Here is a 243,793-nt window from a genome sequence, read left to right on the forward strand (position 1 = left end):
CACTTTCTTAGGCAGGCGCGCGCTCGGCATATTACCTGCCGCTCAGGGACCTGATATAAGTCATTGATCATTGGGGGGGGGGGGACCTGGCAAAAAACACTCAAATACAAGTAGCAGCAACTCGCACGTAGCGATACAGCTAACTTTACTTTCGCTTTACAAGCCACATGGTGTTACCCACCTGGGATCCTGGAATATCCATTACTCTCCTAGATTTTTTCCATTCTGCAGGCCCGAAAAGCTCTTTCCCTTAAGTGACAGCCTGACATTCGCCCATTTCAGGAACTGGCCTGAGGTGAAGCATTTCTCCAGTGTCCCGGGCACCTGCTATGAGGACAAGGAAAGCCTTGCCTATTCAAAAGGTCTTGCTGCCCAGGAGATTCTGGCAAGTGAGACATGCCAGTCCAGCTGGTTTACACCTCTTTTGCCCTTCAAAAAGACAGGAACCCAAGAATACCGCCCAGTCCAAGGTTTGAGAGCTATGAATTTATCCACTGAAACATTACATCTTAACGTACCTAATCGTTATAATTTACTGGGATTAGTTCCTCTAAAGGCCACAGTATTCACTGTCTTGGATTTAAAAGACGCATTCTTTTGTTGCCGATTGGCCCCCGAGAACCAACCCATCTTTGCTTATCAATGGGAAAACTCCTTTACAGGCACAAAGGGACAATTAACATGGACCAGGATTCCACAGGGCTTCAAAAATTCCACAACATTATTTGGTACAGCCTTAGCACAGGATTTAGCAAAATTTCCTTCAAACCCCCCCCCAGAAGGTGGCGCTGTTGCAGTATGTAGATGATCTGATTATTGCAGTGGTAGACTATCCCACATGCAAAAAGGCTACAGAGGAGTTGCTCTATCTCCTTTGGGAAGCTGGCTATATAAAGTGTCTAGAAAGAATGCCCAAATATGTCTGAAGACTGTACTTAGGTTTTGACATCTCCCACCAGCAAAGGGCCCTGTTTCCTGAAAGGAAAGAAGCTATTTGTCTAATTAAGGAACCCATAAACCGAAGGCAATTGAGAGGTTTCTTAGGGGCTGCAGGCTTTTGCAGAATTTGGATCCCCGACTTCAGTAACATAGCTAAGCCCCTCCATGAAAGCACCCGAGGAGGAGACCATGACCCTTTTATCTGGGATGCTGAGCAGCAAAATGCCTTCAACAAGCTTAAAAAGGAATGCAGGCCCCAGCCAAATCCCGAGAAACCTTTTTCTTTATTCATTCATGAGATAAGAGGAGTGGCAGCAGGATCCTTACGCAGAAGCTTGGAAGTTGGCAAATCAAGAAGATATTAAAATTATCGATAATTAAAAGACCAGAAGCCTATTTATTAGGAATAATAAATTCCACAGAAAAACAAAAAATTATTCTTGTATGCAAGTACGGCAGCGAGAATAATAACTAGGAACTGGAAAGCACAGAAGACCCCAACAAAGGAAGATTGGATAAATAAATTAAATGAATACTTAACCTCAGGAAAATTAACAGCGGCTATTCGAAATCAATCTAACCAAGAGCTAATAAATGAAGGGAAGCTATATGAAGATTATTTAGAAAAATACTGCTCAAAAAAATGATATGCTAATGTGCCTAGATTAGAGTGTGAGGAATATAAAGGATTGAAGGAAGAATTATGTCTTTAGAATAAGAGATAAAAGATATAAGGAACGCAAGCTGAAAATAAAGTATGGATTAAAGGAAATTGAGAAAAGGGTGGAGGGAAGGGTGAAGGGAGGGGGTGGGTGAGGTTGCATATGATTGTAATTGCTGTATATGATTACTAATGTACAATATCAGATATTTGGATTATTGATCATGGAATGTATGATTGTCAAGCAAAATAAAATAGTTATTAACTGGGGGGGAAAGAAGCTTGGAAGTTGGCAACGACCAGTAGCCTATCTCTCCAAGCAATTAGATGCAGTAGCCAAAGTATGGCCTCCATGCCTAAGAGCAGTGGCTGCTACTGTGATCCTTGTTAAAGAAGCTGACAAGTTCACCTTTGGGCAAGAGATTTTTGTGAATGTACCCCACTCAGTAATGACTTTGATGGAATGCAAAGGAAGCTATTGGCTTTCCAACGATAGGATGGCTAAATATCAAGGACTTTTATGTGAGAACCCTCAGATACACCTGCAAGTAGTCAACACTTTAAATCCTGCAACCTTCCTGCAACCCCATGATTGTTTGCAAGTGATTGATGAAGAGGGGCTGGGCTTGAGGTTCTTGACACCCAATAGCAAAGATTTCAGATACAAGTGCTAAGCCTTCAAAAATCTATCAAGACCTTTGTAATGACCCTGTAACAGACTCTGCTCATACCTGTAGCTCAGCCACAAAACCTAGAGCAGGTAAAAAACAAACCTAAGCTTCAAAGACAACATACGTGAATCAGCCATGATGATTTGTACAGTATATTGGAATTTACAGAACTTCTTGAAGGCTTCATCCATGATATCTGTGTCCTACAGTGTTTGTTGTTATGGGCCTACAGGCTATTTCATCTGAAATTGGGAAAGTATTATCACTGAAGACAGATTTACGCATGCTTTTTCATATGGCACAACTCTGAGACTTTACCTTTCTACTTTATTATTTCAAATGTGCTTTTCACTGAATCACCACTGGTTCCTGTAAAGTTCATGATACATGACAGCAGGCAAGAGGACAATCACAAGAGATTTTTTGAAACCCTTTCAAAGCAGTGTCCTTTGCTCAATTCAGATAAAGCTGTCAGTTGTCTTGACAGAGAAAAAGGAATTGAAAAGGCTTGGATCATGTTTTGCTCAAGAGTTACAGAGTGGTATGCTGAAATCACATCCGCAGAGACAATGTGTTTTGGTTCAAAAAACATTGGGCCAGTTCAGAAGACACCAAGGTATACCTTGCTGACTTTTTTGATCTTCTGAGGTCAAATTTCTGAGCAAAGACTACACATTCAAATTAAATAAACTCAGTAGAAGGTCTAGCAAAGTGTCCTTTGACTACTTTAATGAAAACCTGCACCAAGCAATAGTTAACACACAGGGGCAGAGCAAGGGGGTGCATTGGGGCGGTCCACCCTGTCTGTGTGCTACCCTGGAGGGTGTGACACTCGACGCACCACCCACAACTCCCAAGCCAAGCCCTGCCGCCCGGCAAAAAGCCTTGCTCGGTGGCGGCTGACTTGCTCGCTCACCGTGCGCACTTTGCTTCTCTTCCTTCCTGCTCTGGCGGATTCGAAGGGCGGGCCAGGGAGGCACGTCGTACAAATCACTTTCTTAATCTGTGTTAAGTCAATTATTTTGCAACTGTTCCACAATGTTTACCTTTTTTGGGTCAAACTCTGCTTTCTGCCATAGCCATCTTGTCAATTGAAAATAAAGTAGCCAAGGGGATTGATTTTGATTATGTGGTTTCAAAATTTGCAGAGTTGAAAGATAGGAAAAAAGTTTAAGAGAGCTTATGCTCACAATGTAAATAAACCAAGTAAATACACCAGAAAATAACACTTTTAACTGTATCTTATTTTTCCTTTTTTTAAAAAATGTCAATGTGGGAGGGGTTGACAAAAAAAAATTGCACCCGGGTACCAATTTACCTTGCAATGCCACTGGTAACTCATGCTGGGGCCTGGATTCTAAAGAGACTAAACATATATAATGAAAAAAGTGGAATCACCAGAAATGTTGAGAATTTTCACATGCAGCTCTAAAAAGACTTTCGCAATGGAAAGAAATGATGATAATGGAAGCAATGGTGTTATCCTTATATGCAATGCAAAAACTTTACTGGAGAGAAACTTCGCGTGGACTATCCAACACTGGAAACTTTCATTGGCAGCCTCATTTATCAGGCACTCAAGATCACCAGAACAAGATCACCAGTGCCTGGAGGCAGTTGGAGGATGGATGGCGGCTAATAGATTGAGGTTGAATCCTGACAAGACAGAAATACTGTTTTGGGGGGACAGGAGGGCAGGTGTGGAGGATTCCCTAGTCCTGAATGGGGTAACTGTGCCCCTGAAGGACCAGGTGCGCAGCCTGGGAGTCATTTTGGACTCACAGCTGTCCATGGAGGCGCAGGTTAATTCTGTGTCCAGGGCAGCCGTCTACCAGCTCCACCTGGTACGCAGGCTGACACCCTACCTGCCCGGTAGGTCCATTTCCGGATACGTCCATATGTCTAATTTTGCCAAGGGTTGACCTACTACCATCCACGGTTACGTTAACCGCAGGTTTAGTTCACTTAAAAGATTCATCTTAACTCCCAAGTCCCTGGGTTTTCCACAGTTCTATGTATGTTACCAAAAGGTCAAGAACTTGCCAGATTATATCTACTAACATCAGCGCCTACGGCTTCTACGGAGTCTCTGCCGCCTCAAGCAGAGATGGCTCTCATCAAAATCACTGAAGAACGTCCTCAACTTATACCCCAGATGGGTGGACGCAAGGTCACTGGCCTTCTCGACACTGGGCTACATACAGGGATTTGCTAGAGGAAAATAATAAATTAAAATTAACGGATTATGAAGAAATAATGATTAAATGGGCTACAGATCGGGATAAAAACATTCAAATAACACAATGGGAGAAGCTTTGGAGGGAAAATTGGACCTTGAGCTTGTTTGCAGGTTCTAGCAGGGGAGCGCAGCTATCGTATACCCTTGACCGAAGAACAGTACACTCCTATCTGGGATGGTCGTCCTTTTCCACCAAGCGTGCAGCTTCGGGAGGGACGCACATGGAGCGGTGAGGGAGGAAGTGAACACCCGCCTAGCCAGCCAGATCAGCCGAATCAATCCTTGCGATCAATGGGGTGACAGATGTCACAGCCAGATCGCCCTCACATCCAGAGGAAAGTCACAACATGCAGAGCAATAAAAGAAAATATGATGGGGGTGACATCATCAACCAAGATGGTGCCTGAAATCACCGCTGAGCTCCTTTCCTGAGAATAACCAGCACAAACCGAGACAATAATGAGTAAGCATTTTAAAATTAATTCCCCGCTAGGCTATAAGCTTTAAAAGGGACCACTAGCAGGCCCCAAAATGGCTGCCAAAGCTTCCAAAAATGAGAAAGCAGAAGCAGGGAAACTAGCCCTAATCTGGAAGGAATTAGCCCAAGACTGGGCAAAAACACTCCTCCCACTGAGGGAAGACATTGCTAAATTAACTGAGACTGTGAATGATGTTAAAACTACAGCTAACACAGCAATGGAATTTAGCTTGAAAAATAAAACATCTACTAGGACTCTGAAATGTGCGTAAGCAAACCTTAGAATCCAACTGGAAGACTGTCAAGATCAGGAAATGAGACTTAAGGGCCAGGGGCCTACTCCAAAAAGTGGGAAGAGGATTTGAGAGTGACCAATATGGATTCTTTTGATAGCAACTCCGTATTCTCAACACAAAGTGAGAAGTGTTTGGGCAAGTCACCGATTTGTACATCAGTTCTGTACCTTCACCACTCATGTCTACAAACCATGGGACTTGTGGGTTCAGTTGCCAACATCTGTGTGTATGATTGAGACACAGACACACTGAGAGCATCAAACTGGATAAAAGACCGCATAATAGATATATTTCTTGCCTCCAGGGTGATCATGGCCGAAGAGCTATGTCACAATGGAACAATTTTCCCACTTAGTTGCACTTCATACAGACCTTGATGTTATTTGAGATTTGGAGCACTAAAGAAAGATCTTTTGATTATTCCAGTAAATGACAGGGAAGTCCACTGGATACCGATAGTAATCATTTATAAAAGGAGGATTGCACAAGCGAAGTGACATGGGTGGTATTTATGTAATGGGAATTACAAAATTCAGTATTTTGAAGGACCATGAGTACCTTGATGTGGTAAATGATGAAAGCTTAGAAAGTGAAGAAGAGGATGCACACAGTAGCGACAGCAACAAAAGTGATGACTAAGAACCGAAACACTATGGGCTCCCCTTGGTCAGAGCCTCAAGCAACTTCCTGCAATCTAAGCACCACTATGGTTTCTCTCCGAGTGAGTTCTGAGGGCTGCTCTGACTGAAGTGGGGGCAGGAGAGCAAAAGGGGGGAGTGAGCAAGTATCAGGTCCATTGTGCAGGTTTTTGCATGGGCAGAGGGGGTGGGGGTAGGTCACACTCAGAAGGGGGGAGGGGTTACATGGCCCTGGTTCAGTGCAGAAAAGCAAGAGTGACACTTCCAGGGACGGCAGGCAGGTCCTTTACACTCCCAACCACCTGCCCTGGTAGTCGTGCTGCTCCTTCATCCCCATTTGCCCCCACACACACCCTTGCATCCCTTTTCTCTCCCTCCTTGCTGTGTCCCTCATCAGCCACGACGCGCGCCCCCCTTGCTGAAGTGACTTGCTGCACTGCTATCTCCTGCGAGCTATGGCCGGAGGTGAAAGTTATCTTCCTCAGACCATAGCCCCAGAGGTGAGCAGATCATTGCAGATATCCAAGGCCCTCTTGCCCATTTTCTTCCTCAATTTCCAGTAACGGCTCTACCAGGGCTGGAAGGATGCCACCCGAACACAACCTATTGTGGAAAGCCTGCATCAAATTTTAAAAAATGGGGGAGGGGTCTGGGTAGGCAGTGAAGCCCCAGCTTTAGTTATATTTTACTTTTGGTCCTGGATCGGGACCTTTCTCGTGTTTGCCTAGTCGTTATCCATTATTTTTAATTTTGGACCCGGATCGGGTCCACTCTTGTGTTTGGGCAGTGATTTGTTATTTTATGCTGCACGTGAAAGTATATATAGTGTATCGAATTGATCACTTTTTATGTTCGGCCAGTGGTTTGTTATTTTCATAGCTTTATTGCTACATATTTGTATAAGTATTTCCTCTCATGAAAAGGTGTTTATGAGCGATGTTGGTAATGTTTATGTCAAGACAAATGTTTATGATGTCTTTAACCTCCTTTCTTTTTATATAACCAAAACAAAAACAATTTAATTTAAAACAAAAAAAGAAAGTTGATATGTCGGGATACGTTGCACGGATCCGCCATAGGATCCACATTTATTTATTTGTTTAATGAGGTTTTCGGGAACTACTTTTGGTATCACTACGCGCAAAAGCGAAAGCGAAAGTAAGAATGAATAGTTTGGTTCACCAATGAGATTAATCCGCCTTTATTTTGTAGTCCCGGTCATGTTCAAAGTTATTAATGAGCGTTAAACTTGCTTCCCGCCTTTTTGGAGGGCAGCAACAGTGATTTTATTGGTTGAGGCATTGATCATGATGTCACGTTTGTTCCTAAATAAAAGGCTGAGGCTCCCCGCTTAGGCACGTTTTTTCCTATGTTCTTTTGGTTCAGTTAGACGACGTTTTGCCTTAGTTTAAGGGTATTGGGAGCGGGCTGGATGGGTTGGATGGGTTTTTCCTTTAGTTAGATCGCGGAAGATCATTCGGTTTAGCTTTAGTTAGGTTTCTTTTAGGTTTAGCCTAGGGCTAGGCTTGCGGAAGATATTTCGGTTTTAGTATTATTTAGTTAGCCTCGCGGAAGATTGGGCGCGCAGGGACTTTGAGCTTAGGAGAACTTAGCTTAGGGGACGAGCATGCGGGTTCTGCCAAAGCCACTAAAGATATAACCGGTGTCTTTCTTTGGGGTAAAAAGGGGAGTAAAAGGTTTAAGGTAAATTTTTTAATTTCCTTGAGTTGATCTATCTATTCAGAGTCAGGGTATCCTCTATTTCTCGAGGCAATATTTTATTTAGAAGGCAATTAAGAACTCATGCACCTTCGGAGTCATCACCCGGCTTACTCAGCTTCCTTCGGATTGTGAGACTTGGCCGGCGCCCGTGCTCAAAAGCACGCGGAACGCTGGCCGCTTTCCCCGCTACTGGTACCTCGTGCATGAGCAGTCCAAGTTTGTGCACGAGGAGCTCCAGCACCCAAACCCCGACAGAACCCTTTCTGCTAAGTTTTTTGATGGAATGTATTCTGGCTTCTCATCACTAGTTTGCAATATGAATGTTTTGAGAACAGTCTTAAAAGATGTTTTGGGAACGTTGAGAGGTGAAGCCTCCCCTCCCCCCCAGCTGCCTTGCCAGTTTTGGAGGATAGTGCACTTGGTACCTTCTCTCATGTTTGACATGTTTTGAGAAAGTGAGGCATTGGGAAGGGGTGGCTAATGGATGATTTGCATGTAGCCAGTCCTGAAAGCTACACGTGTACTATATCTGACACTGAGCAGACTGTGTGCAAATTGAGACTATCACCCATGGAAGGGAGAGCAGGAAACTTTACATATGTAGAAGTCTGAATATCTGTACCAAAGATTCCTAACAGATAGGTTTCTTTAAAAGTGTGAATTTAAACTTTTTTCATCTCATCATAAATACAGTATTCCAAATATTGTGGACTTTTCCGCATGTCCACCATAATAAAAATCTGTTTTTTGCTACACACTTCCAGCACTTACTCAAACTGTTCGTATACATTTTGGAGATTTTTGATGGTGTAAGGTTACCACCGAAACTTTTTCATCATACTTTCTTTGATGGTGTAACATGCAGTAAAAGCTCGTATTAATTTTCCAGAGTGATTCCCATTCTCTCATCATAATGGGACATCCGATATCCTGTGCCCATCTAATCATGACCACCTTCACCTTCACAAGTGGGGGAAACTGCCAGCTTGCTTTACGAGATTGAAGGGATTGTGGGAGGTTTGTTATTCCCACCTGCCATCAAGTAGGTTAAGTTTGAGGCCAGTCAGAAAAGTTTGGAATATCAAAAACCAACCCTGCGAGGTGAAACATCCCCACCCAGAATACAGTAGGAGTAGTCTGTTTTCAACTGTCAGAAGGAAAGGATACACAAAACCTCACTGTCCAAAAATACAGGGGGGGAAAATACAAAAAAAAAATCAACCAAAAGCGATAAATTTTAGAAAGTGGAACCTGTCACAAGTCAGTCACAGAATCTGAGCAAACTGAATGGTCAGCCTAAGAGACCAGCCAAAGTGGGAATATATGGCGACTTGTGGCAGTGAATGAAGTGGTAATTGAATTGAGGGACACTGGATCAGGTCATTCTAATCAAACCTCAGCTGCTAAAAAGACCAGCATTTGCCAAGCCAATCCTAGAAAATCAAGGGAATTTGTCAAAGTGGTGCATCCAAAATGCTATGCAAAATAGTTAATGTAGATAGAGTTCTATGCTGCCATCACATTAGGCAGTTTTCAGTTAGGTCTGCCTCAAAACCAGTCTCTGACATAAACTCATGAAAATATTTTTCTCGCCTACCTCTCTTGTACATTCAATCGGACAAGAGCAAGCAGAATTCCTATGTTGTTTTTAAAACTTTAAAAGCAAGTGTTGCGTGATTTTTCTAGGGGGGAGATAACTATTAAAAAGGGTCAAACAACTTGGGGCAAATAGCACACAACTCTGTAAAGTGTAATTAGGACATTTCCTGCCTTCTTTCTTGGTGTTGTCTTTCAGTCTCTGCCTACTAGGCCACAGGACCCATTGAGATTCTCTAGGGCAGGCATGTCCAACAGGTAGATCGTGATTGTGGCGTTTGCCCTTCCTAGAGAATATATATGTGCAGGAGTAAGTAAAGGGTTAAGTGGGTAACCCTAGGCGGACCAATCAACAGAGGGAGGAGGAGCTAGGGGCAGCTGAACAAAGGCAGTTGGAGTTAGACAGTTGGTTAAGGGCAGTTGACTGAAGCAGTTGGTTGGTGGGAGGTTGGTGATTGTGAGGGTTGGTGGTTAAGTAGAGTGGTGAGCGTAGGATTAGGACAGGGTTGAGGTAAGAATAAATATATACCAATGTAACCAATACCTTAAGTTTGTTGATGTTTTAAATAAACACTTATTTTGTTTAAAATCACACCGACTGTGACAGTGATTACCAGGGAGGGGATCCTGGTTGGTGGCAGCTAAGCGCCATGGTGGCACAGGGATCAATAGTCCGTTAAACGACCGGGGACCCTGTGTGATCGCCAGTGATCTACCAGTAGATCATTGGCTCCCCCCAAAGAAGCTGAACAACTGTGGCTCCCCTAAATAAAGCTAAACATTTTACCTCCTCCCTGAAAAAAACTCAACTTTGACCCGAACCCCCCAAAAAGGGGGTAGATCACTGCCAGTTTTTAACTCTTGAGTAGATCGCAGTCTCTTGGGAGTTGGCCACCCCTGCTGTAGGGCAAAGAATTGGGTCTAAGCAGATGGAACTCGCACAGACCCATGATGGAGAAGTCTGCCTTGGATCTGCTTCCATTTTCTTCTGTACCATTTGTGCATTCTTTCCAAAAGGCATCTGATCCAGGATGTCAGCTTCCTGGTGGCACATAGGCCCCCTTAGACAATTATGTTAAAAATAAAAAATGCAACAGATTTAATGAAACCAAGTCCAGTGAGCTTTACTTGGGTGGTTGCAAGTAGCAAGTTTAAATGCCACCCCTTCAGTGGGGTAACTTGGTTCATTGGTCAGACAAATAATATTAGTTGCTGGGTCTTATGTAGAAATTTTGGTGTTAACCTTAATGAAATTAATTTCGTATTTTTGGAAGTTTTGTTGTATTCCTAAGTCGCCCCAACTAAAAATCCAAGGAGCATGCTGGGTGGTTTGGTTTTGAAGCTCCACAGGGTCTTCTCGTCTTATGAATATATCCCAGCTTTTGTACTGGAAAATCAATTTCATTGGCCAGTCCGTAAGAGACAGTTTAGTCCTCATTTAGCCATTCATTCTAGTCCCGATTTAGGGGACAAGTGATTATGCTACCTTTGCACCGTTAGGATACCGCGGCCGTTTAAACAGTTGGGACAGTTATATTGCAGAGTTCCTTTTACGGATTTTTCAATTTTGTTGTTCTGTATGTGACATTGACAATAAAGATTATCGTATCGTATCACATAAAGGGCTTTGCTCACATCCCAGGGGTGGGATCCTGTGCCCTGGGGGAAAGGACTGGAACTCGGAAGGGGAGCCCAGTGGGTCTCCCAAGGGGTGGGATTCTTAATTCTGGAAGGGGGACATGTAGGACTTGGAAGTTGGGTCCAGTGAGCTTGCCCAGGGAAGAATTATTGGGGAAAGTGTTGTTTTAAAAAGGCAGATAGGTGATGTGCAGGAAGGTAAGAGCTGCCAAACCTCCAGCGTGGGCTGCAAGGGAATTTTTTTTGCTACATAATGAATCTTTGTGTTTTTAATTCATGGGAATCCTGATAAGCATTACCCCTGGTGCTCATGGGAATGTCACTCAGGACAAGGCAGCTTCCAAAGTTGTGGAAGATGAACCAGGAACTCTTATGTTCATAACAGACATACTGTACAGTAATTCCACTGATAAAACAGATTATCTTTTTATAAACAGTGAAGAAAAAAATTATAAAGCTTTATTTAATTTGAGGATTGTACTTTGCATTTGAAGGAGCAACAGACACATTGTCCATCAAAAGAATTATAGGAGAGGCTGAATCCACTGGGGATTCCAATCCAAGATACATTCATGCTCTATCTCTGCTAGGTTATTTTGGAGAAGGTGTGTATTATTTTGCTGACCCTTGACTATTGTTTGGTCTGGTATATTGGTCTGGTATAAAGGTGCAACATTCAGTTCTCAATAAAGTACAGAGTCCTCCCTTGCTTATCTGAGAGGTAAAATAAGAGCACTCCTCAAGAAACCCTCTCCGCATTCAGAAACATCTGTCCCATGGGCGTACTGGGCAGGGGGGCAGCTGCCCCCCCCAAAGCAAAAAAAAATTAAACGGGTTATAAAGTGATGAAACGAAACAAAATTAGCTAGGGCAAAGGCGAATAATCAGTTGTTTACCACACTGAAATGGTGTAAAAACTGTTAAGTATCTAGAGCCACCTAGCAACTGGTAGAGGAATCTATGTCAGCCAGCCAGTGGGATTCAAGGGAGGGAAGTCTCTAGCGGGCTCTAACAGAGATAAGAGGGAATCTTCTAGAGGGGTCTAGTGAGTTCCACGTCACTCTGGTGGTACCTGAGGGAAGATTGTTTGGCAAACCATTTGCCACACACGGTGCACTCATAATGTTTCTCTCCAATGTGGGATCTCTGGTGGATCAGAAGGTGAGCTTTGGTCACACAAGGCAATTAAAAAACAAAAAGTATTTTATTATGTACATTGCACAGGTAGCAACCATTTTGCACCCGGGTGCAATTTCTGGCCCCCACAAGGGTTGGTGGAGCATGCATGTGCCCATTCGCCTCCATTACCCCCCCACACCCATTTGCCCTCTTCTGGGTCCAAAAAGACCCATGCATTTGGTGGTCGCACATCAATTAGAGCCGTGCAAAATGATTGCCGCCTGTAACTTTTCCAATTTTGCTTCAAATCGTCGTTTACTCAACGCAAGAATTCCAATCCCATGGATTTGAAAGTTATAGCCTAGCTTTCCCAGCTCATCAATACGGTTACTTATAGTTTTGATGCTTTTGTCCAGAACTAGAGGACTTTTCAGTATTAGATTAATGTTAATATTTGCCTGCAAGAGGCAATCTATTTTTTCATTCAGGTTCTGTGGAGAAAGGTATAGAATGCGAAGGTGCTTAAGGACAAACATATCTGCCTCTTTTTCAGTGCACCCATGAGACAACAGTTTCTCTTTCACATTTCCAAGTGTCTTTTTTAGGTATTCATTAGATAGATCCAGAACATCACCTCCTTGCCCATGCAACAGAGTTAGAAATTCCTCGTTGCTCAGACTTAAAGATGACTGCAGAAAATGAACGTTTGCTTTCACTTGCTTGCTGCTCCGTAAGAGGATAAAGACATTTTTAGAAATTATCTGTTTTACAAAGTTATCTGGCTTTTCTCCACCTAGATCTAAATAGATGTCATTCAAGAGGCTTATCATTTGTTTATTGAGCTCTATACTGTTAGAAAACACCCTTGGAACTCTGGTCAGCATGTTGCAAAGATCCTTAGAAGTCAGCCCAATAGAACAAAATAAGGTAATGTTCTTCTGCATGTTTTCATTATTCCCAGAACGAAAAAAGGATTCAGGGGAACGTTTCAGGATTGTTACAATTTCTGTGTCGGTCATCAAAATGCTTCGCCAAATTTCCCAGCGTTCCTTGAGAGACTGGTGTGAGCGAGTGATGGCACGTGGATAACGTGAGATTATACTGGCAATGGCTTCTCTGTTAGCCCCTTTGCCTTGCAAAAAAATCTTCAGGCCATCTTCATTGGTGATCTGCCTCTTGAGAACACCAGGCTGTCGTTTTCTTACCATTTTGACATCCACGCCCATACCAGCCAGATTTTTCACCAAAATGTTGTTCTCCTTGTCCAATTCGTCACTGGAGCTATCAATCTTAAGGCAAAGAAACCTAGTGGAATCCCCTCTGAATATAATGTCTGTAGACAACTTGACAAGCCAAGAATTCATGTTGAAAAGCTGTTTATTTTTCATGTTCACCAGCCCTCTCATTGTGATGCTAGCCAGGCACTGCAAATCTCTTTAATTAAATTGTACTTCCAGTCAGTTCAGGATCTTTAAGAGACAAGGAAAGAGAATTGTAATAAACTGTAAGGAAGCATTCATGAACAACCCTGTTCATAACTTGTTTAACACATTTTGAAAGATTCATATTCATTGTCAGAATGAATTAAATGTTAGCAACCCCCTTCTAGTTCGGTTATTATTTTTGTGTGTGGAGTGCCTATTGTATGGGTTAGAAACATCTGTGAACACTCCTTGGTGGAATGAAGGAGTACCAGAGGGGCGCATGAAATTCCACCCACCAGTTTGCATTTCTTAGTACAAAAAGTATTGATCTGATTATGTAGAGATCTCTTCTCCTGCACTCAAACAGAAGCCATGTCAGACATTCGGCTTCCAAAAAATGTTTGAAAATCAGAACACTTAATTCCAGCGTTCAGGAGCAAAACATACGAGTACCAAGGCATTCGAGAACCAAGGTACAAATTGTATACAATATTAGTCGTGTTAAAAGTAAACCCACTGAAAACAATGGACATAAGTAACAAAGTGTCTACTCTCAAGAGTATGATTCAGTTAGCATATGGTGCACTCACGCTAATGAGATACTTTTAAGGAGAAGCAGAGACGAAAAGCAGTTCCCCCTCTTTTGCATCCTCCCAAAATGTTCTTCTGTAGTTCACTGCATATGTACAATTCACACCAGCAAAGAGGAGCCACAGAATTATACACAAGTACGTACCCCCACATTTGGATGCTGGGAAACCAACTGTGCGGTGTCCTGACTGCTTGTCCCAATTGCATAGCACTCTCTCTGTTCATAACCAGGAGCTCACGTTCGGCTTCATTTTCACACAATACATGCTTGCTGGAAGGAGGGTAAAATAAATGATGTTGTGGGTCTGACTCCCTGCATCTCGAAACAGGGGTAGGAAAGATTGACCATGACTGGAGACGCGCTGTTGAATACTGTACTGAGCTAAGTGACCAATGGTCTGACTCTGTATAACAGCTTCCGACATTCCTAAACTGTTTCCACTGAGGAAAGGCATCATTCCCAAACACTTCCCGGGGGAGGTCAGGGGGGTGGGGGTCAGGGGAGGCAGCCCCCTAAATCAACTAAAAAAAATTTTAACTGACCATTTGCATCTCAGTTAACTCAGTTTTTCCCCACCCCAACATAATACCTGCCCTCCCCTACAATAAATCCTGGCTACGCCCATGGATCTTGTATACGTTAACTCAGAAATAAGACCCGGCTTTATTTACAAAGAGGCAACAGCCGATTTGGGGGCGTGGGGGTGAAGCCGCAGGCGTGCAGGCATCTTCCCTCCAAAAAACAGCTTGCTCTCACCCCGTTGTTGAGACCCTGGGGTGACCTGTAAGAAAGCCATTTTTCCCCACATACAAACAGAAAAATGGGGGTTTCACTTCTGAGTAGACATGAATGTGCACAACTGCGCTGTCGCGGCAAAATCGGAAACAGGAAAACAAGCCTGAGCCCTAGGTTTGCTTAGCAAGTAATCAGCTCCCTTGAAATCAACAGCATTTTAATTCCTATAGAAGATACAGCACAGATGGGAGTTTTAATTTCCTTCAGAAATCTAGCGAAGATCCACACCACTGGAATACACATTGCCCCTGAAGCGAACCTCCTTTTCTCTTCTTCCCCTCTGCCACCACCTTCCCTATTTACTAGCCTCAGCTTTACTAGCCTTGAGCTGCTAAAATCTCATTTCCCAAAATTTAATCTTCGTGTTCTATGTCTAAGAAACTTTTAAAAGCGTTACACACAAAGCGCAAAAGTGGGTGGCAGAATGAATGTTGCTCACCGCCGGCATTTGTGCACTTCCTTCCTTGGGGAGGCGTGGAAATTTGCAAACGGATTAAGCATGCGCGTGCAGGAGGGGAAAAGCGTGATGGGCGTTTTACTTTTTTAGTGCTGCCATCTAGCAGAGAGGCCTCAGCCTGCCTCTTCCTTTTGCCGAAAAAGCAAACTACCAGGAGATGGCGGTATTAGATCAGATTCACACGTTGTTTGTTTCACGGTGTTCTCACCGCAGGAAAAAGTAGTGACAAATTAACCCGTTCCTTTCTAATTTGTCATTAGAATCTGTTGATAATCTCAGCCTTCTGAGGTACTGCGGTGGGGCAAAGGAGCTCCTGCTGCTCTTTTGTCTATTATCTGTTCTATGCAATGGAATGTGTACTGGTCTCCCCAGGCCCACAGAGCAGCTTGTTTCAAAGTATGAGATGTTTGGCTATTGCAGGGAAGCTCAGCAGATTATGTATGAATTTGGAAAGGCGGGCATGCTGGCATCACTTAGCCATAACACTGCCTCAATTCAGTGAGTTTTAAAATTCAGAGTCTGTGGGAATACGTTTTTTAAGGTGCTACTGCACCTGTTTGTGTTTACTTTAAGGTAACCTTCCGCGTTAGGAAGGAAAGGCAAAGGATCCAGCAGGGAGTTTGCTGCATGGATCCCTCCGCGTTTGGGCAAAGCGCACCAATTTAGCCAATGTAAGTCAGTATAGTTTCCCGCCCAGAAACTAGCTTAGTGACAAGGTTGTGATTGGTTCTTGTAAATGTTGTGACGTTTGATTTCTTAATAAATACGGTGGGCATCATGGCAAGCTGGGCAGGCAGACCAGGCAGGCAACGGCAGCTCAGGAAGCAGTCTAAAGGGGCGCAGCGAGCAGAGGGCGAAGCAGGCCAGCCCGCCCGCCCGCCGGGCGAGAGGCGCGCGCCCAGGCCCTGGAAGCGCTGCCGGTTCCGGCGCAGCAGCAAGCCAGGGAAGAGAGTGTGTGCTTGGTATAGGGACCATAAACTACAATCAAATAACCCAAAAGCGTCCAAGAAAAGAAAAGTTGATGCAGAGGGAAGGCAATTTCAGGAGAGATGGGAAAGTGAATACCTGTTTGTGATTAATGGAGACAAGCCGGTATGTCTTATTTGCTATGAGGCAGTGGCAGTGATGAAGGAATACAATTTATGCCGGCACTTTGAGACTAAACATGGGGCCAAATTTGCTAACCTTAGCCACCAGGAAAAGCAACAAAAAGGTCCAAGAATTAAAAGGTAGCCTGCATTCTCAACGGAATATTTTTGCAAAAAATGATGCAGCAGTGAAAGCCAGCTATCTTGTGGCTGAAGAAATTGCGCGAGCTTCAAAGTGCTTTTCAGAAGGTGCATTTGTAAAGCAGTGTATGCTGAAGGTATGTGAACAGGTGTGCCCTGAGCAGAGACAGGCTTTTAACAATGTCAGCTTGTCAAGAAACACCATCACAGACAGTCAGGGACCTAGCCTGTAATCTTAAAACAAAGTTGGCTGAAGAGGCATGCAGTTATATGGCATTTTCATTAGCTGTTGATGAAAGCACTGACAATACTGATACAGCTCATCTAGCTATTTTTTTAAGAGGTGTGAAGGAAGACTTGTCTGTCAGTGAGGAGCTCTTGGATGTGGTCGCCATGTATGGGACAACAACTGGGAGGGACATCTTCAATGCAGTGGAGGAATCCGTAAATAAAATGAAATTACCTTGGGAAAAGTTGTTGGGACTTACTACTGATGGCGCTCCAGCAATGTGTGGAGAGAGAAATGGCTTGGTTGGACTGTTAAAAGAGAGAATGAAAAAAAAGCAATTGCCACACGCTGCTGATAACTTATCACTGCATTATCCACCAAGAAGCTCCGTGTGGCAAGGTTCTGCAACTGGATAACATAATGTCCACAGTCACGAAAACAGTGAATTTTCTGCGTGCACGGGGTCTGAATCATCGTCAGTTCCAACCATTTTTGAAGGAGGTGGGCATGGAACATACAGATGTGCCATACCATACAGAAGTAAGGTGGCTGAGTAGGAGCACCGTTCTAAAGAGATTTTTTGAGCTTTTGGAAGAAATTACTCTTTTTATGCAAAGTAACTGTCAGAACTATCAGATCCAAACTGGCTGTGTGATCTTGCCATGTTGTGTGACCTAACAGCAGTGGCATAGCGTGGGGGGTGCAGGGGGGGCCGGCCGCACCGGGCGCAACATCTGGGGGGGCGCTCACACTCACAGCTCTCTGCCCCTGCCTGGCTCACTCACTCTCTCACTGCAGTGCTGGCTGTGCGAATCCGATCCAAACCGCCGGGTCGCCGCGCACTGTGGAGGGGGGGTGCCAGGCGTGCGGTGCGGTGCGGTGCGGTGCGGAGAGAGAGCGAGGGACTATCTGGGGGAGGGACAGTGCAGCGGCCGCCCAGCGCAGCGCTGAGCGCGGGAGAACCACACCAGACCAGGCAGCAGCAAGTAGAAGCTCCTCCTCCTAGCCAATCAGGAAGTAGGATCCGCTTCCTCATTGGCCGAAAGGCGAATGCATGCAATTGGCTGAGCTGCCGAGCAGGAGGCGGGAGGACTCGAGGAGACGCGGGAAACTGAGTAGAAACCGCCGCTGCAGGTTAAGTCTCTCTGCATTGAAAGGGGGCACACTGGTCATTCTGCAATGAAAGGGGGCACGCTGCATCTATGCTCGCCGAAATAACTCGACTTCGGCACCACATTATCTTGTATAAGGAGGTCAATCCTGATGAGCAGGTTGCAAACTGGTCAGCTTTAGATTTGCCTTAAGATTTGCTTCGCTGGGTGTATAAGTGGGAGCTGCAAGAAAGTTTAACTAAATTTGTTGTCACATTAAGAATCTTTCTTACTATCACTGCTTCTACAGCGAGTTGTGAAAGGAAGTTTCTCAAAACTTAAACTAATTAAAACATATCAGAGATCTAATGAGCCAAGAAAGACGGAGTAATCTAGCAATACTGTCCATTGAGAGACTTTTATGTAGTTTCCGTTGTTGAAAAATTTGCACTAATTAAAAGCAGGCAAATTTTAATTAATCTGTATATACAGATTGAGATCTTGCACTTCTATTAAAGAATTACAATTAGAGGTACAGAATTGAGGAAGTTGGCTCCATCTAGCCCAGTCTTGGATTATCTCCAGGGTATGGTTCCATTTTGCTGTTTAGTTTTTGTTCTTGATATTTTTTGTCGTTTACGATGGTTGTGAGACAACATAATAGCATGGCCCATGCTAGGTTACTACATTTGTATTCATAGACCTGCTGAAAATGTGGAGAATGTGTAATGCATGTTTGCACTCAATAAAGTGTTTGAAAATAAACTTGTATTTAGATGCATTTTACTTTGATTACATCAGTATTTTCATAACAAACAATACATGTGCTTATGGGGTAAGGGTTTCTTTCTTTAACTAATCTAGTGGAAAAGACTCGAGTGCTAAAATCCACGGGTTAGGGGGCGCAAATTACTTGCCTTGCCCCGGGTGCTGACAACCCACGCTACGCCACTGCATAACAGAGCATCTCGCCCAACTGAATCTCTGAAGCTGCAGGGCCGCAAACAAGTCATAACCTCAATGTATGAGGCAATAACAGCTTTCCAGGAGAAACTGCGCCTATGTAAGTCACAGCTTGAAAAAAAGAGTCTTGCCCACTTTCCAATCTGCCAGAGTATCTCAACCTCATTCCCAGGTACTTTTTCATGTGCTCGATTGGGTACCAAAGTGAATCGGCTGGTGGATGAATTCAATCGACGCTTTTCTGACTTTAAAAAACAAAACTTAACCTTTACCAGCTTTGACAATCCCTTCAACATCGAGACAGTGCACCACATCACCTTCAAATGGAATTAATAGAAATTCAGTGCAACAGCAGCCTGAAAGCGAAGTTCCAGGATGCGACAGTTGACGACTTTTACAGTCTCCTCCCCTCTGCTTTGATGCCACAGCTCCGACTTCAAGCTGCACGTGTTCTGTCCATGTTTGGGAGCACCTATCTATGTGAACAGATGTTTTCAGTCATGAATCTGAACAAGACCAAGCTCAGATCACGTATCACTGATGATAACCTCCATGCTGTTTTGCGGATTGCTACACAGCACAAGACCTAACGCCAGACATCGATGGACTGACCTCAGGAAAACGATGTCAGCCATCTAGTCAGGAAAGTTTTAAAAAAAGTTAATGCCTTATGTTTGTCATATGTGTAATAAACAGTGTTTGGCAATATTTGTATGTTTTAAAAAAATTACTGTCTGTTACCAAAAATCATTTTTCAATAAACTGTACAATAATTGTACATTTGAATATCTACTTGCCATTATTCTGACTATGTTTCTGCTTTCAGAGCTAGTTATTACATTATTACAAAAAACAGTAATAATTGAATGCAGTGACAATAATTTCTGATAATAGTGGACACATAGTCCTACAGATACAACCAGCCCTTTGAGGGTGACCAAACTGCTGATGCGGTCCCCCATGAATTTGAGTTTGACACCCCTGCTCTATGAGTTGTTTCCAGTGTCGCATCAGATCGGCCCATTTTTTCCTTGCCAATAGTCTTTTATAGCTTTTTTTGGTCTCCATCATAAGCTGCTTTTTATGGTCTGAGGGGTCTTCCCTATGCTCAATAAAAGCTTGGGTCAGTAACTTTTTTTCTTTTATGCATTCTTTATCAAACCATCTCTTTGAGTGGGTAATTTGTTGGGGTTTATAAATATATTTTACAAATAATTCTTGAAGTCTTGTTATCAGCTTCTGATATAATGATTGCATATCAGATGTATTTGTTGCCGATTCTAAACAGCTCTTCTGAAATAATTCCACCCAATTCTCACTTTCTTTGGACTTGTACCAATTAGCTGCAAAGACATTCCTTTGGCCATTCCATTTGACTTTTTTGTAACCTGCATTGGTCGTAAGGCGTGCCCTATGTCTGGATTGTGGGGGAGGTTGGCTTTGGGGTAAAATGCATCGCAGACTTATTGGTAAATGGTCGCTTTCTGATCTTGGAATTACTCTGAACTCGTTGATCAGGGGAATCAGCTCTTGTGAGATAATACAATAATCTATTAGAGAGCTTTCGTCCTGACCAGAAAGTAAATTGGCCTGGTAAGTCGCCAGGAGCTGTTCCATTTAAAATATGTAGATTTTGTCTAAATGCTGTTTGTATCAGGTGTAAACCTCCCCCAGTTACAGGTTTTGTCCAAGGATGTTCTGGGACCTAGTGGTGCAGTAATTTCTGAGTCCAGTGGGCAGAGGTGGGTATATTCTTTGTGCCAATGTGGGTCATTCCCACCCCAACCATGTATGAAGTTATTGGGAAGCTTCCACAGGCATAACCAGGATTTTTGTTAAGGGGGCAGGCAGGCTTGTTAGGGGGAGCAGATTTAAGCGGGGCAGCTAGCTCCCCTGCTTGGCTGTCGCACATGAAAGCTTTTGCGATATTTGTAATTTATTTTGGGGGTTGCTTACTGTAAGAGTCTGGTTCCTTTAAGAGATTCAGCCTTCTTGAAATCATCACATCAAGGTGTTGAAAACGTTTAAGTTTTTCTCATTTTTATTGTTACGTTTTCTTTACTAAAGCTTAGTTTACATTTAGGTGAGCCAAGTAAGAAATTGCTGAGAAAAGGAGTGGAATATCCTAAACTGCAAGAGGGGACATTCCCAGTTTTCCAGGAGGACTGATTTTGTTAATCATCCCTCCACCTCCACAACAGCATATCGATTCAGACTTCTGGGTTATTGTGGAATGGCAAGCGCAATTCTGTGAACGGCTTTGCTCATTGTGAGGTAATTGGGGTAAGTACAAGGGCGCTGTGCACCCCCAAGAAAGCCCAAAAGTCTTTTGGGGTTCTGAAGGATCCAGCAGTGCTAATCTCGATCTCTTGCACCCACGTGTCATGAAAAGAACAGGGTAGGTGTGGCAAAAGTTCAAGCCAAAAGCGTCAGTTTTTGTCCCATCTGGGATTTTAAAATGCCCAGAGAATCTGATTGGTTCCTACAGTTGATGTGTTAGGAGATGTGATTGGTTCTTTCAAATCTGTGTTGAAAGTCTCTCTGAGCCGGAGAGGCGGTGTCGCACTTTGCTCACCCTTCTCACGTGTTCAGAGGTCTTGCAGGACAAGCCTCGGGTGTGTGGTCATTTTCTCAGAGTCCAGTTCTCAATGTTGCATTCGGAACGCAACAGGGTGGGGGGCAAAAGTTCCAAGCCAAAGGAGTCAGGATCAAAGACAGCACCACGAGAAGCCTCAAGCTCCGTGCTTCAAAGTGGCAACTTTTCCAAAATGTAAAGATCTAAATTATTTTAAAGAATGGTTAACTATATATTGAAACGGGAATCAATTTGGTAAATATTTGGGTGGTGGTAAAAAGGAGGTCCACCCCGGACTTGTTTTTTGAAAAAACAATCTGCATGGGAACCAACTACAGGGGCTATCCCTTTGGGAGCAGCACTTCAGTGGTGGAACAAGGTGGGGGCAGTGCCCTGGTATGATTATTTTTTTTAATGGCGTTGGGGATGTTTTAAATTGTCAAGTTTTACTCGTTTCAAATCCTACAACTCTTGACGCAAAGTGATTTGAGCGTATAGTAATTTAACAACTCCAGGTTTGAACCCCCTGCAATCATGATTCAGGAGAACCACCTTGGCCACACTGATCATCATCTGCGGGCTACAGAAGGAGGTGAAAGGTGTTTCCTATCTTCCTCAGACCATGGAGCCCCAAAGAGGCTGCCCTTGCATTAGATCATAGCAGGTATCCAAGGCCCTCTTGCCCATTTTCTTCCTCCATTTCCAATAATGACTACCAGAGCTGAAGTCACCCCACACATTCTATTGTGAAAAGCCTGATTCCACTTGGAGCTAAAAGACCCCTCAAAACCTCACTGGCAAAGAGAGCTACTGTTGGTGGAAGCGGACCTCATCTGTCCAGAAGCACTTAAAAATGCAAAACACGCCGATCTCCCAACAGGCAAGTGGCCACCCGGCGCATTGCGTGCCCCATTGCTCCCCTCGCCCATCACCTCCAGACTTCTCCCAGACAGAGATCCCTGATCCCCATTCTGGGAAGCTTAATAATGGACAACCTCCTCATCAGTCATAAATTGGTAATGCTCCTGCTCCATCTTGGCTGGCCCTTCAAGAATTTCAGAGCCAACCCCCTTCATGGTTCTTTATTCATGTCATGCCCTTGGACCATCTGCCTTTACACTCCCAGGGGCTGTTGTCTTCACACACTCAACAAGCCTGCCCTGTTACTTGTGTTGCCCCCACCTTAGCCCCCCCCCCGTCTCTACCGCAACTGCCAACATCATGGATCTAGAGATCAAAGTAGTTTCAGAGCAGCCACAGCCCTTTAAGGGTTGCATCAGACTGGGGTGGCTGGCTTGGGCATTTTTCTGTCTCCAGCTAAATTTCAGCCCACAGTTCTGGGCTATGGGCTTTGGGGAACTTCTGGTCTCCATATTTGTCTCTCATGATGCATTAGCAGTTTCAGCCAAGCCTAGTTGATACAAATATAAATAAAATAAATATCAAATTAAAGGATGTAGTTCTGCAGCAAGATAAAATGCACAGAAAATGTACAGTAACAAGATTTAAGGATAAGCACTTAATAAACTAAAGCTCTTATCTATTACTGCAGGAAGGAAAGTTTAGGGAGAGGCAGAACTTAAGGTCAGAAAATGAACATGCAGATCTAGCACCAAAAGTGGCCATCACAGTAGTCACTCAATTTGAACTGCATAGGAAATGCGGTTTTAAGAAGGCGGTTACAGCACCAGTTGGGGGATTGCTACTGGAACCGTGGGGGGGGGGGGAATTCAACTACTTGGTTTCTTTAAAGCATGCAGCATTTTTGAAATAATTGCATCAAGCCATTTAAAATATTCTGTACACACTTAAATTTATGTCAGCTGACTATCTAGTTGCTGGCAGGGATGTTGGAAGCACAACTGATTTCTGAAAACTTAGTTGAAACGCAGCTACTTCACCATATTCTTTAGTCACAGCCATTGAAGAACCCAGCAGAGCTGTATCAATGGAAAATTACTGAATTGAGACTGACCCCTACTTTTATCTCGAGATTTAAAGGCACCTTTGGCTTTAACCTGTTGAAAGTTGTGCGGTTAACTACCAAATTCAAATACAGATGTGACTTTTTTATACAACACTTGAGTAGGTATAATTTGAGAACCTCAAGTACCCCAGTCAAATTTCCCAAAGGCCTTGGACGACATCATTGACTTGCTTTCTTCGGTGAATTAGTGCTCACAAACTATCACCTTGAGCAGACATCACTCTTCTTTTTTTTTTGCAGTGAAAGAGTGAAATACTTTAATACAAAAATTAAATTTAATACAAAAATTCAAGCAGCTTGGCAGAGGGCGGCTTCAGCTGCCGGCCCCTTGCTGTTGGATTTGCCTGGAGGGGGGCAAGCCTGGGGGTTTGGGCCTAGCCAAAGTAGAGCTGCTTTTTCGAATGCCCGGCTCTGCTCAAAAACGGGACCAAGCACTTCCAGCTGTCTGTCCAGCGACTCAGAGAGCTGGCGGTCCTTCCTTAGGCGCTGCAGCCTGCACAGTTTCTTCTGGGCGTCCGCCTGCAGCCTCGCAGCCTCCCTGCTGAGGGTTAGCAGGTTCCTCTCGGCCTGCCCTTCCAAGAAAGCGGTATTCTTCTCCATCTTTAGGGAGGCATAGGTCAACAGAAGTGTCTCCGATTCCAGCATCCTAATCAGGTCATCAGAATCAGGAGAGACCTGGCTCTGCTTTTCTCGGGGGGTGGCTTTTAGGTGGTGTTTTGAACTCGATGCTCTGGGGCAGCTTTTGCTTTTGATGGCAGAGACCTCTAGTTCCGGCCGGGATCTTCCGTGGCTCTCCACCAAAGTGGACTGCAAAACCTCATGAGGGTCAGCTGTGGCTTTGGCAGCGGCCTTTCCAGATCCTTTTTGATAGTCCAGGTATCGTGAGGGCACGATTCTTCCCCCTCTCTGCTTCGGCCGGGCTCCCGCCTTCTCCTCGGACGCCGGGCCGGGCTCCGCGCGGAGAGAAGCCGCCGCCTCCGCCTCCAAGCAGACATCACTCTTAATTGGAGGCTTTCACCACAATGCTTGCCAAGTTTTAACCTATTAACCACTATCCATTTCCCACTGTATTCAAACTTGTATTAGAACCTATCACACATTTTGAAGGTCTCTAAATAAGACACTACTATTAAGCATTTACTGTTCAGGTCTAATTAGCCTTGTGCTGACCTAATTAGTAACGCCCAGGTGCTGTTGGTTAGGTTTGCGTTGTCTAGACCCTATTAGTTCAACATGCTTGAGTGTTACTGTACTAGTATTTTTATCCAGTTGTGATTTGTTTTTAATTTTCATTACATTTCCAAAATCAAATCCAATACACATTTCCACTATTTCTTTATAATAAAACATTCAATGACTTCCCTGGTTCCTTTTGAGTTTCCCACCACTCCTGCATATTCTTACCTACCCATTTAGTATATTACACTGTTGAATTTACTTTAATCCTGTTAACATTTTCACTTATTTAAAATTATTTTCCAAATACTAGACAAAATTTTCCTACTCATACTTTCACCATCATGTTCTTATTTACTTGTTAGACCTAACTGTATATTCAATCATTTTTAATTGCCAAACCTTATTTAAGAGACCTCAAACACCATTTTAGCAGTTTTTTCTGACTCCTGGATACTTCTACCATTTCACAAAAGGAATGCCTGGGGGGTGCTTTTTTAAAAAAAACTTTTCAACCCTATTATAGTTTATCATTTCCTTAAGTTTCAAGAACTTCTGCTTTCCATTGTAACCCTGCTTCTATATTTGTTAATTAGAATGCCTTTGTTTCACATTAACTAAAAATTTGTGATTGAAAAGCTTGGTTTAGTAAAAAAAAAAAACTTTATACTGCTCTGGGGTATCAATTCAAAGCTGCTCCATTCTCTTGCATTTGTCTTCTACTGTAAGTTAGTTTTCTGATTTCCTGGTCTGGAAAGGGCTTGTGTGTCCCTCATCCTTGACAACCACTTTCTACTCTGGCTGCAGTAGCCTTCCAGGATTTTAGGCATGCTTTCTCCCACCCAAAGACATGTCAGGGATTGAGCCTTGAACCTTCTGCATGCAAACCAATGCTCTACTACTGAGCTACAGCCCTAAACAGTTTGAGCTGCATTTTTGTTCACATACCCAATGAAGTTCATTTCCCCCTCTCCATGACTGAAAACCTTCCCAATTAATTCTCTATTCTGATATAAAGCAGCTTTCCCCCACAGCATTCCTTTTATTGGAATTGATATCCATTATGTTTATGAACTGTTGCTTACAAGAAACTTAAAAATTCAATGAAATGAAACCCAGTCATTAATGGGCATAAATAACTCGAGAACTTGGGGTACAAACTCAATGTCTGTAGATTTTATACAATTGGCACTTTTTGAGGAGCCAATAGTAATTTATATGCACACTAGAACATGTCTTAGTTTGAAAAGCTGTGGATTTAGAACCACCTTAAATTAACTAATTGTGCTATCTGAATTAAATGCTAAAAATGGTAGCTGGAACAGCTAGTAAGTTCTTTAAACTTAAGACTGGCAGAGTGGTAGAGAACAATGCTGTTTTATTACGCATTTCATTACATCCCCATGTTAATATTGACGGCATCTTGCTTCTTTTTCCTGAAGAAGCCCAATGTGGCCAATAAACAAAAAAAGCTCAGGCAAATCTAAGAAACTTAACCAAATGTTAAAACTTTTGGTTCATTTTATATTTTACAAGAAAAGGGCAAGTCAAAGCTAAATTTATGTCTTTTGAATGAATTTCCTTCCTGGCCAGGCTTTCTCAGATATCTTTTCCTGCTTTTATGTGCTTCCATGCCATTCTATTTGCTTTAGGTTGCAGATTTTTTAAAAAAAACAAACCTATGGCTAGAATTAGGAAACATGAAGCACCTTTCTAAATGCTTTGAATTCATGCTGATATATTATCTCATATTTCTCGGGCAAATTCTTTTCAATCATTTTCACCAAGCTTGTGGTATTTTTACATTCACATTCTACTAATCTTAAATCCTCATTTCTGTTTATCACGTTTCCCAACAAATCACTTAACTTTTTTTTTTAGTACAAGGCACCTTTTTTTAAGTACAAGGCCCCTTTATCTCCATATTTGTTCACAGTATTAAATCCCATTATAATCTTGTTTCACCCGTTTTATAAATCTACTACACCTCTCCTGTTAATTTTCTCACTCTTCTCAGTTTACAATTTGGCTGTTCATAACCCAAGTTTTCGTTTCTGGTTTGGGATCCCTGGTTATTTTTTAACTAGACTAAAGAGAGGGGGGATATTTTCCCGGGGGGGGAAATAATTACTTCTAAAGGGAAAAAAGACAAAAAACAGCGCTACCTTCCCCCCCCTTCCTCTGTCGATAGCCGCCAGACAGAAGAAAACAAAATATAAATAAGCTTTTTCTACTAGGAAGGCAGGGAGCGACAATAAACACTTCTAATTCCACTTGCCAAACTGCCTATTTTGAATTCACTATTTTAAAAAATGTACAAACAGCCCTGACCCACCCAGCCCCAAAATGGCGACCGCGCTTCCCTGGCGCCTATTTCTAGCTCTGGAGCAGCTAAACCCGCCACGCACCCATTACAAAGCCTTAAAATTAGCGCACCCTCACGCTGAGGTTCACCTATTTATACAGCTCTCTAACCTTTGGCTCTGCCTCCTCGCCGTTCGTTCATTGGTTTAGCCGCGGCCACAACTATTAAGCACAACCACCACGTTCGACGCCCACGCTTCCTGCTCCGACGTAAGGGGGCGGGGCAGCTGCAACAGCCTCGTTCTCGGCCATCGGCACCCCGTCGTCAGTACGAACGATTTGCGCATGCGTAGTGGGGAGACATGGCCCTCTAGCGGTGACCTTGAGAGAGGGAGAGGGAGAGAGCCGGAAGCGGAAGTAGAAAAAGGCCGGAGATAGCAGAGCCCTTGAGAGATAGCAGCTGCAGCAACAGCAACGCGAGAGCCTCTCTTATCATTGTCGCCACCATGCCGAGGGGAAGCAGGAGCAGAACGTCCCGAATGGCGCCCCCTGCCAGGTAAGGGGGCGGGACGAGGCGAGGCGATTTGTAAGGGTGATCTGGGAAGGGTCTGGGGGGGGGGAGGTGTGGTTGGAGATATTCATAGAAGGAGGGCTGAGAACGAGCCACGTGACGTTTCCATGGCCTCCTAATTCCTTCCCCAGCACTGCCAACTCAGTAGAGATGAGGAGGGGAAGAGAGATATTAGGGAATTGCCATAAAAGTTGGGGTGATGAAGGTAGGGGGGAGACAAAAGTCCGGGATCAAAACAAAGGCGATGTTGGAGATTGCAGGGGACAGCAGTATTTGGGGGGGGGGCTATATTATCTCTCTGCCACATGTAGTAGTAAGGGGGGGAGTCTCTTCCCTTTATTAATAAAGGGTGAGAGAGTTGTAATCTCATGTTAGGAGTAGATGCTGGAGGAAAGAGAAAGGAATGGGATGGGAGAATCCAAAGTCTCTATGTGGATGTGGCAAGGTAGGGTGAGGATTACAGCAACACAAGTGGAAGTGATGAAAGATGCAGAGAGGGATCAGTGGGTTGCCAAGTATAATATATGCCTTACATTCCGCTTGTGGAATGGAAGTTGTGCTATGGATCTGTAAATCAGAGCTTATTTCTGGTGTTATGTTTGCATCCTGCTTTGCAAATAGGCTGGATGTGACTTAAGGGTCTAAATGAGAGTCCTATTTATCAAATGCTTAACTTCAATAACCTCACAGCATACATTGCTCCCAGCACAACTGAAGGATGCCAAATGATTTGGATGGACTGGCCTGTGACCTTACAGTATATTCCATAGGAGGAATATTCTAGAAGACCATGTGCTGTAAAGGCAATGCTGCTTTGGTGCTTCTGGGATTAAGAGTTTCTATTCAGACAGCAAGTTAGTGCTAAAGCTGGAAAAGTACTAATTGGCTTACCTTAGGCAAGGGCTGACCTCACTGGGCCTGGTTCTTGCCTAGGGGTAAGGCAGAGGTCTCTGAGGTGCGGCCAGAGAAATTGAGGGCTGAGGAGGGGCAGATCACAAGCAGAAATGGAAGAGGTGGGTAAGGGTGCAGGAGGAAAGGGGCAGGTTAAGTTTGGGGAAGGAGTAACAGTTGAAGTTTGTGGAGTGAAATTGGTGGGTCAAGGAGCAGGCGGCTAAACAAGTAAAAATCTTGGCGTTCTATTGAACAAAAGTTCTGACTAAGAGAGGGGTCCACATTGCATTGGTAAAGCACTGCAAATGCGGGACTTCCACAGCAGACATGTAAAGCACTTTTAGACCGCTTTTAGCAGTCATTGAGAATTCTGAGAACTGTAGATTGTTCAGGGTGCTACTAACCAGGGCCATCTTAAAGGGATCGGCCGCCGTGGCACGACGATCCCTCGGCGCCCCCGGTGTGGCGCCTCTCCGCCCGCCTCCCCCCCCCCCACGCTGGCCGCCCCTCGGGAGGGGGGTGGGCGAGCGGGGGATGAGGAGGTGGCGCTGGAGCGGCGCGGAGCTTTGCGTGTCCTTCCCAGCGCTCCAGCTGGGGCTCTGGAGCGCGGCCGGCTTGCAGCTCGCCCGCCGGCGCGCAAGCGCCCGCCCGTCCGTGGGGGCAGGTTGGGGAGGGGGCACCCGATATGCCGGCGGACTCGCAGGGGCGCCCCTGGGGGGCCCGCCACGCCACCCAGCCCCTATGACGAGACGGCCCTGCTACTAACAGTACCAGAGTGCTTAAAATACATAGGGTGGCTGTGACCAGACTTTGGAACTGCAAAAGCAGTAACAATTGGTTTTGCCTTTCTTATTATTATGTACATCAAGTCTGTAAATCCGAGTTCACAAGTTGGCTTTACTTACCACAAGAGAGGTTGCTTCTTCCTTCCAAGCAGCTTAGATAGAATTGTAAAGGTGGAAAGAACCACGAGGGTCATCTAGTCCAACCCCAATGTGAGGCTCAAACCCATGACCCTGAGATTAAGAGTCTCATGCTGTACTATCCCAGCCCATTATCCCAGTGTTACTGCTATGTTAAGTTTATTGAATGTATACATTGCTTACCACAGAAAAACAACAACACATTGTTCCACCAGACAGGTCACTAGATTGGCAGGCAGTCACCAAAGAGACTATGTTTCAGTTGCAAAATCCAAATGTTGCAAAAACCAGCATCCCATCCCACCTTCAAATTTGGGACAAGTTGCTGATCAGAAGGTCGTGGTTCGAATCCCCGCAACGGGGTGAGCTCCCGTTGTTCGGTCCCAGGTCCTGCCCACCTAGCAGTTCGAAAGCACATCAAAGTGCAAGTAGATAAATAGGTACTGCTCTGGCGGGAAGATAAACGGCGTTTACGTGCGCTGCTCTGGTTCGCCAGAAGCGGCTTTGTCATGCTGGCCACATGACCCAGAAGCTGTACGCCAGCTCCCTCAGCCAGTAATGCGAGATGAGCGTCGCAACCCCAGAGTTGGACACGACTGGACCTAATGGTCAGGGGTCCCTTTACCTGGAGATGGGTGCTGGATTCCCAACTCACATCAGCCCTAGCCAATGTGATCAGGGATACAGGGAGATGTAGTCCAGCAACATCTGAAGGGCCGCAGGTCCCCCACTCCTGCTCCAGACTGGCTCTCTACCAGCTCTGACCAAAGATCAGCAGTATCATGTTTCACTCCCTCTCAATGTACAAGGCAGGTTTGATAAGAGGCTGTGTCTTCCTCTGTGAATGTTTAGCCACCTTAATGGCCAATTCAGTTTTGTAATGCCTTGTGTTGATGCCCAGCTTCCAATTTAGCTCATAGTAATATGTTCAATGCTGCATTCTTTGGTGGAAAGTGAGGGCTATATTCTTTGGGGGATAGAGGTTGCCAAGAAGGTTTTGCATGCAAAGATTTAGAAACTTTGGATTTTTGCACCAGGGTCATTTTAGCAACTCTTCTCTGAACAGGAGCACCATCGACCAGAAACTATCCTGCTTGCAGATACAAGTGTGTGGGCTGGAAAGCTAGTTGCCCATGAAAGCTTATATATCAGGTGTGTGGAACCTTTGGCCTGATGTTGCTGAGCTACTACTTCTGTTACCGCCAGTCATTGCCCATGCTTGCTGGGGCTGATGGGAGTTGTAGTTCAGCAACATCTGGGGGAGGAGGGGAAAGGTTCAAGGCTGATGTAGGTGGTGTTCACATGAACATAGGTGGTGGGTGAGCATAGCCCCAAGTGTTGGCGCTCACCTTTCTTCAAGGAGAGTGCAAGAGGGTATTTTTCTTACCCTGGAAGCATTCACAGGATCAACGTTCAGGAGAAAGGTACATATGTACTGCTTCCCAAGTCATTGTTCCTGAGCTTTTCTCACATAACAGCTTTGATTTCAGCAAAATGGCTGCATCAGGTGGCTTCAGACCATGTTTTAGGGAGATGTGTTAAAGTTAAACTGAGGCAGCAGATCCCTAGAATCTGCCTCCCCACCCCCTCTGGAGGGGGGACCAGGTTGGAGGAAAGACTGAACTTTGGTTTGGAATTGCTATACTAGTTTATTTTTATTTGTATGATTACGGTATATTTCTGTAATGCATCATGGGACCTTATGCTGAAGGACTGGTAAGAAGTCAAATAAATAAACACAGGCAGAATAAATAAAAAATATCCCACACTGGGCCGCTGTAACAAATTTTTTTTGTTCCAGGATTGCTTTTCAATGTGTTTCTTCTCCTTCCTTTGCAGCCGTGCGCCTATGAGGTCTGCTCCACCACCAGCTTCTCGTGCCCCTGTTCCTGCCCCTGCCCCTGCCTCTGCAGTGGCTTCTCCTGCCCCCAGGCAGCCTGGCCTAATGGCCCAGATGGCCACCACTGCTGCTGGCGTGGCCGTGGGCTCTGCTGTAGGGCACACACTCGGGCATGCCATGACCGGAGGGTTTGGAGGTGGAAGCTCTGAAGCAGCAAGGCCCGACATCACTTACCAGGTGAGAGAGAAAATTATATATTTTTGTTTATCTGAGCTTTTTATGTTCTCGGAGCAAGACCTTGAGCCATAAGAATTCTCCTGGCTGATGAAACCCGTGTCAGATTTTCTGGGCTGATAGGTGACATAGCTAATGAGTGAGCCTTTCTGGCAGGATGCAACTTAACAAAAGCTTTTCAGGAACAAAAGAATACATGCAACATGTGTGTTCCATTTGAGCACCTGCCAATCCAAGAGTAAAGCATATTTTTGGATCTGTATAGTTATGGATTTGCATCAGTTCTGAAAGTCAAGAGACTAGATAATGTGCAGTTGTGTGTTGAGGAATCACACCCATTTTGTGATGTTAGTATGAGTGTACAAAGCCTTGAAACTCTTGGGACCCAAGTCCTTGAAAGGGTGCCTTCACCAGTAAGAACATTGTTACCTGGGGAGAATACACTGCTTATGGTCTCCCACCAAAACAGGGCATTCTTGGTGGTGGCATCCCAACTACGGAACTGCCTCCCAATGAAGATCGGGCAGTGCCCTGCATTCAGGAAGAAAAACCATAAAGGCTTTCTTATTTATCCAAGATTTGGGACAATAGTTTTTATGAACCTTTTCACACTACTGGTTTTAACTGCTTTCAGCTGTATTTTATAGTGCTATTCTAATTTTTTGTGAGTCATGTTATTACTGTCAGGCACCCTGTATTTCCCCTGGGGAGAAAGGATTGGTTATAAATTTGAAATAATAACCTTGACACCTGACAGAACTGAATGCAGAAATCCAACTAACAAGCCAGCTGGACATCATGAGAAGATACCATTTTATAGCACTCCCTCCTCCCTTGGACCTCAGTTGTATTAGCAGCATATAAGAGCCAGTGTGGTGTTTCTGGACTATTAACTCGCATCATCCCTGATCACTGGCTATGCTATCCAGAAACATCTGAAGGGCCGCAGGTTGTGCACCCCTGAATCTAGAGTGTTGGACTAGCACCTGTGAGACCACAGTTCAAATCCCCACTCAGCCATGGAACCTCGATGATCTTGAGCCAGGCTTCCTTCATAGGGTTGTTTGTAAGGGTAAAATGGGTGGGGGGGACCATGTACAACAGCTTGAGATCGTTATATAAATGAAATGAAAATATAATTGTAATCAACAAACATTGAAAGCTAATTCTGAATGCATAAGGTATAAGACTGGAGGATTTAGCCAACTGACTAGGAAGGAAAATTGTTGACGCACCTGAGATTTGGAAATTTTGTCCTCCGGCAGTTTGGAATGAGGATGCTGCTGTGCCTGTTGATGCCCTCCCCTTTCTGCTGGGGAGCCACCATACTCTAGCACCCTGAAAACATTGTTGAAGGCAGGTGGTGTTCTTAGCAAATACAATATTTTTAAAAAAACATTTCCCCATCTTAATTGTGCTGCTGTTCCTCCTCAGGAGCCTCAGACAGCCCAGCCTGCGATGCAGCAGTCGCAATTCACCCCTTGCCAGTACGAGATGAAGCAATTCCTGGAGTGCGCCCAGAACCAGGCCGACTTGAAGCTGTGCGAGGGGTTCAGCGAGGTGCTGAAGCAATGCCGGTTTGCAAATGGTGCGTAGCTCCTTTGGCCTCCCCAATGTCGATGAGCAAAGCAGGTTTGCCTTTTGAAGCTCTGTAGGGCCAGTTAACCAAGGATGCTGCAATTGATCAGGGCTGGAGGGTCTCAAGCCAAGTTTCAAGAGCCAGTGTAACACTTTTTGAGGAGGTGCTTCTGGTTCTTCCAGACCTTGCCAGGTAAACCTTAAGCTGATTGAGGGGGAGAGAACAAGGAGCTGCACCAGTCAGTATAAAGCAAATAAGAGAGTAATACAAAACTGACTTGCATAATTGTGTGCTATTTTAGTCCTTTGGGGGGAGAGTCCTTTGTACATGTTTTAGTTAGCTGTTAATATACTTTGCAGTAAAAGTATATACTGCAATTCCTGGCAGAATATATGGTCTCTGAATAGGTGCTGTGATTTCTTTGAAGCAAAGTGGGATGCCAGACAGGCTTCGTTCTCTCTGTGAATCACACTGAGGCTGTTTTGACACGGGGTTGTATTCAGTGCCGCCTCCTCTCCTCCCGGGGAGGGTTTGGGGGAGCTTTGCACAGATTATGGGGGAGGGGAGGGTTGTTGCTCCACAGTCTTGGATTAGGTCCTCTTTGTTGGGTGCACTGTACCCAGGTGAAATATTGGTGCATAGACTCAACTTTATTTATACCCTGTATCAGCCACTAAGGCAAACATTAATAAAAAAAACCAGAGCAACACGAGACCAAACAATGTAATATGAACTCTAAAGAGCTTTAGTGATGTCATTGATCAATATAAACATTCAAAGGGAAATTCATCCTGATAATATGACAAAATATAATGCGAGTAAATAGTCTCTATTAACATGGCACAATAAATGTAGTATTCCAGCAAAGCCGAAGTGGTGAAGAAACTAGTGAATGTAATCTTCCAACGGACAGCGTTTCTGGATAAAGTTCAATGTTTCGATGTTACTTCTTCAGCAGACGTATGATAAATTTGAGGCCCATCTCGTGGCATAGAAAGCATGCTAAGGGACAGTGCTCATAATAATATGTAAACACTGCCCAGCTGTCCCTCACATTATATTTTGTCATATTATCAGGATGAATTTCCCTTTGAATGTTTATATTGATCATTGACATCACTATAGCTCTTTAGAGTTCATATTACATTGTTTGGTCTCGTGTTGCTGTTTTTTTATTCTTGTTCGAGTTGGAACACGGGTTCCCTTTTTTACTTACAAAGGCAAACAAGACAGATTAACAGTCTTGCTTAACAGTCTAAACATCACAGCACAAAAGGAAAAATGGATGAGGAGATAACAAGGAGGGAGAGCCCAGCTCAGCCACCAGTTTTTGAAGTTAAAAGGCGGTGCTTATCATGAACTAGCTGTTGTCAAAGCAGTTCAGGGACAGGAAGAGTTCGGTGGAACCAGTTTTTTGCAGCAGGGCTGATGGAATGAGACCTGCCTCCCACCTCTCCCACTGCGGCAGTCTCTCATTAATGGCTGATGCCAGATCAGTTGAAGGAGCTGGTCTTCCAGTTCGTTTGCTTTCAGAGACTCTGAGGTGTGGGGAACAGACTCTTTCTATAATCTGAAATGCGTGCCCTCCTGATGTTTTAGGACCTAGCTTCCATTAGCAGTGCATCTGGAAGGTGCTGGGTTAGCGAAGGCTAATCTACAAATAAGGCCACACCAGTATATTTGCGTTAGATAGGTTCCATCCTGGGCCCCTTTTCTGATATGCAGGTTCTGTACTGAAATCCATGAACTCTCCTACCTACTTCACCACCACCACCACCACCACCTCCCTGCCGCAAAATAGAATAATACTGCTCTGAAGCTCAGTTTCAGCAAGGTGGATTGTGTTTAGGTTCTTGTGGAAAAATCAGAAATGTTATTAGGGGCTTGGGGTGGCTGGGGAGGGGGCAGAAGCAGTCTTTGGAGAACACATTGAGAAGCCAGGGGTCTGCTGGACACAGCAAGACCTCTTCTGAATATTTGGCTTCTATGTTTGTCTTGATACTAATCGGTTTCCTTTCCTCTCTCTTTTTCTCTTTCAAATACACAGGTTTAGCCTAATGAGTTCTGAGAGATGAATCTCACCCCCCTCGTTGGATGACATGTCGCTAGTGAAACTCTTTCTTCTTTTAACATCTTAAAAGCTGCCTGGCATTCCTTTATGTGTGGCCACTTGTCCGTCTCCCGAGGAAGGGAACCTGGAGTGCTTTTTACAGCAGGAAGAATGCTTGTGGCAGGAGAGTGTGGGGCATCTGTTGCGTGGGGAGAGATAAGACACACAGAATGCTAGGATTGTGATCGTCCCCTGCTTGCATTTACCAATATGCGCCTCTGAATAAAAGTCAATTTCTCTCTAGAAAACATGTTTTGAAGTGCCTGTTCTGTAGCTCACATCATGGATCTCTGAAGAGTATTGGCTGAGCTGGGGAACGGAAAGTGGTGGGATCACTGGCAGTCTCCATTTTCCCTCTGTATGATGAATGACATCCTTTCCCCAGTGCTGTTCAGTGTCACGGTAGAATATAAGCATAGCATTGTAGAGTTGGATGGGATCCATGGGATCATCCAGCCCAGCCCTCTGCAATACAGGAAGCAGAGTATTGCTGGGTGGGAATCCAAATTCTTCAGCTCAAACAAATTGATGAAATGCCAATCTGCTGCAGCTGAGTGTCTTGATGCCAGCACTGTGCCAACTGGTGGAGAACATATCTCTCAGGAGTGGTGAAAAGGGGCTTGACCAAAAGCAGCTCTGCATGGAGTGTAAGAACTGCTATGGGGTGTCTTCTCCATGAGGGGGAGCTTCCTGTCTGGTTTATATAGATCCCTGATCTCCCAGGTCTCTGTCATGCAGAAAGCCTTTGTGCTTGGAGGAGGAGTTCTACTCCATAATCTGTAGAGGTGAGAAAGGAGGTAAACATTGGGGTGGGGAAGCCAAATATATAGCCCCTTTCTGCACACTTGCCCTCTACATGTGCAGAGGCCTTATTTGAAGATGGAAGCAAGTGCAAATTGAAGTGGGCATCCTTCCAAAACGGAATAGCAGGCTATGAAAATGAAATAAATCTGTCTGTGAGCCAAGGTAGGGCCTGTTCTGCTCTGGGCTGCAGCCAGGGTTATGTTATTACCATGAATGGGTGTTTGCAGGCTGCACTGGTAATAGATGGTTGGCTGGGCACAGTGCAGTTTTGAAAGGGGGTTGGAGAAGCAGGTGGGGCAACGGGCCTTTCTGCCCAGCAGTGCCCAGGACTAGCTGTGAGCTACCTTGCAACGTGATACCAGCTGCCAGGGCACCATCCCCTGTACATGCTTGTCATACATACCGGTAAGCCTCCTTAACAGGCAAATTCCACATGGCTATTTCCGGTCATTGTTTCAGGGAGTGAGCACTGCAGGAATAGATACAGCCATATTGTTCCTGCAAGGCTCACTTGACACCAGTGGCTACACCATGTAGAATATGATGCAACTAAAAGACTCATGGTTCCCAAACTTTCAAGCCACCACAACCTTGCGTTCCATAAACTCTCCCCCAGTGTCCCCTACCCTATAAAAAGTATGATTTAGAATAGCTGTTTGCATAACCCGCCAAAGCAGATAACGATAAAATTCAAAACAGCAGTGATTGCACCTTTATTCAAAATCCAATTGAAACTATAAAGTTCAAAGTCGATAACATGGATGAACTGGATCCAGTGATGCTAACTTTTTGAAGTCTGATAGTCGTTTACACCTCTATTGCCCCCCACTTAGCACCCCCAGGTAATCCCACTGCCCCCTTCGGAAGCTGTATAGCTAGGCAATCTTAATAGTTGCTAGTAAAGACTGAAGGGGGACATTTCTGCCTCTCTCGCCCAGAAGTGTGGAGGACCATGAAATACCAAAATGTAGCTCTGCACCACCTTGAGGGGTTTTTACTGCTACATGTAGCTTGGGGTCTGGTCAGTGCCTGGATGATGACCTGGATGTCACCTGGCAGAGGAAAGGCAAGATTTAAATGTGCAAAAAGAAAATCAAGACAATTCAATAAGATGTGTGTATTGGTTGGATGTGATTTGATAGGTTTGGGTCCAGTTTTGTTTTCTTCAGAAGGGGAACGTTTTTAATATCTAACGCTGTATTGTTTTAACATTCGTTTGGGAGCCGCCCAGAGTGGCTGGGGAAGCCTAGCCAGACGGGCGTGGTACAAATAAATTATTATTATTATTCTTATTCTTATTATTATTATTATTATTATTATTATTATTATTTTATTCTGAATGTGAGTCCCTATGGGTCCCAGATTGGATCATTGGCCATCTCAGTGTGTTTCGCCCAGCTTATCTTTGTGTGCCAAATTCTCTCCTTGGGGGTGACCCCCTAGGAACATTAGAAGAGCCTTCCCAATGGCCCATCCAGTCCAGCATCTTCTCACAGTGGCCAACCAGGAAAACCGCTAGCAGGATCCAAGCACAATAACTGCTGTGGTTTCCAGCAACTTGGTATTCTGAATGGAGGCAGAGCATAGCCAACATGGCTAAGTAGCCACTGAGAGCTGTATCCTCCATGGATTTGTCTAATCCCCTCTTAAAGGTTGGGGCCATCACTGCCTCCTGTGGGAGCAAGTACCATATTTTAGCTATGCTCTGCATGAAGTTTCATTTCTGAAATACTCAGCTTCATTAAATGGCCTTGAGTTCTAGTCTTATGAAAGACGACGGAAAACTTTTCCCCACCCACTTTCTCAACGCCATGTGTAACTTTACACACCTCTATCATGTCTCCTCTAAACTAAAAAGTCCCAATGCTGCAAAATATTCTAGGGGACCCACGTCATCCCCATGAGCATTCAAGTTGCCCTTTCCTGAGCCTTTTCCAATTCTACAGTATCCTTTTAGAGGTGAGGATTTGACCACCCTGTTCAGTGTCACTCCAACAACTCAGACACAGCGTTGTTCCCTCTCCTGAGTTGCTCCTTCACCTCAAAACAGGGTCACTCCTAAATAAACACTCCAGCAGTTCAGCGTGCTCAAAGCGGAGGGCTGGACCAGCTCCCAGGTTGCATGACCGTTTTTATTTTGGGCACTGGTGTTCCCGCAGCGGCGGAACGGCGCCCACAGCAAATTAACAGAGAATGCAGAAGGCTGGTTTGTTGTAGCCTCAACATAATCGAGGCAATTTGTTTCTGGAGCTGCCTGCTGGATTTTCTCACTAAGGCCGGATTAAGTGACCAGTTTCAGAGAAAGGAAGGCAATGGTGAGTACCAGTTTACTTCGTCCAGAAATTGCTCCTGTTTGGCAAAGAGATTTAAGGGGGGGGGAGAGAGAAGGCATTTCTTATACTCAGGACAGCCCCCCTGAAAATGATGAGCATGATATATACACGGGCCCATTAATTCCAGTGGGCCTACTCTGGGTAGGACTTAGTTGGAGACCATCCTACGTTTATGCAGGTTAAGACATAAGTATGTGTTTGTTTGGTAGGGGGCTGAGTATGCCTGGAAGCAGAGCTGAATATGCACTTGGGTTCAGCTCCGAATTAAAGCAGAGCACATCTTGTCCAGAGTGTGGCTTTTTCCTCACTGCTCGAAAATCATAGAATCTGGAACCGGGGTCTTAAGACCCTGAAGCTTTCAAAGCTGCTTGCTTTAAAACCCAAATGCATATGAGCTGCCTCCTGTGTGGGTATCAGAAGAATGAGAGGCTTGTATTCTGCACATGCCTCAAAGGATTATGTCCTGAGGTGGACTGGGCCGTCAGAGCCAATGGCAGGCTATTTCGAAACCTCATGCCACAATTGCGGGTGGGAGTGTGATTTTGTGTCACAGCACAAAATGAGGGGAAGGTTAACCCTCCCCTTCTGTGCCGTTCGGTTGTGACCATAGGCTTTTTTAAAGCTTCAATTGTCGCTAATGGCTTATTTGTTTTTTATGCAACCCTAATTGGATGGGGGAACAGGGCGTAGGAAGGGCGAGGAGCCCCGGGCCCGCAGAATCAATATTCCCTCCTTCCCCATAGAAGGCTGAGCCCATTGAAACCAATGAGATTTCAGATGTATGCATTTTTGCTTATTGCAATTATATCCCACTTTGTTATGGTGTCCTCCCTCTCCTCAATTAATCCCTACAACAACCCTGTGAGGAAGGTTAGGCTAAGGGGCAGCAACTGTCACCCAGGGAGCTTCATGGCTGAGTGGGGATTTGAACCCCAGTTTCTCCCAGTTCCTAGTCCAACACGGCACTACTACCACTGCACTACTCTGCTACACGAAAGCTCACACCAAGAACAAACTTAAGTTGGTCTCTAAGGTGCTACTGCAAGGGATTTTTTTTATTTTAATTTTTAAATATTTTAGCAAGTGCCAAATAGAGTACAGTGAAGTCACCTGCCTGGTGTCAATTGGCAGGGAGTTCCAAAGTGTGGGTGCCACCACACCAGAAAATTAATTTACTGCAAATCCGTAATGAATATAGTCACCTAGCATGTGTAATAGTACCAATTCAGCAGATGGGAGCAGCCTAGTGGGCTCGTATATAGGATAAGGCAATATTGCATGCTGCAAAGGGCTTTGTGTACTCATTGTAACACCTTTATCTTGGACCTGGAGCAAATCGGCAACCATTGCAGATCTCAGAGCACAGGTGTTAAATGCTGAAAAGACCCTACTCCTGTCAGCAATTGTGCTGCAGCATTTTACATTAACCACCATTTTACATTAACCACCTTCAGGATACTGTGGATTTGACTAACGTTGGGCAATATCCCGTGTCAGGAATGGGCGACCTTTTTTTTGGAAATTGTATTTAGTAACAAAAACACACTATACACACAATGGAAAAAAGATTTGGTATATATTGGAGAAGACGGCTAATTTCCTGTGGGTGTTTTCGCTTGTTTGTTTCTTTACAGCTTTTTGTCATCTTGAAGTAAACCTCTAGAAGGTTGCTTGAAATCAGGCTAAGATGACCAAGACTGAAGAAGTGCCAGACAGCCATACATCTGGGGAATTTTATGAGAAATATGAGCCAAAGGAAATCCTGGGCAGGTAATGAAATGAAATATATGGGACTAATCTTGCTGGTTAATACGCTGCATGTTCCTCAGAAGCAGAATATGGATGTCGAATCAACCAGTTGTGGCAATTGGAAAGCTTTTGCCAGGACAATATTATTTATATATATAAACTGCTTTGTCAAGAGTCCTATTTCTAGCAACTGTAGTTCTCAGGTATACTGCTATTGGACATGGAGGCTCCATCCAGCCACCATGGCCTATAGCTGTTGATGCACTATTATCTTTCATAGCATGGGGTGGAGGGCTTGATCTGGCTGATGGGCCCGATCCTGAGTTTCCCACACTCCTGGGCCAGCCACTTTGACAGGTGCAGGGGACTCCTATTGACCCTGCCAATCACCTTTTTTTTTTTGGATGGGTTGGCAATTTGAGAAAGCGCCAGTAAAAAAAATGGCTGCCTGCGGCAGGGCATAATGCAAAATGGCTGCCATGCGAGTGTGTGGCATAACACAAAACGGCAGCTGGGGGTGGGGGTTATAGCACAACATGGCTGCTGTGGAGGGCATGGCATAATACAAAATGGTTCAAAATCCCCACCTGAAAGTGGATGGCCTTGGGGGGGACAGTCACTGTCTCTCAGCCTAGCCTACCTCCCATGGTTGTCATTGAAGGAAAAGTAGGACACAAATGTAGTAATATTAGGACTGATTTTTTTAAATTGCATTTTCTCCAAGGAGATCAAGGTGGCATAGCGCATAGTTCTCCTCCTTCTCAATTAGTCCCCACAACAACCCTGTGAGGTGTGCTAGGCCGGGAGGGGCAGTGGATGGCACCCAAGGGCACCCAGTGAGCTTCTTGGCTGAGGATGGGGCGGGATTTGAACCCTGGTTTCTCAGATTTTACTTTGACACACTAACCACCACACCACACTGGCCCTAGTACCTATATATTTGTAGATAGGGTGTATATATAGGGTTTAATTCTTGCCTAAACCTCTTTTGTCTGCTCTGCCCCTCCAGGGGAGTGAGCAGCGTCGTCCGGCGCTGCATTCATAAAGTTACAAGAGAAGAATATGCAGTGAAAATCATAGATATCACGGCTGGGAATCTGTCTCCGGAAGAAATCAAGGAGTTGAGGGATGCCACTCTGAAAGAAATTGACATACTCCAGAAGGTGTCCGGACACCCAAACGTTAGTAAGTCAGGCTTTGGTTCCAGAAAGTTCTCACGGAACAACAGCTATGAATTGGGGGGGTGGGTGGCAGAAAATGGAGTCTGCTGGCTGTTATTTTCACTGAAGTGAAGGGCCTAGACCTCAATATCATGCCTGTGGAGTCGCTTTGTCTTTATGACTCTGAACCATGTGTTCTGCCATTTGTCAGGAGAAATGTGCTGCTGTCTTTCAAATGCTCAGGGTAAGAACATAAGGAGAGCCTGGCTACTGGATCAGGCCAAGAGGGACCAATTTGGCCCAGCATTCTGTTCTCACAGTGGCCAGCCAGATGCCCTTTTTGGGAAGCCCACAAGCTGGGTAGGCAACAGAGCAGAGACCCCTGGGGAGATGATTTGAGGAAGAACCCTCACAGAAATCCTTCTCCATCTCCTCAAACCTAAATGTGACAAAAAAAAACTCCGACACCCCACCCATTTCCCTGAAATGTCATCTTCTTCTATTTTTCCAGTTTAAAAAAGAACACACACCTCATTGACATGCAAGAATAGCAAATAAAATAAAAACAATGCAACTTAAGTAAAATCAAACATATGTGCAAAATGTTTCGATGAGGATAGAAATTGCACTTGGAAAAATATGAATTGATGGGTGTGAGGAACGATGGGGGGAAATCTGGTCTGGGATCTTGTTATAAACACCTGTGCTGCAGCGTCTCAATTCCTTGTGTGACATTTGCAGTGCCGAGAGAGTAAAATTTCCGTGCCACAAAAAAAAAAAAAATCCTCGTTCTGCTTCCCTCGCTCATTCGCTACGGTGGACATGGTTTTCTGCCCTGCGATAGATGGTGTTCTCATTTGACACACACACCCTGCTCTAAATCCAGCCCCTGAGAGATCCCCACACGGCCCCAGCTATCGTATTTTCGATATGCTGATGAATCAGCGTTACCGTAACACACAGGCTATAACTTAAGGGGGACCAGGCACTCCAAGGAAAAGGATTCCCTCTTCTTGCTATCTGCTCCTTGCCTCGTGGCATTTGTAGAGAGGTACCTAATGCGTTTCTGGGACCCATTTGTAATTCCAGGGCTGATTCCAGGGAGTTTTGACAGCAAGGGGTTGACAGCCTCTGCCTTGGAAGGTTTCCTAGACATGTGCACAGTGGATCAGCCAAGCAGAGGATCAGTTGGTTCCAGGGCCAGAACCACCTACAGGCAGAGAGATCAGGGGTAGCTTTTCATTAGTATGAAATGGCAGCAATTTCTCAGTTACGGCATCTGCTTTGCATGCAGAAGGCCCCAGTTTCAAACCCTCGCGGCAATTCCAGGTAGCAATAAGAATGTCCCACACATTGTAGAGCTAGGTAAACCAACAGCCTGGGTGAATATAAGACTGTTTCTATCTTCTTATTCATATCAGAACAATGAGGACTAGAATCATGCTTTATTATTTTGGAAAGGGCCGTAGCTCAGTGGCAGAGTATCTGTTCTGCATGCAGAAGATCCTGGGTTCACTTCCTAACAGCATCTCCAGGTAGGGCTTGAAAAGACTCAATTTCTGAAACCCTGGAGTGCCACTGACAGTCATTGTTGACATTACTCACCTAGATAGTCTGCAAGAGATGTGACAGCTTCCTATATTCCTGTAATGCAAAAAAGTGCATTGGGGATGGGGGACCACAGCATGAAATCACATGAGTTCAAGGCAACCAAAATGCCCACCAGGACGTGTGATGGAAAACAGGAAGATGGCGTCCTGGATTTTGGCTTCAAAGTGTTGGAGGGTATGCTAACGTCCTTGAGCTATGGGGCCTACCATTAAGCAGCCAGCAAACCTTATGTATGTCATACAACCTGTCCTTGCCCCTGGCCCCTAGTCTCCCTCTGCCATCACTAGCCTGTTCGCCTCAGGTGTGGCAGATAAATCCATCCCATTGCCAGTGTTAAAATAAGTTTCTTATTTCAGCTTCTGTACAAACAACCTTGCCTTTTGCCTCAGGCAGCCAAAATGTCCCAGACTGACTTTGCTGAGTCACCCTGCCTGAGTCATCCACGAAGGATTTTTAAACCAACATACATTTCAACATTTTACAGGCATCACAGAGAAATTTATTTATTGCTTTCCTAATATGATCCCTTCTCTCCCAATGTGCTATTTATGCACCATTTTAATTTAATTTAAATTATTTCATACCTGCCGTTCACCATAAGGTGTGACAATCACTTCTCTACAGTGAAGGTGCTTAGATGCACATCTGTGGGGAGGGAGTTTCCCGATCTAGGGGCTACCACAGAGAAAGCCCTGTCCCAGCCTGTCATACCCCATACCTCTTAGGGTCCCCTCTGCAGATCTTAACACCTGAGAGGATCTGTAGGGAAAAAGGGGGTCTTTTAGACATTAGGGGCCTCAATCATTGGGGGACAATTATGCTTTGTGGTCTTCTGGATGATGCTGGACTCAAACTCCCATCAACCCCAGGAGGTGGCATAACCAGTCTGGTGGCATGGCTGGCCCCAGGTGACAGGTGAGGGAGAGCAGGCCTGGTGGAGCTGAATTACAATGGACCATTGCGCAGGGATCTGCAGTTCAATGGCCTTGGAAAGCAGGGGGCAGGAAAGACCCTTCCCAGTCTCATATCTGGGAGATCCAGTAAAGTGATCTAGACCAGAGTTTCCCAAACTTTTCAGGCCATCACAATAAAATTCAAAACAATGAATTGCACATTTATTCAAAATCCGATTAAAACTATTTAGTTTAACTAATACAACAAAACGAATGGACCTGATCTAGTGATGCCAGCTTTTGAAAGTTTAATTCACACTGGGTCAGAAATGATATAAACCAGCTTCCCCGGTTGATCTTGCACAGATATCTGCGCTGATTTTTAACTACAGTTCCTGTAGTTAAATCCTGCAGTTAAGGATATCTTGAAGGAAAGACATTATCAACATTAGAGTGGTATAGAACAGTTTGTAAAAAGAGCAGTCTGGAGCCCTCCCAGTCCAGTTTTTGTGGAGGTGGTGAATGCTTGAAAAGTGATCCCACATTGCTAAGAACACCATCTTTTCTTTTGCAGTCCAGCTGAAGGACAGCTACGAATCCAACACGTTCTTCTTCCTGGTGTTTGACCTGTAAGTACTGGTGTTCTTTAACCAACGCATCATACTGAAAGAGTGAGATTTTGCCATGGGCATCCAGGCTGGGGCTTACAACCAATATAATGTTTGGAAATGGTTTGGGGAGCATTTCAGCTAATGGAAAATGCAGCTACTCGCCTGCATACAGGCTCGAGTCACCATATTAGTGGGTCACCTGTTTTGAAATCCAAGAAGAGCCCTGCTGGATCAGAGTAAAGGTTCATCAAGCCAAGCCTCCTGCTTCTTGCAATGGTCAACGATAAACGTTCCCATGGCATGAAGGGAGCAGCTGTCCGTCTCCCTGCCTCTCTGTTGTGGGGCTGGCTCAGATTTCCCCGTAACCTTTGCTAAGGACTCTGCTGCTGTCACAGATCCTTGGGGGTCTATTTTTAGCCGCCCCGCATTTGTGTAATAGCTGGTGTGGTGGCTGCTTTAACCAGAGTTTTTCCTGCACAAACATTCTTGACACATTTTTAATGCACTCTGAGTAAGCAAATTCTCCTAACATCCTTTTCAGACACACTTTTTCTTACTTCTCTTCACATATCTATTATCTGTCAAACCATATACCATAATTCATTCATAATGATACAGTCATTAGAATTTATCCAAATGTATCTTCTGGCAGATATTCTGATTCCCATGAGTGCTTTAAATATGTATCCTGACCTGTGGAATTCTTCTTGCTCTGTCTCCTGACTGAGATCTTACTAGGCCATATCCCCATTTATGACCAAACTTATCTTTTGAACCATGAGGACTAGAGGCTTAAAAACAACAACACCCAAATACCCTGAGATTTGGAGGCCAGTTGAAATATACATTGGAAGTTTTAGGAGTGCTGTTTGATCTGTAAAAGGGGAAAGAGGAGTTGTGAAGCTTCCAACCTTCCCCACATCAGCGAATGCCCTTTGCTTCTTACTTAGCTTATTTTTGATGTAATTTTGTTTCCCCTCCGTCAACTTAGAATGAAGAGAGGGGAGCTTTTTGATTACCTCACAGAGAAGGTGACCTTAAGTGAGAAGGAAACCAGGTAAGGCATTTCAGCCCCCTCTGTTTCAACCGCCCTACAGAGGCAAAAGTGGGGGTGATAATACCGGCCTACCACACAGGGCTGTTGTGAGGCTTGATTAGAATTGTCAACCTATCCCCCTGCCTCTGCATCCCAGGTCTGGTTTTTTTGCTCACGCCGGAACATGGCAAAATATTTGGGAGTTGGGTTTTCTAGAGACACGAACCACTGTAAATAAGAAGTCTGGGTCTAAGCCCGAGAGAGAGAACAGATTTGCTCTGAAGACAAGTGTCCTGTGAATTAATCTTTGGATAGGATTGATTAGAAAGCGTTGATTGAGGCATGACAAGTGGCTTAGTGTTCTGGAATGCCAGGATCTCTGTGTTATCACCAACAACTGTGGGTGGGGGCTGCTCCCCTGCTCACATTGCTTGCCAACTCCCACCCAACTCCCCCATCTCCTCAGAGCATCTCATGTCCCTCCATCCTTACTTCAAATCTCTCCTGTTGTTGAAAACCACCATTTTAAAACCTGCCTTCTTTTTTTGCTCCCCACCTCGACTTCATGCAAATCTAGCTCTACAAATCCTCCAATCATAGCTGTCAACTTTTCCCTTTTTTAAAGGGGAATTCCCTTATTCCGAATAGGATTCCTCGCAAGAAAAGGGGAAAGTTGACAGCTATGCCTCCAATGGGGGTGTGTGGTGACAGGCTTATATTTCTATGGCTGTAGGAAGGTGTGTGTGTGTGTTATAATTATACAATTATAAACAAAACAACTGGTAAAAAGACAAGAGAAGTATACTACGATAGCAACGATCTGTTTCTCGGTTTCAATTTAGGGTGCATTTCATTTCCCTCTAGCCTCACTTTTTGTAGCCTGTGTGTGTATATATATTTATTTAATTTGTTTCATAAAATTTCTACACCACTTGGTTGTACAAAAAAAAACCTCAAAGCGATTTGCAAAAATAGATAAAACAATAAAATTACCAATAAGAAGAATTAACAACAATAATTTAAGACTTTTGAAAAGGTAAAATAACAATGGACTAAAAACAGATTAAAACTCATGCCAGCTTTCCAAATCAATGGGTAGGGTTATCTAATGAATGTTTTAAGAAGGTGCAAAAAAAGAGTACATTGAAGGCACCTGCCAGATGTTAATAGGCAGGGAGTTCCAAATTGTTGGTGCTGCCACACTAAAATATTGAGTTATATATGTTTCTCTTTCTCTCTGGGTTAGGCAATGTGGTGCCCTCCAGATGTTGCTGGAGTTCATCAGGCCCAGCCAGCATGGCCAATGGTCAGGGCTGATGTGAGATTCCAGTACCATCTGGAGGATATTCATCCATGCCTCTGTGTACTCCCAGACCACTGCAGAGCAATAGGGAACAGGGATGCCCATCTTCCCCTTTGGATGGTTTCCTTTCGCTAAGAAGCATCCGCTCTCTCTCCCTGCAGGAAGATCATGCGTGCTCTCCTGGAAGTCATTCAGTATCTCCACAGCATGAATATTGTCCACAGGGATCTCAAGCCGGAGAACATCCTTCTGGACGATGACATGAATATCAAACTGACTGACTTTGGCTTCTCCTGTCAGCTACACAGAGATGAAAAGCTCAAAGGTGACATGGCGGGCTTATGGCAAAGATTGGAAACTGTGGGGTGGTGATGGTGGAGGCTGCGTTCTAACCCCTGCCCCTTAAAAAAAAAAGTAGGAACTTAGGAAGCCACTCCATATCAGGGGTGGGAACCTTTTTCAACCCAAGGGCCACATTCCCTTACAGGGGGCCACTGGCTGGAGTGGGTGGAGCCAAAGGCAAAAAGTGGGTGGAGCAACTGGTGGGACTCTTTCCTTGGTACAATATGGAACCTTAAACACACACACACACACACACACACACACACACACACATTCACCATTGTACCCGCGCAAGCAAAAGGTTTTATATTATTAATATTATTTGATTTGTTAACAAAAAGAAAGTGCAAACGTGACAGAAAGAAAGCAAAGAATAGAAACTGTAAATCCTAAAGTGTCACAGCTTCAAAAGAGAAAAAGTTCAAAGTTACGGCTCAGCTCCTAAGGGAGGCCAGAGAACTCTGAAGGAAATTGCCGCATGTTTGTTTTATTCATCTTGTGTCCAGAATGGAAACAAATCCAACAAATATTATTGGTGTTCCCTGTTGCTGTTTTCTGCCCACAAACCATGTATTGTTGATGACTTCCCCCCTAATTTGCATTGTGTTCCTTTGCCCTGAAATGAATGGCGTGGAATTAGGTAAAATTTTGCCACAGCTAAGAGATGAATAATGTAGTTTTTGCCAGAAGGCGAATTGCAGTAGAAGGGAAACAGCGCTGCATGCTGTGAAGACACAGCGGAGCAGAAATAAAATCCTTCCTACAGCTTTGGTTTTAAGGGATGCATTCTGCTCCGGGGCCAGATGTTCCCCATCCCTGCTCTAGACTGAATTAGACCATTGGTCCATCTAGTTTAGTACTGTGCACACTGACCAGCCAGGATTTCAGACAGGGGTCTTTTCCAAACACCTACCTGGAAGTGCTGTGGACTGAGCCTGGAAAACCTCACCGTGCAAACCATTAGCTCTACCACTGAGTCAAAGCCCTTTCCCATCTTACAAACCCACAATCATACTGTCCAAATCTGTAGCATCTGTCTAGACAAAAAAATCCTGAAACTTGCATGTTTCCCACAGGTATCTGGTTGGCCACTGTGAGAACAGGATGCTGGACTAGATAGGTCCATGGCCTGATCCAGCAGGCTCTTCTTAGGTTCTTAACTTGCTTTGAGCCAATGGGTATAGCAGGATTTTAATAATAATTAATACTAACTGATATTACTTTTAACAAGTATTTAGCTTTTTATTCCTTTTCTTTGCAGAGATCTGTGGAACCCCTGGCTACTTGGCTCCTGAAATACTAGAATGTTCCATGGATCCAGACCATCCAGGTTATGGGAAGGAAATTGACATGTAAGCAGAACCAATTATAATCATGGGGGTGGGGTGGCAGACTTACCTAAAAGATCACATCCCCCTCTAGGAACCTTCCCGGTTGCTCAGATACTCAGGGAAGCACCTTCTCTTGATCACATCAGCATCAGAAGCACAGCTGGTGGCGACCCATGAGAGAGCCTTCTCCGTGGCTGCTCCCAGATTGCAGCATTCCCTCCCCAAAGAGGCCAGACTGGCTCCCTCCTTGTTCTCCACCCACTGGCACACTGTTGGAATTACCCAACACTTCTGTCTTCATCCACCCTTTGTTCTGCATTACTCTCGGTGTGTGTTGCGTCTGCTTTACATTATGCACAGCTCAGGCGCAGATGCATTCAATTATGGGGGTGGGATTGCTTGTTTCAGGTGGAGCACCGGGGTCATCATGTACACCCTGCTGGCAGGATCCCCTCCATTCTGGCACCGGAAGCAGATGCTGATGCTGAGGATGATCATGAATGGGGACTACAAGTTCGGCTCCCCCGAGTGGGACGATCAGTCGGACACCGTCAAGGACCTGGTGGGTGGTGTTTCAAGAGGGAGGGTGGGAGGGCCATAGCTCCGTGGCAGAGCATCTGTTTGGCATGCACAAGGCCCCAGCTTCAACCCACACTATCTCCAGGTAGGGCCCCTCTACCTCAAACCCTGGAGAGCTGCAGCCATTCAGTGTAGACCAGGCTTCCTCAACCTCGGCCCTCCAGATGTTTTTGGCCTACAACTCCCATGATCCCTAGCTAGCAGGACTAGTGGTCAGGGATTATGGGAACTGTAGTCTCAGAACATCTGGAAGGCAGAGGTTGAGGAAGCCTGGTGTAGACGATAGTGAGCAAGGTGGGCCCAATGGCCAGACTGCATATAAGGCAGCTTCCCAAGTTTCTGTGAGCAACAGATTTAAAGTATATTTTGTTGTTTAAGCAGAAGGGGCTGTAGCTCAGTGGTGGAGCATATTTGTTGCATGCAGAAAGTTTCAGGTTCATCTCCATAGAGTGGGGAATGTCCCCCTTCTGAAACCCAAAGAGCCACTGCCAGTCAGTGTAGACAATACTGAGCTAGATGCAGGGACTTTGGTAATATGGTGTCCTGAGCAAGGAGAACATTTGGTGGCCCCCTTGCCCATATATTTCTTATTTTCACAATAATTCTTTTTTGTACTTTGGAGTAGGTATTATTATTATTATTATTATTATTATTATTATTAGCCCCCTTAGATTGATGCCCCATGTTGGGGAACCACCCACGCCACCCTATATCTGGCGCTGCTAGATGGCCTGACTCTGTATGAACAGCTTCCTATTTAAAATGGCCCTTTGTTTAGAATCAAGAGGACTAGAATCTTCCTTTATTTTCAGTATAGGTAGCTTCCTATGTTCACTTGCCAGGTCTCCTGACCCTCAGGAAGAAAAGGCGACTCAAAGGACAGAGGTCAGAACAATTACAAACAGGGTGCGGAAACTGAATTGAGATTTCCCCCCCCCCTTCCACACTCATAACCTTTAACTACACCATCTGAATTTTCTGGGGTGCAGTTGAATCCCCCTTGAAAACAGAGACCATCTGAAAGGGTCCACTGTCTCTAAAAACCACGGGTGACCCCTAATTCAAGGCCTGAACAATTTATAATCAGACAAGCAAAAAGAGAGAGAAGAGTTTTGATTGCTAGGTATGTGCCAGGCCATGATCCGTGGCTGGTGAGCTCTGACTGGCGCAGGGCAGATGGCAGATTGTCCGGGCCCCAGCTCGTGCTTTAGCAGCCCCTGAAGCCTTCCTGCAGCTCAACCCCAGCTCTTCTTCCTCTGCCTATAGATTGCCCACTTCTTGGTGGTGAAGCCGCAACACCGCTACACCGTGGAAGACGCCCTCGCCCACCCCTTCTTCCAGCAGTATGTTGTGGAGGAGGTCCGGCACTTCAGCCCCTTCCGGAAATTCAGGGTAAGGGAGTTAGCCAGGTCCTGCGGGGGGGGGGGGGCTCACCTGGTCCAGCGTCTGACTCCCAAGTGTCGCCTTTCACCATAGAATTGCAGTCCTTTCCCCCTTCTTTAGCTGTGATTATTGCATTGCCGGGGGGTTGAACTAAATGACGCTTGGGATCCCTTCCAGCCCTAAAATTTTATGACATGGCCGGCTGTGCACTGGGAGCTCCTCCTTGTTCTTTTTATCACCAACTCTCATTTCCCCAGGCATCATAAAGCTGTGTTGGCTGAGGCTGATGGGAGTTGAGAGTCCAAAACAGCTGACCACTGCAGTCTTGGGGAAGACTGGTCTAAACCTGGTAGTACAAATGTCCTCTGTAGAAGCTGGGCCTGATCTAAACAGGTTTTCCCCTCCCAAAAGTCAATTATTGACTCGGAAGATCATTTCAAAGCAGTTAAACTGATATAGACTCCTCAGTCAAAAGACAGGCGAGGAGTCAACAAAATGCTTCCTAAACATAAGGGCCTGCTGGATAAGGCCAACAGCCCAGCTAGTCCAGCATCCTGTTCTCACAGTGGCCGATCCAGATGCCTCTTCTGGGAAACCCGCAAGCAGGATCCAAGCACAAGAGCACACTACCCTCCTCAGTTTTCCAGAAACTGGTATTCAGAAGCACTGTTGCCTCTGACCGTGGAGGCAGAGCATAGCCATCGTGGCTAGTAGTCACTAACAGCCCTCTCCTCCATGAATTTGTTGAATCCTTTTTTAAAACCATCCCATTTGGTGGCCGTCACTGCCTCCTGCAGAAGTGAGTTCCGCTGTTTAACCGTGTGCTGTCCTTTCGTTTTATCAGCCTACAGCCCTTGTCACTGAGTTCTTTTTTTAAAAAAAAATCATGTTTATTAGGGTTTCCAATACAACAGAATCACATGAAACATTCCAAATTATTTATCCAATTATCAATAAAAAAGAAAAGTTCCAAATCTACCGAATTATTATTTTAATTTTATTTAGGGGCTTCCCATGCTTCAAATTCCAGAGGAATTTATCTAATCAGCAATTGTCCTTTGTTTTCATGTTCCAATATTTTCACAGTCTCTGATATATTCTGACAAGCAAGATGAATCAAAGCATACAATGTCTCTGTGTGAATTTAAGTCTGTATTTCACCAACAAACAGTCCCTTGCCCCTTGACAGTCTGACTCCAAAAGCCAAATCACGGACATTCGCCATCTTCTTTTTATCTTCCAAACATATTTTTTCCACATTTATTGTACACCCGTCTGCATCCACTTACATCTTTCCATCACTGAGAGTTTCTAAACGTGTCCCGTCTCCCTCTCCAGGTCATCTGCTTGACTGTCCTGGCATCGGTCCGCATCTACCTCAACTACCGCAACGTCAAGCCCATCACCAGGGACGTGCTGCAGCGGGACCCCTACAGCCTGAAGCCTGTCCGCAAACTGATCGACGCTTGTGCCTTCCGGATCTACGGGCACTGGGTGAAGAAGGGTGAAGCCCAGAACCGGGCTGCTCTCTTTGAAAACACTCCCAAGGCCGTTCTGATCAGCTTGGCAGCTGAGGAAGAATTGTTCTGAGTTCCAGCACACTCGGTGGTCGGGCGAAGCCTCCCAGCATGTTAACAGCTAAAGCAAAACTTTATTATTTACTTAAAAAAAAAACAACAACTCACATTGCCTTTTCTCCATGGAGCTCAGCTACATTTCCTGCTCGCCATTTTTATCTTCCTTACAACCCTGTGAGGTAGGCTAGGGTGAGCAATCTCTAGTGAACTTTATGGCTGAGCTGGGGTGGAGATTTGAACCCAAAGTCTTAGTCTGGCAATCTAACCACTATACCACAAGCTCTCATTATATATACTTTCCTTAATTACACAGTCTGAGATGCACCAAAATTATAACAGTATAGTAGTGCTCTAGAAACTTGCAGAATTTTGTCTGGTTTTTCTTCCTGGACTTGGGAGGGGGGCATTGTTTAAATTTCTAAGCAGCCCCATCCTAAGAATGGCAGACAAAAATATGCAAGGTGGTATATGCTCAGAAATTAAATGCAGACATCAAATATTCCTGCATTGCAGGGGCCTGGACTCCATAACCCTTGAGGCCCCTTCCAACTCTACAATTCTGATTCTGTTAACAATTTTGAAGCAGTAAACTCCAGCCATTGAAGGGTCATTTCCATGCAACGTAAAAAGGGGTGCATGACAGGAAGAAATTCAACAGACTCTGGAGAAACTCAACAGGTGAAGCAAGCTTCTTTTCACCCCCAGCGTATGGCTGCTTAAATGAGGAGGCAAAGAAGCTGCCGTATGGAAAAGAGGAGCCCCAAGGCCCTTAAACCTCTTAGAAATATTGAGTTTGCTGCCCCAAGAAATATTTTAAGACTAGACAAATGCATGGCGTTTCCCAGGAGCTGTGAGTGGTGAGAGATACACATGGAACCTCCAGTGTCAGAGGCTGTATACCTCAGAATACCAGATCATAGGGCACAATGGGATTGGACAGGGGGTGGGGGTTGCCTCTTGCTTTCAAGTTCGGCTTCTCGTGTTCCTGAAGGCGTCTGTGCAGCCAGCGTTGGAAACAAGGACACTGGACCAGGAGGGAGGCCTTTGCACCCTCTGGTTGACCTGCCATGGACTCCGGAACACAACTGCTGCTTCATGTCTGTGTTGCGATGCCCAGTGGCCAAGTGAGTGTCCAGCAAGCCTTCTAAAAGGTGCTGATGAACTACAACTCCCATCAGCCCTAGCAAGCACAACCAATGGTCAGGGCTGATGGGAGTTGTAGTTGTAGCAACATCTGGAGGGCTAGAGATGTCCCCCGCACTTCCTGCTATATATAGCATCAGCCCAATAGCTCAGGGGTGTGAAATATTTATTATGACTATTTATTACAGCTGCACACATGGAAGGGAATGGATTGGTTTTCTAGGGAAGGGATTGATTTAAGAATGAATAAATGTGCTTTATTTATTGGATGTGGACTTTTGTTCATTGTACAGTGACATCTTGCTTCCCCGAATCACTTGCTCAGCGACATCTACAGGGTACTTCATAGAGGGGGTTCGACTAGAGGACCATTTGGTCTCCTTCAAACTCTAGAATCCTATGATTTAACTCCAGGGTCTGAAAATGTTGCTGGAGTAGAACTCCCAATATTTTTGAAATATGGCAACCCTACTTAAGGTGGCCCACAAGATCTCTCAAAAAACCCGCACCTGTTTCTTAGTCTGCTTGTTTTTGCCCAGCTGGTATGTGTCCTTGAACTGTGACCATGCCTCTTGCTTGGTAAATTTCATTGTCCTGCCTGCAAGGTTTCCTAGAAGGGGATGTGGCCCTTGAATTGAAGCTTTCCCCCACCCTACTCTACAATCTCCGGGCAGGGCTGGGAAAGACTGACCCCATCTCTTCAGAATTGCTGCTTCTCAGCAGAGACCATTTCCCCCAACCTGGCGCCCTCCAGATGTTGCAGGATCACAATCCCATCAACCCCTGCTGGGAGTTGGGAGTCCATCCACATTTGACGGGCACCAGATTGGCTTTGCTTGGTTTAAGCTTCTCACATTTAAAACCAACTCAACGGTGTGCTTCCAAACCTGAACCAAGACTCTGCATACAACACAACAGGCACCTCTGTGCGCTTCTGTTTATTCTGCAGTGTTCTGCAGCTCAGCCTCCCACAATCTGGTAACCTCTGGATGTGGCTGGACTTGAACTCCCATCACCCTCCCTGGAACATTTACATGGAAGGGTGACCCAGATGATGAAGGGTCTCGAACCAAGCCTTTTACGGGGAGCAGCTGAGGGTGTTGGGAATGTTGAGCCTGGAGAGGTGAAACAAGACCCCTCTTCCAATATCTGAAGGACTGACACATGGAAGACGGAGCAAGATTATTTCCTGCTGCTCCAGAGGGTGAGACCTGAAACACCGGATTCAAATGGCAGGCAAGGAGATTCCAGCTAAACATTACGAAGAAACTTTCTGACAGTAAGAACAGTTGGACAGAGGAATGGGCTTCCTCGGGAGGTGGTGGACTCTCCTTGGTGTGAGGTCTTTATAGAAAGGTTGGGTGGCCCTCTGGCAAGCATTCCTGGATATCTCTGTTGGTTAGAGTGTGGTGATGATAACGCCAAGGTTGTAGGTTCGATCCCCATATGGGACAACTGCATATTCCTACATTGCAGGGGTAGGTGATCCTCAGAGTCCTTTCCAACTCTAAGATTCATATGTGGCGAACCTGTAAAAGGGTAAAAGAGTACTGTATTGGAAAATAATTTATAATGAATTGGGGGAGAAATGTTTAAAAGCACTTTATCCCCAAAACCCAAAGTCCTTTTTGTTGGGGATAATTCAGATGGAAATTCCCAGGTGCCAAAAAAAGGCTATTTATGTATGTCACTACTGCGGCCTGTGTTTTGTTAGCCCAAAAATGGAAAACGAGTGAGGTCCCAACTAAAGAAGAATGGGAACTTCAGCCGATGGAATATGCACAGCTCGTGGACCTAACATATAGAATAAGGTAACAAGAAGAACATATGTTTAAAGATTGTAAAGTGTTTATTGAATATACGGGGGGGGGGGGAAACTGTGTACACTTGAAAATGTTGGCAGCATTAAGATAAATTCAACAGTGTAAACAAATTTTGATGGATGTATTAATGAAATACTGAATGGTTCAGTTTATGTAAAATATGCAGGGATTTATGATATGCAAAATGAACCATGGAAAGAGAAGGGAAGTCATCAACATTTTAAGGTTGTTTAAATGAAAGTTTTAAACTGTAAAAAAGAAAATTTAATAAAAATTGTGCGCACACAAAAAACAACTCTGTGATTCTGTGATACAGAGCTATAATTCCTGCATTGCAGGGGGTTGGACTAGATGACCCTTACGAAAGATAACAGGTTGGAGAAGGCGCCATTGCCTCAGACTTGCAGCATCATCAATTCAGCACTTCATATTTTTATTATTTTTACACTATACTACTACAACATTAAATCAAACATTTTCGTACATTTTCCATTTTGGCTTACAAAGCCATGACTTCCCTCAATCCCTCCACATGTCTTTCAGAATTATATCTTGATATTATATTTCTTAAATCAACCATTGCTTAAATTATCGTAAAATTCCTTCTTATTTTTACTATCATACAATAATAATTCTACACATTAACTACAAAACTTCTTGAAATCCTATTAGCGTATTCAGTTGTAAATTATCTTTTAAATAGTTCGTAAACTTTAACCAGTCTTTGATGAATTTCTGGTCCCGCTGTTCCCGGATTCTTCCCGTCATTTTGTCCAATTCTGCATATTCAGTCAATTTCACTGTCCTTCTTCTTTCATCAGTGATTCTTCTTGTTTCCATGGAAACAATTCAGCACTTCCTAAACCTCATTTTTCAAGAGGCTCCTCCCCAGAACAAAAGCGGGGAGCCGGTCTCTCCACGGGAGAAAAGGTCTGTGTCCTTCAGAGCTCTGCCTTTTCGCTCCCAGTTGCCAGGGGCGGCTGCTCGGCAAGGCTGGCAGCACACCGGAAGCTCAGGTTGTCCGAGGCCGAGTCTGGAGTGTTCCCCATCCTAAGGAGCGAAAGGGGGAAAGGTTAGTTCCCGAGAAGCTGCTTCATACTGAGTCAGCCCACCTCGCTCAGTATTGTTGACACTGACTGGCAGCAATAGCTCTCCAGGGAGTCTTTTCTCAGCGCTACTTAAGAGAGGCTAATAATGGGACCTTCTGCATGCTAGGCAGCTGCCCTGCCCTGAGCTCACAGCCCTTCCTTTGAAGGTCCCTTGTCCTCATGAACCTAAATCAAGGGCTCTACAAGAGGATCAGACAAATTCATAGGAATGTAAGAAGCTGCCGTCAACAGAATCAAACCATCAGGTCCATCTAGCTCAGTACTGCCTACACTGACTGGCAGCAGCGCTCCAGTGTTGCAACCCCGGAGTTCTTCATCCCTGTTAGAATCAGTGCTGTTTTACTCAGAAGTAAGCCCCACTGACTGCAATATGGACTACTGTCAAGTGAGTGTGGCTTAATACTTCAGAGAGGAATACTGTATCGCCTGTGCGTTTTAAAAAAACCATTCCCACAAAACCAAAATTTCAGAGATTTAGATTGTAAAACTTCAGTTACGACTGTCAGATTCAGAAAACGGGAGTCCGTTTTGGGCAGCTGAGACGTTCAGTTTTCAAAATGAGTGCTAAATATTAATGGGTGGAATAGGGTGGGTGGGGAGCCCAAGGGCCAACCTACCTTGTCGTCAGCTGAGCCTTGTGATTGGCTGATCCGTCCACCGTGTCAATCCAAGAGGCTCCCCGCAGAACACGCATCACCTGAGCAGGGTGGCGGACCCCAGTAGGCCCCTCTGGACTGTACTCCGAGTCTGTCCATTCCCAGGTATTTCCTAACAGGTCATATAACCCTGGGATACAGAGCAACAGCAGTAGGTTAGGCTACTTGCTGACCTCCTAGAAGCTCATTGGGGAGGAAAATGCACTCTGCACATGTTCAGGAACCAAAACTACTGTAGCTCATTGGCCAGGGCTTTTCAAGTGGGTGGGCCAGTTAAAGGGAGATTTGAACCAAGTCCTGGTAACAGAGTATGGAATCACAAAAACGTAAGAGTTGGAAGGCCATTTAGTCCAACAGCCCCTGCAATGCAAGAATCTTTTGCCCAAAGTGGGGCTCGAACCCACATCCCTGGCCTTAAGAGCCTCACGCTCCACCGACTGAGCGATCCCAGAAAGCTTTGTGGAGTCTAGAAGGAGGAGTTGCCAGTGTGGCATAGTAGTTAAAGAGTGTCAAGACTAGGATTTGGGAGACCAGAGTTCAAATCCCTCCTTGGCCGTCACTAAGATAACTTTGCCAGTCTCTGCCTCTCAGCTTAACCATCTCGCAGGGTTGTTGTGTGGGGATAAAATGGGAGAACCAAGTGCATCACCTCGAGCTCCTTGGAGGAAAAAGTGGGATAACAATGCAATAAATAAACTTTCCTTACCATAGTTGTTCTGAGGAGGAAACGCAGCCACTGGGGAGACCCCATGGTAGCCGTCTTCGGCTGTGTCGACAGCAGGGAAATCGCCCTGTGGGGAGAAAGGGAAGGAGCATCCATTCAATATTCATGTGTGTATGTTGCGCAGCTGGAGTCACAAGCCCCAAAGGACATCCCAGGGCATAAGCCGATTCAGTTGTAACTAAGGGCAGCAAAACGTGTGAGAACTGGCCTTGAAAAAACACTCAGGATTGGGTCTGCTAAGAAGCTGCAGAAATCTGGTAATCCTTTCCGGCTAATATTTCTGATATGTTAAGATACCATATACCCTGGGAACCTAAAACATTTCTGCTTGGTTATCTTGTTATCGCAGGAAATGATCAAAAAATAGTGTTTCAATGTTATAGCTGCTGCTGAGATTATAACAGCTAGTAATTGGGGGGGTGGCAATGACTGATTTAAGTGCATCCAATTGATGTGCGGCCACGCATCCATCGCAGTGGCCAGAAAAGGGCGTTATGCGTGCTCCGTCATTGCGCGAGATGACCTGGAACAGATTGGGGGTTGCCTGCATATCCAAATGGATCGAGATTTTTTTTTTTACAGTAACTATGATTAAGTTGACTTATTGCAAAATGATACATATAAATCAGGTTCATTTGTATTTTTCATAACGTTTGTAACAACAGGTTCAATGATAATGTCCAACCGTATGCTGCTTTCAACATGCTGTAATAGTCTCTCTTTATGCTCCTTGTCTTTGGCCTATTTTGTTTATTGATAATAAAAAGAAGGATCAGAGGTTTACACTAGGCAGGAAATTCTGAGATGCAGCTGCCGAAACTGCAGAGCATATTCCAGGTGTGGTCACGCCACAGAGTTAAAGGCATGTGGGATGCAAGCTTTTAATTTTATTTCATATAGGGGGGGGGGGGAAACACCTCAAAGGGGATTACAAAAATGATAAAACAGTAACATTACTGATACGCAAAAACGACAGCAATAATTTAAGGCTTTCGAAAAGCTGAAATAACAATAGACTAAAAACAGAATTAAAATTTTCATTAGCTTTCTAAATGCTAAAGGCGAGCTTGTTGAAACTGAAATGTTTTTTTAGCAGGCACCAAAAAGAGTCCAGTGAAGGCACCTGCCTGATGTCAAGAGGCAGGGAGTTCCAAAGTTTGGATGTTGCTTTGTTGATTTCCTAAGAATCCCCGGAGGCTGGGGAGATATTGCAGTCACAAGAGTCTCCTGCAGAAGGGGCCGGTCTTTGACAGCCAGCTGTGGCATAGTGTTTAGAGTATCAGACTAGGTCCTCAGAGAGACCAGGGTTCAAATCCCCACCCTCCGCACTTAGCCATGAACCTTGCTGGGCAACCACTCTGCCTCTCTGTTTAATTTACCTCGCAGGGCTGTAGTGAGGAACAAACGGGGAGAGAACCAGATATGCCACCCTCAAGCACCTTAGAGGAAAGGCAGGATACAAATGCAATAAATAAATAGGAGTCACGACAAAGCACGAACAGAAGACTAGTAGGCTGGGAGCAAGGTTCCCAAAGCCCCGCTCTCCAGTTTTCCTACCTGCCAGAGGTTCGTACGGTTGGCGAGGAATTTGTTCCCCCAAGGATACAACCTGTCTGGCAAAAGATAGGGAGGGGAAAAGAAAATGTCATTTTTTAAAGCCTGTTTTTATCAGTTCCAACATGTTTACACACACAAACACCACCTTCTCTTATCAAACCAGGCAAGCAGGAAAGGGCGATTTTAATCCTACCCTTAAAATGTTAAATTAAAACGACTGATGATGATGCAGAATGCTCCAGGGGAACAGCAGCAGCTCAGCCTGGATATCTTAATCCCCCCTCCCCCCTTATGCCTGAAGAGAGAGAGAGAGAGAGAGAGAGAGAGAGAGAGAGGTGGTCAGAACGGTTTTGCTGCCTTTGGGCTAAACTTAAATTGACTCCCCGATCCTGAATCCTGTTGTGTATGAAGCCATAGAGTGGGGGGGGGGAGTCCTCCTTATGCCACACTCCCCACTTCAACCAGAGAACCCCTCATAAATCTGCCGCCCCTTGTACTGCCTATGTGGTCCTAGAAGGCCTAATTTTCACATGGATGGAATGGGGGGGGGGAGTGAGGGTAAAGGGAGTGGCACAGTGTGGTGTAGTGGTTAAGAGCAGTAGACTTGTAATCTGAGGAACCGGGTTCGAGTCTCCGCTCCTCCACATGCAGCTGCTGGGTGACCTTGGGCTAGTCACACTTCTCTCCGAAATCTCTCAGCCCCACTCACTTCACAGAGTGTTTGTTGTGGGGGAGGAAGGGAAAGGAGAATGTTAGCCGCTTTGAGACTCCTTTGGGTAGTGATAAAGCGAGATATCAAATCCAAACTCTTCTCTTCTTCTTCACAGAGAGGGAAGAAAAAGAAAAGGAGGTAGCAGGGGGGGAAGGGGAGAAAAAATAGGCGCTTCTCCACTTTATAGGAATCCAGGGCACAAAAACAGCTGCCAGCAATAACGAAATGCTTCTAAACCTTGTTTTGGTCTCCTCCCCGTGCTCTGACAATTTGTCTGAAGCCATTCAGAGCCAGCTTTGTGCTCAGAGGCTGATCTCTTTGGGTGAGGGTTCCCCGCCCCCCACAAACTTAGCCTGCTCTCCCCTGGTCTGGATACGCTCATCGGATGAAGCTGCTGCCACCACGACCCTTCGCTTACGTACTCTCCAGGCCCCCCCTGGCAGCCAACTCCCACTCCTCCTCGGTCGGCAGCCTCTTCCCTCTCCACGCACAGAAGGCCTGGGCATCGTTCCAGCTCACGTGCAGCACCGGGAAGTCCAGCCTCTCCTTGATGCCAGATCCGGGACCTGCAGGCTGATTGGGGTTACTGTTGAGTAGGCCTTGAACCAGCCCGCAATATCAGTAAACAACGATGACAACAGAGCACCAGCGCAGACCCAGGATGGTGGCTACTGCTTCCAAATGCAGAGCCCTTCCCACCCTAAATTTGCACAGGGCAAGACGCCCTAAGCCAGTGGTTCCCGAAGTGGGCAGACCACCAATGGGGTGCGGGGAGTGGTGGGAATCCGAAGTGACACAGGGGCAGCAGGGGGCCACGGGAGGTGCAAATGACTATCAGAGAAGCTGGTATCCCTGGATCAAGTGCATCAATTTCGTTGAGTTAATTAAACTAAATAGTCTTAACAGGATTTTTGAGTAAATGTGCAATTAGTTGTAACTGTTCTGAGAGCCAGTGTGGTGTAGTGGTTAAGAGCGTTAGACTCGTAATCTGGGGAACCGGGTTCGCGTCTCCACTCCTCCACATGCAGCTGCTGGGTGGCCTTGGGCTAGTCACACTTCTCTGAAGTCTCTCAGCCCCATTCACCTCACAGAGTGTTTGTTGTGGGGGAGGAAGGGAAAGGAGAATGTTAGCCGCTTTGAGACTCCTTCGGGTAGTGATAAAGAAGGATATCAAATCCAAACTCTTCTTCTTCTTCTTCTTCTTCTTCTTCTTCTTCTTCTTCTTCTTCTTCTTCTTCTTCTTCTTCTTCTTGAATGTCACCATGTTATGATCTTCTTTAGCGGGTCATGGAAACTGCTATTTTGAGCAATACTTTTTATAGGGTAGGAAGCACTGGGGAGGAGTTTATGGGACCCAAGAAAGTTTGAACCCTAGCCCTAATCTGGGTGGTGGAGGGGTGAGCCTGTGGCTCATCTCCTCTCTGGGGCAAACATCAAACTAGCTTCCTAGTGTAGCCAAGGGAGGAGGAGGAGGAAGTGGCTTGCACTGAAAGAGCTTCCTCCAGCACTTTGAAGACAAACTGATTTCTCTGGGGGGGGGGGAAGAGATCTGTTTTGGGGAGCAATTTCCCCTCTGCAGAGACTTCAGAGGGGCTCCCTGTAACTGACATTCAGCTAATTGGCACTGACAATGCAAGTTAAAACCACCTCCCTCGAACTTTGACAAGTGTCAATCGCCTGACATCATCATGGTGTCAGGCAACTGCAATAAGAACATAAGCAGAGCCTGCTGGATCAGGCCAATGACCCATTTGGTCCAGCATCCTGTTCTCCCGGTGGCCTCTTCTAGGAAACTTGCAAGCAGGAGCTGAGCACAAAAGCGCTCGCCCCCACTGTGGCTTCAAGCAGCTGCTATTCAGAAGCATCACTCCCTCCGACTGTGGAGGCAAAGTGTAGCCATCATGGCTAACAGCCATCAATAGCCCTCTCTTCCTCCATGAATTTGCCTAACCCTCTTTTAAAGCCATCCAAGTTGGTGGCCATCATTGCCTCCAGTGGGAGGGAGTTCCAAAGTTTAACTATGCGTTGCATGAAGCAGTATCTGAAGAAGTGTGCATGCACACGAAAGCTCATACCAAGAACTAACTTAGTTGGTCTCTAAGGTGCTACTGGAAGAAAATTTTTTATTTTGTTTTTTTCTTTCACTTGTCGCAATAGGTGGATGGTCCTGCGGGTGATGGAAAGAAGGATCTGGTGTGTCAGGTTGTGAACTGTGACATTTTTATTTCTTTATTTCACAGAGTTCATACATCACTTGATTGCATGGAAAAGCCTCAAAGCGGTTTCCAAAAACAGGCTCTATGCTGATCTGTGGGCTCCAGCTAATGGCCACTTTTTACTCCCTTTCCTTGGATGTCAACATGGACCATTTCAGTGACATCTTATAGAAGGATGAACATTCCCCAGCCCCTACGTAAGGCTCACCTGTCTCCAAAAAGCTTTCTCGATAGGAAGCCACCATGGGGCAGACTAAAAGGAGGAAGAAAAGCAGGTTCAAAGCAAAAATCTCGCCCGTGCTAATGCAGCCCACCTTTCCCCCCCCCATTACAATAATCATGCCCCCGTTTTAGGGGGGGAAGTATCACTAGTGACATCACAGAAGCTTGGCCAATGGCTTGAGAGCAAGGCTAACCATAGGCAGGTAGCATCAAGCTACCCTTTTATATAGCATTGCACAGAAACTTTAGGATTTGGTGAGTCTCAGTTTTTGGAGAGACAACATCCAGAATCTTTGGGAGGAGGAAACACATCGTTTGCAGGAACAGGCCTGTGATGGACATTTGCCCACATGACCTAAGGCCCCACCAGGAACACCATTTGTCTCTAGGGCTGTCGCCTACCTCCAGTTTCTGCGTCACTTTCTTCCTCAGCTCTTCGGGGACGAAATCCTCAAAGACAAAGCTCCACCCGTATTGCTCAGCTTCTGTTTTGTATTTCTGGTCTCTCACAAACTCCCTGTTGGCAATTGACGTAGGTTTTCAAATCAGGAACTTAAGACACAAATCCCTAGATCAGCCTTCCCCAACCTGGTGCCCTCCAGCTGTTTTGGACAACAACTCCCATCAGCCCCAGCAAAGCCTGGCTTTGATTGACTGTCCAACTTTTCTCATCCAGCACATCTGAACACCTCTCTTGACCCATTTTCTTTTTCTACCTATTATTTTCCCAACCATAAGCATCCTGGGAGGCTAATGGATGGCAGATCTGAGATAGCAGGATCAAAAAAAGAACCTGCTGGGCCAGGTCAATGGCCCATCTAGGCCAGCAACCTGGTCTCACACTGGCCAACCAGATGCCCTCAATGGGAAACCCACAAGCAGGACCTGAGCACCAGAGCCCCCTCCCCTCCTGCGGCTTCCAGCAACTAACCTTCAGAAGCATTACTGTCTCCAACGACAGCCACTGATAGCCCTCTCTTCCTCCATGAATTCATCTAATCCTCTTTAAAAGCCATCCAAGTTGGTGGGCATCAATGCCTCCAGTGGGAGTGAGTTCCACAGTTTAACTATACACTGCATGAAGGACTTTATTTGTCCTGAATCTTCTCACATTCACTTTCACTGCATGCCCAATGCCCATGAGTTCTATTGTTATAAGAGGGAGAAAAGCTTTTCTCTGTCCGCTTTCTCAACCTCATGCATAATTTTATAAATGTAGAGGAAAGCACCATCATTTTTTTGCCATCAATTACACTGGTCCTAATTTGAACACTTGCCACTGGACAGTTCTACCTGTCGGTCAAACTACAGAGCATCATATATAGCCAATATTTGAATTTTCTCGATATCTGCTTCTGGGAAGGGCCCTCGTAGCGCAGCAGCAGAAGATGTGCTTTGCATGCAGACGGCCTCGGGTTCAAATCCCTGACGTCTTCAACCAGAGCTGGAAATATCACCCTGTTGCTGCCAGCCAGTGTAGAACAGGCATGGGGAATGAGCCGGCAGCTTAGAAATACTCTTATAAATGAAATAAAATAAATAAAATAAACTGTATGCAGAACATGTTGAACGCTCCGAGTCATATTCATATGTCCTATCTGAGACAGAAATTATTGCAATTTTGCAACACCACATCCCCACAGACCCAGGAGCACAACCAGCCTCAAGCAAGCGTGGGATTTATGCCTTACCGGAAGTCTTTGTTGGTGACTGGATATTTGTCCATCAGGAACGGTTTGACTATCCTGAAGGCTCCGTCTCCTTTTTTACCATCCAAGAAACCTGCCCCGTTTTGGAACACCCCACCAGACAGCTGCACCACACTGTCATCTGCTGAGAGGAGAGTTTAAATCAACAGGAAGAGAGGGTGAACACAAAAAATGGTGGTTGTGATTCCTACATTTCTGCTTTGCAGGGGGTTGGACTAGATGACCCTTCCAACACAACGATTCTATGAAATGATGTCTCCGCAGAAAAAACATGCCTTGATTATATTAGCATCCACCAACAGGGGACACTTTTCTCTTCATGAGAAGAGAAGACTCCCTGGAAAAGACCCTGATGCTGGGAAAGAGGGAGGGCACAAGGAGAAGGGGACGACAGAGGATGAGATGGTTGGACAATGTTCTCGAAGCAACTGGCATGAGTTTGGCCAAACTGCGGGAGGCAGTGGAGGATAGGGGTGCCTGGCGTGCTCTGGTCCATGGGGTCACGAAGAGTCGGACACGACTGAACGACTGAACAACAACAACAGGGGACACCATTAAATGTTAGGGCACCAGGGGGAATCATTCCAGTGCGCCCATTTGCAGTGGTTCAAAACAGGGAAGGGAAAGATGATGGGTAATCTAAGTTTGAAATAAGTTTGATGCATCAGTATCCGTGTGCTCACACCTGCGTTGCACAAGCACACTTGAAGATAGGGACACCCAAGGCTCCTAACCAGGCTCATTAACCTCAGCGATCCTAATGAAGCCATGTCTGAGCAGCCCCCATTGCTGAAGGTTCAATAATAATAATTTCTATACAAGGTTGAAATCTGTTTCATGCATCAGATGCACCATCGATAATAATATTAATACTAACTATACTAATACTCATTCGCTGCAAGGCTGAAATGCGTTTCATCATGCAACTTCCCCCACGGGGCAAGCAAGGCATAGGTCTACCGATGAGGAGCAAGACCAGCCTGGAGAAACTCTCCTGCCTGCGATCCGGAGGAGGAAGTCGGGCGGGCAGGCGGGAGACTTACCGGGCTGCTGGGAGCTGCTCCCGGCCAGCGCCCAGGCGGAGATCAGGCCAGCCCAAAACACCCCGACGCCGCGGCGCCCCGACGCCGGTCCGGACGCCATGGCAGCGGGAGCGGGAGAGACGCCCACCGACTCCTTCCCGCGCCCAGAATTGAGTTGCAGCTGAAGGCAGCAAAGGGAACCGAGGGCAAGGCAAGGAATCGCTTCCGGGGTCAGCCGAGGAAAGAGCACGTGGGAAGCTTTTTTTTTAATTTTCTTTTTTCTAAATAATAATTTAAAAATTCCACGGAATGCACGACTCCCCCGTTTTGGGGTGCAGATCTTGCATCGCCATTAGCGACAAGGATTTTTTTTTTTAAGTAATATTTTTATTCAATTGTCTTACAATTTCAAATAAACATTTTACAAACTATAAAATATCCAGTGACTTCCCTTCTTCTCTTTCCATGGTTCATTTTACATATTTTACCTGCGTTTTTTACTATAACCATTCAAATCAGTTTTCCACTTTTACATCCGCCAAAAATTATTTAGCCACTCTGTTGCAAGCGTTTTCAGCTGTGTATTTTCCATATATTCAATAAATGTTTTCCACTCTTCTTTAAATGTATGTTTTTCTGCCTCTCTTATTCTGTATGTTAAATTTCCAAGTTCTGCATATTATGCCAACTTAAGTTGCCAATCCTCTTTGGTTGGGACCTCGCTCACTTTCCATTTTGGGGCTAACAAAACACAGACCAGTTGTTGCATACATAAATAACCTGAATTATTAGTGACAATGATTTTTAATAGGCCTCTCTTCCAAATTAATAACAGGTAAATGGATGGGCTATATCAAAAGGCAGCCATCAAGATATCAAAGCATTCATAGAATTGGAGAACTGGACAGGGTTATCTATTCCAACCCCCTTTCAGTGCAGGAATCACAGCTTATTAGCAAGCTGGAAAGACTACAATTGAAAATTTGTTGTAATATTCTTAAAAATACCATGTTTTTTATTTATCCTCTGCCTTCTTACTCTGAAGTAAAATATTGTAGCAAAGGCTCCATGTGACACCCACCCACCCGGCGCTGCCTTATGGAATGACAGGTCTCTGCCCCAAGGAGCAAGCTGGACAGATCATGGATACCAGTAGAAAAACAAGGTCAAGGGGATGCGAGTAGAGAACGTTTTCTCAAAAGGAGGGATCCTGGCCTTCATTTAGGGCAGGACTGCCTCACCTGCAGCCCTTCAGTTGTTGTTCCCAATGATGGGAAATGGCCCTGGAGAAGCCCCAAAACTTATCAGCACATGGAGGGCCACTCCTGCTTTGATTCACATGGTTGCTGGTTGAGGCCTCTTGAAAAGGAGATTGGGCAAACATGTGGAAGATGGAGAGGTCTATTGGGCCATGTTAGGGTTGCTGCATAAATGGAACCTCCAGCTGCAAATGCAGTCTAGAGCAATCAGTTGCTGAGGATAGAGTAGGGGAGGGTTGCCGCTTTCACATCCTCATTTGGGGACTTCCTAGCAGGCTTTGATTGCTGGGAAAGCAATCTTTAGACCAGTGGCTCCCAATCTTTTTCATTGCTTCAGTTTCATAAACTCATCCCCAGTGCCCCATAGCCCACCCTTTAAAACTGTGGTTTGGGGCAGGTGGGCAGCTCAGAGACCAGGGGCCACAGCAGCGGTTCCGATGAGTAGGGAGAGGAAAAAAGGCTGAGGGAGCACTCCACAAGGGAGGGTATTCAAAAAAGGGTGAGAGGCTGCCAACTCTGCAAGCAAAGGGTGGCATAACTGGGCTCCTGAGCCCCACAGAGGTGCAACAGAAAGAATGCAGGTGGTCAAGGGAGCTGTGGACCCCAAAAGGTTGAAAACCTCACAATCCACTAAGGAAAATAATGCTATAAAATTCAACAATTGCAATTTATTCAAAATGCAATTCAAACTAGTTAAATGAACTTGATCCAGTGACATCAGCTTTCCACCACCCCCTTAATTCTTAAGGTCCCCCCAGGTAATCCCACCATCAGCTTTGAGAATCACTGATTTAAGAATCAGGTATAGACTTTCTTTTCTGTGGACAAAGCATGCCCTCTCCTCTAAAGCTTCCTCTCTCTGGTTTTGGGGTTCTGTTTATCTCCCCCAGTCTGAAAAGAACATTCATCCATTGACATGAGGTAATGGGTAGCAGCCAAAATTCTCTGGTAGCGTATTGCAAGGAAAGCCGTCTCCATGTCAAAGGCGGTGAGATACATTACAGAATACCGGTAATCTTTCACCAGGCTCATTTGCCCATAGAGCAAGATGGACAAGCGCCAGAGGACAAGATTCACCTCTGCAATTGTCTTGAAATCACCCCCTTCTCCGCCAGCTAAAAATATGAACAAGACCTGAGAAAACACCCTCCTTGCTAGTGGTGAGAAGTCAACCTGGAAGGAGGGTGGTGGGGGGACGGAGACCTGCTAGAGAGTTTAACTCTTAATCTCCTGCCAACAACAGAGAAAGCCAGGAAGAGCTACTGAGAACAAGAGACGAAAGAACAGACTGGCATAAATTGACATTGCTACAGTCGAAGCAGAGAGCAGAACTGTTTATTGGGTAGAAAGACAGTAACTTCAGATGTATTAAGTCAGTCAGTGCATGTAAAAAATAAATAGTAACAGAAGCTAACGATTTTCATCTGTGAGTGGCCAGAATTTCCCAAAGGCAGAGCTCCAATTCCTCGTGCTGGCCTGAAAATCCACCTAAATTGTGCAGGGAGGGATACAGGGGGACACCTTGAACTATTTCCAGAGGCTGCTTGTAAGAGACATACTCTGCCCTCAAGCCAGCTTTTCAGCTCAGCCTTTGAGAGAAGACATCCCGGCACGCATAATTTCATCAACCAAGAGAATGTTGCTTGCAATGACGGTGCTAGAAGAGAAAAGGGGGGGGGGGAGGAGGAGAGATTTCATTGATTGTGGAATGCAACCAACATCCTGCCTCCCTCCTTCATATTGGTTCCCATACAGCCTTCTGGATATGTATGCTTCATATTTGCCACCCCACAGAAACCCCTGAAAGCTTCCAAGCTCAATCATTTGTTTACCGCATCCTTTGCCAACCAGGATCCCCTCTTGCTGTTTTGGACTACAGGCAAAATGTAGAGCAAAACCATCCCAGCCTGCTGAAAAGGATGCATTACTAAATGAACTGGACTTGACTGCCCAACGGATCTGTGAAGGACTGCAAGCCAAGCCCTTTAAAAGCCAAGTGTTTCTTCTTTTAACTGCCAACTGCTGCTAGCTGTAAAAACGTTTACCTTGAATGAAGCAGCTGCTTTTTAACATTGTAGTTATCCCAAACTCCAGCCGCCGCCGCCAACATTGGCTCACCTGGAAAACACAAGAAAGGAATGTTTAAAAGGCAACGGCAATGCTGTAGCTGACTGACAAACTTCAAACAGTAATGGGAGACTGAAGAAATTTATTCACAGGCTCGTGTGTGCTTTAGGCTGCACAGCCTGGGTTGAATTCTGCCTTGAGCACACAAAACCTGAAGAGAAGCCTAGAGAAGCTAAATGATGACCCACATCTTATTCCAAGAGTTGGGGGGGAGGCAGGCAACAATGGGCTTCTACAGGCAGCTACCTTATACCAAAGAACTTCTACCATTGGCCCACCTGGTTCAGAACTGTAACCACCCTAAGTAGCTGATCTATGGCCCCTTCAGCCGTTCTTGGGACTCCTATGAGCCCAAAGAGCCACTGCTCAGAGATGTTGGGGAGCGCTAGTACAAAACCATGAAGCTGGGGAGGAGTAAGCAGCAACCTTTGCTCTACACAGGTTGGCAGCAGCTCTCCTTGGCTTCATATAGAGGCCTTTCCCAATCCTACCTGGAGATGGTGGGGACTGGAACTGGGATTGGACATTTGCCATAGTCCTCAATGCCCAGGTTTTCTATGGTTTAGAATTCACTCTGTTCTTTGGAGGTCAGACAGTCAAGAACAGCTCACACAAATCAGTTTGACTTTATTTATTTTTTTAAAAAACCCCAACCCATTTCATGCCTGCATAAAGGAAGAGCTGACCCCTAACTGCGGCTACCAGTTCATACAACTAACCCCATCTCAGTGGTTTCCACAGAGGTAAGCATGCCAAATGAACCAGATTAGACCGAGCTGGAATTCTGAACAGCTCTCCAGAGGCTGGGTTCTGGGTGAGAGTTTGTTTCTCCTTAAATAGTTACTCAGAGCCACACTAAGAATACATGAAAGTCAAATAAGCCATTTTGGGGGCTCCTCAGCCAACCTCTCCTCCACTTCCACCTAGTGTGAAATCCAGAAGGGCTTCCAACAACACATCAGGATCCCAACCCTTCTTGAGATCAAGCCAACCTCTATTTTACTGCACGCTCTCCCTTACCAGAGTTGAGGTCCACACCAGTCAGCTGCCCTGACTCTGCATACTCGGCCTGAATTTTCACAAGCGTTTCTTGTGGATCATAGCCAGAGTTCTGAGCAAGTACCTGAGAAAGAATTACAACACAAAGAAAATTCAGGTTTCTCCCCACAACTGCCAACACTCTACCTATCCTCATCTTCCTTTTCACCTGCCCTTGCAGCTGCATTCTCTTCCCTCTGTAACTGGAATACCTTTGGGAGATTTTATTGATGGTTCTCCCCTTAACTCAGCCTTTGCCAGCCTGCTGCATTCCAGATGCAACTTCCATCAGCCCATCTGCCTTAACCACTGGGTAGAAAACTAAGTAAATTTAACACTTTAAATTGATTTATTTTCCCATCAAGCAGACCTTCGGAATGATAAGCAGAGCATCAGCAAAAGCTTGGACTCCCAGCTGGGCCCTTCCTTTCACACTGGGCTTATACTTCACGAGGGCAGCAGCTATAGCCACCTCCACAGCTCCAGCACCCGGGACCACACACCCTGCAAAAAGGACAATGTGACACAGCATTTAAACACCACACTAGCTTTGAATTCAAGGCAACATGTGCATCCTATTGACTATTATGTTTGTTCGATTGTAACATTCTGCTGTTCATTGTTTTAATAGGGGTTGCACAGGACTGTTCAAATTACATATTTTGGACACTCTCTTATATTATTAACAATACAGAATTCGTACTCTTGTTTCCACACCAATTGGGGCCCTCTTGTGGGGCCCCTCCCCCCTTAGGTATTGAACCACCACCACCATTGCTAGAGAAGATGTAGCAAAATCAAAGTTTCCCCTTTTAACCCACCATGCCCTGCCCATCAAAGCCTTATGAAGTGCTTCTAATACCCACTCACCATCCTCAATGGCATTTTTGACAGCACGTAATCCATCCCGAACAGCATCCTTGATTTGTGTCAGCGTGTGCTTATTTGGCCCCTTGATCAACAGCGTCACAGAACGAGGGTTGTCACACTTTTCAACGAATGTAAACTTCTCCTCACCCTAGGGCCAAGAAGATGATGAAATGAATTATTTGAGTGTTATAAATGCCACAACAATCTACCAGGCTCCAGCAAAGGCAGCCCACTGACTATACTCCCCCAAGATGCTTTATTTTTAACGCAGTGGTCCAAGATGCACTTTCCAATTAACTGAGCAACAAAACAAAATTGTGTAGCTGCAATTCAGGTACTACTGGGGGGGGGGGGGGAATCTTACCACCATTTGGCAAAATTGAACGTACTGAAGCCTTCACTGATCCAGAAGGCATTAAGAGACTTCATTTGGGAGTTTCCCAATTTGCAAAACTTGCCACAGAAACAAAACTGTTGCCAGGAATGTTGAAAGGGGATGGTGACACATACCAGTGTGTATTCGTAGACGAGTCCTGCATGTCCCAGGCAGTCCACAGAGAGGTCATCCACAGAATTCATAGCAACGCCTCCACAAGCAAGGGTCAACCTGGGAGGTGGGAAAAAGCCATGTTTCAGCATTTAAGGTCACACGGTTGAACCTAACCAGTAACACTGGTTTACTGGCATCTTGAAAGCTGCCTGCACTATCCCGGAGGTGGTGTTGGACTCCAACTCCCACCATCCCTGACCACTGGGCCATCCCTGATGTGAGTTGCAGTACAACATCATCTAGAGGGCACTAGGTATCCATTCCTACTAAAGAATAAATTCACCTTGGCTAAACACAACTAACTGGAGTCAGCAGTGCTAAATAAGTTATATTGGAAGCAAAGATTCACTGAAACCCATGCTGATGGTATTCCAATTGCACTTAGAATCATGGCACAAGAGAAGTCTACCCTCCTCCTAGAGCTGCTGTGCATCACTCCAGCACAAGGAGTTCCATCAGGCCTTCTCTCCCCCTGACCAGAGACAGCTCAGCAGCAGCCAGGACAGCTGGCTCCATGTGGGAGAAGTGGGCCCTTTCCACCAACTCTGCCCAAGACTCTCAGGCTCCTCCTCAGGTTGTCTCTCAATTGTTTCCAGAACAGCCGATCACTGTAAGAACTACTATATGCTCAGATCTGCACTGCTTGTTGATTTGCCACCAGGCCGGGTTCTATGAGCGGACAAAGCCGTCAATAATTTGGGACCAATCTACTTGTAAGATTGCCTTTCTCATATGTGCCCTCTTGAACTGGCACTACTACAGGTGCCCCAAAATATCCATTCCACATTTGTAACTCCCCGACTGTTGACATCCAGCAGGTGCCTGCACTGTCTTTTTGGCACCTGCTAAAAACATTTTTATTTACACAAGCCTTACCAAATATTTAGAATACTGATGTTTTTAGTTTACTGTTGATTTTAATTTTTTATTCTTTTGTTTTTACTTAAAAAAATCTTGTTTTATTCTTTTTGTAAACTGCTTTGAGATCTTGCACAACCAAGTAGTAGATAAATCTCATGAACTTTATAAAACTGGTGCCCAAGATGTTTCCTCCCACCCTTCCAGAAACTGACCTCTCCATGTTCCTTCGTTTTGCTCTGCGCAAAGCGACGATTCCTTCTTTTGCAAGAGCATCTAGGGAAAAGGGGTCAATCCCCTGAAAAAATAGAAATTAATCTCATTTTGAAATGTTACAGATTGTAGTTTGAAAGGCAATTAATGCAATGAGAGGTCTATTCTTAAAAACTGTACCAATCAATTCTGAGCTCCTCACTCCAACTCTCTCACCTTTTGGTTGATTACTACAAAACCTTTATTTGTCTCTCCAACCACAGTTCTTTTCAGGTCTATTATTTTCTTCACTCTATCTTCAATGAACTTCCGTTCTGCTTTAACTAGCTTCTCTCTGTCTTCTGCGCTTTTATAGAAAAATCCAGAATTCACCTCTCTGGGAACAGAAAAAACGTTATTGGAAACTCAACACAGTAAGCACATAGGTGGAAGCACACTCAGGCCCAACACACTCAGGTGATGCCAAAAATCTCCTCCTATGAATGTGAAGGCCAGACCAGCCTACAGCCAATTAAGCCTGCCACCCTCATCGCATACGTACGTTTTTTCATATTCTAGTGATACATTGCAAGTGAGAATGTAAGCATCTTCAGCTCTCTTCTTCATGTCTGGATGGCGAGCGCCGTGATCCAAGACAAGTCCCCTGATCAGCCTGTTAAGAAGCAGTTTTTATTTTATTCCACGGATTATGGTATTTTATTGATAATTTTGTCCTAGGTTAATTAATTTGATATTTAATTCTGCTGGTCTAAGGAAAAGTCATATTACAAAGGAAATGCCCCCCCCTCCATATCATCTTTCTTGTTCTTCACTGAATGTTTCCAATCCCAGAGCAGGGAAACACAGAATAAAAATAAACAGAGGAAAACAATACACACTAACTACAAAATAATTTAAATACAACCAATAAACCGCTAAACAATTCTATTGTAAACAAGCAAAACTACAGCAGCAACAACAGTTAGTATTTCCAATTTTACCAAATACCTAGGTAGAAACAAAGACTTTGGGTCGCTCCCAACTTGCTTTCTACTACCACCCTGACTCCTAATACGTGGCAAACAATTTAACCTGTATCCATTCCAGACTTGGGCAGGCTACCAAATATGCAGCATACCGCTAGGAGTGTCCACAGCAGGAACTTTCATTTTGCATGGTGTCTGACTCCATTGGCCACTGTCAAAGCCAACACAGAATTCATCCATGCCCTCAAGCTTACGCCAGTTTGACTCTCACAGCTCAGAACCTCTAACTGAGACCATTTGGAGAACGGCATCCTTGGCACGGACAAAGGGGAGGCTGCTAGCCACGGCATATAAGCCTTCTGTCTCTTTGCCACATGGAAAGAGTTAATAAGCACGTTGCCATCTCCTAAGCAGCAGAAAATGCAACACATCGGTAGCTGTGTAATTTCCAGTAGGAAGGCAGTGGAAGAAGAAATGTAAATAACGATTTAAAGAACAGATCCCTTCCATTGTACCTACGCTGTGTCTGTTTCAGATTTGTGCTTCATCTCCATTATCTCCACCATGTACAGGTCTATTGGTTCTTCTGGTTTTCTTATGGCCAGAATGGCATCTACGACGGCCTTGAAAAAGAGAAAAAGCAGCCCCCATCAAAGGCCACTCCAAGACCTATCAAGCCTCTCCCCAAATATCTACCCTCTGCTAATGCAGTGGGAGCTGGTGGCCGTAAGACTGGAAGGCCAGAACACCAATGGTAGGTGGAGCCAGAGGCAATGAGAGGCAGGGCCACCCCATGATTGGTTGCAGATTAGAAGGCCAGCAGGTGTGGCCAGGCTGAGGAGAGGCTGGTGGGGCAACCCCTCCCCCCCATTGGACGAGCCTCCACTGCTGCTCTCCTTCCCATCAGAACATGAAAGCTCAACTCTTTTTCTCCTCAAGTGGAAAACTAAAAAGGGCTCTTGAATGCTCACCTCTGTGAGTATATCAGCAAGTTCAGCATGGACCTTAGTACGGAGGGAGGTCCGGGCCACGTCCAGGAGAGTCTCCCGGTCCATTTCCTTGACCACTTTGACTTGCTCCAAGACCTGGAGGGCTTTTTCCTTGGCAGCTTCAAAGCCTTCTGTGACTATTCGAGGGTGCAAACCCTAACATCAAAGCAAACAATTAAAAAATTACTACACACTTCTACCACCCTCTCAATATTTTCAGTCACGCACTATTGGGCAAAGGGGGGGGGGAGCATCGGCCATCCTGGAATCTCACAACACAACAGATCCACAAGATCACTTAAAAACAGATTGAATGGAGTAGGGACAAGAATATACATACATCCTTTCCTAACTCCCCAGGTAATGAGTATATCCTTATAAGGCTTAATAAGGCAAAGAAGCCTTCCACAAGGGCACCATCCAATTTCTGCCATAACTTGACCCTGGAGATCAGAATGAAAACCTGCCTTTAAATCTGTGAAGGCAGTAAAAAGTTTCCCCTGCAAGAGACTTGTCAATTTTTCATCAAGGAGTAAGTCTGCCTGCGAGGATTAACTGTCCTGTCCTTTTGAATACATTTGAAAGGAAGTATGTTCCTTCCAATGCAGAGGGTAAAGCACAGGTTACTCTAGCACAGAGTTATGCCAAGGGAACTACAGAGCTCACTTGGGTGTTCACCGTGCAATGAGATTTGAAGGCTCCATAAATTTTCACACAGCCAACTGTTGATTACACAACAAAGAAGCAGATATAAGAAGAAAGCAGCTTCCCCCAAACTGCTGCCCTTCAGATGTTTTGGACTACAACTCCCATCAGCCCCTGGTCTAAAGAAACATAGAAGTCCAGCTCCACAGTAAAGATGCCAAATGGATAAGCTCCACCCCTTCCAAAAATATACATTCTAGTGTCAGAAACTACAACAGAAATTCCTCCTGTATCATCTATTTCACCTTCATCCAAAGGCTTGTGTCAGCATCACTAAAACGATGAAACCTCACAAGTGAGCTTATTTAATCTGAAACTAAAGAGTAGCCAAGCACCTAAAAAAAAAACCCGCATAGGGCAAATAAAAAAGAAAGCTGCCACACACCTCTGAAATGTAAAGATCTGCCTGCTTGAGCAATTCCCCAATGATGAGAACATTGGAAGTGGTTCCGTCGCCAGTAATGTCATCCTGCGCTGTCGCTACTTTGGCAATCAAGGAGGCCGTTGGGTGCTGGATTTGCTGCGAGGTACAAGGGGAGCAATAGCCAAGAGTTATCCCTCATCAATGTGCTTTCCCATCAGCCCAACACTGAACCTTGCATAGGTATTTTCGGCATCTTACGCCACAATCCGAACCAGAGGATTTGGGCTTTGATGGTGATCAGTCACTTCAAAACTGCATGTTAATTTTCATATGCTCTGAGGTAAACAAAGATATATCCCAATGCAACCATGTTAAACAGTTGAAAGTGGAAAATAAATAAAAACTATGTTTCAAAGAAAAGAAAGAGACACACCCTAAAAGTGATCCTTCAAGATCTGCCCTTCCCTAATCTGGAGGAGCCTTCCAGTTATTGTTGGGATCCCCATCATCATCCCCAAATGTTGACCGTTGAGGCTGTGGCTGATGGGAGCCAGAGCTCAACAGCAACTGAAAGGCTGGACTAGACATCTGGGGTTGAACCCAAATAAAGTCATATGCAATTCAGTTACCGCTATCAATGGATCTAAGTCAAGATTATCAATTTAAATGGGTGCACTCTGAGGAGTTAATTAGATACCTCATCGTTTTAAGGTTGCCTATAATCTTCCAAGTTATGAACCTCTGAGGGGCAGTTATGTTCGACCTACTGCCAATTCTTTGTGCCACCACAAACCTCCAGATTATGCCAATGTTACGTTCTTAGTGGACTCCAGTGGAGAGAACTCACCATCTCGTGAAGCAAGACGTTGCCATCTTTGGTAAGTTTGATATCTCCAGCGCCAGACACAAGCCTGTGGGGGACAGAGCACAGCCATCAACCCTCTGGTCCCAGCCTCCTCTTGCTGAGGACAGGAGGTGGTTAGAGCAGAGAGATCCCTGCTGCTGCCAGCATATGCAAAATGACTCATTTTCTAGGTTAAGGGATCATGCCACAACCAGATGCTCGTCCTTCTTGTGGAAAGGATGAGGAGCAATGTTGGATGCAGCTGCTTCTAAGCACCTCTGCCCACCCTCTTGTGAAAGGCCAGCTGTGTACCACAAAATGAACCCTGCTGGTTCAGACCAAAGGCCTATCTAGGACTAGCATCCTGTTCAAACCATGGCCAACCAAATGCCTGTGGTAAGCCTAAAAACAGGACATGCATACAAACAACCTCTCCCACTCATGATGCCCTAGCAATTGGTATTCAGAGGCATAGTACACCAATACTGGAGGTAATATGCAACCACTGCTAGCCAAAAATTGCTGCCCTCTGCTCAGTACAGTGGTGCCTTGCAAGACGAAATTAATTCGTTCTGCGAGTGCTGTCGTCTAGCGAAAATTTCGTCTTGTGAAGCACGGACGGGGGAAGTGCGGTTTGACGGGGGGGGAACGTGAAAATTTTTCGTCTTGCGAGTCGCGCCCATAGGGAAATTCGTCTTGCGAGTCACCGTTTCGTTAGCGAATGCCTTTCGTCTAGCGAGTTTTTCGTCTAGCGAGGCATTCGTCTTGCGAGGTACCACTGTACATAAGAAGCTGCCCCACCCAAGATCCATCAACCAGACCCCGCTGCAAAGGATTTAGAATTAAGTAACTAGGAGCCTAGGATTTTATTTGGAAGCCAAAACTGAACTCAGACCATTTATACAAAAACCCACTCTTGGATAGGCACCCCTATCCAAGAAGTTTCAGCAGTATAATTTAGGGGGTGGATAGTTTATTGCCTCTTGTTAGAATTGGGAGTCAGAAATGTGTTTGTCTACTGCAAGCTGCCCAGGCAGCTAACAGCAAGTACCTGTATACTGCAAGTTGCTCAGAGATGAACTTTATGCCCACCCCTGGTTTTTTATTTTGTGTGTGTGTATACACACACACGAAAACAAAGAGTCCCAGGTCCCTTTCCTGATTTTCTTTGCAGCTGCTGCGCCTCAGCAGACAACAACAGATGACTCCAGTACTCTTAGGAGTTGTGCCAGAGAGGGAACTCCTGACACATGTGAATTATCATCACATATGATCAAGTCCATGGGGTAACGAAGAGTCGGACACAACTGAACAACAACAACAGTGGTCAAGTCAGATTATGGATACTTCAAGCCCACTGCTGTCTCATCCAAATGGCAGCAGCTCCCCAAGAACAGGTTTGTAATTGTGAATGGAAGGCCAAGATGAGATCAGTCTGTGCTACTAAAACAAATTCTTTAGCTGAGTACATACAGTACTCAAGAGGCACCCTGCTCCTTAACTCTAGGTTTACAGAAGCTCAACCTGCACCATCATTTTGTTCTGGCTCTAGCTGGCAGATCTCAATGCTAGGTAGTAAAAATCTTAAGCAAATCTATCATGCCTGAAAGCCTTTCTACCGCTGCTGTGGGCAATACAGAGCCAGGTATGCTAATGGCCTGACTTTGCTTCACCTCATACGCCCCGGATAGTGGCAGATGCCATAGTATTACAGTTCAATATTTCGGGGAGGCGGGGCGGTCAAAAATCGATCAATAATAGCATTAATGATGAGTTGGACAATTCATTTTCCTCCAGAGCAGACCCACTAGAATTAATGGCCTACATTAGTTGTGTCATTATTATTTTTATTATTGCCATTTTTATTTATTACCCGCTCTTCATCCTAAGGTCCCTGGAGCAAAGTATTCAAAACTTAATTCCAATGGGTCTACTCCGAGCAGGGCTAACCTGGGATGCAACCGAATCATTGTACACATGCACACGCTGGTCTATAGACCGTAGCCGGCTTGGGGTTTACTGGCGCGCTCTGCGCACGCGCCGCCATTTCCACCCTCGAGCGCCACGCGGGTGGGCGGAAATCGACGTGGCCACGCCCATCCCGGCATTCACGCTCCTTCCCCCTCCCCCCCTGCGCGCCCACCGGCCTCCCCCATCCCCCCAATACTTCTCCTCTCCTCACATCTTCATGGTTCCTTTAGGGCCGAGGTTAGTCCTTAGCACGTCCTGCAGGCCCCGCGCCGCGCTGATGTTGACGGCCAGAGCCGCCTGGGCCCTCGCCACCTCGGCCTTGGGGTTCAGCGCCTTCACCGCCATGTCGGCCGCCCGCCTCGAGGAAAGGGAAAAGGAGTGATAAGAGAAAGGGGCGTCCCCGCGCATGCGCAGGCGCCGACAGGGCGGGGGTTGTGGCGTCCCAGCCCCTTCTAGAATACTCCGCCGTTTCGGGGGCCCGCCTCTCAACTCCCATTGGTCCGACCTACCCGTCGCTCAGAAGGACGCCGCCTCGGGCGCAAACGGTGACGGCTTCGAAGGCAGTTGGAGACGGTTGTTATGCAAAATCGTGGCAGGCCTCTGCCCCGCGTTGGCAACTAGTCCATGAATATGCATATACGCCTCATGTTATATTCATGATTTTATACTCTGAGGCAAATTAAGCGTTTCTCTTTAAGGATCTAAATAATTTTATATAAATAATATAAACAATTTATAACACTAGTATTTATTTTTAACCTATCTTTAGATATATAGATACAGATAGATATAAAACATAGTACTGATATACATTTTTAAATAAAATACACTAATATAGCCTATGTATAGCATCATGATTTAATATATAGTATCTCATAGATTATAGACAGTAGTCATGCTGTGTCTATAATTAGTTTTGCATATTACTACATAATACTTTATGTAAAGTATTTAATGTATTGGTGTAACACGTAACACTTTTTAAATCCTACATAGATTACCAAGTAAATACTAGAAATACGGGTTATATGTCTAATTTTATTTATTTGTTTGCAATTCTTCATGTCCCACTTGTTCTCTGATAAGTAAAAAAAACGACAAAATACCAAATAATTGAGAGCAGTGAAACTCCTCAGGAGCAGTCCAAACAACTTGTGTCATTTTAGATCAAGGGTATATTTTAACTTTTCCATCTGGCTTTCTTTATCAGTTAAATTTGCATCCTGATTGTTGAGTAGGATCTCCAAAGGGACTCACAATGTTGCATTGGGCAAAATGGCCCTTCTTCTGAGCTATGCCAATAAATCCTCCAAGTGTCCCCATTTTCCAGGAACGTCCCTGATTTAGAGAATCATTCCTAATTTTATTGATTTACTTATAATGTTTCTGCCCTGCAGTTCATTGTGAAGGCATATAAAATTCATTGCAAACTTTTTCATAGAATCATATCATGCGGCAGCAGAGTTAAACTATGGAAGTCACTCCAACAGGAGGTAGTGATGGCCACCAGCTTGGATGGCTTTAAAAGAGGATTGGACAAATTCATGGGGGAAAGGGCTAACAATGGCTACTAGCCACAATGGCAGATCCTCCAAGTGTCCCCATTTTCCAGGAACGTCCCTGATTTAGATAAATTGTCCCGGTTTCTGATTTGATCCCGGCCCAGAGTGGTTGGGGCAACCCAATAAGATGTGTGGGGTATAAATAGTAAAATTATCATTATGGAATGGGATATTGGAGAAATGTTGGAGGGTATGCAATGGTTCTTCTCTGCCTCCACTGTTGGAGGGATCAATCCTTCTGAATACCAGTTTCTGGAAACCACAGAATGGGAGAGGGCTCTTGTGCTCAGGTCCTGCTTGCAGGTTTCCCACAGGCATCTGGTTGGCCGCTGTGAGAACAGGATATTGGACTAGATGGGCCCCCTGTGGCCTGATCCAGCGGCATGCTTTCCCCCAAAGAATCCTGGGAACTATAGTTTGTAAAGGGTGCTGGGAATTGTAGCTCTCCAATTGAAAAATTTCAGGATTCTTTGGGCGGAAGTTGTTTGCCTTAAATGTAGGGTGTGGATGTGGCCTTAATAGTCCCATTTTGGCACCAGTCCTGTCAGCTCTCACCCTCTGAGGTCACCAACAGAAGGTGTGATATTTTAGAGATGTGATTTCACAGCAGATATTAATATTTAGTATCTCATAAAGTAATATTCAACTTTTCTATAGCAGGTGTCACTATACATTTTTAGCAATTTCCTGTGTACTTTCAGCTTAGAATTCCATGGTGGTCCCTTCATTGTGTGATGTGCTTCAAGAAAAGAGGAAACAGGTACCAAAATCTCTCCTTCTAACTTTTCAGTAAGTTACATTGGTTACATTTTTATAGACATTTGTTTCTTCTTTTTTTGCCTTTGTTTGTGTAAAGGCTCCAATAAATAAGCAGCCCTGTAAAGTTGGCTACTGTTGTTATGCCCATGGATCAGGAATGGGAATCCTATGGTTCTCCAGGAACTGTTGGACCATTTTTCTTAATCATTGGTCATGTTGGCTGGAGGTGAGGGGAGTTGGTGTCTGGAAGTCCACAGGTTAGTCACACCTGTGATAAAAGCTTTGTAAAATTGACTTACTGTAGATTCATTGCCATTCAGTTGGGCCTCATTCCAAGTCAACTTGATTGCAGTTGGGATGTTTGACTAACTTAGAAGGAATATTTTCCCCCCCAGAATGTAGTTGATGTTTTCCTAAACCACTTTAAGGGAAGCTCATACATCATTTTCCTTCCCCTCCCAATCTGCAAACTGCCCCCACATATTTGTCTACGATGGGCACTGGGTTTATCTGCACTGTGTGTATAGCCAACCAGTAGAGGGCAATGCAGCCATACCCAGTCAGGAAGTTTGTGTTCATACTTGGTTCACTGTGCACTTACTGTGCTTCCATTGCTGGGTTTTTAATGTATGTTCACATGAGGTTGTCCAAAATGCAGGTTGTTATAAGATACTACTGCTTGATGCTCTTTTTCTCAAACCAGCTTCATTATTGCTGGAATAGCCCAATTTGTAGATTGAGCATGAGACTATAATCTCAGGGTCGTGGGTTCAAGCCCTACGTTGGGCAAAAGATTCCTGCATTGCAGGAGCTGGACTAGATGACCTTCACAATATTTTCTAACTCTACAATTTTATGATTCTGTGATTCATACCAGTTGTAGTCCTTAAGCAATTCATCTCTCTTTGCATAGGGAAAAACATCAGTGCCCTAATGTGAACACTCCCTTGGTCAGAACATAATATCCCTCTCTTATAATACTAGAACTCAGTGGGGCCATTCAATGAAGCTAAATGTTGGAAGATTTAGAACAGACCAAATGAAGTCTTTATACATGCAGCACATAGCTGAACTATGGAACAAACCTACACTTGCAGGAGGAGTGATGACCACCAACTTGATGGCTTTAAAGCAGGATTGAACAAATTCATGGAGGAAAGGGTTATCTTCTTTAGTGAACACTCGTAGCCAAGTAAGATTGTCTTCCATGAACATGGTCTTAATGGCGTGTCCATAAGTGACTGTGGAGGCCAATTCTGGATCCACACTTCCTTCCACATTGGGGACATAGGTTTCCGGGTAGGAGTTGATAATGGAGAAGGTTTGCCAAACATGCCTTCCTCTTAGTTCGTTTCTCCCTTTCGTCCTGAGTTTGAGAGTCTTCAAAATCCATGACACCTTGGGTAAAGGCTGTTCTCCAACTGGAACACTCATAGGCCAGTGTTTTCCAATTGTTGGTGTTTATACTACATTTGTTTGGATTTGCCTTGAGAGAGTCCCTAAACCTCTTTTATTGACCACCAACATTACACTTTCCATTTTTAAGTTCAGAATAGAGTAGTTCCTTTGGAAGATGATAATCAGGCATCCGAACAACATAACCAGTCCAACAAAGTTGATGTTGAAGAATCATTGCTTCGACATTGGTGATCTTTGCTTCTTCCAGTACACTGACATTAGGTTGCCTGTCTTCTCAAGTGATACGTAAAATTTTTTGGAGACACGGTTGATGGAATCTTTTGAGGAGTTTGAGATGCCATTTATAAGTGGTCCATGTTTCACAAGCATACAATAAAGTTGGTAGTACAGTACCTTTGTAAACAAGCATTTTGGTTTGCCTGCAAATGTCCCGGTTCTCAAACACTCTGCACTTCAATCAGGAGAAAGCTACACTCTCAGAGTTCTGGCAATGCTGGATTTCCACATCGATCTTGGCCTTTGTGGAAAGATAACTGCCCAGGTAGGAAAAGTGATTGACATTTTCCAACGTTATACCGTTAAGTTTTATTTGTGGCGCTGCAGAGGGGGTGTTTTGTGCTTGTTGGTGCAGCACTTTGGTTTTTGGATGCTGAGAGATAGGCCAAGCTTTTCATAAGCTTCTGCGAAGATATTTAGGATGGTTTGGAGGTCATCCTCTGAGTGTGCACACACTACGTTGTCATCAGCATATTGAAGCTCTATGGCGGAAGTTATGGTAACCTTACTCTTTGCCCTACTGACGTTAAAGAGCTTTCCATCTATTCAGTATATGATATCTACCCCGGTGGGGAGTTTCCCTTCAACAATGTGTAGGATCCTAGCAATAAAAATAATAAATAGAGTTGGGGCGATAACACATCCCTGTTTAACACCTGATCCCGCTATGAATGGTTCACTTTGAGAGTCATTGTTATCTGTGATGGTTGCTGTCATAATATCATGGAGGAGCTGAAGGATGTTCACAAATTTATCTGGGCAGCCAATTTTCAGAAGGACATGCCACAGGGCATTATGATTTACAGTGGCTATAATTGGCTACTAGCCATATTCTGGAGACAGTATGCCTCTGAATATTGGTTGCTGGGGAACACGAGTGTGCTGTTGCAATCTGGTTCTGCTTGCGGGCTTCTGAGAGGCATTTTTATGTAAAGTGCTTAGAGATTTTGATGATTAAGTGGTATATAAATCCTGTCTATATAAATTATCTGCTGGGCCAAGTGTAGGAACAGGATGCTGGATTAGATTGACCTTTGGTCTGATCAAGAAGCAGGGCTCTTATTGAATAAGGATTTGATTCAAAAACTCAGTTTTCTATCTTTCTCCCCTTCTCTGGCTAATAAAAGCTTTTGGGGGGCAGAGAACAATTGATATTTGTTTGGGATACGGTGTAGGGAAATGAGTTGAAAAAGCCTCCCTCCTGGGACTGCAGCACTAATTAAAATCCTCCCTCTCTTATGGATGCTTTTAATCATTAATAAAAGAGTGGTACGGGGGGATTGGGAGATCCAATCACAGATTTCCTATATTACATCTAGTTTTGTCCGAAGTCCAAAACAAAGCTGAACTCTGGAATCAGTTTCAGGGCCAAACCTAGGCTCTGGAAGACTTAGCAAGCAATAAAAGACCTTTTCATACATGTGCAGAGTGCTCTTAGGTTCCAAGAGCTGCTTATGTAGATCAGTTATATTGCGGTCTAAAAGACACAACGCGAAAGGAAAAGCAATTGGGAGGCAGAAAGGGGAGAAAGCAACCTCAGACACTAGCTCTTAGTTACAAAGTTCTCATAAGGAGCAGCTGCTGGAATGGAAACAATTCAAGGAGCCCAATGCTAATGGAGCGGCCTTGCTTCCTTGTCCTCCCTCTGCTGTGGCCTGTTGAAGCGACTGCTTCTGGGGGACAGTTGATGGAGTGAAGGCCCAATGGAGCTGGTCCTTTAGCAGAACTAATGGAGCAGGCCTGTTTTCCTCCTCTGCCACTGCTGCAGCCAGGCAACAGCTGAGAGAAGGTAAAGCCTGATGAAGTTGGCTTCTCAGCAGAGCCAGTGGCCACCTAAAACTTACAAACAGGGACTCTTACTTGTAAGTAAGACAAGAGATCTTTATTTAGGCAATTATCAGTATAGGCTCGGCAGCAGACACAGTGCTCAGGAGTCATGATCCAGGAACAGGGTGAGAAGTTCCAAACCAGAAAGAAGTAAAAAAGATGTCCCAACAAGTTTCCCTGCCCCCCCCCAAAAAAACTTGTAAAGACAAGGCGTGGCATGTTCACACCCTGTTCCATGCAGCCTGCCCCACTGCTGGGGGGGGGGGAGAACCTTGGCCCTCCAGTGGTCACTGAACTACAGCTCCCATCAGCCCCACTAAGCATGGCCAATGGCCAAGGATGATGGGAGTTGGAGCTCAGCAACATCTAGAGAGCCAAAAAATCCCCACACCCATACAGTATTTATACAATAATCTTAGTGATGCTGAGAAAGTTATCTGCAATCTTCTACTGTAATAGGTGTGCCTGTTTAACACACATTTAAATTCTAATTATCACTGACTGCAATCTTTGCATCTCATTTCAACTCCCAACTTATGATTTTCTCCATTATATACCTGCCAACTAAGATTTTGGTTCCTGCATATGGCGAAATGGGTGTGAGTCCACAAAAGCTTCATACTGTAATAAATTGGTTAGTCTTTAAGGTACTACAAGGCTCTTTGTTGCTTTCACACGCAAACGTGGTCCCTTTAAGAATGACAATGACAAGAGGCCCATTGCCATGACATTATTAAGGAGGAATACAGCTAAATTTCCTGTCCTGTTGATTTTAGTGCGGTATGCTTAACTCTGACATGGTGAAATCAATAACATTTAGAATTCCATTAACCATGCGCGGCATCATGTCCTACATCAAATACAGGGGGTGTCTGATTGGTGTGAGTTTTGCTCTGATACAGAGGTTCCCAAAATGGGTGGTACTGCCTCCTGGGGGGCGTTGAGATCACCTGGGGGCACTCAGAGGCAAGGGGGCTGAAGGGTGGTGCTGGAGGCATAAATGACTATCAGACTTCAAAAAGCTGGTATCACTGGATCCCGTTCAGTTTTGTTGAGTTAATTAAACTAAATAAGTGTAATTGGATTTTGAATAAACGTGCAATTAATTGTTACTGTTTTGCATTTTACTGTGTTATTATCTTCCTTAGTGGGCCATGCAAACCGCTATTCAACCAGTACATTATGATTTTTATAGGGGAGGAGGCACTGGGAATGAGTTTATGGGATAATTTTTTTTGAGAACCACTGCTTTGATATATGTTTTGAAGAATGGACTGTAATAATAATTCATAATCCATCCAATGACTGGTGGATTTTCTCCTCAGATTGGTCAGTATACCTGGATCAGAGGTCGGCAACCTCCGGACCATGTGCCAGATGCGGCCCACAAAGACCATTTTACCGGCCCACTAGCCGCCCGCTTGTCAAGTCCCCCGCGCACAGTGTGGGGACTCACCAAGTGGTGCCGGAAATGCCATCTGCGCATGCATAGATACCAGAAACAGCGTCGGCGCATGTCCAGACGCCGAAAATCGCTTCTGCACAGGCACGATTTTCGGCATCTGGGCATGCGCAGAAGCAATTTCCAGCACTGCGGACATGTGCAGACGTCATTTCCGGCATCGCACTGCACCAGTCTGGCCCACAGACGATCTCCGTGGGATTGATCCGGCCCATGGCCGGTAAACATTGCCGACCCCTGACCTGGATCCTCTTTCATTTATTTATTTGTAATGGAAGGAATGTTGATTTGCTGCCTTGTAGGAATCACATGGAGCTTGTTGTCCCACAGGAACTTTGTCCTATAGAGGAAAAAAGCTTTGATCATGAAAAAAAAAGATTAGATAAATTTCTGCCCCTATAATTCCTGTTTATTAGCCATGATAACAGGAATTGAGCTTCCATGTCCAAACAGGCAGTATACCTCTGGATACCCAATGCTGGGACCCAGTACATGGGGTGGCCATTACCTTGGTGCCTTCTTGGTGATGCCATCTGCTTCCAGAGTGCCTGGGTGGCCTTTATGGGAATTCTGGCTTTTGTGAACCTTTCTTGCAGTGCTGTTTGGTCTGAAAAAAGCAAGTTGATGGTGAACGTGCTGTGCTGATATCCTGCCTTAAAACAGGGAGCTGAATTAAAAGCCCCTTGAAATGCTATCTAAGGGGGCCACTGCCTCACACTGAAATTTAGTTTCAAGAAGTTTTCAAGCTGTGTTCTGAGCAGCTCTGAAGCACCTTGGAAGCTTTTTGGGGATTCGTCTGTAGGAAGACCAAAAAAACAACAATCCGGGAGCTTTCCTTCCTTGGTCCTGAGTTGCAAGGGAGGGGGTTGAGGGTGTTTGTGGGTAGTTCAAGACACTTGGTCAGTTAATGTGACTGTGTTCCACAGAGCATATCCCAGGATTTTCTCCAGTGCATCTGCACTCCTGCATCTTAGTTCACTGGAGTTAGAAAGAAAGTTTGGAAACTTCCAAGCAGATCCCCAGCTGCTGATGAGCTAGTTTTGCTGCTACTTTAGACCAGAGCTTTCCAAACTGTGTGTCACGCAACATGTTAGTGTGCCAGCTGTGGTGGGTAGGGGCTGGTTTGCTAGTAAAACTGAATTACAGTGTCACGAAATGATGTGTGTGTCACCAACATGAGAAGTTTGAAAAGCTCTGCTTTAGACCTTGTAGCCTCAGATAAAACATCCCTGAGTCCTTCACTTGAAGGATCACCTTACCACACATGTATGTGCCCACTCTCCTGCCTCGATCTATGGAACAGGCACTTCATTCCGCACTTGCAAAGAATCAGTCCTGCAGTGTGGCAGCACTTGGAACTCCCTGTCTATTGACATCAGGCAGGAGCCTTCACTGTACAGTATTGTTTTCAGTACCTGCTGAAAAAAAGTTTAGGCAAGCCCATCGAAGCATGTATGTATGTTTGTTTAAAAGTTGCTGGCTTTATTTATATATTTTTAATATCACTTCAATATCAGCTTGTTTTGAATGCTTGATGAATGGTTTCTGTAAACTGCTTCAATGGCATTGTTAAGTAGTATAGAAAACTTGTTAGATAAATAAATATCACCACATTAGTCTTGCAGGGCTCAGTTTAACCACCCTTGAACTCTGCAGCCAGTTGTCTTTTCAGCCTATCAGCCTTCCCCCGCAGCTCTCCTATTTGTGATATCTCATCCTGTGTCATCTGCAAAGGCCATAAGTCTGATGGATTGGAATGTAGCCAATATTCACCCTACTCAGAGTAGACCCATTGAAACAAATGGCTGTGACTGAGCTTAGCTCTGTCCATTTCATATGGATATCACCTGACAATCTCTCTTGCAGACTTTGCAAGTTCAAGGTGACTTATTCCAAGAAGAGATCTGGAGCCTATTATTTCTAATCTCCACCTCCTTGCCTTTCTCTCTCTGCCGGCTCCTCCTGAGCCAATCAGGGAGCTTCCAGGGCTGGGTTTGAGGGGCTCCTCCCTCCCAAAGTGCAAAATTACACCTCTCTTTCCTAAGCCTCGCTCTGTAAACAGCAGAGCCCTTTGCTTTCATGTGTGCAGCGATTAAAAAGGGGGAAAGGAAAAACAGAGGAGGATTGTCGCTTACTCAGCAAAAGCTGGTTTAGAAAATGTGGCCAGCTTCCAGATTGCTGGGTGCATTTGCATCGATGTGACTGAAGGGCTTCACTGAGCCTTCTCTCGCCTGCACAGCCAGGAGGTGCCCGGTATTGACATCTAAAATTGCAGCAGGCTCCACAGTCCTGTAAGTTGCCGGCTGTTTGAATTTGGGGGCTAGGGTGGTGGTTTCCTTTTTTTCCCCTTTCCCAGATTTTCTTTCTGTCTTGCTCCCTCCAACTTTGTGGTTTCGAGTTTGCTCCTTAGAACTGACAGTTGGCACGGGGACTCGCCTTCTGGACCCCTCTGCTGGTAGCTATCTTTTTTGCAGGAATAAAAAAGGTGCAAGGCCTCTCTGTGATGAAGGGATGAATGAATGATGCAATCCTGAACAGCCAAAGCATCAGCATCTGTCCTGATGCATGCAGGATGTACAGGATGCCTCACTGAGGTTCTTCTTTCTCTCTGAGGAAGGATGGGTCAGAGAGAAGCTAAATACAAACTATCAACAGTACTGGTTAGAAACAAACAGAAATTTCAACTTGCATATAAATCGCCTGAGGATGGCAGGTGGTTCCTGCTTCTTAACACTTAAGAACAGACCATCTAATCGAATAGTGTCTAGCCAGACAATCTTTCCTGGAAACCCACAAGAAGCGATGGCGATTCCAGTGATTTGGCTGTCAGAGGTATGCACTCTCTGACCATGGAGGTTCTCTAAGTCAACTTTTGCCAACTTGGTGGCGTCCAGCTGTTTTGAACTACAACAACTCCCATCAGCCCCAGCCAGCATTCTGGCTGAGGCTGATGGAAATGTAGTCCAAAGCAGCTGGATGCCACCAAGTTGGCAAATACTACATTAAGCTATTGTCACTAAAAGTTCTGTTATCTTTTATCTTCCATTGAATTTCCCTATCATCTTTAATTTTTAAAAGCCACACACCGTGCAGTCCTAACCAGCCTACTCAGAAGTAAGTCCCAATGAATCCTGTGGGGCTTACTCCCAACAGGTAAGTAGGGTTAGGACTGCAACCTTAAGCTAGTTAGTTAATTGCACACTGATTGAAGAAATTCTGTATTTTATTGGTGGTGGGGAAAGCAGTTCAGGTCTTTTACCCACAAGAGTGAGTGCATTAAAAGCTGATCTGAGTGAGGTCAGCCGTGCCAGAGAGAAAACACAAGCTAATGTGGAGGGGAGGCTTTTTAAAAGGAAGACTATTCTTCTGGAAGAATAAATTATGTAAGAGCCCTCCCATTTCCCAAGGCTGCAATCCTGTGCTCAGTTATGTATGCACACGGAAGGGCCCTCTTGTTCCAGCGGGAAGCATATGATGTAACTTGGTGTAGGATTGCAACATCTGTTTGTATATGCTCTTTTCTCACTGAACTGTTTGCCCTTCTCAGCCTTTCAGCACTAAGGACAATGCCCCAGACTGGTCAGCAGTTCAGTGAGGGCATAGAAAGTGTGGGGCAGGGGAAATATGAACACCCAGCAAACTAGGATTCGTAAGTAAAGCACAGAATCACCCTGATTACAGGAAGCCTCTCCCAGAGCCTTCTGATTCCAAGCTTTCTGCATACCAGGACCTACTTGCATACAGGCTATTTTATGCCTCCACCAGGCCTAGAAACTTGAAGGTTTTATTTTTAAATCTAAAGTTATCGGGAAGCTGGTTTTTTTTCCAGGGGTAGATACCAAATGCCACACAGAAAGCTTGCAGCCTGGCTGGAATCAGATTGTATGGCTAGCATGGTATGACTTGTTTTCTGAAGGTAGAAAAGGGGGAGATGAACTCTTCTTGTGCAATCTGTCAAATGCAAATCATAAATTGAAGTGTGCTGTAATCACTGGTTCACTTCAGAAGCTATTGTTGTTGCTTTTTACCAAAGATCTGGCCCCAAAGTGGTTTATTAATTAAAATTATTGTGTACATGTCCTGCTTGTGGGCTTCCCTTGAGGAATCTGGCTGGTCCTTGTGGAAACAGGATGCTGAGCTCACCCTTCCCAAACACCATATGCCAGAACAATCAAACAAACAAAGCATTCCAAATCATTCTTACTTCCCCCATTCTGTTTTCTTCTTTCATCCCCACCACTAGCAGACCAGGAATGGGACCATCACCTTGATCCAACTAAGTAGGTTTGGGTCTGGCCAGTGTCTTTGTGAGAGACGGCTTAGGAACCGCATGTTGACCACCTTGGGTTTCATGATGGAAGAAAAGTGGGATATAAATGTACAGAAAGAAACAAAAATAAAGAAAACATAGTGAAACCACATCATAAGAGGTGGTGATGCCCACCAGCTTGAATGGATTTAAAAGAGGGTTAGACAAAGGGTTTGTCCACACTTCTGCTTGTTCCATGCCTAGAAAGCAAGGGTCTAAGAGGTTTTCCAATTGCCCCGCTGCTTGCCCCAGGAAAACCCACCCTTTACCGCTGGATCAGAGCAAAGTCAATCTGCAGAAAACCTTATCAATGTTTGTTTCGATTCAGTGGTAAGGATCAGGTTTTCCCGGGGGGGGGAGTGGTGAGATGAGCAGGTGTAGACGAGCCCCAAAACAGAGGAGGATAAGGCTAGCAGTGGCCGGGGGGGACGGGACAGGTTTGTGAAGTCTGTCGTAAGGTCATTTCTACAAAGGCATAAATAATATTAGTGAAGCAAAACGCTGACCCCAAACCACATCTTTTTATTACTGTGTTAATAATGCTTCTTATTTCTACAGCCTGACTATTTGTAACATCCCTGTGTGCCCCATGAAATCCTGATCCTGCCCAACTCAGGGAGACACCAACCTAAATGCAACCCGCAATCCATGGAACATGGCCATTGAAGCGGTTGACAGTTTCCCTCTTATCGTAATCCCAGGCAGCCAGCAAAAATTGGGAGGGGATTATCAAGGTCCTGGTTGGCCATTGGACATGGCTGTAGGAGCAGCATATGGTTCGGTGGGTTGCATTGGCTCTTGCTATTGCCTGCAAGCTCCTACTTTTTCCATATACTATTAGCTGAGTTGCTTTTGATGCCACAGAATGCTCCTACACATCCAGAGTTCTCAAGGGAAAGACCTAAGCAGAAGGGTGTTGACAGTGCAGTTGCTGTGAAGGAAGTTTAGGGAAAGGACCATTTGGATAGGAGAGGGAAAAAATCCAACAGGGCTTAGGGGTAGGAGCGGCTGACTGCTGTTGATAGCAAGGAAGGTTTGGGGCTGGATGAGCAGGAAGTGAAGGAAAAGAAAGTGCAAAAGAATTGCAGGGGAACTAGAATTGGATTCATTTGCATATTGGTCATATGCAGCCATGTCTAGATGTCAATATGAAATACAGTTCATGAAACTGCATTGTCTGCGTAAGCTTTGAAGCCAGGTGTGCATTTCTAAAATGAGAAGAGCCTTGCTTGTAGATTTCCTGAAGCCATAGCCTCCACTTTGCAAAATCCCAAAAGTGTTTTGTATGCACCAGCTAGGGCTGATGGGAGTTGTAGTCTAACAGTATCTGGAGGACACCAGGTTGATGTTAACCCTCGATGTCCATGTTTGGAAAAATGAAAAATCCAGACTCATGGTTCTGACTGAGCAGCAGGACCTGTTAAGTCTCTATAAGCTTCTCAACTTTTGCAAGAAGGATTGGCTTGTTGAAGAAGATCATTTTGCAGTATGTTTGGGGCCAACATCACTTTCTGGTAACCTCATCCTTGCCTTGCATCATATGGTCCTGTTGCAACCCAGCCTTGGACGGTGGGCGTTACATCATGATTTGAGGACATTATGACGCAGGTGCCTTGGCACTGCCCTCCAGGGTGGCTCTTTCAAAACTGGCAGCCCAGCACAGAGCTCTGGGTTCTGGTTGGATGTTCAGCCTTCCCTAGGGCCTGGAAAAAACCTCAGGTAGCTGGGCCTGTTCCAAAGATGTCAACACGTGCCTTGCTCACTCCATTGTGCAATGATGCGTCACTGCGCAAGGTGTCCCAGCCCTGCCCCAGAGTCAAAGCTCCCCCCTCCTGCCCCACTGCAGCTCTGCCTGGCTCAGAACCAACAGGCAAGTCAAGGCTGCAAAGCAGGCTATAAGGCCTACCAGGACAGCAAGACTGTTTCAGAGTCTGTCTGCATCCACACCACAACAAAAGTAAAACTCCTTTGTTCATAGCTGCACCCTACCCAGAAAACCCAGAGTAGTGCCCTCCAGATGCTGCAGAATCACAACTCCCATCATCACTCCTCTCTGTCAGCTGTGCTGTCTGCCGGGGCTGATGGGAGTTGTGGTCCAACAACCACCATGTTGCCTGCCCCTGTATAGAATTCTCAAGACCAAATGATGCTTCAAAATATTCTTTGGACTTAGCTGTGGCAATAAAAGTGGTGTGACAGCCAGTTCCTAGTCTGTTGTAGTGGTAACCGTTGTATCAGGGTATCATCAAGGGGCAATACAAGGGAACTGGAAGCCTCTAAGTCAGCCTTTCTCAAGCTTAGGGCCCCAGATGTTGTTGGACTTCAACTCCATCCCTAGCTACGAGGATCATGGGTCAGGGAGTTGTAGTCCAACAATATCTGGGGACCCCAGTTTGAGAATGGCTGCTCTAGGTACATGGGTAGTCAGCGTGGGGCCCTCCATAAGTTGTTGGGCTACAACTGACATCACCCCTGACCAACTGGCCATACAGGCTGCTGAGACTGTTGGGAAATGGAGTCCAACAATATTTGGAGGGGATCATATTGGCTACCCCTACTCTAAGAATATTCTCCAGGCAAATGCCATCCTGGGGAATTTAGTGTGGAGGGCTGTCCCGCCTTGATCCCTGGGGTACTTATATAGAAGGGGGAGACATCTGATTTAGTTCACATTTGAAAGTGAACGTACCTAATTTGCATTTTCTGAAACAAAATGTGAACAAATGCACAACCATGCTTTAAAATTCACACTTTCCGAAATATTGCAATGCAGTTTTCCAGTCAAGTAATGTGTACATAAATGCATGTACTGGAGTAAAGTATACATGTAAGTGCATATATTAGTGGAAATAATCAGTAGAAACCTTTACAGTATTTTATAAGGGGAATTGTTCTGCAAAAATGTGCTTTCTTTGGGCATCCTTTGTGGCACCAAGGTGTGCCTGGCACCTTCATTATACAGCTTTCATCCTATGCTGAAGACACACCTCTTGTCCTGTCCTTAGACAACAGATATAAATTTAAGATCCACTCTATTTGTGACTCTCATTTATTTTTAAGCTGTTTTTATTATTGTACTTTACACTGTTGTGATTATTTGATGAAAGCATTTGCACTGTGATTGCAGGGGGTTTGGATGGCAGTGAAGACAGGAGAGGAGGCAGCCAGCACTGGAGGGAATAGCATTCTCTTCCATGGGGTTCACTAAATGCCAAAATCTCTTGTTTGACTCTTTACATCAGTGAAGGCAGCAGCTCCCGGAAGGGTTAACTCAGCCAGGGAGCCAACCTTGACTGATTGCCCACTCCTGCGCTGCCCCCATGGCCAGCAAATCAGCAGCCACTTCCGCCCCCCTCCACTGCCACCCACTCCCTCTCAAAAAGAAGCCACACGGCTCGCTGCTCCCTCTCTACACCAAGCTACCAGCCCCACAGGACCCTCTTCCAAGATGGCTCAACACAGGGTTCAGTGTGCTGATATCCAGAACGACCTCATCTTCCTCTCCCACAACAGGAAGCCCCTCAAAAGGATGTCCTCTCTTATGGAGCTGAAGGAAGTATTCCAAAACGCTGATGCCGTCTGCTTTGATGTGGACAGCACAGTCATCAAAGAGGAAGGCATCGACGAGCTGGCAAAATTCTGTGGCGTTGGAGACGCAGTGGCTGAAATGTACGTAAGGCTGTTGCTCATTTGCTTCTGCAGAGATCTGTCTCCTTTCTTCCCAGGGGGCAAAGGCATTGAGCCCCATCCCCGACCCAGATCCTGCCATACCTGATACCAGCTGGCTGTCGGGGAAGCCTTTTTTGTAAGCAGGCTAGTGAGAATTTGTAAAGGCTAGTCTTTGGGGTGGGTGACCTAAATGCAAGAATGAACATTTGGGGGATGCTGCTGAGAAGTGGCTCAGAGACAATTCTGGGCCTGGCCTCTACAGCAGGACAGGAGCCTCTTGCAGGGGAGTGGGGCAAGCTCTGAGGCTGGGCATGGACCACTACTGGCAAACCTTGTTACCTTGCATTAGGCAGAGAAAGCAGCCAAACCTTGCATGTTTGTGTAAGGTGTAATGAAGTTGCTTAGACTCTGACTTCTATGTGCTGTGAGGCTCTACAGTGGTCTCGCATCCACATTCTGGACCAAGACCATACCTCCTTAGCTTTGCCACGCCACAAGGTTATGTGAGCAGAGAGCGCTTACCAACTTCCTTTCCCTGGCATACTGAACTAGCAGGCAACCATCCTTCTTTCCCAACCAATCAGGAATCTTCTCTCCAACCTGAAAAACTTGTCTGCTTGTGGTTCAGTCTGAAATTCCTGGCAGGCCTGAGGTTGCTTTAGCTCAGCCCTCCAGATGTTTTGGGCTACACTTCCCATCAGACACAGCTAGACAGGCTAGGACTGATGGGAGGTGTCGTCCAAAACATCTGGAGGCCACAAAGGTTTGGGGTGGCAGGCTTAGTTGGGTCATTCTGCACAGTAACCCCAAACTGTAGGAAACACAATTAGATCATGTGCTTCCACATGTGGTGTGGGAGAAGCCACCTTTTGGGGTTTCAAAGAACTCATCAGGCAGAATGGAATGCAGCATTTCCTGATTCACACTTGGGATCCAGCTGGCTAAATCTTCACCCCACACAGCAGCCCCTAGGAACCCACCTTGATTTATCCATCTGGGACTGATAGGAGTTGCCTTCCAAATCATCTGAAGAGTTTAAGGCTGATTTGGGCATTATAGCAGCAGATTGATGCTGTCGCCCCCCCTCCTCTAAATTTAATCCTCTTTTAAGGCCATCTAACGGTCAAAATGACAGTGTCATAAATGGGCTACGTGTGTAGTTTTAAACATGTAAATAGCAGCAGCAGAGGATCATGACTGAGACTGCAGTAAACAGATGAGTTTTTTAAAGGGGGGCCGGGATGAGCAGCTTCCCCCCTAAATACATAAAAATTCATAATATATAGCCAACTGAGGTTCTGCCCCCCCCCAAAAAAAATCCTGGCTATGCCCACGAAGGTGGACAATCCTTGATCTGATCCAGCGGCCATCCTCTTAAATGAGGAACTGACGCAAACTTCATTTCACCTTGATGTAGCATAACTGCTTGTGTATGTAAAGCAAACACACACAGTTGGATGGCTTTATTTTTGCCCTTAAAAAGCCTGGTCTGTATTTCTCAGATTTCTCTGAATCTCAATTTAGGACTCGAAGAGCGATGGGTGGCACTGTAACGTTCAAGGCTGCTTTGACTGCCCGGCTAGGCCTCATCCGCCCCTCCTATGAACAAGTGCAGAAATTGATATCAGAGCATCCGCCCCAGTTAACACCAGGAATAAGGTAAGAGGCATTCTGAACAGTTGGACCCCTTTTCCATCCATGGAGACGTCTTCCACATTATCTCCTCCTCATGGGTTATTATTCCTGAAGAATTGGCTGTAGCAGCACTTGAAGCGGGTAGGGAGAATCAAAGGCATACTGTAAAATTACGAATTCCACCTTCTTAACCAGGCAGAAAGAGGCTGGAAGGCGTCCTTTTCAGTAGAGGAAACCAGTATCTGTCTCTCCATTTCCCAACACTGTTTGGGACAGGCATGTGAGAGAAAGGAGCCACTGAACTGCATCAGGGATTCCTCAACTTGTGGTGAGATCCCTCTGCAAAAAGCAATTGTGAAAACTAACGAAAGGGAGAGCGTGTGGATCCATTCTCCTGGCATCTAATGCCACCTTTGTTTGCTCCAGTTACCTTTTAGCAGCAGATGCTCCCCAGTCAATTGCACCCTAGTCCTTATGGGTCCCAGAGAAAAGCCTGACAATGTAGAACTGGAAGGAACAAAATGGGGGGGGTGTTTGTCATTCAGCTCCCTGCATATAAGCAAGACTCTTCTTCACTCACCAACATCCTATCTAAAATGGCTCAGCACAGAGGAAGACCTGTGAGGAAGTCCATGGCTACTTACTTTCCTGGGCCATTCATTTATTTGAAGCCTGTTACTGAACCTAGGAGCCTTTCTTGCACTGTGCTGCAGCTGTGTGTGAAGGGGATGGATGCAGGGCAGAAGGCAAAAGAAAAGCATCTTAATGAATCCTGCCCTGACATGGGGGCCTTGGCCACCCACTCCTGTTCCTCACAGGGAACTGGTCAACCGGCTCCACCAGCGAGGTGTCCAGGTCTTCTTAATCTCCGGGGGGTTTCAGAGCATCGTGGAACACGTGGCTTTGCAGCTCAACATCCCAACAGCAAACGTCTTTGCCAACAGGTTGAAGTTCTACTTCAATGGTAAGCTTTACCAGGCAAGCTGAATGTGGCCCTGCAGGGCTCTCTACCTAGCCCTTGGAACTCTCCGCAGACCATCCCCTCTCTCCCCCTTGCTGCTTTGCACTCGAAGTGTTTTCTACCCTGCTGGAATGTGTCCTTGAACTCTGTATGCACAGCAACATCAAAACATCTGAAAGCAATACAACAGATGCTTTTATGTTGATGTACCCTGTGCCCTGATGTTTTGTGAGAGGGCAGTATATAAATACTTTTATAATAATAAAAAAGATTAAATAATGCTTCCTGCTTGCCTGGAGGGAGGCTAGAAAGGGGTGCAGGAATGAGTATAGAAACTAGCTTACAGTACTGTATAGATTTAAAATCACTACCCTGCTCTTTTGTTGCCTCTGACCTGTGGCTCCCAGAATGTTGCCTGGAAGGGACTGTGCATCTCTCGGCCCCAAAAAAGTTCCCAGATTGAAAAGAAGCAAAGCGTCACGAATGACCTGCTGCTTCTGATAAGCCCCGGTTTGCCCAGCTGCTTTGGAAAGAACTGTTCCTTCCCATGGTTAAGCTTTAACTCTCAGATGCACTGGCACAGAGGAGGGTCAAGGAGTGCAGCTCTGAGAGAGTCAGCACATTGAGAGACAGGTCTCTTATCCACCAAGTGGGTTGTGCGGCTTGATAAAACAGCTCTTCAAGGTGAAAGCTTTGTCAGCTAACTATAGCACAGCTTTGCAGCCAAACCCAACTTTCAGGGTTGCCAGGATAAATAGGGTCGCTCAAGGGACACGTCTGGAGCTAGGCTTTGGCAAAATTCTTCAGGATTGCCCACTGGAGGCAAAAGATGGGTGGATCTCTTACTATATGAATGGGTTTTAGGTTGCTGGCTTTGGTGAAAGCCCTCACTCTTATCAACAAGATCCAAATAAGGCTCTTTGGACATGACTTTGCCCCTTCCTTCACAGTATGTAGAATCTGGAAGATTTTCTTTGAATGTGGAATATCCTTTACCATGAATCTTGATGGGACTGAGAGTGTGGGAGCCAAAGGGTGTGTGTGTGGAAATAGTAGTTTCCCAAATTGCCCTTATGGAGCTATAGAGCCAAAATACCCTACACTGGTGTCAGCAAGGAAGTTTTCCACTTCAGAGGCTACATCTCCCAGATATTGGAAATCTTATGATGAAGAGCAGTATATAAATCTGATAAATAAAAATACATAAACTAAAAACAAACCCTTAGACCAGGCATAGGGAACCTTCGGCTCTCCAGATGTTTTGGCCTACAACTCCCATGATCCCTAGCTAACAGGACCAGTGGTCAGGGATGATGGGAATTGTAGTCCAAAACATCTGGAGAGCCGAAGGTTCCCTATGCCTGCCTTAGACTGAGGATGGTCAATGCAGTACCTTCCTGGTGATGTTGGACTACAATTCCCATCCTCCTTGGTCATTGGCCATGCTGGGTTTCAGGGTCCTAACATCTGAAGGGCCACAGATGTCCCCCATCCTTGCTCTAACTTGTGGCAGGATGGAAGATCTGTGTACATACGCAAACAGGCAGAGAGAGAGAAGATTCTGCTTTGCAATAAAATCCATCTCCTAACCAGGACCGTGGGTCACTCTGCAAAAATTCCTTCTGATACACCGAACTGTCGCCCTCCCTCCTTCCAGAATAGGGAGGGGAACCTGTGGCCCTCCAGATGTTCCAAACCCATCATTCCTGACCATTGACTATGTTGGCTATGGCTGTTGGGAGTTGGATTTCAGCATCATCTGGAGGGCACCAGGTTCCCCACCCCTGCCCTCCAGGGATGTCCCCCCCCTTTTGCCTTCGAACATTGACTTTCCTTGTGATTCTCTATGACTGACTTTCTCTCTGATGTGCCTCTAGGAGAATACGCCGGTTTTGACGAGACGCAGCCAACTGCTGAGTCGGGTGGCAAAGGACAAGTCATTAGTTACCTGAAGGAGCAGTTTCAGTTTAAAAAGGTGGTGATGATTGGAGACGGAGCAACAGATATGGAAGCCTGCCCGCCTGCAGTGAGTAGTGACTGTGGGGTGATGGCATTGGCCTTTTACCCCTTCCTCCTCTCAGCCCAGGGCTGTTTACTTGGGTTCTCCCAGCTATCCTGTGGGGTAGGTTAAGCAGAGAAAAGGGGAGAGAGAGGCTGTCAAAAGAAAGACCACAGCTTAGTCACCAAGCACCTACTTTGCATGCAGAAGGTGCTCCCAGGTTCAATCCCAAGGAACGTCTCCAGTCTGAAACCTTGGAGAGCTGCCGCCAGTCTGCTCTCTACTAGTCTGACTCAGTAAAAGGCAGCTAATGTTCCTATGTCCAAAGGAAACCCTGTGAACAATGCTATTGCATATGGATTTGAAGCCAGGACTCCAAATTCAACAGCTTAGCCAATAGTGAATGGATCTCACTGGCTCATAGGAGTTAGCTCAGAGTTGACTTCTGTATGGTTGATTCTTTCTGGCATCGGAATGCCCCTAATTTGTGCAGATCCGCAAGGTTACCTTACCTTTCTGCAACCACAAGAAGGCCACCCAACCTAGCCCCTGCTGGGAGGCAGAATCACCCACCCCATCAGCCCTCTCTGCCCAAACCAATCTACTTTGCGATTCAAATCACAAGCAATGTAGGCAAGTCACATAGCACATCATTGCAAGGCACCCACTCTACAGTTGCAGCCAGCCTGCCCTAAGGAACAGGTTCCTGAACTGGGTGAGCCTTTGGCCTGATCCAAGCTACAGAGCTGTTCTGATGTCCTTGTGATAAAGAGCTTGTACAGCAACCAGTCAGACCCTAAGCCTAAGCAAAACCAATCTGCCACATGTTCCCAAAGAAAAAGGGCACCTCTCCACTCCCCCAGCATCTGGTTGCTGGATGTGGCAACCCCAAAAGAAGCATGGGGAGGGCAGGTAAAAAATCAGGAGCGTTAAAAAAACACCAAAGTCTGCAAGTCTTCCATAAGAACCAGACAGATGCTTGCTCCGGGTTAATGATTTCACCTGCCTGTTAATGATTGTTTTGGAATCTACCAGGGGAGGCGAATCAGATCCAAATTAATAGGTCAAGGCATGCAGCCAGTGCATCAAGAACTGGCATTAATGAGCACGACCATGGCTGTTGCCCTGTGTTGCAAAGGCGTTTTCCAGCAAAAACCTATTCATCACATCACATGATTGATAAAAAGGAGGGTGATACTGTTGGCAGCAGCTTCTGATTCAGTGGCAACTGGGTAGCAAGCAGATTATGCTGAGCCAGGAAAAGGTCACTTACCAAACCCAGCCAGATTTCTGCAAGAATTTGCAGGGAATCTGCTTGGTTGTTAATAAGATGAATTAGATCATTAGTTGGTTCTCTCTGAATAGTCGAGCTGGGGCTGATGGGAGTTGTAGTCCAAAAGCTCTGGAGGGCACCAGGTTGGGGAAGGTTGGGCTAGTCTGCACTCTCCCCACACTCCTCATCTGCCCTTGCCCACTGAAGCCTAAGCAGCTGCCTGTGACTGTTCTGCTTCCCCCAGGGTCTGACTTCATCTCATGCACTGCCAGGAGATGGAGGGTGCCTTTCTCCTCCATCTCACACCCGCTTTCATCCTTGACAAGAAATCCTAGAATGGCAGAGTTTGAAGCAACCCTAAGGGTCATCTAGTTCAATGCCCTCCAATGCAGGAATCTCAACTGAAGCATCCATGATAGATGGTCATTAACCTCTCCAATAGAGGAGAATTCCCGGTAGTCCTCTGCATTTTCTGAAATGGAGGCATAACCAACCCATCTCTTCTTCTTTTATGTTTCCCCAGGACTGTTTCATTGGCTTTGGAGGCAATGTCGTGCGGAAACAAGTCAAGGAGAAAGCCAAGTGGTACATCACCCATTTTGACGAACTGCTGAAAGAACTAGAGGAACGATAAATTATGAACTAGGCTTATTTTATTAACATGTATCGTAGCTAGATGTATAACTATGCAATTAAACATATTCTTATTGTTTGCAAACAGGGGCATTTGGGATTTTTAATTTCTGGCTATACAGCGCACCTCTGCTACATGTCGGGTGTTCCGATGGCAAATGGCTCTGTTCCATGCACCTTGATAAACTCATAGCAAAGGGAAAGGAAGGGAAGGGTGCTTCAGATTGTGACCAGAGGTTATCTGTTGCCTTCCAGGTGTTGCTGGACTCCAGTTGTCACCATCCCTGACCATTGGCCATGCTGGCTGCTGGAGCTGATGGGGGTTGGAGTCCAGTAATATCTATGGGGGCTTCCACAAATGACAGCAATGGTCTCTTTCTAAGAACAGTATGTATGGGACCCAAATGTCCCAAGAACAACTCCACCTTATTACTTTACTTCATAAAACATATATACCGGTACCACTTGATAGTCAGAAAAGACCTCAAAGCCTAGTCTCTTAATCCAAGAAGGTTGGTTCTGTAGCTACACAATGGGAGGGAATGGGGGAAAAATGGATTCTGTTGACATTTAAATTCAGAAGTACCCAATTCACACTTTCTGAAGCAATGCATGATGGGGAAAACACAGCATACATTATAAGTTCCTGTCTAGGACCTCTTCTGACTTGATAAAAGGCAGCTATATATGTTCATTCACACACATATTGAACGAGCCCAATGACCATTGGTAGAGCAGAGTGGAAAAGTGGAGAAATCTAAGTTTAGAGTGATGTGTACAGATTCCCCTACAGTCTATTCCTCAGGAAATCTGGTATTGTAATTTGCTGCTGAACTTTGAAAAATAAAAAGACCCTACTTTTCTAGTGGAGAACAGCAATATTCCAATTATAGTTTTGGGGGAGATGCACCCCTCAACACAAACAACTATTTGGCAACTATATCCTCAGAGATATCCAAATCAGTGCAGTTTGGAATGGTTCAGTCCGCCATCTTGAATCAAAATGGCATCCAGCAGTTTCCAAGCACAGATGAAAACCAGCTCCTCCATATCAGGAGGTGGTGTGCAAATTGGGCAGTGATATCTCAAGAGGTGTCCAAATGCGTACAGAACTGACAGAAAGACAAACAGCTTTCCAAAACAGATAGCAGAAGAAAAAACTATTGTAATCCAATAGTGTACAATAGTGGGCTAAGCAAGTTCATATCCCAGCCCATGAAGCGCTTGAGAGGTCACTGACTGCAAGGCACAAACTTTTTTTTAAAAAACTTCAGTTTTTTACAATCCACTCCCAAACCTTTCTTGCATTTCTGCCCCTTGCTCTTCTCCACCAACAATATTTGAGCAACAATCTCACGCACACAGCCAAAACATATGCAGCAGCCTAAATCTGCAAAGGGTCTTTCTTTAGGGACCAACCACATCTTCAGGTCCCAGCAGAATTCCTAAAGAGAGTGGCGGCAGCAGTGACTTGGGTGGGAAGAGAGGAAACTCTCCCAGGGAACCGTCTCTTGCTGAACTCAAGGGCTCAAGGCAGAAACAATAGCTGTATTATGCCAGAGCCAGGGAACTCGGGACGTGCCAGGATTTCTGTTCAAGGGAATGTGAAAAGAGGCTCTCGTTCACTCACTCTTGCTCTTTTGTTTCCACACAATCAAGTACCGCAGATGAGTTTTAGCTAACAATTTCAATCAAAGCTCAGCCCCAGAACCTGTTCTAAATGTTGGGGCTCAGTCCCAGAAGAAATCAAGTAGAAATGCTAATTAAGAAAGCTATTAACAAGCTACCCTGCTTCACTGCCACCCTGAGCGTAGCCACATAGCAAATAATAAAATCATCATCATCATCATCATCATCATCATCATCATCCAGTTGAATGGGTTGCCCTAGCAATTCCAGGCAGCTTCCAGCAAATTATAAAATTTACTGTGGTTTTATTACATTAAAAAATTCACTATACAGGGCTGCCTTCAGATGTCTTATAAAAGTCAGATTGTAGTTTATTTCCTTGACATGATGTGAGGGCGCCACTACTGAGAAGGCCCTCTCCCTGGTTCCCTGTAACCTCACTTATCACAGTGAGGGAACAACCAGAAGGCCCTCAGAGCTGGACTTCCGAGTCTGGGCTGAACAATGTGGGTGGAGACGCTCCTTCAGGTATACAAGGCCGATGGCATTTATATACCTTGATGCCTGAAGAGGAAACATCTTAGGCCCTCCTGGTGTTGTAAGTCGCCCTGAGCATGGTTTTAACTATGGAAAGATAGCATACAAATAAATGACGATTAGCATGATGAACACACAAGCAGGCTCTGGGCTTTGCTCCAGCCAGCTGTGAAAACACTTCTAGCATTAGCATCCAGCACAATATGTTTAGGTTGCTGGGATGTATGCATCCCCAATGGAACTTAGTAAGTTCTGACCAAATCAGGTCATTGGATCACAGAGGTCACCATTATCTCCATCACCAAGGAGAAGCAGCAGCCCTTTGGAGAGAACAAAAGCACCTTCCTGAAGGGTGGTCAAGACTCAAAGGTCCTTAGTGGGGAAATCTCAGGCCCCCGAGCTGAATGTGTCTGGACAGGGTGATGGACTTGCTGGAACTTTGAAACCAATTTACAATATCCATCTTCAACTATCTAAAGGGCTGCCACATGGAAGATGAAGCAAGCTTGTTTTCCGCTGCTGCGGAAGGTAGGGCCCGAACCAATGGGTTCAAGTTGCAAGAAAAAAGATATTCGCTGCTGTTTGGGCATGGAGAGGGGCGGGCCAGCGAGGAGGGGTGTCACCCCTCCTTGCTGGCCCGCCCCTCTCCATACTCCAGCTCCGCTCAGGGAGCCCAGCCACTGGCTGGAGGAGCCGACTGCGGGGGGCAGGGTCCCGCCCCGAGTGTCACCCCCCCAGGGCGCTACCCGGGGCGGTCCGCCCCCGCCCCCTTGCTCCACCCCTGATTCCAGCTAAACACCAGGAACTTTCTGACAGTAAGAGCTGTTCTATAGCAGAACAGACTCCCAAGGGTGGTGGACTCTCCCTCACTGGAGGCTTTTAAGCAGAGGTTGGATGGCCATCTGTCATGGGTGCTTTAGCTGAGATTCCTGCACTGCAGGGGGTTGGACTAGATGACTCTCAGGCAATGGCATAGCGTGGGTTGCCAGTGCCTGGGGCAAGGCAAATATTGTGCCACCAATCCATGGTTCCTGTCAAGACCGGGTGGCAGCAGCGTTGGTTGTGGGGAAGGGTCTTCCCTGCAGGGAGAGGGAAGCTGGGGAGGGGATAGCAGTGGCAGCCATTTATTTCATTACGTGTTATTATTTATTTCATGAAATTTTACACCGCTGGATTGTTAAAAAACAAACAAACCTCTGAACAGTTGATTTTTCTTCTGAAACTTTATACCCCATCCCAATTTCGCCTCTGGGGCAACAGCCCCTCTGGCCCCTCCATGCTATGCCACTGCCCCCAGGATCCTTTACAACTCTACAATTCTATGATTTAAATCATAAGAGATAATCTGCTGATTCAGGAAGGCAATTCATATCTTCCTCTTCTGCTTAACCCTCACATCCAATAAACATTGTGACCCCTTTGGCACCTCAAAACCAGAGGTAGCTTCAGGTCAGAGTGTGTGTTTGAGGCCTAGTTAATCAGTTCCATCCAGCTTAACACAGGGCAGTTGTTGTTTTTAATAAAGTCCATGTGCATATTTGGCTGCTGCTGTTTTTGTGCCTCCTGCTGTTCTGAGAATTGTTTTGCCAAAACTCACAATGTTGCATTTGTGAACATATCCCTACTATGTAGAAAAAACAGCACTAGCGTTTACACAAACCTGGTGACCACTTTTCTTTATAGCCTCTAGCAACACTTCTAGGATTGCATCAGCCTTTTGTAAGCAGTATCTTACAGCTTCAGATGCATGAATAGTGCAAGTGTTGGAGATTATACATGCATAGGTACATATTAAGACAACACTGAGCATTTATAGCATGTTCCAAGTGCTCAGTGCTTCATGTACACTTAGTTTCTTAGTAGTTGTTACAACAGTCCTGCAAGATAGGCCAGTGTTATCCCACCCACATGCTGATCGGAGAGAAGTCCCAAACCACAGTTAGTATACCATCCACTTTGTGACTGCCCCCTGTGCCCCATGCCATCCATTTTATGATGGTACCCATGATATTTGCTAAAAATTTCAGATAGGCCCATGGCCCCCCCCCCAAAAAAAATTTCTGACCTTGCTCTCCTATATGTACTCAGAAAGAACTCCTACTAAATTCTCCAAGGTAAATGGGGCAAAGATGCCAGCCATGGCTGCTCTTTTGCATGCACGCACACACATCCTGGTGACATATTAAGGAAGCTTGTTTTCTCAGTTCATCCTCCTCATGAAGCTGCTTACAGTCCAAGATGGACAACATAGAAAGATGAGGGATGTGGATGAACACTGGCAAGTACTGCTGAGATGCAGTGCCTGAAGTGACTACTGAGTTGCTGGCAAATGGAAGGTCACCCCACCAAACATTTACACATACTTAAAAGCTTGGTTAGGGTTGAGAATGAGAATCTAGGGTAAACCAAGACACTCAGGCCTTTGAGGAGGGGTTTGCAAGATAGGAGATGGCACCCAAGTGAATTTTCACTGCGGAAGAATGGACAGCCTTAATCTACACAGCTTGCAAGGCCTCCACTGAAATGCTGGGACCCTCTTAGGACAAATGACTCCATATTCCCAACAGCAAATGTGAAAACAAGGCTGCAAAAGGTCTATGAGAAATCTGTGAAGCTAGCTTATCTGAACCATCGTTATATATCTGATCTGATAATGAAGTTATCCCTCAGGAAGAGGAAGACTTGAAAGTTCACAGGGGTCACATGGGAAAATTCCACAATTGACAAATAGAACAAGCAAACACAGGACCACCAGGGTCAGTGAAAAATGTGCTCGGGAAACATTTCAGAGGTGTTGCACATGGATGGGGGTTGCTTCCTCAGATGAGGCAACTCAAAGCCTTAACTTATTTGAAGGTGGAAAATTCCCAGGAAAAATGTATTTACAGACCTGGCTTTCAGCAAATACAAACGTCAAAGCAGTCTTTATTTTGTTGAGACAAACTGATTGGTCAGTTAGGAAAAAAATGACAGCGAAGATCCCATTTTTGGGAAGGGCAGGGAAGAGAATAGAAAAGTTTAGGAAAATTCCTTTCGTTTGCCATCTGACACTATGGAGCTGGCTGATTAGTCAATGCAGCCCCAGGCCCATCAAGACAGTCAAATTTGGATCTGAACAAACTGGATCCGTAAGGGCAGATATGGACAGTAGCATGGAACTTCAACTTCCTGTGTCTGAGCAGTGAATGAGTTTTAATTTGCACTGGAAGATTCCCACTTAACTGGAAACTTTACTATGCAATCCTATACATGCCAACTCTGAAGAAGCAAGTTAGGAATGTAAGAAGAGCCCTGCTAGATCAGGGCAAAATTCCATGTAGTCTAGCACCCTACTCTCAGTGGCCAACGAGAAGGCTTATTTATTTATTTTCATAAAATTCATACACCACATAATTGTAAAAATAAATAAATTCTAAAAGCGTTTTATAAAGATAAAACAATAAAATCAAGGGAAATTCAGATCCATACTGTCAGGTCTGCAAAGCGGTTGCTCACCAGTAAAAACAAAGTCTGTCTAGTCTTTAAACTATTTTATTGTGCCAAAGCTATTTACAGTGCAGAGCTATTGAAAAACATGACTGCCTAGTCGCTAGAAGAATCCGGAAGTGCCTGTCTGTGGCTGCGATCCCAGCATAAGAACTTCGGCATCCTGAAATGCCGCCTTCCCGGTCTTTTGACACCTCTGCGCAATTCAGGCAATGGAAGTGGCATTTCCCCCTCAGAGCGGGTCTGCTGGATGGTGTTGGGTCTCTGAACAGCATCCTCGAGCCTGCGCTCCACCTGGCTGCCCAAGGATAACTCCTCCTCCTCAGGGGAGGTGCTGGAAGACGTATCGCTAGCTAGGAGTGCCTGGGGCTCCCTGTACCCACCCAGACTTTGCCTGGCAGTGGAGTGCAGCTCCCTGACACATACTTTAAAAAAAAAAGTTAAAATACCACAACAGATTAAAATGAAAACTTTCTAAGCATCTAGATAGGGTTGTCCATAAACAAGAATGTTTTTAGCAGGGGCCAAAGAGTAGGGTGAAGGCACCTGCTTGATCTCAATAGACAGGGAAAGGGAAGCCTGCAAACAGAATCTGAGTGAAATGGCAGCACTCTTCCCATTAGTGATACGTTGGAGATAGAACACAGCCATAATGGCTAGTAGCCATTGGTAGCCTTATCCCCCATGGATTTTTCAAGTTCTCTCTTAAAGTATTATTTCTGAGGTGAGGTAACCAGTACGGTACTTAAACTGTAGTGTGATCAAAGATTTGTATGACATCATGATACTGGCAGTCTTTTTTTTATATCTCTTGGCTAATGAATTCCTAGCAACAGAATTCACCTTTTTCATAATTGCTGCACGCAATGGGACTTTCTTCCAGGTAAAGGTAAACAGGACTGCAGCCTTAAAATCCCAGTAGACTTTGTGGCCATGCAGGCCATCTCAGCAGAAACTCAGAATTTATCATTATTGAAACAAGTCCAAAAACTCCCCCAAACATGCGAAAATCAATAGGATTTTATTGACACATTCTGCCAGAAAACTCACTGAAATGTATAAAGTGGATGTTTCTTAGGTAATCGGACATACAGTGTATTGCACTGATTTGTTAGCTAACAGAATAATTGCTTCAACATACAGGATGTTCACAATGTTACAGACACACATACACACACATGCATACAAATCCCTCTATTTTAAAGTTTAATCAAAAACAGAGAATTGGGCATGGGAAACGAAGTGATTTGTGCCAGTCCTAAGTGATTTAATGCGCTTCATCTTGATGCATCTTTTCAGAATTACTTTCTGCAGTTATGTTAGTTAAACCACACAAATGGAGGAAATAATGAGTGCTTATTAAATAACAATAATAAAATCCTCACATTCTGTTTCACTGCATAATCCTGGAGTGCTTAACAAATGTTCGTGACACTAACTCTTCTTTAGAGCTCATCCCAACGCCATTTATCACCCTTCACCAACCAGATGCCCTCCCAGTTGTTTTGGACTACAACTGTCATCAGCCTCAGCCAGCATGTGTTTACTGGGGCTGATGGGATCTGTAGTCCAAAACAGCTGCAAGCTTGCAAATACTGGCTTAGCTGATTGCCAAGATAAGTTTGGCTCGACCAAAACAAAGGGCTGCTTTCTCTAGCAAGTTTGTGGCACCAGAGGAAGGCCTTGTAGGCTTGACATGCCATAATGATTATGAAAGAATGGATAGGAGTGCATGTGACAAATCTCCCCATTAATTAAATACTGCATCGTTCAAGGGTTTAAAGCTCGTGCAACTACCACTGAAGCTTGTGCGTTTCCAACAGGGCCTGCCAGCTCTCTGAATGCATGGCTGTGTTTGAAAAAGGCTGTTTCACAGAGAGCCACACTAGATGGTTGAACAGTAAGACTTATGATGACTCCCAAGCCTCTCCCCAACACAATCCCAAGTGCTCCTGCAGGATCTGAAGAAATGAGGTCACATTCATAAAGCCCCAGCATACAGTACTTATAGAAGTCAGAGTTTCCACTGTCATACACACATACCAAATTAACTAAAAGACAAATGCTTGTCAATGTAAATCTGCACCAATCAATCAGTGGCTTTACTGAAGGGGAGAAATCTGCAATGGTATCATAATTCTGGATTCCATTTCCTGAATAAGGGGCACTGGAAAGGAGAAAGAAATTGTGTCAGCAATTATTTTTTTTTTAAAGAAGGCTAATGCAAGATATTACAAATGAAACACGGGGGATTTTGTAGCCATCAAAGCATTAGACTAGGAAGCAGGACCGGTTCTAGGATTTGGGGGACCCCAGAGAAAGGGAAGCTCAATGGGTCCATCTTAACCTAGGAGAGGAAAGACAAGTCTCTCACATTAGCAGGTTTTTGGGTAACTGTCACTGCCACACAGGTACTAAACTGTTACAGCAAGGTGTTGATACTTTTTGAAGCAAAGAGTTCCATTTCCAACTTGGCAATTTTCTGGGGGCTATATGGGCACAGCATCGAATATAAGTTTAATCTTTGTATAGAAGGCAACTTTCTACATATACATACCCCTCTTCACCATCTATTCAGGCAAGCAAGTGTCAAGACCACATTCCACCCAGGCAAAAACACTCCAAGGTAGTAGGACTCATGAGGTGTGTGACTAGGAAGGAGTGTGGCCTGGGAAGAGTTCTGAGGACTGCGTTTGGTCCTTAGACCTGAGGATCACCACCCCCGTGTTACCTGTATAGTATACCAGCTCATCCCAACCAGGCTTGTGCCACGCAGAATTCCTGATGTCTTCTCTTGTCTGGAGATCTTTGTATGCTGGAAGTGTTGGGGGAAAATAATTTGGAACTATCAGTGTCTTGGTGTCCATCAGCACCTTTCTCTCAAATACAGCAACATACCATAAACAAAGCACCAGAGGGAAAACCTCATTAAAACCCTAAACTGTTATTTACTGCTATGGCTCTATCCACCCTGCCCTAAGGAGCCTTGGAAACTGTATTGCTATGGGGAGGCAAAGCTCATATCAGTTTCACAAAATTGCTTGTCCTATACTGTTGGAATGGAGAGCAGATTAAAAGGGAGATAGGAAACTGTCTTAATCCAAGTTAGATCAGTGGTCCACCTATGCTTAATATTGTCAACACTGACTGGCAGTGGCTCTCCAGGGTTTTATGCAGGGGGATTTCACCTTCCGTACCTGGAGCTGCTAGGGACTGAACCTGAGATGTTTTACATACAAAACAGGTGCTCTGCCACAGAGCTACAGTCCTTCCCCAGATTTCTCAGATCCAGGACGACCTACCCCAAAGGTGATGAACCATGTACAGCTGCCCAATCTGCGAGAAAAAGCCACCAACAGCTTCTTTGTCATCCTGCCGGAAACCAATAGCACGAGCCCTGTATTACAAACAAGACATGAGTGCTAGGGCTGAGACAATTACAAAGGTAACTATCAGATGGAACAGTACTATAAAGAATGCAGCAAGGAGCTACTAATTCCATCGCTGCACAACATTATAATAACATAACCTCTTTGGTATTCAGAGCTAGAAGCCTGCATGAATTCTTAATATTACAGCATCTGATAGAACTTCACACAAAGAGTAAAGATAGCCCATGTTGGCCCACAGGGAAAATGTGAAAAGGACATTCAGAGTTTAGGCCAATAATAATATCACAAAAAATATCACAAGCTTTTGAGTTTCCCTAAAACTCTTTATCAGGCTAAATGGTAAACAAAGTAACAGAAAGAAATTATGACAGTAATGCCATGTGTCTGCATCTGGTGATAATCTTAAAACAAAATTTGAGACAAAGTAGCAGGCATTTAAATGAGACCCTTTAGGTGCTGTGGAAGTATCACGCACTACTTTCCACCTTTGCCAACATAAAGACTGATTAGTTTCTCTTTATTACTGTTTTCCACCTATCAAGGGTCCTGTGCATTTCACCTAAGGATAGAGACAGATGTGGACAATGGCCACGTCTTCTGTTTCCATAGATGGGGAGTCATACATTGTTATGCTTTGTTTCCAGCAGGCTTTGCTGCAACTTGATCTCTCTCAGCAGATGCAGACTCAAGTAATTATCATCAGTCAAAATTTCTGGTGAATTCTCCATTGGATGGTAAATAAAACTTGTCTAATGGCCACCACTGTCTGAAAGGAACTTATCAGAGATTATATTATCAGTCATGCTCACTGGGAGGCATATCCTCTGCCCACCCCACCATTTATTCCTGAAAAGGTAGAATCCTGTTTTGTTTCTCCAGAGTGAAACTCTGAAATTTTATTTTCCCATGCACAGGGTGTTCTCTGCCTCCTGTGTGTTCACCGTCCATTTGTCAGCAAACCCAGTTAATCAAACAACAAGCAAGATGAACAGGAGGACATGACCCTAAACTGGAGTTCCAGTACATCAACTTGCCCATCTGCTATGAAAAACAGTCCTCTGACTGGGAATGGTATTACAACAACAGTCCCTACTGCCTGTTCCTCTCCAGGGTCGAGCTCCAGGAAAAATGAGTTTTGCAGGTTTCAAGAAGTCAGCGGTGCACCGTGCCAACTGGAGGGCTGTTGTGACATCATGAACCCACCTCACCCCTCATCCCCAGTGATTTGAAAAACAAACAAACAGATTCTGCCTTTTTTAAAAAGGCACAGAATTATTGTTAAACTGTATGAAGGTACATGTGCTGCTTAAAATAATAATAAAAAGGAAGAGGTAAGTCTGATGACTGAAAGTGCACTGGAATAACTGGCAAGTATGTTTTTATTGCTAGGAAGGCAGGCTCACCACACAGGAGACAAAAAGGGGAAACTATTGTTTTGATGTACATTTGTACACATAGTGCTGGATGGATATCATATAACAAATGCAATATCCTACAGCTCCGACGGTGAGCCTCTGGACCATGAGCTGTGCCTAGCTAGTGTACCTTTTTATCTGGCCTGCAGCCTCACCTCTTCCGCCCCACCCTACCCTGTCCTCTGCTCTGCCACAATTTCCTCTTCTGCAGGTGACACCTTGAATTCAAGCTGGGCTGCAAAGGAAATATCTTCCTTTGCAGATGTGGCTTGAATGCAAACTGCTACTGCAAAGGAAGAAAGAAAAGAATCTAGAGCACACTTTCATCTGTAATTAAGGCACATGGCAAGTTCAAGTGATTGACAAATGGGCAGCTCTGTCCATCTCTCAAAATGGTATTTGGAGTTGAGGGGAGCCTAGGATAGCAAGGGACACTTACCAGTAGTTGCCCCATTCAATCATTGTTCCAGGCTGGGGGGAAAAAAAGAAATACAGAGCAGGTGACTCTAAGAGAATGATACCCTCCATTCCCTCCCTTGTTGCAATTGGGAAGTAGATGTGGGCTTTCTCTTCTGCCTCCAGAAAGGTTTTTGGATTCTAATCAGTAACAAAAAAGACGACTCAGCCCAAAAGACATGGGGCAATTAATCACTTTAAGACCAGAATTCCCTCAAATACTTTTTTCAATGTCCCAATTTTCATTTCCAGCACCTGTTGACATTGATAGGGAGCATTTCTGTCAGAAATATGATATATACACTGAATATATATGATAAATAAACAATGATTGCTTCTCAGTAAAAACATATAGGATTGCACTGTTAGTAAATGCAACCTTTTCTGTTCAAAAGGCAGGACTTCCAAGAGAAAAAAGGAAAAATCAATGAAAAAGTTGCAATGTGCTCTCTATTATCCATTTATGGCAGGAATCAACCTATGAATTGTCTACCAGATGGATTCTCATAACAAATTTAAAGGCTAGCCTGACAAAGAGTGAATGCAGTCTCACTCTTAAAGGTCTCATGAACCCATGGACACACACACAGAGAGTGAGGGAGGGAGGGAATGACTATTTTATGAATACATAAAGACACTCACACGGAGTTGATAAGACCTCAGTTCATAGATATTTGGCCCTGTCCTTGGAACAGGCTCATTCCAAAAACTGAACTCCAACAGCAGCTGATTCTTGCGGGAGAGAAGCATGTTTCCCCTCTCTTTGCGAAACTCCACAAACCCCTAAAAATAAAATGAAAAATCATTACAATGACAACAAGGCAAGATCACATGTATTTATTTTTTAAATGATCTAGTTTATGCTTCATCTGTCCAGATATTAAGAGCTTAATACTAGGAGAACGCCAAACTTAAAGACTGTATCCTGGTTTGATACGCAAACTCTGGGAGTCCTTGACAATGGAGATTTTTTTTTGCAATAAACTATTAAGTTTGAGAGGCAAAGTGACTTTTAAGGGTCAGGCTGATGAAGTCCAATCTTATATGCTAGGACTTACCTTATCATGTCGAAGCTTACTCATGACCTCTGTAAGAGCTGGATAGCCTCCCTCATACCGCCACAGATGAACTGAAATGAAAAATGGCATGTTTAAGAGTCTCCCTTCCCTACTGGAGATTCAAAACAGACTCCCCAAACGTCAGCTTCTTCCTGGCCAAATCCTGTATCCCACTGTCATTTCTCCTAGCTCTTTCTTTCCAATCCTGGTGGCCACCAGCACCCTTTTCCCAGCACACCATGAGAGTGGTTAGCCCTCTCACTTTCTCTCAGTGCCTAGGAACATGCCATACCGAGTCAGATTATTCATCCATCTAGCTCAGTATTGTTTACACTGACTGGTTGCAGCTCTCCAGGATTTCAGCATGGGAGTATCTCCCAACCCTGCTAGCAGATACCAGGGATTGCACCTGGGGTATCCTGCATGCAAAGCAGACGCTCTACAACTCAGCTATGACCCTTCCACACCAGTTCTGAGAGATCTCAAGCCAGGGGCCTTCCAGTAGGCAATCTGAGGAATCTTTTTTTCGGAGCCACCAACTTCTCCCTTGAAATGCATCACTTAGGCTCTAAGCACCCTCTCTGACCCAAGCCCTGATTTATTCACTGGTCACTGTCCTTCCTTAAGCCTATATAATTTCCTTTCTCCACCAGCAGAAGTCAGAGGCCAAACAAAAAAGATAAATGGGACGATGCCCTGGGGAAGATATCCTACACAAGCCCCACTGAAATGAATGTGTGTGTTTGGGTGGGGGCAGGCAGCAAAGAGTGGCTGTAAACCACCTAGAGGTTTTCTGTTGAGTAAGTGGTATATAAAGTTTGTAAAAAGAAAAAAGAAAAGAAAGAACCATAGCTCTACAATGAGCCCACTTCCAAAGATTTTACCAGTCAGAGGAAGGCTACAAACTGTCACCCAGTCACTCAGGCCTTTCTGATACAGAATTTGAGCCAGCAGCATCTGCCAAGAAGGTCTCGTGGACTATGAAATTGGCCAGTCCCCTGAGAGAACTGCAAAAAGACCCGTCTGTGAGGGGGAGTGTCTAGACTTAGGAGTGGTACGTCCAGACTTGGGAGTGGCAATTCTGAAGTTGTCTGAACCAGCCTGCCAGCTATGCAAGGGTGCTTATTCTCAGGAGCTGTTGGAGAAGGAAGAAGATGCAATCTGAAACCATTTGATGGTTCTGCAGTGCCTGGGTCTGCGCCAGAGCAGCACCTTTACATTCCCTGCAACCTTGCCTGAATGACATTCAGGCAAGGTTACATTGGGGACATAAGGATTCTGTTGAGGCTCTGAGTTTTGATGGAGAAATGTCCATTTTCTCTTGGAATCTTCCTGGGCTTGTTAGAGGCTCTCTGCTCACTGCTGCTGGTGTTGGTTGTCCACTGTCCCCAGACCTTGCCCCACACCCTGCATGTTCCCATCCTGGCTGGAAGAGGGCCCCTATCACAAGCACACATCATTAGCGCAGTTGTGCATTCTGTTGTACATCTTATCTCCTACCAGCCTGATCTTGCTCTCCGTACCACGTGTTCCACGTCCCCACCAGTGTACATGGATATTCCTTCCCTTCGTGGATCTTTGGCAGCACCTCTTGACTTTTAAAAAAGCAGAAGCAAAAGAGAACATAATTACAGTAGCCATTCCATCGAGCTAAAGGAGAGAAGAGAGGTGGGATTGCAGGGCCTCTCGATCGGCTCCGATGGAACACCAACAACTTTTCCATCTACTTGAAATCTATCCATTCCAGTCTGAATTTGCTTTTTCCTCCTCCCAATTCCTTTTCTTTTTGTGTCATGTCTTTCAGATTTAAGCCTGAGGGCAAGGACAGTCTTATCACTGACATTCACAAGCTGCTCTGGGAACATTTTTTTAGCTGATAAAAATGCTTTTATTAAATAAATAACATCCTCATGTGTCTCATATTATGAGATACCCAAGTGTCATCTAGTCCAACCCCTTGAAACACAACAATAACAGCTAAAGAATCCCTGACAGATTGCCATCCAACCTGCTTAAAAACCTCCAATGAAGGAGAGTCCACCACCTTCCGAGGTAGTCTGTTCCATTGTCAAACAGCCAGTGTTCGAAATCTGCCAGGCATGAGGCGCGTTCTGACCTGGCTATCGGCTATTTACAACCAAGGACGACTCCACCATCTGGAAATGCATGCCTGGGGATCTTTCAGTCTTGACTGTTTTCACACACTAGCAACATATCCTGTAGAATTCTATCCATTATATTTTATCTGCACAATCAGAGCTGTCTGTCTCATAAATGGCAACTAGGCATTCTGTTTTGGTGACTGTAATCCTGATTTAGGGAGCCATTTCGTGCCTAGCTTACATATCTGAGTTTCTAACACTGTGAACAGCTCTTACTGCCAGGAAGTTCTTCCTAATGTTTAGTCATTTTCTTGTCATTCAAATCCATCGGTACAGGCCCTACCCTCTGCAGCAGCAGAAAAACACCTTGTTCCATCTTCCATGTGACAGCCCTTCAGATATCTGAGGATGACGATCATTTCACCTCTCAGCCTTCTAACCTCCAAACTAAACATACACAATGCTTCTCATAATGCTTGCTTTCCAGACTCTTTATCATATCAGTCACCCTCCTCTGCACCTGTTCCAGCTGGTCAATATCCTTCTTAAATTTATATTGCATAAATTTGTGGCACAGAAATTAACAACAAACCCAAGAGATGCACAAATGTTGGTTGGCTCACCAGCCAGCCCTTTTTTGTGGTGGATGCTAACTCTTCAGTTTCCCTTGAATAGTCTAGCACAGGCACCCCCAAACTGCAGCCCTCCAGATGTTTTGGCCTACAACTCCCATGATCCCTAGCTAACAGGACCAGTGGTCAGGGATGATGGGAATTGTAGTCCAAAACATCTGGAGGGCCGGAGTTTGGGGTTGCCTGGTCTTGCACATACCTGGTAAAGAGGCAGACTTTTCTCTCATTTGCATAAGGTATGGTATAAAGGAAGTGAGGGACTGCCAGAGTCTCTACAGAGACTTGGAAGACGCCACCCACTGCCACCGCTGTGTTCTCTCTTCTCTAAACCACAGCACCAAAAAAACTGCCATGGTGGCAACGACCTGTGTACTCCTGGGTAGTTGCCATCAATGAGCTGGAAAGTAGATCTGTGGATGTCTGCTTAAACAGAGCTTTTAACTACTGCCATCAAGAGGAAAGCCATCATAACAGGATGGGCTTAGTAGCAGGGCAAGAGATATGGTGCCAGATTCACCACTTCCCCAGCCCAGTTAGGATTCCTCTGCCCCTTCCTAATCCTTTGCAAATTTAATCAGAAGTAATTCTCACTGAATCCAGTGAACTGTATACTGAGGTAAATTTGTATGAGATTAGTAACAAGGCTCTAGATTTTAACCCCCCAAATATTCCAGCATAGCATTCAGACTTACCAAAGCTTGTTGTAGGATTCTAGGCATTCTGGTTTGACATTGTGAACTGAAACAGGAAAAGTCAACATTAAATGCCGAGAGAAAGGAAAAAAGAAAGACAGACAAGGGAGAAATATATAAGATGGCAGCTCACACTGTATTTTATAAAGACTGCTGGTCTCCCGTTTGGCTAAGAGGTTGGAGTGAGCATCTTTCCTGGGATCAACTTTGCGGACAAAAAGCGATTTTAACCAGCTGTCTTCTGCGGATCGGCTGTTTGACGACACAAGGCCCCTGCAAGTGATCAAGACAAACTTTGTTCTAAAACTTGTGTAAGCTTCATTCCTGTTTCATTTTTATCAGGACTGAGAAGTAGTGCAGCAAAGAGCAGGTTCCTGATTAGCCTCCCAGCTACTGGAAGGTGTTTTTCACATTATCTCTGGAATACACAGGATTCACCTACCCTTAATTCAACCTGACTATATTAATCTTAATCTTAGTTTACTAATCATAGGAGTTTGAGCTGACTCATCAGTAGATCAACAGACCAATCTTATGAATCAGAATGAAGTCCCATTATGTTCAGCAGGACTTACCCCAAGTTAATATGCATTGGACTTCAGTCAAAATCTTAAAAATGTATATATGATAAAGTAGTCATGAAGAAAACAAAGACAGTATTTTTTAATAGTTGTTACTTCTCTCATAGACAACCAGGGAGGCCTCATCTTGACAAGGCCATTTGCTTATACTGTACAAGAACTTGTATTATTAGCTACTTTTAAATTTGCCAACTAATTCATCTGGTGGTATCTTTTCAGTCAATCAAAATATTTTAATCAAATCATTCAGCCAATTTGAGTACAGTACTAAAAAGTAAAGGTAAAGGACCCCTGATTGGTTAAGTCCAGTCAAAGGCGACTATGGGGTTGCGGCGCTCATCTCATTTTCAGGCCAAGGGAGCCGGCGTTTGTCCACAGACAGCTTTCCGGGTCATGCGGCCAGCATGACTATACCACTTCTAGTGCAATGGAACACCATGATGGAAACCAGAGCACATGGAAACGCCATTTACCTTCCTGTCACAATGGTACCTATTTGAGTACAAGGACTGCTTCTGACCCATATATTGAACACCATTGTCCAGTTCTACTGCCACCACACCCTGTACGTCAGAATCATAAAATTGTAAAGTTGAAAGTTATTTAGTCCAACCCCCCTGCAATGTAGGAACATGCAGTTGTCCCATATGTGGATCAAGCCTGCAACCTTGGTATTAGCAGCATCATGCTCTAACCAACTGAACTATCCAGGCTGATATATGTAAGTGAGCTCTAGTTCATGAAAGCTTATACCATAATAAAAGTTTGTCAGACTTTAAAGTACTACAGATCTATTTTGTGTAATAGGCTAACATGGTTACTTCTCTGGAAAATGAAATTAGAGTTTTTCCATTGTGTGGAGTTATGATATACCAGTATAAACTGGAAGCAAAGTAATCTCAAAAGCTTCCTTTTAATTCAGTCTGGTGCATAATTCAGGAGCTGTTGCCTGTCTACTGATTTATTGGGGAGAGGAGGATTAGTTAAAGCTTTCAAGCATACTTATAATACACAAATATTTGCAGTAACAAAATTGTACTGTGTGACAAAACAGCTAAAAATCAAAGATGAAACTGAAATCAAACCCACAAACCTCCAAACTACACTACTTGTAATCTTGAGGACAGTGTATCTAATTTCCCACCATTTGTGTCCTGGAGTGCATGTATCCTTATCTTCCATGAAAGTCAGGGAGGATTATGTGATGGTTACAGAGTTTGCTGAAAGTAAAAGTGTTAAGCAAAACCACATCCTTATTCACATGCTAGCAGAACTCTTCCCAAGGGGTGGGAAAATCCTAGGCAACTGAAAAATTTGACACTGGAGAATAATAAATTTTTCAACCCTAAACAATATTTGCTTCTAGAAACCTAAAGCAGTTTTCAATTTAGTTTAGTTTGCTGTCTTGACCATGTCATGATACAGTTTTACAGATTGGTTGGAACAGCATGCATCAGTTATAGGCAACAAAATCAATAAGCAATCATTATAGCAATTTACCACATGAGTATTTAAATTTATCTGACTCTTGATTGCAAGAGCTCATGAAATGGCAGATATCTCTCCACTTCCAATTAAAAACTCTATTTCTTTTGAATTAAGATAGGAAGGCAGCTGATACAGGAATATACAGCTCCTCCCTTCTGATAAATGAGACACTAGAATAACTAGCAGGGATCATTATCAGCATAATTATTTATTTAATAACATTTATTTATATACAACTTGATTGTTAAAAACAACCTCAACATGGTTTAAAAACATAGGGAGTGTTCCTGTTAACATTTGTCCAGAACACAGAAGGCATTTTCTAGAATCTTTCATTGCATTTGTTTATTTTATCTGTTATAGTGATTTTTACCACCAACTCTTGAAGCAAGTTCCCAGGCCACATAAGTAAATTTGGTTGGGGTCCTTAAAAAAAAAATCAATCCATTCATATCTCACCCTTCCTCCTGAAAGAGCCCAGGGTGGCTCATTGTCATTATTACTTAGGACCCAAAGGAAATCGGGGGGGGGGGGGACGGGACCGGACCCATTGAATAAATAAAGCTACCATTGTTGTTGTTATTATTACAGTATTTCAATTGGCATTATTTCAGTCCCAAAAATAACTTCATGAGGCTAATAACCAACAGTAACAATATATTTAGTCCCCAGGCAAAAACATTTTTTCTCATCAAACTTTTGGTTTTTAATTAATTTTTGTTGTTCAGTCGTTCAGTCGTGTCCGACTCTTCGTGACCCCATGGACCAGAGCACGCATTAATTAATTACCTGAGGCCTTTTTGCATGGATGGGATGTTTTAATCCATTTTTAAAAAAACCGAATTGTCTTTTATTTTTCCCCATATGCTTAAAATATTACAAGTCCGTTTGTGCTGCCGTGGCAAAAAAAGCAACTAACTAATTTAGTAAAGAACGATAATACAAGATGGGCTTACAACAAAATAATACAATGTGAGGAAGGAAAAGGGGTGTGTGTGTGTGTGGGGGGGTGTCTCTCCGTCCCCCATAATTTCGATGGGAGTGTGTGGAGGAGGATTAGCCAAGAGATTAATGGGGTGACCCCTTTCAATGCAGTGGGGACAAGGATTAATAATAGGTGGGGGCTCCGAGGTAGAAAGAACACTTTTACACCGTAAAATATGTGGAGGCAGATATCCATGAGGCGACCTCCCCATTATTAATGGTTGTTTGGGGGGCTTCTGCATGAGGCGGGCTGAGCCAATGTACACACACCCTCCTCTGTGTGGAGATACAAACATATATATGTGTGTGTGTGTGTAAAAGAGGCATGTAAAAGAGGCTATTTATTGAATAATATGAGCGGGGAAGAGGAGAGACTATGAGACCCCCCCTTATCCCCCCCTTCACACAATTGAGTGCACTGAAGAGCTGTTGGGGAAGGCAGCAAGAAACCACCTGACCAGTCCGTGACCTTGAACCGCGAGGCGGGGGGGGGAAGGAGGAAAGAGCGCGCGCCAAAAAGAAACGGCTCTCCTCTCCCCCCACCACCCGTCGCTCGACCTTCCCGCCACATTTCACCCCTCCCTCCCCCGCAGCTTCCCCCTCACCTGAGGAAAAAAAGGCGGGAACGGCCCCCTTGGGCTGCGAAGGCGCTGAGGCGGAGGCGGCCGCCGCTCCCCCGCTGCAGCAGCAGCAGCGCCCCGGCCGCCATCTTGACCACCTCAACCTGAGGGGACGGCGCGGGGGAAAAGGAAGGGGAAATGGGGCGCAGTGTCCCCGGTAGCCGCTAGAGGGAGCCTCCCCCCCCACCGTGTAGGACGCAGTTGAGGAGGGGGACACGGAAAAGTCCCCGCCCCCCAAACGCCGCACATTTCTGCGACGAAGATCTCCAAGGCGCAGCGCCAATAAGCTGAGGCGACTCTAGCCAAGGTGCAACCCCAGAACCTTGTTGGGGGGTTGAACACAGTGTGAGGGATTGAAAAATAAACGGTTTAGTTCCCCATGAGGGGGCCCGCCCTATGTAGATCCTAAGTGTCATCTTGCTCCTCTTAGAACAAATTTAAATGAATGGGCTGTAATATACCTGAGGAAAAGCCCCTTCTGAACCTGGGGAGAGTGCCTTTTTTGTTCACAAAAGGCACCACAGACTAGGCCTACAGAGGGTTGTGGTTGTGTAGAGGGCATTCACCCCCACCAAAAGAAAGCATTTTTAAAATGTAATTAGTTTTCAAATCCAGTGCAAAACATGAAAACCATTGCAGATTAAGGAAGTGGCACTGTATACCATTTGCACAAAGACCTCAGCCTGAGGAAGGGCTAAACAAGACATTCTGGTCCAGAACAAAAGTTTACATAATCCATAAATTTGGAAAGACATTGGATACCCTTCTGATGTCAGATTTGTTTGTAGATGTAATAAAATGCCACCAGCCAGCTGTAAATGCATCTTTTTTTGTTTTTCTATGTTTGCATACATTTTTTTCAATTAAGGCAATTATACTGATGCCAAATTTAGTGCGGACACCCGATCAGCATAGCACACAGCAGTCCTGAGGATAGCAATACATTATTAGACTAATATAGTAAGTCAAAATGGCCCCTGTTTGGCGCTTCCAAAATTTGCAGGTAGCTTCTGCAACAAAGAAGTATCATTAAAGTATTGCTTTGTAAATCTGCACTCTCCACTGTAATACATTTAGTAAAAAGGAACTACATGTATTTTAAAAACATCTGATTTTTGACAGATTCCTCTCCACCTCCCAGAAGAACCTGTTTGTTTTTAATACACGGAACAGGAAAAAACCAATGAACATTTCCCTGCTGGCTTTGCATCCAAATTCTATACATGTGAATGAAATTCTGGCCAGAAAAATTATAGCCAGCTTGCAACTAATTATGAAATTGGCACAATATTGGTTTGGGAAATCAAGTTTCTTTTGGGTGATCCCCTGATAATCTACATTTTAAAAAAATAAAGAACAACTAGTGAAAGCAATATTGCTCCCATGAAATGAATTACTTAGATGTAAATTCCAGAGAGCAATAGGATTGCCTGTCTTTACCAGGGCGTAAATTCCATTGAGCTCAGTAATACATTAAAGTAAGCATGTTTAGGATCAGGCAGTTGTTTTTGTAATACTTTCAGCCCAGTTGTTGTATAATTATAGTATAATTATTAGGATTATCCTATATAGTTTTATGATTATGTAGTGTGCTGGGTAGGGAACATTTAATAGAAGAGCAGGGCATAATATATCATTTTTACTAGCAGAAAGTGCCCAACATTGCTTGGGAATTATAAGAAACCAAAAATATCAGTAGTTTTGAAACCAGTACATAAGAAATAGCCTGCTGAATCAGGCCCTTGGCACATTTAGTCCAGCATTCTGTTCTCACAGTGGCCAACAAGATGCCCATGGGAAACAAGCAAGCAGAACATGAGCACAAGAGCCCTCGCCTTCTCATGAAGGGGCAAAGTCCTTTGGGATGTTTGCCTGTACAAGCACCACTAACAGGGACCCGAGCTATGCAAGAACATGGAAGAGTGTTTGCACCATTTCCATTCTTGCGCACATCCCAGAGGACTATTCCCATGGATCAGACCAGTCTTCTACTGTTTTTAATGGTGCCCAGAAACTTGCATCCAGAGGCAATTCTCACAGTAGTGCCTGATCTTAAACGTCGTCTCATAGCAGCTGAAGTGTTTGAAAAGGTGGTGGGCTCCATCTACCCTGTGCCATAGGAGCCAACTCCTAGGGGCTGAGGTCTCTTCGCCCCCCCATGAAATATTTGAGGGGGCTGGGGCTTACCTGTCTGTCCATCCCCCAATATTGGATTTAACTGTTTTGCTGCACTGTGAAATATTAAACATTGTGTATTGTTTTTGGATACCATCAAGCAGAGAGACCACTTATAAATACTGTACTGTAGCAGACCAACTTACATTCACTACTTGAAATATTTTTAAAGTAAACTGAATGTTTCTGTTGTCCTGTGAGCAGGTTAATTCAAATTTATTATGAATCATGACAATTTCAGAAAGAACACATAAACATTGTGTTACATACAAGCTCATCCACAGAAGCACATGGAAAGTCTCAGATTATGCTGCCTACCCTGTCCCCACCCCCATCATTTATCTGAAGAAGAAACAGTTAGTTCTTGGAGCTTTTCACTAAGGTAACTGGTATCTCTATCGGTCAGGTTTTCTGAGTCCGTTACACTTTCCAGTAGCCTACTGCCTGCACAAGGCTTCCCTGTCACTGGATCAATGACTTTTCCAACCTTGTACACAATCTCAGCCAGTTCGTGTTTCACGTGCTTGCTCCTCCGTTCAGGCAAAGCTTTCAAGAGAACGATGTCTCCCTCAATGCACTGCTGCTGGGGGTCATGAGCAAAGTATGTTTTCCGCTTGTTATAGAACTGTGGGAGAAGAGAGGAAAGAGCACATGGACTATTCAGTGGTAGGCAAATGATTCAGAGAAACTTGAGTGTCAGCAAGACTGAACCGGGATAGAATTTAGCTGCTCAGCCCTAACATTGACTGAAGTTCCCCATCATACTGGTGTAACTCAACCCCAAAGGAAAGTTTACCTTTAGCAAGTAAGGATCCAGCACCAACCGCGTCACTCTCACTTTGGCTGTTTTACGCATCTTGGTCCCAATGACTTTCCCTATGATCCATTTTGCGTGGACAGCACCACGCAATGCAGACATGGCTCAGTTACGAACACCCTGAGAAGAACAAGGTATCATTTTAACAGCCAGTGGCAACATACAGCCAAGCCTACCTAGATATTTAGAATGCTGAAGCGTTTTTAGTTCATTACTGCTTTTAATTTTCTGAATGTTTTAATTATTTTTACTAATAATTTTGTTGTTTTATTCTTTTTATAAACCTGTTTGAGGGTTTTTTTCCCAAAACAATCAAACAGTAAATAAATTTCATGAAATAAACAATAAATGTATCTGTTTGGCTTATTTCCTACCCTTCACCTGTGCAATTTAAAAATATATATTAAAATATATTTAAAATACTTTAAATCTAAACAACCTTCTTCAGAAACAGTATTTCTCCTTACATTCTAGCCATAAGAAAGCCAGAGGAACACCCCAGGTTTGCTAGTCTTGAAAACCCAGGCTCCCCAAAGTACTAATGCTAGATGCTAGTAAAAATTCTTCAAGCCCAGTGCACTTCAACACCACATACTAATTACGAAAGCAGGACAAAATTGTTGCCGTGGAAAAGCTGGTACTACCAGTGTGTGATGTCTAGATCTTAATCATGAGAAAGGTGTGTTGCAGTACTTTAACTTGATGGCTGTGCTTTTGCTTCCACTGGAAGAGGCAGTGATGCTTCTAAATACCAGTTGCTGGAAAACACAAGAGGAGAGTGCTCTTATGTTTGAATCCTGCTTGTGCGTTTCCCAGAGCCACTGTAAGAGTATGCTGGACTAGACGCCCCCCCTTTGGTCTGATCCAGCAGGTGGTTCTTATGTTCTTAACATATTCATTATGGTGTAAGATTTCAGACCTGGAGGGCCACAAACTCCCCACCCCTTGATAAAGTATCTCTCAAGCAGGGATGAGAAAATCCCTCTATGTCTGAGATCCTGGAAAGCTGCTGGAGAATAGGTAATGCCACCAAATGACGAACAACCTGAGACTACATCCACTGTTTTGTTATTTAAAAATTACTAGTCAATAAACAAATAAGCATTGCAGCTGACAGTTTAGGGCTGCTGCATTGGCACATACCGTACCCGTCTGTCAAATATATCCCCATTAACTGACCTTGCTCCCGAAAACTTAGGGTGAAGTTACGCTTCCACCAGAGGATGAAAAAAGGTGGGAGGAAATTAGGGGGGTTGCAAGCGGATTGGATAAAGATAAGGTGCCCTCCTGCCTCCTAGAATTATACGGGAGATTTATTTTTAGAGGAGCACAGGCAGCCTTCCCCCTCCACAGCCCTACGTGAATCTCCACTAGATCGTCCACCTCTGCCTTTGTACCCCCAACCAGCTCTCTGCCCCGCAGAGGAAGTAAAGCTCCCCACGCCCCACGCCCGATAAATCCGTTGGAAACTCTTACTGGGTCTCTGTCTCCAGGCTGGAAACGGGGAGCCGGGGCTAAGAGAAGGAAAAGGCGGAGCCAGTAGCGGAAGTTCCGCGATAGCCCATCTAGGAAGGGAGAGTGGTGTGTGTTTGTAGCCTCCGAGGCCCTTCTGGGATTTGCCTGTGTGGTTTAGCGGATAAAGCACCGGAGTGGGGAGCAAGAGGATTGTAGGTTCGAGGACCAAGCGGTGGTGATGCAAATAGATAGCTTCTTGTGTTTGGTCTCCATTAATCAGCCGCATAACAAAATATATTTCATTCTTCTTAGATTTGCATTAGTTCATTTCGCAGTAGCATCAGAAATAAAATTAAAATTGAGGGTCATTCTTCACAATGGAGAGGGATAGGCTCTATATGTTGGATTGCTGTCTGTTTTGTGCGGGTTTGTTTTTTTTTACAGCAGAGAAGTTGTGCCAGGGTGGAAGTGTTGGAGGAAATGACAAACGTTTATACAAATATTACGTCTTGTTTTAAGGTTGCCATGGCAGGATCTCCCTGCCTTTCAAAGTTCCACAACAGGCAGAAATAAGACAAACGCAGCATTGCCGGCACCGAGTTTTCATATTTGGGAAAAGCGCACATGGCAGATTTCTGTTAGCTGGAGGTCCAGCGATGGGGGAAACAATACCTGCATAAAAATGAAAGGAAATAGCTGCCTTCCTGTTCACTTTCCCACCATATTAAAAACACAACATTAAACTCATTGGCTGCTAAAAAGGTTAGAAATTAAATGACTGCAAAGGCCTGTCTTCATTTTTTTAATGCAGATTTATCATACTGTACACCCCTTTGGTGGTTTTGCGATGCAAAGTGCTTTTAAAATCTGAAAATTAATAAATAAATAAAATATCCTCCAGCATGTCAGAGGATATTTGGGGTGCCCTGATGTTCCACGGGGAGGCGTTCCATGGGGAGAACTCCTTGTGCCCCTGCACCCCCATTTGCCCATCAGGCATTGCTGGGTGTTCTACTAAATCTGCCCTCTACTGTACTTTGCATGTTTCTTCTCCCACCCTGTTGGCAAAGTGGAGAGAGTGGTTGTTATTCTGGGTTGATACGCCAGAAAAATATCATTTATTTATTTATTATTAATTCAAAGCCTTTGTACCTCGCTCTTCAGCCCAAAAAGTCTCCCAGAGTGGCATACATAACATCAGTTAAACAAGACAGTCCCTGCCCATAGGCTTATAAGCTAAAAAAACACACAACACACAAGGGGAAAGGGATGGGGAGGGGAGGGGGGTAACCAATTCCAGGTTCCAATTCTTAAACAATTGTTCCTATAATGACCACGGTGCATATTGGGCAGGAAATGCTTGCTGCAGCTGGTCTTTTAACGGAGCTGATGTAGAGAGCCCTGCTTCCAGTCTCTCCCCCTGGTGGAATTTTAACAATCTGCATCAATGTGTCAGTAAATGGTCTTGATGGTTGTTTTATGTGGTTTGTTTGTTTTTGTAATGAAATGTTTATGGTCTACTGTATTGTAATTCTATTACATTTTTGTGCACCTATATATAATTGGATGTTTTGTATACAATTTGTTTTTTTTGTAGGTCTTAGTCATTTTCTTTATATGCATATTTATTTAATTACATAACTTAAAATGTGGACTTCTGATTGCAATTATTAGTAGCCGTAGGTTTTGAATGTGGAAATTGTGCTGTGTTTCTTTTATTGAATTATTTTTTTGGGGGGGATTTGTTAATTGTTTTGAGATTCCTTTGAAATATGAAGTAGTACATAAATTGACTAGCTGAAAAATTAAATCTGTCAACAGGAGCACAAAATGAGCCTCTCAGGGCACACTCCTCATGGTGCCCTAATTTATTGTTTTTTCATTAGCTATATTTTTATGGTAGCCCTGTATCGCATGTTCAATGGGTGACTCGCAATTTTTTTTTAATGCTATAAAATACAGGACAACTACGATTATTTATCTGATTTGTCATTTGCTTACTACAAAAAAGTCTCCAAGTGATTTACAGAAAAAGGCACTGCCTTGGTGACTAGCAGTGCCTTATTTCAGCTCCAGCTGGTTTTGCCACCAGTGATGCCACCAGTGACGCCTTTTGGACAGAGATGACTTGGTCACTGTACTCCAAGCTCTGCTAGCTTCCAGATTTGCTTATTGCAATGTGCTCTATGTGCGGCTGCCCTTGAAGACAACTTGGAAACTTCAGTTGGTCCATAATGCAGGTGCAGCAGACAGATTACTGGCTGGGGTTCCATTTTGATCTCTCTCATATATATAACCCCTGTTTTAAAACAGCTGCATTGCTTTTCAGTTCGTTTACAGGCCCAATTCAAAGTCTCACGTGGTCTTTAAAGCCTTAAATGACTCAGGCCCCAAATATTTGAAGACCACTTTCTTCCCTACAGACTCTCTTAGGTGCTGAGATCTGCAGAGGGGCTCTCTTGGTAGTTCCTCCACCCTCAGAAGCTCAAGGAGAGGGCCTTCTCTGTGGCAGCTCCTACATTGTGGAACTCCCCTCCCCAAAGAGTTCATTTTGTGGGCACCATTGGTCCCTTCTCGGGCAAATATGTGCGACTCCAACCTTTGCATGTGCCCACCCACTCTCCACTTCCCTCAGGGAATGTTTGATCAAGACAGAACATGCCACCTTTTAGATAAGTGTGTCTTCCTCCAGAGATTTAATCACTGAGGAATCTGTGATAAGCCTCCAAGGCGCCTCGGGATGCATCTTCATTTGAGAATCCACTGCTTTAAAGAACTCAGGTGGGTGGGCTGAGTTTTTAACTAAACACCAACATTGGAAACTCAGTTCCGGCAGCTCTCAGGTGGGCGCCATTGCCATGATAAGAGAACAAGGGAGGTAGATAAGCGCTGGATAAGAACATCATAAGAGCCTGTTGGATCAGGTCGATGGCACATCTAGTCTAGCATCCTGTTCGCCAACCAGATGTCCTTAATGGGAAACCCCCAATCAGGATTCGAGCACAAGAACACCCTCCTGTTGTTTCCAGCATTGCTGCCTCCAGCTGTGGAGGCAGAGCATAGCCATCCTGGCTAGTAGCCATTGATAGCCTTGTTGCCCTCCATGAATTTGTCCAATCCCTATTTTAAAGCCCGCAAAGACATCACCTTGCCGACAAAGGTCCGTATAGTTAAAGCTATGGTTTTCCCAGTAGTGATGTACGGAAGTGAGAGCTGGACCATAAAGAAGGCTGATCGCCGAAGAATCGATGCTTTTGAATTATGGTGCTGGAGGAGACTCTTAAGAGTCCCATGGACTTGAAAAAGATCAAACCTATCCATTCTTAAAGAAATCAGCCCTGAGTGCTCACTGGAAGGGCAGATCCTGTAAGTTGAGGCTCCAGTACTTTGGCCACCTCATGAAAAGAGAAGACTCCCTAGAAAAGACCCTGATGTTGGGAAAGATGGAGGGCACAAGGAGAAGGGGACGACAGAGGATGAGATGGTTGGACAGTGTTCTCGAAGCTACTAACATGAGTTTGGCCAAACTGCAAGAGGCAGTGAAGGATAGGCGTGCCTGGCGTGCTCTGGTCCATGGGGTCACAACTGAACGACTGAACAACAACAACAACAAGGTTGATGGCTTCCACTGCCTCCTATGGGAGTGAGCTGCATACTTAAACTATGCTCTGTGAACTTTGTTTATATATTGATCCCTGGCTTCCTCCCAAGGGCTTTATTCATTTCTCTCTCTCACAACAACTCTGTGAGGTAGTGAATACGGCAAAGAGTATTGAGGTACCTCAAAGCCTAACAAATGCATTACAAAACATGAGCTTTCCTGAGCCAGGAGGACATCAGAAGAGGACAAACAGGACAAAGGAAGTTGCCTTACACTGAGTCAGACCATCTAGCTCAGTGCTGTGCTCAGTAACTGGAATCCGCCCTCCAAAATTTGAGGCATGGACATTCCCAGCCCTACTGAGAGATGCCGGGCATTGGAACCTGGGACTTTCCACTGCCTTATACTGATCCATTCTGTACTGTTTCAGGCCCTTCAGAATAATAGCATCCCCCCTCAAAGTGCCAAGCAGCCAAAGAATACCAGATACTACTGTGCAAAGTGCAACAAGATTGCTTTTGTTGTTGTTATTTTTGCACTATCAATGCACACAACTCTTCACACAACTCTTCTGGGTGACCTTGGGCTAGTCACACTTCACACAACTCTTCTGGGTGACCTTGGGCTAGTCACACTTCTCTGAAGTCTCTCAGCCCCACTCACCTCACAGAGTGTTTGTTGTGGGGGAAGGAGGGAAAGGAGAATGTTAGCCGCTTTGAGACTCCTTCGGGTAGTGAAAAGCGGGATATTAAATCCAAATCCAAACACAGTAGAAGAGGACAGATCTCTGCCCCAATGACCTTCCACATTTCCTGTAAGAGGAATGGGATGAACAAAATACACATTTATTTCAGTCATGCATATTTTCTGGTGTGTGGTCAGGCTAAGGAAGATGGCCAGTGTCCAAGCTGAATCTCTAGTGGCAGAGTGTTCCACAGGACTGGGCTAATGACATTAAGGCTCCACTCCTGGTTGTTGTCAAATGACCCTTGCCAACTCAGGGAACGACCCATGACACTCCTTCAGAATATCTTGGTGACCAGGCTGGGATGTAAGAGTTCAGGTGATCCCTGGAACTAATTTGTTAATGGCTTTGTAAATTAATACTAGGACCTTAAACCCAGCTCAGTAGCATTCTGCAGCAGCTTGGGCTTGCAAACCAGGCCCAAGGACCACCCCACATACACCACATTGCAGTCATCCAGCCTTGAGGTTAGCAACACATGGACCACAGTGGTACCAAAGAGAGCGTCAAAAAAATAGCAAGCTTTTGAGATCTGCAGACCTCTTCATCACGCAAGACCCTATACAGGGTGAGAAGAGAGTAGAGGAAAAATAATATTAATGTTTCCCCTTTCTACCTCCTGCTTTATGTAACCTGACGAAGAACTCTGCAGAACTTGAAAGCTTACGCATCGTCTTCTGATGTTTTGGTTAATATAATAGTGAAATTGATTTCTCCACTGGCTGCACAAATGCACTGGATCCCAGTGGGTTATGGTGAGAGGTTGCTGTTTTTCTCTCCCTGCAGTGTCTGCTGTTTAGAAATCCCCAGCGCGGGAGGAGGAGGAGTCTCGCAGGCACCCAGGCAGGAAACGGCTCGACGTCTTTTGCCATCACCTGGGAAAGTAAATTCTTCGCTTTCTCCCCGGCGGCTGAGCTGACATGCTCCAGCGTGGAGGAGACAAAGGGAAGGGAAGCCCCTTGCTAGATCAGCCCTTGGCTATGATTTTTGCACCGTGGTGATGTGAACGTGGGCTGTGCAAAATGCAACCTTTAGAATAAATAAATAAACAAATGTTTATTTTTTTATTTTTTAAAAAGGCATTGATTCCGAGAAGAAATTCAGAATCCAGTTTGACTCTCCTGCTGTGCAATTGCAGCCTCCAGGAATAACAAGAGAGAGAGGTAAGCAAGCGGCTGTTTGGATCTGGGAAGTCATTCAAACCGCAAAATTGTTTGTAATTGAATCAAAGCAAGGCGGAAAGAAAAAGAAAAAGATTTAAGAAGCAACATAATAAAAGGTGTAGAGGGGTGTATGTGTGTGTGAAATCATGTGTTTTTCAGCGAGTGATTTATGCATTTAAAAATGTGTTTGGTTCCAGTTTAATCCTGTCCACGTCTACTTTAAAGTAAGCCTCATAGATTTCTATGGGTCTAACTCCCCAGCTAAGCATGTCTAGGATGGCAGAGGGCTGGATTTCTCTGGGTTGAAATCCAGCAATGCAGGAGGACAAGGAAATAAGTGAGGGAAGTCTGGCTGTGAATGAGGCTGGTCACTGTATTAATTTATTTAAAATGTGTATTAACTGCCGTTCATTGAAGGATTTTGGGGTGGTGTACAGAACCTGGGAATAGACTCCACATGCCATAGAAATGCAACTGGTACTCCAGCAAGAAAACGTGGCAAAACCAAAATCTGCCTTACAAAAACACAATAAATATATATATAGCACCTCCAGATGCTTTGAACTACAACTGCTGTTGGTCCGTGCAACAATTAGATCTTCAATATCTATTGTACAAAAAATAAAAATAAAAAATCACACGTTGCATTTTCCCTCTCTTTGCACTAACACTTTCCCATGTGTTCTGGGTATTGGATGTGCTTGCACTGGTAGTGTTGCTGCTGCAGCATCTCTATTGCCAACCTGGTATCATCCAGTTGCTTTGAACTACAACTCCCATCAGCCCTTGCAGCCAGAAAAGCCATGGAAACTGGCAGCCACCGCTTCTGGAGGGCACCACATTGGCTATCCTTGTTCCATTGCAAGCAAAGGCTAGTCCATTAGAGTGAATGGCGCACTTTCTTACCAGTCCCAGTCTGCCCTCAGCCTACCTCCTGCCTGCTTTCCTGCTTTCACCCAGCCCAGGAGGTGGCAGGACTACTGTGAAGGCTGAGCCAAGCCATTATGGCCAGTAGCCATCAATAGCCCTTCATGTCATCCTTCAGTCTCTGTGTTTTCCTTGTAGAACTCAGCAGAGAGGAGGATGGGGACAAAACTAGGTTTAGTTGGCTCTGTCTGTTGTTGGCTTTGGCTCCATCTTCTGTTTGACTCCCTGCCTTAGGTCCCACCAACTCTCACTGGGTAACCAGACATCACTGTCCACTGCTTGCAGAGTTGGAAGGGACCACGAGGGTCATATGGCCCAACCCCCTGCAATACAGGAATCTTTGCCCAACATGGGGCAAAATGATTAAGAGCCTCACGCTGTACCAACTGAGTTGAGGAGTTTGTCCTTGTCCTGAGATAGCTGTTCTTAAATTACCCTCGGGAGCTCCAGCCCCCAGTGCCCTAGGGATGCTTGAAGGAGAGAGATTGTTTACAGCTCTGCAATAATGTGTCATTTCCCAACCCACAAATAATAGAAAACCTCCAGGGCAGCAATATTTTGGCTAGAGCACCCCCCCCCCAAGAGCATCATTCCCTCCTGTGGCTTCCAGCAACAGGAACATTACTTGCCTCCAGTAATGTGGAGGAAGAGCATAGCCAACATGGCCTAGATGAACACAGCAATTTTTTTTGATGAATTGTAATTCATGTTCATAGTTTGGTCGATATTATTTATGTTCTGATTTTCAAACTTGTTTTTAACCTTGGCTTTTATTGGCAATTGTAACAATGCATTTTCACAAGGACTCCCCCCCCCAAACAAACAAACAAACAACCCTCAAAGTGATTTGGAAATATTGAGAACTGATCAATGTGGACAATGAAAATGGGGAAAACTGACAGGTTCTCCCAACTTTAGTGGCAACAAGCCACTGGTGATGGGGATAACAGCCATGTCCCCGCTCCCAGGCCTTGAACTCCTTTGGCAAAGGCTTTGACAAAAATATGTTTTCTGAGCCTCCACATAGAAAGGCAAATCAAATGGCCCTTGGGGGCAGGGCGTGGTGCAAGAAGAGATAGAGAAACTAGATGGCTTTCTGCTTTATTGAGCTACTCAGCTGCCCTAGCAGGCTAGGGTTATCTTATTCTTCATTTTAATAGAAAGGCAAACCTTAAATCAATCTGTTGCTACCACCAACTACAGCAGGGGCTGGTCAACTTGAGGGCACTGGGACAGATCCCTCCCATGAAGCCATTTTAAAATCTGTCTCCTGGCAGCCCTTAAAATTTTTAAATTGGGACGTGATTCACCTTTTGCCTACACTTGAAAGGAAAGCAGCGTTGCTCCTATGGCAAATTCCCTGTAAAGTGCATCTGCTGTTCATCTCTCATTACCTTGGCCTACAGGCCAAGACATTTTGATGCTGAGAGGCAGAACATTTAAATGTCACCCCCTGTGCGGGTAAGAATAGGATAGGCAATTATTCCTTCCCTTATCTGCTGCCCTTTAGCGCTGCTCTGGAATTTGCTGCCTGAGGTACACGGATTTGCCTTGCCAATTTCATTCTCCCCACCTTTCATCCACTGTCGCCTTCCAGAGAGGACATGATTGAAGTTTATAAAAGTATGCAATGAGGAGAAAGGAGAGGAGCCCCCCCCCCCAAAAAAACTCCTATTTATTTATTTACTGCATTTCTATCGTACCTTATTCTCTGAAGAGCTCAAGGTGGCGTATGTGGTATTTTCCCTATCTCATTTCATCCTCACCACAACCCTCTGCATTAGTTTATGCTGAGAGGCAGTGACTGTTTGTAAGAGCTGTTTGACAATGGAACGGACTCCCTCAGATAGTGGTGGACTCTCCTTCACTGGTGGTCTTTAAGCAGAAGTCAGACGGCCATCTGTCAGAAGAAGAGTTTGGATTTGATATCCCGCTTTATCACTACCCGAAGGAGTCTCAAAGCGGCTAACATTCTCCTTTCCCTTCCTCCCCCACAACAAACACTCTGTGAGGTGAGTGGGGCTGAGAGACTTCAAAGAAGTGTGACTAGCCCAAGGTCACCCAGCAGCTGCATGTGGAGGAGCGGAGACGCGAACCCGGTTCCCCAGATTATGAGTCTACCGCTCTTAACCACTACACCACACTGGCTCTCAGGGAGTCTTTAGCTGTGAATCCTGCATTGCAGGGGGTTGGACTATGACCCTGAGGTCCCTTCCAACTCTGTGATTCTATGACTAGCCCAAGGTCACCAAATGTGTTCATGACCCAGTGGGGTTTCAAACCCTGGTCTCTGCCAGGCCCTAGTCCAACACACTAACCGCTACAGTACACTCTTATTAGGGAGTCAAGAGCCATGCTAGGGCTCTCCTGATGCTGATGCTGTTTATCACAGTCTGTTCTTTTCATGCAGCTGCTTGTTTGCATTGGATTGCAGGCATCCCTTGTGCAGCTTTCCCTGCAGGCATAAAAATATGTCCATCACGGGGCTGAAGAGGAAGCAGCCAAAAACGTTTAAGGTGAAAGTTATAACGATGGAAATCGAAATGGAGTTTAGTTGCGAGGTAAGTGGCTTTTATTTTCTTTTTTTAAAAGGCCAGAATTAAGGTGCAAAAACGCTTCCATAGACACTTCAGGGTTTGCATATAAAATTAGGCATGGAGTGGAGAAGGTGGATAGAGAATTTCCCCCCCCTCCACCCCTCCCATAATGCTAGAACTTTTGGACAAGCTGAGTGTTGGAAGATTCAGGACAGGCAAAATAAAGAGCTTCTTCAGACAATGTAAACTATGGAACTCACTCCTGCAGGAGGAGGGGAAGGCCTCCGGGTTGGAGGGCATAATCTTATACACATCTATCAAGTCCCCCCCCCCTCCTTTTCTTTTTTCCTCATCTGAGCAGCTCCAAATATTGTAATCTTCTAGGGGAGTTGCTGCAGCCCTTTGACCAATATGGTTGCCCTTTCCAGGCTTCTGGCATTGGCCACACACTTTCAACAATAAGGGCTAGGAACTTGATCTTTTCACAGAGCTGAATTCTGCACCCCACACTACAAGATATGCCTCTTCTTTGCTTGCACTGTTGTGAGTTCTCTCATCTTAGGCCAGCAACGGAGTGGGTCATCCCTTTCTAAAAACCAGGCTGTCGAGTTTCTCTTGGTTTTCCCCACTGATGTTCTGCCTTTCTTCCTGTAGATGAAATGGAAGGGGAAGGACCTCTTTGACCAGGCGTGTCGTGCGCTGGGTCTGCGGGAATCCTGGTTCTTTGGCTTGCAGTACTCCATCAAAGGAATGAACACCTGGTTGAAGATGGATAAAAAGGTCTGGAAGCTAAACTTTAGCTTGCAAAAGAGCTTGCATGGCAACCTAGAAAATCTTAGTAAGCTTGATTCGTGCTGCTCCAGATGATAGGACCCGATTCAGTGGATCCAAATGGCAAGAAATGAAATTCCGTCTAAGTATTAGGAAGAATGATAAAATTCTTCCTAATACTTAGACGGAATTTCATTTCTTGCCATTTGGATCCACTGAATCGGGTCCTATCAACTGTTTGACAGAGGAACGGACAACCCCAGAACATGGTGGACTGTCTTTCATTGGAGGTTTTAAAGCAAAGGTTGGATGACTATCTGTCAGGGATTATTTAGCTGTGATTCCTGCATTGCAGGGGGTTGGACTAGATGACCCTGGGATCGCTTCCAACTTTACAATTCTATGATTCTATACTTGGGAATGCTGCCAGGAAGTGAACTTGGGACTTTCTGCATAGAAGGCAAAAGCTCTACCACTGAGCTACAACAGCTTTTCCTGTTGCATCTCGCTGTGTAGCCTTAGAAAAGCCACCACACTTTCTGACCTTAGCTGCAAAATGGGCCAGTATATATTGCAGATTGATGGGTGGGTTTCTCCAAGAGAGCAGGGCTTTGCCTAAAGCAACCCAATGTGTTCCTGGCAAAGGCAGTATCATAGCGTTGCACGGTGGCTCAGCTGCTCATCTTTCTTTCTGTCTGTCCGTCCATCTTTCTCTCTCTTTACAAAAAGGAGTTCTAATACTCTCAAAAACATACTTTAAAACGCAGAGAAAGAAAAAGAAGTTGTAAAGGCGCACATGTGTAACTAATTCTTCTCTCTCTCTTTTGCCATGTAATGCTATATATATGTGCTATATATCAGGTTTGGGGAACCTTAATCCCTCCAGATGTAGCTGAACTACAGCTCCCATCACCCCCAGCAAGCATGGCCAATGGGATGCTCAGGAACATATCTGATGATTCCCACACTATCTTTATCTCTACCCATAATCCCTAAAGTGGTAAATACAGTAAATCTATTAATATAAAATGTTTAAGTGCATAAATATTCTAAATATTGAAATATTATCAACACTTTCCTCTATAAATACAGTCATACCTTGGTTTTCAAACTGCTTAGTTCTTGAATGTTTTGGCTCCCGAACACTGCAAACCCGGAAGTGAGTGTTCTGGTTTGCGAACTATTTTTGGAAGCCGAACTTCTGATAGGGCTTCCGTGGCTTCCGATTGGCTGCAGGAGCTTCCTGCAGCAATCAGAAGCCACACTTTGGTTTCTGAACGTTTTGGAAGTCAAATGGACTTCCGGAACGGATTCCGTTCAACTTCCGAGGCATGACTGTATAATCAAACCCAATATTTAAAATACACATATATACTAAAAGTTCATAAATCTACAAACATATAAACCTTATAAAGAACAATATAAGATTTCATTTATTTTAAATGTTCTTTAAAACTGATTCCCTTTGTTCTTCAACAGGTTCTGGATCAGGAAATTCCCAAGGAAGATCCCATCAGATTTTGTTTTTTAGCAAAATTTTACCCTGAGAAAGTTGAAGAGGAACTTCTGCAGGAGATCACCCAACACCTCTTTTTCCTGCAGGTCAGAAGGTATTTCTTTTATTTTAAAGTTGACTTTTGAATTCTTGTAGTTGCCTTCTGGGTGTTTGGTGTGTCTGGCCCCTAGGTTTTGGAATCGCTGTCTGCTTATTCTTTCACGCTGTGCCTGCTGTCAGTGGTGAGAGGAAGATGTGTCTCCTTTTCTAGCTTGTGAAGAGTTAATTTTCTGGGTTGAGCAGGTTTGCTTAAGAAAGGTTTTTCTTCTGTTGCTGTTATATATTTTTTCAAGATCACCTTGACAATTATTTGTGTTGAGCTGTTTTGCAAAGGCAAAGGCACCAAAGGCTGCCTCCCCCACTCCCCCGGTTCCTTTCATCTCTGAAAACCTGCACTTTCATTTTCTTCTCTTTCAAACCAGCCTTGGCTTGCCTTGACTTTGAGGAATGCAATTCGGCTGTAATTATTTTTTCCTGTTCCAAAAGAAATGCAAAATGGGGAGCAGGGACGCATTAGAACTTGCAGAGGTTCCTGACAGTTAAGAATCACGACATCGCACCTGCAGTATAATAATTGTGGATGGGGAGCGGGGGCAGAGAGAGCATGTATAGGCACCTGGGTGCTTCAAGGCATACAAATGAACACATTAAATTAAAACAGGGAGTGGGAAGTCTGGCCACGCTTCCTCCGTAGCCACACCCCTGAGTGGGTTTTCCACCCTCCTCGAGTGTTTTGGCTTGGTGGTGTCCTTGAACTCTGATCATGCCTCTTGGATGGAGGAGAAAGACTGATGTGTGTTTAGGGAAACTAGGATTTTAAAACCACAAGAAGAGCCTGCTGGATCAGGCCCAGGGCCCATCTAGTTTAGCATCCTGTTCTCACAGTGGCCAGCCAGATGGCTGTTGGAAACCTGCAAGTAGGACACAAACGTAAGCGCACTCTGCCCTCCTGAGGTTTCCGGAAACTGGTACAGTATTCAGAAGCGTGGCTACCTCTGACCATGGAGGCAGAGCATAGCCATCATGGCCATGAATTTCTCCAGTCCTCTTTTAAAGCTGTCAAAATTGGTGGCCATCATTGCCTCCTGTGGGAGGGAGTTTCACAGTTTAACTCTGACCTGCCTTTCTTTGGTCTGTCCTGAATCTTACAGCTTTCAGCATCATTTCATTTCCATGAGTTCTAATGTCCTGAGAGAGGAAGGAAAACCTTTCTTGGTCCATTTTCTCACTGGCCACTCCATGTTGAGCTAGATGGACCCTTCTTGGTTTAATGCTTCACAGGAGCACTTATTTTCTAACTGCCAGCAGCTTTGTATGTGGCGAGAGGGTAGCATTTGGATGTTCCTTAGTTAGCAATGATGCTTTTTAAAAAGGGTAATTGACAGCCTGAAATGTTCTTGGGTACAGCTCACAAGTCTGCAGTTGCTGCCAGAGATTCTTTTCTTTTCCACTTATAACTCGGCTAATGGTTACTTTTCATGTGCCAAGACAAAGTCTGGGCATGTATTGTTTTGTTTTCAAGCTTGTCTAAGCCTTGGATTTCTCTCTCTCCTCTCCCCCCCCCTTCTTCCACCTTCACCCCCCCAGGTTAAGAAACAAATACTGGACGAAGAAATCTACTGCTCTCCTGAGGCTACAATTTTGTTAGCGTCTTATGCTGTTCAAGCCAAGGTGAGGCTTTGAAATTGCTTGGTTGTCACCTTCTGTTGCTTGCAGAACAACATTAAAAAAACAACCTTTGCTTAATCACACAGTGTTAATTAATGCAGGAAAGCACCCATTTAAAGCAGTGCTGGAAAACAGGATGGGGTGATTTTGGCACCTTGTTTTCTTCTCTTTTGGGTGTTGGCTGGTTTGTTTGTTTTTGTATGCAAGGAGATATATGAACATATCCTAATTCAAAGAGCTTGCAGGAGGGCGAAAAACAGAGCAGGGTTTTTTAATTTATTTTTTAATAAAGATTTTCTTGGTTTACAAAAGTACATGCCTTGTCTCTTTTTTCAGGTTGTACAGGCTATCTTACAAATCAGCTACATTTGTTGTGAGACATTAGTGTTGAATATAGTATAAGGTTGGGGAAGAAGAGGGTGGAGAGGAGGGGTGGGGACGCTTATATTATTTTGCAGAGTGTACATGTGGGGTTTTGTGCCAGCGTCCGTTAGGTAGGTTCTCTTTCTCTTCGTTTATTACATTTCCTTAGTCGTGAGAGGTGTTGGGGCAGGGTGTGGTTGGTTGTCTGTGGTTTGTTTGCATTTGTGAGGGGGTGGGGAAGGCTTGTTGGGTCAGGTAAGCCAGATTGATTTGTGTGCTGTCGGTGGATTCTTGTTGTGTTGGGCTGTGTATGTGATAAAGGGGAGCCATACTGGGGTGAAGGCGTCCTCTTCTATTTGTCCCTGTGTCAGTTTCAGTTTATTGGTTAGCTTTTCTAGTAAGGTCGTTTCCCATACAATTTGTTACCATTGGTCCATGTTTACTCCTGACAGGTCTCTCCAGTGTTTGGCTCTGAGGCTTCTGGCTGCTGAGAGTAGGTGGGTTATAAACTGTATAATGTGAGTGTTCATTCTGATCTTGGAAGATATTCAGTAGGGCCAGTTCTGGGGTGAGCTCTAATACCTGTTTAGTTTTTTTGCATATCTCTTGTAGGACTGCTGGCCATAAGGGTTGGATTTTTAGGGCATCCCCACCACATGTGGAAGTATGTGCCTGTGGAGGTACAATCTCTCCAACATCTAGGTGAGGTCCCTGGGCATATCAGTGCCAGTTTCTGTGGTGTTAAGTACCCCCTATAAGTGAGTTTCAGAGTGAGTTCTCTTCTTTTGGCTGAGATGGACTTAAAGGGAGCTTTAGACCACATTCTAGTCCATTGGGTGGGGTTAATTTCATAGCCTCTGTCATGCTCCCATTGTTCTTTGATTGCATCAAGGGGGTTTGTGGGGTTTTGGAACATTATTTTGTATATTATGGATACAATCCCTTTGCCGTGTCCCTCTGCTGTCAGGAGAAGGTTTTCGAAGGTGGTCAAGGGTCTAGTGGCTGCTGATTTTACTGCTGGATTGTTTAAGAAGGCATGTAGTTGATTGTCTTGTATTTCTTGTGTTGGTATGTGTAAGGACGTTCAGTGGTTGCTCATGAGAAATCAGCCGAACGCAGAACTTCTAAAAACTAAGTTCTTTATTGTGCAGATATTTACAGTGGAGCAAAAGTTCAAACGTCCATCTCATCCCTCCGCAGAGTCTGGGAACGAACCCTTCCGGTTCTTGGTCCAGCAAAAGAGGCGCGGGATCCTGAACCCCCGCCTCCCCCTTCCACGTCTTTCCTGTCTGCGAACTCGGGGCGCGGGAAACTGTCCCTGTTCCCCGCTTCCCCCTTGGTGCTCAGGCTCTGCGATCCCTTCACAGCCCCTGCGCCGACTTCCTGCCTCCAACTCCCCCTCCCCACTGGAGGAATGGTCGCTTCCTCCTGAGGAGGGGGATGACGAACTGGTGAACAAAGGGGGTGGTTCCCTGTACTGCAAACGATCCTGGGATGCTACCGGCCGTGGGGAGGGGGGCTTCCTGACAGTATGGGTTTGTTGTTTTTGTAGAAGAGTTTAAGGAGTTTTTTGGCTCCTGTTTATAGTGTGGTGAGAGGGTCATAATGTCTTGTTATAATTTACCAATTTTTGACGTTGGTTTTTTAAAGGGATGCCCTCTCCTTTATGCAGGCTCCTCTGGTGACCGCTTTCATTGTGTCCTAGAGGAGGGGGGTTGTTATGTCGCCCATGTCGTTGTCCTTAAAGTAGTTTTGGTGAGTTTTCAGGAGAGTCTCTCTAGCTAGTTGCTTTGTGGCAGAGCAGTTCTTTTGCAGACACTTCCGATTTTGCAAATAAGGATTTCTGCAGGCTCCAAAGACATGGAAGTCTGGTGCAGCCTCCTCTCTGACTGTGATTTCACCGGGCGTTGCTCACCTCAGCTTCTCTGAGATTAAACTTACATATTTTCTACCTTGATGTAGATTTTTTTTTTAGTCAGTGTTTTAGGCCTATACGCTATTCATTTAAAGCAGCATAGCATAATACCACTTTAAGAAGTCATGTACCACTTTAAAAAGTACCGTATTGGCCCGAATATAAGCTGCACTTTTTTCCAAATTCTGACAGTGAAAAGTTAAAGTGCAGCTTATATTCGTGGCCTTCCCTTTCCTCCGACGGCTCCGGGGAGGCTTGGGAGCAGCAGGGGACTGTGTTGTATAACATTTTTTCTTTTTTTTAAAATAGATTGTAAGATTCTATCAAAAAAGGAATAAAACGTAGTTTTAAACAAATCATTCCAACTGAACACTAACAATGACCAGCTCATTTAAAATATATGCTGCTGATGATTCTTTCTTGCCTCCTGCAAGTGTTAGCATACAAATGCAAGAAGAGCCTTGCTGGATCAGGCCAATGGCCCATCTAGTCCAGTATCCTTTTATTTCAGAGGCCAAATACCCCAAAGAACCTAGAAATCTAGATAGACTGCCTCTGGACCTGGAGGTTCCATAAGAAACCTGCTGGATCAGGCCAAAGGGGACCCATCTATTCCAGCATCCTTTCCCCAAATGCCCGAGGGAAAGTTCATTGGAAGTGTGATGGCCTGCTGAACCAGTTCATATCTGTTGGGTTTAATATGCTCGCTGGGGAATGTGTTGGGATTGAAGATGAATATCATTTCATTTGTTGCTGTTAACTGCCTTCATCCTCTCCTCCTGCTGAGGATCCTGTTACCCTTTTGGCAAGCTTTTTCCTCCTAGCTGGCTACTTCCTTCATGGCATGTTTTCGTGAAAGGGTCACTGTCTTTCCTGATCTCTTTCTCTTCTTTGTGTTACAGTATGGTGACTATGACCCAAACCTGCACAAGCCGGGCTTCCTGGCTCCAGAGGAGCTTTTACCAAAGAGAGTAAGTTTCCTTAAAATAAAAAAAGACCACCACCAACAGCAGCCAGAGTCGGCTGGTGGAGTTGGGCGGGGGGGGGGGGAGGAGACTGAGATTTCAGGACCTGAGACAGTTCTGAGATAGCCACTTGCTGGAACAAGAACTTGATCTTTTAGCGTAGTAGCACCTACACACTGGAACTCTTTGCCTATTGACACAAGCAAAGTGCCTTCACCGTACTCTTTCTCTAGCACCTGCAAAATATTGATTTCTGTTTTGATCCGCTGTTAGTTTATTGCCGGAATTATTTTTAAATAGTTGCTTTTATAATTTTTTTGTTTTATACTCTTTGTACCCTGCAGACAGGGTCTGTCCCTAGTCACATTGTGGCTTTAGAGCTCAGAGGTCAACAGCCGACATGATTTTCTCACTGTGCCAGCCGCAGGAGAAATACCAAGAGCAGAGACTCCCCTTGTGCATCACCTTCCTTCATAGTCCTGACAAAGACACTCATCTTTAACCAGGCCTTTGATTGATTGATTGATTGATTGATTGATTGATTGACTGATTGTTTGATTGACTAATTGACTGATTGATTGACATCCAGTGCCTTTTAAAATGTGTTAGGGTGGGATTATTGGGTTGTTCTTGTTTTTATTTTGATTTATGTCTTTTGTGTTTTTATATTGTGATTTTATTCCGTGAACCGTCCTGAGACTTGCTGGTATAGGGCGGTATACAATTATTATTATTATTATTATTATTATCATTATCATCATCATCATCATCATCATCATCATCATTATTGTGGGGATTTGGGGGCTCTTCCAAGGCAGGGGACTCCTGAGAAGACCAGCTTTGGGATTTGGAGAAGGGGACAGCTTCACTCAATTCCTTTTCCTTTCCAGGTCCTCCGCCAATATCAGATGACACCTGACATGTGGGAAGAGAGGATTACAGCCTGGTACGCTGGGCACCGGGGCATAGCCAGGTACTGGGGCACCTGTGTCTGAGGCCATAGCATGGGGCAGGAAGAGGCAGCTGATGCATCTTCACTGCCCCATCAGACGTTGCTGGAGCAACTGAGAAGTGAGGCTGCTTCTTAGGTGCCTCTTTTTGTACTAGAATGCAAGGGCAGGAAAAAACAACAAGTGGGTGCAGCAATGAAGATAAATTTCACCTTTTCACAGCAGGCTGGTTTCCACATGCCTTTTCATATTGTCTTGTTGCAGCTCGTAAGTTGTTTTGATTGGTGCCAATGGAAAAGCAGAATAGAAATCCTACAAAATAATTAAATGTTGCTCACTAGTACGTTGCCGGGGGTTGGGCTGGATGACACTTTGGGTCCCTTTCGACTGTTAAATTCTATGTTTCTATATTGTCCTCTTCTCTTAGGTATGAAGCTGAGTTGAACTATCTTAAAATTGCACAAGACTTGGAGATGTATGGGGTCAATTATTTCCCTATAGCTGTAAGTGTCTATATTGGTGTGTGTGTTTTTTTTAATATAGCTATATTTTTCTGGATGCATGGAGTTTGCTCCTTTAAAATTGGCAACAGGGAGTGGGGGCTGGGGGGAGAAGGTGGCTGAGCACTCAGTCTCCTATAGGGAAAGTCAGAGCAGAGCAGCAGACAGAGTGGATTTGAGCTGGGAGAGGCTTAACCCCATCCCCTCTGTATCTCAGGGTACAGCCAGGACCATTCAGTTAGGAAGTGTATAGATGACGTCTTTAGAGTAAATTGCAAGTATGATCCCTCTCCTCCAAATTGGACCAGGGCCCTAGAGTGGGAGAAAAGGGGTTCTTTCACCCTTGGCCTTCTGCTGTGGTGCCAATCCAGATCAACCTTCCTGTGTCTGCTTTGTGCATTTGTGTGTGGGGGGTGGGGGGGAAGGCTCCCACTGGAAATGCAAATAGCAGGCCTGTGTGGGTCCGTCCAGATCTGGATTGCAGCAAGGGGGCAAAGCATTGGAGTGTCTCCTGTTGGGAACCAATGCCCCATGTGGCTAGCTGCACAACTGCAGCTTCTTAAGGGAGAAGACCTGTTGGGACAGGCCAATGGCTGACCTAGTCCAGCATCCCTTTCTGATAGGGGCCAACCAGATGCCTTAATGGGAAACCAGCAAGCAGATTAAAAGCACAAGAGCACTCCCCTCCCCATGTAGTTTCCAGCAACTGGTATTCAGAAGCATTGCTTCCTCCAACTGTGGAGGCAGAGCAGAGCCATCATGGCTAACAGCCATCGAGAGCCCTCTCCTCCTTGAATTTGTCCAGTTGTCTTTTCAAGTCATCCAACTTGGTGGCCATCACTGCCTCCTGTGGGAGGGAGTTCCATAGTTTAACTTTGCACTGCATGAAGAAGCCCTTCCTTTTATCTGTCTTGGATCATCCAACATTCAGCTTTGTGCCCAAGTTTAGTGTTATGAGAGAGAGAAAATACTCTCTGTGTACACTCTCTCCATACCATGCATAGATATTTTGTCATGACACCTCTTATTTGCCTTTTCCCTAAACTTAAAAAGTCCAAAACACTTCCAGAATGATTCCACCAAGGCTGACTTTTGGCTCCCATTTGGTAGGAAGGAGCACGTGAGGAAGGGTTTTGCCACTGAGCCTTGCTTGAACCACCAGGTCTACCTGATCTCTGGTGTGACTTGTGTTCCATCATGCTCTTTTGCACTGAATCTTGGTTTCCCTCTGATCTGCTCTGATCTAGATGCTTATACAGTTCTGACTCCCAAATCAAGGTTCCTGATTCACTCCCATGGCCCAGACCTAATCTGGATGGATTCCCCAGAAATTCTTTGAAAGAAGCCACTTGTGCGATTGCTAATTTTGTGTGTGGTGCCTCATTTAGTTTGCTATCTGGGTTCAGGCTCCATCAGCCAACTTTGAGCCTCCCACTTGGCCCATTCTGAGGCTGTGTCTGAGAACTAATGCCTGAGAATTAGTCAAGCCTTGGCTAAAGTGTTTTTTTTTCTTCACTCTGGACATTTGTCTTCAACATCTGTTCCTGCAGCAAAAGAAGAATTGTACAGACTTTCTGCTTGGCGTCGATGCCAAAGGGGTCCATGTCTACAACATTAACAACCGCTTCTCTCCAAACAAATCTTTTGAATGGAGCAGCATCAGGAACATTTCCTACAGCGAGAAAGAGGTAGGTAGGTGTGTCTTATTAAGGGGTGGCAGAACTGCAGAAGATCAGGTTTTGCCTTTATGCTCAGGCTCCACTTCTGTCTATTAAATTCGTTTAATTTTACACTTTTCCACAAGAACTTAACCGACAGCTGAGAAGGTATGGCAACTGATAGAAGGATCTTGGCTATGGAGATATGCACTTCAGGATAGTCTAGAGCAGTGTTTCCCCAACTTCTTTTGGCCACTGCCCCCTTGGTTCCATAAACTCATCCTCAGAGCCCCCTACGCTATCCTATGAAAAAGCATCTTTCAGAAAAGTGGTTTGCATGACCCACTAAGGAAGGTAATAACACAATAAAATTCAGCAAATAATATAGCATGAAAAAATATTTTTACACTTTCTGACTGATGTAAAAATTGCGTTATTCAATTGGATATTAGATACAGTGGTGCCTCGCAAGACGAAATTAATTCATTCTGCGAGTGCTGTCGTATAGCGAATTTTTCGTCTTGTGAAGCACCAACGGGGGAATAGCAGTTTGACGGGGAAAATTCGGAATTTTTTTCGTCTTGCAAGGCAAGCCCATAGGAAAATTTGTCTTGCGAGACAGCCTTTCGTCTAGCGAGTTTTTCGTCTAGCAAGGCATTCGTCTAGCGGGGCACCACTGTATAGATAAAGATTTTGTTCTGACTGTTGCAATATTAATTGCATTTAACCTTTTAGGTAGAATGCATTAGGCTTGAATTTTTTGTGTGCCTTTTGTGACTCTCATACGCTGCATTCCATCTCTCCTTATGTGACCACAGAGAGGCACAAATGAAAAGGTCACTCAGGAGGTTTGGCTATGCCTGTTTTGAGTTAGCACCGGGTTGTTGATCTCTCTTTGAAGCTCTTTGACATGTTTTGGGAACAGGGAAGTAATACAGGAGATTGAAATGTCAATAGCTCCTACTGAAGGTATGGCTGTCAAGGTAACAGAGGTTAAAGGGGGAAAGCTGAGAGCAAGTAATTGGGGGGGGGGGACAGATATCAGTATGGAGCCATGCATGTTTTACATCCCATGACCTGTAACCTTTCCTGATGTAGGGAGAACAATGTTTTGAAGTTTATAACTCTTTGTGTGCTATGTACAGGGTGAGTCCTTTAAAAGAGGCCCTGTGGATACAGAGTACACGTTCCATGGGGCCTCTTTTAAAAGACTCGCCCTGTATATAAGTTTTCTTCTAATGTGCCTTATGGCAGTCTTTCTATCTAGCAGTTCTGCTGAGCAGCTGGTTAGCAAGGCTGGCCTATAGTTTTAGGCAGTGCTTTTTCTAAAAAAATATTTAGGGGTACTCTCGTTTTGACTCAAGAAAATCACCATTTTATAGTTCACATGGAAAATAAATACAGTAAATGCACAAAAGTACAAAGATTCACAAAATGTTTAGGGGTATGTGTAGCCCTGCATTCCCCCCAGAAAAAGCACTGGTTTTAGGGATATTTTTGCAATAGTTTTAATAAACCAGGTACCTACAAGATGCTGAGATTGTTGTTAGTCTCTTGGTCTCGTGTTTCATTTAAAAGGTGTTCCCTCACCTGGGTAACGAACTGGTGGTGTAGAAGTAAATTCTTATCACATGACTAACAAAAGACGTAAGGGTGAAGGAATTTTATAGCATAAAATATTTATATATACCTACTCACCAAACATGTGCAAACCTTCAGCTACCACAGACGCAAGGCAACAAAAATTTTAAGAAAATCAATAGCTAATATTACCAATAATTGGCTATCTTGTGCCTTGTGAAAACTCCCCATCATCAGTACAAGCGAATGTGACCGATGGAAATAGTTTGGAAAGTGGTAAGAAAAGTAAAACTTCAAATACGAAGTGAGGGAAGTGTTTTGTTCTGGTGAATCATAAATAAGCAATCAACATGCTCAGAGGGGCTCATCTTCTGTGTCCCCTTGTCTCTTAGTGCCCCCAGGTAACCCCACTGAGCCCCTGGGGGGCAGTACCGCCCACTTTGGGAGTCACTGGTCTAGCACTCTGGTAAATGCTTTGTGGACCCTCTTTTTTATTATTCCACCTGCATCTAATTACAGGAAAGCAGTGCTTCAGTCACATAAAGGCTTTGCATGTGAATAAAGTGATGAAGATCCTTTTGCGCTCTCTCTCTCTCTCTCTCTCTCTCTCTCTCTAGCTCACAATTAAGCCCATTGACAAGAAGGCTGAAGTCTTTAAGTTCTTCTCCTCGCAGCCAAAAGTCAACAAACAGGTGAGGGTTTCCTTTTGGCTGTCTCCTTCAGGGTGGTTCCCTTTGTAGGAATGGCAGAAGCTGATCTCTTGGTGCCTATGAAAGGATGGGAGGGACAGAGATGAATTCAGGCTCATCAGGGGAGTCATGAGCTTAGAATTGGTCGGTAAGCATGTGGTCACATATACCTCTGTCTCGCTGTATCATCAGGATCCTTTAGTCCAGTGGTTCGCAACCTTTTTTTGACCATGTCCTACCTAAGTATCTCTAAAATCCTGATCCCCCTCCCATTGACATATAATTCTTATTATTCAAAAAGTGAACTATTCACATGGAGGAAGCCGAAAAGGCCATTTACTGTTAATAACTCATTCTCGAATTGCCCCTGCCTTAAAAATCAAATTGCCCCCCTGTGGGGCGTGTGCTCCATGTTGGGAACCACAGCTTTAGTCGGAGCTTAGGGCAATAAGAACTACATGCATGGTGAGGTCTAATGGGATGGCCATCACCTTTGAGCCCTGCCTGTGCACTTCCCAGGGGCATCAGGATGATGGCTGTTGGAAACCCAATAAATGCGGAATTAGATGGATCTCTAGTTAGGGTTGCCATATTTCAAAAAGTGAAAATATGGACACAAAAGTTGTTGAGCTTTTCACCCGGACACTGTTTCCGATGACCGAATCCCAGCTATGCCCAGGAAATTACGAACGTACGGCAACCCTAGTTTACCTCAACAAGCACCTCTGAATGGTGGTGCTGCAGAACCACCAACAGAGTATTATGTGCTATTAGGGTTGGGTCTCACTGGGGAAGCAAAAGCTGACAGCACTTCCTCGGAGGAGCTGGCTATGCTGTCTTGAAGGGCCCTTGTCTGCAAGGAAGCCCTGGCTTTCATGATGTGGAAGGGATGGCGATGACTGAGGAAGGCAACCTCTTCAGACCAGAATAGGAGGTGCAAAGGTTCGCCCACTGAATGGAGCAGCCTGTATTTTCCTCAGGGTCCTATGTGGGGTGTGGTTCAGGGATCACAACATGGGGGGGGGAGGCCAGTTGCATTTGCACCCTGCTCATGAGCTTCCCAGATGCATCTCCAGCTGGCCATTATGAACATCAGTATGCTGGCTGAGGTTGGATTTAGCGAGGGTTATACTTGCCTTCCTTTCCGGCAGATCATGCAGCTGTTCATTGGAAACCATGACTTGTTTATGAGGAGGAGGCGAGTGGACCCCATCGAGATCCAGCAGATGAAAGCGCAAGCTCGGGAGGAGAAAGCAAGGAAGAAGGTGAGCTTTGGGGTTGAACATCTGCTTCAAACATTGTCACAAAGCTTCTACCTGCTGCCTCTTTGTGGAGAGCTCTCTGCTCATTGGTTGACTATGAGAAGGTCACACCCTCCACCCACCCCTCTGTCTCTGTCTCTCTCTCTGTTTTGCCTACCTCATAGGGTGGTTGGGAGGGTAAAATGAGCAGGTGCGAACCACGCGGGCCATCTTGGTTGGAAGAATACTGGAACAGAAACACTAAAGAAGTCAAATATGTAACCCCCTTTTGTGGACTTACTTGCAAGAAGGCTTTCATGATATATTACAGTTTATAGCATGGAATCTATTCTGGCATACAGACGTTATATAAATGAATAAACAATGTAGTGTTTAGTAGGGAAGAGGCAAGATTAAGATGGGCATTGTAGCTGGTGGCTGAGGGGGCTGCACAATGTTCCTGCCAAGCGGCTCTGCTCATGGTCAGCCTTGCCAATTTCCCCAGATGGAGCACCAGCGCCTGGCCAGGGAGAAGCAGCTGCGGGAGGAGGCTGAGCGGGCGAAGGAGGAGTTGGAGCGGCGCCTTTTTGAGGTGGAAGACAAAGCCCGGCAAGCCAATGAGGCTTTGGTGAGCATTGCCATGGCAACAGGGCCTAGGGTGGCCATATTTCAAGAAGTAAAAATCTGGACAATTGGTGGCTTAACGTAAGTTGTTGAGCTTTTTTCGGGCTGCCGCCCTGAGCTATTGACCTTTGGGGGGGTGAGCAGGTGATGGTTGTCCACTGTTTGCCACCACTGATTCCCCCAATTGCCATGCTGATTGCCCAACAGGCAGAGGAGTAGCTACGGGCGCTTAGCGGGCTCCGGCAGCTCCAGTCCCGGTGCGACTCCTGAATGCTGCCGCTGCCCAGGTCTCTTGTCATTATTGAGTGCGTTTTATCTTTTCAATACAAAATCCCTCTTCAGCGCCGTTCGGAGGCAGCGGCAGAGCTGTTGGCCGAGAAGGCCCAGATCGCTGAGGAGGAGGCCAAGCTCCTGGCCCAGAATGCCGCTGAGGCTGAACAGGAACGTCACCGCCTGGAGATGGCCGCCTTGAAAACCAAGGAAGAGAAGCTTCTGATGGAGCACAAAATGCGAGAGGCAGAACTGATTGCCATGAAGCTGGTAAAAGAATCGGACCGAAGGTGATGAGGCCTGGGGTGGGATGCTCAGTGGGCTTTGGGGCTTCTGGGGCTAGCTGGATGCTGCTTAGGATGGCCTCCAATACGTTTTTCTGTCTTTGGAGGGCATTTCCTCGAGTCCTGCTTTCAGGTTTGATCAGGTTTGTTTGTGATGTCCCCTTGAAAAGTACATAGAGATGAAGGAGGAAGTTGGAAGAGTGGCACTTTTCTCCACTTCCTCTTTCAGCTCGATGTCTTTCTCGGGATTAATTCGGCTGACCCAGCCTGCTTTTTAAAAATGAATAGCGCTAATTCTCACCTCCCAGACTAATATATGGATTGGAATGTCATTATCCTTTGGATTTTGCACTTCTCTGAATTTTGCAACTCTCTTCCTGGCTCCAAAAAATGTAGCAATATGCATTAAAACACATGTTTTTCAATAAAATATATCTAGAAAGGCATACATGGTGATAAAATATGTACTTAAATAACTTGGTGATAAAATATGTATTTTGATATTATTATTTCATACAAATTATGCACCACTTAGGCAGCTGACAGAATTATGAATATTTATCAATAAAAGCATTGAAAATTAGTTAAGGCCCGTGGCAGTTTCCAGTGCACCAGTTTAGCATTATGGGGTTGCTTTTTGTGGCGGAGCCTGAGCACTGATGGTGGTGGTTCTTGGTCAGCAGGGCTAAGGAAGCTGAACATCTGAAACAGGACCTGCAGGAAGCCAGAAATGCAGAGGAAAAAGCCAGGCAGAAACTCCAGGATGTTGGCAAGCTCAATCCTCCTTCTGTAAGTTTTGCCCCTGGTAGGGAAGCGTGGGGTTTGCTAAGGTGTTTGCAAAGGCTTTTATTGCACCCCGGGGCAGGTTCCCAAGATTTTGCATTCTTTTCTTTTAACATTTCCTTTATTACCATTATTAACAATGCAAAAGTGTGGGAGCAGGGTATTACATCATACCATATACAAAGCAAACAAGCAATAAATAATATGAGAAAGAAATAGCTGCACACCATCTAAATTGAGACATCCGTATTTCCTGAGCTGGTGAAGACATTTGAAGACAGCCCTGTATAGGGAAATTTTTAATGTTTGATGTTTTATTGTGTTTTTATATTTTGCTGGACGCCATTAATAAATAATAATAACAGTAACAATAACAACAATAGTAAGCATCTAAGTCTGAAGCAGAGGAAATACAATCCCACCAGATGACATAAAAGCATTATGGATCCTCCATCCTCCCCCTGGAAACATGCAGTTTATGTGCAGTTCTTTCCACAATAGCCACAAGTTCTTATACTACACAGAAAAATGCAGATTTTTTTCAACGTCTTTCCTTGCTGGGCTATTAAAATGCTAGCTGCAGCTAGCATTCATGTCAAAATCTCAGTGTTCTTATTTTAAATAAGTAATTCTGTAGCCAATATTAGAAGCTATGAAGCAAAATATGCAGGTAGCCCTTTAAGCATTTTTTTTTTAAATGAGCCAACCTGGCTGCTCCCTCTTATCAGTGTTTATAGCCAATGTGTGTAGTCAGAGTTCTGAGCAAGAAGTTAACTTGTTCAGACAGCAGGCAAAAGGCCAGTTCTGTAGATCAAAGTGGCTGAGGTGGCATGTATGTTCCTAAGCCACTCTCTGTTCATCCAGCGGGTCTTAAAGCCACTTTGCAGGCCAGAACTGCAGCCCGTCTCTGGACTTGGCACCAGGCTTCAGACACAAGTGCCACAGATGGGGCATCATGAGTCTGAATCAGAATTTCCATCACCCAAGGCTGTCTTTCCTAGAAGATGTTCTGTGCCCACTCACTGTATTTTTATTTATTGCATTTATATCTCAACTTGTTTTGCCAAGGAGCTCAAGGTGGGGTCCATGGTTCTATCCCCTCCTCATTTAATCCCCACCACAACCCTGTGAGGTAGGTTAGGCTGAGAGACTGTGACTGGCCCAAGGTCACCTAGTGAACTTCATGGCTGGGTGGGGATCTGAACCCTGGTCTCCCAGGTCCTAGTCGAATGCCATAACCACTGCTGTCCACTTAAAAACTCTTCTGTCTAAAAGCCTTCCGGGTTTCAGATGATGTTCCAAACCCTGTCTCTCTGTTTTGTCACCAGAATGCTGCCAAGGGCACCCAGCCCTCCTCCACTGAAGCCAGAGATGCCTGCCCTGACAAAGTATCGATAAAACTGGATTTAAGGGACATTGACTTGAAGAGGCTTTCCTTGGAGATAGAGCGAGAGAGGTAGGAACTGGAAAGAGAGCAGCAGGCGAGCTTTTCTGGGCTCCCAATCAAGATGCTGCCACGAGAAGCAGCAGCACTCTGCAGCAGCTCAACCAGGCCAAAGGGGTCCCAAAGGGAAGCCTGCAAGCAGCACCTGAATGCAACAGCAGCACTCTCCCCACTTGTGATTCCCAGCAACTGGTACTCGGAGGCATACTGCCTCCAACAGGGGTGGGAGAACACAGCCATTGTGGCTAGTTGCCATGGATAGCAATATCCCTTCCATGAACTTGTCTACCCACCTTTTTGAAGCTGTCAGAGTTGGTAGCTGTCACTACATCGTGTGGCAGAGAATCCCCTAGTTTAACAATGCTCTTTTGTCAAGGAGTTCCACCTTTTGTCTGCCCTGAAGCTTCTGACATTCAGCTTCACTGACTGCCCTGTATTGTATTAAACAGTCGTACCTCTGAAGTTGAGCAGAATCCATTCCGGAAGTCCATTTGACTTCTGAAACGTTCGACTTCCAAAGCGTGGCTTCTGATTGGCTGCAGGGAGCTCCTGCAGCCAATCGGAAGCCCTGTCAGACTTTCAGCTTCTAAAAGAACGTTCAAAAACTGGAACACTCACTTCCGGTTTTCGATCATTCGGGAGATGGAACATTCAACTCCCAAGGTGTTTGACAGCCGAGGTACGACTGTATTATTACACAATTAGTATTATTGCATTTCAGGGGGTTGGACTAGATGACCCTTGGGGTCTCTTCCAACTTTATGATTTTAAGAGTGGGAGTGCACTTCCTCCACACCGTGCCCAACTTTGTCTTCCCCTTTTTGTTGTTCAGTCGTTCAGTCGTGCCCGACTCTTCGTGACCCCATGGACCAGAGCACGCCAGGCACGCCTATCCTTCACTGCCTCTCGCAGTTTGGCCAAACTCATGTTAGTAGCTTCGAGAACACTGTCCAACCATCTCATCCTCTGTTGTCCCCTTCTCCTTGTGCCTTCCATCTTTCCCAACATCAGGGTCTTTTCCAGGGAGTCTTCTCTTCTCATGAGGTGGCCAAAGTACTGGAGCCTCAACTTCAGGATCTGTCCTTCTAGTGAGCACTCAGGGCTGATTTCTTTAAGAATGGATAGGTTTGATCTTCTTCCCCTTTTACTTACCAAATATTGTCAACCAAACAGATGCAGGCAGTCCTAAACTTTTTGTGTTTGTATCACTCAGATTAGATTACCTGGATAAGAGCAGGAAGTTTGAGGATCGGCTGAAAGAACTCAAGTCTGAAATCCATGCCCTGAAAGTCGAAGAGAGACACGCAGGCTTCCTCTCGCACTGGAGCGAAGTCCTTGGTTCCCTGGGCCGTTCCTCGGGGAAGATGTGCAAGGTTCAACTGCAGCCAAGCGTTTTGTATTTCCCAGATTTCTCTAATGTATATGGAAAGGCTTGTGCTGGAACAGACAAGAGGTCTCTTGGGCCTGGTGCTTGGCTGTCACCAGTGGTGATGGTGGTGAGCTGCCTGCAGCGTGCAGGAAGATGTCAGGCAAAACGGGAACACCTTAGGCATCCTTAATTTCCAGAGGGGTAGCCGTGTTTAGCCTGTTTCAGCAAAATCAACAAGTCTTGTGGCACCTTAACAAATTGTGTCTTGTGGACTAGAGTCCACTTTGTGCATCTTATAAAGTGTCGTTCTCTGTTAACAGGTGTGCATCTATGCACATGGTTCAAAGAGATAGGGTTGTGTGTGAGAGAAAGCAGTAAAACTGGAGGGGAATGAAATGCAAGATTATTTATTATTTATTACCTGCCCTTCACCCTAAGATGCCAGGGCAGGCTACAGCATTAAAACACAGCATTAAAAACAAAATTTAAAATATAATTAAATTGTATGCAAAATTTAGCACTGTAAGTTGTTACCACAGGGCTGGGAAACCTCTGGCCTGTGGGCCAATCTTGACACATGAAGGGGTCTAGCTCACAAAGGTTAGCCCTCCTCCCCAAACCATGCTCACCAGCCCACCAGCTGACATCACTGGGAAGATGGTAGAATCCAGCTCCGAGCTGGTAAAGTAGCAAGGACAGTGAGTGCAATTATCTGCATTTTTCTTGAGCCCCCAGGGACATTGTTTAGTGGTAGCTTATGGGGCTTAATCACCTGCACGTCCCCTGCTCTTTTTAACCATTTTAAAAGCTTTGCTTAGAGGGTGACTGGGATGCACTGCAGAGAGCAGGGCCTGAGACCCAGCTGCATACTGCCTTAAGATGCTCAGAGTCAATTTTGTGTCAAGTGCCTTGACCTGAGCCTTTTAAGTATCTAGCAATGCCAGCTGCATTTATACTGAGAACTAATACTGCAGCCTCTTCTCTGTGGCACTTAGTGGCACTGATGTGCTTTTGAGGGTGGTATTCCAGAGAAAGACACCAACCTGGTCCCTGGTAGGATCTGGCTGAGACCTAACCATGGACTCCTTGGACATTGGGGAAGAAGTCATTTTAAAGGGACAGGTCCATAGCTCACTGGTAGAGCATCTGCTTTGCATGCAGAAGATCCCAGGTTCAATCCCAATTGTCTCTAGATATGGATGGGAATTCACTTGTCTGAAACCCTGGAGAGCCGCTGCCAGTCTGTGTAAACAATACAGAGCTAGATGGGCCAAAGGTCTTATACTCAGTATAAGGCATCTTCCTGGGTTCCTATTTTTGCTTCCCTACTCTTTGAACAAAAGGAAGCTGCCATACACAGAGTGAGATACTTGGTCCATCCAGCTCTGTAGCATCTACACTGACTGGCAGAAACTTTCCAGGTTTGAGCCTGCTTGTGAAGGAGCTGAGCATCTCTTTTGTAGAAAATTGAATGCTTGGTGTCTTCACGGACTACAGTTCCCTGGAGTCTTTTTTTGAGCAGGGAGTCACGAGGATCAAACAGACTAAAATGATTCAAAATAGATGCACTATGCAGTAGATGCACCCTGATTTTAGCAGGATATTAATGGCCAATGTGTGTGTTGTTTTTCTAAGACTCCGTTGTGGATGAACCCCTTTGAAGTGGACTTGTTGGACAGCCTGCAGCAGCCTTTCGTGCCGTGCCCGCTCAACGTCACCAATGGCTTTCTGCCCAGAACGCCAGCGGAAAACCCGTCTTTTGAAACAGATGCCCTGGCTGCCAGTAATGTGGGCACAGGAATAAGGAAGCACATTAAGGTAACTGAGCTTGGCAATGTTCTACACTTCCTGGTTCAAATTGTGTCTTTTTTGCCAGCTGCTCTCTTGGGCTACTTATGTGCTATTTCGACTGAGATATTCACACAAAACCTGGTGCGCAGAATCAGGGCGCAAATTCCCATGGAGTGTGACACTATTTCCAATGAAAGCTTTTGGGCAGGTGCTGCTGAGTGCTCATATGTCAGGCCTGAAGATCATGGCTCATCCTTTTGTGTGGTTCCAGCACATGGGCACTCAGGTATATTGCCTCTGAACGTGAAGGTTCCACTTACTGTAGCTCTTGTGATTAACAGCCATTGATAGGCCTGTCGTCTATGGATTTGGCTAATCCAGGGATGGAGAACTTGTTGGTCTCATGAGATCAAATGTGGGGAACCTTTGGCACTCCAGATGTTGCTGAGCCACAAATCCCATCATCCCTGGCAATTGGCCACACTTTTAGTTTGTAGATGTAGTTCGGTAACATCTGGAGGGCCAAAGGCTTCCCACACTTGCTGTAGATGTTGCTGGCCTTCAGCTCCCTTCATCCTTAAACACTGGCCATGCCACCTGAAGAGTGATGGGAGTTTGAGTCCAACAACATCCAGAGGTCCCCAGGTTCTCCATCCCTCATCCATTCCTTCCTTAAAGCAATCTAGTAGCTATCTCTGTACATAGCTTTTAAAAAATGTTTCTATGTCTTTTCAGTTCCAAATCCTGTCCTACACCTGCTTTTTCAAGCTGAAATAACTTTATTTTCTGTCTCCACTCAGGTACAACAACACAAAACAGATGTGATCTATATCTGAAGCGCCTTAAGGTGACTGTCTGCAGCTTGGTCACCATTTGTTTTGAGGAAGTCTAAAGGCTACTCTCAGATCCTAGAAAGACTGTTGTATAAACCTGCCACATCTGTGCCCTACTTTGGTTCCCAGGATGTGTTTCTTGCATTCAAAAGCAGATCTGGTGATACTGGGTGGACCAGAGGTGGGTCGGGCTCCCCACCACACCTCAGGTATCAACCTGAAGGTATAATAAAACTTCATGTATTTAGTGGTGACTCAGCATTTCAATAGGTACACTTATGCACAGTTCTATAATAATTAAGGTATGGCCCCAATTTGGCTAAAGTTAGTTGCGACTAAATAAGCAATTAGGCTTACTTGGAAATAAGTCCCACTGAACATAGTGGGACTTATCTTCTAAGCAGAAGTGCAAAGAACTGAAAGCCATTTGTTGTGACCAGCTCTGTGTTCCACTGAAAAGCAATGGGGCTGTAATCAGAACTTAACTGAATCAGGTCCTGTGCATTTAGGAATCTTGTGTGGATGGTTATGTTCACAGGTACTGTGATGAATGTAGAGAATTCTGCAGCTATTATTAATGCCATTTTAAAAAAATAATTAAAAGATGACAAAGGGCTTTGAATTAAGGGACAAAACATGAAATGCAAAAATCTCCTAGTTAATTAAAAGTGGTTTAAAACGACTATGCCATATGCATTCCCAAGCTGATGTGGGCTTTATCACATGCTTTAGAAATCTTTCTTGGAATGGGAGTTGTAGCCCCTATCATAGAGGGGAGCAGATTGTGAGAAGGCTGATCCTATGCATGCCTACTTAGAAGTAACTCATTCTTTTCAGTGGGGCTTACTTGGAAGTAAGCATCTAGGATTATAGAAACACACCAAGACCTGTCCTTGAGTAAATATGCACAGGGAACTGCTTAGTTAGAATTTGCATATCAGCCATTCAGTCAAGGGTTAGGGTTTGTAAACAGTCACAAAGGAAGAGGCTTGGAACAAAAGACGAGGGAGAGGAGTTAGCAGAAAGCTAATTTTAATGTCAGTATCCAATGTGAAGATTCTGCATTTTATATTTTGTAAAGCCCAAAATAACACAAGTCTCTCATCAGAACCTCCCCTCTGTACTAACAAACAATGCAATGTGGAGGAATCAGTTCTTTCTAGCCAGCGTCTGCTCCCCCCCCCCCCCGAAGCTGGGGAGCTGTGTCTGTGTTCCTTAAGAGCAGGCAGGGATGGAGAAACTGCAGCCCTTCAGGGGTTGCTGGACAACTCTCCACATCTTTGACCTTACTTGGCAATGATGGCGGAGGCTCACGGGGACCAACAAGCACAGCACCGTCATATGGAGAGCTACAGGTGTTCCCTATTCGGCAGCTCCCATAACAGGGATGGGGAATGGATGACATCAGGGTGACTCTTCTCTATTTCATGCATAAAACATAGTTTTATGGCATCTCACCAGTGTAACGTTAGAAGGAAAAAACAATGTCTTGCATTATAAAGTTCTCTTAGTGTCTAGTATCTGAGGTTAAAGGTGCAGCGGCTCCCAAAGAGGTGCCTGTAAATATGTCTGCACTTCGTTCTCTGCAGAGCGCTGGAGAATGACATGAACTCAGGCAGGAAATGCTTTTGGGGGGGTCTGACTGTAACCCCAAACTTATCTACAGGAAATTAAGGGCCTCCTGGCATTTTCTACTTGGCACCTGAATTGTCTTCACCTGTGTGGGCTATTTGCCAAACCACCAATTGGTACAACGAATGGAAAGAACTCAAGGGAAGGGTAGAGAGTCACTGGAGCCCAGACTGGGCCTTTTGCTAGATCAAGAGGCTGATCTATGAAATAAATACTGATTTCTATATTTTAAGTTATTGTAAATATAATTTTCTTTTTTCCAAAATAAATTATCTGAACAATTATTTCTGGAGCTCGGCGTTTCTCTGTCTTGTCAGTGCTTTGACAGGTCCCTCAACATAAACAATGACTCCGCAGCCACTAAAAGCATACGGTGGTGCTGCTGGAACTCAAAACCAGCTGCAGAAGGCTGGGCACACAGATCCTGCACCTGGCACAGCAACCCACAAGCTGGTTCCAAGGCACACACACAGAGGACCGCGTTCAAGACTCTCTTGTCACTGCCCTTCACAGCAGGCAATGAAAAGGGAATTGGGAAGGGGGCTGCATATTAAGGCTGTGGCAGGCCTGCCAATGCTTGCTTTTCCATTTATTTATTTTTAGTGGCTATGGTCAATTTCTTCTCTGACAAGTGGCGGTCCCAGCCTGCTGCAGTTCTTCAGTCTTTAAGGAAAGAGGTTTTGGCATTTTGTGGACCCTTGACCCCCTGCAGCTAAGCACTCAAAGAACAAGGAAATAGTTCCAGCAGAACCAACCCGACTAGGGAGGGCTTCCCACCTTTCGAGTCAAATGAGAAAGTTCTTATTCTCCAAGTTGCCTTCAAATGCAGCCACTCACCAAGGCTGGGGTGGGATTAACACCCAAAGAAAAGCTCAAACGAGAATTGGGAAAATAGCAAAGGTCAACCCACAAACAGGCGATGTGAGGGAGCCTTTAATACAGTTCTTGCTGGGGTTGGGGTGGGATTGGTAGGCAGCTACTCCAGGCGCTCATCCCCTTCTTCCACATCTTTCAGGCTGAGCACCTCGAGGGTCCCTTTGCCTTTAGTCTCACACCGGATCAACTCATCAATCTCCCGGAAGCAGCCTGGATCCACAAGGCACACCTGTAAGATTGGCATTTGCATCAGACCGGACAGGTTGCGTCTCATGGATAAATGCTTGGCTGGGTCAGATCCAGGTGGCTTTACCTAGCCCTCCACCCTGCGCCTGACAGCAGCCAGCCAGATGCCTCCAAGAAGCCCGCAAAAAAGGCAAGAGGTCCATTCTGGCTGTTCCATTCTGCCCAAGCAGTGGCCTACAAGCAGGAGCTTCCATTCAGCCACCTGCAGAATGTGTTTCAAGGGAAAGTCATCTAAGCCACTAGCCACCCATCACCCACATTTAGCAGCTGTGAATTTCACACCATATGAAGGACTAGATGGGGCTGTGGGAACTGTAGTCCAACAACACCTGAAGGGCAGGCACCAGGTGAGGGAATACACCAATAGTGACTGCTGCACCCAATGATGCCTCTGCTCTGCCACCACAGTTGGAGGCAGCAATGCTTCTGAACGCCAGTTGCTGGAAACCGCAGGAGACGAAAATGCTCTTGGTCTCAAATCCTGCTTGCTGGTATCTCACAGGCACCTGGCTGGCCACTGTGAGAATGGGATGCTGGATTAGATGCACCATAGGCTTGATCCAGCAGGGCTCTTCTAATATTTCTTTGCTCAAAATCTTCACAGCCATTCATTGATTGGTATGGCCTATGGATATAATCTTATACTGATTTACCCAGCAGAAGGCCCTACTGAATCCACTGGGCCCCCTCATGAGCCGACATGCAAATGGCTAGGCCATAAAGGTGATTCCCCATCTCTATGGCTCCTTGCATGTGATCAGGGATCCCAGAGGAATCACTTACCTCCCCTCCCCCTTCCAGAAAATGTCTCTTTGACTTACAATTTCCAGCTGCTCGTCAAAATCCTCACTCTCGATTACTTTGATCAGGGGCTTCAGCTTCTCTTTCAGCCTCTTCCCCTCTTTCCGGGGGAGGACAAAGCGGAGACGCATGTGCGCCCGCTCAATCTGCATAGTCTCCTTCAGCTGCTTGATTACCTCCAAGGCCTGCGGGGAAAATCAAGAGGCTTTCTTGTCCAACTGAGGGAAAATGGGCTCTGACACTTCAAAAGAAAGGCCTTCGCACTTTACAAGCCACACAGAATACAAAATATACAGCAAAGATCACACATCATATAGAAATCAGATCTGAAGCCAATAAACCATAATTAAAAACATGACTTTAAAATAAATAACTTTTATCAAGTAAAGAAACATTCAGTAATCCATTTAGAATGTAACCATACACAATAAAATTCTCAAAGTATCGGCAAATAATAATTAAACAGAAATTCATTCTGAACAATTACAATGAACCGTTAATAGACTGTAATCAATAAAAATAACAGCAAAGTTACGATATGTAAAATTACAAAATGCACTGGTTCCCTGGTCCATGTCCAATATCTCATCCTTATGCTTCCCTAACTAACATCTGACACCTGCAGCTCTCCTCTGCCCCTTTTCTCTCTCTTCCCAAAAAACCGGATACAGATATTGGCTGGCCTAGCAGGGAACTGAACCTGGATGTCCTGAGTTCTAGTTCAAAACTTAACCACTTAACCACTGTCTCTAGTTAAGCTCCATTGACTGTGACTACTGTTTGGCCCCCAGGAAGAGTAGAAGGTAAATCACTTCCAGCGGGCCTCCTTCCCCAGCTCAGCAGCAGCAAGAGAGAGATCGCTGCACTGCTCCTAATTAACAAAGGAAGCTGCTTTATACAAATTCAACCTTTGGTCTACACTGACTGGCAGTGGCTCTCCAGGGTTTCAGGCAGGAGAACTTCCCAACCCTACCTGGAGAAGTTGGAGCAGGAATATGGGTACTTCCTATGGGCTTGCCCCCCCCCCAAAGGCTACAATAAAATACTCTTAAATAAAAATAAAACCGATCCAGGAGCTTAGCATGGCACACCACTAGAGTTAAGATGGTCTCCTGTGGGAGTCGCTTACCTGCTGCTTGGTGCTTTTTCCAGGTTTGACTGAGTAGTGAATATCCTTCATAGCTCTTTCAATGAGGATGACTGTATACGGCCTCTTTGTTTCTGGGTTCACACATTTCTCTGCCACAATGGTTGCAATGTCACGAAACATCTGCTCCAGCTGCGTGTGGCGCTCTTTATCCGACACTTGCAGCTCTCCCTTGGCCAGAATCTGAAAGCAAGAGAAGCTTTGTGTTTGGATGCTGCCTTTTTCTGATTCAAAGGATGCAAAAATCTGGTCCAGTCTTCTGAAATTTTCAGGTACAGCTAGACAGGTTACCCCAGGCAGCAAGCCCTGGAAGAAAAACTAGCTTGGGTTTTTTTTTTGGGGGGGGGACTGCAAGTTTGTATTACGGTAGTGGGGGGGGGGACTTCCAGCCCATGGGCCTAATTTGGCTCACCAGTTCTCCCCATTTAGTCCATGAGGCGATTTCAGCCCTATACCTGCCACATACGATGTCAGATGTGGAACAGGTACAGATGGGGCCTGGCTGGCTGAAAGGGAGGTTGCAGATGCCGCCAATTATGTGATTATCAGGTCTTGCAAAACACAATGCCTTTGCCCACACAATTTGACTTAAAACCAAGTTGCTTGACATCATCACTATCAAACTTGGCCTGACCACTATGTATACTCATTGTGGCATTAAAAGATGAGCCAAAGGCATTTTAACAAGAGAAAGAGAGGGGAGGCTCTCTGCCTCCCAACAGACACCCTGAGAGCCTACCATCTTGCAGATTTCTGTTTGGTCTTCCGTGCCAAAGGCTTTGACCAGCTCTTCCTTCTTTGCCACTTGGCCCTTGGAGACATTCACAAAGACGGTGTGCGTCTGCAGGACTTCATCAAGGTCCTTTTCCCTAAGACATTTTTTTTTAAATTAGTAAAGCACATTCTGGAACAATCACACAAGGACTGGATGCAGATACTAAGAACATTATTGTAAGTCATTTGCCAGCACTTTAAGGTGGCAACTACTACAAAACTGCCTAAGAACCTAAGAGGAACTCCGCTGGATGAGGCCAAAGGCATCAGCATCCTGATCTCATCAGATGCCCTAATGGGAAGCAGGACCTGAGTGCAACAGCAGTGCTCTCCCCACTTGTGATCCCCAGCAACTAGTTCTCAAGAGGAATACTTCCTCCAACAGTGGATGCAAAACATAGTCCCTGATTATCTTATCCTCCATGAGTTTGTCTAACCCTCATTTAAAGCCATCCAAGTTGGTGACCATCACTACATCTTATTATTTATTACATTTATATCCCACCTGTTCTTCCAAGGATCTCATGTACAGTACATAGTTCTCACCTTCTCCTTTTTATCCTCACAAGAACCCTGTGAGGTGGGTTAGGCTGAGACACCGTGACTGGCTCTCACACAGTGAGCTTCATGGCTGAATGGGGATTTGAACTCTGGTCTCCCAGGTCCTTGTCCAATGCTCCAACCACTACACTACACTTGCCGATATGAATTCCAGTTTTAAACCATACCAAGATTAGGGATTTGGATATTACACTTGCTTCGACAGCACTGGCTGCTGTTACTTTAATTAATAAGCTGTATGTTGTTTTAAACTGTTTTTAATATTGAGCTTTAATGCTGTTAACCTGTTCTGGAACCTTAGGGTGAAGGGTGGGTAATAAACGATCAATATAACAATGCATACCATCGAAAAAGTATGTAAGCAGGCACAGGAATTTAGCCTTACACTCTGTGCATGCTCAGAAATCCTCTGTTTTAACCATTAGGTCTACAAAACTCTGGGAGGCCGTTTATCTGCCAATCTCAATCTCTTCGTTTCCTGCCCATGCCCCGCCCCCGCTTCCGGTCAACTTACGTGCCGCTCCGCCAGCCCATGACCTTGTTCCGGTAGCAGGCGATCTCGAAGCGCTTCCCTGCCTTCTTGACCCGCACCACGGCCACATTAGTCAGGCGGATCTGGTTGGTCGGTGTGAAGATCGACATGATGGCGACGGAGATGAGCCCGCAGTTGCTGTCAGACGCAATGGCCGCTCCGCGCCTGCGCACCAACCGCTCTCCCCTCCTGGCTCCGCCCACGGACGCCGACCAGGGCCAATGAACGAGCCTTTTCCTTCTCCGCCTTATTGTGGCGATGTTAGCGTCGCAGCCCGCGATAAAACAAGAGCGCCTGGTGTTGGCGCTTCCGATTTCCGTCCGGGTGGGAAATCAAACCCCATGACGACTTGTTCCGACGCACCCTTTCTAGATGGGTTTACCTGGCCCATTGAAACCAAAGGGGGCACTTCCCAGTTGATGTTGTTTCCTATTCCCCCCTTTTAAAAAACCCATAACATTTACTAACTTTACAAACCGGGACTCAAGGTTGCTTACACAAAGTAAAACAACACAGATAAAATACCGAATGTCGAAACATATAAAAGGTAATCCTTTAAAAGTAATTAAAACAATTAAAAATAAATCTATTCAAGCCGTAATTTAACAGATTTAGCGTTGTTGTTTTTGCTGAAACTCCGGGTCTTAGCACGCCCCAATGAAATCAATTATGTTGATTTACTGCCTCTCAGTCTATCCTCCCTCACAGGGTTGTTGTGGGAATTAACTGAGGAGGGGAGAACCATGGCCGACACTGAGAATCTTGGAGAAAAAGACAGGATATAAATATAATACATAATAACAATAAAGGACACTTAATGCTGATACAGAAGACAGAATTCAGAAGGTGTGGATTTAAGATCCTACTCTGTTATGAGCATTGGATTTAAATTTGTTTTCATGCATGAAAATGTCAACCAGAAGACCAGTTTTTCATTATCATACATACTTAGCAGGTTCGATGTGATTTTAATTTCCCAGTTTCATGATTTGGCAAGTCCTTTTTACAGGCCTTTTTACACGAGTGAAATAATCAGAAGTCTGACACAGAATCATAGACTTCTGTTTGTTTTTGCTCTGATTGTTTTACATGGGATGACTCGGAATTTCTCTGCTCTCTCCAAGCTCCGTCTTCAGTTGAGACAAGAGATATTCAGGGAAATTGTACGGTACTATTGAGTGTTTTGCTTTCTCATTCAGAAAAAATGAAAACAAATCCTTTGTCAGGGACACTATCAGGGAAACTTATGTTTTTATTGTCGTTAAATCGCTTTGAGTTGTTTCCAGAAAAGCGATTCGTAGATGAAGTACAGTACTGTAAATAAGAACACTGGGGAGGAGCAGGAGGGTATTGCATACTTAGCCGCCCAACCCTTGACACGATTTCCTCCAAAGTAACCCCTTCTGAGTTCAATGGGGCTTAAAGTTCGGGCGGAGGAGAGGAAAACTTTCCTGGCCGCGATCCGCGATCGAAATCTTTTAACATCCGTGGAGGGGAAAGATAAGGGGCGGGACATTTGCAGAAGCTGCCACCTCGAAGGGGTTAATGCAGCCTTCCCAGAATCCCGCGGGGTGGGCAAGATGGCCCCTTCCAGGAGCTCGTGGGGCTGCTCCTCGAGAGTAAACCTCTTTTCCGCCCGCTAGGCTGGAAGCCGCTGTGGTTGTTGCTGCCGCTCGATTGCCTAGAGATGGGTAAGGACTGCGTGCCTGCTCGGGAAACAGCCCTGAGATCGTTTTCAAACTGAATTGGCACTGGGTTTTTTGGAAGGAACCGAACAGATTCTGTGTGTGCTTACCCCAGTTGTTATTATTGTCTGTTCGATATTTTTACCCACCCTTCGCCCTCATGTCCTAGAATGGTCCGCAACAATTTCACATAATTCCTGCTCCACAGTTGTGAGAATTTGATCTTTTAGTGTGGCAGCACCTGTCCTTCCCTGCCCTTTGACAGCAGACAGGTGCTTTCTCTGTACCCTTTTCAGTACCTGCAAAACCTTGTTTTTAGCCTACCCGATGTTTAGAAAGTTTATGCGAGCTTAAATCTGTTTTTAGTTTTGGTAATTTTATTGTTTTACCTTTTTTGTGAACAGCTTTGAGGGGTTTTTTTTATAACCAAGCTGTACTGTATATAAATTTTATGAAATAAACAGTAAGTAGATAACATTGAAAATAGTTGGAAACAATAATCACATGAATATTGATGTAGAAAATAGGGGGGAACTCTGTTGCAACAGAAAAATAAAGAACTGCCTTGCTTTCACTGCATCCTGCCTCCATCCATCCATTTCTGACCCATCAGGGACTCAGGGGACTCAGTCCCCTGGGGAGTTGGCCTGCAAGTGCCAACCCCCTCTTTTGTGTAGCAATATATTATTATAAACTGCTTTGAAGTTTGTTTTGTTTTGTTTTTCACAATCAAGTAGCATATACATTTTGTTAAAGAGAGAAGCATAGTGTGGGTCCTAAAATGTATATATTATACACCTCAAGTGTCAAAGACCGGGGGAAGAGGTTTGTGTTCCGCTGTGATCCTAAACAGGCCTGTTAAACGGGCCCACTGCATTTTTGCTTTCTTCCAGATATGACCATGGAGACGTGGGACAGCCTCTATGCTCACCTGGCCTTCTTGTGGCTGAACAGATTCTACTTGTACTCTGGAGCCGTGTTTGGGATCAGCCTTTGGCTCTGCATCCAGTTTGTCAGTAAGACCAAAAAGCAGGTACTTTCCCCCACTGTTCCAGCATCCTTGGTGTTCTTGGTGACCTTTCCTGAAGAAGGGGCCTAGCGCATGGTGGCTGCTAAAGAACATGTATTATTAGCACTAATAAGTATATATGCTTATTTATTAACAATTTTGGTTTACATAGAAGTTACAGTATAACCCCTTTGATCCTGATATAGCTACCAAATATTGCAGGAGATGACTTTGCTACCTTCCATAAATAAACTGGCAGCTACATCCATTTAAAATTATAAGTTATTAAGTTAGTACAATCCACACATACATATCTAGATTGGGGATATCAAATGAAGAACATACAATGATAATCAAAGAACAAGTAAGCAAATAAATAAATAAATATTATCTCAGTTTAATGTAAACATTTATTAAATTCTCAGTATCTCATGCATTCCAAATTGTTGCATACTGTGGTTTGTGTTTGTGGGGAGGTGTTATTTCATTATTTGTATGATACATATGTAATAAAATTAAGCCAAACTTTGACTTAATTAATTTCAACTTTGTTGAAAGACTATGTAAGCTGCAGGTGTATAAATTAAAAGTAGAAATGTGGGTCCCATGTTGCAGCCTGGGAGTCAGTGATGTGTCTTGGGTCTGGACTGGTTGAAGACTGATTCTTTAGGACTCCTGCAGTTTTATATTTCTTATTTTGCAGAATAGAAATCGACTCAGAAAATCAAGCCTTCCCCAAATTGCTACAGAAAGGCTTGCAGGAGAGCAGAAAGGCCCCAGCATTGACAAAGTCCATGTCACTGGGGTGAAGATTTTTTTTGGTTCTCAGACTGGAACAGCAAAGGTCAGTGCTGTGATAAAACCAGTGAATTGAAAAGTGAGTCTTCTCCTTTGGGTGAGTGGTGGCTGTTATTGTTCAGGGGAAGGCACTCTGTTGGTGCTCAGAGGAACTTAATTCATCTCTTCATCTCTCCTTTGGAATAAAAAATTGAAATTCTTCTGATTTAGACCATGGAACCCCTTGTAATCATAGATCACAAGTTCAAATCCCCACTTGTTCATGAAGCTCAGTAAGTGATGCTTTGTTGGCCAGTCACTGCCTCTTGGCCTAAATTACCTCACAGGGTTGTTGTAAGGAATTAACCATGAATGCCACCTTGAGCTCCTTGGAGAAAAAGGTGGAGAATAAGTGCAATAAATAAACAAATGCAATAAAAAAGTATTTAGTGAAGACACATATACGCACTGCTGTGCTACAAATATCAAAGCAGTTTACAGCAATACAAACAACACACAGAAACACACCATCTATTTAAAAGCCACCTTATTCTTGCAACTGTTTAAAACTGTTTTTAATTTTGTATTTTCAATTGTTGCAACCTACCCCGGGACCTTGGGGTGAAGTTCAGGTAAGAAATTGAATAAATATTGTTAAAATTACTTCCTTTTTCTCCTTGCAGAGATTTGCGTCGATACTTGCTGAGGCTGTCGCCTCCCTTAACTTGCCTGCCGAAGTCATCGACATGAAGGACTATGACCCCGACGACTGTCTAGGAGACGAGGTTGGTCGTTCTTCTCCCCTGCTTCTCATTTTCTTTGGTGGGAGCCGGCTTGGAGGCGCCTCAGGCATTGTCAGCTCTCTCCCTTAACTAGGCTCTTGTGCTGTTAACAGCTGTGTGGCAGGGGAAAGTTCCGGAAGTGCAACTTTCCCTGCCAAGTAGCTGCAGCAGTGGATAAACACCTTTCCGGGACAAAGTGCATCTTTAGAAGCCATCTTTAACATCCACCTGTAGGAAGGATCTGTGGACTCCTCTCAGCAGAAAAGTTGGCAACCTTCAAAGCTGATTCACACATGCACGGGCCTCAGGAAACGGGGAAACCTGATGAAACTCGCTTTCACCAACCCTATCTTAATAGCGTATATTGCAGGGGTGTGCAAAAGTGGTATTCAGAAAGCATTGCTGCCTCCAAGTGGGGAGGCAGAGCATAGCTTTCGTTATGGATAGTAGCCATTGATAGCCCTCTCCTCCATGTCTGTGTCTAATCCTGTTTTAAAGCCATCCAAGTTGGTGGCCATCAGTGCTTCCTGAGCAGGACTCTTGGGCTGAAAAGGATTCCCCTCTTCTGCTCTGGACATTCAGAGATGCCACATACTGGTGACTATAGATCGATGGCCAGGAATGTACGAATTTGAGTGATGACAACTATTTAAACTTGCAAAGCTTTACTGCGTAACTGATTTAAAAAACATTTCTATTGACTTAAAAAGGTCACCCTGATGAAATGGGTCAGCAGACTTAAAAACTCCAATATGATATTTTAATGCAAGTACTTCTAAATCTGTAGCTAACAAGGGCTTTGCCCTGTGTGCAAGAGAAGCAGAAAAGGTTCCTCTTTGGAGACAGCGCTTCCTGCAATGGATGTTTGCTTCGTTCAAAGACTGGTGATGCATTTCATTTTAGAAGTCTTCACTTATTTTCTGAGGTGCAAATTTATGCAGATCCAACAAATTAATCACTTGGGAGAAAAGGTACATTTGCTTTAGAGGACTCACTTATTTTCCCGTATGCCGTTTTATGCAGCTCTACTGTTTAATTGGTTAACAAACTAAAACATACAATTGAGGAAAACCCGTACTCCATGCAGTTAATATTTCTTAGCAGTGATTTCTACGTTGCATGGGGTTGGACTCGATGGCCTTTGGGGACCCCTTCCAACTCTACAATTTTGTGTGGGAGCGGTGTAAAAATAATAACAGAGAAAAATGTTTCCCCCCACCCGCCCCTTTGGTGGGAATCTCTCCAGACAAGCAGCAAGAACATCTGCGTGTTCTTAGTTGCCACTTACACAGATGGGAAGCCGACAGAGAATGCCGTGTGGTTCTGTAAGTGGCTAGAAGAAGCATCCAGTGACTTCGAGTCGGCAAAACGTACCTGAAGGGCTTGAGATATGCCGTCTTTGGCCTGGGGAATTCTCTCTATGCCGATCACTACAACACCGTGAGTCCCTTTTGTCATTCCTGCTAGAATTGATACTGATAGCTGGTGAGAAACTGAGATGTGGTGGGTGGTTGGGTCACAGGAGGACATCTAGTTTGACCCATTGCCCTCCAAGAGCATGTTCTGCCGCTATGTGAGGTTTCCTTGCACTTGATCCGGAAGCTGCCGTTAGTGCAGAATGCTGCAGCGCAATTGCTGACAGACTGAGGCCATGTCAGCATATACCACCTCTGCTCAGAGATCTGCACTGCTTCCAGGTCAAGTTCAAGCTGTTACTATTAGTATATTAATGCCCTTTACAACTTGGGACCAGTTTACCCAGGAGATCGTCTTACCCCATATAGGCCCCCTTGACCACTTCGATCGGTGAAACTGGTGTTGCTGCAGGTGCCACGTAATACCCATTCCACATTTGGAAGAAATCCATCTTTTGTGCAGCAGCACCTGCACTTGGGAACTCCCTGCCTATTGATTTCAGGTAGGCGCCTTTGCTGTACTGTTTTTGGCGCCTGCTAAAAATGTTCTTGTTTAGACAAGGCTACCCGGATGTTCAGAAAGTGGGTGCGAGTTTTAATCCATTTTTAATTCATTGTTAATTTGACATTTCGAAAGTCTTAAATTATTGTTGATTTTGCTTAGTGATAATTTGATCTCATTGGTAAACCACTTGGAGGGTTGTTGTTTTTTACAATCGAGCGGTGTATGAATTTTATGAAATAAGTAATTAAATAGTCAGTGAGAAACTGAGATGAGGGTTCAAGGGATCATCTGATCTGACCTGTTACCCTCAGAGAACAAATCCTGCCCCTAAAGAATCTCCAGAGGATTCCTGTCCATCTTCCCTTAAGAACTTGCAAAGGAAGAGCATCCCATAATAGTCATATTTGACTTGTTGCTGGACCGTCTGGTGGTTTTTGAACTAATACCATCCCACCACCTGCACTTGCTCTTACAATATATTTTGTTCTTTCTTTTAAATTAGGCATATAGCAGGATTCCACCAGTGGGCCAGATCTGTAGCTCCCCACCTCCGGTGGGCTACTTAGACAAGGGTGGCAAGGTACACACTGATGGCTTTAGGACTCAATCACCTAAAGGTCTGCCTTCCCCAGGGCTGTAGCTCATTGGTAGAGCCCCTGCCTTGCATGCAGAAGGTCCCAGGTTCAATCCCCAGCAGCATCTCCTGGTAGGCCTGGGAATGTCCCCCTGCCTGAAACCTTGGGGAGCTGTTGCCAGTCAGTGCAGACAAAACTGAGCTAGACGAACGTCACAGTCTCACTCAGGCAGCTTCCTACATTGCTTACACCCAGGTCTCTTGTGTTTCCGCCGCAGGTGGGCAGGAGCGTGGACAAATGGCTGTGGATGCTAGGGGCCCGGCGGGTCCTATCCTGTGCCCTGGGGGATGCCAATGTGGTGAAGAGCAAGCATGGGAGCCTGGAGGCTGACTATGAGGCCTGGGAGGCCAAGTTCCTGGCCAGGCTCCAGGCCCTCTGCAGAGGGGAGAAGGCGGCCTGCGGAGGGGAGTGTAAGAAGGGCAAGTGCCACTCCAAGAGGAAGGCTGGGCAGGAGACATCGTTGGAGCAGGAGCAGAGAGTGAGTGGGACTGGGTGTGGACAGTGAGCCAACAGTGTGATGCTGCAGCACAAGGAGCTAATGTGATTCTAGGCTGCATCAAGAGAAGTCCAGTGTCCAGATCAAGGGCGGTCATCATAATCTCTCAACCTTACCTACCTCGCAGGAGGCAGGTAGCGCTGTGGTCTAAACCACTTGAGCCTCTTGGGCTTGCCAATCAGAAGGTCGGTGGTTCAAATCCTCATGACAGGGTGAGCTCCCGTTGCTCTGTCCCAGCTCCTACCAACCTAGCATTTCGAAAGCATGCCAGTGCAAGTAGATAAATAGGTACTGCTGTGGCGGGAAGGTACACGGTGTTTCCGTGCGCTCTGGTTTCCATCACGGTGTCCCGTTGCGCCAGAAGCGGTTTAGTCATGCTGGCCACATGACCTGGAAAGCTGTCTGTGGACAAATGCCGGCTCCCTCGTTCTGAAAGCGACATGAGGGCCACAACCCCAGAGTCGCCTTTGACTGGACTTAACCGTCCAGGGGTCGTTTGCCTGTCTTTATACCTCACAGGATTGTTGTGGGGATTAAATGAGGGGGAGAACTGTGTATGCCACCTTGAGCTCATTGGAGGAGCAAAGGGTGGGATATAAATCTAAAAATAAAATAATAAATCCAGCCTAGTGGCCTTTTGTGTAGGGCGGGGGAGGAGAGCAGGGTGTTTTTGGGCTGTGTGGCATTTGCAAGCCCTCTTTTGTTTTCACAGGAGGATGTGGCGGAGGAGAAGCTTTTTGAGACCACGAGTGAAGAGGATTCTGGCAGTGAAGAGGGAGAGGGTGCCAACCAGATGGTGGATGTGGAAGACCTGGGCAGGGTCATGGGCCACATGAAGAAAGCCCAGGTAACTGTGGATTCTTATTTTTAGCCCTGTGGCTGTGGGTTCTCACTGGTTCATTTATCTATATATATAAAAATGTTCCCATTGTGTGCGCGGCGGACATTGATGTTCTCCGTGACCGCTGGACCAAAGCGCATCAAATTAGTACAAAGCGTAACATGACCATCGAGGAAGGATCTGGCATAATAAAAATAAAAAAAAACCACACCTGTCATGCCTAAAATATAGAATAAAGGCAAAAAAAATGACGCGCCTATTATACCTCACCAGCAAAAGGAGTGAAGACTCCAACAGCATCCAATAGAAAGGCAGATGGCCCGTTGACATCATCAGGCCTGGCCAGAGCAACAATGCCTGTGCCCTCACCTGAAATGGCTGCCGCAGCTTCGCATGCTCCGAGAAAAAAAAAACACGGAGCAGGAGGCATGCCTGAGAGGTCGCACTGAGTAAGACCAGCTCTGAGGGGATTGTGTCACTGGGGTGCATGATTTTGGGACTGGGTAATTTTGGGACTGGGGTGGGGGAGAATGCTCTTTAAGGTCGCCAGTGCCCTCACCTAAAATGGCCGCCGCAGCTTCGCATGCCTGGTGTTTTTACATGAGTAGAATGTGTTATTTTATGTAAAATGCATCTCTGGGTTATTTGTGGGGCATAGGAATTAGTTCATTTCCCCCCAAAAAATATAGTCCGGCCTACCACATGGTCTGAGGGAAAGTGGACCGGCCCACGGCTGAAAAAGGTTGCTGACCCCTGCTCTAAAGGGACAGGGAAGAATGAAAACAGGAGCTTCCAGGATACTCTCGGGGTCAGGAGAATTTTTAAAAGCAAAAAATAAAAAATAACCCACAGCAACGCGTGGCTGGGCCAGCTAGTTCATTTATAAAAATACTGCTAGTGAAGAAATTGAGGCCTGGTTTTGCCGTCTCTCTCTGCAGAGAGATCATGAGCTCGACCGAGAGGTTGAGAGGACGGGGCGGCTCCAGCGCAGAGGAGAGGATGCCTTGAGGGAGATGATCACGCCAGCTTTGCGGGATGCCCTCATGAAACAAGGTGAGTGTGGCTGCAAGGAGGCCCAAGGAGCAGGAGAATCCAGTGGGGCAAGGAGACCAGGGGCGGGGGCGGGGAGTGCATCTGTCCCTAGGCTGAGGAGCCTGCCACCTGTCTTTAGCCAGCCTGGGTTAGAAAAATGATTGGCATTAAAAAGCTGGTGTGATGGGCAGGAATTGTCTCCAGGTTCTCCAGCCTCAGTTTCCCTCTCCTGATCAGCAGCCCTTGAACCTAAGAGGAACTCTGCTGCATCAAACTATCCAGCCCAGCATTCTGTTCTGACCAAACTAGATGCCCTCAGGGAAGCCCACTAACCAGGCACGAATGCAGTTGTGGCATCTTGCCCCTGTTGGTAAAAGGTGCTTGAAAATGGGTCCTTTCGAGAGGCACATGCCCTTTTCTGTTCTGGTGGTTGTATCTCTGTTTTCTTAAGCAACTGTGCCAACCTCAGGAAAGTGAAGCTGGATATTTGCAAATACATTGTGAGTTTGAGAGCCTCCGTCCTAATAAATAATAATAATAATATTAATGATTTTAATATTTGTACCCCACCCATCTGATTGGGTTGCCTCGGTCACACTGGGCGGCTTCCAACAAATATAAAAACATAATAAAACACTGCACATTGGAAAGCTTCCCTATACAGGGCTGCCTTCAGAAGTCGTCTAAAGGTTGCTCATCTCCTTGACATCTGATGGGAGGGCAGTACAAAGAGGGTGGGTGCCACTACCGAGAAGGCCCTCTGCCTGGTTCCCTGTAACCTCACTTCTCACAGTGAGGGAACCTCCAGAAAGACCCTCCGGAGCTGGACCTCAGTGTCTGGGCTGAATGATGGGGGGTGGAGATGCTTCCCTCAAGGGGGTCCGTTGGCAGGGTTAGGGTTAGGTGCTGCTGTTGCTGCTGGACACTGGTTCCCTTATGAGCAACCTTCAGGGTGGAGCACCTGCCGGTGGTGGGCAGGGCCACAGGCAAAAGCAGGCAGAGCAACAAGCATGGAATTTTACCTTTGTATGGTAGGCTCATTTCTTCGCATTCACCCAGCGCTCTCTGTTCTCCATCCAGGCAAGCAAAGAAGCATTTCCAGAGTTCAAGGACCTGTTTCCTGCCAGGCTAAAATACGGGAGGAGGGTTGGTGCAGGTTCCTTTGCTATGCGTATGTGTTAGATCTCCTTACGCTCAAGAAAGCAAACAAATTTCTCTTCTGATTTCAGGCTACAGGTTGATCGGGAGCCATTCTGAGTGAAGCTCTGTCGGTGGGACAAAGTACTTCATTTCCTTCTCTGGGTGGATTCTTGAATCAGTGAAGAGGAAGGTCTGTGGCCCTCCAGATTCTGTCACACCCAACGACCCAGGAGTCAGCATGGTCAGGGATGACAGGAGTTGTAGTCCATAGATGCTCCTCATCCCACCCATTGTGCCCACCTTTTAAGAGGACACACGTCTTTCCTCTTCCGCAAAGGCCTCCTACAGATACTCTCCGCTAGTTGGATGTGTTTTGATTCCGGTGTGTTTTTAGCTTTGGGGATTTGGTACTGTTCTAACCATACAGCCGTACCTTGGTTGTCGAACGCCTTGGTACTTGTATGTTTGGCTCCCAAACGATCGAACCCTGAAGTGAGTGTTCTGGTTTTCAAACTTTTTTGGAGCCAAATGTCTGATGTGGCTTCCACTATTGTTTCCGGCACACCTGCACAATCAGAAGCCAATCAGAAGCCGTGCCTTGGTTTTCGAATGTTTTGGAAGTCGAAGGGACTTCCGGAACACATTCTGTTCGAAAACCAAGGTACGACTGTATTTCTTTCCGTTTGCCTCCTGCCAGTCGATGCTACGTGGGAGAGGCGGCTGTTACAAGCACACCTTCTATGGCATTGAGAGCCACCGCTGCCTGGAAACCACTCCCAGCTTGGCTTGCGCCAACAAGTGTGTCTTCTGTTGGAGGTAAGAAACTGGGGAGGGGTGGGGGGGGGGACACACCAAAGCCCACCACCACCCCGGACCAGGCCAGCATCCTCTTTTCCTGCAGGACCAACCAGTTACCTTTCGGAAACCCACAAGCCAGGCGTGACTATAACGTCTCTCCCCTGTGGTTCACCTCTTGAGTACCTCTTGAGCTGGAGATAGACTGCTCCTGTACAGGGAGGTTGCATTTAGCTGTCATTGCTGTTGATCTTTGGTAGGCCACTCCTCTTTTGATGGTATCTTTTCCTTTCTTTGGGAACCACCCAAAAATGGCCTGTAGAGTTCTCGCCATTTGTAAAATTTTCTGTATGGGCGGCCAAAATGGTTTTCAGTGGGTGGCCAATTTTATATGAGGGAGAGAGGATGTGAGCGCTCCCCTTTGAAGAAAGGCTGTCAGCTTTTGAGACTTTTTAGTTTAGAGAAAGGCAAATAAGAAGCAACAAGATAGAGGTGTATAAAATTATGCTGGGCATGGAGAAAGTGGATAGAGGAAAGTTTTCTTCCTCTCTCATAGCAGTAGAACTCATGGACACCCAATGGAGCTGGACATTGGAGATTCAGGGCAGATAAAATAAATTCATTCTTCATGCAGCACAGATTTAAAACCATGGAACTCACTGCCACAGGAGGCAGTGAGGCTCACCAACCTAAATGGTTTGAAAGTGGATTGGACAAATTCATGCAGGAGAAGAAGGCTATCAATGACTATTGGCCACAATGGCTTTGCTCTGCCTCTATATTTATGCTTCCAAATACCTGTTGCCAGAAATGACAGGAGAAGAGAGTACTTTTGTCCTTGAATCCTGCTTGCAGGTTCCCCACAGGCATCTGGTTGGCCACTATAAGAGCAGGATGCTGGGCTAGATGGGCTGTTGGCCTGATCCAGCAGGTCTCTTATGAATCTGTGGCCACATTCACACTATAGCACTATGATACCACTTAAAACTGTCTTGGCTTCCCCCAAAGAATCTCGATAGCAGTAGTTTGTTAAGGGTGCTGAGAGCCAGGGGCGTTGCTAGGGAGGGGCGGTGGGGGCGGTACGCCCCTAGTGACTGGGATGACAAGTGGCGGGTGGGGGTGACAAGCAGCGGCCCCTCCCGCCATTCCAAGCGCTGGCCGCTCCCTCCGTCACCCCAGGAGCAACAGCGCATGGCCGAGCGATCACCCCATCCGTGCAGCGCTGCTGCTCCCGAAGTGACCGCAGCGTGGGGAGTGGCAGGAGGGGCCGGCGCTTGTCACCCCCACGCGCCGCCACTCACATCCGTCGACCCGGGAGCAACAGCGCACGCTGAGGGAGCACCCCGTCCGTGCAGCACTCCTGCTCCCGGGGTGACCGGCGGTGCGTGTGGAGTGGCAGGAGGGGCTGCCGCTTGTCACCCCCCACATGCTCCCACTCGCTCCGTCCCCCCCGGGAGCAGCAGCCCACGTGTGTGCGGTGCTGCTGCTCTCGTGGCAACGGAGCGAACGGCGGCACGTGGGGGGTGATAAGCGGCAGCCCCTCTCACCATTTCCACGCGCTGCTGCTCTCTCCGTTACCCTGAGAGCAGGCAGCGCACGGCCCGACGACGGAGTGCGCCTGTGCGACATTTCGCGCAGGCGCACTCCGTCGTCGGACTGCCACTTCCACAGCTTCCTTTTGAGCCGCAGAGCTTAAACGGGGCTCTTCGGCTTAAAAGGGGGCTGCAGAAGCGGCGGCGGCACTCCCGGAAACACCCCCGGGGACGGGGCGTCGTGACGTCACATCGTGACATCACAACACCCCGCCCCCGGGGCGTTTCCTTTGCCGCCCCGGGTACCGCGGAGCCTTGCTCCGCCACTGCTGAGAGCTATTGGGAGGCCCAATATCCCCTACACACGGCTGCAGTTCCCAGAATTGTTTAACTATCCCTTTTCACAGGGAAGCCTGGGAATTGTAGCTCCGGGAGAGGAATGGGGATCTCTCCAAACAACTCTCGGCATCCTTAATGAACTACAGCTCCCAGAATTCTTTGGGGGGAAGCCATGACTGCTTAAAGCGGTATCATAGTGCTATAAATGTGAATGTGTGGCCTAAATCTTGCTGTCCACTAAAGGGGACAGAATGCTGATCTTGCTGCAAACTTGATTTGATTAATCAGGGCTTTTCTTACGAACAGAAGGAGGGGTGCCTTATATGTGTGGGAGGTAGCGTTGTGCAATATGGGTGGGTGGGTGTCTATTCACAGTGACTATGGGGTAGTATATATATTCAATTCATATTAAATTATTTTCAGGCACCACACAAACCCTGTGGGCACAGAGTGGCGGTGGAAAATGGACCCTCCCGAAATGATCTTGCAGGAGGCCATTGAGAACCATCAGAGCCTTATCAAGCAATTCAAAGGTATTCCATGGGCTGCCTGTGCTCTTGCTCAGTGCCTTGCAATCCCAAGGCAGCATTTCCAAGCAGGAGTGGGAGAAACTGCCTGAAACCTCTGCCAGTAGGCCATGTTTGAAACTTCCCAGGTGCCAGGCGCGTTTGATACTGGCGCAGATCCGATTGCAACTACGTGGAGATTTCTGGGTGCCACGTTCTTGCTCCCCCCTCCCACCCAGTTATCAGCTCCTTTCTCCCAGTCTCTCGGTGGGTGGAGCTGTTTGGGCAAGCCCACAAAGACCCCTCTTCTCCTCCGTTTTGCAGGCGTCCCGGGCGTGAAGAACGACCGTTTTGAAGAAGGGATGGAACCCAAGCACTGTGCCCTGTCTCTTGTTGGGGAGCCGATCATGTACCCCGAAATCAACCATTTCCTAAAGTTGCTCCATCGCAAGAACATTTCAAGCTTCCTAGTTACAAATGCACAGTTCCCCAAGGAAATCAGGTGAGGCCCGGAAGAGAAGTTGCTTTTCTCATTTATCCTTCCATCTACTTCCCGTGGTTTTTCCTCCCAAGAGCTCAAGATGGCATGCGGGGTTCTCTGCCTCCCCGTTTCACCCTCACAGCAGCCCTGTGAGGTAGCTTAGGCTGAGGGACCAGAATAATTGGGGAAAAAGTTCAGAAAAGGGCAGCCAGAGGGATCAAGGGGACGCAGTGAACCTTATGAAGAAAGGTTGCAGCGTTTGGGACTTTTTAGTTTAGAGAAAAGGTGAGCAAAAGGTGACATGATACGGGTTTATGAAGGCATGCATTGCATGGAGAAAGTGGATGGAGAAAAGATTTTCTCCCTCTCTCCTATCACTATGTTGGAAGATACAGGACAGGAAAAAGGGCTTCAGGAGGGGAGGTTGATCTTGTGCTCGAATCCTGCTTGGGAAGTTTCCTGTTGAGGCATCTGGTCAACCACTGTGAAAACAGGATGCTGGACTAGATAATAATAATAATAATAATATAATAATAATAATAATAATAATAATATAATAATAATAATAATTTATACCCCACCCGTCTGGCTGGGTTTTCCCAGCCACTGTGGCAGCTAATAATAATAATAATAATAATAATAATAATAATAATAGTTGTTTATTTTCTTGACATCTGATGGGAGGGCATTCCACAGGGCGGGTGCCACCACCGAGAAGGCCCTCTGCTATTAGCCTGATCCTGCAGGGTTCTTCTTATGTTCTCATGCCTTGCTGAAATGTTTCCTTGGACCTGTGATAATTTCTCTTCCTTCCCTGGATGTGTCCTTAGACTTTTGCATGTGTGGACTGTAGCTTACTGTGCGAAGCATCCATCACTCCACCCGCTTTTTGCTACAGGGATGTGGCCCCCAGCAAGTTAATCAGGAGGCCATGTGGCCCTTGGGTTAGAAAAGAGTTCCCTGTCCCTGCTTTAGACTAGTTTTTTTTCCTTTGCGAGGGAGGGGGAAATGTATCTTGATTTTTCTTTGGCTGCAGCGTTCTAAACTCTCTTGGGCCTTTCCCTCCTTCCCTTCCCCTCCTGCCCAAAAGGAGCCTCGAACCTGTGACGCAGCTCTATGTCAGTGTCGACGCAGGCACCAGAGACAGCTTGAAGAAGATCGACCGGCCTCTCTTCAAGGACTTCTGGCAGAGGTTTCTGGACAGCTTGCAAGCCTTGGCAGAAAAGGTAGCCTGTTCAATTGTTTTCATTCCCTCCCACCCTCCGTTGCTGTAATAAGGTAAGTGAAAGGTTGTTGTGATCAAGCTGAAGGCATTTGGATTCTCTAGGCCAAAAGCTCAGGTTTTATTACTTTTATTATTATTATTATTACAGTGGTGCCTCACAAGACGAAATTAATTCGTTCCGCGAGTGCTGTCGTATAGCGGAAATTTTGTCTTGCAAAGCACAGTCGGGAGGAAAGCGTGGTTTATGAAAAGGAAAAAAAAATCGCAAAATGTTTTCGTTTGCGAGTTGCGGCCATAGGAAAATTCATCTTGTGAGCCACCCTTTCGTTAGCAAATGCCTTTCGTCTAGCGAGTTTTTCGTCTACCAAGGCATTCGTCTTGCGAGGTAACACTGTATTAAATGATTATGCATTTTTATCCCACGTTTCTCTTAGGGTGGCTCAAACGAGTTAAAAGCAGCACAGATAAAATAGAAAAAGCTAAAAAACATGTAAAAGCCAATCATTAAAGAGTAATTAAACTCTAATAGAATTAAGACAATATAAAAAATAAATCTTTTTTTAAAAAATACATTTATAGTAAAAACAGCACAGCCTTATTAAAAGCCCTTTCCTTAAAAAACCAGCCAGTCCACAAAGGCCTGTCAGAATAAAACAGTCTTCACTTGCCGGCAGCAGGACAAGAAGGGAGCTGGTCTAGCCTCTTTAGGAGGGAGTTGCAAAGTCTGGGAGCAGCACCGAGAAGGCTCTGCCCTGCATCCCCACCAAGCGTGCCTGGGAGGGTGGCAGGAATGAGAGAAGGGTCTTCACCAAAGACCTCAGAGCCTGGGCAGGTTCATATGGAAGAATATGGTCTTTCAGATAGCCCCCTCACCCCTCCGTGTCAGGCCTGGCACAATATTTCATATTTGCTAGCATTGCCTTTTTAGACCCCAGGACAGGCATAGGCAAACTCCGGCCCTCCAGATGTTTGGGACTACAATTCCCATCATCCCTGACCACTGGTCCTCTTAGCTAGGGATGATGGGAATTGTAGTCCCAAAATTCTGGAGGTCTGGAGTTTGCCTATGCCTACTCCAGGGTGACTAGGGATTCACCCCCACCCCCCAGTTCTTATTTATGTTCAATTTTGTTTATTTAAATGTTTATCAGCTACACTCTCATATAAAACATCACAATTCCATTAATCTACCCTTAACAAACTATCATTCCCATAATTATGTCTAAGTGCATGGTGTTAGTGTGACCTTAGTCTCCCTCTCTCACTTTGTGGCCTCTTCCACTGTGTGTGACCGAAAAGCTCACTAACTGCAGCTTTCGAAATGTGGTCAGATAATGGAATTCTGTAGTGCACACAGTTTTGATCAGGGCTATGCAGTCCTGACTGTCACCTCCTTTTTGTTGTTGATGCGGCGCAATTTAATTTAAACCCGCTTCCTTTTTTTCCTTTTCCCCTTTATTTTAATATTTGTTGGAAGCCGCCCAGAGTGGCTGGGGAGACCCAGCCAGCTGGGCGGGGTACAAATAAATTATTATTATTATTATTATTATTATTATTATTTTCCCTATCAGCAACAGCGCACCGTCTATCGGCTCACGCTGGTGAAAGCCTGGAATGTGGAGGAACTGAAGGCCTACTCTGACTTGGTGTCTCTTGGCAAACCGGATTTTATCGAGGTTAAAGTGAGTTGTTGATCATCAGGGTGGCATCAACCTTCTCATAAGAAGACTCCACCACCACCTCCGCCCTCCCTGGGTGCAAATTCTGCCTACCAAAACAATGAAAGTTTGCATTGGACAATGATGGTTTGCATGGGCCTGGATCCAAAAATCACACCAAAATACCCAAAGGGCAGGTTGGGTTGGGCTTCTCTGTTTGCACTTCAGACCTGCCTTTGGAACTACAAGGGGATCGTTTTGCACAAGTAGTTTGTGGGTTTGTGGAGGGGAGAGGGGGATCTGTCACTGCTGGCAGAGTGGGGCCTCCCTGTCCCAACAGCAGTATGGCTGACTTGCTTGTTGCCTGGGTTCAAGCAATGGGAGAGGGCTGTCACCTTTGTGTCCCTGCTTATGGCCTTCCCCGAGGCATCTAGTTGGCTGTTGTGCTGGGCTAGATGGGCATTTGGTCAAGGCTTCCCCCAAAGAATTCTGGGAGCTTTAGTTTGCTAAGGGGGCTGAGAGGTGTTTGGATACCCTATCCCAGAACAACAATTCCTAGAGTGGTTTAACAGTCAATACTTGTCCACAGTGAACTCTTGGAATTGTAGCTCTCTGAGGGGCCTCCTCTCAGTGCTGTGAACAAACTACAGCTCCCAGAATTCTCTGCAGCAGGGGGTGGGGAGGCAGGGCTATTTAAAGTGGTATTGTAGTGCTTTAGACGTGTACTGTGAATGTGTCCCCTGTTCTCCAGCCAGGCCAAAACAAGGAAGATGTGATGCAGGGCTGGTGAGGGGTGTGGCCTGGGAAGAGTGGGTGTAGTGGACCACTTGTGTCCCGGACTGGTTGGACACAGAGGAATGGTGGGAGGAACCAGCTGGGGAACCTCCAAGGGAAGAAGGCTCAGAGCCCGGGGAGTGGTGGTGGGACAATGATGAGTCGCCAGAGGGAGAAGCCTGGGAGAAGGAGTGTCAAAAGCTGAAGAGGCAACATGGTTTAATGAGCAGGGAGAAAGAATCTGTGGCAGAGCGAAGCCCCAGACTCGGAGGCAGAAGCTGAAGCAGGAGAGGAGGGAGACCAAGAGGCAGAGAGATCTGGCTGGTGAAGAGTCCTAGGTATCCCCCCCTTCTTCTGCGACAAGCTCCGCCCCCCTTTCTGGTTCTCCCAGAACCATAAGAGGCATGAAGAGGGCAGAGGAGAGTTTGGCTTCACACAAGTGCAGTCTCTGATTGCTAGGAAAAAGCCCTGGAGACGGCTGTTGGGAGGCAGGGATTTTGAATCTTGGCAACTGATCCACGAGGCAAGGCCTGCAGGGATGAGCTGCTGTGCTCATTAGGCCTGGCACTCTACCAAGCCTGTGTAGATTGTGTTCTTGCTAATAAAGAGTTAAGTCCAACTTGGAACAATGTGATTTAGTGCTGGCTCGCATGTGACCCCCAGACCAGTTTCCCTATCGCTTCCTCTACAGACCTGAAACATTTCCCTCTTTCTCTGACAGGGTGTGACCTACTGTGGAGAAAGCTCAGCCAGCAACCTCACCATGGCCAACATCCCGTGGCACGAGGAGGTGGGGCACTTTGTCCAGGAGCTGGTCGACCTTCTCCCAGACTACGAAATTGCCTGCGAGCACGAGCACTCCAACTGCCTCCTGATCGCCCACAAGAAGGTAGGGGGGGGTCCTTATTTTGCCACCATTGATTTGAACTGTTGACCCCAAGTTTCTGATCCTTAAGCTTGCGAAGATGTCTTCAGCTTATAACATTTTTGTTTGCTCGCTGCTTTTCATTCGTAACACAGTTCAAAACGCTTCTTGGCAGTGACAGTAAATCAATATTTACACACACAAAAACCAAACATCTCACCAATTAAAACAGCAATGAATGTAAAAAATACAGCAGATGCAAACGTCGGAAAAACGGTAGATCAAACAATAGCACAAATAGTGTTTGGAAAATGGTCAGGTGTAGTCGCGGGGGAAAGGAACTGGTAAGTCTTTATTTACCTCTCCAAGGAAGGGAGAGAACGTCTCACCCTGACCTTAATCAAAACCATCAAGGGGGAACTCTGGCGTACCCCATCCTGGGCAATATAATTTTGAATCGGATAATGGAATTCTACAGCACACAAAGTTTTGATCCGGACTTTGCAGTCCTGACTGTCATCATCTTTTTTTTGTTGATGTGGTGGAGTTAAATTTGCACCCTCAAGCTTGTGTCAACTGAGCTTTCTGTCTCTGATTTGATCTTTTGTTCTCTGTCCCGTTTTTTGTTTTTTAAAAAAACAATTTTTCTGGAGGGGACGATCAATGGTTCATGGGTGTGTGTGTCTCCCTTTCCTTTTGCAGTTCAAGATCAGCGGGGAGTGGCACACCTGGATCGACTACGATCGCTTTCAGGACCTCTTCCGCCAGTACGAGCAGAGCGGGGGAGCCAAGACGTTCACCTCGGCTGACTACGTCGCCCCGACTCCTCAGTGGGCCGTCTTTGGGGCAAAGGAAAGGGGCTTTGACCCAACGGACACCCGATTCCAACGGAAGAACAAAGCCAAGGACATCTCGGGGTGTTGACACTCTCAAAACAACAGCACCCAGAACTCCTTTAAGAGCCACCGTCTATAGACAAGCCTTCACCTTCCAGTTGGTTTGGACTACAGCTCTCATCATGCTGGCTGGGGGATGATGGGAATTGTAGTCTCGAGAACGCCAGGTTGGTTTAAGATCATTTCAGGGAGATTTTAGCATTTACATTAGCCTCGGAAACCTTTGCAAGGAGGTCTTTGATAATCACCAGACAAATCTGAGGCGGGTTCTCATCTTCTACTCTACTCACTGATGAGCAATGTGCTTTTGAAGAAGCAGGCAAGAGCAATTTGTCATTTTTGAGCAAAAGGTAACCCTGAAAACTTTGTGCCTCTCACCCCTCCCCAAGCGGGGGCAATAACTTCACCTCGTTCTGTTTGCAGTCCTGGAAACCCAGTATTGCCTTTTTGCCTTCTCACTTGATCCCTTCGGTGTGGTCAGATTCCAGATTCCATGGGTTTGTGTGTGCGAAATTCGCACCCCTGAACATTCCCCAGTTGCATCTCCGCGGGTGATTTTTGCCCCAAGTTTTATACAGCACTGTGGGGTGGAGCGGAGGTAGGAAGATCACGGACCCCACCCAAACGAACCTTGACATGCTTTTGTTCTTCCGGATTGTGGGTGGTGGAGTTTGTCCCAAAGGGGGCTTGGGCGTCTCTCCAGACCTGGGCCCTGCAGGAACATGAGGGAACTGTGTTTCTGGTGTCACGCCTGAAGCAAGAAGCCAAACCCTTGAACTCTGTGCTACCTTTGGGGTCTCTCTTCTTTGGGTAACCTGGCTCAGCTGCCAGGAAACAGAAAACAAAGTTGCCTTAAACTTGGGTGCTGGCAGCTTATCAAAGGTCTGTCTCGCTTAACTGGATTCTGCCACACTTGATCTGGTTTAACCACCACAGTGTGCTTACACTATGGCAACGTTCACCCCTTCAGTTTAGAGCAGCCCTACATTTAGAGCCATCTGATACTGCTTTAAACTAGCCATGGCTTCCCGCAAAGCATTCTGGGAGCTGTAGTTTGTGAAGGGTGCTGAGCGTCCTTAGGAGACTCCTGTTTCCCCTTAGAGAGCTATAATTTGCAGAGTCCCCAGGGAAGGGAGAATTGACCATTAAACAAAAAGCCTCAACACCCTTAACGAACTACAGCTCCCAGGATTCTTTGGGGGAGGGAGAAGCCATGACTGTTTAAAATGCTTTAAATATATGGTGTCAATGTGGCCTCAGTCCGTTGCTCCGCTTGGAATTCTGGGTATTGTAGTTTTGAGTGAACCTCTGTAGAAGCTTTCCACAGGACTCGTTTCTGGCTCCCATAGGGAGGAGGGAGCTTGCTTCTGTCTGTGTTTCAGACAAGCACCGCCTGAAGTGACAAACCTGAGCAGGGGAAAAAATGCTTTCCTGTGCTTCTGGTAGACGAGATGGATTTTGGAACATTTCTTTGTTAATGGAGGTCATTATATATTTCCTCATACAGAATTGTAATTGGCTGCACAGATTTCCCAGTAAGTTGCCTTAGGCTGTGCTGCATTAATGTAAAATTCCCCTTTTGGCCGAAGAGATCGAATATCTGTGGCTACAACCATAGGACACTCGTGTGTGGGTCAGGGAACGTTTTTGAAACATTTGCTTCAGTTGCTCAGGCACTGGAAGAGGCAAGCAAGTTTTAAATGGAATAACAGTTCCTTGCTTGTTTTGCCAGGGGGTGGGGCTACCACAGGAAATGTTTGGACTCTGGGCCTGATTTGGCCCACCAGGCCTCTCCCATTCACCCTATGAGGCCATTCCAGATGAGCCATGCCCATTTGATGTCAGTAAATGATGCTGCTCCCTGCTGAAGGCGCGATTTGTAGGCACCGCCCATCAGCAGATCATCCGCAGCAGCCTGTTCCTTTGCTTGTGGGGTTTGATTTCAAACCACTCGGGCAAAGTAAAATGAGCCACCTAATGCCATTGAGGGGGTGGCCAAATCCAGTTCCTGGGGCTGCAGTAAAAACTATTAACCCATCTCTGGCTTGTGTATTTCTCTCCCAACTCATTTCTGCCTAGGAATTGCACCGTGTGAAAAATTAATTTTCTGCAGCAATGCCATGTTTCTGGGTCCCCTTCTGGGCCTTGACCTCTGTTATCTACTACTGTTTTGATTTTCCATAGTTCTTAGTTGGTCTCTAAGGTGCTACTGGAAGGATTTTTTTAATGTTTTGATTTTATTACACTGGTCTTTTTAAAACAGATATTGCATTGCAATTTTCCAACCCTGTGAGGTAGGTTGTGCTGAGAGACAGTGACTGGCCCCTCATGGTCACCCCCAGTGAGCTTCATGGCCGAGTGGGAACCCTGGTCTCCCAGGTCCTGTTCCAACACTCTAACCACGACACACTAGCTCTCCATCCACCAGGTGCTCAAAAACTCTCGTTTCACCCCCAGTTCAGAAATCCCAGCGTTCACCCATGCTGTTTGGAGTATGACGGGAATAAACGACAACCCGGATTTCTTCATCCAATAAAAAGGCTGTTCTTTACCCAGCAGGAAGTATATGGCACTTTGCAGGGTCAAATTAAGTTGTTAAAAATTACTCATTTGGCCTTTCTTTTTTTTATCTGCCTTTAGCTAAAGCCAACATTTGACGTTGCTGTTGTGGTAAAATGATAAAACTTTTACAAGCTGAGATAAGAGGCCCAAATGCTGCTGCCTGTTCTGTGGTTCCTCTTGTTCCAAAGGCGTTCACTTGGGAAGTATTCTTTGCAGGGGCGGCGTGCCAGGATTTTGGCAGCAAAATGCGCAAAGTTTCAAGAAAGGGTCTTTTGTGCTGGGGCGTGGTTCATACTGAAGGCGCGTACGTACACTGACATTTTCAAAAAGAAAACGGACAGAAAACGGCCTTATCTATATGGCGAGAAGCGTTTCCTGACAGATAAACGCACAAGCCCTCTTCACATTCCTAAAATGTCTTGCAGCTCACTGTTTTCAAGCCATTGGGTCGACGGGGAATCTGAGTCTGCTTCACAGCTGCAGTTCCAAACATATTCAGAAATGATTAAGTTTTTTTGGGGGAGGAGGAACTTGACAAGGGTGTATAAAATTATACATGATGCATAAAATTCTGGGCCATCCAAGGAAGCTGAAGATTCAGATCTGACGCAGGTAAGTTGCCCTTTTCACCCAGGTACATGTGCAGAATTTGCTCCCATGAGATGAAGTGTTGGTCACCACATTGAATGACTTTGGAAGATAAGAAGGGCCTGTTGGATCAGTCCAAGTTCTTACAGCGGCCAAATAGATGCCTGTAGGAAACCAACAAGCAGAATCTGAACACGAGCAGCAACTGGGATTCAGAAGCATCATTGTGCCCAAAGCATGGCCAGTGCGGCTAACAGCCTTATGTCCTCCACAATTTCGCCCAATCCTTTTTAAAAAGCTATCTAGGTTGGTGGCCACTGTCTCTGGCTCCAGTGGTAGGGAGTTCCTCTGTTCATGCGCTTCCTATGTTTCTCAATCTCTTTGAAGGAAAAAGAGATATAATCAGGGAATATTTTAAAATGAGGGATGCTGGTGGGGCCCATGTCTGGCTGGAGGTCACACCCTCAGATTCTTAATAAATAAATAAATAAATAAATAAATAAATAAATAAATAAATAAATAAATAAATAAATAAATAAATAAATAAATAAATAATAAATATTCCTTCCAGTAGCACCTTAGAGACCAACTAAGTTTGTTCTTGGTATTGTGCATGCACACGAAAGCTCATACCAAGAACAAACTTAGTTGGTCTCTAAGGTGCTACTGGAAGGAATTTTTTATTTTATTTTATTTTGTTTCGGCTACGGCAGACCAACACAGCTACCTACCTCAGATTCTAGAAACCCCCGGGGTCGAGAGGGAAAAGCACTTTGTGCATGCTCAGAGACCCTTACTGCCAAACATGCACAGCAGAAGGTTTGAGAGGAGCTAAGCCCTGCTGGTTTTTACCTCCAATTTTGTGCAGCGTTACCTGAGGCTGCATGTTTACTCAGGAGTAAATTCCACCGGGGTTGCAATAGCAAGGCTGATTCAGTGCTTATATATGTGTATAGCCCCAATTTGCAAGCTCCCAAATTCCCAGGAAGCCACTGGCCCCCCCGCTTGGAAAGCATGCGGGGACGACAGGAGCACTTTACACGTGCTCAGAGGCGGTGCTGCGTTCAGTTGCGACTCTTATCTCAAGGACTCTCCAGGGTGTATTTCAAACTAGGGCACATTTACGTGGTATGGCCACGAAGCTCGTGGTCTCCGAACATGTGCAGAGCGCCACGCCTTTGCTGCTTAAAAATCAGCCTTAGCAGCGATGAAATCAACAGACCTCACTGGTCAGGGTAATGCGTTTCAGAACAGAGACGCGGCCAGGAAGCTGGGGCGCCTCTGAGCATGCACAGAAAGCCTCCCTTTGGGCTCCTGGCTCAAAACTCTGGTCCCGCCCCATTTGCTAAGGAGGTTGCCGAGCCAGCCAATCTGAAGAGGGCGAGGAAGGGGCGGCGCCCGATTTGAAATCTTTTCAAGGACCCGCAAAAAGAGGACCAGATCTCTCAGCTGCAAGCGGAAGAGGTGAGTTTTTTTTTGGGGGGGGGGTTTCTCTGGGGTCCGGCTGAAATTATTATTTGCCAGATGCATGCATGCAAATACCGGGGCATCATCTAGCGGCTCCCCCTTTGCACCCCCAGCAGGATGCGACGCGCCTTTCTTTGCAACGCGGAATAAATCGAGTCTTACATTCCTGCAGGGGCGTGGGCGAGCAAAAGTATACAAACGAATAAAATACAAAACGATCAGGAACAGGCTCGAGTACACAAAACAAAACGTAGACTGGGCGTCTCCCCGCATACTCTTAAGCGTTGCAAGGAAAGCAAGATATTTGGAAAGAGTTTTGCGCGGCCTGAGTAAAAATGGATAGCGCATTTATCCATTAATTCTTGCGTGCTGCTTCTGTATTGAGTATTTCTAGTTTTCAAGCCAGCCACCAGTGATGCTTGGAAATGCTATCCAGCTACATAGAGTTTTGGACACAAGAAGATCCTGCTGGATCAGGCCAATGGCCTCCACAGTCCAGCATCCTGTTCTCACAGTGGCCAACCAGATGCCTCTGCTGGGAAGCCCACAAGCAGGATTTGAACACAAGGGCCCTCTTCCTTCCTGTGACAGGAACTGGGATTCAGAAGTATTGCTGCCTCTGACCATGGAGGCAGAGCACAGCCACCCTGGCTAGTAGCCATCAATAGCCCTCTCCTCCTCCATGAATTTGTCCAATCCTTTTAAAAAGCCATCTGGGTCAGTGGCCCTCACTGCCTCCTGTGGGAGGGAGTTCCACAGTTTACCTATCTGTCCAACGTTCATCTTCATTGAACAGCCATGAGTTCTACTGTTATGAGAGAGGGAGAAGAAAAAAACACTTCTCCATCCACTCTCTCCATGCCATGCTTTATTTTAAAAGCATTTATTACGTTGCCTCTCAACTCGGCTTTTCTCTAAACTAAAAATCTCGAACGCTGCAACTTTTCCTCAAAAGGGAATCACTCCATCAATCCCTTGATCAATCTGGTTGCCCTTTTCTGCACCTTTCCCATCTCTACAATAGATTTAAAGCTAGATCAATTCTCCTATATTCTGCTTACCATTCCCCTGCCCTAGTAAACACAAAATTAAATCTCCTGATGGGAATTTGGCCGACCCTTTTTGAATAATCCTGGTGGTTAGCAACTGACACTAAATGCCTGCCTTTGTTCTCCCCTCCCCTCCCTGTAACCCTGTTGTTATCTTATGGACTAGAAACCTGAGTGGGCTTATTTAAAATATTTTACTTTGGGGAGCCCAGCACAAAGAAAGGGAAGATGGCATCTGTGTTCCAGAGTGTGGTGGGGTCTGCCGTCGGCTGGCGAAATCACGAGATCCTGCCTGATCTAGAGGAGAGTCCGCTTCCGGACAGGTTCAGGAAGAAGTCTTCCCGCAACATGACGGCCATGCGCATGTCTCTGCGGAAGCGGATGCCTTTAAAAGAAGTGGAGGTGAACTTTGACGAGAATCCGACCTGGGAGAGCCTGGAGGCCAAGGAGAAGAGACAGAACTTGCGGACGCTTACGAGGACAGCTAAGAACGCCTTTGGGACCGTGTCGCAGGTATGGGTGGCTGCAGGTATTCAAAGGAAGTTTAGATCCAGCTGTTGTAATGCTAATTCAGCTTCCCAGAAGCGGTTTACCAAAAAAAGATAAAACAATGACATCATCACTAAGCAATACTGGTGATTTTTACTGGTGTAAGACTTTTGAAACGTTAAAATAACAATAGACTAAAAACGGATCAAAACTCACATCGACCTTTTTAAGCCTCGTCTAAACAAAAAATGATTTCAGCAGGTGCTGAAAAAAGTACTGGGATATCAACAGGCAGTGAGTTCCAAATTGCCATGTTAGAATATCAAGTTCTTACAAATGTTTATGTGGCTTCTGTAAATGGGCCACTTCTGCAGATTGAAGCAGTCTAGCGGGCAAGGAAATCTTGTTGCAGTTCAACATACATGTTTTCTACCCCTGAATCCCAGAAGCCTAAATCCCAGACACTGCCTTAAATACTTTTTTCCCCCATTTCAGAAAATCCAGAAAAGCTGTCAAGGCCCCACACAGTCACTAGTCTCCTCCTGGAACAAAACTTTTGTCGGTGGCGGCAGCAGCAGCAGGGGCTCTGCCAAAACCCAAAGCAGGCCGCCCCGGACCCCTCGCCGCAAGAGCAACAGGCTTGCCACTGTCTCGACCCCGACATCTGACACCAGGATAGTGTCTCCATCCGGCAAGAGATCCCCCTTTCAACCTGGCTCCTGCCGGCTTAAAAAAGAGCTCCTCCCTCTCCGAAGATCCATGAGGGCTGCAGCCTTGAGAAGCCCATACGGTTCTCCTACATCTGCCCGACAAAGGAGGCAAGTGGAAGAGAATAGTTTGCCAGCAAGGGCTTAGGAGGAAGGAATTGAGGGTTGGATCCTTTCTCATTTTCAGGATCAAAAGGTGTTTCCAGTAAGGCTGATGTTTTGATCGATCAGCTCTGTGGCTGGGCATGAAAAAGTTCCTGGTTACAGATCCTGGCCACTGCATATGTGAGATCTATGTCAGCCTTTCCAGCAAAGAGGGGTATACCTTTTTCTGTTCAAGGGCTACTTTTCTCTTTGGAGAAACCTTCCGGGGGCCACATAGTAATTGTGGGCAGGACCAGAGGTAATTCCAAGGACTGTGATGTTTCCTGAGGTCAAGGAGCAGGGTTTTTCCCCCCATCTATGTCTGGATACAGGTGGACGCCATCTTGATTCATGATGGTGGACTGATCCTTTCAAAACTGCAGTGACTTTATGGTGTCTTTTGACTCCTGAGCAACGAGGCTGCTTGTATTGAATAGGAATAATAGATTAAGAACGTAAGAGCCTTCTGGATCAGGCCAATGGCCCATCTAGTCCAGGGAGGAAGTTCCATGGTATGCATTAACTGGTTTAATGCTGAATTTTAAATTGTTGTAACCCACTCTGACACCTGCTGATGAAAGGCAGGGGATAAATTTAATTAACAAGGATGACAAAAACAACAATAATAGACAGAGCAAAAGATGTTACTCTTAACTTTGCAGAGTACGCTACATTCCTGCCACGGAGAACTCTGAGACTTCTGTACATACACAGCTTCTCTCTTCCTCTCTCTCTCTCTCTCTCTCTCTCTCTCTCTTCACCCATTCAAAGGAATATCCGTTATGTTCTGCAGGGACTACTCCTGCTGATGGTCATTGCCTGAATTCCCCCATAGTGCTAATCCTAGGGGTTTAACCTGGTTTAGGAGAAGTCAGTTTGAAGTGCTCTATAGATAAATCTATGGTATATATTTTGGAAAGTTGCTTTCCTGCCCGCTGTGCCTCTGCACACCTCTGATGATATCATCAATGCTTCTTGAGATCAAAGAGCAGGGCTTTCATTTGTATTTTGGATACAATTGGGCGCCCATCCTAATTCAAGATGGTAGACTGGAACCTTTCAAAATTACACTGACTTTATGGTTTCTTGGAATTCCCAGGCAATGAGGCTGCTATAATAATGGACCAGGCTAGGACAAGTCCCCAGTCTCTCCTTCAAGAACGTATCTGCTTGCTCCTGTGCCGAACTGCAGGCTTAGGAAACAGCAGTCCGCCTGTGCCCCGATTCGTGACCCTCCTCCGTTCTCTCTCCATTGCAGACAATTTGATTGCAACCTGGAGCTGGTCTCCACCGGCATTCGCCAGTTGAAGCGTCTCTCTCGGGCCTTCAACGACATCATTGTCCAAGAAGAGAGGTGAGCCCATTGTGTGGGGTGGGGCTTCTTCCTCCCATTGGCCAGGCTGTTTGCCTGCTATTTAGGGTGGGGCTGTAGTTGCCTTAACCCTGCCCTGGGGGGTGGGGGCAGTGCTGTCAAGTATCCTGTTTTCCCCGGGATTCTCCCTTATTTCAAGTAGTTTCCCGCTGCTCTCCCTTATTTTTATTTCCCTTAAATTTCCCGTTTTTAATGGAAGCAGCTCCTCCCCTGCTGGCCAGGGACTGGGTGGGAAGACCTCGCCTACTTGGAGAGAAAAGCCTCAGCCCTCAAAGCAAGTGGGAGCCATTTCCCGTGCTTACAGGGGGGTTTATTCCTCCCCCTGCATCAGCCCCTATCCAGTGCCACCGAGCCCCTCAGCCGGCCAATAGGGTTAGCTGGCAGGCGGAGCCTGGCTACCTTTGAGTAGCTGCTGCTTCCTGTCCTGTTTTGATGGGATCAGACAAGAAGACGATGGGGCTCCATCGCGCGGAGCACATGGCTGCCCTCCTCTTTGCTCCGCTCCGAGCCCGAGCCCGCTTGGAGTTTACATTGCTGCTCCGCCCACTTTTGCTTCTGGCTCCGCCCACCACTGACATGTGACTGTCCCCGGGATAGCTGAGACTGCTGATCCCTTATTTTCAAATCTGAAACTTGACAGCTATGGGAGGGGGTGGAGTGCATTTCTTGAAGGGTGCGTCATGACCTGTGTTCAGATCCTCCTGGTCCAATGTGCTTTTGCAGATGGAGGCTATTTATTTATTCAGTGGGAAATTACCCCTTAGTTTTTTGTTTTTTTTTAAAAAAAGTCTCTTAAGTGGTTTACATAATTATATGCAACAGTCATAAAAGAACCCCACATGAATGAAATCAGGCTTTAAAGATAGCAGACAATAACATTTTCAATACGTTTTTATGGGCATCCAAAGCAGTAGGTTGTATTCTACTTGGAATAAACCCGTTGAAATGAACAGGACTCAGCTAGTCCTGCACTCTGTATCCTTTCCAACTCTACAATTCTATGATGCTAGGCATGTCAGTTAATTTCAATGATTCTACTCTGAATAGGACTGATACAGCCGACTGCAACAAAGATGCCTGCCTAATGATACCAGACATTTAAAGCAGTATTGCCATGGCTTCCCCCAAAGAATCCTGGGAACTATAGTTTGTTGAGGGTGCTGGGTGGCCTCTAATCCCCTCCCAGAGTGCTACAATTCCCAGAGTTCCCTGGGAAGAGAGATTTACCACTTTGGAATTGTTCTGGGAGAGGAATAGAGGCTTCTCAACACCCTCAACAAACTACAGTTCCCAGGCTTCTTTCAGGGAATCTACGGCTGTTCCCTGAGAAGAGGGATTTACTGTTAAACCACTCTGGCAATTGTAGCTCTGGGGGAGGAACAGAGGTTTCCTGACAGCACCCTCAGCAACAGGGTTGGGGGTTCTTCCAGCCCCTTCAAAATGCATCGTAAGACACCTAAGGATATAAGGAAAGGTCAGTAGGAGCTGGTTAAAAAATATGGCCCTGCTGCTTTTACAAGCACACTCCACTCTATAATTATTTAGCATTTATATTTTTCCATGTATGAACATATGGAGGGCACCCCATGTTGATTACCCTGCATTAAGGTCTTTGGTTATCAAATGCTGCTCAATCCCCTTTTTAAACTTCTTTTTTTCCATTTAGAGTTGTTGTTGTTGCTTTTTAAGCTGGATGGCACACCTACCAGGGATGTTGTTGCCATAGATATTTCCTTCCTGCACTTGGCAGGGAGCTGGAGGATTGGGTGACCTTTCTGGTCCTGTCCAAGCCCACAACTCTATGGTTTTGTTCGTTGCCAATCCAGGGGAATGGACAGAAGGTTGTGGCAGTGGGGATGGTTGGCAGGTGGTGGAGCTCAGGAGCTTGGCTCTTAACTTTCTGTCCCGAGATATTCTAGAGGGCAGCCCATTGCTGACCAAGGCTCTAGCGGCATCAAAATGGAACCACCTATAAGCCAGTTGAAAATCTTATACTTTTTCAGCTTGTAAACCCTTTGTTCCTAATATTCTCTCCATCTACTAGCGATATGAGAGATTCTCTCATTTCTAACTGAAGAGAGAAAAAAACAAACGCCCAGGTAAAAATGTGTTCTTTTTGTTTTGCTTGGAATATTCTCTAACACACCCGTTTCCTGCATGAAGAACACCAGCTTTTTAAAGATATATGTGCATGCTGAATTAAAGCCCTCCTTGGATACTTTACCCCCTGGTTTTCTATGACAGCTACCCCCCTGAATAATACCAGCCTCCCTTAAAGTGTGCTAAAATTGAATCTTTTATGTGTTTGCAGATGATTTGGGTGGGTACATGGGCATCAAGCAGCTTAGCCAGGGAAGGCCAGTGCATTTCTTCTGGGTTACATCTACAGAAGTCTAATGTCCAGTTCATGGGAAGTCATGGTACCACTCTATTCTGCCTTAGTCAGACCCCCACCTGGAGTCCTGGGTCCAGCTCTGGGCACCCCAGTTTAAGAAGGATATTTGAAAGCTAGAAGGTGTGCAGAGGAGGGCACCCAAGACAATTAAGGGCTTGGAAACCATGCCTTATGAGGAACAGTTGAGGGAGTTGGGGATGTTTAGCCTGGTGAAGAGGACACTGAGAGGTCGTATCAGGGGTCAGCAACCTTTTTCAGCAGGGGGCCGGTCCACCGTCCCTCAGACCATGTGGTGGGCCAGACTATATTTTTTGGGGGGGGGGGGAATGAACGAATTCCTATGCCCCACAAATAACCCAGGGATGCATTTTAAATAAAAGCACACATTCTACTCATGTAAAAACACCAGGCAGGCCCCACAAATATCCCAGAGATGCATTTAAAATAAAAGGACACATTCTACTCATGTCAAAACATGCTGATTCCCGGACTGTCCGTGGGCCGGATTGAGAAGGTGATTGGGCTGCATCCGGCCCACGGGCCTTAGGTTGCCTACCCCTGGGTCATATGATAACTACCTTCAAATATCTGAAGGGCTTTCCCATGGAGGATGGAGCGGCTTATTTTCTGCTGCTCCGGAGGGTAGGGCTCAATCCAATGGCATCACGTTACAAGAAAGGATATACCTACTGAAAGTCAGGAAGAGCTTTCTGACAGCAAGAGCTGTTCGGCAGGTTGTGGACTCTCCTTCCTAGGAGGTTTTTAAGCAAAGGTTGGATGGGCATCTGCCATGGGCGATTTAGCTGAGATTCCTGCATTGCAGAGGGTTGGGCTAGATGGTGCTTGGGGGTCCCTTTCGACTTCTGCGATTCTATGAAATGACGAAGGAGAAGAAGGTTCTGATGGTAGGAGCTGTTCGACAGTGGAACAGACTCCCTGGGAAGGTGATGGACTCTCCTCCCTTGGAGGTTTTTAAACAGAGGTTGGATGGTCATCTGCCATGGAAGAGACTCCTGCAAAGCAGGGGGTGGAACTACATTGCCCTTGGCGTCCCTTCCAAATCTAGGATTCTGTGAAATGTGGCAGTGCATCACCAACCATGGCCTGCCCTTAGTCAGTCCGCACTGGCTTGCCTTCCACCTTTACAACCAACCATCCCAGGGGGTGCTGGCCCTGGCTGTCAGCTCCCACCCACACCAAGCATTTAATGTGCTACAATGCTCCTTTAATGTTTGATGTTTTAATTTACTGGAAGCTTCCCAGTCAGATGGGCGGCATATGTTCCTTGGGATGTGTCTGCCCTGTCTTCACCAGTCTAACTTGGAAGTCCTTTCTGTCTCCAACTCCACGTGAGATGTTCTTAACACACTTTTCTCCTTCTCTGCAGAGATCAAGCCATTGTCAACTACTACCAGGTGATGGCGCAGAACTTGCGGGCTGCCCAGGTGCGGTCCCGGAACCTCTCCCAGTCTTCGCTCAGGAAGCGGGTGGCCAAGCTGCGCTGGGAGCTCAGCAGCTGGGCTGAGAATAACTTTAAATAGTATTAATCTTCAAGAATATGAAGAGGGTGTGTGTGTGTGTGTCGGTGTGTTTATCTTACTTTTTTAAAATAGTGTTTTTTGTATTCTACTCAATAAGTTTGTGTTTAAAAAAATGCACACTAATTTTTGTAACGTCTCAGTGAAACTACATGGATTTTTCTTCAACTTCGGTGCTAAAACTGATCCTATTTATGGCATTAAGTCAAGCTTAACCAACCTGAATTTTATCTCTCTCTTATTTGAAGGCAGAGGTGTAAGTGTATCAATGAATAAAAGGAAATAAAGCTGGAAAGCAGGGATGAAGGATGTTGTGGTTTCTTACAGATATTGCTGAACTGCAACTCCCAGCAGCCTGCACTGCCAGTGATGAGGAATGATGGGAGTTGGAGTCCAGTAACATCAGGAGGGCACCAGGTTGGCAAAGGCTCATCTAAGCCCTACTTTAGCTTTTTATATTACGGTAGGAAAACTTTACCATCTCATTTTTAATTGTTCCCTGTTTGGAGCTATGTGTGTCATTCAGCACTCTATTAAAAGCACCAGCCAAAGTTAGCTGGGAGTGTCTGGGTTGTCCAACTTGAAGGAGGCCCAAAGAAGAAGCGTAAAATGTGACGGTGAATGCAGCTTCCTGGTAACTTTGAGCTTTCATTTAAAAGAGAAGCACCAAGCTTCTAGTCCTTATGCATAAGAGGAGTTGGCTGAAAAGGTTTTGACAACACACAACAAAATCTTGGGCCTTTGAAAACTTATTTGGCATCCTTCTAGTTTGAGGGAGGGGGGCTTCATTCCACCCACCTGCTGTCATTCCTATTTAAAAGCTAATAAATTGCAAAAAAAACAAACAACCCAGACTATTTGCATAATTTACTTGCGGAGCAGGAAGTTGGGTCCCTTTTTTTTTTTTTTGCTTAGCAGAGATGTCACATAATGCCAGACCTATCAACTGCTACATATTGCTGCTATCTGCTCCCACTTGCTCCCCTCCTAATTTAGGGAATGCTGAGAATTAATCTAACTTTTGGTGACTCCTCTGCAACTTTCCCAGTCATTCCTGGTTGCTGACTCAGGGCACAAAATGATGCAACCAGAACTGTCCACAGTCCTCTGGATGGGCAAATTGCAAAGAAGGCAGTCAATTCCAGAAACAATGCTTAACTTCCTTATTGTGTGGTTGATTTTTGTAGATAATAATTAATGAGTGTAGATTATTTCTGGAAATCACAATCACACGGGCTTTCAGAGGGATATTTCCAGCCCTGGTCTTCCTCCCAATGCAAATTAACACCCTCAAGGGAGCAACGTTTTGCCAGGGCCTCACCAAGAGCCCATCTCTCTTCAATCTTGAAAACCCCCCATCCTTCTAGTGATTGCTTTAATCTTTTTTAAAAAAAGAATTGTTTATATACCACCTTTTTATCCATGGGGGTGGCAGACAGAGTTTGACACCCCCCCCTTTGAAATACTGTTTATATTTTCATGCTACAGAGGATAAATTTTGAGAAAGCAATTGTTACAACAATTAACAACAACAAGTAAACAACAAGTAACTTGTCCTGATAAAATTTTACAGACTTATCACACCATGTTTGCCTCTCTTTCGTTTAACCCCAACCCTGTGAAGTAGATTAGGCTGAGAGGTAGTGGCTGACCCAAAGTCACTCAGTGAGAGCTTCTTGACTGAGTGAGGGATTTGAACCCTGGTCTCTCCCAGTTTCTAGTCCAACAATCTAACCGTTCTATCACACATGTGCATTTTGAACGCAAACTCACACTGGGCTCTGCATCTTGATTTGGGACTCAGTTAACCTCTGGAGACCAACTGCAGCTGGTAAAATCAGTTCTGGGAACCAGATGCACAGTGTCAGCAGGTTGTCCTAAGCAGGCTCCAGATTTTAAACTGAATGTCCCATTTCCTGATTTCATTTTCTAACTTGTTCCTGATCAGAGCAAGCCATTATCTTTCCCTGCTGTACGGTTGAGTACTGGAAAAGAAGCAAAGTTTCTTTTTGCTGAAGAAAAACCTGAGCTGTTTAAACACCTAGTGGCCCCTGGCAACTCACTGAGGCTTCTCAGGGTTGGATAACCTCAGATGCCACAGGGAAAAGTTGCCCTTTAAAGAAACTGGTTGGGATCCAACATTCAAAACAAAGCTTTTTTCTTTAAAGTCTGTCTCCTTTTCATCTTCCGTGGGTCCTCCTTTGTCTAGAAGGATTTTAGCTTAAGCAATAGTTGAGCTGTTGGTGAGTGAGGGTGGTGACACAGTGGTCAAAGTGCTGGAACCTTGGAGACCTGGGTTCAAATCGCCACTCTTCTAAAACTGAGGAGGAATTTGCTAAAGAGGGGATGCTGCTGCTTGTTCGCTGCTTCCAGGGGAGGTTCTCCAGTGATTGGCAGTAGGTTTTAAAAAGCTTTGAGAATATAGTACATTTCCAGTCCCTATGGTTCTGAAGAAAGAGCAGATTTAATCCATCAACCTTTTATTGGCATCAAACAAACATACATACAAAACAGAAGCGGATTAATACTTTCACAGTGGCACAGACTATGTTAGAAGAGAAAAGAGACAAGACTCCGCTGACCACGATCACATCTCTGGGACTCCTGATAACTCAGGCGACTGCAGAATATTACGACGAGAAAAGAGCAAATGTAGGTATTGAGCTACCAATTTGGTAAGCTCCTGGTCCATCCCCGTTAGTAGGAAACGTAAGACTTCCCGCTCTGGTCTCCTTCTAGGGATACAGGGCTGGTCCAGGAATTGCTGGCGGAGATCGTCGTAAAGTTTGCAGTGAAAAACCATATGAACAAGGCTTTCCACCTGGTGGTCATCACATGGACCCTGGTCATCGCATGCAGAAGTGGGCTGTTCAAGATGGTGACGTGAAGAGCAGCCTCTACTTGCATTTTGTGGGAATACACTTCGTGGGTGCACCTGCACCTGCGGTCGTTTATGTTTGTTATTAATTATGCGCTATTTAATGTATCCCTCCACAAGAAAGTGAAAGTGAAAGGAGGATCCAGCAGGCGACTTGCCGCTGAGATCCCTCCGCCGGGACTTATTGGCTCCAAGTTCAAATTGGTTGATGGTCAGTTAATCTGCTTTCCGCCCTTTTCGGGGGCAGCAACAGTGTTCTGATTGGTAAAAGTATTGATCATGACGTTGCTTGTTCTTGTCAATAAAAGGCTGCGGCTCCCCGTGCTGGGGGGGAGTTAGGAGAGAAGATAAGAGAGATAGAACGAGAGATAACAAGAGACACGAGAACTAGCTAGCGTGGAAGACGGTGGAACGGACAAGCCCAGAGAGAAGGTTGCGTGGCAAGGTACAGAGAGAGCGAAACAGCCCACGCGGGTCAGCCAAAGCCGTCTTAAAAGAGACCATGGTCGTAGTCTTCATTTCATTTTAGTTTAAATTTTACCTTCTACCATCTTTTATTTGGCCGCCGTTTTGGCCATCTTTATTTTGGTGCTTTACTTTCCGGAACAACTTAAGAGGTCGTGGACGCCTGCAAATCCATCTACGAGGCATTCATTCATTCAACTCACTCATCCTTCAGATTCAGGCCGGCGGACAATCTACTTCACGGCACGGTGTGAGCTGGGCTCCGGAATTACCGTCCGTCCTGTCCGCAGGCTTGGCCGGTGCTCCGTGCAAGGGCGCACGTGAGGCGCTGGCCACCAGATCCCCCAGCAACTGGTATCCCGCGTGCAGTTGACTTTGTCCTGTGCGCGGGAGGCTCCAGCCAAAGAATCCCCGCAGCATTTGGTAATGCTTATCTTCTTTTTAAAAAGTTTTTAAAGTTCTTTTGAACTTTTTTTCCTTTTTAAGTTCTTCTCAACGTTTTTAAGAGCCTTAACGGCGTTTAAGAATTGTTTTTATTGTTTTATGGTTTTACTACTATAAATCAGCAAGTCAACGTTACAGATAAAGACTGCTAAAGAGTGAGTTGTTAAAGAGAACTATGCTCATTAATTATTGTGGCTTGCCATGATATGACTCTGTGGATTGAGGGATCCTCTCCCCCTCTTCGATTGTGCTGACATGAGGGGGAAGAAGCGCATTAGGCAGCATTCCAGTGAGGCCGTGGACACTGCCAAGAAACAGATAAAAATCAGTGATTTTTTGTCTAACAATGACCTGGCAGAGATCTGTAGCAACTTTCCTACTGCAAACAGTTTTGCTGCTCTAGCCTCTAGTGCTACTCACGAGGAGTCCGGCTGCATGGCGGGCAAGACACAGTCAGCCCCGAGTTCAAGAGTGGAGGCATACTCCTCTGAGCCAATTCAAACAACTTCACCTGAAATACCACAACCATCCGCCCAGTTTACTGCCGACCGAGGGATGATGGAACTGTTAACCTGCCAGTCCGGACTGATAACGCATACAATTACCAACCTGTACAAAAGGCTGGATGGTATTGAAAAGAAGCTTGAAGAAGTGCTTAGTCTGGCCAAACGCCCCTCCCCGCTTCTCCAGTTTGATAAGGCTTCTAACCCTGCTCCCCTTCGTTCAAGTTTGCAGGCCGACTCCGTTCAGCAAGAATGGTACCTGGACGAACAACCTCAAAATTTGAATTTACAACTCCAGCCTTGTAAGCTTGCTGTACTAGTGGGTAACCATCCCTTGAATTATAACAAACGGGTGGATAAACACTCAGTTGCCAACTCCCTGTCCCAACTGTTGGGGCATATTCTTCGTACATCTGAGATTGTGGATATTCTATGGCTGCCCACCGGGCCTTTCCTGAGGCGTATGGTTAACAACTTTAGAGCTAATCACCTACCCTGTTTCTCCTAAAATAAGACATAGTCATAAAATAAGCCATAGCAGGATTTCTATGCATTTGCGAAATATAAGCCGTTCCCCAAAAATAAGCCATACCCCGAAAATAAGCCAGTGACGTGGTACCTCCCATTAAAACAGCCTGGAGAGGCGTGGCTATGCAGCGTACCGATGCGACGCGGTTAAAATAAGACATCCCCTGAAAATAAGCCATACTGTGTTTTGTTAGGCGAAAAAATATATAAGACGGTGTCTTATTTTAGGAGAAACACGGTACCTGCAAGAATTTTAAAATTAAACAATTGCACAAGGAAATGGCATATTTCCTTTACAAGGGTGTTTACTAACCTAATCCGTAAACCGTTATTCATCAGTACAAGGGCCACCCGCACTGACGCTAGGCCAGACTGTCGTAGGAAACCAGTGAATGGGGAGCTGGAGCCGAGGCCCTCTCGCACGGACAAAGCTATTTCCCAACAGGATTCGGACAGCCCTGCATTGGATCCAAGTCTGCTTACAACTGATTTAATTGACTTTTTACACCCTCCCCTTAACTCTTTGGCCGCCTCACGGGATACGCCCACCACCGGTCCACCTAAGCAACATCGAAGTGAATAGCTCTCATCTTCATATGCCTCGATGCCAGAATTGGAGGCTTCAAGCCCAATACGAGGCCGTGAGCCGCAACACCTGTTAAACTCTAATCCTCTAATAGTTCCATCTCAAGATACAGTTGCTGATCTTCTACCTTTACAATCTATACTGTCTGGTGAAGTCTCTCCTATTAAAGCAAATGCCGAACACCCTGACACCTGCAACAGTGATATTGAGGACCCTCTCGGCCATATCAACTTGTTGGCCCTCCAATCCAAGCAACCACAGCTTTTCAGTGCCCAGCAACCCAAGGCCAGTTGGAATCCTTACACGGGGCAGAGTGAGGAAGACCCCCTGATTATCTTAGCAAAGGACTCCAGGGTCCACCGACCAACAATCGATGCCCCAGAGGTAGTGGAAGAAATACATCTGGAACCATCCGGGGCTTCAGGTGACAGCCATCCTTCCGATATACACCTAGATTGACTTGATGCCACGGCCGGGAACCTGGTGCAAAATCCTTCTCTGCAGTTGGTATCATGGAACGTGGCAGGGTGGTTTTCTAAGCTGTGCCTCCCTGAGTTCACAAAGTTAATAAGGGCATATGATATAGTTTGTTTACAAGAAACCTGGTCATTACATCATATTGAATTTCCAGGTTTTAATGCTTTTTCTGTTCCAGCAGCTAAAAGCCACAAGAAAGGTAGGCCCTCAGGTGGATTGCTAACCCTAGTGGCTCTCCATATAAAATGCGAACATATCCTGTCGACAAATGCTAGTTGTAAATTACTAGTAACAAAGATAGTGCTGGAGAACCAGGAAATGCTTTTGTTCAATGTGTATATCCCTCCCATTCCCACTATCACAGCCAAGAACCTACAATGGGATCTTTTTATGCATGTGCTTGAGAACCTGGACTTCATCAGCCCTGACTTACTTATTATTTTGACTGGAGACTTTAATGCCCGTTTAGGCCAAGAGTGGGAAGTGTATACAAGAGCAGATTTAAGCAGGAAACTTCCTTGTGCTATGTCCATGCTGCTCAGAATTCCCAACATGGACTGACCAAAATTCTCCAGCGCTTCGTCTTTCCCACGCTGCCAGGGAGTGAATCTGAGGCCTTCTGCATGCGAGGCAAGTGCTATACCATTGAGCAATGGTTGTCCTTCCCCAGATTCCTTGGTTTCTGTGTAGGCCAACATGACAACAAAGTTTGGTTGTGTAAAAGCAGGAACTGCAGGGGCCCGTGCAGCAAACCTCTTTGCTCTGTGAAACTCCTCCACCACCAATTTTTAATTATTTCCCCCGTTTTTCCTTCTGGCTCTGTTATAGCTTGCCTATTCTTTCTCCTGGCTAACTTTCTGTTCAGAAGGACAAATGAAAGGGTTGCATTTCAATGCTGAAGGACTGCTTCAAAGGGATGGTCCCTCTGGCATAACCCTATTCTTACATCTAAAAAAATGTTGTATAAACACAAGACAACTGAGAAACATTGACCTGCGAGCGCTCCAATTGGAGAACAGCCTTTACCAAAGGTGTCATGGGCTTTGAAGACACTCAAACTCGGGGCGAAAGGGAGAAACGTGCTAAGAGGAAGGCACGTTTGGCAAACCCTCACCGTGATAGACTCACATCCGGAAACCTATGTCCCCACTGTGGAAGGACGTGTGGATCCAGAATTGCCGTACACAGTCAAGGACTCACTGTTAAGACCGTGTTTATGGAAGACAATCTTACTCGGCTACGAGTAAAAACAAAATAAAAATTTCTTTCCAGTAGCACCTTAGAGACCAACTAAGTTTGTTCTTGGTATGAGCTTTCGTGTGCATGCACACTTCTTCAGATACACTGAAACAGAAGTCACCAGATCCTTAAATATAGTGAGGGAGCGGGGAGGGGTATTACTCAGAGGGTGGTGGGAATGGGTGATAAGCTGATAGGTGTGGAAAACCTGTTGACCACTCTTAACGGCTGCAATTAGTCTTGCAGGGAAAGGCAAGGGGTGAGATGGCTAAAGATAGCTTTGTCATGTATAATGAGATAAGAATCCAATGTCTTTGTTCAGACCAGGTTTCTCCATGGTTTTAAGTTTGGTGATTAGTTGCAATTCAGCCACTTCTCTTTCCAGTCTATTTCTTAAATTTCTTTGTATTAAGACAGCTACTTTGAGATCTTTTATAGAATGTCCTGGGAGATTGAAGCGTTCTCCTACTGGTTTCTCTGTCTTGTGATTCCTGATATCAGATTTATGTCCATTTAACCTTTGCCGTAGGGTTTGGCCTGTTTGTCCAATATAGAGAGCTGAAGGGCACTGTTGGCATTTGATTGCATACACAATGTTGGAAGATGAGCAATTAAATAGTCCTGAGATGGTATGGTTGATGTTGTTGGGGCCAGTAATGGTGTTGTCCGGGTTTATGTGGCAGCAAAGTTGGCATCTGGGTTTATTGCAAGCTCTGGTACCAGTGTCCATGTTGAGTCCTGTTGTATTATTGTGGGTGAGGAGCTGTTTGAGATTGGGTGGCTGTCTGTAGGCGATGAAGGGTCTTCCTCCCAGAGCTTGAGAAAGAGAACTGTCATTGTCTAGGAGAGGTTGTAGATCTCTGATGATGTGTTGTACTGTTTTAATTTGGGAGTTGTATGTGATTACTAGTGGTGTTCTGTTATTTTCTTTTTTGGGTCTGTCTTGCAGCAAGTTCTCTCTGGGTATCAGTCTGGCTCTGTTGATCTGTTGTTTAACTTCATCATGTGGATATTTTAGTTCTAAAAAGGTTTGCTGTAGATCTCTTAGGTGAGAGTCTCTGTCTGTAGAGTTGGAACAGATGCGGCTGTAACGTAGGGCCTGGCTATATACAATGGATTGTTTGGTATGTTTGGGATGGTAGCTAGAAGCATGTAGATATGTTTGTCGGTCAGTTAGTTTACGGTATAAGGTGGTGTCTATGTATCCATCCTGTATTTTTATAGTAGTGTCCAAAAAGTGTATTTCTTGCATAGATTGGTTCATTGTTAGGTTGATGGTGGGGTGAAAGTCATTGAATGTCTGGTGGAAGATGTCCAGGGTCTGTTGACCATGTGTCCAGATAATAAAAATATCGTCAATGTAACGCAGGTACAAGAGAGGTTTGAGTGGGTAGGAGTTTAGGAAACGTTGTTCTAAATCTGCCATGAAGATGTTGGCATACTGTGGGGCCATGCGGGTGCCCATTGCTGTGCCGCTGATCTGAAGGAACAGATCCTCACCAAATTTGAAGTTGTTGTGGGTAAGGACAAAATGGCAGAGTTTGGTAGCAAAGTCCGCTGTGGTTTTATCTGAAATGGTGTTCCTTATAGCTTGTAAACCATCGTTGTGTGGGATGTTGGTATACAGAGATTCCACATCCATAGTGACTAGAATAGTATTGTTAGGAAGGTTATTCAAAGATTGTATTTTTCTCAGAAAATCTGTGGTGTCACGTATGTAGCTGGGAGCACTGATGGCATATGGTTTCAGAACAGAGTCCATATAACCGGAAACCCCCACTGTAATGGTGCCAATACCTGAGATGATGGGGCGTCCTGGATTTCTTGGTTTGTGTATTTTGGGTAGAAGATAGAAAGTTCCTGGTCAAGGTTCTGCTGGTGTGTTCCTGAGGATCTGTTCTTGGATGTGTGGGGGTAGCTCCTTAACAATCTTGTTCAGTTCTTTTTTGTATTCTTCTGTGGGGTCTGAGTCCAATTTTATGTAAAAGGTGGTATTGGAAAGTTGTCTGTGAGCCTCCTGGATGTAATCAGTTTTGTTCATGATGACGACAGCTCCACCCTTGTCTGCCTCTTTAATTATAATGTCTGGGTTGTTCCTGAGATTATCTATGGCTCTCCTTTCAGCATGGTTTAGATTTTGTTGTAAGCGGTGGTGTTTTCTGGTCACATCCGTTTGGATTCTGCGGCGGAAGCAATCAATGTACAGATCTAGTGTAGTATTGCGTCCATCAGGAGGGGTCCACGTGGAGTCCGTTTTTATGTAACATTTTTTCGGTGGTGGTTGGTGGTCAATGTTCTGTTCATTAATGTGTTTGGAGGGTGGTGGATGTTCCCCAGTAGGTTGAGAGATGTTGTGTTGTGAAGATGTTGTTTGTTCTTTGTCTTGTTTTTGTGTGTGTTGGAAGTACTCCTTCAGGCGTAAACGGCGGAGAAATGCTTCCAAGTCCCCATAGAACTGAATCATGTGTGGGGATTTGGCAGGGCAGAATGATAGTCCACGTGAAAGGATTGATTCCTCAGCTGGGCTGAGTGTTTGCTGTGAGAGATTGACGATATTGTTGATCTTGTTGTTTTGATTGGTAGCCTGTAGGTTGGAAAGGTTAGAAAGTTTTTTTGTTTTTCTGTTTTTTCAGTAACTCCAGTTGAGAGTGGTAAATTGTTTGCTTTTCCTTGTGGAACTCCTGCCAAGCTGGGTGAATCCTAATAGAGTTCTCCAGTACAGAGAGTTCCTCCTTTATTATCTTCTGTTTGGAGTACAGAACGCCGATCAGATGTTTGAGCAGCTTCGAGTGATCGCCAAAGAAGAAAGAAGAGTTCTTAGTGGTATGAAAATATAACCTTATGCCTGGAAGCTGTACCTGAAAATCCCCTTCAGATGAACTTTGTTGATGCAATTTCCAGGCATAAAGCTATTGTTTAATTATGCAACGAGCAAAGGGCATTCCTAAGGAGACCAGCCCCTTGTTGATGTCCTTCAGCACACAAACAGCTTCTGTCTGCCTCATAATGGCCCATTCAGCCAGCTGTAACAGCCAGCGCCATTGTGGTCAATGAGTCAAGAAGCATAACAAACTATTCTGTAGAATGGGTGGGGAACATCTGCCACCATCCCATTTGGTAGACTCCAACTCCCATCATCCCTGACTATTGGTGATGCTATAATAAGTATCTAGTGCAAAACATGATGCTCTGCTCAACAGACCCAGAATCTGACCACCAGGGATCTTTTCGAAAGGGTATTAAGCAAATTTGTCATGGATATGTCTGTCAAGGTCTAGTAGCGCTGAGATCTTAATGGAAACTCCATATCCAGAGGCAGTCTACCGTTCGGTGCAGGATACAATAGAACAGGGGTGGAGAATGTAGCACCCTCCAGAAGTTGCTGGAAGGGTTATAGGGAGCTGTTACAACAGCTCCGCTGGCTATTGGTCTGTTTGTGGGCACAATTCAAATATTGGTCATGAAAACTTTATACAGCTTCGGCCCTGGCTATCTGAAGGACCCTATTCTCTCCTATGAACCTGCCCAGGCTCTGAGGTCCTTGAGGGAGGCCCTTCTCTCAATAGATAGATAGAGAGAGAGATTCTATTAGTTTAATTACTTTTTATCTATTATCTTTTATATGTTCTTAGCCTTCTGTATTTTATCAGTGTGGTTTTAATTTTTGTAAGCTGCTTTGATTCCTGAACTGAGAAAAAGGCAGGATTTACTACTACTGCTGCTGCTGCTGCTACTAATATATCTATCAACCCTTACCATTGGTCCTGCTGGCTGCTGAGCTGCTGGGAGCTGGCATCCATCAACATCTCCACCAGAAGACCACAGATGTCCCCCACGTCACCTGCCTAAGTTTGTCATAAGAGAATAACATTAAGGGTAGCCTTGGTATTGTGTTGCTCACCTTGGTTTAACGCAGAGGTTTTCAACCTTTTTGTGTCCACGACTCCCTTGACCAACTACATTCCTTCTGTGGCACCCCATGTGGGGCTTAGGAGCCCACTTATGCCACCCTTTTCCTGCAGAGCTGGCAGCCTCTCGCCCTTTTTCAAACACCCTCCCTTGTGGAGTGCTCCCTCGGCCTCCTCTCCCCACTCCTTGGAAGTCCTCTGGCCAGCTACTGCTGCTGCCAGCCCTGGTCTCTGAGCTGCCCCCCTCGCCCTAAAGAGAGATGCCTCCTCACACTGCCTCACAGGGGCCTGGGAAGAAGATGCCCCCAGCCTTAGTGGCCCAACAGAGACTGGCCAAAGGTGAACGTGAGACCAGGACCTTACATTGGGAGGCAGCAGCAGGTGCTGCTAGGCCTGCAAGGCGGAAAGGCTCCCCTTTAGCAGTGGGCACTCAGCTCCCAGGCAGGCCTTGCACAAACCAAGGACAAGAAAGGCCAGCACAGTGCCTGCCTGTCTAGCCTCCCACTTATCTGTCAATTCCCAACAGCAAAGGCTGGCAGACTGGCTGGCTGGGCTCTCTTGCCCGCTTGCTTACTCCAAAGCTGCCTCAGCTCCTGGCAACCAGAGGCACCATTTGCCTGCGGAACATGTAGCTAGGGCTGCTGCAACAAAGAGCTGTGCAAGCCTTTGGAGGCAGAAACATGAGAGGGCATCAAGAGGAGGGAGAGAAGGAAAGAGGGCCAGAGGCCAGAGTTGCCCACAGCACCCCTGACCACCATTCAATGCCATGGCACACTGCTTGAAAACCACTGGTTTAAAGAAACATTAACCTGTTCATTTTGTTTCCTCCTGATTTAATATTCCCTCATTGTGTGCTTTGTCTTAGTCACACCAAACAAGGCGAGAGGTGAAAAGCAAGAGTTCTTTTATAGAGTTTGACGAAGATGCTTCCTTATGGCTTGCTAACCAGTCCCAAAGAAGGCAATCGTGTTGGCACTCAAGACCTCTGGCCAGGAATACAGCGTAATAAAATCTTAGTCCTTCCTTCTGGCTAAGGCTGCAGATTTTAAGAACATAAGCAAAACTTATTACATTGGTACCTCAGGTTACAAACACCTCGGGTTACAGACTCTGCTAACCTGGAAGTAATACCTTGGGTTTAATACTGCACTGTGTGAAGAAGTCTTTCCTTTCATCTGTCCTGCATCTTTCACCATTCTGGATCACAGCAGAACAGCTTCTAAACTGGATCGGGACTAACTGACCAAGCTGTCTCAGAGGGTGCGTGAGACAGCAACATCTCCATTTATCAAAAACAAACATGTTCACGGATGCCACTGACATGGCGTGTCAGCCAGCATAGAGCTCTATGTACAGAGCAGAGCTTGTCAGGAGATTCCAGACTCTGGAACCGGGCCATGAAACATATTTGCCCAACAGACCTCTGCAAAAAAAGGGGGGGGGGTTATTGTTTCTACCTCACCCAAAACTCCCACCTTTGGTTTGTCTCGAAGCAAGGGAAAATCCAACAAGCAAGAAGCACACAGCCTTCCTGCTTCTAAAGTTTTGTGGGGAATTTAAATTTCCACTGTACCGTGTAAGTCAACAGCTGAACAGGAGCAGCTTCTCAGGGTCGTAAGTTCGAGGCTCAAATTGGGCAAAAGATTCCTGCATTGCAGGGGGTTAGACTAGATGACCCTCACGGTCCCTTCCAACTTTACAAGTCTATGATTCTATTAAACTTTTTAGAAGAACCACTTTAGAGGACCAGCCCTACCACTGGACACAAGGAGTCTGCTGCCTCAGGTGGCAGGGATTAGTTCTCACGGTGGCCAACCAAATGCCCCTAATGGGGAAACCACCCCCCTATTAGGGAGTACAAGAGCATTCTAATCTCCAGAAACTGGTATTCAGAAGCATAGCCTTCATGGCTAGTAGACATGGATAGCCTTCTCCATGAATTACTCTAATCCTCTTTTCAAACCATCCAAGTTGGTGGCCATCACTGCCTCCTGTGGGAATGAGTTCCATAAGTTAATAATGTGTTGTGAGAAAAAGAACGTTATTTTTCTCTGTCTTGAACCTTCTGACATTCAGCTTCATTGGGTGTCCACGACTTCCAGTGTCATGACATAGTGAATGGAGGAACGTTTTTATCCCCATCTCCCAAATGCCATGCATAATTGTATGGACTTTGTCTCCTCTTACTTGCCTTCTCTCTAAACTAAAAGTCCCAAATGCTGTAACCTGGAAAGGGTTGCCCTTTCATGAACCTTTTCCCAACTCTACAATAAGTGGCATAAATTTGCTTTAAATGTATGGTGTGGATGTGACCCAAGTCTGACTAGATTTGGTGGGATCCACTTTTGAGAAAACACACATCGCATCAACCTCTGTTTCTGGTCAATACAGGTGAAACTTGAAAAATTAGAATATTGTGGAAAGGTTCATTTCTTTCAGTAATTCAGCTTAAAAGGTGAAACTAATATATGAGATAGACTCATGACATGCAAAGCGAGATATGTCAAGCCTTTATTATAATTGTGATGATTATGGCGTACAGCTGATGAGAACCCCACATTCATAATTTCAACTTTGGGGTTCTCATCAGCTGTATGCCATAATCATCACAATTATAACAAACAAAGGCTTGACATATCTCGCTTTTCATGTCATGAGTCTATCTCATATATTAAACTCCAGTAGCTAATGAAAACAATTGCTTACATGAATGGACTTTTCCACGATATTCTAATTTTTCGAGTTTCACCTGTATTTTCAAAGTCTTTTCTGAGCACATCAATGGCCTGATGACTGATTCACAAAGGCAGTTTTTGTCCTCAGGTATAATGAGAAGCAAGGAGGTCAAACTGCCTTGTTTAAAGACAATTTTCTGTTGCGGGGTGGGGTGGGGAGCAGGGGAGAGTTTTACACTGAATATATCAGGATTGAGAAGAAATGCAATCCAGTTTGCATTCAAAGGCCAACCTACCTGATTTGCAGTTTTTGAAACAATCAACATGCTGACAGGCAAAATCTTCCTTTGAAACCTGCAGTCCTCCAAATTTTGCACATGCAGTTCTTTCCACCCAAGTAAGGTGTACAAAAAAATGCATATATTGTTCCTAAAATGCAGATATTACTGAAATACATACAAAATGCATTGCATAAGGTAAATATTGCTTTTCCTTTCTTTCTTTCTTTCTTTCTTTCTTTTGGCAGAATAGTCAAAACTGCATGCAAAGACAATGTGCATGAAAATTCTGCTGAATTTTCTCAAGGACTTCTTTTTAAAATAAACAAATCAGCAAAGTGATGTGGTAAAGTGGGAAACTGAATTCAAGAGAGCCAGTTACAGGTAGGTAGCCGTGTTGGTCTGCCATAGTCAAAACAAAATAAATAAATAAAAATCCTTCCAGTAGCACCATAGAGATCAACTAAGTTTGTTCTTGGTATGAGCTTTCATGTAAGTGAAATTAACAGATTTGCATATCCCTTGTGAGGAATGTAAGGCATGGTCTTTTCTGACATGCTTCCTTGCATTTTTTGAAGTGGGTTGGATCCCTCTTCTTCCTTAAGAGTAAACCACTGACTAATATTTATATAACCTTTCCCACCCCAGTGTCTCATAAATTTATCCCCCAGGAACAAGGAAGTAGGCCTCCTCTGTTCGATCCAGGAAGAATCTAGCAAATATTTCCTCTTGGCCTAAACCAACCTGAGGTTTGTGTGTGTGTGTGTGTGTGTGTGTGTGTGTGTGTGTGAGTGTGTGAGTGTTCCCTCATCCCGGTCCCATCAAGAACCTGCCCACACCTGATAAACAGAGAGTATAAAAGTACTTGGCATCTATCAAATCCCACAGCCAGGAGCTGAGCACAGCAGGTGAGGCTTAGCACTTTTTTCTTGCTGCTGAGGAAATGGCAATACCCAGCTTCCCATACATAGGAAATTAGCCATGTCCATTAATTTCAATGGGTCTACTCTGAGTAGGAGTAACACAGGCGACAAGCCTTGGTCCTATTTATTGCATTTATATTCCACCTTTTCCTCCAAGGAGCTCAAGGTGGTGTATATGGTTTCCCCTCTCCTCAATTAATCCTCACAACAACCCTGTGAGGTAGGTTAGGCAGAGTGCGGATTTGAACCCAAGTCCCAAGTCCTAGCCCTGCCGTCAAACCACTGCAACCACACTAGCTCTCTCCTTTGCCTCCATTGGAATGACTTTTGCGGGGTTTTGAAAGAACGTTTTTATTATTTCCCCTACTCAAAATCCACTCGTTCCTCTTTTATTTTGCAGAGATGAAGCGAGCCCTTACTCTCCTGAGCCTCTTAGTGGCCATTGGATTCCTGCCAGCATCCGAATCTTTCTCAGAAGGTAACACAACAAATCCTGTGACGCTTCCAAGGGTGGGAATTTTTCTGGAGGGAAGCTGGAAAAGGAATGTAATCAAATAATTATTTTCCTTTATTTTAATTTCTCAATACCTATGTACTCCATGATTGCTCACAGCGGCTCACAAAAAGAGTTTTTATAAGTATGTGCATGAAACTCATTTCTAGGGAGTTGCCTTTGATTTTTCATATAATCACAGAATTGTAGCTTTGGAAAGAACCCAAATCTGAAATCTGTCAAAACCTGGTATGTGAATAGGAACCAACCTCCAAGTGGGCACCTCAGTTTTAAGGCCTACAAATAGCCACTCGCCTTTGATGAGCTGAGAGTATTTTCAAGGTGACCAGGAAAGGAGATTTTTATTTTATTTTTTATGTTTGGTCCTGCGGAACAGGCTCTCACAGTGTGGCACAAATGATTTGACATACACATTTGTGGGAAGGCTGGGCTGGTGAAAAATGCCAGGTGGTGGTGATTTTTTTTTTTTTTTTGTAAACTACAGTAATTGGCCAAGATTGTCCTGGATAGTCGCTGCATTGTGCCATCCATGTACCTTGCTGGTGAAATTTGATTGCCCTGGTTTGGACTTAGGGGCCCTTTGAGCTGATGTTTTTGGCTCTCTCTTTTAAAGCACTGGCCTCTGAGAAATTGACTGGTCCTGACATTTTATTCAGCATCAACACAGCCAAGCGGTTGGTGGATCAAGCATACAAGTTGTACCGGGAGAGGTGAGCTTCCTTTGTGTAAATCTGCATTAAATCCTCCCTCCCCTTTCAGTCATCATTAGTAGAGTATGCCCCTAGAGTATATAAGTACATAAAGGTAAAGGGTAAAGGGACCCCTCACCGTCAGGTCCAGTCGTGTCTGACTCTAGGGTTGCGGCGCTCATCTCGCTCTATAGGCCGAGGGAGCCAGCGTTTGTCCACAGACAGCTTCCGGGTCATGTGGCCAGCATGACAAAGCCACTTTCTGGCGAACCAGAGCAGCGCATGGAAACGCTGTTTACCTTCCCGCCGGAGCGGTCCCTATTTATCTACTTGCACTTTGACGTGCTTTTGAACTGCTAGGTAGGCAGGAGCTGGGACCGAGAAACGGGAGCTGTGGCAGGGATTCGAACCGCCGACCTTCTGATCAGCAAGCCCTAGACTCTGTGGTTTAACCCACAGCGCCACCTGGGTCCCTTTATAAGTACATAAGTACATACAATTAATCCAATAAATGTAAAATTATTAACAAGACATTATGATTTTTATGAATGGATCCCAAATATCATTGTATTTATCCATGCACAATCTGTGTCTAAAAGCAATCCGTTCATATATTGTTGGAGTTGACATAACTTCATTATCAACAAATAATTTTAGAAAGAGCATACAGTGGTACCTCAGTTTTCGAATTTCTCCGTTGACGAACATTTCGGTTCACGAATGCCGTAAACCCAGATTTTAATGCTTCGGTTTTCGAACATGCCTTGGAAGTTGAACACGCCACACGGCTTCCGCTGAGTGCAAGAACCTGAGGTCTAGCTGTCGGCTGCAGAGTTTTCGGTTTTCGAGCATTTCAGAACTCGACTGGCCTTCTGGAATGGATTACGTTCGAAAACCAAGGTACCCCTGTAGTTTAAAAAATAAAACTGAAGGGAGCAAAAGAGCAACAGCAACCCAGCGAGGAAGGGTCAGTGCATAAACTTGCCAGTTGCTGGAAACCACAAGAGAGGAGGGTGCTCTTGAGCTTGCATCCTGCTAGTGGGTTTCTGGGTGGCCACTGTGAGAACAGGATGCTGGACTAGTTGGGCTATTGGCCTGATCCAGCAGAGTTCTTTTAGGTTCTTAGGTTCGCCATTAGGAAGGCTTGCTGTGACGCTTCTGAGCACTTTCTACTAAGGTCCCCCGTCTCCCTGCTGCCATCTCCTCCGTGCTTCTCTTTCCAGAGCGAAGGAGAACTTGAGAAAGCCCCACCTCACCCCCTCTGATTTCCTGAGAAATTTAAAGGAACCGGTGGCGGGGACCAGGACTGCAATCCGGGCGGCAAGTTACATGGAAACGGCGTTGGATCTCCTGAGGAAGAAACTGCAGAAGGTCTGGCACCGTCAGTTCAACATCACAGGTATCGTGAATCGCCGGGCGAAAGCTTTAGCACAGTGGTGGTGGTGAACTTTCAGCCTGAGAGGCAGGTTTAGCCAAGCCACACCCACTTTACCCGAGGCAGGTAAAAGCTGGCCAAAAGTGGGGTTTGAAGGCACTTCTGCTCAGCTGATGGTCAGTGCCTGCAAACAGCTGACTCTTTGCATGTGCAGCTTGATTTCAAACCACGCCAGTAAATGATGCCCTTGTGATGTCAGGTGATTGACAAGTGGGCAGCCTTACCTCTCAAACTTGGTGCAGGGGGTGGGGTGGGTTAGACTGCTGGAGGTAGATTCCCATTGAAATTTGCTTCTGAGACGAAAGCCATTGCTTTTCTCCCCCTGATCGGATATCTTGTTTAGATGTGCTAAGCATCAAGCAGAAAGATATGATCACCAGAGCCACTGGCTGTGACTATATGATCCGCCCAGTCCGGTGCCCACGAAACAGCCCTTATCGGACCATCACAGGAGAATGCAACAATTGGTAAGGGGGAGCTGGCTGGAGAAGGGTTTTATTTGGGGCGGGGGGGGGGCGGGTGCAGGCGGGTCAAAGGTTCTCCCTCCTCTGAGGGGAAAAAGGGCCAAAGGAAGGCGTTGAAGGAAATTAGAAAAAGGACTCCAAAATGATCAAGGGCATGCAGTGGCTTCCTTATGAAGAAAGGTTGTGGTGTTTGGGATTTATTAGTTTAGGGAAAAGGCAAGTAAGACATGGTAGGAGTTCATAAAATCATGTGTGGCATGGAGACAGCAGACAGAAGAAAGATTTTCTCCCTCCCTCATAATACTAGAACTCACAGCCCTTCCGTAAATATGACTGTTGAAGGATTTTATTTTATCTGTCCTGAATCTCCCAACATCCAGCTTCATTGGAAGTCCATGATTTCTAGTGTCACGAGAGATGGCAAAATGCTTTCCTCTCCCCACTTTCCCCATGCAGACCCTCATCTCTCAGAGCAGGCGTTTAAATATGTCTCTTGATACTTTCTTAACTGCCCAGAACTTTGCTGCTATGCCACATTTAGAGGCTGACAGAAATCTGGTGCGTGGCTAAGTTCTGGCCTGCACGTGATTTGGAGGAGTGCGGATCAGTTCACCTTGCACTGGGGTTTGAAAAGGTTAATCCCTCAAAGCATGCCGGCCTCCAGAAGAGCCTTCGCGCATGGGGCAGAGTTCCAAACTAATGCGCTTCTCCCCCCCCCCCCCAGGAAGCACCCTCATTTTGGTATGTCTAACCATGGCTATGCCCGCTGGCTCCCAGCAGAGTATGAGGATGCTGTGTCTCTTCCCAAGGGTCTCATCCAGGGCCAGCTTTATAATGGACACCCTCTCCCACTGGTAAGAGCTGGAGAAGTCATCTGGGATCCTGGGACAAATTGTGGAGAAACAGTCATGTTGGGGGTGGATTCGGAGAGGCGGCTGAGGTGGTGGACCAATCGTTCAGGGTTTCTGGGGGGACAACATGGTGTCTGTCACCACATGGACAACCCCTATAGGAGGAAATTGCTCTCATTTGATACAGCAAATCCCTGCACACTCACCGAAATGAGATATTCTGCTTCTAGGCAATTTGAAGTTTGAGCCAATCACTTTTTAAAAAATAAATAAATACAGCTTTCATTGATTTATCATAAACATATCTATGAACTAAGACATAACCATACAGACCATAACAAAAACCATACACAGGACATATTCCGTATAAAAAACAAATGACTGAGGCGCAGCTTTTAAGATCAGTCTATATAGTCCAACCACAAAGAGGAGTGAGTCATGGGAGGAGTGCGTGTACAACTCTCCTTATCTATATAATAAGAAAATGGGGACCAGTCTGTGTCAAAACTGTCTGATTTGGCTTCACCCCAGACGACGCATCGATGTCTGGCCAGGCATTCAGATAAAGCAATGGAATTGCATAGGAATTTTTGTTGCTTTCCCGTATTGGGCTATTACCAATATGGCTTCTAATAGTAACTAGTTTTTTAGAAATTGAATTCTGTCCCCACTATACAATGGCCCAAAAGTCTTATTCACGTGCACTACAAACCCTCCAGTGCACTTCTTGGCAGTGGCATGAATGGCAGAGTGCTGCCACATGTTGGTGGATCTGTGTTGTTGTTGCTTGCACATTGCTTACAGTTCCTCTTCTGGCTCCCCCTGTTGGAGCCAGAGCACTTAGCATTGAGGCTATGCAAATTGAACACTCTGCATCATTTCCTCCGGTGACCCTTGGGTGCTCCACCATAGGTGCGGCAGGTATCCAACAAGATCATCGCCACCTCCAACGAGAAGATCACGGACGACCAGGAGCGCTCGCTGGCGTTCATGCACTGGGGCCAGTGGGTCGACCATGACATGGACTTTGCCCCCATGACTGAAACCAGCATCCAAAACCAGGATGTCCACTGCGACACCAGCTGCAACTATGCGCCCCCCTGCTTCCCGATTAAGGTAATGGAAAATTCAGTGTTAAGAGATTCTTGGGGTGAGACAGGTGTATGTGTTTTGCAGGGGTGGGATGGAGTCAGGTCTTTTGCAGGCCCTCTGTCCCCTTTGAACTATTAGTTCCCAGCAGCCTTTGACAACATGGCACATTCCAGGTGTGTAGGACTACAACTCCCATCAGCCATGTCACCTGTGATCCAAGGAGCCCCAGCATTGTACAGGCATTCTGGCTGATGGGAGCTGCAGTCTGAAATATCCGGGTTACCACGTAGCTCCTGACACATAGCAAAGTGCACATCGCAAATGTTGGAAGGTTCAGGACAGATAGGGAAAAGTCCTTCTTCATGCAGCGTGGTGGTTAAACTGCGGAACTCGATCCCACATGAGACAGTGATGGCCATCAAATTGGATGGGTTTAAAGGAGGATTTCACAAATTCATGGAGGGAGAGGGCTATTGATGGCAACTAGCCGTGATGGTGATGCTCTGCCTACAAAGTTGGAGACATTAATGCTTCTGTATACCAGTTGCTAGAAACCACAGGAAGGGAGAGTGCTGCTGTTGTGCTCAAATCCTGCTTGTGGCCTTCCCTTGGGGGCATCTGGTTGGCCACTGTGAGAACAGGATGCTGGATTAGATGGGCTATTGGCCTGACCCAGCAGCTTCTTCTTGTGCTCTTACATGTTCTTAACTGGTGTTTCCAAGAGTGGCCCACAAACTGCATTTGCCCACTAGCAGGTTTGTGCCAGGGGGCTGAGTAGGCTGAGTTTTTTTAAATATCTAGCAGAGCCCATGGGGAGAGGAGAAATGTGCCGCTGTTTGCATGGGAGGAACAGTTCCCTGGTCATCATATTGGCCAAAGCCTGTAACATCACCTCCCACAATAGTTGGATCGGTGGTAACATTTTCTTTAAAAAAAACAACAACAACTTGTTGGGAGTGTGATTATTTTTCTTTCTTTCTTCTGGAAACTAAAAAACAAAACAAAACTTGGGCCAGTCACTGCCCCTGCACCTAACCTCCCTCACAGGGTTGTTGTGGGGATTAATGAAGAGGGGAGAACCATGACTTGAGCTTCTTGGAGATATAGGTGCAATAAATGAAAAACAAACAAATTGTGGGATTGTTTTCTTCAGATTCCACCTGGAGACCCGCGGATTACAAAGCCAGGCGTCTGCATGCCTTTCATCCGGACCACCTCTGTTTGCAACCCCACAACGTTCATCCGCGAACAGCTCAATGCTATCACGTCCTTTCTGGATGCCAGCATGGTGTATGGGAGTGAGGAGCCTTTGGCAAGAAGCCTCCGGAACCAAAGCAACTCTCTGGGTTTAATGGCGCTCAACCAGAACTTTACAGACGCTGGTCTGGGCCTCCTTCCTTTCGAGAGCAATTCAAACAGCCTCTGCCTCTACACAAACAGAACTGCCAACATCCCATGTTTCAACGCAGGTATGTCTTTCCACCCGGGCATGGTCAGCTGCCGCCAGACCGTGTAAACAGTAGTACTCTAGGTGACCAACGATAAGGTAACTTCCTATGATTTGATGGATCTGGGCATCAAGTGTTAGGCCAAATGCACACCATATGTTTAAAGCAATACGATGCCACTTCAAACAGTCATGGATTTCCTTCCTCCCCCAAAGGATCCTGGGAAGTGTAGTTTATTAAGGGTGCTGAGAGTTGTTAGGAGACCCCTATTCCCTTGCCAGAGCTGTAATTCCCAGGGTTTCCTGTGAAGAGGGATTGATTATTGACTCTGCCTGTCATTGGCTCTGGCGCCACCTGCTGTTGGGCTCCCTGCCTTCTGCCCTACCAGTCTCCATGTGGCTCTTCACACAGCAATAAAAGAGTGTTAATTCATTTTCTAGCTTAATCCGCTTGGAATTAGAGGGATGGTTTCTTTAATTTTGCAGGGGATAAACGTGTCACTGAAAATCTGGGGCTGTCAGCTCTCCACACCCTCTTTGTCCGGGAGCATAACCGACTGGCCAGGGAGCTGAAGGCGCTGAACCCCCACTGGGATGGGGAAAAGATCTATCAGGAAGCTCGGAAGATTATTGGGGCAGTGAATCAGGTATGGTGACAAATGAGCTCTTCCTTCCGGCTTCATTCAAAAAAGAGTTTCACTCTTGCTTCATTCATGCCTTCAGGGAAGGTATAAGGGAGGAATTTAATTCAGCTCACATTTAGAGACAAACTCACAGAATTTGCACTTTCTGCAATAATGTTCAAACCAAATTCTTTGCATTTCTCCAAATTTCACAGTGCAGTTCTCCAGCCAAGTGATGGGTACAGAAATGCATATTTTGGGGTTAAAGTGTGCATTAAAAGGTAAATATTGGAGAAAATAACAAAAAAGTCAACTCATCGGGAAACCAAGAGTACCCTGAGAAGAATTGGAAAACCCATGACCTTGAAGAAGCCAACGGCTGTAGAAAAAGGCACTGTCCCTTTAACTGCCAAGAAGGCGGGACCTCCAGGCACTTAGGGGGCATGGCCTCTAGCCAGTGACTACCTGTCCGGGCTATAAAACTCGGCCAGTTTCTCCAGGACAGGGGTCAGTAACCTTTTTCAGCTGTGGGCCGGTCCACCGTCCCTCAGACCATGTGGTGGGCCAGACTATATTTTGAAAAAAATTCCTATGCCCCACAAATAACCCTGAGATGCATTTTAAATAAAAGGACACATTCTACTCATGTAAAAACACGCTGATTACCGGACCGTCCATGGGCCGAATTGAGAAGGCAATTGGGCCGCATCCGGCCCATGGGCCTTAGGTTGCCTACCCCTGCTCCAGGACCTTTGCTGAGACAACTTGGATGCCTGGGCTTAGCAGTGCTGTCCATGGTGCTGAACCTCCACCCCAGTCGCTCTCCAAGGTCCTGAGCTGTTTGGAGGAAAGGGCTGGGTGTACAGTACGGTCGCATCTTAACATGAAAGTTCGGTTTCACGGCTTCTGCATATACACGAAAATCGCATTTTCCCAAACACCCCTCATGGCTAGCAGGTGAGGGGGAGAGAGAAAGAATCCCTTGTGCTTTCAGATCCTGTGTGCCAAGCGGGCCTTACCCAGCAAGTGAGTCAGAGAGCTTAAAAGCTCTTCGAGTAACACAAACAGACCCATTGCGAAAAGCTCTCTGCCTTGCCTGGATTGAACTTGGATGATTTCAACCAGCCTGCCTTCAACCACATTGGGTTGAAATAGCACATTGGGTTGAAATAGCACAAGTTAAATGTGTGTAAGATGCGGCTGTACTGCATATGTAAAAATCATGCCTGAGATGTAACTCCAGTTGCTCATATGATTCCCATATTAGCCTGACCTCGGTTGTCTTCCCTCGTGTAAGCTCCTGGAGGTCAGAGACTCTATTTGTTTTCTTTCAAACTTTGTAAAGTGGCCACTAAACATCCATAGCCCACACACTTGCACACACACACACATTGTGTTCATTTGTATACAATTTTAATAAATAAAATTAATAAAAAATATTAATGCTTGTGAAAACTTAAAGCTGGGCAGAAGCTATGTCTTAATTAGAGGACAATTTGCACTCTGGGAGGCTAGGGTGGTTTGATTAATTGTTGTTATTTTGTAACTATTGTTTAAGTTTGAAATCAATAAAACATATTCAAAAAACCAAAAAATAACAGTGGAGTCTTTCCCGGTTTGGTTGCAGGTGATCACCTTCAGAGACTACCTGCCCCTTGTCTTGGGCAATGAGATGAACAAGCAGTTGCCTTTGTACAGAGGCTACAATGACTCTGAGGACCCCACTGTGTCAAACGTGTTCTCCCTGGCCTTCCGGTTTGGACACGGTTCTGTTCCCCCGTTTGTGCCACGCCTGGACCAGAACTTCAAGCCCCTTGTCCCATATTCCAATGTCCTTCTTCATCTCACCTTCTCTGCTTCATGGAGAATCATAATGGAAGGTAATGCTTTTGTTCCTTGTCCTGTGGGGTTCTTGGGCTGTTTGGGAAGCAGAAATCTCCTGGGAACAAAGTAAGGGCAAACAGGGGTCGCAGCACAGCCTAAAAGACCAAGGGTGGGCTTTTATGAAGAACTTTCTATATAAAGTTGCTCCAAGCTGGAAAGTGTGCAGAAGAGGGCAGACAAGATGATGATGGTTCTGGAAACCAAGCCTTGTGTGGAGCAAGTTGAGGGAGTTGGGTCTATTTAGCCTGGAAAAGAGAAGACTGAGAGGAGATATGATAGCCATCTTCAAATATCTGAAGGGCTGTTGCATGGAAGATGGAGCAAGCTTGTTTTCTGCTGCTCCAGAGGGGACCAATGGAGTCAAATTGCGAAAAGGATATTCCGATGAAACATTAGAAACAAGTTTCTGATGGTAAGAGCTGTTTGACGATTTTGAAGGTGGAAAAACCGTCCCCTTTCCATTAAAAAATAAAAATAAAAGGACACCCTAAACCTTGGGTTGAGTGTTCCTTGTCTTCAGGGCCACCACTACCTTTCTCTTCCAGGTGGCATTGATCCTCTTCTCCGCGGTCTCCTGGCCGACCCTTCCAAGCTGATGAAGCAGAACCAGATGATGGTGGAGGAGCTCCAGGAGCGACTCTTTGAGCAGATTGAGCTCATCGGCCTTGATCTCGCATCCCTGAACCTCCAGCGGGGGAGAGACCATGGCCTGCCAGGTAGGTGAGCCTGTCCTGAAGTTTTGGACCTTGTCTGTGGTTTCTTGTGCTAAACAGTGAGTGAGGAGATTCAGGGTGGTTTTGTGAGGAGGAGAGTCAACAGGAGACTTAGGATTGCAATGTCTTTACAGAGACAGGAGTTGGGTGAGTCCTGAGAAACCCGAGGGCTTTCTGTTAGGTATAACTGGACCGAAGGAATTGTTTAATTTGTTTGTGTATGCTATGATGGGGGCAAGAATAGTCCACACACACAAATGGAAAGAAGAGGAAGTGCCAATGAAAGAAGAATGAAGATGATGGAATATGATGAGATGGCTAGACTAGCTGTGATGATTAAAGAACAAAATGAATAATGAATTTTTTTTATTGAAGAATGGAAGTATTTTGTAGCATATTTGGAAAAAAAAACACCCTCATGGTAATGTAAAAATGTATGCAGGATTTGAAGTACAGCAGCAGATAAGAAGTGGTAGTTTAATAATTTATAATCAGCATACCATATTTTTCCATGTATAAGACGACCTTTTTTCCTGATTTTTTGTGTGATAAATTGAGGGTCGTCTTATACACAGGTTAATATGCTAAGCAAGCGAGGGCTGGTGCAGGGAAATGTCGGAGAGGAGGCTGCTTACCCGCTTTTCCCAGCTTAGGAAGAGTATTTGGTGAGTGCCAGTATGCAGTGTATTACGGCACCAGTTCCGTAGGCCAGAATGGGGGATCTTCGAAAAGCTGCTCAACAGCTCAGTGAACTTACAAAAGAAGCTCAACAACTGTTGAGGGCTCTGAAAAATAGGGGTGGATGGGAAGTCAGTGGATATGAGATATATGTTCTGATGTTTGTTTAAAAGAATTTGTAAAATCTGAAAAGCTAATTTTTTAAAAGTTTTTTAAAAAAGTTGTTGAGTAGGCTGAAAGTTGAGCAGGTTGGGGAAAAAATAGCCTAAGATGTCCAAATCCATTAGCACATTTGAAGAAATAATGCCTTTGAAGTGTTTAAAAAACCCCATTAATATGAAGCACATTTCCATTGCAAATGTATTATACAATCTGGGGAAATCCTTGATCTCCAAATATAATTCATTCGTATTAGCGATCTCAGCAATTTATACACTTTTGCTGAACGATTCTAAGACAGATGCTTGATAAATGCATTCTAGCTTCAGAACAATCACCATACCGTTTGGTGTAAAAAAAACTCGGTTCCCTTCGGTGGGTTGCACTGTGCCATGCTGTGGTCAATCACAAATACTTCCTTGTAGCAATACTGTCAGTACTGCGGAAGAACGGAAGAACGTTTGACCACCTTTCCATGACAACAGTGCACTGGTCCTCAACAGGTGGCTCAGGACTGGAGGTCCAATCTCAGGATGGTCCTCGCAGAGATGCTACTGCTGTTTTGTTTTGTGAAGGGAAGCAGCCCTCCTCCTGTTTGAAATTGGAACATACGCTGCTGAAAAGCTGTTCCTCCTTCAATTATTTGTCTGGTGGCAGTGGTTGAGGAGGAGGGCAGGCTGGCAGGCAAAGGCCCTGCCTGAGGCAAGGAGGTGCCACAGCAGCTGAGAGGAAAGGGTTGGGGGCGGATCACGACATGGCATGATTCGCTCCCTGTCCCCATCCTCTCCCTGCTCAATAGTCAGTGCAGACAATACTGAGCTGGATGAAGCATGGGTCATATTTTTTGGAAGGCCCATGTTCCCAAGGAAGGCAATTCTTCTGAAATCCCCCCTTCTTTACCCCAGCCCACTCTTACTCCCATGGCACTTGGCTGCTCTGCTTCCCATTAATCCATACTCCAGCCAGACTGACAATCCTTCCCTGTTCTGCTTCCACCAGGGTACAATGCCTGGAGGCGGTTCTGCGGCCTCTCTGAGCCCCGCGACGAGGCTGAGCTCGCTGCTGTGATGGGCAATCCCCAGCTGGCAAAGAAGTTTATCGACCTTTACGGGACACCAGAGAACATTGACATCTGGATCGGGGCCATGGCTGAACCCTTCGTGCCCTATGGGAGGGTCGGGCCCCTCCTGGCGTGCCTCATTGGGACCCAGTTCCGGAAAACCCGGGATGGAGACAGGTGAGCTGCTTGCCCTCTGAGGCTCTCATTTCTCTTTGTGACAACTTTGTGACAGAGTTTGGGGCATAATTAGAACCCAGGTTCCCTTATTAGGGAAGGGAATCTGCGAGGAGCAAGGAGGATGGTGGCCATTTTCTTGCGGGGTGCAGTGTGCCATTCTAAGAGTGCTGCAATCGACACAAGATAATATCACCAAGGCAACTATCTGTAAACAAACAATAAATGTCCCTAAAAATGGCAAAAGTAGTTTCTTCCCCAAGTAGTTTTTTCCTTAAACAATAGCAAACACAGTAAATAAAGAGTCCCCGTGTGATATTCCAATAGTTCAGTGCTCGGACGTCATTCTAGTAATCTGATGTTTCGTTGCTAAAAATGGCAAAAGTAGTTTCTTTCCCAAATAGTTTTAATCTTAAATAATAGCAAATGCAGTAAATAAAGAGTTTGCTTGTAATATATCAGTGGTTCAGTGCTCATTTATTATCTCCAAACTAGATTTTATCTTGAACAATTGCAAATGCAGTAACAAAGAGTCCACTTGTGATATACCAATGGTTCAGTGCTTGGACGTCAATCCAGTAATCCTATGTTTCGTCACTAAAGAGCCTAGTCATCGAGCTTTGTAGTAAATAATATACAAGAGAAGACAGTATGTAAACAACTTAAAGCAGGGATATATCTGTCCCCATCTTCATGTTTCCATCGGGAGGAACATAGAAAGAGGACAATGTCCTTCCATTTGTTAAACATGGTTTAGTTTTTATTACTGCGTTTGCAATTCTTCAAGATAAAAGCTATTTTGGAAAGAGAAGAAAGGAGCACTGAACCACTGATACATTACAGGTGAGCTCTTTATTTACTGTGTTTGTTTCAGGGACTAGATTGAGGGGGACAAGACCCCCCCTTCTCTCGAAGCTTCCAGAGAAGAGGAAGGCAGTATTGAATTACAGCAGTGGTTTGAGGAAGGGCACAGCTCAGAGACAGGCGAACAGAAGATTTGGGAGGTGTTGGGAGAAGAGAAGGGGGAGACAGAGGCAGAGCAGCCAGCTGACACATTATCACTGGAGAACATTTCTGGTCCCCCTTCTCCCAGAACCTGCCATTCATTGAGTGCAAGAGCAAAGGTCTCAGAGACAATTAGCCCTTGGCGGCCACCGTAAGTGGAAGTGCTGTTGTTAGGAAGGGAGCAGTGAGGAGTACAGTTGGAGCAACGCCATTAACAGGAGATCGACTGCATTCCTTTGTCTCTCACTGTGATGAATAAACTAATTAGTAAGAACTCTTCTTTGTTTTTCTCTGCTTCTTGCTGCCACCGTTGGAGGGATAGAATCCCCCAAAGCCTGACAGTTTGCTATTGTTTAAGATAAAAACTATTTGGGAAAGAAACTACTTTTGCCATTTTTATGGGCGTTTATTGTTTGTTTACAGATAGTTGCCTTGGCGATATTATCCTGTGTCGATTGCAGAAGTCATTGTATCACCACCCTGTTCATTGTTTCATTCTGGGAGTGCTGGCATTGTTGGTACTTGACAAGGGCCCTCTATTGATCCCCAGAAACCCCCCAACTCTGTTCCTCCTTAGGTCGCAGCATAAGGCAGCTTCTTATCAACCCTATCTACTTCAGTGTTTACTACAGTGACCGATAGCAATGCTCCCATCAGCCCCAGCATCGTACAGCCACCCTAGCTGGGGCTGATGGGAGTTGGAGTCCAGCAGCATCAGGAGGGCACCAAGATGGCAAAGGATTATCTAAGCATCTGGCTGGCTGATGCAGGAAACCAGGTGTGAGACAAATGGGGCCTTTGGGCTCTTCTGGGGATCACAGATAACGTTAGTGAAAACAATAAAAAATACCAGAATTCAAAAAAGGTAGCAGGTGCATGGAAAGATTTCAAGGATTTTAAGTAAATGCGCAATTAATTGTTACTGTTCTGAACTTTGTTGTGTTATTATCTTATTTACAGTGGGTCACACAAACTATTATGAATAACGACTTTTATAGGGTAGGGGCGCTTGGGGGTGAACTTATGGAATCAAGTGGGAAGTGATCCCCAAAAGTTTGGGAACTGCTGGTTTAAAGGATAAAACTCTGGAAGCGTTTGCTCAAATGAAACTGTCTTCTAGCATTGCTCAGGTTAGAATACAGCCCTTGTTACCAATTAGATGGGGTTTGACTTCCCAGGACAAATGCCAATCAACCTCTTCCTCTGCCCCTTCCTCCTTGCTTGTTGCAGATTCTGGTGGGAGAACCCTGGGGTGTTCACCCCCCGGCAGCGGCGGGTTCTGAGCGGCGCCTCGCTCTCCCGCATCATTTGTGACAACACCCACATCCAGGAGGTGCCCCACGATGTTTTCAAGATGAACCACTACCCGAGCGGTTTCGTGAACTGCCGCAAAATTGGAGGACTGGATTTGTCTGCTTGGAAAGAATAGACGGGCAGCAACCGAGAAAGTTTTGGGGGGATAGGTTGAGACATTGCAAACCTGCCAGAATGCCAGAAAGTAAATGTGTGCTGGGACTCAACCCTGCAGCTTTCACAACCACTCCAGAATGCATAGTGACCACCTTCGTGTCACGGAGTGATGAAAACTGACCCGTCTCCTGAGCGAGACTCCCAATTGGGTTGGAGTTCAGATTCTCTTGTTTTGGGATTTAAAACCAGCATGCCCTTGTAGATAGTGAATGATAGCATTGTTCAGTTGGCAGGGACCCCAAGGCTCATCCAATCCAACCCCTTGCAATGTCGGACTGACAGCTTGAAGCACCCCTGGCAGATGGCCATCCAACCTGTTTAAAAAGCTGCAGTGAAGGACCTTTGAAGTCCACTGCCACAAACTCTCAAAATGCCTCTTTGCCATCCCTGGGCTAAAAACCTGGGATTAATCTCTGCCATTCATATTTCCTGACATTCTGGGAAGGTGGTTTGGGCTCTGGGATGAGGGAAGGTCAGTTTGAGGTGGCTATTTGGGGTAGATTGGGGCTAAATCCAGCAACGACCATCCAAGGATTTGTGACACTCACATTTGCCCTTGGGATGTGAAAACTGCACAACCAGCCAGATATTTTAATTATTTTTTTCTGATGGGAAGCAAAAGTGGATGTGTTTCCGCTCCCCCCCCCCAAAAAAAAGGCCAGCATCCACAGTAGGGAAAGCAAAATGTCACAAAACAGCAAGGTGGGGTTTTTTTGTTTTTTGTTTTGGTTCTTTAGAGTTCTTGACTAGGCAGAACTCAGAATCTGAACGTTTGCTCGCCCTTTTGCAACATTGTTGTTTGGCCTAGTAAATTATTGCCCTGCTGTGGATTTTCTGATGGAATAATTCATTCATCCGACTTTCAAATTCGCTCTTTTCTCTTTCCTTTCCATATTGTCACATCAAAAGCAATGTGCAACACATATTCTGATTTCATTTCAGTGATTGTAATGGCACTGACTGGGAGATGTATTTATTTTTTAATGCTGGAGTTGTGAGACTTACTTGATCAGTACTACTACTACTACTAATAATAATAAAACCCAGATAAATACATGAATCTGTAATCTGTGTCTCCAGAGTGACTGGTGCCCCTTGGGACTGGTAGGGCAGAAGCCAGGAAGCCCAACAGTAGGTGGCGCCAGAGCCAATGGCAGGCGCAGCTGACAATTCTAGGCTTATCTTCATCTTCCTACTCTCTGCTAAGTTCTATAAAGGGAACACTGAGACTTATCAGATGATAGTCAGTGGCACCTTCTGCTGGCTGTAAGAAGGCAGGCAGATGGGGTGGGGATGTTGGCCAAGGGGAGACCGAGGTGGTGGGGCAGTGCCCCACTTGCCCTAATGGACAATCCTCTACTGCTGTGCTTTCTGAACAAAGAGACGCAGGAAGCTGCTAATGGCTCCAGACCCATAAGAACATAATAAGAGCCTGCTGGATCAGGCCAGTGGCATATCTAGTCCATCAGGTTTGTTCTCCTCAAGGAGGCTTGCCTGGCGAAATCATTATACATCTTTAGGTTTTTGTGAGGCAATAGCTTTCCTCTATAAACAGGCCTTTGGCCTTTAACTGTTCTCTGTGGCCTTTTAGAAGTGGGTTTGATATTTTCAGTGTATTTCCTTTTCCCTTTTGGTTTTAATGTATCTACAGTATGTGGGTTTCTTTTTTCATTTTGTTCTGTCTGGTCGGTTGCTTGCAATTTGCTTTGGGTTGCCCTAGACAAGAGCAAGCGATTCACAAACTCAGTGAATAAAATAAATAGCCCAGGATCCTGTTCTCACAGTGGCCAACCAGATGCGCTTGGAAAACCTGCAAGCAGGACCCAAGCACTAGAGCAATTCTCCCCTCCTGCAGTTTCCAGGAACTGCTATTCAGAAGCATTGCTGCTTCAAGCTGTGGAGGCAGAGCAGAGCCATCATGCCCAGTAGCCATCAATAAGCCTCTCCTCCTCCATGAATTTGTCCCATCATCTTTGAACGCCATCTAAGTCAGTGGCCATCCCTGTGCAGCAGACCTACAACAATTGTCCTTTGACCACAGTGTCAACCCATTTGGTAGTAACCTCCCCGCCCTTAAGTTTCAGCCACTGACCATTTAGGGGTATCTGTATCTGCCCCCCCATACATTTTTCGTTTTGAAAATGTGCCTATACAGAGTTTCCTTTCTGAAGACAGAAAACAACCTCATGCCATCATATCATAACTATAATTCCAACTATATTTTGAGCCATTTCAACCACCCAGGTAGCTGTAATTTAGCAACATCGTACATGTCTTGTTGAGTTGCGAAAAGCAAGGTTGGGTAGGACACCCCCTTCACCAGCGAATTTCCAAAACAGCAGGTGGGATGTGAGCAGGGGCAGGAATCCAACTGCAGCCAAGCGAAGGCCTTTCTTCTTTCTTAGGGATGCAGGTTCCAGCTCTAGATTCATAGGAGCTGTGTCCTCAACAAGAGCCATCTGCAGCTAAGAGAAGAAGGGGAGAAAGAGGATTAAAGGGGCTCCCTCCCCAGACAGAGAGGATACTGAAGATGCACTTCTTTGCCCTGGTTGTTGGGCTGGTTTGAAACAGATGCCAGAGACTGGTCTGACTCCGAAGATGAAGGAATGCAGGCACAAAAAGAGCAGCCTCTGATAGAGGGGGAGGGGGGGAGGATCCCCCTGCCTTACACGTTCCCAGAAGCAGAGAGACCAGCAAATTCAGAGGCTGCTCAGTCGGGGGAAGAGATGGACAGTTTTGAGATAGTAGCTAGGCAACCAGGAGAGAAGGAGCCTTTGGGAGATTCTTCAATCGAGAGTGGTGGGGAAGTCTAGAACTTGGAGGACTGAAAGGGTCCAGGAACAACGGAAGCGCAGGGGAGGGACAGGTGGCCGGTGGTGCGCTTCTTGCTGCGGAAGGGGACAGGACTCAGAGTGAGCAACTGCCATCCGTGGGGAGGGCGGCCTGATGTTGCTCTCAGTATGTTGTTGTAAATTAAACAGACTATAAACCTGCCAAAGGCTCGTTGCTTCTTATCAGAAGCTACCGGTGGGGAGGAGGAAACTCCCTTGCCTGCCAGCGTACCTGACACTGGCTTTTGACCCTTTATTTTAGATAGATAGATGACAGGTAGATAGTGATACCGGTTCTGTGTACCATTGAGTACCACCAGGAAAAAAGCACTGGTGATCATAATAGTAAATTATGCCCTTGTAAGCAAGCATTTGGAGGAAGTGGAAAGTGGAGGACCAAGACTCCCATGGTCAAATCCAGCAAGCATTTAGTTGCAGTGGGAGCCTGTGAAACTCCCTGCCCCATATCCCTCTCCATTGGCAGACTCACAATCACAAGTGTGCTTCCAGGCAAAGAGGCTGAGCCTTGGGATGGTGTTGCAGCGGACAAAATCCTGGGGGTAGCTGTTGGCCCGGAACACATTGCGTGGCACCTCACGGATGTTGGTGTTTTCACAGATTACGTGTGCCAGGGAGACTTTATTGAGGGCCTGGAGCTGCTGTGAGGTGAAGACGCCGGGATTCTCATAAAAGAATCTGAGGGGAAAGAGTAAAGGGGTCAATGCCCTAGCGCCTGGCACCATGAAAGCAAAAGGAGAGCGTGCTGGATCAGGCCAAAAAGGACCCATCTAGAAGTGGGGATCAAATATCACTGGACACTACCAATGCTGAGTCATACCGACCAATCTCCTTGTTAAATCTAGATTATAAAACCTCTCCGGTCATTCTGGTCCATAGATTTAAAATATTTATTGACATTTCTACACACCCAGTCCAATCTGGGTTTGTTCCAGGGTGAAGAATTACTGATTCAATAAGGATTTTTTAATTTTTTTTTTTTAAAAAAAAACATTCTTCCTTTCAGCAGGAAAACATCATCTGCTTTAGCAAGCCTCTCACTTGATATTTTTTAAAGCATTTTATTGCATAGAACCAAATTATTTAATGAAAGTAGTTAAGAAATTTGGATCTGGCCCAAAATTTGTAAAAGCTTTGGAAGGTATTTATTACAGATTATTTTAATTACCTCATGATTAAGTACCGTAAAATAGTATGTTTAGTATTTTACACACACACCCCTCTGCTGCAACCCCATTTTCGATAGTCGTGTCATGTTTTATGATTTATGTGTGTACAATTTTGTAACAAGAAAATAAAAAAAATATTTTCTACAAAACATTTTTTGTTCAGAGAAGCCTACACAGACATGTAGAGTGTTGCAGTATATTTTAATCTATTTTTCACTTATTGCTGATTTTATATTTCATATGCTCTAAAGAATGGTTTTTATTTTTCCCCCTTTTTGTAAACCACTTTGAGGGGGTTTTTTTGTATAGATTTTATGAAAATCAATGAAAAGTAAAACAAAATAACCATCTCCTGCTGGGCTTGCCACCTGTTTATGGGCTGTTATTTGCTTGCCTTTGTGATGAAATGGCTTCTGCTTAACTTAGAAGGAAAGTGACGGGTGTACATAAACTACGTACTTATTTAGACCAGCCGATTGAAACAGAAAATCGCAGAGGTTCTGGGCTTCCTCTGCCTGCTCACCTGTCACCGTTCCGAGTCCTTCGGAACTGGTCTCCGATGATGCATGCGAAGGTAGGACCCACCCTGCCATTCCGGACCAAAGGCTCTGCCACGCCCCCAACCCAGAGGTCAATGTTGTAGGGGGTCTTGTAAAGGCTCATAAACTTCTTGGCCACATCGCGGTTCTGGATGACGGCAGCGAGATCGTTCTCATTCTGAGGTTGGGAAAGGCCGCATAATTGCCGCCAGGCGTTGTAACCTGCAGGACGAGCACCAATATCAAAAGGTGGGTTCATTTTGAGGCATCTGAAGTGCAAAAGAGGCATTCTAGCAGAGGCAAAGAAGAACGGAGTGGGGTTTTCGAGGGGCATTGTTGTTGTAATGCAGCCATCCCAAGTGGGTGGGACCCCTTCCCTGGCATACAGTCTGCCAGGAAGTTTACTTTTGCTAGAGAATGGGAGCGTGACAGCAACAACCCTCCCCACCTGCAGTTTCCAGCAACTGATATCCAGAGGCATCCTGCTTCTGATGGTGGAGACAGAGCATAGCTATCACTGAAAGAGGAGGAAAGAGGGGAACAAAGAATTCCATAGCACTTCCTCCGAAGGTGGCGTGTGTGACCTACCGTGTTTCTCCTAAAATAAGACACCGTCTTATATTTATTTTACCCAAGAAAATAATTTCGGGGGGGGGGGGGGTTGTCTTATTTTTTTATTAACTACCGTATGGTTCTGGGCGCCTGCCTCCCTGCCGCGGCCAGCACTGCTGCTGCTGGGTCCAGCTGGCTCGGGGCGCATGACCCTGCTCCTCCTGCTGGCTCCCGGAGGCTCGGGGCGCTCCGTGCGGCACTGCTGGGCGCCGACCTGGCAAGCCTCCTCCTCTTCCTGCCGTGGCTCGGCAGCTGGAACTGACTGTTGCTGCTGCTGACAAAGCACCCTGCAGCACCGCGCGGATCGCCCCAAGCCGCGGCAGGAGGAGGAGGAGGAGGAGGAGGAGGAGGAGGATTCAAATTGCTACCGTACAGAGCACTGCTGGGTCCCGCTAGCTCGGGGCTCCACGCGGCGCGCGCTGTGGCTCTTGCTGGGTCCTGCTGGCTCGGGACTCCACGTAGCGCATGCTGCGTCCAGCTGGCTCGGGGTTCCACACGGCGCGTGCTGCGGCTGCTGCTGCTGGGTCCCGCTGGCTCGGGGCTCCATGTGGCGCATGCTGCGGCTGCTGCTGGGTCCCGCTGGCTCAGGGCTGCAGCAGCAGCAACATCCGGTTCTGGGCGCCAACCTGACAGACCTCTTCCTCTTCCTTGGTGCCCTCCAGAACTGCCCAGCACTACGGCTTATTTTCGGGGTACGTCTTATATTTCGTTAATGCTTGAAAATCCTGCCATGGCTTATTTTATAGGTATGTCTTATTTTATGAGAAACACGGTAGCTAAGCCTGACAGGACAGCTTACTCTATGGTCTTAACCCCTTTGTGCATTAATTAGTTAAACATGTTGAGTATATCCCACAAGAAGGCTGTTGGGATGTGAATAGATGCTAAGAGGGGATATACTTGTTAGATATTATCCTTCCTTCCTCACGTCTGTGAGTTGCAGCTTAAAAGGAAAACTGAGGTTAGTTTTAGCAATCCAGGATTATTTAAACCTGATAAAACCAAGATAAAACAAAGTCTTTCTTTGCACAATGCATAGCTAAAATGTGGAATTAGCTTCCTCAGGAGGGCAATGACGGCCACCAGCTTGGCCGGCTTTCATGGGGGAGGAGGCTATCAATGGCTACTAGTCATGGTGTCTACACTCCACAGTTGCAGGCAGTAATGCTTCTGAAGACCAATTTCCGGAAACCTCAGCAGAGGAGAGTGCTCTTTGGGACTTCCCATTCAGCCATCTGGTTGACCACTGTAAGAACAGGATGCTGCTCTAGATCCACTGTTGCTCTGATCCTGCAGGGCCTTTCTCATGTCTGTATAAAAGATTGGACCAACTCATGGAGGAGAGCAAGGCTATCCTGGCTATGCCTCCTCTGCCAGAGGCAGTAATGGCTCTGAATACCAGTTGCTGGAAACCTACAAGAGGGGAGAGGGCTGTTCTCCTCAGCTCCTGCTTTGTGGGCTTCCCATCCATCAACCAACCACCAGGGCAACTGCGGGGCCACTGTGAGAACAGGATGCTGGACCAGATGGGCCATTGCTCTGATCCTGCAGGGTCTTCCTAGGTTCTTTGGTTCGGAGACTCTCTGTCTTCACTGGCCTCCCATACCCATCTCCTGAGAGTTTCTCAAGAGGGGACTGAGGCTGGCCGATGAGTCTTTCAGACATTTCTCTGCACCGGCTGGTCATTGAGCAACAGTCTCCAACACCTGTGCAGGCTCTGCTTGCCTTACCTGGGAGGCCATGATCTCGGCCTCGCTGCATGTTGAGGGAGGGCAAATCCAGTCCTTTGCCATTCCTGATCTGTTCAAAGAGTTTGTCCCTGAGAGCATCCACCACCATCTGGTCTGGCCTCACCAGTTTGGCTGGCTTAGCCAAGAGGCCTCGGATAAGTGGGTCAATACCTCCTGGAAGAACAAAACATCTGCTTGCAAAATTATGGCTCACTGGCACATTTAGCTGCTGTCTGAGGGACTTCCATCTCCCCCCACCTGCTGGACCTGTAGCCTCTACTGGATTTCCAAACCGCAACCTGCCTGCAGCTGTGCAAGTAGGGCACATTTTAGAGTCGGAAGGGACCACAAGGGTCATCTAGCCCAACTCCCTGCAATGCAGGAATCTTTCACCCAACATGGGGCTTGAACCCACAACCTTGGGATTAAGCATCTCATGCTCTACCAACTGAGCTATCCTGCTGGGTTTAACCACTGATTGATGCTACAGCAAGCCCCTTTGAAGCTGGCCTGAAGGAAGTGATTTGACTCCAGTTTGCTTCCTGCCAACAGAGGAAGCCAATGCCCTCAACTGCTCAAGGGAGGTCCTGACAGTGAGCCCTGCTTACCGAGGAAGAATCAGGACCCCACTTTTGCCCACTCCTGATGTCACACACAATCTCAGCTGTGGAGCAGGAGGGTATGCGTTTTGGGGAGATTCGCTATGTGCATCAAAACTAGGACCCTTGCCGGCCAAACTTGGCCTGTGGCCTGGAGGTTCCTGAGCTGCTAAGTGTACGGACTGGCGCATATGGGGAGAGGTACCCGAGCCTCAATCAATGGGCTTTCTGCAATAGATGGAAAAAACACATGGAAAATACCATGTGACGGGGGAAGGACCAGATGATGGAGTTGCATATTCTACAGGGCTCACGGGGGGGGGGGGGGAGGAAGAAAAAGAAGCCTCTTTCACAGAAGAAGAAAACTCTGGAGGAATTAGAGGGTGGCTTTTGACACAGAACTCCCCAAGGGCACTTTTGGGCTCCGGAAAAGGGCTGCTGAGAGCGGAATCGGAGAGAAATATTTTGCCAACCCCCTTCCCCAGTACAGTTGTACCTTGGATCCCGAACGCCTTGCGAGTCAAACATTTTGGCTCCTGAACGCCACAAACTTGGAAGTGAGTGTTCCGGTTTGCAAACGTTCTTTGGAACCCTAACATCCAACGCTGCTTCCGACTGGCTGCAGGAGCTTCCTGCAGCAACGGAAGCTGCACTTTGGTTTCCAAACATTTTGGAAGTCCAATGGACTACCAGAACGATTCTGTTCAACTTCCGAGGTACGACTGTATTAAGATCCTAATGGCTAATATCAATAATAAAAGCACCCACAAACTAGTTGCTGAGCTGGTGATACACTCTAAACGTTAACCTTGTACGTGTAGCACAACACAATGCTTATCGCACAACAACTTTGTTGTAGTCGCATGGTCTTCACTTACAAAAAACATACAGATGTGACAGCGCATAATAAGACAGAGCTGCACCGCCGTACAGTCAAAGCACAAGTCTGCAGTCTGCAAGACATTATTCAGAATTGCGTGTACATTGAGCATTAAATACATTATTTTGTTAAGAATGACATAAAACATATGCAAAATGGTTGGGCCTCAGGACCTCTTTCGGACCTCAGGGACCTCAGGGCCCTGGAAGTTTGCACGGCCTTCCCCCCTCCTCTTCTTGGCCTTGCCCAAGAGGGACATACCTTGCTCAATGATTTTCCACGTAGTAAAAAATTCCTTCTCGAGCGGGGTCTCGCTTTGAAGCTGGTAGCGGCTATCCAAGCGAAACACCATAGGCCGCACTGAGGCATGCCCAAAACGGAAGGCGTTGGTGAAGGAGCTGGCAATTCGCGGGTCCACGGAGTCATTGTAGCCTGTGCTGCGACCCACAAAACGAGGGAATGCGTCACCCAGGAGGGCAGGCAGGTATTCGGTATAGGTGATTTTCTGGAACGTAGAAGCAGAGGAGAGAGTAAAGAGAAACAGACACTGAAGTTCTCACTTAAAACATATTCAAAGAAACCAAAACAGTGCAGGCCTAGTAATCCCAGTAGGTCTTGCCCCAATGAGGCAGTTGCAGGGACTGAAGGTCACCACCTTCCCATAGCTGCCTGAGTCCCCTCCTCTCCAGGGTTTATCCCAAGCAATATGAGACTGCACCTGTGTGTCTGACTTTGCTCCTCTTGCTTCATGCCTCTTCTGGTCCTGGGAGACGGGCGGGGGCAGGGAAGGGAGCTTATAGTAGTAGGAAGGAGAGACACCTATGCCTCTTCACCAGCCAGACTGCCTGTTGATCTCCCTCCTCTCCTGCCTCTGCTTCTAATCCTGGGCTTTTTTCTGCCACAGACTCTTCTTGCTCACCAAGCCCTGTTACCGCTTCAACTTTTGACACCTCATCCTCCCAGTCTGCTCAGTCTTCTCCCTCGGACTGCTCATTGCCATCCTACCAACAATCCCCAGGCTCTGAGGCTTCTTCTCCTGGGGGTTCCCTTGGGGGTTCCCCAGCCGGTGCCTCCCACCCCTCCTCTGCATCTAGCCAGTCCATGTCACTGGGATGTGGCTTGAAGGTGGTGTACAGGCCCTTCCACTCCTCAGTTAATCTCCACAACAACCCTGTGAGGCAGATTAGGCTGGGAGGCAGCGACTGGCTCCAGTTCGAGTAGAGATTTAAACCCTGGCCTGCCAGGTCCAAGTAGTCTGACACTCTAACCACTATACCACACTGCCTTTCTGTCAAGCTTAAACTCTGCTCACTCTGCATACCAAAAAGGGTTTCGGTAGGTAATTGACCCAGTTATTCCAAGAGAATCCCATATGAACTGAGGTTGGCCTTGGTGGGTAGTGGAAATAAGAATCTACCCCACCCGCCATACCTCTCCACTGCTAGCTCACCCCAACCCAAACTCACAAACATCAGTAGTCTGGACTGAACACAGCGAGGACTTTTCCAAACCGGCTTTGCATCTTGACAAGACCTTGCCTCCTTCTTAGCATCACAGGGCTGCCGTCTCAACCAGTACCTGAATTACCGCTCCCGTGATTTTCCGGGCTGTGTGGTAGAGGGTGTCTGCATCCATCTGCGGATTCAGCATCTTCAGCTGAGAGGCCATGCGGTTGTGGAACCTCATGAAGAGCGTCTGCAAGGCAGTTAGACCTGGCATCTCGTTGGCGCGATTGTCCCCTTGAAGACCCCAGAGAAGAAGGAAGCGTTGTTAGATCCAACCAGCCATCTTGTGCATGTAAGAAACAACTTGGAAAGCACAGGCTCTATGCAGACATAGCATTTTAGCAAGACTTCTATCTATCTATCTATCTATCTATCTATCTATCTATCTATCTATCTATCTATATCATCTATCATCATTATTATCTATCTATCTATCTATCTATCTATCTATCTATCTATCCATCTATCTATCATCTCTCTCTCTCTATCATCTGTCTATCTATATCTATCTATCTATCTATCTATCTATCTATCTATCTATCTATCTATCTATCTATCTATCTGTTTATTCTTATTATAATATTCCACCAATTCCCCAGACTGGGACTCAAGGTGGTTTATACAAATTGAAACAATGCAGATAAAAGACAAGAAGCTAAAAATATATACTGTAAAAGATAAATCAATAAGAGGTAATTGAAGTCTTTTTTTGTTTTTGTTTTGTTTCTTTGCCTTTTTTGTTTTTGGTAAAAAAATAAGAAAGCAAAAACCAAACAAAAACAAGCAAGCAAGCAAAAAGAGGTAATTAAACTCTAATAGAATTAAAAGATATAAAATTCATATTAAAATACAAATAATAAAAACAGTACAGCACTATCAAAAGTCCTCCCTTAAAAAACAGCCAATCCTCAAAGTCCTGGCAGAATAAAACAATCTTCACCTGCCAGCAGAAGGACAACATGGAAGGAGCAAGTCTAGCTTCTCTAGGGAGGGAATCCCAAAGTCTGGAAGCAGTCACTGAGAGCCTAAAGGCCCTTTTTTGAGTCCCCATTAAGCATGCCTGACCCCATGGGTTATCTACCCCTTCAAAGCAGGAACCACAGCTAAGGAATCCCTGACAGTCCAACCTCTGTTTAGAAAGCTCCAAGGAAGGAGATTCCACCAGTCTCCAAGGTAGACCATTCCACTGTTGAAAATCTGTTACCATCTGGAAGTTCTTCCTAATGTTTAGTGTCTTTTCTTGCCATTTTAATCCCATGATTCAGGTCCTACCCCCTGGAGCAGCAGAAAACAAGCTTGCTCCACCTTCCATGTGACGACAGCCCTTCAGATATTTGAAGATGGCTTCCTGACATCTCTCAGCCTTCTTGTCTCCAGGCTAAACATACCCAGCTCACTCAACTGTTCCTTACAGGTTTCCAGAGGAGCATAGCTGAGTGGGAGAGCACCTGCTCTGCATGCAGAAGGACCTGGGTTCAAATCCCCAATGTCATCTCCAGGTAGGGTTGCCTGAAATCCCGGGGAGCTACTGCCAGTCAGTGTAGGGCAGGGGTCGGCAACCTAGGGCCCATGGGCCACAAGCTGCCCGCTCGGTGAGTCCCCGCGCGCTGTGCTAAACCAGTGCGGCGCGGGGACTCACTTCTGCGATGCTGAAAGTTGTGTCTGTGCAGACACCGGAAATTGCGGGCACACGCATGATCTGGCCCACGGAGGGATCTCTGCTGGAGTAAACCGGCCCAGGCGAGGTAAACCTTGCCGGCCCCTGGTGTAGGGCAATACTGAGCTAGATGTACTTGTCGTTTGACTCAGTAGAAAATATCTTCCTTTTCAAATCAAGAACAATGAGGACTGGAATCTTACTTGGTTTTTAGACGAAGGACCAGAGCTCTGTGACAGAACATCTGCCTTACATGCAGAATCTGCCTTTCATTTAGAAGCATGAGGACTAGCATGCTAGTTTATTTTAAAGGACATGACCATAGTTCTGTCCAGGGAGAAGGTCCTAGGTTCAATCCCAGGCAGGGCTGGGAATATCCCCTCTTTTGAAACCCTGGAGAGCCCTTGCTGCCAGTCAGTGTGAAACAAGGGTCTGATTCAGTATAAAAATAAACAGACCTACCTGCAAAGAAACAGGGGATGTTTGCTGTCGTGTTGGTTTTATTGCAGAGCTCTGGGAAGCCTGGTGGGTTGCCGAAAGGGAGGTAGGCCAGCCCTTTGTCTGTGTAGTTCTGGTTGACAGCCAGCAGCCCTTGACTGCTTGAGGTGTTCCTCAGTTGCTTTGCCCAGTCAACTTCACTGGCGTAGACCATGCTGGCGTCAATGAAGGCCGTCAGAGCGTTGATCTGGTTGCGGATGGCGAAGCCCCCGTTGCAGGCGGGGGCCGATCTTGTGAAGGGCATGCAGCCTTTGGGGTCTTTCACCGGGTCATTAGGAGGGATCTACAGCCCCACAAAATAAAATAAAAATTAAAAAATGAAACGGAGAGCTAGTGGTGGTCTAGTGTTTAGAGTGGCAGTCTATGACCTGGGAGGCCTGGGTTCGAATCCTCCCCACAATGGCCATGGGGGTGACGTTGGGTTTTCAGCCTAGGCTACCTCACAGAACCCTGTTGGGAGGATAAAACGGGGAGGAGAACTATGTACGCCACTTTGAGGTCATTGGAGGAAAAGTGGGATGATGATGATTATGATAATAATAATTGTATGTGACCTTCAATCTGTGATCACACAGAGTGGGGGGCAGGCTCATGTAGAGCTGGGGTGGGAGTCTTGTTAGAATAAAGTTGTAAACTCAAACAAAATAGCAGCTGGCCCCTGGTGTCATCGCCCCCACTTGGGCAGTTTAGTCTTCTGAGGCCCTGGGCAAGTGTACTTGGCTGCCCACCCCTCCCCCCTCTGCATAGGCCTGGTGGGGGTTCCCTTCAGGTGTCCAAGCTTTGCCTAAGCTCAACACCACCCCCTGCAACAACTGCCGTGAAGTCTCCACTCGAGAGAGATGAAGTTCCTGAGGTCGTCAACCTTTGACATTGCGGTGGTGGTGGTGGTGGGGAAGTGTCATGGGTGCCAGTCACAAACTGGCTGTCTTTGGGGAGGGTGTGTGGCCTAACCCATCAATCAATCAATCAAAACAAAAACAAAAATAAAAATAAATACCCTACATGGACAGTTAAAGTAAAATATTTTATGGAACAGTTACCTATTGATTTGTTTCTTGTTGTTGTTTTACATTTTTTATATGTACAGATAAAATTGTTGCAGAAACCGCTTTGATGTGTTGTATGAAATTGTGATCTACAAGTATATTTTTCTATAAACATAAAATAAAATTTAACACACATGGTCAGAAAACAACCTGCTGCCACATCTAAAAGGGCCCAAAAAGTGGCATAGCCACAAAATTGTAGTTGGCATATGTCCCCCACCCCTTCAGCCACCAGAGAGAAGCTCTTTGCACCTCTCGTCTGTTCAGAGACCAAAAAGGGAGGGTAGGGATCCAATTCTGGCATCCAGCGAAATCACACTGTGCTTCAATTATGGATTATTATTATCCATCATTTTTAAAGAGGTGCATGCAATGTAGGAGAAGCTGAGTCAGTGCAAACAGGAGGTGAGCAGGAACAGTGAAGAGTTTCTTGCTCTTTGCGGATTTTGGAGGGGATATTTACAGAGACCTTTCGTGGGTGACACAGGGGAGGCGCTGGCAGGCCCACTGGATCCTGTTGGTGCCGTGTCGGGGATCCCTGGACTACTGTATTGGACAGGTTGTGTTTCTGGAAAAGGGTAGAACGGACCCTGGACTTTCACACACCTTGATGGGGAAGCAAGGGGGTTCCTTTTCGCAAGTCTTTTCACAGTCTACTCTTTCGGCGAAGGTGAGGAAGGCCGGGGTACTGGGCCCAAAATCCAAGTCGTGGTCAATAAACTGGCCGAACTGCATGAACATGACCGATCGGAATGGGTCGTCCGTGAGTCTTTTGTCATCGAAGGCGACAATCTGGTTGGATACATCCCGGACCTGCAGCAGACATTACCAAGACATAACAGAGGAACAGATCATGGTTGCTGATTCCAAGTGCCAAGGCTGATGGTTGTAAACTTGCGGACCTTGAGCCTGGACACCCCCAAAATGCCTCGCCCTGATCCAGATTCACCAAAGGGGCCAAAAACACACCGACAGTCAAAGTTCAGAAGCTAAAGCAAGGGCAGAATGCGGCAGCACAGTTGCTGGCAGGAGTGAGACCTTGTCAGCCTATAGCACCACTGCTCAGAGATCTGCAATGTCTGCTGATTTGTTACCAGACTAAATTCATAGCTGTGATTCCTGCATTGCAGGGGTGGGGCTAGATGACCCTTGGGGTCCCTACTAACTCTACAGTTCTATGATTCTATGATAGAAGAACATAGATTATAACATGAATTATGATAGGTGCCACTTTCCTATCCGCTTCGCCACCTTCCCCCTCTTTCCCTAAAATCCTTTCCTGCCCCCAGCTTGGGCTCCAAAAGCGGCCCAGGTGACACCAAAGTAAAATTTTCAAAAATAAAAAAGAAGAAAAATAAAAACAACCTCTGATCTTCTGTCTGTCACTTACATAGAAGGAATTATTCAAAACATTCACTCCAGAATGACATCCAACTGATCTGTTAGGCAATATTGCTTATTAACCCAAATATCTCAAATTGATTCATTTTCCTTTTCACACAAAAAGTCCAACAGGGCTTCTCTAATTATTGTTATTAATAAATGTGTCAGGAATGGTTTTTCTGTAATCAAACATGTCAACTTTGTCTCCAATAACTTGAACAAATATTCCTCCATATTAAACAACAGTAAGTCTTTCTGCCTTTGTCCACAAAAGAGTCTCTCCGCTGTGATCATATATTAAAATAATATTCCATAGTTATTTATTCATTAATTCACCCACTTTGTACCTTCTGTTCCCATTTCCTGTTGTCATGCTGTGGATTTCCGTCCTGATTTTTAAAAAATCATCCCTTCTCTTTTCCTAAAACCCTGACCCGTTCTGAGCAACTGTTCAGAAATCCGCTTTACAAAGCAGAGCACAGCTGGGGCCGACTCCTTACCAAGGGCAGGGGAAATCCATAATACGTCTTGTTCTCAGTCCAGCCACGTGGGAGGGATACGCCATCTTCGTACTCTTGCAGAAGCCGCCGGGCATAAGGGCGGTTCTGGGCCCCTAAGGTAGGAATCCTCCTGGAATGTCACAGAAGGGTCACAGAAATTCATTTTAAAAGAGCAGCAAAGAAGGGGGGAGAATCATACTTTTATTGATTGCATTTAAATCCCACTCAAGGGGAGTTCATGTTTTTTCTCCTCCATTGTTAATAGGAACTTAGGAAGCTGCCTTATATATGGAGCCAGACCATGGTTCCATCTAGCTCAGGGGTCAGCAAACTTTTGCAGCAGGGGGCCAGTCCACTGTCCCTTAGACATTGTGGGGGGCCGGACTATTTTTTTTGGGGGGGTGAACGAATTCCTATGCCCCACAAATAACCCAGAGATGCATTTTAAAATAAAAGCACACATTCTACTCATGTAAAAACACGCTGATTCCAAGACCGTCCGTGGGCCGGATTTAGAAGGTGATTGGGCTGGATCTGGCCCCCGGGCCTTAGTTTACCTACCCATGATCTAGCTCAATATTGTCTATATTGATTGGCGGCAGCTCTCCAGGCCTTTCCCCCAGTCTTACCAGGAGATGCTGCCAGAGTTTGAACCTGGGACCTTCTGTCCACAAGGCAGATGTGCTGCCTATACCACTGAACTATGGTCCCGTCTATGAGCAGCTCACCAAATGAGTTCATGGCTGGGCTGGGATTTTAACAGCCGACATGCTGGATATAGAAGCTTACTTGTTGTTACATTCTCCCGTAATAGTCCGGAAAGGGCTATTGAAATCACACTGCAATGGGCTCTGTTCATGCTTGACACAGCCAGATGCCTTGTAGATAATTTGCATCTGGTCTGGACTGAGAACATCTGTAGGAGGAAGGAGATGGAAGAGGTCTGAACTAGGGACAAGCAAGGGTTTAATTTGGTCCACTTTTCCAAGTGACCTGAACAGATTTACACCTCTTGCGTGAATAAACCCAGATTAGAATTTTGTGATACGAACATCAGAAGAGCCTGCAGGATCAGGCCAATGGTCTAGCATCCTGTTCTCACAATGGCCAACTAGAGGCCTATGGGATATTTGCAAGCAAGACCTGAGTGCCACAGTAATTCTCCTTCCTGTGATTTTCAGTAACTGGTCTTCAGACGAAGTAATTGATACATCAAACCCAGGGGTCTCGGGGTCACCCAAAAACCAATGTTGTCTGATTCCTTCAAAACCAGTGCCAAAGTTTTGTAGTCGTTTTGTGGCGAAAACCCAGGGGTTTGCAGTTAACACCCAAAAAAACCAACATCGTCTGATTCACTCAAAACCGACGCCGAACTATGGCAAAGGTTTTGCAGAAAGCACATTGGGTTTGATATATGAAGTACTCCATTTGTGGGGCACTACAAAACGTGGGGTTTTTTGTTTTTGTTTTTGCTACAAAATGACTACAAAACTTTGGCACCAGTTTTGAGGGGATCCCAGATTTTGGGGTTCATAGTTAAAGAAGCTGGAGTTTATCCTTTGCATCTCACACTCTTTTGAATTTCGCAATACAGCAGCAGAAGCAGGGTTTTTTTTAAAAAAATAATAATAATAATTAAGTATTTTCGGATAAAATGCTTTTTGAAAAGCATACATTGAGATTAACCATGTATTTCGTATACATTTGTTTCCACCAAGGGAGAAAATGGATTGAACAACTGCACATGCTTGGTCCTGTTTCCTCTTTCTTTCTAAAGCAGGCTCTTGCCTCATTGACTAAGCATCTTTCGCGTGACCTGTGGCCGACACCCTTTCACGACCCCAGTCTGGGAAAAAGGAAGTGGCTTGTGCAGATCCCTTTCAAGTAGTTTCTAAGAGATATCTGGGGTGGGAGTGGGGGCTGCACACCATTAGGAAGATAGTAAACTTGCCAGCTTCAGTTTCTCTCAGTTTCTCATTTTTCCAGCCGCAAGTTCAGTTCTCCACATTTCCACATCAGTTGGTGACTTCTTATTTTTTAAGCAAGCCGCATGAAAACCCACCAGCATTCTAGCTCTCGTTATTCATGATGACGCACAGCTTTCTGTAAGCAATTTTGCTCCATAACATGCACAACTTTTTGGGAAGCATCTTTCTCTTATCATAACGCAAGTGCTTCTTTGACAAACTGGTGCGATAAAGAATGGCAATCACAGAATCATAGAGCTGTAAAGCTGGAAGGGACCCCAAGGGTCAACCCCCTGCAATAGGACTTTGTTGGGGGGATTGACTAATTAAAACAAAATCGGCGCAAAGTTTGAAGCCTAAAGACTCTTTTCCAGCTGACTGAGAAAGCAATATTACAGCTAAAAAGGAAAACAGAGGACTCTCCTCACACCATCAAACTTGTTGATGAGCATAAACTGCGGACTGTAAATGGTCTCCCTCAGAGAGCAGGTGTTGGGGACTCCCCTTCCCTGGAGGTTTATAAGCAGAGGTTGGATGGTCATCTGTCATGGATGCTTTAGCTGAGATTCCTGCATCGCAGGGGGTTGGACTGGATGACCCCCAGGATCCCTTCCAACTCTACAGTTCCATGATTCTCTACAAATGGCTGTCTGGGATAAGAACTTATGTTATTTGGATGCTGTCTAAACTCCCATCTTCTAAACTGCCTCTCAGGCTAATGTACCTCACAGGGTTGTTGGGAGGATAAAATGGAGAGGGAGGAGGACATTACCATGAACTGCTTTGGAGGAAAAGGTGGGAAATAAATGTGAGAATTAATATAAACAAACAAACAAAGTGTGCATAATTTTGCACACTTTGGCCTAGCGTATGCAATTATGCACACACAACTTAGCTCGAGATTAGCTGCAGAACTGAAATCTGGATCTTGTGCATTGACGGACAATGTGTGAAATACATAGGTTCATCTTGAAACAAGAAGTACATCTGGTTCCTCCTCTATCACCTACCTGTGATGTTGAAATCCCCAGGGATTGCCGGCTGCAGCTTCTGTTTCAAGAGGGTCCAGGTGGCATGCATGGTGTCGGCTGCTTTCACTGCCTCCTTGGTTCTTCCCACGGGCTGCTTGAAGGAGACCAGGAGATCTGTGGGGTTGACCTTCTCTCTCTGCAGCTTCTCATTTAAGCTGGAGGGCCGGAAAACAGTTGAGTGAAAAATTATGGTAGTAAAAATAGAGGATGATAAAAAAGGAGGTTAATTATTTTTAGGATTTTTAAAGTTTAATAATGAATTTGGAAAACTGCTAATGATGTATTATAATGAAATTCAACAAAGAGGGATTTGAGGGAGTCAAGTAAACAAGTGAGGAAAGATAGGAGTATAAAACTTTTTATTTGTGTTGTAAAATGTGATATATCAATATTGTCAATGTAAGTATATTGTAATGTTTTTTGTTTTTGATTTATGGAAAATGAATATATATTTTTAAAAAAGGAAAACAGTTGAGTGAAGCTTTGTCACGCAACAGCACTTGAAAGCACATTTCATTATATTGTTGTTGGTTGCTGGGGTCAGTCTGGATGATGCCCTGAGCACCTCCTAATTCTTGGTCTCCTGTAATAAGTGTGGGTTAGACTCTAATAGAGGATTCCATTGCTGAACTAGCCAGAAAAGTTTCTTTGTAAGACTTTAGCTCCTGTCATCATGGCTATTTTAAGCACAATACCATAATGACTTTCTGATTATCTTATAATAAGCCTCCAACCATGTCTAACATTAAGTGGCACAGAAATTCTCTTAAATGATAGTTTAATGCAATTTCATTAATTATTGATTGCATCACTTTGATCTTGCAGAGCTTCTGTGCCTTTTTGACAGGGGCACAGCAAGCAGATATACAGGAGGGGTAGCCTTCCCCTGTGTGTGAAGGGTTTCTTGAAGGATTTCTGCTCGAATTTCCACCTGAAACACAATGCAGCAACTCTCCAGCAAACTGGGGAAAGTCAGGAGAGAAAACAGAAGAGAACCAGTGAGGTTGTCAACTTACCTGCTCCTAAACCTTTAACAGCAGCCTGAGTAGTGCACTTCTCCTTTTAACAATTATCTGGCCAACACTAGCAGTTGAAACTTTATGCGGTATGGAGTAAAGGACAAGCACTTTGCCACCATTGCTGTTAAATGCACAGGAGCAGGGGCCAGGAAAAGAGCTGGCAACCTTAGGCACCCAGTTTGCTCATGGACAGTGACGTTATGACCCTTGCCCTCGTGGCCACCGTCCTGTGAAACGCAGAATCATAGAATTGCAGAGTTGGAAGGGACCAATAAGGATAATCCAATCCAAACCCCTGCTATGCAGGAGTCACAGCTAAACCCACGGTGGCTGTGTGGAGAAGGGAGGAGATGCGGCCCTCACCGTTGTTGGGTGCGTTTGTAGGCATCATCAACAAGCTGTTTTGCTTCTTCTACACTCCTCAGAAGGTCTGAGGTGTCCAGAATCTTCCCAATGGCTGCAACAAGAGAGAGAGAGAGAGAGCATCCCTTAGTCTGGGTTTGTCCAAGAGGAAAATCTTGCTTCAAATGCCTCCATTTCAAACCAAGGGGTGTCGTTTGCACCTCCCACTTAAAACAAAAAGCTGCAGCACAATTGCTAACAGGAGTGAGATATTGTCAACATGTAATATCTGGGCTCAGAGATTTACCCATGCAGGGCTTGTCTGAGGCCTGGGGCCGGGAATCTTGTCCTTGGTGTAACTGTGTAAGTCTGGCAGGCCCTGGCAGGGGCCCCTGAACAACATAGCCCTCTGAGGCCCAGGGCAAGTGTACCCAGCTGCCCCCGGTTCTGCATGGTTCTGCTGTACTGGTTGCCAATTTGATTAAGTTCAAGGTGGTTCTATTAGTATACAGTGGTACCTTGGTTCTCAAACTTAATAATCCGTTTCGGGAGTCCGTTCAACTTCCAAAACCTTTCAAAAACCATGGCATGGCTTCCGATTGGCTGCAGGAGCTTCCCGCACTCAAGCGGAAGCTGCGTCGGACATTCAGCTTCCGGAAAACGTTCACAAACTGGAACGCTTACATCCAGTTTGTGGTGTTCAGGAGACGTTTTGTTCGGCAACTAAGCTGTTCGAGAACCAAGGTACCACTGTACATGTATAAAGCTTTTGGGAGCAGCTTACCTGCAAAATTGCCATACCCCACATATGCCCACTCAAGCGCTTTGATCTCTGGAACTGGCACAGTTACAGGTGACACAATACCTGTACTACATTTGTAAGAATTCAATCTTTTAGTGTGGCAGCACCTCTACACTTTGGAACTCCCCGCCTATTGAAATCAGGCAGGCACCTTCACTGTACAGGTGCCACGTAATTCCCATTCTGCCTTTGTACTTCACATACTAATGGCAACACCTTCGACTTGACTTGGGAGCAGATCAGCAATCGGCGTAGCTCTCTGAACAGAGGTGTTCTATGTTGACAGGGTGGCCAACTGACCAGGAAAAAGTGTTTTGGTCTGCTCTAAGGAGTTTAACAGCAGCCTGATAGACTGAAATCCCGCAGGCAAGGCTTCTCCCTGTGCAAAGAGAAGTAACATCACCTGCTAACCCATTCAAAGCACAGGAGCTGGGTCCAGTTTAAAAGCTGGCCATTTTAGACATGGCTTTCTCCCAGAGAATCTTGGGCAAAATGAACAGCAAAATGTTCTATGATTCTCTCCCGTTCTTTGCAAAGTCTCCAGCAACAAAAAAGAATGGAATTTCCCCCTGAGGAAACTTGGCACAATTTCTGGATTATTATTTGGGGGGGGGCAGGGGAGCAGGACTGATGCAACAGGTATTTGCACACATCCATTGTTCAGAAACAGCTTCTGGCAGCTAAAGGTTGCAACACAAGGGAAATCTGAAGGTTTCCTTGAAGCAACTGAAATTCTTTTTTTGACAGATTTATCCCTGGCTATTCTGCAGAATGTTTTGGGCTGTTTGGGAGCAGTGCTGGATTTACTGCACAAATTATGAAAACTTCCAAATGTGGACCCAGATTACAAGGGGCCTGAAACACAATTTTTTGTTTCGTTTGCTAAATTTCAAGTTTATGTAATTGCTATTTTTAAAAGGAAAACATGCTCTAAATCAGACTTTACCATTCTGATATGACAAAAAATATATATACACCTAATGACTGCAGAAATATTTGTTGTTGGATTTATAAATCTGTGCAGAAATGAGTTGTCTTATATGCTAAGTAACAAACAGATGAACAACAAACAAATTTTATTGGTCAATCAAATACAGATTATAGCAAAAAGAAACAACAACAGAAAAAGAAGAAAAGAGGTAAACAAAGAATATCAGAAACAAATTAAAATATTTGTGATAAAATCCTTGTAATACGTAGAGCCACATGGGTGACTCTTATCTCAGAGCACAAAGGTGGACTCAAGGACTTTCTTGAGTTGGGAGGTTTTTATTGCAAACTTTGCTGCATTGAGCATGACTAGTTTGTTGATGTCACTGAGGGTGACAAGAGGGCAGGGGTCAGCAATCTTTTTCAGCAGGGGGCCGGTCCACTGTCCCTTAGACCTTGTGGGGGGCCGGACTATATTTTTGGGGGGGAAATGAACGAATTCCTATGCCCCACAAATAACCCATAGATGCATTTTAAATAAAAGCACACACTCTACTCATGTAAAAACACCAGGCAGGCCCCACAAATAACCCAGAGATGCATTTAAAATAAAAGGACACATTCTACTCATGTAAAAACATGCTGATTCCCGGACCGTCCATGGGCTGGATTTAGAAGGTGATTGGGCCCCATCCGGCCCATGGGCCTTAGGTTGCCTACCCCTGCAAAAGGGTCAAGGAATTTCTTTAAGTATTTAGCCCTTGGATTTTCATACAGCTTACAAGATAGCATATAGTGTTTGGTATCCTCAACTGACTGGCACTTGAAGATGCGGAATCGCTGTTCTCTAGGGATATTTTTGTATCGTCCACCCAGGAAGTTAATTTTGATTGTCTGGAACCTTAAACGCTGTGCGAAGCAAAGGGGAAGTAATCTCAGGCAAATATTTCTCTATTCCGAGCTCTGTTTTTACAATGGGAGAGATGGTAGAAAATCTTTTTACAGCTTCCATATCCCTTCTAGCAAATAATTCCTGCAAATGCTCTTTATTGAATCTTCGGCTAGACTGCTACATGCTAAGCAAGAAACCTCCAGGTACTTTCATTTAAAAGCCTCTCAAATGCAAATGGGCTTATTGCAAGATGAGTATTCCAGTGAGATTGTTGCTTGTACTTGCAAATATAAATGTTCTATTTTTCATTGTACTTTCTCTTCCAATAATGTACTTTAAAAGATACTGCTATGGGGGCCTCTTAACCTTGAAATAGTTTAGGGCATCAGAATGTCTTGATCTGGTTCTGTTAAGGGGGTGGGGCAGGATAGGTGGGTTAGCAAAACTCAGAACCCTCTCCAAATCAGAGCTGTCAACCTTCCTTTTTTTTTGCATTGGGAAACGGCCATAGCTGTCAACTTTCCCTTTTTTTGCAATGGGAAACGGCGCTGGAATAAGGGAATTTCCTGCAAAAAATGGAAAGTTGACAGCTATGCTCCAAATATAATTATTTTTAAAAGCAATAGCAAAAAGAGAACCAAGGGCCTTACCACGGAGAGGAAGATCTGTTGCCTGGAGAGGTTTCGTGGCCACCAGGCATTCCAGGAGAAAAAGGAGCAGCTGTGCACCTTGGAGAGCGAGAGAAAGAAAGAGGTCAATTTTATTTGGGGGGGGGGAGTTTCAAGAGCAGTTTCTTTCAGTGCATGACTGTTTCTTCATCAACAGACCTGTGAAAGCCCTACCTGCTCCAACATTTCAGTCTCACCCACCACCAGCAAGAGCAAAAGCAGGTAGATATTTGTATAACATTTAGAAAGCATTATCATTTAAACAGGAGATTAGTTTTCTGACTCGCCTAGAATTTAGGACCAGAAAGTATTTGGAGGGGTAAGGACCACTCACCTGTCATCTTTGACTCTTCTGCTCATCGGTGGCTTGGACAACACTTTTATACCCAGACACATCCCTCCGATGGCAGGAGGAACTGTCCACAGGAGCTGGATTGGTGGAGGAAAGGCCCCACCCCCTTCTATGCCCCACCCCCTTGAGATGTTCTGGCTGCTGTATGGAGCCCCACCATGCATTATTCCAGGAATGCAGATTTCAAGCCCTGCCCAACTGTGGGGGAGGCCAGTCTTTGGCCAAAGAGTTGCTCCCAAGTTGTTTGGGGCCGCAGGAATTGGGGTGTTACCCCACTGCTCCCCAGAACTAATTGCTGAGTGTGATTGATGATCGCAACTGGGGTACATGATGTTCTGTAGGGTTTCGATAGCTGTCTGTGATAAGCTTTCAAAAGAGGGAAAGTGCTTGCATTATAATTGCAGGCTCTGCCACCAGAACTGAGTGACTCTGTGTCTCCGAGTGTTACCTCACCAAAGGCTTCCTGGGACTAAGCTGTGCCAATTTTGCACTGTGATCTAATTTTGTAAAGCACAGAGAACTCAAGCATGCGGATCAA

General features: G+C 45.5%; 15 protein-coding genes, 1 long non-coding RNA gene and 2 other non-coding genes across 23 annotated transcripts; 7 read left to right on the forward strand and 11 right to left on the reverse strand.

The window, feature by feature from the left end:
- Positions 1-12,138: 12,138 nt before the first annotated feature.
- On the reverse strand, positions 12,139-13,403 carry LOC117059848 (transcription termination factor 1, mitochondrial-like). Its single transcript, XM_033171715.1, has one exon. The coding sequence runs from the start codon at positions 13,401-13,403 to the stop codon at positions 12,249-12,251; it is 1,155 nt and encodes a 384-aa protein (XP_033027606.1). The 3' UTR covers positions 12,139-12,248.
- A 10-nt stretch (positions 13,404-13,413) lies between these two features.
- On the reverse strand, positions 13,414-15,294 carry LOC117059850. Its single transcript, XR_004427955.1, has 3 exons — positions 15,248-15,294; positions 14,158-14,283; positions 13,414-13,466 (listed from the first exon to the last, which is right to left on the reverse strand). It is a non-coding gene; the product is annotated as an uncharacterized LOC117059850 (long non-coding RNA).
- An 8,333-nt stretch (positions 15,295-23,627) lies between these two features.
- LOC117060347 (HAUS augmin-like complex subunit 8) lies at positions 23,628-27,131 on the reverse strand. Its single transcript, XM_033172560.1, has 2 exons — positions 27,075-27,131; positions 23,628-24,338 (listed from the first exon to the last, which is right to left on the reverse strand). Exons 1-2 carry the CDS (start codon positions 27,129-27,131, stop codon positions 23,628-23,630), a joined length of 768 nt encoding a protein of 255 aa, XP_033028451.1.
- A 124-nt stretch (positions 27,132-27,255) lies between these two features.
- Positions 27,256-35,215, forward strand: CHCHD2 (coiled-coil-helix-coiled-coil-helix domain containing 2). Its single transcript, XM_033171717.1, has 4 exons — positions 27,256-27,375; positions 31,044-31,281; positions 32,713-32,866; positions 34,905-35,215. The coding sequence occupies exons 1-4, from the start codon at positions 27,326-27,328 to the stop codon at positions 34,913-34,915; spliced, it is 453 nt and encodes a 150-aa protein (XP_033027608.1). The 5' UTR covers positions 27,256-27,325; the 3' UTR covers positions 34,916-35,215.
- Positions 35,216-37,845: 2,630 nt separating this feature from the next.
- PHKG1 (phosphorylase kinase catalytic subunit gamma 1) lies at positions 37,846-53,091 on the forward strand. Of its 2 annotated transcripts, none has more exons than XM_033172196.1 (10): positions 37,846-38,086; positions 39,739-39,874; positions 40,863-41,038; positions 44,092-44,146; positions 45,120-45,185; positions 46,629-46,792; positions 48,071-48,161; positions 48,549-48,702; positions 49,986-50,111; positions 51,441-53,091. In XM_033172196.1, exons 2-10 carry the CDS (start codon positions 39,792-39,794, stop codon positions 51,690-51,692), a joined length of 1,167 nt encoding a protein of 388 aa, XP_033028087.1. In that variant the 5' UTR covers positions 37,846-38,086; positions 39,739-39,791; the 3' UTR covers positions 51,693-53,091. The 2 variants fall into 2 exon arrangements, with proteins under 2 accessions (XP_033028087.1, XP_033028088.1); XM_033172197.1 differs by having other exon boundaries at positions 37,846-38,080.
- A 2,495-nt stretch (positions 53,092-55,586) lies between these two features.
- SUMF2 (sulfatase modifying factor 2) lies at positions 55,587-64,800 on the reverse strand. The gene is made up of 9 exons (XM_033172328.1): positions 64,594-64,800; positions 63,533-63,674; positions 62,244-62,358; positions 61,828-61,872; positions 59,826-59,976; positions 58,692-58,747; positions 57,117-57,201; positions 56,372-56,540; positions 55,587-55,695 (listed from the first exon to the last, which is right to left on the reverse strand). The coding sequence occupies exons 1-9, from the start codon at positions 64,691-64,693 to the stop codon at positions 55,587-55,589; spliced, it is 972 nt and encodes a 323-aa protein (XP_033028219.1). The 5' UTR covers positions 64,694-64,800.
- Positions 64,801-67,147: 2,347 nt separating this feature from the next.
- Positions 67,148-77,715, reverse strand: CCT6A (chaperonin containing TCP1 subunit 6A). The gene is made up of 14 exons (XM_033171613.1): positions 77,537-77,715; positions 75,358-75,421; positions 74,532-74,666; positions 73,424-73,597; positions 72,972-73,075; positions 72,029-72,139; positions 71,704-71,863; positions 71,490-71,572; positions 70,377-70,473; positions 69,867-70,014; positions 69,367-69,500; positions 68,979-69,081; positions 67,877-67,949; positions 67,148-67,488 (listed from the first exon to the last, which is right to left on the reverse strand). The coding sequence occupies exons 1-14, from the start codon at positions 77,668-77,670 to the stop codon at positions 67,416-67,418; spliced, it is 1,593 nt and encodes a 530-aa protein (XP_033027504.1). The 5' UTR covers positions 77,671-77,715; the 3' UTR covers positions 67,148-67,415.
- Positions 72,557-72,694, reverse strand: LOC117060440. Its single transcript, XR_004427998.1, has one exon. It is a non-coding gene; the product is annotated as a small nucleolar RNA SNORA15 (small nucleolar RNA).
- LOC117060441 lies at positions 73,995-74,126 on the reverse strand. Its single transcript, XR_004427999.1, has one exon. It is a non-coding gene; the product is annotated as a small nucleolar RNA SNORA22 (small nucleolar RNA).
- A 14,606-nt stretch (positions 77,716-92,321) lies between the features above and the next one.
- Positions 92,322-99,188, forward strand: PSPH (phosphoserine phosphatase). Its single transcript, XM_033171728.1, has 5 exons — positions 92,322-92,608; positions 94,133-94,267; positions 95,062-95,207; positions 97,082-97,230; positions 99,000-99,188. Exons 1-5 carry the CDS (start codon positions 92,388-92,390, stop codon positions 99,108-99,110), a joined length of 762 nt encoding a protein of 253 aa, XP_033027619.1. The 5' UTR covers positions 92,322-92,387; the 3' UTR covers positions 99,111-99,188.
- A 6,575-nt stretch (positions 99,189-105,763) lies between these two features.
- Positions 105,764-118,314, reverse strand: NIPSNAP2 (nipsnap homolog 2). 2 transcript variants are annotated; one of them, XM_033171450.1, is made up of 10 exons: positions 118,167-118,314; positions 114,642-114,781; positions 114,509-114,554; positions 112,583-112,677; positions 111,083-111,153; positions 110,667-110,807; positions 110,008-110,039; positions 108,064-108,158; positions 107,493-107,576; positions 105,764-106,928 (listed from the first exon to the last, which is right to left on the reverse strand). In XM_033171450.1, the coding sequence occupies exons 1-10, from the start codon at positions 118,268-118,270 to the stop codon at positions 106,864-106,866; spliced, it is 873 nt and encodes a 290-aa protein (XP_033027341.1). In that variant the 5' UTR covers positions 118,271-118,314; the 3' UTR covers positions 105,764-106,863. The 2 variants fall into 2 exon arrangements, with proteins under 2 accessions (XP_033027341.1, XP_033027342.1); XM_033171451.1 differs by lacking the exon at positions 110,667-110,807.
- Positions 118,315-120,539: 2,225 nt separating this feature from the next.
- On the reverse strand, positions 120,540-122,757 carry MRPS17 (mitochondrial ribosomal protein S17). Its single transcript, XM_033172245.1, has 3 exons — positions 122,650-122,757; positions 121,153-121,293; positions 120,540-120,981 (listed from the first exon to the last, which is right to left on the reverse strand). The coding sequence occupies exons 2-3, from the start codon at positions 121,273-121,275 to the stop codon at positions 120,691-120,693; spliced, it is 414 nt and encodes a 137-aa protein (XP_033028136.1). The 5' UTR covers positions 121,276-121,293; positions 122,650-122,757; the 3' UTR covers positions 120,540-120,690.
- A 5,024-nt stretch (positions 122,758-127,781) lies between these two features.
- Positions 127,782-154,771, forward strand: LOC117060412 (merlin-like). 3 transcript variants are annotated; one of them, XM_033172658.1, is made up of 17 exons: positions 127,782-128,137; positions 131,499-131,625; positions 132,256-132,381; positions 133,852-133,974; positions 135,515-135,598; positions 138,776-138,844; positions 139,729-139,811; positions 140,216-140,291; positions 141,839-141,976; positions 144,145-144,219; positions 145,368-145,481; positions 145,963-146,085; positions 146,424-146,641; positions 147,319-147,424; positions 148,747-148,874; positions 150,076-150,235; positions 151,867-154,771. In XM_033172658.1, exons 2-17 carry the CDS (start codon positions 131,536-131,538, stop codon positions 152,368-152,370), a joined length of 2,217 nt encoding a protein of 738 aa, XP_033028549.1. In that variant the 5' UTR covers positions 127,782-128,137; positions 131,499-131,535; the 3' UTR covers positions 152,371-154,771. The 3 variants fall into 3 exon arrangements, with proteins under 3 accessions (XP_033028549.1, XP_033028550.1, XP_033028551.1); XM_033172660.1 differs by lacking the exon at positions 127,782-128,137 and having other exon boundaries at positions 131,447-131,625; positions 151,867-152,049; positions 152,823-154,771; XM_033172659.1 differs by lacking the exon at positions 127,782-128,137 and having other exon boundaries at positions 131,446-131,625; positions 139,729-139,784.
- A 599-nt stretch (positions 154,772-155,370) lies between these two features.
- On the reverse strand, positions 155,371-159,594 carry SBDS (SBDS ribosome maturation factor). The gene is made up of 5 exons (XM_033172661.1): positions 159,407-159,594; positions 158,297-158,426; positions 157,540-157,740; positions 156,431-156,595; positions 155,371-155,592 (listed from the first exon to the last, which is right to left on the reverse strand). The coding sequence occupies exons 1-5, from the start codon at positions 159,532-159,534 to the stop codon at positions 155,464-155,466; spliced, it is 753 nt and encodes a 250-aa protein (XP_033028552.1). The 5' UTR covers positions 159,535-159,594; the 3' UTR covers positions 155,371-155,463.
- A 1,358-nt stretch (positions 159,595-160,952) lies between these two features.
- Positions 160,953-180,849, forward strand: LOC117059886 (S-adenosyl-L-methionine-dependent tRNA 4-demethylwyosine synthase TYW1-like). Its single transcript, XM_033171783.1, is given in 18 exon segments — positions 160,953-161,115; positions 161,976-162,142; positions 162,822-162,962; positions 163,579-163,680; positions 164,924-165,032; positions 165,035-165,117; positions 166,450-166,710; positions 167,441-167,575; positions 168,508-168,622; positions 169,831-169,854; positions 169,857-169,882; positions 170,439-170,557; positions 172,831-172,940; positions 173,238-173,415; positions 174,485-174,620; positions 176,191-176,301; positions 177,773-177,940; positions 178,619-180,849. Coding segments are annotated over 18 exon segments (2,211 nt in total). The 5' UTR covers positions 160,953-161,111; the 3' UTR covers positions 178,841-180,849.
- A 3,815-nt stretch (positions 180,850-184,664) lies between these two features.
- PIMREG (PICALM interacting mitotic regulator) lies at positions 184,665-191,284 on the forward strand. Of its 2 annotated transcripts, none has more exons than XM_033172370.1 (4): positions 184,665-184,991; positions 185,463-185,785; positions 187,077-187,172; positions 190,973-191,284. In XM_033172370.1, exons 1-4 carry the CDS (start codon positions 184,707-184,709, stop codon positions 191,124-191,126), a joined length of 858 nt encoding a protein of 285 aa, XP_033028261.1. In that variant the 5' UTR covers positions 184,665-184,706; the 3' UTR covers positions 191,127-191,284. The 2 variants fall into 2 exon arrangements, with proteins under 2 accessions (XP_033028261.1, XP_033028262.1); XM_033172371.1 differs by lacking the exon at positions 190,973-191,284 and adding an exon at positions 189,235-189,272.
- Positions 191,285-195,165: 3,881 nt separating this feature from the next.
- On the forward strand, positions 195,166-220,897 carry LOC117060348 (myeloperoxidase-like). The gene is made up of 14 exons (XM_033172561.1): positions 195,166-195,715; positions 196,697-196,951; positions 206,428-206,505; positions 207,155-207,251; positions 208,454-208,629; positions 209,009-209,132; positions 209,854-209,983; positions 210,893-211,096; positions 212,226-212,541; positions 213,006-213,166; positions 214,770-215,022; positions 215,572-215,742; positions 217,576-217,813; positions 220,046-220,897. Exons 1-14 carry the CDS (start codon positions 195,166-195,168, stop codon positions 220,242-220,244), a joined length of 2,952 nt encoding a protein of 983 aa, XP_033028452.1. The 3' UTR covers positions 220,245-220,897.
- Positions 220,898-222,500: 1,603 nt separating this feature from the next.
- LOC117060138 (eosinophil peroxidase-like) lies at positions 222,501-243,254 on the reverse strand. The gene is made up of 14 exons (XM_033172285.1): positions 243,238-243,254; positions 242,886-242,963; positions 239,633-239,726; positions 238,230-238,405; positions 236,042-236,168; positions 235,253-235,382; positions 233,976-234,182; positions 232,288-232,606; positions 230,242-230,402; positions 228,925-229,168; positions 227,185-227,358; positions 224,827-225,064; positions 223,607-223,812; positions 222,501-222,750 (listed from the first exon to the last, which is right to left on the reverse strand). Exons 1-14 carry the CDS (start codon positions 243,242-243,244, stop codon positions 222,731-222,733), a joined length of 2,181 nt encoding a protein of 726 aa, XP_033028176.1. The 5' UTR covers positions 243,245-243,254; the 3' UTR covers positions 222,501-222,730.
- Between the last annotated feature and the right edge of the window lie 539 nt (positions 243,255-243,793).

This window comes from Lacerta agilis, chromosome 15, assembly GCF_009819535.1.
Source record: "Lacerta agilis isolate rLacAgi1 chromosome 15, rLacAgi1.pri, whole genome shotgun sequence".
In the NCBI taxonomy this organism is placed as follows: domain Eukaryota; kingdom Metazoa; phylum Chordata; class Lepidosauria; order Squamata; family Lacertidae; genus Lacerta; species Lacerta agilis.

Excerpts from the sequence above, each read along its gene's own strand:
- CCT6A (XM_033171613.1), bottom strand. The coding sequence starts at position 77,670 with ATGGCGGTGAAGGCGCTGAACCCCAAGGCCGAGGTGGCGAGGGCCCAG. Across the intron at positions 72,140-72,971 it reads AAATCTGAAACAGACACAGC|GCTGATCAGGGGACTTGTCT; the intron begins GTAGGTACAATG and ends GCTTCTTAACAG. Across the intron at positions 69,082-69,366 it reads CTCTGCTTATCATTCCGAAG|GTACTTGCTCAGAACTCTGG; the intron begins GTCTGCTTGATG and ends ATTCTTTCTCAG.
- MRPS17 (XM_033172245.1), bottom strand. The coding sequence starts at position 121,275 with ATGTCTGCATTGCGTGGTGCTGTCCACGCAAAATGGATCATAGGGAAA. Across the intron at positions 120,982-121,152 it reads TGGATCCTTACTTGCTAAAG|TTCTATAACAAGCGGAAAAC; the intron begins GTAAACTTTCCT and ends CTTCTCCCACAG.
- PHKG1 (XM_033172196.1), top strand. The coding sequence starts at position 39,792 with ATGACCAAGACTGAAGAAGTGCCAGACAGCCATACATCTGGGGAATTT. Across the intron at positions 39,875-40,862 it reads CCAAAGGAAATCCTGGGCAG|GGGAGTGAGCAGCGTCGTCC; the intron begins GTAATGAAATGA and ends CTGCCCCTCCAG. Across the intron at positions 46,793-48,070 it reads CAGAGATGAAAAGCTCAAAG|AGATCTGTGGAACCCCTGGC; the intron begins GTGACATGGCGG and ends TTTTCTTTGCAG.
- PSPH (XM_033171728.1), top strand. The coding sequence starts at position 92,388 with ATGGCTCAACACAGGGTTCAGTGTGCTGATATCCAGAACGACCTCATC. Across the intron at positions 94,268-95,061 it reads CAGTTAACACCAGGAATAAG|GGAACTGGTCAACCGGCTCC; the intron begins GTAAGAGGCATT and ends TGTTCCTCACAG. Across the intron at positions 97,231-98,999 it reads TGGAAGCCTGCCCGCCTGCA|GACTGTTTCATTGGCTTTGG; the intron begins GTGAGTAGTGAC and ends ATGTTTCCCCAG.
- LOC117060347 (XM_033172560.1), bottom strand. The coding sequence starts at position 27,131 with ATGGCCGAGAACGAGGCTGTTGCAGCTGCCCCGCCCCCTTACGTCGGA. Across the intron at positions 24,339-27,074 it reads CTTACGTCGGAGCAGGAAGC|AGTGATGTCTGCTTGGAGGC; the intron begins GTGGGCGTCGAA and ends CCTCCAATTAAG.
- NIPSNAP2 (XM_033171450.1), bottom strand. The coding sequence starts at position 118,270 with ATGGCGGCCGGGGCGCTGCTGCTGCTGCAGCGGGGGAGCGGCGGCCGC. Across the intron at positions 110,808-111,082 it reads GTAAGCTTCGACATGATAAG|GGGTTTGTGGAGTTTCGCAA; the intron begins GTAAGTCCTAGC and ends TTTTATTTTTAG. Across the intron at positions 110,040-110,666 it reads TGAGGTCTTATCAACTCCGT|CCTGGAACAATGATTGAATG; the intron begins GTGAGTGTCTTT and ends TTTTCCCCCCAG.
- SBDS (XM_033172661.1), bottom strand. The coding sequence starts at position 159,534 with ATGTCGATCTTCACACCGACCAACCAGATCCGCCTGACTAATGTGGCC. Across the intron at positions 158,427-159,406 it reads ATGGGCTGGCGGAGCGGCAC|GGAAAAGGACCTTGATGAAG; the intron begins GTAAGTTGACCG and ends AAAATGTCTTAG. Across the intron at positions 157,741-158,296 it reads AAACAGAAATCTGCAAGATG|ATTCTGGCCAAGGGAGAGCT; the intron begins GTAGGCTCTCAG and ends TCTTGCTTTCAG.
- LOC117060412 (XM_033172658.1), top strand. The coding sequence starts at position 131,536 with ATGTCCATCACGGGGCTGAAGAGGAAGCAGCCAAAAACGTTTAAGGTG. Across the intron at positions 141,977-144,144 it reads TTTCCTACAGCGAGAAAGAG|CTCACAATTAAGCCCATTGA; the intron begins GTAGGTAGGTGT and ends CTCTCTCTCTAG. Across the intron at positions 146,642-147,318 it reads GTAAAAGAATCGGACCGAAG|GGCTAAGGAAGCTGAACATC; the intron begins GTGATGAGGCCT and ends CTTGGTCAGCAG.
- LOC117060348 (XM_033172561.1), top strand. The coding sequence starts at position 195,166 with ATGAGGGGGAAGAAGCGCATTAGGCAGCATTCCAGTGAGGCCGTGGAC. Across the intron at positions 206,506-207,154 it reads ATCCGAATCTTTCTCAGAAG|CACTGGCCTCTGAGAAATTG; the intron begins GTAACACAACAA and ends TCTCTTTTAAAG. Across the intron at positions 209,133-209,853 it reads ACAGGAGAATGCAACAATTG|GAAGCACCCTCATTTTGGTA; the intron begins GTAAGGGGGAGC and ends CCCCCCCCCCAG.
- SUMF2 (XM_033172328.1), bottom strand. The coding sequence starts at position 64,693 with ATGGCGTCCGGACCGGCGTCGGGGCGCCGCGGCGTCGGGGTGTTTTGG. Across the intron at positions 57,202-58,691 it reads ACCGTACGAACCTCTGGCAG|GGCGATTTCCCTGCTGTCGA; the intron begins GTAGGAAAACTG and ends TTCTCCCCACAG. Across the intron at positions 56,541-57,116 it reads TCCTCCTCAGAACAACTATG|GGTTATATGACCTGTTAGGA; the intron begins GTAAGGAAAGTT and ends TCTGTATCCCAG.
- PIMREG (XM_033172370.1), top strand. The coding sequence starts at position 184,707 with ATGGCATCTGTGTTCCAGAGTGTGGTGGGGTCTGCCGTCGGCTGGCGA. Across the intron at positions 184,992-185,462 it reads CCTTTGGGACCGTGTCGCAG|AAAATCCAGAAAAGCTGTCA; the intron begins GTATGGGTGGCT and ends CCCCCATTTCAG. Across the intron at positions 187,173-190,972 it reads ATCATTGTCCAAGAAGAGAG|AGATCAAGCCATTGTCAACT; the intron begins GTGAGCCCATTG and ends CCTTCTCTGCAG.
- LOC117059848 (XM_033171715.1), bottom strand. The coding sequence starts at position 13,403 with ATGAGAGGGCTGGTGAACATGAAAAATAAACAGCTTTTCAACATGAAT.
- CHCHD2 (XM_033171717.1), top strand. The coding sequence starts at position 27,326 with ATGCCGAGGGGAAGCAGGAGCAGAACGTCCCGAATGGCGCCCCCTGCC. Across the intron at positions 27,376-31,043 it reads CGAATGGCGCCCCCTGCCAG|CCGTGCGCCTATGAGGTCTG; the intron begins GTAAGGGGGCGG and ends CTTCCTTTGCAG. Across the intron at positions 31,282-32,712 it reads GGCCCGACATCACTTACCAG|GAGCCTCAGACAGCCCAGCC; the intron begins GTGAGAGAGAAA and ends GTTCCTCCTCAG.
- LOC117060138 (XM_033172285.1), bottom strand. Across the intron at positions 232,607-233,975 it reads CCCCTTGCTTCCCCATCAAG|ATCCCTCCTAATGACCCGGT; the intron begins GTGTGTGAAAGT and ends GTGGGGCTGTAG. Across the intron at positions 222,751-223,606 it reads CTGGAAGCACACTTGTGATT|CTGCAGATGGCTCTTGTTGA; the intron begins GTGAGTCTGCCA and ends TTCTTCTCTTAG.